The following is a 288,358-nucleotide window of genomic DNA, read 5'->3' on the forward strand; positions in this document are numbered from 1 at the left end:
CTTATGTTCCAACCTCCTTGAAATAAAGGCTCACGCTCCATTAGCCTTACTGATTACTTGCTGCACCTGTGTGTTAGCTTTCTGTGTTTGGTGCACAAGTACCCCCAAGTCCCTTTGAGTTGCAGCTTTCTGCAGTTTTTCTCCATTTAAATAATACTCTGTTCTTTTGTTCCCCCTTCCAAAATTAACAACTTCACATTTTCTCACATTATACTCCATTTTCCAACCTCTTGCCCACTTAATTAACCTGTCAATATATCTTTGTAAACTGTTTGTATCCCTCTCATAACTTGCCTTCCCAACTATTTTTGTGTCATCTGCAAATTTGGTGACAGTACATTTGCTCCCTTCCTCTAAGTCATTAATATATATTGTAAACAGCTGCTGTCCCAGTACTGATCCCTATAGAACCTCACTGGTTACAGGTTGCCAACCTGAAAAAGAACCCCTTATCCCCACTCACTATTTACTGCCAATTAGCTAATTCTCTATCCATGCGAATATATTACCTCCAATACCATGGGCTCCTACCTTATGACTTAATCTTTTGTGAGGTATTTTGTCAAATCCTTTCAAGAAGTCCAAAGAGAACACATCTATTGGTTCCCCTTTATGCACTCTGGTTGAGACTTTGGGCAGCATGGTGGCACAGTGGTTAGCACTGCTGCCTCACAGTGCCAAGGACCTGAGTTTGATTCGCAGCTTGGGTGATTGTCTGTGTGGAGTTTGCATGTTCTCCTTGTGTCTGCATGGGTTTCCTTTGGGTGCTCCAGTTTCCTCCCGCAATCCAAAAGACGTGCTGATTAAGTGCATTGGCCATGCTAAATTCTCCCTCAGTGTGTCCAGAATAGGTGCCGGAGTGTGGCAACTAGGGGATTTTCACAGTAACTTCATTGCAGTGTCAATGTAAGCCTACTTGTGATACTAATAAGTAAACTTTAAACTTTTCCTCAAAACATTCTAATAAATTAATCAGACATGATTTCCCTTTCATGAAGCCACACTGACTCTGCTTGATTAGATTATGATTTTCCGAATGTGCTGCTATTACTTCCTTAATAATTGATTTCAACATTTTTCTAACAATAGATGTTAGGCTAATTGGCCTAATAGTCTAATAGTTACCCTCTTTTGCCTACCTGCCTTTTTGAATAGAGGCATCACATTGGCAGTTTTCCAATCCTCCAGTTCTTCTCCATAATCCAAAGAATTTTGGAAAATTACAACCATCACATCCACTATCTCTGTAGTTGCTTCTTTTCGGATCCTAGGATGCAAGCCATCAGGGCCAGAGGACTTATCTGCCTTTAGCTCCATTAGTTTGTCTCATACTACTTCTCTAGTGATAGTATTTAATTCCTCCCCGGTATTCTTTAGTGTTAAAAGGATGTTCAATGTATCTTCCACGATAAAGACTGATGCAAAATATCTGTTTAACTCCTCTGCCATTTCCTTGTTTCCCAAATCTGGGATGAGAGGTCATAGTCTGAGGATAAGGGGGAGCAAATTTAAAACAGAGTTGAGGAGAAAACTTCTCCCAAAGGGTTGTGAATCTGTGGAATTCGCTACTCCAAAGTACGGCGGATGCTGGGACAGTTAGTAAATTTAAGGAGGAGTTAGACAGATTTTTAATTGGTAATGGGTTAAAGACTTATGGGGAGCATATCAACCATGATTGAATGGTGGAGCAGACTTGATGGACTGAGTGGCCTAATTCTGCTCCTATATCTTATGAACTTATGAACAACTATCTCCCCAGATTCATTTTCTAAGGGATCAATGTTTACGTTGACCTCTCTCTTCCTTTTTATATATTTTATATATTTAAAGAAGCTTTTATTGTCAGCTGTTATATTCCTCGGTAGTTTGCCGTCAGTTTATTTTCTCTCTCTATTATCGTTTTAGTCCTCCTTTGCTGGATTCCGAATTCATCCCAGTTTTTGGGGCTATCGCCTCGTTATATGCTTTTTCTTTCAATTTAATACTCTCCTTAACTTCCTTGCTTAGCCATGGTTGGTTTATCACTCCCTTTGAATCTTTCCTCCTCACTATGATGTATTTTTGCTGAGAGTCATGAATTACCTCCTTAAGTGCCTGCCACTGCTTGCTGTCTTTCATGTTAATCTATCCATCCAATCCAGTTTAGCTAACTCTATGCTCATTCCATTGTAATTCCCTTTCTTTAAGTTAAACACAGTTGTTTCCGAACCAACTTACTCATTCTCAAACTGAATATTAAATTCTATCATTGATGCACTATCAATCAAGTCAAGACTAGTTGTGAGCAAGACAAATAGGCTTTTATTAGCAAGGACTTGGAGCCATCCCTGTCGGTGATCTGGTCTGAACTGAGAGCAAGGGGGGAGGAGCCACCGCCTTTATACCCGGACCAGGGGGAGGAGTCTTGGGCGGAGCCGACAGGGATGTGCCACATATACAGGTAATAATAAATACTAACTAACAGTGTTTGACCACAACAGATAACAGATAACAGTGGTTTATCACAATCACCTCCTGTTTAAAAAAGAGTCCGCCGGGGGGTGAGGCAGAGTGAACAATATTTACAATATTTACAGGTTCAGTCTATCTGGAAGCTTGCTCTGCCGCTGCGACCGCCGTAGTGCCGGTTCCGATGTAGTTTCAGGTCGCGGTGTCGTTTCAAGCACCAGGACGTTGTTGTCATCCGTAGTCTCGTCTGCTCGTCGAGTGCGTGGTGACGACTCCTGGGGCTCAGGTGAGCTGTTTACGGGGTTGAGAGGAGTGAATAGTGGTTCTGATGTGGTAGGGCCGAAGTTGGGGATTGGGGGTGAGGTGTTGGGGGCCATAGTTGTCCCTGAGTCACCTGCGGGCGCCAGGTCACGGATAGATACCGTGTCCTCCTGCCCATCGGAGTACGCCACATAGGCGTACTGGGGGTTGGTGTAGAGGAGTTGAACCCTTTCGACCAGGGGGTCAGACTTACGGGTCCTGGCATGCTTCCGAAGCAGGACAGGGCCCGGGTATGCCAGCCACGACGGTAGTGAAGTCCCTGAGGAAGACTTCCTGGGGAACACGAACATCCGTTCGTGGGGGGTGGCATTGGTTGCCGTGCACAGGAGGGACCTAATGGAGTGTAGTGCCTCCGGTAGGACCTCTTGCCAGCGGGTGACTGGACGGCCTTTAGACCGTAGCGCTAGTAAAACGGTCTTCCAGACTGTTGCGTTCTCTCTCTCCATCTGTCCGTTACCCCAGGGGTTGTAGCTAGTAGTCCTACTTGAGGCTATGCCTTTGGAGAGCGGTACCGTCGCAGTTCATTACTCATGAAGGAGGATCCCCGGTCGCTATGGATATAGCTGGGGAAACCGAACAGAGTGAAGAGGCTGCGCAGAGCTCTGATGACTGTGGCCGAGGACATATCTGAGCAGGGAATCGCAAAGGGGAAACGTGAGTACTCGACAATGACATTGAGGAAATATATGTTGCGATCAGATGAGGGGAGGGGGCCTTTGAAGTCAATGCTTAGGCGTTCAAAGGGGCGGGTGGCTTTTATGAGGTGTGCCCTGTCTGGTCGGTAGAAGTGCGGCTTGCATTCCGCGCAGACCTGGCAATCCCGAGTTATAGACCTGACATCCTCAACGGAGTAGGGCAGGTTACGGGCTCTAATGAAGTGAAAAAATCTGGTGACCCCCGGGTGGCAGAGGTCGTTGTGGAGAGCCTGTAACCGGTCCACCTGCGCACTGGCACATGTTCCACGGGACAGGGCGTCAGGTGGCTCATTGAGCTTCCCGGGCCGATACAAGATATCGAAATTGTAGGTGTAGAGTTCGATCCTCCACCGCAATATCTTGTCGTTCTTGATCTTGCCCCGCTGCGTATTGTTGAACATGAGGGCAATGGATCGTTGGTCCGTGAGTAGGGTGAACCGTTTACCCGCTAAATAGTGGCGCCAGTGCCGTACAGCTTCCACTATGGCTTGGGCCTCCTTTTCGACAGAGGAGTGTCGAGTTTCGGGGCCTTGGAGGGTTCGTGAAAAGAAGGCCACGGGTCTGCCCGCCTGGTTAAGGGTGGCGGCTAGGGCGAAGTCAGACGCATCGCTCTCCACCTGGAATGGGATGGATTCATCTATAGCGTGCATCGTGGCCTTCGCGATGTCAGCTTTGATGCGGTCGAAGGCCAGACGGGCCTCTGCCGTCAGGGGAAAAAGGGTGGATTTTATGAGCAGACAGACTTTATCCGCATAGTTGGGGACCCACTGTGCATAGTACAAGAAGAAACCCAGGCATCTTCTCAGTGCTTTGAGGCTAGTGGGGAGGGGAAGTTCCAGGAGGGGACGCATACGGTCGGGATCGGGGCCGATGACCCCATTCTCCACTACGTACCCGAGGATGGCGAGGCGGTGTGTACGGAACACGCACTTCTCCTTATTGTAGGTCAGGTTAAGGAGCCTAGCCGTGTGCAGGAATCTGTGGAGGTTGGCATTGTGGTCCTGCTGGTCATGGCCGCAGATGGTGACGTTATCCAGGTATGGGAAGGTGGCCCACAGCCCGTTCTGGTCTACCATTCGGTCCATTTCGCGCTGGAAGACCGAGACCCCATTGATGACGCCAAAAGGGACCCTAAAGAAGTGGTAAAGGCGACCATCCGCCTCGAACGCCGTATATTGGCGATGTGCCACATATACAGGTAATAATAAATACTAACTAACAGTGGTTAACCATAACAGATAATAGTGGTTTACCACAATCATGTTATGATCACTACCTCTTAGGGGATTCTTTACTCTGGAGGTCATTTATTAAACCTGCTCATTACCCATTACCAGATCCAAGATAGCCTGTTCACTGGTTGGCTCCATGACATATTGCTCTAGGAAACTATTCCTAATGCACTCTATGAATACAACTTGATTAACCTAATTAATATGAAGGTTAAAGTCACCCATAGTTATTGCTCTAATGCTCCTATTATTTGCTGATTTATATCCTTTCCTATAGTGAGGCTACTGTTTGGGGGTCTATACAATACGCCGACCAATGTCTTCTTTCCTTTGCCGTTTTTTACCTCCACCCAAATGGACCCTACATCATCCAAGCCTAGATTGTCTCTCACAACTGATCTCATTTCATGTGCTACTCCACCACCTTTTCCTTCCTTCTCTTTTACTGAAATGTTAAATATCCCTGAATATTAAATTCCCAGTTTTGATGTTGTTTTAACCATGTCTCCGTAATGACTATGAGATCATATCCATTCACCTTGATTTTCACCATCAGTTCCTCTACCTTATTCCAAATGCTTCATGCATTATGATACAAAGCTTTTAGTCCTGCCTTTTTGCCATTTTTAACCATTCTAACTTTTCTTTGTATTGTGGTCCTATTTGCCTCTCGCCCTTGATTACCCTGTCTAACGTTTTGCATTTTACTCTTCTTACTTTTATTCCTGCCTTTGTTTCTCTTTCTCTTGTCACCCTGCTTAGGTTCTTATCCTCCTGCCATTCTAGTTTAAACCCTCCCAACCACACTAGCAAATACTCGCCCTAGGACATCAGTCCCAGTCCTGCCCAGGTGTGACCCAGCTTGTACTGGTCTCGCAACCCCAGAATCAGTCTCAATGTCCCAGGAATCTGAACCCTTTTGCTTACTGTCTGCAATCAGTGTGGTTTTGGAGTCGAAGGTGTGTGTGTTTCTGTTTATGTTTCTGTCTGTCTTCGTCCCTTTTGTGAGTTAGTTAATTTGAATAACAGCAGCAAGCTTTTGTGCGTTTAAAAAGGATTATTTAATCTCACGTTCACCCTGAAAGTCTAAAATGCTAAGTCAATCACTCCGTACTCACATCCATGCCTGAAAAGAAATACAGCTAGAGAGAATAGTGCACTTTTACAAGTTGTAAACAAAAGAAAAGTTCATATGTTAGACTTATCTCGGAAGGCCACAGTAGTTGTGGGACTGTTAAAGAAAGGAGTCTTTCTCACTCTTGAATTGTAGATGGGTTCAAATAGCTGTATTGGTAATCAGGATTATTACAGGATTCCTTCAAAGAGATGAAGGCTCAGTAGGTCACAAAATTAGGCATTTGTGGTTCTTGTGCTGGAAGGTCATTTCTTTTTCAGGTGGTCTTGAATTTGGGAATTGGGCTTAAAGGCTTTTTCAAGATGCAGCAGCCTCCAAGATTTAAAAAGGCTTCAGTGTTACTGCCTTGGTCTGCAGCTGATATTCTGCAGTGGTGTTCTTTGCAGACTGCCCAGGTCTCTTTAGGTTGTCACCTAATAAAGGACTTTGATATCAGAAGCTAGTTTTGGTCACATGATCAAGTGTTGTTCATCACCCAGAATGGTTTGCAGCTAAAAGCCATTGCTATACAATAGTGATTGTTATGATTCTTGTCCAGACCTCCAAGTTGTTGATGAGATCCATTTATGGATCAATAACATTTTATTTAAAAATGTGAAGAAAGCCACAGGATTCCATAGGTTTTGAAAAAAAACAAGAAAAAAGTAAAAAAGATGGAGCAATTTACAACATATTCTATTATATTCTAACTTTCAATATATGAGCTACAAATTAAAAATCAGAAAAACTATGGTCAAATACACCACCCTGACCAATAAATGCCAAATGTGACTCAAACAGATCTATGGACTTCTCAATAACCAATCCTGACGTCAGTAAACCCATGAGCCAACCAAGCTCACTGAAACTTTGGGCGTATCCTTACCTGCCATTCATGCCATGCTCCTGTTACAGCAAAGTCGGAGCATTTGGCAACCAATCAAATCTCAGTTCACTGCGGCGGCATGGGAAAATCCTGACCGTGAATGGTGGTAAGATTCCACCAGCCTTTGTCTTTCTCAAAGGTTTGCAAGCTCCACATTCAAACATGTCACCTTGGAATTTTCTTCTAAAGTTGTTCCAAAACTCAAATGGCTGCAACAATGGCCCATGTTGCAGGCTTTCAATCTCTTCTTCCAGGATTATGTTCCCCTGGATTTCTGAGTGCATCAAGCAACAACTCACAAACACAGTTTCAGCTTTTCAACCATGCCAAGCAGAACATCACTGATCCAAAGGGGTACCTTTGCCCCAATGCCTCACAGAGTGGACTCACCAATCTTTGGCTCTCTTCTCGTACCTTCAGGGTTTCTCTTGAGCTCATCTGGACTATCAGGGCTCATCCTGAGGCCACTTGACTTAAAGTCTGCTCCTTGAAGTTCTTTCTTTAATTGGAGACTGTTTGTTTCTCCTTTTCTTAATGCATTGGTACCTGTTCCTATCCCCTGTCTTTTGTCCCTGCTCTGGAACACTTCTTGGAACCTCTCCCTGTACCCCTCCTTACTTTGGATCATCTCCCTGTCCCTCTCCTTTGTCCCTTGCCTCCAGAATGTATTCTCGGACCTACTCCCAGTTGCTCTCCCTAGTCCATATCTCAGATTTTCAATCAAAGACTTGCTTGCTTTGATGATCTGCACCCGGTCACCTGACCAGGGTTTTCACGCCATTCTTGTTTTTTTCCCATGTGCAGGGTGTGTCCTGACCCTGAAGAACATGATGTTGCTGATCTGCACATGTGCAACCCACTTCCAACCAGCGCACGTGGGGAATTCCGCAGATTGTCAGGAATTGTAGTTCCCAACCTCCCAGATAAGTTTGAGTTTCTTAATATGATAGGTAACTTATGGTTAACTATTTTTGTGCAATTTTCTTTTGTTAAATTGTAAATTTGGAGATGTGGCGTCTGGATGTCCATTGATTCTGAGTTTGGAATAAACTTCTAATAATGGCAGGTGTGAATTCCACAGAGGGGTGCTGACTGGGCATGTCCATTCAAGGGGGGGCCCCACTCTGGGTGGTTCAATTAGGAAATTTGCAGCAGCTCGGTTCTCTGAGTTGAATTTATAAAAGTCACCTGACCCTAGCCACCTGGTTAGTCTCCATTAAAAAAATAAAGACAGTTCCAGAAGGTTTAATATGGACACTGTCCATGTTTGAGATAATGAATAGGACATGTCTTCAATGGGCATGACAAGAACAAAGAAATAAGATGGTAAAATAATTACCAAAGGCAGAGTAACAGGGAAAGTGAGAAAGAAAATAAACCAAAACATCCGTATCCTGGAAAATGGTGACAGGTTTGAGGACACTAAGGACATAGGCCGGTATCTTACCACTGTTCACGCCAGCGGGAGTTTCCCATCCTGCTGTAGTGAATGGAGATCTGGCTGGCTGCCAAATTCTCAACTTCGCTGCAGCGGGAACGTGGCACGAATAGCAGGTAAGTTCATGCCCACAAAAACCATACAACTTCATAAAATGGATAGTGACAGTTTCAGAGAAAATAAATTCACACAACCATTTAGATCAAGAAAAGAGTGGGAAATAAAAATTGAAGCTAATATTGAAGCAGAGTAACAACATCCCGCTCAGACTTTACAAAGGAAAAGACATTAACTGCATATTCTACTTTACTGAAACAGATAGTTCTGTTTACCAGGGGTTGAGCAGTTGTGAAGCGTTTCAGCTGATTTTAGTAAGCCATGAGGTGAAAGGGGCATCACTGAAAGTTGAAGGTTGTACGCCCATTGAAAAGCACCCTTCCAACAGAAGCAAGAAGGTGATTGCCAGACTCAAAGTGCTTAGAGATTAGATAAATTCCAACGTTACGTGAGATATCATGCAAAGTCAAGTTAATGGGTTGCAGTCAGATGTTGAAATTCTCAAGGTCAATATTGAAAGACATGGAGAGTTCTTACAGAAAAGGAGAGAAACCTAATTCGGAAAGTTCAGGCAGCTAAAGAAAATTTCCAGAAGCTTGCAGCACTCCAAGGTGAAAAGTTAAAAGTATTGAATAACGTTGCTGTCCAAGAAAGACTGAAGGCAGGATATAATGTTGAAAACGAGCACACGAAAGAGAAACTGCAAGCTGCACAGCCAGCAGAGGAGGCATTCAAAAGAGAGATCCTGAACCTCAGTTCAAAGCTTTAAAAGCACGTGTTTCAAATAGGAGAACCTGTAAAAGAACAGAATGATGTGGAGATGCCGGCGTTGGAGTGGGGTAAACGCAGTAAGAAGTCTCACAACACCAGGTTAAAGTCCAACAGGTTTATTTGGTAGCAAACGCCACTAGCTTTCGGAGCGCTGCTCCTTCGTCGGGTAAGTGGGAGTTACAGAATAATGATTGGAATGCATTTGTGGCGTTTGCTACCAAATAAACCTGTTGGACTTTAACCTGGCGTTGTGAGACTTCTTACTGAAAGAACAGAATGACAGCGCTGAGTTCAGACAACAATTTCGTGAACTGCAGATGTAGCTTAACACTGTATCACAATCAGAAAATTATTTATTTGAGACCAATACAAACTGTGACAAATTCTGGAGTGTTTAAAAGCAGAAATACAAAATTAAAAAGCCAAATAGAGGGAGCACAGCAGAAAGCAGAAAAACTGGTCTAAGACAGGCACAGAGTGGTTGGAAGAGAAAATATGCTGCAGAATTGTAACTCAGAGCTTGAAAAGTACTGCTAGGCCAAAGTGTGCTGCTTTAGCTCAAAAGGAGAAGCTCAACATTTTACCGTGTAAGTGACGAGTAATGTTTTGAGAAAAAAAACTAACTATAAAAGACTATTAAGGAGTTCAGTTTAATTATAAAAGTTGATTGTTAAACTTTAGTTTAGACATAATGTAACATGAAAAATGTCATTGAAATAAATAGGCATTATGTTTTTAAACAAAAGATTGATGTTATATTGTTCAATTATTTGTGAATTGTTATATGCCTGTATACATGTATATTCAGCATGCTACATAACTTACACCTGCGCCACAGCAGTGGTTCCCAACCTTTTATTTGTTATGGTGCACCTTTATACTTAAAAATATTTTGAGGCACACCTCAGACTTTCATCAACTGAGCTGCCCTCTTGTAAAAGCATTTATCTCCAAAACCTCCTAAAAATATCAAGCCACCATTTAATGCAATTTTAAAAAATTTACAATGAAAGCCTAGTTTATTTATTAGTGTCACAAGTAGGCTTACATTAACACTGCACTGAAGTTACCATGAATATCCTCTAGTTGCCACACTCTGGTGCCTGTTCGGATACACTGAGGGAGAATTTAGCATGGCCAATGCACCTCTTTTGGACTGTGGGAGGAAACCGGAGCAACTGGAGGAAACCCACGCAGACACAGGGAGAACATGCAGACTCCACACAGACAGTGGCCCAAACCGGGAATCAAACCTGGGTCACCGGCAATGTAATCCTTGTCCGACCCTGAGTTTGCTGTTGTTGCAACAGGTAGCAGATTTAAGTGAGGACCACATTATTGAAGTTGTCGGGAATAGTAAATATATTGTGTAATTAATTTATGAAGATGTTTTGATTAATATGTTGTTTGCATTATTTATGGAACTCTGAATTGTCATTTTATTTGCTTGTACTGTTTGCAGCTATGAGGAAGCTAAAGGATTAATGATTTTAAAAATGCACGCTTGCCTCAGAAAGCTTTTGCTTATTGTTTTGGCATCAACCAGGGACTTCAGCTTCACTCGGATGGCAAATCGTTCAAAAATGTGAGCAGCGAGCCTGGGGTTAGATGGTCAGGCCACATGTAGGCATGGGGTCAGGTCGTCAGATTACACTTGGTGCAAAACTGCACATAGGCTGACCTGGGGAGGGTATAAATTTAGGGACCTTGAGGATCTCAGCACACAGGAGGAGGAGCCAGAGAAGGGAAGATATCAGAGAAAACAAGTCCTTATCTCTATCCAGGCAGCTTTGAGGAGCAAGGATCAAAAGCAACTTGTATTGTAAAGTATTTTCATTCAATCATTTACTTAATAAATTATGTTCACTTGTTGCACTGAAATCATTGTCTGTTTTTTTTTGTCTTGTTCCAAGAACTCAATTAGGGTCAGGGAACTTTACCAAGTCTAGACATCTTGCACATTGCTCCTCACTAAGTTCAGGTAGGAGAATTGCTTCCTGCACACGCTGTGGCCTCCTATTGTGAGACCTACCTTCCTGTTTTGCCTCTTTCTCCCACCAGCTTGTTCTGGTCTGTGTGGCCAGTAATTAAACTGATGATCCTTTTAATTAGAATTGTTGTTGGGGGTCCTTCCTATTGATGAACTTGTGTTCGGGCGGGCGAGATAAAGAGATCCCATTGGCTGCAGCATTGAGCTATTAGTGTTAAACAGTCATATCATGGTTTGCCTGTTCTAGATACTTCTGGTGGATGTTCACTGCGTGCATGAAAACACCTACACCAATATGGTATCCGGTGCCATGGAAGCCATTTTGGAGCTCTAAGAGTACATTTAGCCCTCTAAACCACGTATGCTAACAAGTCCAATTTCTCACTCTCCTGTCATCTAGTGAGGTGCAACTGAGAGCTACTTCTATATTCCTTCAGGAGGTCTCAAGCATCAACCTGCAAGGTCTTGTTGGGAGTCCTGAGAGTAAACAGCACTTATCTTTGGGGGGAGAGGTGAACCTGCAGGAGAAACATATAGGAGAACGGATAAATAAAGCCAAAAGAGTGAGGCCTACAGAACTTACCTTTGGGAAAGAGGTCTAGAAGAGCCCCGAGTTTGAAAAAAGTGAACAGTGATATCACAAGGATGTCATAACTTGATGGCTGGTGAGCATTGCGGCTTAGCAACCGAATCTGAACAATTTGGTGTTTAACAGATGTTAAAAATGTTAACTATTAATAACAAGTAACAAGTGAGTCTTATCTTCTATGTTTAATTAAGATCTATTATCACTAGTAGATGTATTGAGTACGATTGGGTTTATCAGTATTAGTAAGATTTATTAATCGCAGGAAGGTTTGTTCGTATTGTTAAAGACCGTTCAGAGATGGAAGCAGACAGGATGTAAGAAGCTGGTGAATCGATGGTTTTGTTTTATTTTCAAGTGGTGAGGTTTATGGCATTATTAAGGTCTAAAATACCACGTTAAATGGGGGTGAGAAGAGACAATAATTTAAAAATCATTAAGAAATTAAGTAAGTAGCCAATTGGAGATCGACGGGAAGGAGAGAGATGAACTGGACAGAGTGGCTGGTGGGAACAGAGCACAGATAGGGTTTGAAATGTGACATCAAGAATAAAACTTGACATTGACACAGTGGAAGGAGCTGCATGGTGAGTATCTGGTCAGTAATTCTATATTCTAGTCTCCAGTTTATAATGAACAGTCTGTAAAGTTAAGGCATGGCAGGGCAGCGCAGCCATGTGGAATGCACATCCTGTTACATGTGGGAAATGGTAGGCACTTCCCACGGCCCAGATCAGCATATGTGGAGGAAGTATCATCAGCTGTAAAAACTTCAGCTCTTGATTTCGGAACTTGAGTGATGCTGGAGTGACTGTGGCATAAGTGCAAATCTGAAAACCATGTGGATAGCACACTGAAGGAGGTGGTCACACTGCAGGTTAAGAGAAAGCAGGCAGAGAGGGAACGGGTGACTGCCAGACAGTCTAGGAGGACCACGGAGGTAATGCAGTATCCCCTGAGTCCATCTTGCCCATTTGAATGTAAGTTTTCCATTTTAGATACTGGTGAGGGTAATAGTTCCTCAGATGAGTGCAACCAGAACCAAGTCCATGGCACCACAGGTGGCTCAGCTGCGAAAGGGAAAAGAGTGGAAGAGCAATAGTGGAAGGGGATTCAGTAATGAGGAGAACAGACAAGCATTTCTTTAGCCATAGACATGATTCCACAATGATATGTTGTCTCCTTGATGCCAATGTAAAGGAGGTCACTGAGTGGCTGCAAGGTATTCTTATGGGGGAGGATATCCAATGACATAGGTAAGAAGAGGCATAAGGTCTTGAAAGCAGATTTTAGAGAACTAGGAAAGAGATTAAGAAGCAGGATTTCAAAATAATCTCAGATGACTCACAGTGCCACGTGCTAGTGATTACAGAAATTGGAGGATAGAGAAAATGAATGTACAGCTGGAGTGATTGTGCAAAAGGGAAGGCTCAAGGGATATGGGGATAGTATTGGAAAATGGCGTTGAAGTAGAAGGATCCGCCATGATCTAATTGAATGGCAGAGCAGGCTTGAGGGGCTGAATGGCCTATTCCTGCTCCTACTTCTTATGTTCCTAAAACGCAAACACATAATTTAGACTAAACACTCAACTGAACATTCCCTTTACCACCATGGCTTGGCCCCCAGAAAGGTTTTGGGTATTTATCAAGTTCTTGAAGGTTCTCCTCTTTTTTGGGACCAACTCGAAAGTTTTTTACAACTGCCTCATAGGGTCCAGCCCCAACTTCACTTGCAATTCCTGCACAGTGACCTAAATGGAAATTATGAACAGTGCTGGTTTCTACTACTCTATTCTCCTGGTCCCCAGCTCTTGGCAAATTATTTATTCTGCCTTTTCCAAATGGAACTGCTTTCACTGTGAAGGTTACTGTAGATTCCGTCCTCTAGCTTACAGACTCTATCTCCAAAATGAGTCTGAGTTCCCATCTGAATTCCACACAGTGAATTGTTTCCAAGTAAAGTGCAGGCCTGGCTAACATTTCCACATTAGTATTGTTTCCAAGTAAAGTGCAGGCCTGGCTAACATTTTTCTAATGCTCCCTGAAAGTTTCAGTTTGTGCTTCAGCTTAAATGTTTTTTTCTATGAGCAAAACACATAAATAAACCCCAGAAAAAGGATAGTTTCCTGCAACCAATCTCCATGGTAACCTGGCATTCCATAGAATGTTCCAAATAAAAATTTTAACAAATCATATTTTACCTCCAAAACAACCCCTTGATTCTGTGACCCACACGACTAATTTATATCTCTATTGGAGTTAATTGCTCCTTTTCCAGACTTGCTGGTTCCACCAGGAAATCCCCCTGTTTACGAAGTTGTTTTAGCTTCTTAGACCTGGGAATTACATGAATAATTCCCTTATTAAAATAACTGTACACCTCCTGTACCTACCACGTTCAGAGATAGATCATCCAATGTTTAAGTTTTCTTACTTCCAAACAGGACCTTATCAACTAAACACAGGTTGCCCTTGGAAATGTAATTGCCTCAGCTCTGCTCACCAGTTTCTCCAAGTGTTTCCATCTAACTATATTTAAAATTCAATTTCTAAGCTAAACAATATGCTCCTAAAGCACTCAATTCCTGAAATGAAATACAGTGCAGTCCTGTTGTAACACGATGGTTGGGGTCCATAAAATGTTATCGCGAATGTTATCGGGGTCGAGCTAAATCGGGGTCACGCTAAATCACTAAACCGGAAAGAGCAAAAAAAAGGGTCCAATGATTCATCGCATCATATCCGATTTCGCACTAAATCGGGGCGCGTAAAATCGGGGTTCCACTGTACTTTCACAACACGACACCCTGAAATTCAGCTTGACATGTGACAGCACTGATCTTAATGATTGGGAGGAGCTTGCTACCAATCACTTAGATGGCAACAACTTGTTCATCAAGCTGCATCACGCTTCAAGTCCCAACACCATAATGATGATGGCAGAGAAGGAGAGAAAAAGAAGCAAATCCTGCACTCTCGTAGGTTGTCTTGTACCATGTGCCCAAAGATCTTTGGGTTGACAATCAGCCTGCTCAGTCACACGAAGATCCACAGTAGAAACCCATGACCTTGAGAAGATGTGTTCCTTAAAACAAGGGAGATTGCCGAAGATACATCAGAATGCCTCCTACCCAGGGAACTGTCTGATCTCATTTATCTTCTGAGTTTTTAATTTTTAACTTGAATTTGAATGTAATTTTAATTTCCTTTCTTTTCAACATTCTAGTTCAGTGATTATAATACAGTCACAAAAGATGTACAACATATTCATGTTCAGGTGAACAATGTCTCAATAAAAGCTGGAACTGAAGTTATAATCCGCCTGTTGTAGTCAGAGGTTTGTAAATGAGGTGCAGATTGACTCACCTGGTGACAATTTTCTCAACCGATTAACTCCGAGAAAGCATTCATTTGAAGTGAATAGCTTCAAGTCACAGTTCATTCCTGGATGTCAGTTTGGTTTAGTTGCTAGCACTGTTATCTTCCAGTCATAGCATGCATGTCTTCACCCTACTCCAGCAGATAATCTAGGCTGACATACTGGAAAAGGTCTACACTGAGGAATTGTTGAATTCTCAATGACACCCTTCAGATGAGATAACAAATTAAGGTCCTGTTTGCCTGTTCAATGAATAGATGGTAAAATGATTGATATTCTGTAATGATGGGATAGAATAGAATCATAGAATCCCTACAGTACAGAAAGAGGCCATTCGGCCCATCGAGTCTGCACCGACCACAATCCCACCCAGGCCCTACCCCCATATCCCTACATATTTTTACCCAATAATCCCTCTATCCTACGCATCTCAGGACACTAAGGGGCAATTTTAGCATGGCCAATCAACCTAACCCGCACATCTTTGGACTGTGGGAGGAAACCGGAGCACCCGGAGGAAACCCACGCAGACACGAGGAGAATGTGCAAACTCCACACAGACAGTGACCCAAGCCGGGAATCAAACCCAGGTCCCTGGCGCTGTGAAGCAGCAGTGCTAACCACTGTGCTACCGTGCCGCCCCTATCTGGTGCAGCAGATGCAAGCTCTAAGTTTGTTATATCTAAAATTTGCAGTAAATTCTAGTGTTAGTCATGTATATATTTCAAGGTCCTTTCAAACTGTCAAACATATAGAATCATATCAAGGATAATGGATGCCTTGAATGATTACCAGACCGTAGACTTATCAAGGGGTTGGATTACAGTGCAAAATACTTGAGTTTCATTTTGCTCAATTATGCTTGTGGTTTTTTATGCTAACTCTCTATAATAAAGATAAGGAATATACTTTTACTTAAAATTGCTTTTGCTTACCTTTGTATTGCCATGTACACATTTGATGCATCACTTCCTGATACCACGTTTAGATGTAAGTGCTGCTGCTTACGGTAGGATGGAAGATTTTTGTGACTTTCTTAAATGTATATTGGATTTAGTAATAGTTTCTGTAGTATCAACTTACAAGGAATATATTACCTGCAGTGCTAAATTATTTCTCTTTTTTGTCTTTTAAAACACACGCTTCTTCCTGGAATTGCACACTGATAACTGAATCTACAGGGACTGATGATTTTTAAAAAAGAATCAGAAATTTGCAACAATTTGGTTGCCTGATGGGTTCACATTTTTAATCTGTAAACAACTGATGCTAATGATTTGATTGTGATAAAATATTGAGCAGAGATCACGGCATCCCTGCTGAATGAGCAGGAAATTAGAGAGAGGGGATAGTTATTCCTACTAAATTTTTAACAATGGGATTAGGCCAGAACTGGGAGAAGGCTACTCATTGGTCTGAGTTATGTGTGATCCAGGCAATTTGAAAAACATGTATGCAGGTCATTAGGTCCAGGGGATTTGTCAGATTTTAGTCCCTTAAGTTTCTCCAGTATCTTTCTCTGCTGATATTAATTAACTTAAGTATCTCACTCTTATTAACCCCTTGATTGCCCTCTGTTTCTGGTATGTGATTTGTGTCTTCTGCTGTGAAAGCAGACAGCAAATATTTGTTCAGTGTCTCTGTCCATGATCATTTCTCCTGTCTCTGCCACTAAGGGATGAATATTTATTTTACTTTCTCTCCTTTTTATGTAATTGTAAACCCTCTTACAATGTTTTTATTTTCTTGGCAAGTTGACTCTCACATTTTCCTTTAACAATCTCTGCTCACAGCACAAATAAAAAATAGGAGATCCATGTGTTGCAATGCATTGCAGTGTTCCTGAAAATATCCATCAATGAAATACACTATCAGGGATGCGGCCTTCATCAAAAATACAGTAACATAATTATTTGCATCACCTTCAGTTGAGTGCTCTCTTTTCCAGATCATGTTGGTGGGCACAATGACACAGTGGTCAGCACTGCTGCCTCACAGCACCAGGTACCCAGATTAAATTCTGGCCTCGAGTGACTGGAGTTTGCACATTCTCCCTGTGTCTGCGTGGGTTTCCTCCGGGTGCTCCGGTTTCTTCTCCCAGTCCAAAGATGTGCAGGTTAGGTTGATTGGCCATGCTAAATTGCCCCTTAGTGTCAGGGCGATTAGCAGGGTAAACATGTGGGGTTGCCGGGATAGGGCCGAGGTGGGATTGTTGTCAGTGCAGGCTTGATGGGCCGAATCCATACCCTTCTCAAATGTTTTTCTTGTGCTGCCTCCTCTCCACCACCCCGGCCTTGCCTCCCACCCTCTGCACATTGGTTGTTTCTGTTTTTGGCTGTTCTGTTCCTGGCTTCTCTGCTGGATCCGATTCTGAATTGAAGCTCCCATACTCTATCTAGTGGCAGCAGTTAGTCAGTGCAGTTAGTCCCAGGATTCCAGCGGCTTCCTGCATTGACTGGCTGGAGTCTGCTCATTCTAAAATTATTGAAGTGAATGTAATTCATGTGTTGTATTTCTTTTATATTTAATAACTTATTTTATTTTGCAAGTTATTTCAGTTAGGACTGCATTGTACTGTAGAACAGAGCTATAGAATCCCTTCAGTGCAGAAAGAGGCCATTCGGCTCATTGAGTCTGCACCGACTTTCCAAAAAAGCATTCTACTCATGCCCACCCAACCCTCCACCCTAACCCCGGAATGTCACACATTTACCATGGCTAATCCGTGTAACCCAGAGCTAACTCTCTTTCAGCTGAGGGACTGTGACAGGAACAAAGAACAGGACGTGCATTCATGGAACCAGAATGAGAATTGATTGGACAGTGGCTGTTGCTTTGCCTTGCACAGACAGAGATTCAGCACAGACCATTGTGAGCTTTTAAAACTAAGATAAAAGCAAAATACTGCGGATGCTTGGAATCTGAAACAAAAACAGAAAATGCTGGAAAATCTCGGCAGGTCTGACAGCATCTGTAGAGAGAGAATGAACGTTGGTTCTACTCTCTCTCCACAGATGCTGTCAGACCTGCTGAGATTTTCCAGCATTTTCTGTTTTTGTTGCCACTGTGTGTTGTGTTCCTGAGAGAATTATGACCTCTGAGAGAGGCACGACTGTTTAGCATTTGTGACCAAAAAGGCAGTGATTGATTATTGCCAGTGAGTACACGATTGGAAGCATGATCAATGCCAGCAATACCTGTCTCAGAAGGAGAGATTTGGAGACATCAGCAGCAGAAACCTGGGATCAATCACTGCAGAAGAAGCAGCAAGATCCTGAGTCTGGGACTCTGTCATCAGAACAAAAGCCCATTGGGAGGGAATCTGATCGCTTTGCCTCACCATGGGTGGTATCTAAGTCCAAGTCATGAGTTTGGATATCTTATGAAGCTTTTGATAGTTTTTGAATACTCTGTGTATAATGAAGTAGGTCAGAGGTTAGTTACTTTGTGTATAACAAACTAAAAACAAAGGTTAAATATTTTGTGTATATGAAGTAAAGATACAAAGTAAAGAGGTTGAATACTTTGTATGTGTAGTAGAGTTTGATACTTTTGTGGCAACTTGGTGGAGTACAATAAAGGAGATTTGTTGTAAAATAATTTGAATGTCTTTGTCCATGCCTCAGTTGACCTGAATATGAGGGCATCAAAGGTGTTTGCTTGTGTGAGGGTTTGTTTCAAGTCCAACTGAGATTCGATTGTGATTAGAATTATGAAGAATAAATAGAAGGAATACGTTGCTAAGTAACAGGAAGTCACTTCCCGGAGAGAAGAAGCTTTCCTTTGTTCTTAGATATTTTTAAACTGAAAGTCGCACCTTTGCAGATAGAAAGTTGCAGAGGGAACATCTCAAAGCCCAGCTCAGAACAGGACACAAATTCATGAAGTGTTCCATATTTTTTTGGGGGGTGGCACGGTGGCACAGTGGTTAGCACTGCTGCCTCACAGCACCAGGGACCTGGGTTCAATTCCCGGCTTGGGTCACTGTCTGTGCGGACTTTGCACATTCTCCCTGTGTCTGCGTGTGTTTCCTCCGGGTGCTCCGGTTTCCTCCCACAGTCTGAAAGACGTGCTGGTTAGGTGCATTGACCTGAACAGGTACCGGACTGTGGTGAATTTCACAGTAACTTCATTGCAGTGTTAATGTAAGCCTTACTTGTGACTAATAAATAAACTTTATTTTAACCTTACTGTTCATGGGCATTGCAGACAAAGCTGAGAAAGAACTGACTGATGAGAAGCTAGGTTTCTAAAGGAATCCTAAAGTTTGGAATGTCTTACTAGTCTGCAAAACCAATTTTGAAATAATTGGGAAGACAGTGTTGGCAGGATATCAGAGTTTGTGTAACAGCGAAAGTCAGTCGAGACAAAATAATCCTGAAGGGTGGGTGTAAAATCCTGGATTGGATTTTCTGGTAAAAGTGGAGCAGAAGCTCTGTTCAAAAGAGTCATTTGGAAAATGTAGAGTGGATTTCGGAATGCAAACCAAGAGGAAAAATTATTATGAGAGAAGATTTTAAAGTATGTTTTTGGGAGTGGAGTCTGGAAACTCTCAAATGCTAATCATATGGGGGAATTCTGAGGAGAAATTCACAAACACTACCTTGGGTTCAGAGCAGAGTGTGTGTATTTGATCAAAGGGACTTTATGGGGGCGATCTTACCAAAAAAATTCTAAGTCCAGGATGAGCGGGAAAACGAGAGAGTTTCAGTTCTTTTTTTTGGACAAGTTCAAATCTGCTATCCTATCCATTCAGTGCATGAAAAATCAGCAGAAACGGTCCCTTGCCTGTGGGGGGAGGGGACGGAGCTTAAGTCACCTGAATGCTGGCTGAGAACAGCAGAGGGTGCCATTGCACATGTGCATGTCTTGAGCAGGCAGTCGATATGCGCGATCCTCTTGGAGATCCTCTCCACTTGGAGCCGGATTTCAGTCTTGGAGCCGGTGTCTCTGTGCTCTGTTTGACAGCAGATTTCCACTCCATCTGACGAAGGAGCAGCACTCCGAAAGCTAATGGTATTTGCTACCAAATAAACCTGTTGGACTTTAACCTGGTGTTGTTAAAACTCTTACCATGTCTTGAGCAACAGAGACCTGTCACTCAGCCACTGCTGCTCTCAACTTGCCTCCATGGACTCCACAAAGCACCCAGCCTCACCAACATAGCACCCGCTAGCTACTGTGAGGTTCCACTGACGATGCCATCATGACTGGTCACCATTGCTGGGGACCAGCTGTGATTCTCACTGGAGAGAACGTCTCCCAGCAAGTGAGCCTGGAAGATAGCATCCCGGGCTCGCTAATTCAGTGCAAAAACAGATTTAAATATATTTAAATAATTTATTCAATCTCACACCAGAAATGGACATGAGGCTGATCCAGTGCTGGTAAGATTGCAAGAGGCGAGAAATCGGGTGCGAACCTGATTTGTCGGCTTGCCTCACCCATTGGCCAGCAGTGTGCAACAGTTAGATTGCCCCCTATATGCAGTGGCCGGATTAACTACCACCCGGACCCCTAGGCTGAGCTTTAGTAAGGCCCCCTGGCCCCTGCCCCACCCTTCGTTGAATAGAATAAAGTGACGTTAAGTGACGTTAGATAACTTACATCATTGTACTATGTATAATGTACTACATGTATAATATCATGGAGTTATATGAATCAATTACAACCCTTTTATTCATTTATTTTTCATTTTCTTTACATTTGTACTTTAAAAAGCTTCCATGTTTTTTGGTTTACAAAAGTGTCGATAACAGCATGTAAATCAACAGATCGAAGCATGTCTGATTCAATGTGCATGAATGCCAGATGACTAAGTTTCTCATTGCTCATTGTTGAGCGCAGATAGATTTTGATCCTCTTCAGTGCCGAAAATGAACGCTCACCTGAACAGTTAGTGATTTCTTTTGCTCTCGGGGCCCCCCTCCCTTCTGGGCCCCTAGGCTTAAGCCTACTCAGCCTAATGGTTAATCCGCCACTCCCTATATGTCAGTGAGACCATTGTAACTTCAACTGTACCTTTTCATCAGTGTTAACCTTAAAATCTGTGTGTATTTGTTAAGCTAAGGGGGAAGTAAGTGACTATTGTCCTGTAATTCATTTTTCCATGTTTAATAAATATATTTTTCTTGCTGTTAAAACTAATTAGCGGTTCTGTGACCCTGTTCCTCTGTTTGATTAAAAAAGTGAAAGATCCAGTCATTTGAGCCAGGGTTCCATTCTGGGATCTTCCCATTCAGTTATAACATCAACTGGGATCATAACAAAGGTGGGGCTTCTTGTGGAATTTCAACACATGGAGGAAAAGTTATTGGATGCTGATCAGTGATAATTCATTGGGATATTTTGAAACTGGAAAAGCAAGTCACTGGATGCTTAATAGTGAAACTTGTTTTGGGATTTATGGTTAAATTGGGGGAATCTGTGAATCCTTAAAAAGAGTAGTTGGGTTACTGAGGACCGCATGAAGGAAGTGGAGATACTGTGAGGTATACTGTATGGGTTTGAATCCAAAATGGCATTGGAAATTGCTAAGACTTTTCTCAAGCTGGAAGATGTAAATTTGATGGGTTTATAGAAAGTACGAAAGGGGCAATCTTACCAGCTCATCCCATCGCTCGATGGGCGGGGAGAGCGGAGTGTGCGAGAGGCGCAAAATCGAGTTCACACCCAGTTTCTCGCCTCTCACAATCTGGCCCTGGATTTCCAGTGTGATCAGTCCCGCGCCACAAATTGGAATGCATTCCAATCATTATTCTGTAAATTGAGTTTGTGTCTTTATTTGCCCTCTTTGTGAACAGAACTCCCACTCACCTGACGAAGGAGCAGCGCTCCAAAAGCTAGTGGCGTTTGCTACCAAATAAACCTGTTGGACTTTAACCTGGTGTTGTTAGACTCCTTACTGTGTTTACCCCAGTCCAACGCCGGCATCTCCACATCATTAGTGGAGTGTGACAGGCACCTCAGCTATTTATAATCTACATCAATGATTTAGATGAAAAGACTGGGAGTAATGTATCTATGTTTGGTGATGGTACAAAACTAGGTGAGAATGCAAACTTTGAGGAGGACACAAAGAAGCTGCAAAAGGATATAGCTTAGTTAAGTAAGTGGGCAATAAGTTACAAACGGTGTATAATGTGGAAAATATGAGGTTATTCACTTTGATAGTAAGGATAGAAAGGCAAAATATTTTTAAAAAGGCATGAAACTTGTACGTGTTGATGTTTAGAATGATTTGAATATCCTAGTAGATGGAACAAAGTACAAGGAACATAGAAAGTTAACGTGCAGGTACAGTAAGTGATCAGGAAGGCAAATGGCATGTTGGTCTTTGTTGCAATGGGACTGGTGTATTAGTATCAGTGGAGGTTTTGTGGTGCTGTGGTAGAAACCTATGTATTAACCAGAAGCTTTGGATTCGAGTCCTTTGAGATGGCAATTTAAAACATGATTTATAACATGATCAAACAGGTTGATTATCAACTTGCAAATCCTCCCAAAATGCCTATGGCATGTAATAAATTGGGAAAGTGTCCTGGTTGGCCAGAACTGTATGATAGTTTCAGTGCAGCAGCCTCCCGTGTTAAAAGCCTCTTATGTGTAGATTCCTGCCAAAGGATGTATTCTGCGACAAATGTCCTCCTCGTTTTGGAGGACTATTAGCGGGAGAGAGAGAGAGAGTGAGAAACCATTATTACCTCTTTAATACTAGGTGATAGAAATAAAAATGGATTTATGTATGGAATCTGAAATAATCATGGATCTTTATACATTCTTTTGATGACACGCTAGAATGGGAGAGGGAACAATATTTAACCCTCACTTGGGTAACATTTGGCCAGGCTGTGGATACAGCCCCAGTGACAACTGAGTAGTAACTATCCTGAGGAGCTCAGGTGAAAGCAGACAGGCTTTGAGTGCTCTGTAGGTTGCATAATGAATATTACAGCTTTGGATGAATCTACAGTTGGATCTGTAATGTTGGATCAGGAAATACTTTTGAAGTATAATTCACATTAAATTACTTAATGTTTATGTAAATGATGCAGTTTCTGGCAAGGGAGAAGAGCCGCATATCATTTATGTTAGGATGGCTTTACATGCATGTAATATGAGGATTGATTTTGACATGATTTGTATCATTGCATCAAATGATTGTAAAAATAATTAGTTTGAGAAACACTTTTAAAATGTTGGGTATTGCAATCAGATTGGAGAAAAGCAGCCATCTAAGAATGCCCCTGGCTTCACATTGTTCTGGGAGTGAGACACCCCTTTAACCCCGAAGAGGTGAAGCCAAGAAGACTTTAATTTTTAAAAGGTGAATTCAACTTGATAATGATTTATTGCATTAAAATAATTATCAATGTTAGGTATATAGAGTAATTTGTATAATGCTGTAAAAAGACTGAACATTTTCAATTCTTTTTATTTCATTTTATTTCTTTGCCGAAGGCAATATTTTGAGTTAAGAGGAGAGGTGCAAGCTCCCGGACTACGAATGGGGCAAGAGGCATTCAGAATTGTGCAAAAAGCTATTCCAGACTGTCACGCTCTTTTCATACTTGCATGCTCTTCAGTCCAGAAGGCTCCATGAATTAAAAGAGAAGGGTGGAAAACTGTGGATTGGCTTGTGCTGAAGCAGAAGGTCTCAGCCTTTAACTCCCAGTCAGAAACCCAGCAATTTCAAGCCACCTTTTCAGTCAGATTTGTCTAAACTTTTCTCGTGAGCTGGCCACATTTCAATTTTTTACTCAGTCAAGAGGCTGATAAGCAAAGTTTGGAAATTTGGCACATTAAACATGAATTAAAAAAAAAAGCTGAATACAAAAGAACCAGCTTGCTGAGCAAAACAACAATGTCAAAGCAATAATAATTTTGAAGTAATAAAGATTACGATTGGAGTGCGAGAGTGTTTGTGTCTGGCACATTCCCAGTTTCAGGGTGCTCAGTGGGACTGAACCAGACACACACTCACACTAACTCTCCCCATCTCTCTCTCCCACATGCACGTAAACTCACATTCTCCCCGTCTCACATGCTGGTGGGCCCCATTCTCCCCCTTGCACTGCTCTCCCTCTGGCTCTGAGGCCTGCTCTTACACCGAGACCTGCTCTCGCTCCAGGCCCCTGTCTCTCTGCAAGGCCCATTCACCCCCTTGCTCTGAGGCCCACTCAACCTTTCACATCAAGATCTGCTCTCCTCCTTGCTTCAAGGTTTGCTCACCCTCTCCCTCTAAGGCTTTTCCTCCTATTTATTTATTTATTTTTAAATTTATTTGCGTCACAAATAAGATTACATTAACACTGCATTGAAGTTACTGTGAAAATCCCCTTGTCGCCACACTCCGGTACCTGTTCGGGTATACTGAGGGAGAATTTAGCATGGCCAATTCACCTAACCTGCACATCTTTGGACTGTGGGAGGAAACCGGCGCACTCGGAGGAAACCCACGCAGACATGAGGAGAATGTGCCATGCAAACTCCACACATACAATGACCCAAACTGGGAATTGAACCCGGGTCCCTGGCGCTGTGAGGCTGCAGTGCTAACCACTATGCCACTCTCCTCCTCGTTCTTAGGTCCATTCTCCCTCTCATTCTCACCCTGGAACTTGCCTTGAAAACTTATTTTCCCACTGTTTTCTGCTTGTCCCAACACAGGCTGGTTCCTCCCTGTCTTTACTCACGAGTGAGTCTATCGGCAGCTAATACAGGGAGAAACTAGCCTCTGATTGGACAAGCAGCTTTGCAGCTTTTTTCAAATGTATGTCAGTTGAATGTCCAGCAAGCTTCGCAGGTCAAGCCCACAGGTCTTGAGGGCGACAATGTACTTTACAGTCGGCAGGTTGGACAAAGCTGCAAGTCCTTCAGTTGAAATGAAGACTACTGGACAGTAGTCAAAACACATCCATTTGGGGTTGAACCAAAATGAGTCAACACCATACATAGCAGTATGTAACTGCGCCATGTAATCTTTCATTGACTATATAGAGACGCTGATCTTAAATTAGGAACAGTGTGTCAGATTCAAAAGGGATCCTGGAACTTTTTCTGTTTTCTATGGATGCCACTGTTAAGGAGCAATGTGATACTAGAGGCAGAAGGCTTTGAACTTCTCTTAGTTTCAAAGCATGCGATGATATTTATAATATCATCACTGCTAGACAATGTAAATTATATTCTCCATGATACAACATATGTGCATCTCTGAATAGGTCTCGAGGGGAAAGCTGAGAAACAAACAAATAATTATCAACACTCTGCAGAAACCATGTTGCATAAAATCACCATACTGCAAACATCCACAGTAACTTTGCACAAACTTTTCCAGTATTAATATGATGGCTTCAAAATTAAAGTTTGAGAACAGCCTACTTTCGTCACGTGACCTAAACCTGCCTGGAACCTTTCACTAGGCAGATGATGACCTTTTACGATATGTTTTATTCTCCCAGAAATATGTAAGGCAACTTGATAATGATTTATTGCCCGCAGTAATGGACAACAAAGATAAGACACCACTACTTTATAATCGAAATAAATTAATATTTAATACACACCTTTTGTCATTTATTTACAGAAAATTCTGCTACATTAATACATGAATACATTTCCATATCAGCTTTTCATTACATATTATACATTACAGCTGATATCACACAAGGGAGAGGGATTTTACTAGGACCATAGTAGACAGGGCTCAAGCCTTTCCCAATTGTATGGATAGGATGGTCTTACTGGGGCGAACCAGCCTGAATTGACACAAGACGTAATATGAGCCATGACAGTAGTGGAATGATTGCAATGTAGAAGTGGTAATATTGAATGAGAAACAGTAGATATCAGGCAGATCTTGTAAAGTCTCTGATTGCTGTGATCTACACTCCAGATTGGCCTAAAGTTCCTCTTTTACGAAAACGATGGTGTATCTCTGTAGTCAACCATCTGCTGTCAGAGAAAAGTGTCACTTTGAAATGCCCCTTTTCAGAAGATGTGATTTTGTTAACAGTCTATTAGTTAAGAAAAACAGATAATGCGATGAGTATAGACCATGGGATTAGAACAGATACATGTTTGATGGCCAGCACTGACATGATAGGCCGAAAGGACCTCTATCTATGCTGTAAAACTCCATTGTCAGAATTCTATCGCTCCACCTGCCATGGGAATTGGAACAGGTGAGGGACGGACAATGGGAAGGTCCGTTGAGTGTGGGTGAGATTTTCCAGTCTTGTGTTGAGACTGGAAAATCCCATCCAATGTCTCTCTAAGGCCACCCCAGAAAAAATATGTTTTCTGGGCAGTTTTGTGAATGGCCCACAGCTGCCACCTTAAGAATCAATGGTTAGGCCACTAACGCCTAGTATAGGTGGACCGAGCTACACTGGTGCATACACCATGCATTATCTGAATATTTCAATCAGGGTCCTACAAACAATCAGCTTAGGACCTTGATGTGAATATTTAAGCATTCAAAGAGGCAGGCTAATTGCCCATTTGCAGGCCCACTTGAAAATTGCTATTGGCAGGACTTAGGTGTTAATGGGATGGCCAAGGTGCAGGCATTAATGGATAGCCAAGGTGCAGGCGTTAATGGATAGCCAAGCTGCAAGAGTTAATGGGATGGCCAAGGTTCAGGTGTTAATGGGATGGCCAAGGTTCAGGTGTTAATTGGATGGCCAAGGTGCAGATGTTAATCAGATGGGCAAGCTGCAGGTGTTAATCGGATGGCCAGGCTGCAGGTGTTAATCAGATGGGCAAGATACAGGTGTAAATCAGATAGCCAAACTGCAGGTGTTAATGGGATGGCCAAGGTTCAGGTGTTAATGGGGTGGACAAGGTTCAGGTGTTAATGGGATGGCCAAGGTTCAGGTGTTAATGGGGTGGACAAGGTTCAGGTGTTAATGGGATGGCCAAGGTACACATTCCCATTCCCACCACCACCAGATGGTAACAGTTAAAAAATAATCACTCCTTCACTTCTTACCCAGAGAGCATTTTCACTGACAACCCCATCCAAGTCCTTCAAACATCATGTAAACTAACATATTTTGGACATATCTCTGGACATTGCTCAAAGATCTGATAATGTGTAAGAAGAAAAAAGTTGACAGAGTCCATCATTCTTATCATTGTCCATGTGAATTAAAATTGAAGCTTATGAAACTGGTATATTTTATTGAATTCCATTGTTGACATGTTGTTGGATATAATCCATAGGGACTACTATCTAGAAGTGTGATTTTCTAAGGCTTGGTGGGAACTTGCTTCAATCCAGGCATTAGATGGTCAACCACTCCAGCGGAGCAGGACCTAATCTAAATGGTGAATTCACACCCTAGTAATGGCAACTAGACAAACATGCCACTTTAGATACGGACATGACTAACATCAGCACAGTCTTGAACCCGCCAGCAAAAGCTAATGGCAGCAATAAGCCTACGCATGGCTAGGTAAATTTCTCATTTTTTACTTGTTAAAGGCTACTCCCGATCGCACAAGAATAGCTGGTACCTGCCCTGGACTACACCCTCCCCACTCAGGGACTTAATTGAACACTCCCTCCTCCTCATTCACCTTTCCAGGAGTGTTTCTGTGGGTCCCTGACCTCTCCCACATTAATTCCAACCTTATCCACTCAAATTGGTGTAATTTGCAAGGGTCAGGCAGGTGTTGCTATCGGAGCATTTTAATGAGTTTCTGGAGTTAAGATCTCTCCTGGGCCTCATGCTCCAGTGGGGCAAACTACCACCTACTTCAATCTTTGATTCATCCACCAAGTTAAAATTAGGATTCTAGTGTAATATACCTGAAACACCCTATATAGAATGTCAGTTCTCTGAATAGATTCATACCATGCATTGCTCCAGGATCCTCACATGCTTTATCATACTAGGGAGATTAAAAGCAAGAAAATTATATGAGAATCAGCAAAACTACAGATTGTCATGGTATAAATGAATATGTGCATGAGATTATGTAGTCATAGAATGTAGCTTTTAACATGGGAACTATTGTTCACTTATACCAAAGCAGCATGACTGTATTTTGGAAGTATAATCCCAACTACAAGTTTACACTATGCAAAACATTGTAACCATATTTAGGTAATGGGATGGTTTACAATTAGAATGAATGGGAAGTGGTTTGGTCCATTTGCATGAATTAATAGTCCAGAGATTCGATGTATTTCAGGATGTGGGCAGCCATAGACAGGAACTGATGGATTTGGACAGTCAATGGAGTTTGTCTGGTATGTTGTTGGGATGGGTGTTGTTCTTCCATTTTGTGTTTGGCATCAGCTTCCTGTGCAAATGTGTGATCTGGATTTAATGAGGTGGACTTTTGTAGATAATACAAAGTGGGTAAAGACAGCTTGCCCAACTATGGCGAGCTAAAGTTTGAGGATTATAAAATTACTGTACAATTATGCACAACAATGTCTTCAATGCATCTTCCTATAAATATGTTAAAAACATACAAAAACTATGCAAATTGATGAACTGATGTACAATGTTTGTATTTTCAAATAATGTTTAAATATTGACTATCAATTCTTAAATATTTGACTTTTCCTGTTTGGAGATGTAATAAATCTTTTAAATAAAGGAAAATAAAGAGAGCATGCATTTATCCAGTGTCAACTGTGGTCATTTATGTACTATTTTGAACAAATTAATCTCATGACAAGTTTGTGACTTTAACAAAAGCTCATAAGAAGACAGCAATTTCATTGTAGCTTATTGGATATTGGATTGAGTTCTGACCTTATAAAATCATGGTGCAAGATAACTTTGGCTGATAACAAGATTGCAATATGGTTGTATTGTTATAAGGTTGTGGGATGTAACGTAACAATTTTGCAAAACCCCTGCATGAAAAGATTAGCTAAGGGAAGGGTTAAATGCTCCATAGTAGGTAATACCTGCTATGGTAAATCTCCAAAAACTTTGCAAGTGACATTGGTTGAATGCAAGCTTGAAAATTCAAGAAACACTGACACCAAAAGTCATCTATGTATGTAAGTTTCTCGAGCTCTCTCCCTATTTTATTGATGCTCGTTATCAGAGCTTTTAATTTTCTGTCCTTATTTTGCCTAAGCTCCAAATATGCCTTTCTACATATTTTTCTCCTTGCATCACCACTGTACTTAAACCGAAGTGGATTTTGATTTTTTTCGACCTTAAAACCATGGAGATCCATAACGTCCTCAATCTGTCCTTCCTGTTGCAACCTGAAGACATATACATTTTAAATGTGGCATTTCTAACCACTACCTTGAGAAATCTTGGGTGGAATTTTACCATCCCTCCTGCCCGGCACTGGGGTGGCGTGGGGGGCATGCAAAGGTCCATTGGCTTAGAGTGGGATTTTCCAGTCTTGGAGTGAGCGTGGCCGGAAAATGTTTTGCCTTACTCTATAACCATGACGCTTTCCTGTAGGGTACCACAGACTTTAGTCTTTCACCTAGATTTATCAGATAGAAACAAAACAAGTTTTCAAAACTATTGCAAGATAACACTAGCTGATGGCAGTGAATGCACAGTAAGGACTGGATGTCACAACCTTCCGAAACTTGTTTTCTTCAAAATCACAGCCTATCATATACACTATCATGTACTGTTTCAATATTGGTAAGTACTGGCATTATATACTTTTAGGTCATAGATTTTCAAACCTGAATATCCTGAAATGTTTGACATTATTTGTTGACTCCGTATGTGCAAATAAAAAAAAACCTTTTGTGCAGTGACAGCACTGCATTTCTTTAATTAGCTGGCATTGTCTTGGGGACAAGAATCCCTATGTGTGTGCCAGAACCTGCAGGGAGGTCTCCACCAGGAAATTTTCAAAGCCATGAACCTATGCCAGCTTGCCCTGCAATAATCATTTTATATTATCTAGCATATATATGTTATATTTATAAAATATAAATTAATTCTAATTGAAAAGTAAGAAACAAATTTTAACAAATAGCTAGTCTTTCACTTGATTTAATCTTTCTGATGCTGATTAGTTTTTGATTTTTCAGCAAGAACGTAAGATAATTTCACAAATTTACTGAGAGTGGTGAGAATGTTGAACTCACTTTTACATGGGACGGTTGAGACAAATAGCATGGATGGATTTAAGGGGAAACTAGACAAGTACATGAGGCAGAAAGGAATAGAAGGATATACTGAAAGGATGAGATGAAGTAGTGTAAACACCTAGACCTGTTAGGCTGAATGGCTTGATTCTTGATGTAAACTCTATGCAATTCTATGTAAATTGTAGATGAAGAAGTGCTCCAAAAATAGGCCATTCTTTATCACTGAACATAGGAACATGAGAAGGCCATTCAGCCCCTCAAGCCTATTCTGCCATTTAATGAGATCATAACTAATTGGTGGCTTAACTCCATATACCTGCTTTTGGCCCATATCCCTTAATACCTTTGCTTAACAAAAAATTATTTCAGATTTAAAGATTGCAACTGATATGGCATCAACTGCCATTTGTGTAAGAGAGTACCAAACCTCTAGCACCCTTTGTGTCTAGGAGTACTTCCTAACATCTCTCCTGAATGGTCCGGTCCTAAGTTTTAAACTATGCCCTCTAGTTTTAGAATCTCCAGCCATTGGAAATAGTTTATCTTTATCTACCCTGTCTTTTCCTGTTAGTATCTTGAAGATGTCGAACAGATCACCCCTTAATCTTCTAAATTCTAGAGAAAACAGGTCTAAATTGTATAATCTTTCCTCATAATTAAACCTTTGAAGTTCAGGTATTATTCTTGTAAGCCGACACTGCACTCCCTCCAAGGCCAATATATTCTTCCTAAAGTGTGGTGCCCAGATCTGTTCACAGTATTCCAAGTGGGGCCTAACCAGGATTTTGTATAGCTACAGCATAACCTATGTGTCCTTATGCTCCAGTCCTCGAGATATAAAGGCTAGCACTCCATTAGCCTTCCTGATTATTTTCATGTTTTATGGTGAGTTGTACTGTTCACCAGATTGCTACTGGAGTGCACTTAGTACTTATTGGTTACCTGGTAAGTATCACCGTTACCAGTTATCTAATGACCAACTTGTAAGTGAGTGTATCTGAACTGATACTCTGATACCGGAGGTTTGCAGTCTGTAGTACTGTAGGGCATTGTTGATGGTTGACTGACCAGCATGTCTTCTTAAGAGGGTCTGGAGAAATGGACATATCACTAGGGACTGAGTTTCTGCAAAGCAATGTCCTAATATTAAGACAGACTTAGTTGTAGAAGTTTCCTAGTACTCTCTTTCAGTGAGCTGGATATTTTTAGTTGATTAAATTCCAGCAGTTCACAAAATGATTTGGGCTTAAATAAATGGGAGTTGTTTGCATGATGAAAGAGTATGCATTCCACATTGGGCAAACAGAATCTCTAGATTTATTGATTTTTAAGAAACTTGGGGGAAAGTTTAACATAATCCACTCCGCAAAAATGGGTAAATTTGGGCCAGATATGCATTTTACACCCTGCCTGACTGACTTCATCCAGTTGAGAGGCCAGTGTACTCATGACAAAACTGCAAGGCGTCATATTTCTCTTTTTCCCTAAGTCATTGATAATTGTATTGGAATTCGAATTTGTTGGCACCAATGTAATGACTTGAGGGTTAATCATGAAATTTATATATAACTTATTAAAAATCAAATGCTGCATGGCCTTACATAATATACAACTAAATTTCCTGTTATCATGCTCTGACACACATTTGCGGCAATCTTTTCCATTTTAAATTTCTATGTGTAGATATATGCTGGTAACGTCCTATGTCAACTTGCAATGTTGTAACCCACTCCTTGTTGTAGTGACATAACACCCCAGTTATGTGTCTCCTATCTCCTCAGCATGCATTGCCCAAACCAGTACCACTCCTCTGCCTCCAGATTGCCGTCTGTTATTTAACTGTAAATATTATCAAATAAAATTATTATTCAGAAATAAGAATACATGACTCAAAATATGGATTGCATGAAATTAAAAATCCTGCATCATTGTGTCCTTGCCCGTTTATCCCCTGCTGTCCAATTCAGCTTCACCTTGTAGACAACATTGGTCTTCAGTTCTCATATGTACACTACCATGGGAGATCATCCCATACATTTTAAAACTGATTCATTTGATGCCCAATCATGCTTCATCCATCACACTCAATCCTTGTCTGCCCATGTGGTTCTAACTGACACAGTGTTGGACAATTCCCTGCTAAGTTACGTATTCTTTGGCATTTTATGGTTGACTGCTATGTAATTTATTTCTATAAAATAGTGAACCACATTTGTTTTCAGGTTATTAACTGTTGTTTGTATTGGAAAGTACACAAATTGAAATAAAATGTTACTTAAATTGTTTCACAAAAGTATCGAAGTCATTTGCTGGAAAGAACCATTTGTCCTCAACTTCTGATGAATGGCAAATTCAACAGTGCGACTTTGCAAGACTTCTGGACTAAATTATGCATACATTGCAACGATGAAGACAAATAGTTCCGCCAAGCTCTCATTGCACTTCGTGCATCAGTATTTGTTCAATCCTTTCCCTAGTTTATCATGTTGTTTTTAGGAGTCAGCTGTAGTTCAGTGGCACCCCTGATACAAAGGGTTGTAGGTTCAAGTGCCACTACAGAACTTGAACACATAAATCAAGGCTGGCACTGCAGTGCAATACTTAAGAAGTGCTACATTGTTAGAGAGGGCACTTTTCAAATGAGATGTTAACCTGAAGCCTTGTTGTCCCTCACAGATGGATGTGAAAGATCCCATGGTACTATTTCAAAGAAGAATAAGAGAGTTATCCCTAAAATCCTGGTCCATATTCACTGCTCAATTAGCATGACAGAAACACACCATCATATCGCTGTTTGTGGGAGCTTGCTGTGCACAATGTGGCTGCTGTATTTCTGACAGGACAGCAGCGGCTTCACTTCATAAGCACTTGATTGGCTATCAAGTGTGTTGGAATATACTGAGGTTGTGAAAAGCTTTATTTAAATGAAAGTCTTTTATTTTTTGGTTAAATATCTCTTAATACGGCAAGGCTTCAATAGTTTTGTCATTGTAGATTTCAATCTAGGTGACAAGACTGATGTAGTCAAGAGATAAGTAGATTGTGTATGGACAAGCAATGGAAGTTGACTCCACCCAGACCTGCTAAAATGTGTTTTCTTTAATTTTCTAATTTCTTTAAAACATTCAACTTACCAAGGGAGCTACTGTGGGTAGCAGTTTTTTGGTTCTGACATCTTCCCATCCACTTGAGTGGATAGGCTAGTAAGATACTGAGATGTGTTTCTAGTAGTATAGGTACCTGCCGTTGCCATGGGATTTAGTGGATGCCCCAACCCCTCCACAGCTCTGCAAACTTTGATACAATCAGTGGCAGAGGTCCCAGGAGTGCACATCTTGAAAATTACACTGGGATTCCATCTCTCCCCCCACATAAGGACGTTCAAAGTCAAAATGCCCTCTTGCCCTCTATTTATTCTGTATGATTCTTGCTGAATGACTTTTCCCTTGTTCGGAATTACCTGTGACTGTCTCCTTGTCACAGGTAATTCCTGCTTTTGGTTTCAGCTGCCTGTCCTTTCTTCCATATTCCTTTTGCAGTGTAAGGTTGTATATTTGTCAATCCCAGCTTATGAATATGATTTGATAAAACTCTGCACCACTTAAGAATGACTATGTATGGAGTAGACAGGAAATTATGCAAACTTACAAGAACCTGCTGATTGAAATGAACAACTAAATGAACGACTTCAAAATAAATGGTTGTTTGTGGGGACAAAATGATATTTGATCCTTTTCTAAGGCTCAAATGCTTTTGGCACATTTTCAGTCCTTGCAAAAGTTTTATGGGCTGAAAATGTAAGGACAGAAAATAATGTGCAGGGAATAATATGGAGCTTCTGAGAAGATAGTAGGGCAGCACTGTTCTCATCCCCCTGTTTGCTGTCTCTGAAGTGAATGTGAGGTGGATTTGGAACTACAAAAGACCTTTACCAGAGTAAATAACAGTACACCATGACTGGCATGGAGGAGCTTAGTGACAGCGAGGCTCTATACTTCCACGGTGCCTGCCAGACATGGAAATTGAGGAGAGGGTAGCACATTTTAAGGAATCCGATTAAGTAAGACCACTGAAACAATATATGCCAGCATGTGCCAAGTAAATGACTTAAGATTCTAGGCCGGGTTTTAGTTTTAAACCTGTTTCGTAATTAATTTTCATATGTCAACCTTGCACAACCATGCAGCTTTGTCCTTTTTACATACCTATATTGCAGCAATAACACACATTTAAGCTTTTCCACAATCATATTACCGAGAGCTTCACACACATCAACTAATTATAATGCAATCTACTTGCATGATGAATGGTCACTTACTGATGCATAGGGGCACAGAGTATTGGAACTGTTTGATTTTAATAACCATTCAGCCTGGTGTCAGCTGGGTGGAGGGAGTTAAAATCCCCGCTCTGGTTCAAAGATTACTTCAGTGTGATGTGTGGCATGATGCCTTTCGGAGGAAATGTTATCTGAATTTCCTTTGTTCATCTTGTGCTGCTTCCATGACAATGGCATGGAGGAGCTTAGCAATAGGGAATACCGTATCAGATCCTACGCAACCCTGGTTATGAATAGTGGCTGGATGCAGGGTGCTGGGGCCGGGGAGGAGGTACCGATGGCCATTGGGTGGAGTCTGCTGAAATTCTGTTGGTGCTCTGAGTGTCTAAACTCATGATGTGGAGATGCCGGCGTTGGACTGGGGTAAACACAGTAAGAGTTTTAACAACACCAGGTTAAAGTCCAACAGATTTATTGGTAGCAAATGCCATTAGCTTTCGGAGCGCTGCTCCTTCGTCAGATGATTTCCACTCCATCTGACGAAGGAGCAGCGCTCCGAAAGCTAATGGCATTTGCTACCAAATAAACCTGTTGGACTTTAACCTGGTGTTGTTAAAACTCTTACTGTGTCTAAACTCAGACATCAGTGCAGGTTTTGTAAGCAGAATAACAGCGCAAAGATAATTACTTTTTAAAGTGTTTCCAGCTTTAAAAATCAGCATTCGAAGATGTCTGCTCTTCTGAACATCACCTCTATCAGTTATTCCCAGCAGCTACTTTACCTCAAAGGCATTCAAAGTTTTAGCACAGGAAGCTTGGAGTTCCTATACCATTTTGGATGGTAGTGCAAAACAGTCATGACATTGCCAGTTTGTAAAATACATTACTCAATATTCAATTCCATTGACTGGAATGGAAGTGAATATTGCTCATGCGTACATAAGGTGGTCAATGAAATACTGCTTGTCTTCAAGTTTCTGTCCAAGTCGAATTTTTACCCCATGAATCTTCCAAATGTATCAGGTGAAATTCAGCAGTAAATTTCTTAATTTTAATGGGTTACCATTTAAAAATGAGCGATTGGCTACATTTTGTGTCAAAATGGAGATGGCTTGACTGAATTTTGTATCAGAGAAGTGAGTGGGAAAAAGCCTGGTACATTAGTTGTCTATACACTTGGGGAAAAAGAGAAGGGTTCACTGAAATTTGGTACAGGAGAATAAACAGGAATGAGTTTGAGTTGTTGGAATTTTATACAATAGGACTGAATGGTTCTGCAGAGAGGAATAGGATTATGCTTGGCTTAGTTGTGTTTATCTGGTATTGATCAAACAATGGAGAAATGCCAACACTGTGGCAGATCAGAGTTTCATAGTAGCAACTAATCTGCGACAATATTAGCAATTCCCTTGTGTGTATGTGTGCATGTGTGTGTGTATGGGGGCTGGGGCTGGGGTAGAGTTGACTCTGGAGCATTACAGTAGGTTCTTAGCTCATTTGACATAATTCTTTTGGTTTAGTTACATGTGAAATGCATTAGAACCTGTACAAAGTGCTTTCCTTGAGACAAAAACAAAAGTCTAGTTTTGAGTTTTAGCTCTTGGCCTTTGATTTTCTTATCAAAATTCATGCTCTCAAAGCTGTAACCTCATTAAAACTGCAGATCTCTACCAATAGTAATGAGCTTTCATCGTAAGAATATTCAAAATGTTGTAACAAAGTCATGTACAGCACTCAAGTTATGTGCAATTTCCTGTCATATAACCGTGGAAAACAAATGATCTATGAATTTCTACTACTAAATATTGTTAAATAAAAGAAGGGCACAGAGCTTTTCAATTCATGACATTCTCTTGAATAAATTGCTTGATGAAGAATTAATTCTGCAATCCTAATTGTTAACAGGACTTGAGAGAATGCTAAATCTTTCATATGAAAGCCTCAACAATGTCTTAACTGTGAGGCAACATATAATATGTGCACTCTATCTGATGTGAATCATTTTATTCCATATGATTTATAGTTCGAGTAAGTTAATATGGAAATAAAATTAAAGACTACAGTGTTTAAAGAAGTGATAATATTTTGATTAGTTAACCCTTGCCCATGATGCTGGCTCAAACAACCTCGAGGGCTTTTGCAATTTTACACAACCCAACACCTTTTACATCTAACGAGTCACATTTTTTTCTTTTTCAATTAATCCTTCTCCCTTCTTACTCCTGAGACTGGATGATTACCTTCTTTTGTTGAAACATCTGAATTCCATAATAGTTTTGACATTAGAATAGGGATGTGTAGCCTAATTTCAAAAACGAAAGATAAGGTTGGCCTTTAAGCAGTATGATAGAATAGACAGGTTTAGTTGTGTTTAGGAGGAAGATTTAGCGCATACATTCAAGATAACAGGGACAGATAATATGGGAAGAAAGCAGGAGGGAAACGGATAAGATACTATTTGTATAAATGACTACTAAGCACAGGACACTGGAGTGTGTTTAGACAGTTTTTTGTTATTTGTACAGAAATAATGGCTGCGTAGCTTCATTAAGTTATTTATTCATTAATGTTTTCATAGAGTGAGTAAATGTGCTCACTACTGTAGCTACCGATGTTGACTGCTTTGTTAAATGATGGACAGATGTCTTACTTGATGATTCCTCTGCTGCTCGGAGTAAAAATGTGTAGTTGATCACCACTTCCTCCACCTTTAAGAGGAGCTCTCTGCACTGCCTTTCTGATCGCACAATATAAACCAAATGCACAAAGGTCTCAATGAGGCCACAGAGCACTTGAAAGCTAGTTGAGATAGCTGTAAGCATGCGTGTTGGGCTTTTGTCAACTGCTGCCACTCTCCTACATGCAGTTCGCAGCTCTTTAAACTTCTGTGTCAGTGTTTGTTTGTACTCATCCAGGTGAGACATATAAAGTTTGGGACCATAATTTCCACGGTTTGCTGTGCACTGCCTTAAGATGCTTAGCAGTTCGCTGGTGTCCTGCTGGGCAGCGATAAAACCATCAGGTAACATATAGGCTCTATTCCGCAGAGCATTAATTCTGGTTATGTTGCTATCAGTATCACTCAATACTGCCTCATGTTGTACGCTGTCCCCACTGCCATTGGAAACATTTTTGTCTGACACTTGATGAGGCTTAGCTAATGTTTCACTGAGTGTCACTGAGCTGTCAGACCTCAGGTCTGGAAGAAGCTCCATTGGCACTGAATAAGAAAGTTCGTCCTTATCACTGCTGTCATCAGCAACATCACAATTTCTATAATAAAAACAGTATCTAAAGGAGCAGCACCTGTCATTGGCAGCCATGTCTTCTTTGAGAAGTGGCACTGATCTTGATGGTTTGAAGTCTCCCTGAATAGAGAAAATTGCTGGAGACCTTTGTTTTTTGTCTATATTGGAAATGTTTGCATGAGATTGGTCATCACACCGTGCTGGCTCCTGGCACTGGTTTTTAAGAACTTTTCTTATAAATTCACTCCCTTTTTCCAGATTCCTAGATTCTTCTGTCTTGGATATGGTCATATTTGTACTGTTTTCAGAACATTCTGATATTATTTCAGAGATTTCTGCCTCAGAGATTATGTTGGTGGCACTGTGGTGTCGCTCCAGTTTCCTGCCTGGGGGCATTTTCAGACACTCACCTCGTGCCATCATGCAAAAGACACCAGGCTGCTGTTCAGATCTATAATCACTGGACTCCAGACTTGAGGTCCGTCTCCGAACAGCTTTTTGTTTGGTGCTAATATCAGGAGCAGGAGGGACAACACTGGTTTTAGGCTGCTTGTGAACACAAGTCCCTTTAGCTCTCTCTGCCCTTTGTGATTCCATAGTTCCAGGGACTGATGGAAAACACATTGAGTTGCAAGTCAATCCTCGACGCTTACAATCACAGCTACGGCGTTGTTCTCGGGACAATCCCGGAATGTTTCCGACTGGGCTGCTTTTGATTTGACAAGGGCAATGTCCGGGTGCTACGCGATATAAGTAATCTTCTGCAAACACATCAACTTTGGTTTTGGGCTTGAGTAATTCTTCGAGAAACTCAAGTTCATATTGTTTCACTTTCTGAAGCTGCTCCTGTCTCTCATCACTCTCTTTCTTAAATCTTGCTGGGAAAGTAGCTGAGAAAAGATTTTTAAAATTCAGCAAGGAGCCTTTTTGTGACTTAGCTTTATTAGGAATAAGAGATGTGTGGTGTTTAGCATCAAAGACATTTTCTGGAGATGATGTGACATGTGTCAAAGTAGCACCACTCAGACTGGAAGGCTTGGAACACATTGGGATTCCAGCAGTTTTTTCTGAACTAATATTGGTTTTGAAAGGACATACGTGGCCCTGGCGTTTCATCTCTTTAGCACTATCTTGCTGTGCTGTGTTGCTATCTAGTCCTAAAGCAGCAACAGGATACCTATAAGGACTGAGATAACATTCTTGATTTGGGGAACCAGCTCTTCTGCACTGACTTTCCATTTCAGTTTTGATGTGATCATTCTTTTGACCAGCTGGCACGTCCACAAAATCTATGAGATCATTATTGAATAATGCTGAGATTTCCTTACCTGTTGCTGGCTGATACTTTCGATTGTTCACTTTTACATATGCCACTTCATTGTTCTTTGGTGTGCACGTATGGAAGACAGTTGTTCTGTGGCCCTGAGAATCTACCTGTCTTTGTGCAGGTATCTCAGATTTCAACAATTGACATTCACATGGTCGGGAGCATCCTTGCATGCTTCCATCAAATTTCAGACGTTCATTTTTTGAAGAATCACATTCAGTACAGTTATCTGTGTACACTGAAATTGGAGAAGGAGTTTTATCTGTTGAGCAATAACTTAATGAATTTTCTTGGCGAGTTTCATGCCTTGAGATTCTGGGGCTATTTCCGGAGCTCCTGCCATTTGGCAACTGTTTGATACACATTCTGTCCTCTCCAACATGAAGAAATGATTTGTCTTCAATCTGATTTGTTATCTCTTCAGGACGAGTCAGTTTCTTGGAAGAGTCATCCTTGGGCTGAGCAATTTGTTGTCTGGATATGTTTTCTTCTACAATTTTTGGACAACTAGGACAACTCTGTTGTAAAACAGGCTTTAAAATAACATTATCCGACCTGTTTGTGATTTCATTATAATGTGTGAATACCTGAGGTCTCATGTGAACTGTACAATATCCTGTCACATGTCCAGGTTTGAGTTGAATAGAACCAGACAAGGGACTCTGTTTAGATGAAGCAACTGCAGATAAAGTATCTATTTCTTCACAATGTCTCTTTGGACAAGGAACTCCTCTGAAAGCAGCTTGTGCACAGCATCTAACAGCACTCAAAGGAACGTCTTTTTTCATAATTAGGCCAGTTTTGTTTCCCTGATAAGCAAGTAAGTGGCGCTGTTTGAATGCTGAAACCATTTCAGAGATGTCTGTCATTTCCGAAGAGTTTGTTTCATGGCCAGAATCCAGTGACGACTCTGGGGTCATAGCTGCCAATACAATCAAGCCTGTGGATTACAAGAGAAGAAAAGTGTCTTACGATATTGAAGTAACAACTGTGGAACATATTAGCTTAAGAATTGCTAATTATTGTCATTACATTCCTTGTTCAAATTAAACCTCAACCTTTAAAGAAAGAAACTTGAGTGAGGTATTTAAAATAATAAAGGCACTGAACTGTATCCATGAGGATATGCCATTGGAATTAGATAGGTTAGAGTGAGCAGATTACATGCATGCATTTGCTTGTATTCTTTCATGGGACATGAGCATCATTGGCAAAGCCATGTACATATACTTATTACCTAAGAATGTAACTTGATTAGATGTTAGCAGGTTTTCTTTTCATAGAGGGTCACTGGCCTTTGGAACAAGTTGCTAGCTTGTACAACTTATTGTACTGTAAATGTTCAAAGCAATCCAGATGAGTTCCCATAGACGAATAACATACTGAGTTGAGGAGGAACTTCTTCACACAAAGGGTTAGGAATCTGTGGAATTCCCTGCTCAGTGAAGCAGTTGAGGCTACTTCATTGAATGTTTTTAAGGCAAGGATAAATTTTTGAACAGTAAAGGAATTAAGGGTTATGGTGAGCAGGCGGGTAAGTGGAGCTGAGTCCACAAAAAGATCAGCCATGATCTTATTGAATGGCGGAGCAGGCTCGAGGGGCCAGATGGCCTACTCCTGCTCCTAGTTCTTATGTTCTTATAACATCATGTATAAAAGGGAAGAGGGATGTTGTGAGATGAGTCTCACGATGACCGTGACTTCCTGGAACTTGTTTTGATCATCTTTAAAGGTCAGAAAGGAAATGAGCAGAATTTCAAATTTGAATTAATCTGTATTCATCAATATTGTTTCCTGCTTATTCCAGATGTGATGGGTGGTGGGTGGGAGCATTGGAAGTCCTGATACTTAATTGCAACAGGACCTTTTGGGGCTAGGTGTGCTTTTCTGTCAGCCATTTGCACATGTTTCTACATACTCTTATTTTGTTTCATCATGACTCATGTCAGAAACATGTAGGGTGAGATTTTCCTGTCTCGCCTGCCCTGAAACCAGACATTCCCACCCAAAGTCAACAATGAACCTTTACATGGTCTGTCAAATTTTCCGTCCTCCCGAAACAATTCTCACGGCAGGAGGGACTGGAAAATTTGCCCCACAATTATGATATTGCAGATATTAAGGAGAACTGATTTAATGGCATATTTCTGTATTCAAGGCTTTACATTGAGTTTAAAAGCCATTTTCAAAATGGTGGTACAAACAACAACATGTCCCCTTCCACTGATTATTCAAACTTCGTCAGACTTATATCTCGAGAGATGGCTATGAAGCATCATTAAAAATGCAAAGACCCCTGCAGAGATGTCCATTGAATTCTAAAAGGTGTGTAAAACCATTACATCTGAGGGAGCAGGAAACAGGGGGGGGGGGGGGTCATCAAAGGATGTCAACATAACTAACTTATTTGCCTGGCAGAACAATACTTCATTGAAATTAACATAGAGGCCATTTAAAGTTTTGAAACTGTATAATGTTTATTTAAGAAGCACAGAGCCCCAGGAAGAACTCTGAGAAACAATTTCAGAGAGGCTTCTTGGCCAAGAGAGGACAAAGAGGAAGGTATTAAAGAATGAACAACTGTTCTGCAGAAAGAGACCAGGCAATCTGCGAGTGCTTCAACCATAGTATTAGCAAGGAATAGGAGACTGACTCTCGCTCCCAAACACTGCTGACCTGCTGATTCCAACTGAAAAGGCAAACATCTGATTAGTCGTCAGCAGAAGTCATTAGAGCAGCTAAACCAAACTTCAAGTTTCAACCCCTTTACTTTGAAAAGAAGGAATTCAAGCAATGGGCCCACCACAGTGTCTCATAGAAGCTGATTTGGAATCTCATCTTTTAATATCTTTTTTTATCTTTATCTGCTTTTAATCCTTGCAGCTGAATTTTATCACTTTTACCTAAGTAAGTATCAGCAGTAGTTTTTGTAATGAGTTAATCTCTTTTCTTGTTTAAGGCTAAAGCTTGTTTGAACAAAGAACAAGGAAAAGCACAATACAGGAACAGGCCCTTTGGCCCACCAAGCCTGTGCTGATCACATTGTCCTACCTAGACCAACCGCCTGTATCCCTCTATACCCCACCTGTTCAGGTGCCTATCCAGATAAATCTTAAATGTTGCGAACGTATCTGCCTCAACCACCTCAATTGGCAGTGCATTTCAGGCACCCATTACCCTCTGGATTATTTTTGAACTGAACCACTCATAAACTAAACAAGGGTAACATATGCACATGGACCACTTCAAAGTGGAATTTAAAATCCATTTTAAACCATGCCTTTTATGTGGTCATGACACTTACTATAGGTGCCATCCATGGTTCAGTGGTAGTACTCTCTCCTTTGAGTATTGAAAATTTGTATTCATGTCCCACATCCAGAGTCTTGAGCATAAAATTAATTACTTCCTTAGTGCACAGGAGTGCAATGTTTCCAATGTTATATTAAACTGAGGTCCTGTCAGTCCTTTCAAATAGATATAAAAGACTCCATGGCACTATTTTGAAAAACAACAGGAGAATTCTCCCTGGTGTCCTGGCCAGTATTTATCCCTCGACCAAAGTCAGTAAGAACACTCATTTTCTGGTCATTGTCACACTGCTGTTTGTGAGAACATGATGTGCAAAATTGACTGCCATGTTTCCCATGTTACGACAGCGATCACACGGTAAAAGTAATTCATTGGATGTAAAGCTCTTTGGGATTACTTGAGGATATGAAAGATGAAATAATTTTTGTTTCCTTTTGGAGAAAATATTTCTCAGAGATTGAACTAATTTTCTATAACTCACTCATTCCTTCTTGCTACTTATTGACTGAATCATAGAAAATTGACAGCACAGAAAGAAGTCACTTGGCTCATCGTGTCTGCACTGGCTGAAAATTGAGCCACCCAGCTTAATCCCATTTTCCAGCATTTGGTCCATAACCTTGCAGGTTCCAGCACTTCAGGTGCATATTCAGACACATTTTAAATGAGTTGAGGGTTTCTGCCTCTCCTACCCTTTCAGGCAATGAGTTCCAGACCCCCACGAACCTCTGGGTGAAAAGGATTTTCCTCATCTTCCCGCTAATCTTTCTACCAGTCAATTTAAATCTATGCCCCCTAGTTACTGACCCCTCAGCCAAAGTAAATAGGCCTTTCCCATCCATTCTATCCTGGCCCCTCACAATTTTATACATCAAATCTCCCCTCAGCCTCCTTGGTTCCAAAGAAAACTTTGCCACCTTACCTAATATTTCCTCATAGCTGTAATTTACCAGTCCAGGCCACATCCTCGTAGACCTTCTCTGTAACCTCACGAGTGCAATTACATCCCTTCTGTAATGAGGTGACCAGAAGTACACACAGACTCAAGTTATGGCCTAACTAATGTTTTATATAGTTCCAGCATAACATCCCTGCTCTTATATTCCTTGCCTCAGCTAATAAATGAAAGGATTCCAATTTCCTATTTAATTATCACCCGATCAACAGGGATCTTCAGGGATCTGTGGACATTTCATTCCAAGGTCCCTCACTTCTTCAACTTCCTCTCAATATCCTCCCATTTACTACATTTTTATTTGTTCATGGGATGCGAGTGTCACCAGCTGGGCCAGCATTTATTGCACATCCCTAATTATCCTTCAACTGAGTGGCTTGCTAGATCATTTCAGAGGGCATTTAATAGTCAGTCACATTGCTATGGATCTGAAGTCAAATGTAGGCCAGATTTTCTTCCCAAAAATTAGCGAACCAGATGGGTTTTTATGACGATGGACTCATGTTCATCCTTAGACTTTTCATTCCAGATTTTTATTGAATTCAAATTTCACCATCTGCCATGGAGAGATTCAAACCTGAGTCCACAGAGCATTGCCATGGGCCTCTGGGTTACTAGTCCAGTAACAATACCACAACACCACCTCTTCCCCTTGTGTATTGTGTAATAAAACTGTTTATTAATTAATGGGATTGATAATATTACAGATATGCCCTAACTACAGCCAATTACTCAATCCCCCCTCACGCCATGTCAAAACAAGTTCTAAATACAAAACTTTTAATTATATAGGTACTCGTCAGATTCAGCTGACCACCTACCTATATGTTGCTGACCCTGACAGTCCAGTCTATGAATGTAATTGCCTGTCATATTCTAATTGAAGGGATGAATCTGTTTGTGGTAAAGTTTCTCCTGTGACTTGTCTAGAGACAGGAGCAGACAGGGGATTAGCAATGACCCCAAAGTAAGGCCTATCCAGTGCCCGGAGCTTCCTCTGTCTTCAGCAACCCCTTGAGAACAACCTTCTGGGATGTGGTCTCCTAATTGGCCCCTTGGCACTTCCCAACCTATTACTTATTATTGGGCAGAGTCTCAATGCTGCTGGTCCAATTGGAGGATCCAAAACAATGGCAGGATGGCAGCGCCCCCCTTAAGTTATAAATTAAAGGCCTGATGCGGATATGACCAATGGTTTGGATGAGAAACAATTTTACAGACACATTCACGGATGGGACTGTGTCCTTTCATCCCTGTGGCCCTGTCATTGAGGATTGGAACCTCTGGCACCATTGGCTGGCTTGAACCGGCAGTCTCCATGCATGGCAAGGGGCACTCAGATATCAGTAAAATAGTGGTGCTAGTACAAAATGACCTCTTATTGGGGCCTTAATTGGACTAATTGGCTGCTCACCTCTGTGGAGCGTGCAGCCGATCCAATTTCCAGCCCGGCTCTGGGAAAATCCCTAAAAGCAGGTGAAGTGGGAGATTTTTAGACAGTATACATTAAGGCACTGACAGGACTACCAGTAAAGAGTTAAATGATTCTTAAAACAAGTTAATTAGCTAACAAGAGAATAGTTTACACATATGTGAATGCAAGAGAATTAAACAAGTAATTATGATTTTAAAATACATATGCTGATATTTTAATGTATTTTAAGTATTGTATGAATCGTTGTTCACTTCAGCCGAAGACAGGTTACCACAAGGTATGATGGTAAAGGCGAATAGTTCAGAACCAAAAGCCTGGGAAGCCTGTAGTTAGCAAAATTCATTTCAGAACGTTTCTTATGCAGGAATATATTGCAACATTTATGAATAGGTGTATTCATTGTCTAGACTTAGGATAAAGACATGACCGGATGCGGGAACATGCATCTATCCAGTTTGACAATGATCCGGTGGGAATATCCACTTTGATCTCTGTAGTGAGCGTCGAGAGTAACCTGGCAACAGGGAAATGACTTCAGCCAAGATGGGAGTTAGCATCCGGATTTAATGGACAAATGAGATATCATTATGCTGGATGGTAAAATGCAGTTGGCTGAGGCACATGACAGAGATTTATATTAATGTGGGTATGTTAAATGTAATTGCTTTTAAGCTAATGTAAGGCAGGAATGATTGATAAGAAACACCACTACTGATCTGCTTTTGATTGTACATGTCAGATTCATCAGAGAGTTTCTGTTGTTCCATCTCAGAGCTACTTAACCCTTTTGGTGATCTCCTTGCAGCTGCTTGTTTTCTTTAAATAAATGCTACATCTTTATACTGAGACATCTGCCACATGAGTTTTGTATTGTCTAAAGTTAAGACAGTACCGGTCAGCTCGATTTACCCCACAATAGACTTTTTGGCGACGAGCAATGGGATAGGGTCATCGGACTCTGGGTGATGAGACGCGCCTCCTGAGGGTGAGTTTCTTTACATTACCACCCGGGTCAGTTGGAGGGAGAAACGCATCAAGTTGTCAGATCCGTAGGTTGACCTATCCAAACAATCATTTGAGGTTGCAAAGACAGTATCGCTGTTTAAAGAAACCTAATATGAAGTGACTAATACATGCCGAATGGGGATACGATAACGTAATTTTGATGCTGGCCGATTAGCGGGTTTTTTGAACAGCGCAGTAAGAGGGAGATGTAAATTTGTGGGGTGTGCATAATCTGAAAGACCAGGGACAGAATCCTGGTACCGTTTGTCAGCAGAGCTATTGAAAGCCTCACACCCGTAACATAAGCCGAAAACCACTCGGAGGGGCAGGAGGAGGTAAGCCGAGACGTTAAGGTTGCCCCTTAGGGGCGGGAGAGTGAAGTACGGTTGAAATTATTAGGGAGGAAAACATAGTAGAGGTCCCCAGCATAGGAGAAGTTAGAAAGTAAGAGGATGGCAACCCCCCCTCAAGAAACCGAGAAACAGATGTTAATGAATAAATTAATTAAAGACGTTAATGAATAAATTAATTAAAGACGTTAATGGATAAATTAATGGAGACAGATGTTAATGGATAAATTATGCCTGCTAAAATGCAACCACCAAAATTTTGGCGAAAAGCCTTGGGCTTAAACATAGGAAATTTCCCAGAGGGGTGGTCTGTGGAATTGAGAAAAGTGGGTACCAAACAGAGAGAAAACAGATAGGCCGAGATCTCAAAGCTTGTCTTCAGAGAGGGAGGGAGAGTGATTGTACAAGTCTAGAGCGCCCTCATGTGGACTTGTAAAGAATGGCAGAAAGTGTAGGTCTGACTTGGGGAAAGGATGATTCTCTGACACAGACCATTGCAACAGAAAACAGCAAATTAATGAGGAAAATGATTGAGAAAGGATATGATCCAGATTCTTCTGAATCTGAGCAAAAGTATTGGTGGAAAAGTCAGAATAAGTATAAATCACAAATGGCGGCAGTAATTCTCGTGGCCATGATGAGGAACCACCTTCAAAAGGAGGCAGCCAATATACAGTCAGTCCCCTTAAAAGCTGTTCGAGAAAATCCTAAAAATGAGCCCGTAGGGAAGACGGTAACAAATTTATTGTATCCTCCAATCCCACAGAGTGAGGAGGAAGAAGATAGGGAAGATCTATGAAGAAAGACAAATCAGAGAAACAAAGATTCCCCTAGCGGTAGTAAGACGGAACCGCCCATTCCAGTAGCACCACTCCATACCAAAATAGTATCATCTAGTAAAGGGGGGGGAATGACTTCTGTACTGACTGAAGAAGTGCCGTTATTGGTGACCGAGAAACAGATGTTAATGGATAAATTAGGCCCGCTAAAATGCAACCACCAAAATTCGGCCTTTTGGGAATGTATGGATGAGTTAAGAGAGATCCACCATCTGACTTTGGAGGAAAAAAGAGTTGTAATAAAAGGAAAATTGGCTGGGCCAATATGGCAAATGTTACCGAGGTTTTGAAGAAGAGCAATTGGATATTAGCAGTAGAAGAAACTGAAGACGAGAGATATGAGCAATTTAAATGAGCGATAGGGTGAGCCATAGGCAAGGGACATGCTAATTGGGTTAAGGTAACTTTAGTAAAGCAAAGCGCCAATGAAACTGTGGAAGAATATGCAGAAAGGAAATTCAGGGCTTATGTAGACAACGGAGGGATCAAAAACCCCACTAAGGATGATATGTTTTTGGGTATGCTCAAAGAAGGGTTTAATCCAGCTCTGACTCAAATTGTAGATATGGGTATTCCAATAGGAAATAATTTTTGAGACGCTATGAATCGGGCTATGAAAACCGAATTTAATCAACAGAAAAATCCCAAAATGACTCCAGTACAAGTTGATTAGTTATTACCCAAAAATCTTTAGAACGTGCTAAGTGTGTGGAAAGAAAGGACATATTGCTAGAGATTGCCGAGGCAGATCCTCAGGAAACAATCAAAATCCTAAAAGCCAATGCAGCAATTGTGATAAAACAGGTCATGATATAAAACATTGTTGGGCGAAGGGAGGAGGTAAAGGAGGATAGGGTCCCAGCAGGGCAAATTCATCTCCCGAAGTTCAACCCCAAAACCACGTATGAGCACATCAATCACCACAGATAGTGATCGAGTTGACAGCAGTTGAATTGCAGAAGTTGTTGGGTCAGAAAGGACAATTAACAGCTCTTGATACTAAAGGTAAAGATCCCTGAATGTATGTCGAAGCGGTGTTAGGAGGACAAGAGCTGTTAATTATGTTGATAGACACTGGGGAATCTATATCTATAACAGATTTAAATTTGCCGACTACTGATCAGACCATATGATTGCAAGGAGTAACTGGGAGAATTAAGACCATGTTATTAAGTGAACCCATTACACTACATTGAGGCTCAAGAGAAACAGATCTAGATTTGGATATGTTCAAAAGAAAAAGGGAGTATTCTAGGAATAGACTTGAAAGAGCAATTGGGAGCTATAATTGAAGCCGCAAGGCATATTGTGTGTTGAGAATAAAAGAGGCTCTGGAGGGAACTTGGGCACAAGCAAGTGTCAAAACTCAGTGGATGTAACCAACCAAATTTGTCTGAATCCACCCAGTAATGATCGATCTTGCAATATTCCATATGGCTTCGGGGGAAACACACTTATCCGACCCTCAATGGTACTTATTGGATTTGTGGAAATAAGGCATATCCATGGTTGCCTTTCGGATGGGAGGGGTCATGTTACCTTGGATGTGTAGTCCCATATATTTATCATTCTTACCAGCCTCTGACTGGGAGAAAACGACGTGCCCTTCTGGGATTAGACAACTTCCTTGGTATAATGATGCCCCTATATGTGTATATAAGACTATCAATTGAGACTGAAGCCATTATCTCGATTTTGGAACAGGTTGCCAATGATACTGCTACATCCCTTACTGAGATCAGTGATGAGATGATTGAAATGTGCACAGTTGTGCTGCAGAATTGGATGGCATTAGACTTCATATTGGCAGCTAAGGGTGGAACATGTGCTTTGATTCAGAGAACATAACCAATTTGGTTACACACATTTGGAAGGAGGCCAAGAAACTTGAACCACCAACATCCTTTTCTCTGTGGAACTGGGCAACTGGGTTCACTGGAGACAAATATAATGTAAGGGATAGTGTTTTTCTTCATTTTTATTCCACTAATCATTGTAGTTGTACAAATGTTCAAATATTGTTGTTCTTTGGCAACAAAGTCTATGGCGAGTGCAGCAACAGTGGCATCGATCCAGGTGGACAAAGAGGCGGCTTTATTACTAAGCGCTCCTCCAGCTTATGAGAATATGTATTGTCAGACATCTATCTAATGACATACATGAGATGATATTACTTTTCCTTATGATTTTTAGTATTAGTGAGAATTATGATTTAGATGCAGTTACATACAATCAATATTGTATTAGTAATGACAATCAAGGTTAAGAAGGAAGAAATCAAGAAACCACTTCTTAGAATTTAAGTTATTTTTTTACTGGCCTAACATTGGGCTAATCAATAGCCAGAAGGGGAGATTGAAGTGGGAGATTTTTAACCAGTTAATAAGGTTTTTTAGACAATATACATTAAGGTACTGACAGGACTAAAGAGTTAAATGATTCTTAAAATAAGTTAATAAGCTAACGAGAGAATAGTTTACACATATGTGAACGCAGCAAAAGAATTGCACAATTATGATTTTAAAACATATATGCTGATATTTTAATGTATTTTAAGTATTGTATGAATCATTGTTCACTTCAGCTGAAGGCAGGTTACCGTAAGGTATGATGGTAAAGATGAATATTTCAGAACCAAAGGCATGGGAACCCTATAGTTAGCAAAATTCATATCAGAAAATTTCTTATGCGGGAACACATATTGCAACATTTATGAATAGAGGTATTCATTGTCTAGACTTAAGATGGAAACGTGTCTAGACGCGGGATCATGTGTCTATCCAGTTTGGCAATGATCTGGTGGGAACACTCACTTTGACTCCTGTAATGAACGTCCAGAGTAACCTGGCAACAGGGAACTGACTTCAGTCAAGATGGGAGTTAGCATCTGGATTTAATGGATGAATGAGATATCATTGTGCTGGATGGTAAAATACACTTAGCTGAGGTGCACGTCAAGGGTTATTATTGATGTGTATATACTAAATGTAATTGATTTTAAGCCAATGTAAGGCAGGAATGATTGATAAGGAAAAGCATAATTGATCTGTTTTTGATTGTATACATCAGATTCATTGGAGAGGTTCTGTTGTTCTATCTCAGAGCTACGTAACCCTTTTGATGATCTCCTTGCAGCTGCTCATTTTCTTTAAATAAATGTTATGTCTTCATACAGAGATATCTGCCTCATGAGTTTTGTATTGTCTAAAGTTAAGACAGTACCGGTCACCTCGATTTACCCCACAACAGCAGGAATGCAGTGGGAAGCCAAGCCAATATATGACATTTTCATGGACTCTCCACCTCCAACCATATTTCCCCAAGCCCAGGAAAATCCAGCCAGGGTCTACAAACACTTCCCTATTTAATTACCAGATCTGTTAAGATGACAATGCTTTGATAACATTTTAAGAGATGTTACCACTTTATGCCTGAGGTTTTTGTTGTAGATGCCAAATCTCACCAAGCTTCCAGGGTAGCAGGTGCACGGGAACAACATGACCTCCAGGTTCCAGGCCATACAGCATCCTAACTTATAAATATATCAAAGTTCTTTCTTTGTCGCTGGACAAAATATTTGCAGCTCCCTAACAGCATGATGGGAGAACCTTCATCACATATGGTTCAGAAAGACACTTCACCACCACCTTCTCAAGGGCAATGAAGGAACAGCAAGATCTTCTGGTCTTGCTATCATGCCTACACCTCATAAGTAAGTAAAATAAATGCAGTCTACACAGCAAATATCTGTTGTGGCATGAATCTGCCCAACGGTTGCATAATGTTCTGTAAAAAGCTAAGTGGATAGTGCATCCAAACATGTTTCTGTAGTATCCTCAGATGATCTGAATCACAAGGTGACTCAACAGGTTCCATGATGATACAAGGGCCGTGATTGACCTGAATCAGGACTAAGTGCCCATGCCAGCAGGAAAATTGTTTCCCATTTGTGTTGGCAACATCTGAAATTTCACCCACCTGAAATTTGCAAGTGAGTTTATCTCTAGAAACCTCCAGCCAGATTGGTGGTTCAGAGATCAGGGCGCCCTTTTTAACAAGCGCCCCAATCTCCACGTTCAGGGACAGGCCTCCCTACCCGCAAAAACGGAAATGGTGATTCCCCCTGCTGACCAGGAGAACACCACCAACTCTCAGCAAAGAAAGGCATCCTCACCTCCCACCACCCAAATAACGGGTCACCCCCCCACCCCCATACCATGCAGACATAAGGATGACCTAATTCCCCTTCAGACCCACCCTGTAAGACCCCCACCTCCTCAGGACCATCCCCTCTCAGACTCCCACTCAGATCCCCTCCCTCTTCAGATCCCTTCCCTCTTCAGACTCCCACTCAGATGCTCTTTTCCCTCCATCCCTCCCACTCAGCTCCCCTCCACGTTCAAACCTTCACAACCTCCCATCCCCCTCTGACGCCACAGCCCCCTCTGGGGGAAGGGGGGGGGGAGAAGTACTGAGGTGGGGGTCTGAAGAGTAGGGGGGTTGAGAGGGGGGGTTGGGTTGGATCACCCTCATGCCTGTGTGGTGTGTGGGGGGGGGGGGGGGGAGGGTGGCTGGGGTGATTCATTATTTGAGTGGTGGGGAGGAGGATGCCTGTCTCTGCTGAGGGATTGATGGTGCTCCCCTGAACCCTTGGAGGTCCCACACAGCAGGTCCATTTTGGTGACGATGAGCAGCAAAGTCCACCTGGTGCATTTCCCACTGGACAGGTGGGTGAATGGAGGGGGCCAATGATTGGGTCATCAAGCCAGGTAATTGCCTGACAATTAGCAGGTTTGCATATTAAATGGATTGCCACCCAGTCTAGATGGAAACCTGATTGGGAATGGTGGGCAGTTCAGAAGAATTTCTATAGCCCTCATGCCCAGCAGGAATCCTGTTTTTAACCTGACGCCGATTCAGTGGGCAATCAGGATTCCTGCCATCAGCGAACATTCCCCCCCTCCACTCGGACGAGGGGCCATCAGACTCGAAATGTTAGCTCTATTCTCTCTCCACAGATGCTGTTGGACCTGCTGAGATTTTCCAGCCTTTTCTGTTTATGTTTCCAATTCCAGCACCTGCCTTTCAGATGTGTGTCAAGTTCTTGCTCTGCAAGTTCTTGTTCTGCAATGCCCTACACAGTTTGTGTGTATCTCTGGTTGGTGCATGTTTCAGGTGAGGATGATGCTGTGTGCTGTGATGTAGCTTGTTGCTGAGGGGATCAGTCTTACTGCTCTTGGGTTACACCATATCTGCAAAAGGAAGAAAGGGGACATAAGCACATTGGAATTCATTATTATCATGTTGTGCTTGTAGTGGTAGTACATGGCACATTTTACAGCAAACAACATTCATTGATTTATTTGAAACAATTGCACAGGTAAGTACACAATTTCAGTTGCACAAACCAGGAAGTGCATTTCTTTTCTCCGGCTTGCACGTCACCAATGTTCTAAATTGATTTCCATCTGATGACTTGTGTTATAGTCTTCACGGAGGGAGTGAGTGGATCGGACTTGCTGACACCCTTCACCTATTTGCACTCTGTGCCTTTAGTTGTATGCTGAATTTTTCTGTATGGATAAAAAGATTTTATGTTGAATGAATGGATATTGTGTATTGCATACTCCAGGCTGTGGTAGTTCAATGGCCTTATATAAGCTTATGAACATGTACATTAGGAGTGGGAGTGGGCAATTTGGCCCCTTAAAAATATTCAAAGTCTCTGCTTCCAGTGCCTTTTGAGGACGGGAGTTCCAGAGAATTACGACCCTCCGAGAAAAAGAAATTCTCCTCATTTCTGCCTCACATGAGCGACCTCTTATTTTGAAACAGTGAACCCTAGTTCTAGATTTCTAGATCCTTATGACAGGAGGAAACATCCCCTCCACATCCACCCTGTCAATATCCCTCAGGATTTAAATGTTTCGATCAAGTCACCTCTTACTCTTCTAAACTCCAGCGAATATGAACCTAACCTCTTCAACCTTCCCTCATAAGGCAACCCGCCCATTCCTGGCATTAGTCTCATAAACCTTCTCTGAACTGCTTCTAATGCATTTACATCTTTCCCTAAATAAGGAGACCAATATTAAACATAATATTCCAGACTTAGTCTCATCGACGCCCTGTACAACCGAAGCATAACCTCCCTATTTTTGTAATTAATTCCCTTCACAAAAAATGCCAACATTCTAGCTTTCCTAATTACTTGCTGTACCTGTTTATTAGTCTTTTGTGATTCATGCATTAGGACAGCCAGATCCCTCTGCACCTTAGAGCTCTGCATTCTCTCACTATTTAGATAATAGACTTCCTGCCAAAATTGACATTTTCACATTTGCCCACATTATACTCCATTTGGCAAATTTTTGCCCACTCACCTGATCGATCCATGTCCCTTTGTAGCCTCCTTATCTCCTTTTTACAATTTACTTTCCTACCTATATTTGTGGTCAACAAATTTAGCAACCGCATCTTTAGTCTCTTCATCTAAGTCATTTGTATAAACTGAAAAAAGTTGAGGTCCCAGCACTGATCCTTGTGGCACAACATTTGTCACGTCCTGCCAACCAGAAAAAGAACAATTTATGCCAACTGTTTTCTGTTAAATGGTAATCTTCAATCCATGCCAATATGTTACCCACTACACCATGAACTACTGTTTTGTGTAATAGCCTTTGATGTGACATTTTATCAAATGTCTTCTGGAAATCTTAGTGCAGTACATCCACCAGTTCCCCTTTATCCACAGCACATGGGACTCCTTCAAACAACTCCCATAAGCTGGTTAAACATGATTTTCCTTTCACAAAACCACCTTGGCCCTGCCTGATTGCCTTGAATTTTTCCAAGTGCCCTGCTATAACATCTTTAATAATGGTTTCTAATATTTTCACTATGAGAGATATTAGGCTAACTGGCCTATAGTTTCCTGCTTTCTGCCTCCCTTTTTGAATGAAGGAATTTGATATTTTCCAATATAATGGAACCTTCCCTAAAACTAGGGAATTTTAGAAAACTAAAAGCAATGCATCAACTATCGCATTAGCCTCTTCTTTCAAGACCTTAGGGTGAAGTCCATCTGGATCAGGAGATCCCATCTGATGCCTGCAGACCCAACAATTTGCTCACTTCCCTGGTGATTGCAATTTTCCTAAGTCCCTCTCTCCCTTCCATTTCCTGATTTAAAGCTTTTTCTGGGATGGTACTTGTGTCCACTATAGTGAAGACATTTAAAATACCTGTTAAATTAATCAATCTTAGCCGTACTTTCCATTATCAATTCCCCAGGGTGCATTTTCTATAGGACCAATTTTCGCTTTGTTAGCTCTTGTTTAAATATCTATAGAAACTCTTACTGTCCATCTTTATATTACTGGCTAGCTTTCTCTTGTACTCTAGTTTTTTGATGTGGCAGAGTGTCCGGAAGTACTCTGGGGTGTTTTGGTGAGTTTCTGACTTGCCAAAGAATGTTGCCACCTTCTCATGTAGTGATGATAGACAAGCATGTGACATGTCCATGCAAATGCTGCAAAAGGTATGGGGCAGCTGTGGCAGTGCCTCTCTGTCTGCAGCACAATATGGAACAGAGAGTGGGGCGGGCAAGAATCTGCACAATATCCTCTGCCAACTTGGAACCAGACTCTTCATGCTCCTTGACAGTGACAGGAGATCTGATTGTCTGGCAGGTCGTTAATACATTCAGCACCTCAGAGTGCAAGACCATCAATGTTCTCCTGTCTGTTGCTCCATTGAGGTCCTCACTGACGTCCTCTGCAGAACTGCTCTGTGACTTCACCCTCTGCTGGGCTGGAGAATGAACCATCCTTTGGCCTGGCTGTAGCCCACTCGTGCCCAGTGACTCACCACATGCTGATTCTAACAATGTACCAAGGTATGTGCAGTAAGTGAGCTTATAGCTTCTGAGTTAGTGACGGGATCTCTTCATCAGTGTTGTGCTTCTGTTTTCTCTTCTTCCTTGGGTTGCTGTTGTTGGTCAGGCTGTAGTTCTTGGGTGTCTTGGGAATGGGCTGGGAAGCAACATGTCTATGGTTACAGCATCAGCAGCTTTCCCTTCATGCCTGATACAGGTTGAGGTTGTTCTGCAAATTGAGAAGAGACATTAAGCAGGAACATACCACCATTCTCAATGATACCAGATGGTATGGGTTCTCCAATAGCTAGCCCAGTGATGCTGAGAGTCATTCCCTCAGAAGATGGTTCTGTTCTGCTTCCTCCTTCTGTGTACCACCTTGTTCTGCGAGAAAGAAGGCAGAATACCAATAGTTGTGTCGCACTGTGTTTGGGATTTTCTCCAATAGCTGTATAGCTGGAGATTTATGTGGGCAAGGAGAGGTGGGTGTAAGGATGGCTGCACTGGTAGGTGAGTGAAGGTGAGGTGCAGCATCTGGATGTGCCAGGAAGTGCTGCTAGTTGAGCGATGGCAGTGTGGTGCATTGAGGAGAATGAGAGACTGGTGGAACAAAGCACAGGTAGATGTCATGTGAAGATGCATTCACTGATATTGATGATATATGTGAGATCATTAGACTTGTTCTGGCACTGTTGTCAGGTCATTGGGAGTTGGCCTTACTGGTCAGATGCTCCTACTCCCTTCTAAGGGTGGTCCTTGAGCCCAGCCTCCATGGAACCATGGCATCTCACTGGTTGTGTCCAAGAATCATTTCTCTGCTCTGGTGTTCCATTTTCCATGGTTTAAACTCCAGTAACATTATTCGTTGCATCTTCCATTTAAGAAGAGTAGGCTGACTCCACCACATATTTTCAGCACAACACTGTCCAGCTCTGCTGAACATAGAGACAATGCACGGATCATGTCAATAGTCACTTCCATGTTCCAATCAGATAAATGAGTTGGGAGCACCAAGTTTGTGAACCAGCATACAAAGGTCACAAAATGCCAAAAAGGGACAGAGGAATTGTTAGCCTTAAATGATAAAAGGGATGATGGTGATAGGACAAGTGAAGAACTAAAATGTGGGTCTATAGGATGTGTAAATGACAGGAGTAGAATCATTATCAATAGTTAAAGCGTTAAAACTTTGAACAGTGATTATGATCTGAAACTATTGAAGTCAGTTTTGATCCAAAAGGCTGTAAAGTATCTTCTCAAAAAGTGAGGTGCTATTCATCAAGTTTCTGTTGAGCTTCATTGAAGCAGTGTAAGAGGCCAACGACAAAGAGATCAAAGTGGAAGAGGGGCCAAGAATTAAAATGACAGGTAACCAGAAGCTCAGGGTCATGCTTGCAGACCAAGCAGAGATGTTTCACAATTTATGTTTGGCCTCCCCAGTATAGGAGATACTGCAATGTAACTAAAGAAGCCTCATCTGGGAGGGAATGTTTGGAGTGTGAGAAGGAAAGAGCATTATGATGCTGTTGTGGTAATGTCACTAGATTAGTAATCCAGAGGCCCAGGATATGCTATGGGGACACAGTTTCCCACCACACCTGCGGATGGAATTTGAATTCAGTTCCAAAATCTGGAATATAAAGCTAATCTTGATAATAGTGACCATGAAAACTATCATCAATTATTGTAAACCCATCTGGTTCAATAATGCCCTTTAGAAAAGGAAATCTGCCATCCTTACCTGGTCTGGTCTACATGTGACTTCAGATCCACAATAATATGGTTGACGCTTAACTGCTCTCTGAAATGGCATATCAAGTCACTCAGTTCAAGGGCAATTAGGGATGAGCAGCAAATGCTGGCTTCGTCAATGATGCCCACATCCCATGAAAGAATAAATAAAAATGGCAATGGTTGTACTCGCAATGAAAGAAGCCTTGGGAAGAGGATGGGATATTGCGGGTGATTGAAGAGTGGACTAGCGTATTGCAGGAATAACAGTCCCTTTGGAATGCTGAAAGGGGAGGGGAAGGATAGTTGTGTTTTACCGTTGCATCATATTGGATGTCGTGGAAATGATGAAGGATAATCTATTGAATGTAGAGTTTGGTGTGGTGGAAGGTGAGAACAAGGGGAACCCTATGATGGGTCCTTTTTAAGGATTGCTGGTTAGGCTGAGTAAGAAGTCTCACAACACCAGGTTAAAGTCCAACAGGTTTATTTGGTAGCAAATAGTGCCAGGGTGGAATGTCAGCAACGTATTGTAAGTCACCTCCTCCGTAAGCAAGTGGGTGCTCTGGCTGCCCTTCTCAGGACGCTATCCATGATGGAGTGACTAGATTGCTAATGTAAATGGGCAGGAAGCAACCCAATGTTATTTTCATGCTGCTACCATCTCATTTATACTGGGAAGAGGCCCTTAAAATTGGTCTGAATAAATGTGAAATGTTCAATGTGGGTTAATTATATCTGAAATTCACCACGAGTAGATATTCAAGTGTCAGAGAATTCAATATCAAAGAGAAACAACTCGGGAAGAATGCAACCTTGGTTAATCGCTTGTTGGTTTATTGCTCAACACAAAGCTAAGAAATGGGCCAAATGGCTGTTTTTCTCTTTCTTTCTCTTTCTACATCTCCCTTTCCCCAGACTCACAAACACCAGAATGGCAAAGTGAACTCATATTTCTTATAATCTAAGCTTTGAGTTCAACTAACATATGTTTTCAAATAGAATGGTGACAAAGTTGTATTATCATTTTTCATGTAACAATCAGAAGATTTCAATGTTAAAACTCCATTCTGTTCATTCATCTATTTTATATTAGTCTACAATTGCGCTTTTTCTTCTTAGAATGCTTTTTAATCTACCTTTCATCAGGATTAGAAATAACACATGCACAATCATTGTGCTCATAACAAGGTTTCTGTATTAATATTCCGAAGTAATGTTAACATTTAGTGAAATGTTGGGCCTGATTTTACCAACGTGTTGCACCCGTTTTCAAGTGCAAATAGTTGGTAAAGTCAGGCGTGGGATGAGTAGCGTGATCCGCGCCCGCGTTTGTACCGGTTCCCCCATTACCAAGGCCCAAAAGTGGCCATGATCAGGACCGTGTCAGAAACAAGCGCGATGGCCATTTAAATGCATTCGCGCAAAACGGACATGCTCTACAAAAGTCCAATTCAGGCGCTCCAGATAGTGAGGAGGTAAGTGCCGAGCGTCGGACAGCTCTCTGCTTGAGATCGTTGGTGGGGGGGAGGGGGGGGGGGGGAGGAAGGTGGGTCCGATGGCTCTCTGCTTGAGATCGATGGGGGATAGGGAAAGGGGGGGTCTGCTGACACTCTGCCTGTGATCAGTGAGGAGGAAGGGGAGGGTCTACTGCCACTCTGCCTGTGATTAGTGAGGGGGAAGGGGGGGTCCGCTGCCGCTCTGCCTGTGATCAGTGAGGGGGAAGGGGAGGGTTTACTGCCACTCTGCCTGTGATCAGTGAGGGAGAAAGAGGGGTCCACTGCCACTCTGCCTGTGATCAGTGAGGGGGAAGGGGCCCACGATCGGTCTGGGTGGTGGAGGGAGTGGGGGATAAGGAGGTCAGTAATGTTGTGGGGGTGGGGCAATGTCTGTGGGGGCCAGTGGGAGGCATTATCCGGCCCAGGAGGGATGTGGCAGGGGAGTAGCATTCTATCATCTTTTTTCTGTGCATGCATAGTTGAAGGCGCCGATCGGAGCTGCAGTAATTCGGGCACGTTAAGCCCCGCCCACAGGCTTGTGCAGAGCGATTCAGAATCACTGATATTTTTGCAGGCAGAGTACGTATGGGGGTGCCTCAGAATCAGTCTAAAAGTCGGATCTGAAACACTCCCAGTTTCAAATCCATCCAGCACTTAGAATCAAAATGGTGAAATGGGGCCCATAGGGTAGTAAATTCCTGATCACAGCTTACAGCACTAATCAGATCCTAGACCTCAAAAAATAGCTGGCACGGAATTGTAAAATTGTACAGGTCAGCTGTCTTTTCTCCATAACCATTCTCATTCTTCAAAGTACAATTTTTCTTTCAGTTAGACACTTTCCTTAAGAACACAAGAAATAGAAGCAGAAGTAGGCCACCAGGCCCTTCCAGGCTGATTTATGTCGGTCTTAACTCCTTTCCTGTGCCATTTCCTCATTGCCCTCTATTCCTCAATCTATAAAATATTCATCCACCTCCACTTTGAATACTTCTAAATGATCCAGCCTCCACCATTCTTTGGGGCAGAGAATTCCAGAGACTCACCACCCTCTGCGAGAAACAATTTCTATGCACCTCAGTTTTAAATGACTGACCCTTTATCTTGTTAGGTGCATGGGCCTGAACAGGCGCTGGAGTGTGGCGATTAGGGGAATTTCACAGTAACTTCATTGCAGTGTGAATGTGAACCTTACTTGTGACTAATAAATAAACTTTACTTTAACTTTACTTTACTTGTAGTTTTGTCTACTTGTTCGAGACTCTCCCACTAGTGTAAACATCTCACCATCTACCCTGTCAAGCTCCCTCAGGATCTTACATGTTTGAATAAGGTCATCCCTCACTCTTCTAAATTCCAAGGAATACAGACCCAAACTATTTAGTTTCTTCTTGATAGGACAACCCTCTCGTCCCAGGAATTAGCCTGGTGAATCTCTTTTGGATTGCCTCCAATGTTACTATATCCTTTTTTAGTAAAGGGAACCAAAACTGTATTGGAGGTGAAGCTTCACCAACACTGCGTACAATTGCAACAAAACCTCCCTATTTTTAAACTCCAACCCTTTGCAATAAAGGCCAAAATGTCATTTGCCTTCTTAGCTACTTGGTTGACCTACCTGCCAGTTTTTGTGATTCATGCACTAGAACACTTAGATCCCTCTGTACTTCACTCACCTGCAGTGTCTCTCCATTTAGATAATAATTTGCCTTTTGATTCCTCCTACCAAAGTGTGTGACCTCAAACTCCCTCACATTAAACTCCATTTGCCAGGTTTTCACCCAGTCACCCAATCTACCAATATCCCATTGCGGAATCACAATATCCTCATCACAACATGCCCTTCCACCTATTACAATCACAATATCTCCATCATAACATGCCTTTCCACCTATTACAATCATAATATCTTCATTACAACATGCCCTTCCACCTATTTATCATAGAAACCCTACAGTACAGAAAGAGGCCATTCGGCCCATCGAGTCTGCACCAACCACAATCCCACCCAGGCCCTACCCCCATATCCCTACATATTTTACCCACTAATCCCTCTAATCTACGCATCCCAGGACACTAAGGGGCAATTTTAGCATGGCCAATCAACCTAACCCGCACATCTTTGGACTGTGGGAGGAAACCGGAGCACCCGGAGGAAACCCACGCAGACACGAGGAGAATGTGCAAACTCCACACAGACAGTGACCCAAGCCGGGAATCGAACCCAGGTCCCTGGAGCTGTGAAGCAGCAGTGCTAACCACTGTGCTACCATGCTGCCCAATTGTAATCTATTGTAATCACAATATCCTCATCACAACATGCCCTTCTACCTATTACAATCACAATATCCCGATCACAACATGCTCTTCCACCTATTAAGCTATCCATCCAAGATTCTGATGATGCTTGACTCTGTGTCCATTGCCAGAGCAATGCCTCCCAATGCTTGTCTGACCCTCTGCTTCGTAATGGCCTGGCTTTCAGCACCATCGTTGTTTCACACTATTAACTTTAAGCAGCAGGCCTTTGTAAGTATATCTTAGTTTTCACTGTCTACCTAGTTCCTTCGTCCACTGAAAGTGTGCACTCCACAACGAGTAATTGATAGCAGGTTATTTGTGTATGTTAACAGAATAGTTAGCTCGCCAGTTAGTTAATGCTGTACCATTTTTCCAGTTTGGCTTTTCCGAATTGGCTACATATTTAACAGTTCCTTTCAGGACATCCATTAAAATTGTGCACTCACTGTGAATGAGCAATTAACTTCCAATTACGCACTATTTTTACATCTAAGCAAAAATGCTTTGATTCTGTGTTGCACTAACCAAAATTCTTTGGGCGAGGGGAGATGGAAAGCAGAAGATCTATCCCAGATTGAAGGAAACCCCAACATGTAGTGCAATTTCTCTGGTACTCATCAATGCTGTGATTCACAGAAGAAAAAAGTAAAGCTACAGCCAAAAAGATTTATATAGACCATGAGCAAATTCAGCAGAATGCTAAAGCATGAAGTTAAGCTGATGCGGTGAATTCACTGAAAAGTTATACTGTTTAAATACCATTAAAACCCAGTTATTGAATATTGCTTGTAGCATTGTTTCTTGGGATCGTGCAAAGCGCAAGTGAGTCTCAGGCCATTTGAAGTTGCATCCTCCACTATTTGAAAGGAATGGGGTTGCATTATGAAGATGTTCCTGATAATAGACATCACCAGAATGACACTGCAGGGAGAGAAACCTGCCTATGGTAATGATAAAACTGCCATATTTCAACAGTAAAGGAACTCATGGCCAATCCATTACTTTCTTTATATTAAAAAAAAAGCATTTGAAAAAAAGTACTGTTCCTCAACTTTTTTTCTCTTGTTATCTATAAACACATTTTGTAAGAATGTCCATAACTAAATCCTGAAACATATTAACAGTTTGATAAAATGAAGCTGATGCTTGACAAAGTATGAGAATAGTTTTATTACTTACTGCCAATTAAAAGAGAATGTTGGCTAAATAATGAATTGTGATCTGATTGAAATTCAATTTTGAAACTTGAAAGCTTTGAAAAGTGAACCGAAATCTGGTAATGGTGTTACCTGAACCTTCTTGTGGTTGACTACGAGGACACTCTTCAGATGCAGCTAAAGCTTCCAGGGCTTGAAGCGTGGAAACCAGAGCATCATCCAGTTCCTGGGCCCTGTGTCTGACCGTCCTTGTTTGAACACCGTCAATTAGTGACACCGGGATGTCATTGAAGTGTATCTCACAAGGCTGTCGACCAGACATTAGACTTTGACTGGTCCTTCGCTTGGAGTCATCTTCATCTGAGCTATTATCCCTGAAACCTGGTGGCGGAGCAGCCAACGTCGGAAGCAGAGAATGGCATTCATCTCCTTCATGTTCCTCATCACTTCCTGGCAGAGGCAGGGTTGTCAAGTCAATCACATCATCCCGGTAGTTGCATAAGTTTAAGCATTTCTCTGTACTGCTTCCTTTGGGAATGATGTTGCCTTTCATTTTGATCTTACAAGCATCACAAAGCAAGTCATCATTTTCTGTGATAACTATGGGAAGGATCTTAGTACTATTCACTCTTGATAGCTGCAGTGGGATTTTTGGACAAATGCATCTATGGTGGTCAGTGGTGTAAGCAATTGCCATTTTCATCTGGCTGTCCAGCGTGTTAGCCCTTCCCCTGCTCAGAAATCCTTGCTGCCCAGAACCACACCTGATGTCAGAATTGCTGTGCCCAACCTTTGAAGTATTTGGCGTGGGGTCAGACTTTGTCCTTGGTCTTGACTCCTCAAAGAAGATGAGGTTTTCATTAATATCAATCTGATTTTCAAATTCCTTTCTTCTTTCTTGCATTTGTAAAAAGTGAAATCTTACCAGATTGGACTCTGGGGTATTTGCCATCAAATTGCATGGAGTCTGAGACTCATTGTAGTGTGGGAGATTGTAAGGACAACTCATACCTCTTCCCTCGGTTTTTAGTACAGGACCTGATGACGAAATAGTCCATTCTGGTTGCAGAATGTTTGGTATATTTCTGTGGTCTGTTAATGAAAAGGAAAAATATCATCATCCTCAATAATAGATTCTCCTATCCTTGTCTTTTTGAAAAATGTTTGATTTTTTCTTCTGTTTGAGAAGGAAGAAGGGAGCAGATTTTAACCCTATCACCTGGCAGAAACTGAACAGGTAAGCAGTTAAAATCTACTGAATGACTTTCCATGGCAATTTTGCTGCATTCCTGTTGTAACTTTGGCGGAAGTTGGCTGGACAGTTTGGAAAAGCCTAGGACATAAATGCGTTAGGTTCCCACCTTAGCCCGAAAATCCCAGTCAGCCGTGTAATGTGGAGCCATCACCTCTCCCTTGATAAGCCACACATGTAAGAGAGGACAGGAGTAATACAGGGCTCCTAACATTGGGAGCTCCTGCTTCCTAACCCCATAATGGACCTAGTATATGACTGGAGATTAACGCAGCATGTGAAATGAGGTGTATTGGCTTTCAGTAGGGTCAAAGTTGGTCCCACAGAAAGAGAAGGAGTTGTCCAGACTCGAGAAGTGATTTGTATTTTCAAATATGGGTAATTTATTCTCAAAAAATATTGTATTTTGCATAGGAAATCAAAAGGAGGTGAAATGGGATCTTAGAAGGAAAAATCGAGGCATTTCTTTTCCAAAATGAAAGTTTTAAGCAACATATAGAAGATGATTGTCAAGATGAGTCTGTTGCAGTCTAGGTGCCTGGTGACCCCATGCAAATGAGTTGCTCTCCAATTACCCTACAAATGTTAGGTGCGCTCGAGGTAAAAGAGTACAATGTTAGCTTAAATTTCTGGATTAGATCCTATACATTGTTGGGCCTTTATCAATTGGGCACAGGTTATTACAATGCCCTTGGTCTGCATCACAAGTCATTTTTCTATTGGAGCACTGTTCCATTGAGGGTGACAGGCACATCCCTGATATGCACTTCAGAGTGAAGAAGTAGCACAATTCAGGAAGAATACTGAACACTGTATACTTCAGTTAAAATCTAAATCTATATCAACATATGCTTACCAATATATATTTCTAAATAGTCATGTGACATTTTTCACCATTAACATAAAATGTACTTGAACCAAATCTTAGCTATGCATTCAGACTAAAACTAATAATGGCAATTTTATCACATCTGCAAAAACTGTTTGTACAATGTATGTGGAGGTATCATGTGTTCATTTGTGGTTCTTTTTTCTGCATTGATGAGCAGTGCAATGTGTGTAACAAACTCACTTCATTTTGCATTGTATTAATTTATAATTCTCAACTGCTGCAATGAATGCAAGTGCTGAATTTATATGAATAATTTATCAATCATTAATGGCACATGTCCAACTATTTTCTACATGAATATAATAAGGAAAGAAGGACCTACAGAATGAGAGAAAAGAACCACAAGTGATTGAACATCTAAGAATTTAGAAATTTTCAAATCTGTACACAAAGTGGATTTGAAAAACTAGCATTAATGTAATGAAGAAATTAGAAAATGAATTTATTTACTTCAATGATCAGATAAAAATTGTAGGTAAAATAAATTTAGGGGAACGTTATTATACAGATCATTGTAACTACATTTACTTCTTCAGTACTATATTTGTAAACAATTATTATTTCAATTTCTTTCAGTTTCAGTCAATATTTTGTTGCTCTGTGTGTATGCTAAATATTTCAACATTTTTCCTTTATTCTGTACAATGTTCATAATTTTGTGAAAGTTCTGGTCATTATCTTAACAAATATCAAAGAAAGAATGTTAAAAGAATGACTACTGTAGTGGTAATATATATTAGCTTATTATGACCTTCACTCTAATAGAATCAGAACAAAGTACAGGCATTGGGAGAACCCATCATTTGACTGATCTTCCATGGATAGAAGTCTGGATTGAGAATCATGTCAGTTACAGAAGAACTAGATGTACAGCCACCCTCCCCACATCTTCCCACCCCCACTCTACCCACCCCATACCAAGGAACTTTCATGGGATCTTTTTTCAATAACTTGACAGTTGTATAGAAGATGTATAGCCAGATCAACTAGTAAGCCAAATGGTTCTATGAATCGTGCTAAATGCAAAAGCAATGGGATATAGGTCATAAGAACACTGGACTTAAGAGCAGGAGTAGTCCCTTTGGTCTTTTGAGCCTGTTCCACCACTGAATAAGGTCATGGTCTCAACTCCACTTTTCTGTCCCCCCCCACACAATAACCTTTGACTCCCTTGTCTCTCAAAAATCTGTCTAAACTTTGCCTTGAATAAATTCAGTGATCCAACTTCCACTGCTTTCTGTGGAAGAGAATTTCACTGACTAACCTTCCACAGAAAGAAACATTTCCCTCATCTCAGTCTTAAAAGGGAGATCTCTTATTCTTAAACTTTCTTCTAGTTCTAGTCTCCCCCACAATTGGAAATGTCCATCCCAGTTCTACCATATCAGGTTCTCTCAGGATCTTATATGTTTTAATAAGATCACCTCTCATTCTCCTAAACTCCAGTGGGCATATGCCCAACCTATGCAACCTTTCTTCATAGGATAAACCCTACATCCCAGGAATGAGTCAAGTGAACTTTCTCTGCACTGCTTCTAACACAAATGCACATTTTTTCAAATAAGGAGACCAGTATTTCTGATATGGTCTCACCAATGCCCTGTATAACTGTAGTAAAAGTTCCTACTTCTAGATTTCATTCCTTTTAGGTGCCTACACTGGTGGCACTGGTTACAATTTGGTGCTGATGGGCAGGGCATGTGTCCATCTGATGAAAAATGAATGAATGTTGATCAATTTTTATGGTTGGGTCTCTTTAGCCTGTGGCAGGTGAGCTGTCTATGAGTTTTCCGAATAAAAGAGGAGCTCATTATTGTCAGGGATGGGATTTCAGGCAAGCTTGTTGTCAAATGTCAGTAAGCATACCAAGCTATATTTATAACTTTCAGTCGGTATACAATTTCTTGAACTTGAAAGGTTGGCCACACATACAGTAAGGAATCAAAATGTCAGATTGTTTTTGTCCTTTTGTAATTTTAAAATCTGCAAAATGAAATATTTTTCCAGAAGCCTCTCTGAAATGATATACTTTTCAAAGATCTTTTTCTCAGTGTCCTTAATTTTACAATCTGTTCCATTTATTTTAATGTGATTTTTTGTGATTAAATTTGATGAGAACACGGATTTGTACATAACTGACAACATTGTCAACTTATTGACTGAAACATAATGATATTAATGCAAGGAAATCATTAACAAATCTGCTTTATTACAGTCAGCTACTTAAAACAAGTTGATGAAAAATCTATTATAGAATGCAAGTTAATTGCCCTTTATACATTGTGCTTTGCCTGACAGGCTCATTCATGCATTTACAACTGCCTCCCAAATATTTATACTTCTTACCTGCAATTTGCAAATTTACATTTTCTTTCCACTGACTGAACATAAGTGAACGAATTGAATCACTCAAAACACATTAAAATTAAATTGCCTGCCATGTGTTCTGTCCATGACTAAAATTTATATTGGTTGCTGCCTCTCTAATCACTGACAGAAGGACATAATTATAATGTAACAAGTTTATTACAGGCAGCTCCATTTTAAATAAATGCACTGGATCTTTTATTGGAAAAAGTGACAGGAAATGTGCACAGATATAAGTTTTCTGGATGTATTATAGATAAATAATTATTGCAATTTTGAATTGTACCCTTTTAATATTATATGATATAAACGTAGATGAGTGACTGGTCCAGGCTTAATAAAGAAATGGATCTGAACTGAGCTGCCAGGCTCTTTCATCTGAAATAAACCTTCAAACCTGTCAAAACAGAGCTTAACAACTCAAACCTAATGAACATCGTTGTCCTTTTGTAAGGAAGGAATTTTATGATTTTCTTTGCGTGTTGTATCACTCATGCTGGAATGGTATCATTGTATTCATAATAGTCACATCATTCAGGATTTCAATTCCTTCTTGTTGAGTGGAAGACTTCCTATCAAGCTGGGATTTTCTGGAGCTAACTTTTCTCCCTCTTATTGACCCAGTGAAAGTCAAGCAGTGCCATTTACTTAGGAGCCTGATTTAACATTGTCAGAACTCACCCATTCTTCAATGTTCAACTGTTTTAAGTATATTGGGTAAATATTGGGAGAGAACTGGTGTTTGTTCCAAAAGGATTTTGCACTGTCCCAGTCCTTGAAGGTTTGTAGTAGTATTAACCATCAGTTGAAGTGAGGCCTGCTGAATTCTAAGAGAAACAACTATAGCTCAGAAGAGCAGGTTCAAATGAAGACCGCAGGAAGAGAGTATTGGTGGGCAACCTTTCCGGGTAATTTTAACTGACGACTCACCTGGCTTCCTACCAGAAAATCCATGATGATCATAAAAGGTTTAAGTGTTATCTTTTCCCACACCCAGTGGGAACATTCTTGGGTAGAAAGGCATTTGGTTGCCAATTTTACTCAGCAGTCAAAAAGCTCCCAAAGGAAAGAACAGAAGAAAATTAAAATAATGTCCTTGACCAAAAAAGTAGAGATGCTGGAAATACACAACAGGTTTAGCAGCAGCCGTGCAGAGAGAAACATCCACAGATTGTCAAGCATGCTGAATATTTCCAACATTTTCTATTTTTGATTCAGACTTACAGCATGCATTATATTTTGCTTATTTTTTTTGTATGTCCCAGACATAATAGGTGTGACATGTTGGTCAAGGGCCACAGTTTGGGTGCCAGCAGCCAGCAAAGAGGAAACCTCTGAAGCATTACCATTTGCTTTTCTTCAATTGTGGGAGGACATTAACATTCCCATTGAGAAATTTAGTGCAGGGACACCTACAGTGCTGTTGGGAAGTGAGTTCCAGTACCTTAACACAAAGACAGTGAAGGAATGGCAATATAGTTCCAATTCAGGATGTTATGTAGCTGGAGGAAAACTTGCAGATGATAGTTCCCATATATCTGTTTCCCTTCCCCATTTAAGTGGACAGAATATTCCCCTTTTAGGTGGTAAATGAGTGTTTAGAAGGTGCTGTTAAAGGAAGCTTGGTGAATTGAATGGATGAATGGGTGTGGGTGGGTAGCTGAGGTTGGTAGATGAGTCAGTGGATACGGCAGGTATGTGGGTTAGGTGGGTAGAAGAGTAGGTGGGTAAGTTGGATAACTGAGTAGGTGAATGAATGGGATGTTGGGAGGGGAGTGGGTAGTTGGTTTGGGTTGGGGGCTCAGTTAGGTTGGGTCGGGTTGGGTTAGAGGTGTAGAAGAGTGGGTTAGTCAGGTCTGGTCAGAGGGATAGTTGGGTGATTGGGGGTAGTTGGCTTGGGTCAGGAGGTAGCCGGAGAGGGGGTTAGTCAGGTGGTTGGGGAGTAGTTGGGTACTCGGGTCAGATTGGGAAGTAGTTGGGTTGGGTTGAGACTTAGTCAGGTTGAGTCGGGGAGGGCTGGGGTAACTGGAACTGTTTGAAGTCACATTCCTGCAGGATTATGGGAGCAGGGGATTTGCCCATTGGAAGTTTAAACTCCCCAGGCAATTCTCACATTTGTTCTCACATCAGGATTTCTGCAGAATCCCAACATGCATCTTCAGTCCTACACCCTATCTCTGACAATCTGGAGACTGGAGGATTTAGTCCATTATTTTAATATTTGTAATAAAGTGTATGCAATAACATGATTCAATGCCGCAATTACAAAGCAGGTTGTATCGATGTAATGATTTTTCACTTTCACGAAAATTAAAGAAAAAAGAAAAACGAGAAATTTGCCAGAATTAAAAGCACCAGCCCATGTGGTACAGAACCTTACAAACAGCAAACCCCTTGGTTCAATTGCTAGTCTGTGCTGTGATAGGCCTCATCAGGGTACAAGACACCACCACATTTGGCTAGAGAGGGAAAAGTCAGTCAAGGGTTTCCAGCTTGGTCATTATTCTGCAGTCCCAGTTGGAAGGGCGGATGTGTGCATAGCAATGAGAACTGGACCAGGCTCTGCTGTGAAGCATCCAACTGTGAAGTAGCCTGACAGCATTCACTGTCAGTTTCATTTGAAGAACGGCCACTTGCAAGGGGCACCAGTGAGTGCCTGGAATTTTACCACAGCGTGAATGCAGAATCCATTCTGGAGAGGAAGGGGGAAATCAAAAAAAGCAGGCAAAACACCAAGATCTTAGCAGAATCTATAAAACTCTGTTCCAAACACCTAACCTGACACCAAGGACTAGTTAAATGTAAACGCTAATGAAACAGTGTTAACAGATTAAGGTTATAAGTTAGTGATCATTGATAGAAAACACAATCAGAGTATACCGGGGTGGGGGGAGCATGTGGGTGTGGTGGGTGTTGTTGGTGGTGGTCTTAGAACAGCTCCTCTAGGTAGGCAACATGCAAACTTGTAATCTGTGCACATTATGCTGTCACGCAGAATTCTTACATTTTCTCACACTGCACTAATTCTACTGATGCTGGCAAACAACAATAATTTTTTGTATATAATATCAAGCTTTTCATTCGTCAGGACATCCCATAGTACTTAACAGCCAATGAAGTACTTGTTGAATTGTAGTCAGTGTCATTATGTATGTTACACAGCAGCCAACTTGTGCACAGCAAGGTCCCAAAACAGCAAGGTGAAAATGATCAGGTAATGTGTTTTAGTGGTGTTGGTTCAGGGATAAACAACCATCAGGACACTAGGCAGAATTCCCCGCTTCTTCTTCAAAGTAGTGCCATGGGAGCTTCTACTTCTGCAATGGTAAATGGGGCCTGGTTTAATATCTCAACTGAAAGGTGTCACCTCCAACGATGCAGCACTCCCTCAGTACTGACTAATTTGTCATCTTTGGTTTTGTGTTTCGATCTCTAGATTGGGGCTTGAACCCACAATTTATGGACTCAGAGGTAAGTATGCTACCAACTGAGGAACAGTTAGCTGACCACAGCATGAATAATTATCATCTGGAGAGGAGAGAAGACAAAAAAACTGGGCAAAATCCCAAGACTTAAGAGAACTTTTCTATAATTGCCGCATACAAGTGTCAATGCAAAATGATACCAGTGAAGTTTTCAAGATAACAAATAATCATTTCTACTTTATGACGATAGAATGGAGGGAAATTAAATCAAGTAGAAGTAGATAGCTCAGCCAGTGTGATTACTTTTGCATTTAAGTGGGCAGAATTTGGGTCAATTCATTTTAATTATTCAAACTCTGTGAGGCACAATGACTACATAAACCATGTTCATTGTTACCCTTTTCATTAAATATAACTGAATGCAGCAAAGAAACTTCAGTATTGAAACTCTTAATGTACCAACCATACCTGCCTTATTCACTTGTGGTTGAACATTGGCGCTACAGAATATCATCTTCTTTGCATCAACGAATAACCGGTAATAACCTGCTATCAAACAAGCGAAGTTTACAGCTTCCGTTGATTCCATCAGCAACACGATAGGCTGAAAAGGAAAGTGTCAAGGTCAATGTGGCAAATTATCAGGCATGTATTGATTGACTTTGTAAGGGTGGCCCTGTTATCAGCACAGTTTCAGAAAATATTTTAGGCTCCCACTGAGAGCTCCATGGACAACTGCACTGCTTTGTGTGGTACTAAACTGTGCTGATCAGTAAAATCTGGGATTAAATTACTGGTCTGCAATGGGTTAGAACAACTCAGGTGCAGCAATAGAGGTTCTACAATTGACCAACTTGTCAGCATTAAGAAGTAAATACATTAGCCCTTGTTACTGCCATTGATGGCTATCTAGGAAAAGCAGCTGCAATGTGTTTGTGTGTATGTGTGTACAGGGAGTGTCTGTGTCTGGGTATGGAGTGTATGAGAGTGTGTGTGTGGAGGGTATATTATTTTATTCATTTGTGGGACATGGGCATCGCTGACTGGCCAGTATTTATTGCTGGAGGGCAGTTGAGAGGCTAATACATTGCTGTGGTTCTGGAGTCACATGTAGGTCAGACCAGGTAAGGACGGCAGATTTCCTTCCCTAAAGGACATTAGTGAACCAGATGGGTTTTTCCAACAATCGACAATGGTTTCATGGTAATCAGTAGATCCTTAATTCCAGGTTTGTTTTGATTGAATTCAAATTCCACCATCTGGTAGGATTCGAGCCCAGGTCCCCGGATTAATAGTCTAGCAATAATACCACTAGACACGATGAGGAATGAGAGAAGCATTTTACCGGGTAATTAGCCCACTAAACTAATTTTTGATAGACATACAGGATCCATAAATGTAGAGGGTGGAATTTTCTTACCTGCTCAGCTGCTTACCTCACCAATATTTGTGGATCAAGAAATATGAGAAAGATTGACAGATATAGGGTGGCACAGTGGTTAGCACTACTGCCTAACAGTGCCAGGGACCTAGGTTCAATTCCCGCCTCGGGTCACTTTCTGTGTAGAGTTTACACATTCTCCCCGTGTCTGCATGGGTTTCCTCTGGCTGCTTCAGTTTCCTCTCGCAGTCCGAAGATGTGCGGATTAGGTTGATTGGCCATGTAAAAACTGACCCTAGTGTCAGGGGGATTAGCAGGGTAAATATGTGGGGTTACAGGAATAGGGCCTGGGTGGGATTGTGGTCGGTGCAGACTCGATGGGCTGCAAGGATTCTATGGTTCTATAATAAAGACTGAAGAGGTTGTTGGGTTGCATAGGCTGATGATAAGGGACTAACGAGCAGAAGGATTTATTTAACAAACTCCCTGCGTCCATGTCATAGAGTCATGGAGTCATAGATGTTTACAGCATGGAAACAGGCATTTTGGCCCAACTTGTCCATGCCGCCCTCTTTTTTAACCACTAAGCTAGTCCGAATTGCCCGCGTTTGGCCCATATCCCTCTATACCCATCTTACCCATGTAACGGTTTAAACGCTTTTTAAAAGACAAAATTGCACCCGCCTCTACTACTACCTCTGGCAGCTTGTTCCAGACACACATTACCCTCTGTGTGAAACAATTGCCCCTCTGGTCCCTTTTGTATCTCTCCCCTCTCACCTTAAACCTATGCCCTCTAGTTTTTGACTCCCCTACCCTTGGGAAAAGATATTGACTATCTAGTTGAAATATGCCCCTCATTATTTTATAGGCCTCTATAAGATCACCCCTAAGCCTCCTACGCTCTGGGAAAAAAGTCCCAGTCTATCCAGCCTGTACTTATAACTCAAACCATCAAGTCCCGGTAGCATCCTAATAAATCTTTTCTGCACTCTTTCTAGTTTAATAATATCCAAATGTACATGTGACACCCGGTCTACATCTTTCCTTTTAAGTTGGGACAACCAGTACTACAGTAGGACAGCAGTGATAGGTTATAAACTATTTACAATGTACATTGTACAAACTTTGGCAACAGAACATAAACTATTTACAATATGCAGTGCACTGACTTGGCCTGCTACACCAGGTGCATCCTCTTCCTTAAAAAACACAGTCCATTTGTAGACTAGGTGAGTACATAGCCCTTGAACTTTGAATTTAACCTGCTCAGGCACCCTGAACATATGGCTGTTCTTAGGATGTCCGTGGGTTGTTGTCCTCAGGTTGGATGGCAACAAGTGTCCTTGTGGTGTGTCCAATGGCAGCAGGGCTAGTTGTACTGGCCTGGGGATGGGCTTCCATTTCCATCAGTGTAGAGGACACAGATTGCAGACTTGTAGTGTTGTGCTGGTTCAGGTACTTGCATCAGGTGATGCATGTTCCTGATGTAGACAGCACATAGCTGTTTGGTTGTGGAGCATAGCTACGTATCACTGACAGTTTGTTGTGGCCACATATGGTTTGGATCCTGGCCGTTTAGCCTCTCTCTATAGTCCAGAGTCTGTGGGCATTGTGGCCATAGTACCTTTTACCCCTTCGTCACTTTTGGTCGCAGAAGTGACTTGGTGACAGGGATCATAGTTCTGGTACGCCTGGAGAACATTCTCTGTGCTGACAACAGCAGGCCCATGTCACGGCACGTTTTGCAGGTTGACTAGTACAGCATAAGATTGTGTTATCTCAGTCACATTTCTCAAGGAGATGCTTTGCTAAGTGCTTAAATTCAAATTTAAGTAGAGGGGGCTACTTGTGATGTGCTCAAAGTCCCATGTTTGTGACAATTCCTTGAACTACTCCGGGGAATACTATGTGTGGCGATGTGACTCTTGAGCTTGCCAATGACTGTGTTGCTTTTCAGCTTGGGAAAATAGTCAATTTCATACCAGCCAGAGTACAAGCCAACCAGGACCAAGTGCTGTTTTCCATTTCATTCAAATATATCTGCCGCCGTGAGCGACTATGGGAGTTCTGGGCACTCATGCAGGTACGGTGGTTCTTTGGTTTGATGAAGCTTGACCAAGTTGCACGGTGCACATCTGAGCATTTCCCTCTCTATGTCCACATATATGGAGGGCCAGTACGAGGATCCCTTTGCCCGGCACCTTGTTGCTTCCAATCTTGGGTGCCCTTGATGGACTTGTTGGGTTTAGTACCTCTGCAGAGAGGTGGGCATGATGAATCACTGGCCATGCAGTATCAATCCCTCTTGCATGGTTAACTTCTCTCTCATTGAGAAGAATGTGTGCAGTTTGTTGGGAAGCTGCTTTGATTGCTCGGGCCTGTCTTTCATAGTAACATCATGGAGCTGCATGCATATGAGAACCGTCTGTAGAGCAGCTTTGAGTTTGTCATTTCTACAAAAGTATTTAAATTGCCATGATGTCAAGTCCTCCTCACAATCTGCTTGGTCAGTGGTGGGTAGATAAGCCCTGAAGAGGGCATCAATAAGGTAAAGCACCTTACCGCACTTGTAGATCACACTGAGGTTGTGGCGTTGTAGCTTGAGCATCATACGCTACATTCATGATGATGCAGTAGGAAGAGGCTTTTTGAGAATAGTTGAGTGTCTGGCGATCAGTTTCAACATTGGCAGGGTGGCCATAGATGAAATCATGAAATTTCTGACAAGCAAAGACGAGGGCAAGGAGTTCCTTCTCAATCTGGGTATAGCGAGTTTCAGTGTTAATGAGGACTTTTGATATGAAGTCCACTAGTTTGACATTCTGAATGCAGACTACTCAGACTGCTGGGAGGTATCTGCTGATAAAAGTATAGGTACTCGAAAGTTGAAGTATCATAACACTGGAGGGGCTGAGAGTTCCTGCTTGAGATTGTTTAATACAGTGGCGTGATGCTCCTCCTAACACCATTCTGTATCTTGGTGAGGAGCTTATGCAGCGGTTCAGTCACTTCATTGCAGCAGGGAAAGAACTTGCGTAAATAATTTATTATACTAAGGAAACGCTGCAAGGTTTGCTTGAACTCAGGAGTGGACATTTTCCGTATAACCGTCAACTTCTCTGCATCTAGCTTCACACCATCGGCTATGAGTAGATGACCTCATAAGGAACCTGGTTGACCCTGAATCTGCATTTAGCAGGTTGAGCTTCAACTGTATAGTCCTGATTCTGTTGAGGACCAAATGTAAATGTGCATCATGTTCTTGTGTCATACAACTCCAGACCAGGATGTCATCGATGATGATTTCACAGGGTTATCTCACAAAGTGATGCTCCATGCATCATTGGAAGACCTCACTACCAGTGGAGATCCTATTTGGTCATGCGAAGGAAACGGTATATGCTTACCGGAGACATGAACATAGTGAGTTTCGAGGATTCTTCATCCAACCGGATTTACCAAAACCCACATTTCACAACCAAGATACTGAAAACCTTAGGGTTGAGCATGTTGGCTATAATCTGTTTAACCATCTTCAATTCGCTGACTACTTTCTGTTTCATTGCAAGGAGCATTCTCTTTGGAGCACAGGCAGCGGGTATTACTGAGTCATCCAAACTCACATGATCTACAAAGACCATCTGGTACATCAAGTCCACATTCGTTCAGCCAGGCTGCAAGAGGGCAACATGACCATCAGAATTCTTCACTTGCCAGCAGGCATATAAGAAAACATTTTTTTTATTTTAATGCCAATGGCAGCTTGTCAGTATCATCTTAACACAACTAGTGAACTTGATTTCACTATGAGGTGACAAATTCCCAATCCTGGGGACATAGGGCTCCACCACAAAAACAACTTGACATTAGCCTTTTATTATGAGATCACAATGAAAAAAATGTTCTCAATATTATTTTCTTTGGAGGTCCAACCACAATCCTAACCTGAACTCCAGCTGGGTTGGGTTGGGTTCCCAAAGCACTGACAACAAGGAATTATAACGACGAATAGTTTCAGCAAAATGGTATGCTTGGCTATGAACCATCACCAATGAAATTCTGATCCCAACAAAAACCATTAGTATTATATGTTACATCGTGCCATTCAGCCCAACAAGTCGACGTTGGCATTTACTCTCGACCAAGTAAACAGTCTGAATCACAGTTACCAGCCCTGTTTCCATGTCTTTAATTTCCCCTTCCTTACATTCAACTATCCAATCCAATTACATTAGATTGGATAGTTGAATGTAAGGAAGGGGAAATTAAAGACATGGAGACATTGAAAAATGCTGTTGCAATTACAGCTGACTTACAATGGAGGCAGCATCAGAAAGTCTGAGGAAATTCAGAGCTAGATTTTCTGCATCAACCACTCACTTCGGAGGGGAATTCCACAGCTTCACATCTCTGCTAATTTAAGAGAGACTTTGGCCTGTTTATTTTAATAAGTCATAGAAATCATAGAAACCCTACAGTGCAGAAGGAGGCCATTCGGCCCACCGAGTCTGCACCGACCACAATCCCACCCAGGCCCTACCCCCACATATTTACCCGCTAATCCCTCTCACCTATACATCTTAGGACTCTAAGGGGCAATTTTTAACCTGGCCAATCAACCTAACCCACACATCTTTGGACTGTGGGAGGAAACCGGAGCACCCAGAGGAAACCCATGCAGACACGAGGAGAATGTGCAAACTCCACACAGTGACCCGAGCCGGGAATCGAACCCGGGACCCTGGAGCTGTGAAGCAGCAGTGCTAACCACTGCGCTACCGTGCCGCCCTATAAGTGTTCAAACAATGGAACTCAGGAGCTTATTTTATGGTTTCATTAATCTGAGAATTGTATACTTCCTTCAGCAATGGAGAGCAATCTGTCCCCAATTGTGACATATTAACTTTCCAATCACTGTTCTTTTACATTGGGATCATTGCATGGATGTTTGCAAGAACTGAATTTCAACAGGATGGTGGCAGCAGTGATCAATGCAAGACATTGTAGTTCAATATAATGAAGTTTCTGTAAGCCTGACATTACACAGCTCTGAAAAATGCCTTGCTCCCAGCTGCTCTCACTGTTGGTCAGCAAAATGCCAAAAGCCAATATTCAGCACAATCCAATCTTCCCCGCCCTTTCCACCAACACACATTAACCTTTTCTGACGTTTCCTGAAGAACTACAACATCACCATAACTCAAAATGGTGATAATGTTACAGATAACAACAAGGAGGATCTGTAGCATTGCCTAGAAATGTAATTACTGGATTATTACAGAAAATAGAATTTATAAGCATTTTAGAAACTGTAGAAAAGATGAAACATTAAATTGCTATAAAAGTACTCTTTCTATGGCTCAGATTTAATTAATAGGCATTTTGTTACAAATGCATTTTACTTTCATTTCTAAGTATGCTGAATGCCTCCCTGGTAATAGTCTGAGATTAAACCAGTTTGTTTTCAACCTTGGTGTTGATTCCAAAATTACCTTTTCACCATATATTTGTGTCTTCATTAAGACCACCTATTCCCACCTCAGTAGCATCGCCTGATTTTGCTCCTGTCTCACCTCATCTGTTGTTGAAACTCTCATCCAAGCCTATGTTCCCTGTAGGCACGACCATTCCAATACACTCCTGGCTGTTCTCCCACATACTCCAATCTGTAAATGAGAGATCAATCAAATCTCTGCTGCCCATGTCTTAACTTGCAGCAAGTCTTGTTACCTTATCCACTGTGCTTGCTGACCTAGCTCCCAGTCAAGCAGCATCTTGATTTCAAAACTCTCATCAATGTTTTCAAATCCCCCCATCGCTTCACCGTTCCCTATCTCTGCAACCACACAACCCTCCAAGGTATCTGCACTCCTGCAATTCTGGCCTTTTGCACATTCCCAATTATAACTCCTCCATCTGTGCCTGTCTTCAGATGTCTAGGCTCCAAGCTCTGGAATTCCCTCGATAAACCTCTCTGTCTCTCTACCTCACCATCCTTCTTTAAAGCACTACTTAAAACATACCTCTTTGACTAAGCCTTTGGCCATCTGACATAATACTTCCTTTGTGGCTCATTTTTACACTTCTTTTGAAAATATTCCTGTTATGCACCTTGGGACATTTCATTGTTAAAGGGCATGATATAAATGTAAGTTGTTATTTTACAGCCTGATCAACTTGACAACTTGATACACACCAGCCTGATCAACTTGACAAAATGCCTTAGGACATGTTGTTACATTGTTATTGTGTCATTGGCAGCATTCCATTTTTTAAGACAATAGTTTGCACTGTGCTGGTCAGCTCTGTGTTAAGGAATCCCATGCGGGCATGGCAGTTTCTGCCATTTGCTGTTGCAGAAGACAGTGGGCTGAGAAGGCCATTTCTTGGAGCCCTCTTCTCAGCCAGCTCAGCTTTCTGTTCCTGCTGGGTTCTTCCGTGTCCCTCCAGGTCCCCAGATATCATGGCCATTAGTAACTGTAGCCCAGTTGCCACTGTCAATGTCTACCATCTTCATATTCCATTTCAGGAGTCCTTGTAGTGGAGGTATGGATGCCCTGAAGGCTATGACCCAGTGGCCAGTTCACCGGGTGAAAGCCTTTGAGTATGTGACTGTCATCCATTCCATGGACATTGCTGAGCCAATGCACACATTGCTGGCTTAGCAATAAGGGCATTCTGATGGAATTAGCACACTATATGATCTCTAAGTTGATGATTATGACCTTCCAAGAGATGTCAGGGATATGTCTGAGGCAGCAAAGTGGAATTTGTTCAGCCTTTTCTCCTGTCAAACGCATGTTGTCTAGGTCTCACTACTGTAGGGGATTGCGCTGAGGATGTAGGCTTGGTAGATTCACAGTTTGGTGGTCTCAGTCAAGTTGCTCAAAACCCTCTTACTTAACTTTGATATAATAGATGCAGCTTTTGCAATGCATTTATTGATTTCTGTATCAAGTGACTGACTGTTGTGACTAGATATGCAAAGCTATCCAGCATCGTATTGTCAATGCTATTAGACAACAGAATGGCAACATCCTGAACTAATCAGATCCTTCCTAAATGCCCAGATTCTCATCTCCTCCACACGTTGCCTTCACAGTGGCTGTGATGGGGATGAGACCATTTCCACCTCCTTCTCGAATATGCCTTTGTAAAGAAGGTCTGGAGAAAGATGGAGTGGTTTTTGTCGAGTTTTATTTTGAGCAGCTCCGTGAAGCAGGACTTGGTGCTCCACGCCCAGGGATGCACATGGAGACAAACATCAACTGCATCTGGAAGATCATCAACTCGGTGAAAGACGCTCTTTGGTCTGCCCGATACTTGTTAGTCTTCCAGTGCAAAGAATTGTCCATGACCGAGTATTGCAGACAGGCACATTTCAAGGTCCAAGACTACCTGCTGAAGGATGTACAAATGTTTGGGGAGCTATTGGAGAGGCACAATGGGGAAAGATTGCTGTATAAGGCCTTTAGCAATCGTGCACTAAGGGGCTAGAAATTGTATAGAAACAATACAATAGAACCAATTATTCACATTGAACATATACAGTGAATATTACATGGACCACAATTGTATTGAATCACCTCAGAGTGCAACATGACTGATGTAGATAATTTGAATATCATTGCAATCTCTGTGGTGGTTATTTTGAAATGTTTTGCAATGTTCTTTTAGATATTTTGTGAGGAAAGTATATTTGTGCAAAAAAAACCCTGAGTCGGAAGGTTGGGTGAGAAAGGTGAAGAGGGGCAATCCAATGCTAATTGCCACTCCACGGAAGTTATGGGCCAATGTGTTTAATAAACATGCAATGCTAAGTTAAGGAGTAATAGTACACATTTAAAAACAGTTATTTGTACATTTAACTATAGCACTATAGTTGCTTTTGGTAAATGAATCATAATAATTGATATTAGGTGACTTTTTCTCACTTTTTTGTTTTTTTTTAATGATGAGAAAGTATTTGCTGGACTCTGGGGAAGTGCCGGCTGATTGGAAAACAGCTAATGTGACGCCACTGTTTAAAAAAGGAGGTAGACAAAAAGCGGGTAACTACAGGCCGGTTAGCTTAACGTCCGTAGTTGGGAAATTGCTGGAATCCATCATTAAAGAAGAAATAGCAGGACACCTGGAAAAAAATGGTTCAACCAAGCAGACGCAGCATGGATTCATGAAGGGAAAGTCGTGTTTGACGAATTTACTGGATTTTTATGAAGATGTAACGAGTGCGATTGACAGAGGGGAACCAGTGGATGTGGTGTTTTTGGATTTCCAGAAGGCGTATGATAAGGTGCCTCACAAAAGGTTGCTGCAGAAGATTAAGGTACACGGAGTTGGGGGTAAAGTGTTAGCGTGGATTGAGGATTGGCTATCTAACAGGAAGCAGAGAGTTGGAATAAATGGGTGCTTTTGGTGACTAGTGGCGTGCCGCAGGGATCGGTGCTGGGGCCTCAACTGTTTACCATATACATAGACGATCTGGAGGAGGGGACCGAGTGTAGGGTAACAAAGTTTGCGGATGACACAAAGATGAGTGGGAAAGCGAATTGCGTGGAGGATGCAGAAAGTCTGCAGAGAGATTTGGGCAGGCTAAGTGAGTGGGCGAGGATCTGGCAGATGGAGTATAACGCTGACAAGTGTGAGGTTATCCACTTTGGAAGGAATAATAGTAAAATGGACTATTATTTAAATGGTGAAAAATTACAACATGCTACTGTGCAGAGGGACCTGGGGGTCCTTGTGCATGAATCGCAGAAACTCAGTTTGCAGGTGCAGCAGGTGATCAAGAAGGCAAATGGAATGTTGGCCTTTATCGCGAAGGGGATGGAGTATAAAAGCAGGGAGGTCTTGCTGCAATTGTACAAGGTACTGGTGAGGCCGCAACTAGAGTACTGTGTGCAATTTTGGTCCCCTTGTTTGCGAAAGGATATATTGGCCTTGGAGGGAGTACAGAGAAGGTCACCAGGTTGATGCCGGAGATGAGGGGGTTAGCTTATGAGGAGAGATTGAGTAGATTGGGCCTGTACTCGTTGGAGTTTAGAAGGCTGAGGGGAGATCTTATAGAGATATATAAGATAATGAAGGGGCTAGACAGGGTAGAGGCAGAGAGATTCTTTCCACTTAGAAAGGAAACAAGAACTAGAGGACACAGCCTCAAAATAAGGGGGAGTCAGTTTAGAACAGAGTTGAGGAGGAACTTCTTCTCTCAGATGGTAGTGAATCTCTGGAATTCTCTGCCCATTGAAGCAGTGGAGGCTACCTTGTTAAATATGTTTAAGTCACAGGTAGATAGATTTCTGATCAATAAGGGAATTAAGGGTTATGGGGAGCGGGCGGGTAAGTGGAACGAAACCACTATCAGATCAGCCATGATCTTATTGAATGGCGGGGCAGGCTCGAGGGGCTAGATGGCCTACTCCTGCTCCTATTTCTTATGTTCTTATGTACTTAAGTAATGTCAAGCAGCGGGTTCCTAGTCTCGGTGTTGAGGGCAGGAAAGTTGAAGGTAAGGAAGACACGCACCCTTTTTTGTGGCACTAACTGCCACAAAGCAGTTAAGTTCAAAGGTCTAGCCACTTTGAGAAGCTGTGAAGAAGGAAAGTTTGTAAAGCAAGCAGACAATGTATGGGGGTTTGGGGGGGATCAGGTAGTCACTGGGGGGATCATTGGGGGTGATCAATGGAGGGAGGTTGTCAGTGGGGCAGGTGATCAGTGGAGGATTGGGGAGGTCAGTAGGTGGGATGAGGGTGTAGTTTGGGGATGGGATGTAGTCAGGAGCTGCCGGTGTAGTTGGGAGGTGGGGAAGGTGGTCTGGGGAGTCGGGGAGTAGCTGGGGATGGGGGGATAATATGGTGGTCCTGTGGGTGTTCAGGGCATGGGGAGAGTGATCAGGGGGTGGGGTATTTGAGGATCATGAGTAGTTGGAGGGACTCGTGGGGGGTTGAGGGATGGGATGGTATAGTCGGGTGATGGCACTATAGTTTGGGGTTGAGGAATAGTCAGGGGGTGGGAAGGGGATTCAGGGTGGGGTGGGGTGGGGGAATATTTAGAGGTGTGGAGGGTAGACGGGGAGAGATGGTTCTGTGGTGGGTTAGACGGTCCTGCGGTGGGTGGGGAAGTGAGTGGGCAGTGAGAGGGTGGGGGTGGGAAGGGCAGTTGAAGCGGTCCTGTGGGAGTGGAGGGCATCTCTTGGGGGTGTCAGTGCTATAGTTATCCAGTAATTAGAGATGGTTTTAATTCTTTTAACTTTTTCTGGGTAGCTATCACTGTGAGACAGTCAGAACCATCCAAAGTTAGTGATTTAAGTTGCAGTATCAGATAGTTCCCATTGAGGGCAATTGCCTAATGGAAGTTTGATCTTCCATTGCCGTGAAGTCATTGCATGATGACCTCTGGGGTTGGGGGAGGGTATTGCAGGGGGCTCCCCAATGCAGCTTTGGGCTCCCCCCAGGTATGATGCACTGGCAACGGAAGTTATGGTCACTGTTTTTGAAATGTAGTCATTGTTTTTATGCAATTGCAGAGCACAACAAAAATAATAACCACAAACTGCATTTATCCAGCACTTTTAACATAGAAAAACTTCTTTAAGGCACTTCACAGAGGCATAATCAGACACAAAATATACTGGCCAGAATTTTCTGGCTGTTCACTCCGCCGTTGCTGCAAGCAAGGATGGAGAATATGGCACTTAGCCAAATCTCTGTTCACTGTAGCAGGATAGAGAATCCCGCTGGCTTGAATGGCCAGAAAATTCTGACTACTGAGTCAAAGGGAATATTAGGAGCCACTGTTATGACCAGGTGCAAACACATGCCAGCCTTTTCTTTCCCACTCCTTGATGGATTGTAACAGGGTTTTTTGAAATATAGAAGGATGAATGTATCAATTCAGTGTCCCGTATTTTAACTGTTTACATTTAAACACAAAGGGGTTAGTTTTTATTGAGTAAAGGAATAAAAATATTTTAAAAAGGTAAACGCATGTTCCAACCTTTGCAATATACACAGCATGCAAAATTCTAAGTTATGCAGCAGAGGAATTTAACTTTTGAACAAATTAAGATTCAGTGATGAAAGGCAAAAAATAGTTCACTGTTTATGAGAACTCCACTGTTGTTCCTGGCTGACAGTTTTTAAAAAAATGGTTGCCTTGAAATTCCAGTGGGGTTGCTGCAAATGCATAACGGCAATTTATGGAGACAATGGGTGGGATTCTCTGGCCACATTCGCCCCAACCCCCCCACCGCTCCCCCTCCCCCCCCCCCCCCCCCCCCGCCCCCAGACCCTATGATTCCCGTGGAGGGCAGGACAGGAGAATTCCCCCCAATCTCTTTTAAATTGTAGTTGTCTTTTTCAAAGGTTGGTGCAGTTGCACCTGAAGCTCCTTTCAATTGAAATTCTCTATCTCTGTGATGGATTCCAAAATGTACTAGAGATAGGATCTTCAACTTGAGAACAGCAGGGAGAGAGATGGTGTTACTGCTCCATTTGCAAACTTTTTTAGACTGCCAAAAAGAACCAAGTTGTAATAAAAGACATTTCAAAATGATGATTCTGGTCACCTCACTCTCTCCATAAAGATTTCAGTTTTCCACAAATGGTAATTGATTAGCTCATGTTTGGACAGACTTGGTTTTTGTTATGGGCTAGGTGATTAGTTTTTTTTAACTGTCCCAGCCATCACTTCTGAATGGACCATTCTTTCCTGTGGGATGAGCTAGGGTGACCATATCAATACCTTCAATAGAGTCATTGTCCCTGTGAACTTTCTGTCTTTGCCTGATGGCTTCAAATGCAGCTTGATAAAAATGTAAATGTTGAGAGCCAGTTATATGTTTCAGTTCACTTGTTAAGTAATTATTGACATCAAGTGAGAAATTCAATAGGAGGTTTTTTTGGGAATTCACACTGGAAACTCCCAGATACTGACCAATTTATAATTGCAAATGTGTCAGGTGACCTATGGCAGCCATCTTAAGTCAGTCTATTTGCTTGCTTTAAGTCATTTTGTAGAGATTCAATATATATCTGACCAACTGATTAAATTAAAGATTAATATCCCAGATGCACATATCATAGCATCATGACATGATGATTAAACATTTGATCAAATAGGTGACTTTTAACTTAAAAGAGGAAAGAGAGCTTGAGAAGGAGAGTGGCTTGTGTGGGTCTTCGGGGGGCGGGGGGGGGGGGGTGGGGGGTGGAGGCTACAAAGCTAAAGGCATGACCACAAAAGGTGGGGATAAATGGATTTCAAGATGCACAAGAGGACAGAGTTGAAACAATACAGAGTTCTCAGAGAATTATAGGGCTGAAATAATTACAGAGATAGAAAGGGACAAGGCCATGGAAGCATTGGAACATAAAGTTGAGAATTTATGTATGAGTTATTGAGGAGTGATTGTATGTCAGTAGCAAATGGATAATGGGTGATTTGGAATTGGTGAGGAATAAGATATTGGTTTTGAATGAGCTCAAATTAAAAAGGGTGGAGGATGGGAGATTAGCCATGGGACATTAGAACATTGCTATAGTCTGATAATGAAGTGACAAAGGCATGAATGATGGTTTGAGTAATGGCTATACTGAGATGGGGCAGTAATAGATGATGCAATGGAGGTGGAAGTAGGCAGTCTTTGTGATGGATGAATATGAGGCTGTAAACTGAGCTCTGGGTCACATTGAGGTTCAACCGGGGACAGTGGCTGATGAAGTGGTGTGGAATCTATGGCAAATGCAGCTCCCTGTTATGCAGCTCAAGGCAGTATTTATGGTCTTTCCAAAGTTTAATTGGAGGAAATTGTGGCTCTTCCATGGCTGATAACGGCAATGATTGCCCAGTTATGCTGGACTTGATGTCTACTTGCCATACATAGTACATAGATAGGCAAAGTTCCTGCGCCATTGAGCACCCATGTATTATACATACACTAGGCTCATTAAGCTCTAAAAAACACAAAGGCAGTTTCAGCACCTGAACCACTAGAGCTGAGCGCCCATATAAACTGGACAGCGGCCTGTCAGCCATGTTGGTTCCTGTTTATTAAAAGGGAATCTGCATGCTGATCTAATGATTTCACTGCTCATTTAGTGGTATTCTTGGGTTCTAGCAATGAATATATTCACTACTTAAAGCTGTCCCAATCTCTATTCTGCAGTTGTTATGAAAGGCCACAACTTGAAACGTTAACTCTAATTTTCACCCTACTGATGCTGCCAGACCTGCTGAGCATATCCAGCATTTTCTGTTTTTATTGCAATATGCGTTTGCCAAGGAATCCGCTCTGATTAATAAGAACAATAGGTATTTTGCCAACTGTTCTTTTTCTGGAGAAAGAGGGGCAGGATCAGAGGAGGCATAAACCCGGCCTCACTATTCAAGATGGTAGTGACCTGATGTGTCTTACATAATCTCACCCTTGAAAGGGCAACCATCATGGAACCGCAAAAGAACTGACCTCAACCAGTGGCAGAACAGTGTCACCTTTAGTGAGTCTTTGACCTTACAATATACAGGTATCATATTATGAATACAGGATTGTTCTTTTTTCCCTTGTCACATTTCATGAGTCATAAAATTATAAGAAATAAGCAGGCCACTGAGCACCTTGAGTCTGCTCTGTCATTTAATAAGACCATGGCTGATCCTTAACCTCAACTCTCCTGTTTTATCACAGTCCCATATCCCTTGGTTTCCTTAGAGTCCTAACACCTATCAATCATAGCCTTAACCGCATTCAGTGACTAAGCCACAGGAAAATCACAGCAAACTGCAGCAATACAGTGCGAAAAGTGGGAAACCCCTGTTAGTTGTAAGATACTCGAACAAATCAAAGAGTTCTGAGCATTCTCCCTTCATGCTGCTCCATCAATTTTATAGCAAAGTGCTTTTAATATGCCTTGTAAGGCAATATTGTAAAATTAAGCAGAAGAAAATACCATTTAAAATTAAGCAAAGTGTAAACTATACATATCTTGGCAGCCTTTCTGAGCCAAGCAAATTTCTGTCTCATCTGCTTCCAGGATCTGGTTACAGGTGAGATAGTGGTATCTCCATCGAGGCTGCTTTAGTGTTGTGTTCAGGTGTGTACCTTTGGCATTCTCACCTTCGGCTGGGGGACAGCCAAATCTGCCTCCTGAAAAGTTTTCATTTGTCACACTGCTCTTTAAGTAGATGTGAATATATGCATTGTTAGAACCCAAGAATACCATTAAATAATCAGTAAAATCATTGGATCAACATGCAGATTCCCTTGAGAAAAATACACCTATATAATGATGAGCAGCCATTTATGAGTTGCATCACGCTGCCAGTGTTGAACACTCTGTGGGGTTTTACCATAGCTCTACAAGTACATACAATGCCAGCTCCGCTGTATTGGCCCCATTATTTACATACAAATTTTACTGTGAAGTTAAGGATTTAAGTGCAACCTCATACCTTAGCTTCTGATATGGTTAGCTCAACCCGAGCTACGTTCTCCTTCTCTCTGAACAACTGGATTCGGCTCACACGGCCAAATTCTGCCAGAATGGTGGTGAGATTTGTTTTTAGGTCTATAACATGACTGATGCCATGCTGTGGCCCAACTAGCAGTGTCGTTTCTGATTGCTTTGTATCCTGAAAGGGAACAAATTACAAATTTTAACCTGGATGAATCAGTACACCGCACAGTTCATCTTACAGTTTAATGTAAAAAGCTTTCAGTGAAACAATCTCATGAGAACACTTTATAGTTTTAATGTTTGATGACATTAGCTTTATAAATTCTATTGGCAATAAGAGCACATCAATGCATAAAGATTTGTATGAATTTCTCTTTGCAATATCAAATAGTTAATTTATTTTAAATGGTTTAATGCTACTGTTGAAATAGCACAGCAGAATAGCAAATGATAACATGAAGTGGTTCATTTTCAATTTGGGCACAGGTGTGAAACTGATGGTTGTTGATTGACTGCCTACCCTGTCCAATTTAACTTTCCATTGCCTTCAGTGGCGGTTCCACAATGGCCAGTTTTCTCCCTAGGATCCAAAATGATAATGACCCCCATACTTGTCCAATAATAGAAACAACAGACATTTCTTGGCATTTCAATTGCCTTTTTGCAAGCATCATCTGAAGAAACCACAGAAACATTAAAAACAAAGGGTAGGGATTTCATTGGAGCTATCCCACTTCATTTTTGTAACTTCACTGGCAAGTGCAGCAGAGACCCTGTGTAAACACAGAAGGAAGTTCCATTTATAGAACTCCATTTTTTCATTTCAGGATGTCAGATAGCACTTTACAGCCAAGAAGTACTTTTGAAATGCAGTCACTGTTATGGAAAATGTGATCACACACAAAATGGTTGTGGCAGAGAAGATGGAGCAATGAACTTAGATCAGCTCCTAGAAATTTTTTAGGCCAAAGTCTTGGGGAATAAGGACCTTTTTTAAAGAGGGTTTTCACCATTAGTACCATTTGCAAAGAGGGACAGGGTAAAACTACTGGGAATCCAATGCTTTCCCATATCATCTTCTGTGAAAGAGTTGCAAATTAGACTGGAAACTGATATTTGCTCTTATATGGTGCAGGTTCTTACTGCATTGGAGCCTATATTCTTGTATCAAATGTAAACTGGGGGTGTAGCTACCAAACTATGAGTTTCCTTGGCCCTGGTTTGGGATCTGTCAAATGGTGTTTTTGTAGCCAGAATGCTGTGCGTAAGCAGTCTTATTGGCCAATGAAATGGATCCTACCTGTGGTGTCAGGCTTGCATCATGGTTCAGAGACACTGAAGATGTGAAATACATTAATTTGACTTTTCAGCCTTCTTATTAAGACTGCACATTTGCAGGCAACTTTCCTCCAGAACCCTGTTCCACCATAATTTCCAGCCTCCATGTGCAGGTGGGTACCCAAAATATACCTCTAATGACACTGATACATTCTTTTTTTTGCTTCAATTAATTAAGTAACCTCCCCTTTCAACCTGGGTGTTCAACTTTAACAGGGCCAGTCATGGAGGTTGTTGGCTAGGAAATCCTAATAGTGGGAAGTTAGGCTACTGGATTTTCAGACCTAGCGTATCAGCATCAGAAATGAATTAGAAAGAATTCTCACCAACATTAAACTTCTTTTCAGAAGATAATTAAGGGTAAGGAAAGCCACTTCAGCTCTTCCACCCAGAAAGACCCAAAAGAGGGATCTAATTTGGTCTTGGACAATTTCAGGTTTTGCCTCCACTATGCAGTCTGGATCCATTCCAACTGTGCATCACTCTCTGTGAAAAAGTCCTAAATGCATTAATAAGTCTGACACTTTATTCTATTCCATTACACTCAAGTTTCTTCCTTCTCTCCTCAAAACTCCAATCATTGATGTTAAAGATTTGCCGCAAAATCTTTCCAAATGCTTGAATATTTATCTTGTGTCTTGGTGACCACAATTGATTTGGAATGACTTCCACTGACATTTTGGTGTGTATTTCATCATCCTATTGGCTTTGTTGAAAGTTAATCTGAGTATGGTGCAGCTTCAGGACTGGTGTTCAGTAAAGCCACATTCCTAAATCTTATTCAACCTTAGCAACTTCAACACCATTCACAGAGTTTATGGTTCATTTTCTATGTGCAATACAGCTATTCACATCAAATATAATCTATTATTCTCACTTGAATATTTTTTGCAAAGAACTTTATAATTTCAGAGCAAGTGTTCCAAATCCACTACCCTATCTAGTTTGATAGCAGCTGCAGATTTGACCAACTTGCATCAAGTTTCTGAATCCAAGTCATTGATGTAAATCAGAAACAGCATGATCCCTTGGACACCTTACTCAGTTCTTGTCCAAGCCAACACAATTTTCAAACAAACAGCCAGTGTTTTCTGCCCTTCAGCTAATTTCTTATCCATTCCCAAAATTTACCCACAGTTTTGAGCTCAAATAAAGGTTTATTTTGTTCTGAGTGAATGCTATGATAGTAAATGTGGTAAAACATTTTGATTTTGGAACATCTAACTGCATTGTGTAATTTGTGACACAGTCTACCTACTGTACAAGTATAAATCATGATTTACTGAAGATCACCTGATGGAGATGAGCTTTAAGTTTTGAATTTAAAAAAAAACTCAGTTAAGAATGAAAAGCTGCATAGACTGCACTCTCTGCCTTGCTGAAACCATGGTGGGAATTCTCCGGCTGTTCATGCCAGTGGGATTCTCTGGTCCCGCTGCAGGGCACCCCCACCCATGGGCTTCCTGGTGGTGTGGTGTGCCTTCAATGGGAAATCCCATTGATGGCAGCTGGACCAGAGAATCCCATCGCCAGTGAACGGCACCCGTGTGATTGTCATTATCCTGTTACAAAACCTCATCTCAGGGAAACTGAAAACTGTCTGTATCTGGAAACTTGAGAGTTCTGAGAAAGGAGAATGAACATTAGTGAGAATGTTCAGGGATTTACTGGGACTAGTGATGTCCCTTCACACAAAGGAACATCAGATTGGCAGTGCCAAAACCCAGCAAATTTTGTCCTTTTCTTGTGAAGTCTTTTCTTCTCTGAGGAGATCCTATCAAGTGTGTGTGCATACACGTGTGTGTCACTTGTGACATTTCACTAGTCACAGCCTGCGAACTTGAAATTGTCCCCATTCTTTGCTAACTTTCTGTATTCCTTGTCACAGTACACTCAAGTCTCTCTGAACATAAAAGTTAAAAGCTTTGTGCCTTTTAAAAAACATTCTATGATTCTGTAGCAGTGTGTTGATGGTGATGGTTGGGGATGGGGGTGGGGGTGTTCTTCTGCGATCTTCCGCAACCTCTGACTTTGTAACTTTGCACTCTGCGTGCGTTTGGATGCTGGACCCTGTACTCTGTGTTGCCATGGTGGCTGTTGACTGGGCCAGGTGTAACCCTGCTGACTTTGGGATTGGAGAGCATTTTGGCAGGCTCACAAGGTGGTGGGGCCAGTGCTATTGGCAAAGCCAGTGCCTAGGGCACGAAAAAGAGAAGAGCTGGCTCAGAACTGTTCCGATCAGAAGGTAAGCACTCAATGTGTTTAAATATTTTGTACCTTAAAATAATTTTTTTGAAATCTTAATATGTTTGGTAATAAAGATTCACTGAACTGGAGGTGGCATGCATTCAGTGTGCTTTTTCTGGCATTATATTTTGGTGTAGTTAGTAGGATTCCACAATGCGGGCACCAAATCCGAGCAAGTTTTTCAGGTATTTTTGTGGCCAACTAGATCCAGGACAGCAGCATCGCAGCTGACACTTTCATAGCTAAACATCTTGTGAAACTCTCAATGTCTTTAATCATGTCTGAGGAGATGGAATAGCACTTGGCAGAGATGGTGTGTATGGTTGAGCAACTGAAATTGGCGAGGTTGATGAAGAAGACCAAAGTAGCTCCAGCTCTAACATTGGCACAGAGACTTCAAGGAATGAAGTTGAAAATTTTAGGGCTCCCAATGTGTCTACCCTTAACTTAGCAGAAGAAGTTGGGATATCTCTTTATGCATGCTCTAAGAAAGAAACTGGATCAATTTGAAGGGAGACTAAAAAATGTCAAGAGTTCCTTTGGCTGAAGACTGAATTGAGTGAGGATGCTCAGATGGTCATGGCATCCAAGTATCGTAATGGGAGTGAACATGTAGCATTCCAGATGGAGCATCCATTTGGAAAAGCCCCTCGAGAAATAGTAAGGGGAGGTGTTGATACCCAAAAGAACCCACAACTGATCTTTTAAGTCCTGACAAGGGTGTTTCGGTGATAGCAATAGTCTGCCACAGCTGCAGTAGAAATTCTACAAGTACATGCACTCTGAGGGAGAGGTGTCATCTTAGCAACTCTGGAATTTGTAAACCTGTTTGACCAAATCATCCTCCTGAATCCCTCCTTCAAACTAACAAGGGAAACTCAGTTGAAAAGGGACTAAACAGTAAGGGATGTAAGTGTTCAGTTAGAGCTGAATGGCCTCATCAGCATTAAGCCCCAGCTGTCCTTCTTTGACACACATGGTCACATTTACAAGATCATGGGAAAATACAAGATTATGAAGACCAGGAATGAGGCCACTGTCAAGAGAGGTGACTGCTGGTGTCGATGGAGATATAAGCATCAGGCTGAAGAGACAAATGAAGGAAATTGCTACAGAGCAAACTCAGATCCAATCTTTGCTGTCTTATCTCCAAAACAAATCTCAAGTTCAATCATGTTCAAGAGATACTTCAAGGTACTGCTGGAATTTCAATGATGTTGGGTATTTTAAATGAGACCGCCTTCTGCAACCACAGATCCTACAAGCAATAGGAACAGAAACCTCATCAAGTGCAACTGCATTCCCCCTCCCTCATCCGATAAGATACAGGTCTGGCAAAAGTAATGGAAATGCTGGTGCTGTCAGCCAGAAGATGGAAGGGAACACAGCTCTGCCATGCAGGATTTGTTGAAGTGCCACCTGAAGTGCTTATGAATTAAATCCAAACCAGATTGAGAAGAGACAAACACAGTCTTCTCTTTGCCATCTATCTCAAAGGAGGACCTCAGCTTCAACTTGTTGATGAAGGCATCAGTGGACTTCAAGTCTACTGGAAAACTGAACATCTACCTACCTGACCCTACCTAATGAAGGAGTCCAAACATATATGTCAATGGTTGAGGTGCTGAAAAAGGATCAGGGAGGATGGTGTTCTGTCAACCGGTCCATGGCAATGAGAGAGAGGTGAAGCAACTCAATCTTCCTAACAGTCTTAAGCTTCAAGTGTTGAAAGGAGTTCTTGATCAGCTGGGGCAATCAAGCATTGGAAAAGCACTGCTATCAAGAAAGCAGTGTTACTAGCCCAGGATGGATGCTGATACAGCCAATTATTGTCAGAAATGTATGTGGTGTACTCTGGTCAAAGTAGAGAAGTGGTTTCAAAGCAGCATGTGATCCCTGACTGCTGCTAGGTTGTTGGAAGTACTCACTATTGATTTGGGGCTGCGATTGAGGGGGAGCCCAGCACATGATTTATGTCATTTGCAAACTTGGAAATTTTGCTTCCCATACTCAAATTCCAGGTTGTGAACATGTGTTAATATAGATTCTGGAGGAACTTCTACATGCTTCCTTCATTTGAAAAATTACTATTCACTCTGCTTTCTACCTCTTATCCAATTTAGTATCCATGCTATCACTGCCCATTTAATCCCATGCGCTTCAATTTGCTAGTAAGCCTATTATGGGATGCTTTATCAAATGCCTCTGAAACTCCATAGATATATCAATTACCTTCATCAACCCTCTCCATTACGTCACCTAAGAACCAAATCAAACTTGTCAGATATGGTTTGTCTTTAGCAAATCCCTTATCGGCTATCATTATCTAACCTGTATTTTTCCAAAATGTTTCATGGTTTCTACAAGTTTCCCCATCATAGCAGTGGCTGACTGGTCTGCAGTTACCAGGTTTATCCCTCGGTGGTATAATTTCACCTTTTTTTCCTGTGTAGGTCTAGGCAGAGAGTGTTGACAGGGTACACTACAATGGGGCATTGCCAATGAACTTGTTCCTATTTCACCCAAAATCCTTAAATGCTTATGTCTAGCAGGGGCCTCTGTGCTGCCAATGGAAGCAGGATTTTGATCTCCTGAACCGAGAAGAACTGAGACCATTGTAACCTCTATAATAGCTCCAACTCAGAACTGGATAACATAGCATAAGAGCTGCTCAAGCCAGGGGACCTTCTTGGTCTGTGCAGCTAAGCTACGACTAAACTGGTTCAACTACATTAAGCCATCAACAGAACAGGATTGGAGTAAGTTACGAGTTTGTGTGACTTGCTGTTAGGAGTTAACAGATGAATAGATGGTTTATTGGTAACATTACCAGCACAACAGAGTTAAAAAGTCCCCCTGGATACAGTGGGAGTTCGTTCAGGATCCGCAGGTACTGCAGTTTGGCTTGTATTGCAGAGATCTGTATGAAATATATAACAGGTCACTGAGGCTTTCAGCAAATTATTACCTACAATGAACAAAGTCTAAAGAAATTCTTGCTAAACAAATAAGCCATTTGCAGTTATTTGTGGGAACTCCAGCAAACTATGATGTCAAAAAGCTCTAAACTTTATATCAATCATTGTGCAAATGATATAAAAGAAACATAAAATATTTTAGAACTTAGTTGACAAAAATATTCTGGGAAAATGTTTACAAGAGATTCTTCTTCATCATGCAACATTGCATTTAAATAAAATTAGATAGCAGATATATCAGAGTTTATGACAGCATCTTTTTGACAAGTGCACAACAAACTCAGTGTAATAGAGCAATTGTCTAAGTGGGGCTCTGTAGTTTCAGTTTTAATTATAGCTTTTCTGATGCTCAATTTGAAGATCTATTGCATCAAATCTCTGTCTGCTTTGCTCAGTGAATTTCCAGGAAACAAGAACAGCACAGGAAGCTTCCACATTGGGAGTTTTGCTGCAAAGTTAAAGATAGGGGTGTGTCATCAGCTTTCTTCCTGAAAGTTGTATCTTGATGTTTCATGTCTGCAAGATGCTAAGACACCCCAATGTCCAGTTAAAACTTACACTTACATATATTTTATGACCTCAGGGTATCCCAAAACACTTTATAGCCAACAAAGTACTTTTGATGTACTGTTGTATTGTAGGCAAACAAAACAGTAAAGTCACTAGTCCCACAAATACTCATGATGCAAAACCATTTATTGACATATATATGCGCCACTCTATATGTGCTCCATCAACTTACAGTACCTAACTTGAAGTTGATCCCATCAGCAGTGATGTATTCAATTGCAGCCACCAATCCTTGGGATGGAAAATAATGGCCTTGCAAAGGGTACAGCACAGGTTCACCAGATTTATACAGGGGTGTAGAGCTTTGCCTTAGGAAATGCATTGCATTCTCATGAGTTTATAAGGTTGATCTAATCAAAATATTTAAAGGGATTTGACAAGGTAGTTACTTAGGGTGGAAGCTTGTTGAGGCATTGGGGTTCTGGCCTAGGGCTGGAGAACAGGCGAGAGATCCTTACTGTCTCTTATTGGGCAGGTCGGTGAGGCCAGTGGTGTGCCTTCCCCTGGAATCAAGACCCTGGGGGTGGGAACCTCACCTGCCAGCTAAGCAGAGGCTAAAAGCTCTTATGCCCAGCAGGGCCACTGGTGAGGTGGTGGATGCTATAGGTAGGGCAGGCATCAGAGTCCCAGGATTGTAGAGTGTCCCATGCCACAGGTAAGTAATGTGAAGGGATGGGGGCATTCACGGGGTGGGGGGTCGAGGGGTGGAGTAGAGGGTCGACAACAAAGGTAAGGGGTGGCTCTCAGCCAGCCCCCCCCTTCCTGATGTTGAGCCCCTCAATCAGAGAGTGAATGCCTCGACTCTCCTGCCACAATGGACTCCTGAATATACCCTTTCTAAACAGTGAATGCCAATATCCAATAAAGCAAAAATTAAATAATATTTTGTTCAGAGTGCCCTGCTTTCCTTTGTTTTACCTTTTTACCCAAAGGACCTGGGGCTTGAGTTGCTTTGAGATGATGTGAAAGGATTTTCCGTTTGTGCTTTTCCTTCATGAACAGTAGAAGAGATGATGGCAAGAACATCTCTAGGCCCCATTCCTTCCTAGACAATTCAACAAATAAACAAACTGAAGTATTATACTCTTCAGAGGGGAAGCAAGAAAGAAATGTGACCTGAGAAGCAGTGTAAACAATTATATTCTGACAAGTTTATCAAAAGAGTGGGGTGAACAAAGACACAAGTTTTGGTACACCACGGCTCTGAGCCTTCATGTTCTTCCATTCTTAGATCATGTAAATTTCTGCCACTTCAATAATTGTGACTGAGTGCCTGGGGCCAATCTCAGCATATTGACACCAATAAGTCAGTAAACATACAGGGATAATACATAAACTGTTTTGCTCATAAAGCCTCTCTCTCTGCGTGCAATAGACTTGAAATATCAGAGAAGCTTTTTGGGTGGGGGTAGGTAGATTTTAGGCACAATTCAATACAGTCCACTTCCTGAACTTCTTGCTGCTCATTTGGTCCATGTTGCAGCAAATGCATAACATGCTCACTCACAAACTCAGGAGTAATGTTTTATGATTCATTTACAGTACTAATGCTATTAATACCACTAACTGCAAGGGATACCACTGGATTCCTATTGCACAACATTGATAAGGGCATCAGAAGCGTTAAAAATGAAAAGGGTTCACAATTTCAATTTATTGCAAAGCAAAAGAAACACCTATTTTCATATTATTTTAAACTGCTAGTACAACGACACTGTGGTCAGGACTAATACAGGTTTTCTTTCCACAACCTGAACCAAGTGCTTCAGTTGTAATGTTTATGGTGCAGATACCCACCTGATCTATGCAAATAAATTGACCCAGATTGGCTCAGTGACTCACATAATGGGCATTCCATTGCATTTTAGATCCAATTTAAAATGTCTTCAATGGAATTTTAGTCACATGTTACAGCTAGCGTAATTAAAAATGTGAAAGCTCTATTAAACTACAGCATAAACAGGATAAAGGAGGAGGTTCTGCCTAGGCAGTATGAGGACTTGGGCACCAAATTAAGAAGCAGAACCCCAAAGGTCTGAATTATTATCTGAGCCAGGTACAAATTGGCATAGGATGAGAGAGATGAATGAATGCGTGGTTCAAAAACTGATGTAGGAGAAGTGGGTTCTGGTTCGTGGGGCAGCAGTAATGGAAAAAGTGGGGTCTGTACCGTTGCGGCGGTCTACACTGGAATTGTGCTGAGACCGGTGTTCTTGCAATCGCATAACTAAGGAAGTAGAGAAAGTTTTAAACTAAATAGGAGGGGCAAGTGATCAATTTTGGGAAATTTTGGTAAATCTGCAGAGACAAGGCAAAAGAGAAAAGTGTAATTATGGGAAATGAAAAATAGACTGACAGGAAGGGATAGAGAATACAAATCTAACAGTAAATCAACAGATGAGACTGGAGGTTAGAGAAAAAAGATAAGATCTGTATCTGAATGCATGTAGCATTTGACACAAAACAGATAAACTGAAAGCACGCATAGAAATAAATAAGTATGATTTGATAGCCCATAACTGCAGGAGGACATGGATTGGGACCTGGGTATTGAAGGGTACAGGATATTTAGGAAAGAGAGGAAGTGAGGAAAAGGTGAATGGGTGGCTCTGTTAGTTAATGATGGTTTTAGCACAATAAATAACCTAAGTTCAAGAAACCAGGATGTGGAAATGGTTTGAGTAGAGATGAGAAATGGTAAACACAAGAAACATTTGTGGGAGTCATGTACAGGCCCTCTAACAATAACCACATGTAGGATGGTGCATAAAGAAAGAAAAGATTGAAGCTTATCAGAAAGGCATGACAATAATCATAGGAGATTTAATTTATATATAGACTGGAAAAGTCAGATGAGTAAAGGTGGCATATTCTGGAGCCAACAGTGAGCTATACCAGGCTTGATATTGTGCAACGAGATGGGAATAATTATTGATCTCAAAGTGAAGATGGAACATTGAAGCCTAAATAGAGGGACCCACATCCAAGAAAAGATATTGCCAGACACTGAGTGATGTGGATTCAAAGAAAATGGACAGTTACGAGATGGGTGAACAATGGAGAGAATGCAGCAAGACCCCTGGGTCAGAATCCATAAGAAGGGTGAGCGAAATACAGAAAAGTACCTGTACCTACATTGTAGACTAGGTGGTGGTCCCAGAAGTCTCATTGGTTTGAAGAAGCCACAAGGTTGCATCAATGAGCCACTACCATTGCAAATAAAGTACGCATATTACGTACATTCTATGGTATGCTCCTAGGTAGCAGTGACCGTAATATGATTGAATTTTATATGCAGTTTGAAGGTATAAAGGGGTGGGTCTGAGACTATGGGCGGAATTCTCCCATCCTGCCTGGTGCCAGGAAGGAGTTTGGTGCCAGGAAGGAGCGGAGCAGAAGCCAAAAAGTTAGAAACTCACCAGCATAAAGTCACGTTGCAATTCTCCCAATGGTGGCTGGGGGCATGAACTCCATTCGCATTTATTTGAAACTCATGAATGCGGATCAAACATCTGGAATTAAGAACCTACTGATGACCATGAAACCATTGTTGATTGTCGGAAAAACCCATCTGGTTCACTAGTGTCCTTTAGGGAAGGAAATCTGCCGTCCTTACCTGGTCTGGCCTACATGAGCCACAGCAATGTAGTTGACTCTCAACTTTCCTAGGGCAACTAGGGGTGAACAATAACTGCTGGCCAGCAAGTGAAGCCCATGTCCCATGAATGAATTAAAAAAAAACAGTTGTCCACCAGCATCCTGTCAGGCCTTCCAATCTTGTGTCATGCTGACAAGAAATTACGTCAGTCTAAAATCCGATTGATAAAGAGTGGTGTGCACAAGGCGGTCCTTAGTTCACAAGAGACAACAACTGTCTGCCATAGTACTATGCTGCTCCTGATACACTATGCACCACGCTGTCAGGGCAGGTCTGTTCCTTCCCTCCGTTTCCATACCAAGTTGGTCTCCATGAACAGCACCGTGCTGCTGGATCCATGGACCTTCCTGTGTCACTGTGCTGGAGTAGCATTGTGCTTGGGGTTGTGGAGTATAGGGGTCTCCTTAATCTGGTGCCACACTCCAGTGTCTATCTGGACAGCACCCACTGAAACAAAGGTACATCGGCCGAAAGTTCATCTGGGTGGTGTGCGAAATGAAGCCTGGGATGGTGAGCGGGTTGGGGGGGGGGGTCAAACTCAAGGAGGCAATGTGGAGGGAGGGCTGTGCAATGAGTATTGGGGGGCGGGGGAGGATGAGAGCTCACAATGGCAGGCAGAGGGACAAGGAAGTGAATGAAGAGGATGAACAATGGAAGGTAGAGGGAAGACTGAGGGGAGGGAAGCTGGTCCCAACAAGGGCGCATGAGATGCAGACAAACAAGGAGTTCCAAGGAATAGCACATGTATTACTGTCAGGAGGTTCATACAAACTACAGATTATATTTTGATTTGATTTATTATTTTCAGATGTATTAGTATACAGCGAAAAGTATTGTTTCTTGCACGCTATACAAAGCATTCCGGTCCTAGAGAAGGAAAGGAGCGGGTGCGGAATGTAATGTTACAGTCATAGCTTGGGTGTAGAGGAAGATCAACTTAATATCGGTTGGGTCCTGCTAATTTGGCACATTAAGGATGGTTTGCACAAGCATTATACAGGACAGAACTGTAGTTGGAGTTGGTGGTGGGCGGTGGGGGGGTTGGAGGGGGTGAGGTTGGGGGGATGGGGTGGGGTGGAGGTGTCAGTGTCCACCATCACAATGACAGAATCCAGTATTAGTGGGAGAGGCTGGAGAATAAAAGGTGGCACCTATACCTACACATTTTGAGGCTCAAGGTAAATCGGAGGCATGTGGACAGTGAGGGTGTGAAGGTCAAAGTTCATCCCACACTACAGGTGTCGGACCACCATCTCAACACTCAAGTAAAATGGCTTCTCCAAAATCAAAAGTAAGATTGGTTCTGCCTGAGAGGGGAATGATGAAGTGTGGGAGATTGACCTCTGCGGCTCCTTTTTGAAATGCATACTCACTTGTTGGTGCTGCTACAATAAACTGGGTCCAGGTTAATTACACAGGACACCGTTGTCCAGGAAGCAACAGCAAGCCAGATTTCTAATTTTGCACTTTATAAAGGATAGGCAAAACTCAATAGCCTCACATGAAAGTTTGAAAAGAAAGGCAGGAATGCAGCCTTGGGGAGTGAAGGCTATAGTTAAGCGGGCAGAACTGCATCAATTCTGCCATCCCATCTCTGAAGGGAAGTCACGGGTTAATAATGATTGCTATTCATCAATGGCCAAATGGGTTCCATTCATTCCCCATGAGCAAACTAATGCTCATAGTTATGCCAAGTTAATGAGTGGAGTTTGGAGCCACTTTGGTTCAATGAAGTAATTCACAAGTTCTCACCGCCCCGATAGGGCTCCAGATGTAACACCTGTGGAATGAATGCTGCTCATCTCTGTGTGTGTTCTAGAGTTCTGGGGGTAAAGGAACATGAGGAACAATGCAAACTATGCTGCCAAAGCTCAGTTGCCCCACTTCTCCCATAGATTTCTCATTCATAGCATTTATTCAGTGCCCTTTAACTGTTCTCATCTTCATTATATGTTTTCAGAGAGGAGGCAAAAGTGAGAGTGGATCCATTGGCCCAGGGAGATTTTCTCAGAATCCTCAATCGATGTAGGAGGGGAAGGAGGGAAAGGCAATGGCATCTGCAGCTCCAGCAAGAGGCACTGAATGGGGATATGGCCAGGGGAAGCCTAAGTGTCAACAGGAGGATGAGGAGCAGAGACCCAGACTGAGGAGATGACTGGCCACACCGAGGGTTTATCATCCACGATTCTCCTACCTACAAATGTGTAAAAGGCAGTGCAGGGCAAGGCTGTCATTCTCCAGAGATCTGGTCCCCCACATGTTCCGAGAAGATCTGACACCACATATGGTTGGAGCTTCCCTCTGTCAGTGGCCCTGAAGGTGATGGCTGTCCTCAATTTCTTTGCTTCTGTGCGGGATTTCTCAGTCGGCAACACATCGCTGCATTCAGGAGGTAAACAATCTCTTTTACGGGAGGGCCTATCATTATTCGAACTTTGCTCTGTAAGAGGATAGCCAGCCTCAGCTTCACGGCCTTTGCAGCTATCTCAGGGTTTCCAAGAGTGCAGGAAGAAATAGATTACATCCATGTGGTTATGCAGGCTCCCTAGCATAAGCCCTTGATGTTCATTAACCGCAAGGGCTTCCATTCCATCAACATGCAGTTGGTGTGCAATCGTCAAGAGCAAATCCTACGTGCATGATTTTCTAGGAGTTACCATGACTCTGAGATCCTCAGTCATTGGTGCCTGGGACCTTTGAGGGGCCAGAGTGTCTACAGGATGATTGCTGAGGGATAAGGGCTACCTACTTAAACACTGGCTCACGACTCTGGTGCGTCATCCTCAGACTCCAGCAAAGGAAAGGTACAACACTGCTCATGCCACCACATGTTCCCTCATAGAGCAGACCATTGGACAGCTGAAGATGTGATTGAGATGCCTGGATCACCCAGGTGGCTCACTGCAACATGCACCAGAGTAGGCTTGCTGCATCATTGCAGTTAGCTGAACTCTTCATAATCCAGCTACGCAGATAGGTGAGGCGCTGCCACAGGGTGAATTGGAGGAGCCCTCCTGGGAAGATGAAGATGAGGGGATGCAGGAACCCGGAGGATGCTGAGGGACAACATGAGCGCGCTGATGCCATGGAAGAGGGGAGACATAAGAGGCGTGCCCATGATACCCTCACAGCTGCAAGGTTCCCAGTGGAGTAAAACTTTAAGTACAATCATCAGGTGACATCTCCTTTAGCTCTCCAAACCATTTTGTGACTTCTGAAGGAATAGCTGAACCATCGCTGAGAGGACGGGTCCTGCATTCACACTTAGGCATTAAAAGCTCACGACTCACTAAGGTCAGATCTCAGCTGTGGTTATTAGTGTCCTGCTAATGTTCTCATTCTGTCAACTTAAAGTCCAGCAAGGTAGAACAGCGATGTGTGTTGAAGCTTGATGCGTCCCATGCCATGCAAAGACATAAACACTGTCGTGAAAGAAATGTGGACCAGAGTGGGGCAAGTATATGTTTTGATTTGGGACACTGTCAGTTAGGAAACCCAGATGCACAGAGAGTTTCCTATCTAATGAGCTCTCATTAGCCATTGCTTTCCCTTCCGGACTAAGAATTACACACATCGCCCTGACAACACATCAGGTAACAGGTTGCACTGAGGTTGACATCATATGGATGTTATTCTTAAAAGAGGACACTCGGTGTGAGGAAGGTTCAACCTCAGAATAGGAGGATTGAAAAGATCCAAACCAAAACACTTTCATCTGGTATGGTTTTCAAAATTCCAATTTATTTCGTGACAGACTTTCCCAACCCTACCACTATGCCTTGGTGCAGCCCTGACATCCTCAGCAGGGGTGGAGGCAGCCTGCTGACTGCTACATCCTGATGCCTGTGATGACCATGGCAGACATCCTCTGGTAGGCAGGAGGGCCTCCTGCTCAGAAGTAGAAGCACACTTTGTAGTTTGTGCTGCTGGAGTTAGTAGAAGCACAGTGGAACTGTGAATGGTTGCACATTCTTGGAGTGGCCTGAGTGGAGGACCCGGGGCGTCTGACTGATGCTTATCCTCTCTATGGGTGCCAGAGGGCCCCAGCATGATCTCTGCAGGAGATGGGCACCTGGAGGGAGGTCAAGGTGCCTGATCCCCATGTCACCCACAAACTGATTTTGCCCACCAGAGTGTGTGGCCACTGAGTGCATGGCCAAGTGCAAATCTGGCAGGTCCTGCTGGACCAAGGTCTCCACGGTGGTTGCCAACCTTCCCATGGTGGCCTCAAGGTGCTCACATGTTGGAGTTACTACATCAGACAGAACATAAATGGACCCCTCCACTGTGTGCTCTAGTCTGCTGAGTGCCTATTGAATCTCTACCCAATGTTCCGCTGCCTCCTTTTACATCTTCACCTGTGAGCTGGCAACTGCTTCCAGGGGCTCATCATCTGACTGAGACTGATGGGGTAGCTGGTCTCCAGCAGCACTCCGAGTGCCTGAGACCTGGGCTGTCCCTGCCTCTGACTGCTGCGAGGATTGTCAATGAGGTGTTCTCCAGAAAGTGAGTCCCCACTGAGGTGTTTGTTTCTGCACTGGTGATGAGTGTGGGTGGGCGTGTGACGATTCTTCCTGAGATCCCTCATCAGCTCAAAGACTGCTGGGCTGGCCAGCTGTCAGCAGTCTGCTGGTATATGAAAAATACTGTGGACGGGGAAGGAATGGCTACAAGAATAATTTAACAATAATGGCAATAGTGGCTTTAAAATGGCTATTCTGGCTGAGAGAGAAGCATGCTGGGAATTTTGGTCAACTTATAGTTTAAAACCAGATGCAGGTCATAAAGAGGCTCTGATCTGGGAGCTGTGATCTGAAGCTTTTGTGTTGGCCAGATAAGGGAAGTTGGTTACATTAACCAAGACACTATGGCTTCAATTTTCATGGCTGCTATGTATGAGACATGTCAAATGAACTAGGCATAATGGCTTCGTTCAAAAGTAATTTCACTGGATGTTCGAGCCATGTGATCGGTTCCTGGTTACACAATTGGCTGGATGACAGAGAATCTTCCGGAAGCGAGGGGAGAATTGTGGATAAAAGCCACTGCAGTCCTTTGTTTGGCAGTGTTAACTCGAAGAGATCAACCATCGCAACAAGACCTGTACCCTGAGGGATGCTTCAGAGAGGAGAAGATAGATTTTACATCGAGGATATTTCTTGGCCAAGGTTTTCCTAACTTGGTAGTATTTATTTTCAGTTAAATAGGTAAAGTTGATCTTCAGTTAAAGTTAATATGCAGTTTAAGAGTTAAAGTTTAGTTAAAGTTGATATTCAGTTCGAGTTAAAGTTCAGTAAAGAGTTAATAAGTTGCAAGTGTTTATGTTTGAGTTGGTATTGGAAGTGCTAAATCAAGAAATTGTTGAATTACTGTCCTTGTTTGTCTCATTAAACTGGGATGTTTGGAAGCTGTTTAAATTAAAGCTATGTATCAATGCAAACGGACAGTTTTCATGGATGAGCTGCAGTACATGGCACTCAATTTTCAGGAATAAGTGAAGTGATGGAGCTGAGATCTGTACTAGGTCATTGCAAGAGGTCAATCTCTGCATTGCCACAGGAGTAATCCCTGCCCTCCCTGGTGAGCTCTGTAGCAACCTCCTCAAGCTCAGTGAGGGTAGTATCTCTGTCATCCCTCCCTGGTCTGAGCTCACTCTTGTTTGTTGTGCACAAGTTTGGCCTGAATGGAGACAAAAGACTCGATGAGAGGGCTTTGAGCAGAGGATGAGTGAAATGGAAGTCCCCTGTGTACGGTGCGCCCTATTCGGAAGGAACAGAGAATGGAGTGCGAGAATCAAGACAGATGGGATGGTGCTGTTGTGAATGTCTTGTTGAGAGACTAAATGTTGGTATGTGATCCCCATGATTGAATGTGTCAGATCTGTGAAGAGAGTAACCATATATGATGCCATGCTGAAAGTTTGATAATGGAGGGAGCTGAGAGAGGATTTACCCTGGTTGAGTGGATGAGATCATTCATCCACTTCCTGTACTGGATGATGCTTCGCAGGTGAGCTAAGGCCTCCCGGGCCAGAGAGGTGAGATTTGTGTGCTTCTTTGAACTGTTCCTGGGGTAGAGTACATGCCGGTGGGCCCAGAGACACCTCCCCCCCCACCCCCGAATAAGGGCCTCAAGGGCTCAGGTGGTGAAATCCACCTTCTTCTTTTTCCTCTGGATTGCTGACATCCTGCACGGTCTAATGAAGACAGATGGGCTTGAGAGAGTGATATGAGGATGCCGGACTGTTGTTTAAATACGGCAATGGGTGGATGAATCAGCTGTCAGCTCGCCAGGAGATTTGGAGGGGAATGCGCCTTTGCATAATCAATGAGGTTTCAAATGCAGAATCTGGCACAGGGTCACACCATTCTGGCAAGTGGGAAGAGTGCTGCCAGAGCTGCCTGCCACTGCACTCAGTCTCAAAAATCCAGAAATCAGCCCTATGTTTTTAAACTTAAATGAGGGTAATTATGAGGGCATGAAAACAGAGCTTGCTAAAGTGAATTGGTAAATTAGGTTAAGGAATAGGTCAATGGAAATGTAGTGGTAAACATTTAAGGGAATGATTCAGAATGCACAAAATAGATACATTCCAACAAGTAAGGAAAAAGTCGAAGGGATGGACACACCATCCATTGTTAACGAAAAAGTTAAAGACAGTATCAAACTTAATACTTGTGCAGACAGAGGGCAGGTCAGAAGATTGGACAGAATATAAGAAATAGCAAAAGATGACTTAAAGATTAATAAGGAGGGAAAAATTAGAGTATGAAAAAAGATGGCTCGAAATATAAAAACAGATAGTAAGAGTTTTTATAAATATTTAAAAAGTAAAGGAGTTATCAAAGTGATGTTGGTCCTGTAGAATGAGTGTCTGGAGAATTGATAATGGAAAACAAGGAAATATTTGATCAGTCTTCACTATTGAGGATACAAGTAACAACCCAGAAGCAGCTATAAACCAGGAAATGGAAAGGAGGGAGGAACTCAGGAAAATTACAGCCACCAGGGCAGTGGTACTGAGGAGATTGTTGGAGCTGCAGGCTGACATGAGCCTGGGTCCTGATGGACTTCATCTTAGGGTCTTAAAAGGAGGGTCTGGAGAGCTGGTTGATGCTTTGGTTTTATTTTTAATTTTCCAAAACTCCATGGATTCAGGGCAAGTCCCATTCAACTGGAACAGAGCAAATATAACTCCATTATTCAAAACATGAGGAAACGGAAAGAACAAAACTGTGGGGAGTTAGTTTAACATCTGTTGTAGTGAAAATGTTATAAGCTATTCTTAAAGTTGTAGCAGGGCGCTTGGATAAGTTCAAGGTAATCAGGCAGTGTCACATGGTTTTGTGAAAGGGCAATCATGTTTAACCAATTTATTGGAGTTCTTTGAGGAAATAACATGTGCTGTGGATAAAGGGGAACTGGTGGATGTACTTTACTTGGAATTGGACTTCCAGAAGGCATTTGATAAAGTGCAACATCAGAGGTCATTAAGGAAAATAAAAGCTCATGTTCTCGGGGGTAACACGGATAGAAGATTGGCTGGCTAACAAGGAGCAGAGAGTAGGCAAAAATGGTCTCTTCCAGATTGGCAAGTTGTAATGAGCAGTGTGCCACAGCAATTAGTGCCAGGATCTCAAACTGTTGGATGAAAGAATTGAAGTGATAAAGTTTATTTATCAGTCAAGTAGGCTTACATTCACACTGTAATGAAGTTACTGTGAAAATCCCTTAGTCGCCACACTCCAGCGCCTGTTCGGGTACACCGAAGCAGAATTTAGCATGGCCAATCCACCTAACCTGCACATCTTTGGACTGTGGGATGAAACTGGAGCACCGGAGAAAACCCACGCAGACATGGGGAGAATGTGCAAACTCCACACAGACAGTGACCCAAGCCAGGTCCCTGGTGCTGTGGGGCAGCAGTGCTAACCACTGTGCCACCATGCTTCGTTGCCAAATTTGCTGATGACATAAAGATAGGTAGGAAAGTAAGTTGTGAGGTAGACATAAGGAGGCTCCAAACAGATATAGATGGGTTAAGTGTGTGGGCAAAGATCTGGCAAATGGAGTACAATGTGTGGAAAAGTGAAATTGTCCATTCTAGCAGGAAGAATAAATGATGAGAGATTGAAGAGCTCTGAGGTGCAGAGGGATCTGGGTGGCCTAGTGCATGGATCACAAAAGGCTAATATGCAGGTACAGCAGGTAATTAGGAAAGCCAATAGAAAGTTATTATTTATTGTGAGAGTATTTGAATAGAAAAGTAAGGAAATTATGCTTCCGTTATACAGGTGATTGGTGAGAACATATTTGGAATACTGTGTACAGCATTGGTCTCCTTATTTAAGGAAGGTTATAAATGTATTGGAAGCAATTCAGAGAAGATTTACCAGACTAATACCAAGAATAAGTTGGTTGTCTCATAAGGAAAGGTTGGACAGGCTAGCAATATATCTGCTGGAGCTTAGAAGAGTAAGAAGTGACTTGATTGAAACATTTATAGATTCTGAGGGGTCTTGACAGGGTAGATTTGGAGAGGATGTTTCCTCTTGTGGGAGGATCTAGAACTAGGGATCGCTGTTTAAAAATAAGGGGTCATCCATTTAAAACATGGATGAGGTGAATTTTCTTCCCTCAGATGTTTGAGAGTCTTTGGAACTCTCCTCCTGAAAAGTTGAAGGAAGTAGTGTCTGAATATTTTTAAGCAAAGTTAGATAGATTTTTCGTAAGCAAGGGAATGTTAGGTTATCAGGAGTAGGTGAGATGCAGATTTGAGCTTACTGTTAGATCAGCCATGGTATTATAGAATGGCAATGCAGGTTCAAGGGGCTGAATGGCCTACTCCTAATTCATATCTTCACATTAATTCAATGTTTAGCTTGCAGTGAAGTTAGGCCCTTTACATATGGAAGTAAGGGGGTTAATGCATGTTTGAGATCTCCACTATAACATTGCTGTGCCCTCAGCAGACCTTGGGACGCACCTGCTACTAACAAGGTAAGTTTTTCAAACGTACTTTTCTTTAGTGGAGACTGGAGAAGCAGCAGTTTTCCAGTTGATATCACATTTAAAGAAAGCCTTACACCATTGCCAACCACCCCCAACTCTAGACTCCCAGCCTCTAATTCTCATCTGGCTAATCAATCCAGTCTCTGAACCTAACCCCCACTCGTAACTCTGACCAGGCCTGTCCCCATCAGTGGTCTTTGATCCCGACCCTGATCCTGATCCCTGGCTTTGGATCTTGAAATCAGGCCTCCAATTTTAATGCCCGGCCTCTGATCCTGATCCCAGCCTCTAACCTCAATCCCAGTCACCGATTGATTCTTGGCCTCCGATCTCAATAGCAGTCATCTGATTCCCAACTCTGGCTTCAGATTCTGACTCCCAGATTCTGATCTGAATCCCTGACCTCTGGCTGTGGATCTTGACCACCAGATACCGATTTTGATCCTCAGTCTCCAATCTTGGCCTCTGGCCTCAGATCTTGCAGCCCAACCTCAAACCCCTGACCTTCTCTGTGATTCTCATCTTCAGCCTCCAATTCTCCCCTGTTGTCTATACTTACTTGAGTGCCCTAGTGACGCCAACAGAAACAAAGATAATGTTTCTGGCTGATGATCTTTCATCAGAACTGGAAAATGTTAGAGATTTAACAAATCTGAAGCAAGTTGAGAGAAAGGGAAAGGGGAAGGAGAGAAAAGAATACTAGTCTGTGATAGTGTGGAAGGGAGGAAAAATTAAAGATCAAGAGGATTGATGATGCAAGGCAAGGGGCAATGGCATGGGACAAGTGACACTCAATATAATTATGAAATTGTTTTTAAATTTGCTTAAATAATTGCTGTATTGACACAAACTCAGACTTTTATGGAGTTGGATTGATTCCAGTGTCATTTTAAAAAAATTGCAGATGGGATCTGATTTGCGTATTCTTACCCTCATTCGCAGCGCCCCCAATTTTTGTTGGCATGGAATAAAGGTGTAGGTCATGAATCCGCACCTCACATTTCCAACCTCTCAGGCTTGATTTCGAGACTAGGCATCTCCTAATCCCCTACAATTTTTGTGAAGCTGGGCCAACTTCTGGATGACTCATGGTTCATGGTCTCTCAGTGGAGTCATGAACCAAAGTCTGAATTTGGGAAGTTTTTGACAGGTAAGTTCAAAACGTCTTGCCTATGCTCCTTTCATGACCTCTGTGCCTGCTCCATTCCAACTCATGCCCCCACAAACCGTCATGCCAATTCATGGTCCTTTCCACACCCATTCAACAAGCATACACTATGTACAAAACCAATGAGTCATATAAAAACAATGGTATTTGTGGCACTGCCCAGAAAAAAAGAACATTTATTCTTAAATCATCTTTTGAAAAAAGACTGCTGTTTTTTACGCCTCTGTCTCAGTGAATCAGACTGACCATTAAAGTATCAACAACAGAGGTTTCAAGGACTCCACACCTCTTGATCTTGTAAGTAAACATTGCAGCATTGACACATGAGATCACAGAGACAGCACTTATTATAATCACTTACAGATGTGAATCTGGGTTGTCAGCCAGGCATGCATAATGAGAAAGACACAAGAACTTCTTCAGTAATTCCAGATGGGCTCATTATGTATGCTGAGCTGAGAGCCTAAACTCTTAAAAGGATTGTCTCAGCAGAGGGTTCTCTTTTTACAATGAGAGAATTGTTGGCTTTGCTGGATTGACATCTTTAGTAGTTATAACGTGTCATTCTTTCTGTGATCTCTGTTGTTAATGTTGCCATGTTTATTTGCACAAAATTGAGAGTGTTTGAAGCTTTTGTTATTGATACTTTAATGGGTCTATCTAGGAACAGCATTTTGTTTTAGCTCTTTCACACATGCCATTGTTACAATATGGTCCATTGGTTTTGTAGGTATTATATGTTGCCAATATGGGCATGGAATAGCCATAAGGTGCCATGGAGGGTATGACCATGGGCAGTGGGTGAAACATGAGTTGGCATGGGACTATAAGGGGCTATGGGGGTGGATGCGGGGCATGATGTCATGGAGATGACATGGGGAGTAGGGGGAATGGAGGGATGTGAGGTATAAGGGCTAGAGGGCCTAACAGCCTATATTATACAACTGGAACAAAATTCCGGAGTTCCAAGGTGGGCTTTCGAACCAGTCTGTCTAGCTACTCAGGCATCCCTACTCTGCTCTGAGGATAGTAGGCCCAAATCTATCCTACACCCTTACCCTTGACTCAAGCTGTCTGCTTCATTAGTGAAAATCCGGACAAGAGGCATGGTTAGTAAGTTTGCAGATGACACCAAGATTGGTGGCATAGTGGACAGTGAAGAAAGTTATCTCCGATTGCAACGGGATCTTCATCAATTGGGCCAGTGGACTGACGAATGGCAGATGGAGTTTAATTTAGACAAATGCGAGGTGATGCATTTTGGTAGATTGAACCAGGGCAGGACTTACTCAGTTAATGGTAGGGTGTTGGGGAGAGTTACAGAAAAAGAGATCTAGGGGTACATGTTCATAGCTCCTTGAAAGTGGAGTCACAGGTGGACAGAGTGGTGAAGAAGGCATTTGGCATGCTTGGTTTCATTGGTCAGAACATTGAATACAGGAGTTGGGACATCTGGTTGAAGTTGTACAAGACGTTGGTAAGGCTACACTTGGAATACTGTGTACAGTTCTGGTCACCCTATTATAGAAAGGATATTAGTCAACCAGAAAGAATGCAGAAAAGATTTACTAGGATGCTACTGGGACTTGATGGTTTGAGTTATAAGGAGAGGCTGAATAGACTGGGACTTTTTTCTCTGGAGCGTAGGAGGCTGAGGGCTGATCTTATAGAAGTCTATGAAATAATGAGGGGTACAGATCAGCAAGATAGTCAATATCTTTTTCCAAAGATAGGGGAGTCTAAAACTAGAGGGCATAGGTTTAAGGTGAGAGGGGAGAGATACAAAAGTGTCCAGAGGGGCAATTTTTTCACACAGAGGATGGTGAGTGTCTGGAACAAGCTGCCATAGGTAGTCGTAGAAGCGGGTACAATTTTGTCTTTTAAAAAGCATTTAGACAGTTACATGGGTAAGATGGGTATAGAGGGATATGGGCCAAATGTGGGCAATTGGGATTAGCTTAGGGGTTTAAAAAAAAAGGGCGGCATGGACAAGTTAGGCCGAAGGACCTGTTTCAATGCTGTAAACCTCTATGACTCTATCTACTCCACATTTACACTGATCTGCGCCTGATTCTGGGGAGGTACAAGTGGGGTCGGTAGAGAAGGGGAGTCACGATTATTTCTGGAGGCGGAAGCAGGAATGTTTCTGCTTTTTATTCAAGGGGAACACTGTCTGTGAGGTTTATATGGTTGGGATGTAGTTTAGTTCTCTCTCAATGCGCGCTGTTTTCCCCAGGCACTGAAACCTGCACTGATTTCCCTTTACCCTCAGCTCATGCTGGAATCATGTTTATTTAACCCTCTTTTGCATTCAATGTTGCTATGTTTTTTTCTGTTTCCTCTTGGATCAGGCTATTTTCTCCTTCTCTTGTGCTTTAGTGTCACTCCTAGCTTCTACCTAATGCTATTTTGAGAAATTTAATGGCATGAGTGGAAATTCTTAATTTCGTAAAACTATGTAAGAAATTTTGCCCATGTTGTGCCAATGTTCAATTACCTAGATCAGCAGCAGGTAGGAGTTGGGAAGGATGTTGAGAGATAGGGCTGAAAACAACTCTGAGAGGAGGAGTTAACCATGAAGCAGAGGGGTTCCTGGGAGTAGGGATGATTTTTGCTTCTGAATGCTGATAAGTGAATAACTTCCAGAAAATGATACTTGTGGCCCACCCCACCCCTCTTGCTCAGCATTCCTATATGTCAGAGTTACTGTTATAGGTAGAAGATCTCAGGTAAACTTTGCATTTCTTTGCCCTTGATTGCTTAAGACAGCTTTCCTTGACCAAAACTTTTACTTAAAAGTTTATTTATTTATCAGTCACAAGTAAGGCTTACATTAACACTGAAATGAAGTTACTGGAAATTTCCTTAGACGCTACATTCGCCACCTGTTCGGGTAAATGCACCAAACCAGCACGTCTTTCAGACTGTGGGAGGAAACCAGAGCACCTGGAGGAAACGCACGCGGACACGGGGAGAACGTGCAAACTTCACACAGACAGTGACTCAAGCCGGGAATCGAACCCTGGCACTGTGAGGCAGCAGTGCTAACCAATGTGCCCTCATACCACCCCCTTCTATGAACAAGTTTGGCTATTTGCTATTTCTCCTGGATTTTTCCAACACAAGAACTGCTGACTGCCTCCTATGTTTTCTTTTGGGTCACACATTACCTTGTCCATTGTTCTTTGCACTCTGCATTTTCATCCAGACTCCAATTTCACAGCTGACTCCCTTCAGGTAGTAGTAACACATTTAATTAGGTAACATCAGACTCTGCTCTTCCTGATCTGACTTCTCTTAGGTTCTGGGGATTCCTTCATTCAGATATAGTTTGACTATTGGGCCCCTGCGCTTAGCTTTTTTTGGAAAAGCACATTCCTACAATACCATAACTTCTAGTTACAGTCTCTGCAGCTTTGCAAAGGACATGAACATATCAATTAACCTGATGTGTCTTTATTGCTAGTGAATGTTATGTTTTCTGGGAATTCTAGAAGATTTTATTAGAAAAATGTTGGACATTTTTGCCATGATAAAAGAATTAAATAAAAGGTTTACAGAGTGAACTTAACCTACAGCAGCTACCTCATCAGAATGTTCAGTTATTCCATGCTCAGGAAGATATTTTCCTCTAACTGTACCTTATTGTCAAGTAGATCACTTACTCAACATTTCTAAGGGTGATTTTCTGATTGATCCTTGCACTGGAGACTGTGATATAGATGTGCAGCGCAGTCAGTTGGAGCATGACATCGTCTGCAAGATCACCACTGAAGCGTTCTTTCATCACATCGCTGCAACTCTACAGAAGGAAACCAATGACTCTTGAGGTTATCCAGTCAATAGTAAAACAGAGAATAATTGCATGAATCTATGGATTTTTTCATGCTTCTAACTTTCTTAGTTCCTCTCATGAAAATGTTGATTCTTTCTGGACATTGTCACCTTCTGGTACCTTTCTCAAATAAATGTTCCTTGTATGTAAACCCAGACAATGAGTTTTGTCAGATTATCAGACTAAAGGCAGTGGAGGATGATGGGTAAGGATGGGGTGTTCATGGGTGAGGGGTGAAGAGCACCTCAACCCTATCCTTACTGAGCATACACATGCATTTCCGAGCAACAGTTAAAGAACAGTAAATGGGAGCAGGAGACTGAGCTAATTTTCTGATTGCCAACCAGAAGGCATTGAGATAAACCATAACAAACTAGGTCACTGACCCTGCAACTGAAGTTGTCTAACTCAGCACAGTACACAGTTTGAGCCTCGGGCACTTGCCTGACCTATATTGCCACATCAGACAGTGCATTTTCCACAACTTCTGAAGAAAAATTACAATGAGTCTTTTGTACTAATCGTCTGATATTGTCTCTATTGTTAGGCCACACTGATGTTCTTCTGTGTGAGTATATTTGGTGCTATTGACACCAGGTATATACCATATGCTGCATGGTTACAGTGACCCTCTCCCAGTCACCAATGCTGCCATTTCCTTGCAAGGCACTCTCTCCTGGACCACTTTAATGGCCATCTGCGATTGATAATGTGAGTCCTCTTTGAGTCCTTTTCTCTGGCAAGCACTCCAGAAATGGCCATTTGTTATTCACAGTTTGCCGGTTCAATAATAATGAAGCTCAATGCCCAAATTACATCCACCTTGGACCTATCTGTGCAGGCAAAGGAGTCATCCGTGTGTCTGTTTGTTTTTGGTCTGCCTTAAATTTCTAGAGTCACAAATGAACACTACCACTCGTTGGAATGTCAATTGGATGTTACTGCCTTTGGAACTGTTATCTCAGCATGAACAACTACCTTAAGGAGTGAAAAGTTGAGGTAGGGGAATATAATTTTTTATCACAGTGCAGGCCATGAATGAGGGATTTAGGGTTGGAAAATCATAGAATCCCTACAATGCAGAAGGAGGCTGTTCGGCCCATCAAGTCTGTACCGACTCTCCGGAAGAGCATCTTACCCAGGCCCAACCCTGCCCTACCCTGTAACCCCACGCATTTACCATGGCCAATCCACCTACTGGAGCCCCAGGAGGAAACTCACGCAGACACGGAGAGAACGTGCAAACTCCATAGTCACCCAAGGCCGGAATCAAACCTGGGTCCCTGATGCTGTGAGGCAGCAGTGCTAACCACTATGCCGCCCTTTTAAACCATTTTAGATTAGAACCAATGAATTACTGTGTTTTCTGCACAGTAAATTGGGAAATTTTATGTTTTAGCATTAATGATGGGACAGTGAACAGCTATTTACACTCAACTACAGACACAAACATTATCCTTAAAACAATATTTGAAGAAATTCTAGTCATTGGGCCTGATTTTACCACTTTGAGTCTAAGTGCCGAATCTGGGCATCAAATAGATCCGAGCCTGGAATCCTCTTTCCAGAGCGCTCATATGCGTTTTGCCGGCTCCAGTCCGAACCGCGCTGTGGGCGGGGCTTAGCGCTGCCGGACCGATCGGAGCTCTGAACTGCACATGCGCAGTTCGAAAAAAATCCAAAGCAGCGTGCCCGGGCGCGAAAGAAAAAATAGCAGAGAGCAGAGAAGGGGGAGGATGGACATGGGAGAATCTTGCAAACTGCAAATAATGTAGCATCTTCTTTGTGCTGCCTAATTATCTATGGGAAAGGTAATTAAACTACAGTGTCCTAGTGAGCAATTAGTGACCTGTGTAGTACATTTGTGATCTGTAACTGGATTGTTGATGCTCAAATGTTCAGAGTCCTGTGGTGAACTTGGAAGAATTGTCCCCATGGTGGAACTTGGTTGGAAATAAGATTCAAGGAGATTACTAAATCTTGTTTTCATCTGAACATTGCACAGAATTAGAGGAATTCCCTTTGGAAGATAGTGTCAAAATTATAATTGCCGGAACTAAAAACCTGACAGTCAAAACAAAGAACAAAGAACAAAGAACAGTACAGCACAGGAAACAGGCCCTTCGGCCCTCCAAGCCTGTGCCGCTCCTTGGTCCAACTAGACCAATCGTTTGTATCTCTCCATTCCCAGGCTGCTCATGTGACTATCCAGGTAAGTCTTAAACGATGTCAGCGTGCCTGCCTCCACCACCCTACTTGGCAGCACATTCCAAGCCCCCACCACCCTCTGTGTAAAAAACATCCCTCTATTATCTGAGTGATACTTCGCCCCTCTCACCTTGAGCCCGTGACCCCTCGTGAACGTCACTTCTGATCTGGGAAAAAGCTTCCCACCGTTCACCCTATCTATCCCCTTCATAATCTTGTACACCTCTATTAGATCTCCCCTCATTCTCCGTCTTTCCAGGGAGAACAACCCCAGTTTACCCAATCTCTCCTCATAGCTAAGACCCTCCATACCAGGCAACATCCTGGTAAACCTTCTCTGCACTCTCTCTAACGCCTCCACGTCCTTCTGGTAGTGCGGCGACCAGAACTGGACGCAGTTCTCCAAATGTGGCCTAACCAGCGTTCTATACAGCTGCATCATCAGACTCCAGCTTTTATACTCTATACCCCGTCCTATAAAGGCAAGCATACCATATGCCTTCTCGTCCCTACATTATTTCTTCCAAAATGCATCACTTCGCATTTATCCGGATTAAACTCCATCTGCCACCTCTCCGCCCAATTTTCCAGCCTATCTATATCCTTCTGTATTGCCCGACAATGCTCTTCGCTATCCGCAAGTCCAGCCATCTTCGTGTCATCCGCAAACTTGCTGATTACACCAGTTACACCTTCTTCCAAATCATTTGTATATATCATAAATAGCAGAGGTCCCAGTACAGAGCCCTGCGGAACACCACTGGTCACAGACCTCCAGCCGGAAAAAGACCCTTCGACCACTACCCTCTGTCTCCTATGGCCAAGCCAGTTCTCCACCCATCTAGCCACTTCTCCTTGTATCCCTTAACCTTCTTAACCAACCTGCCATGTGGGACTTTGTCAAATGCCTTACTGAAATCCATATAGACGACATCCACGGCCCTTCCTTCATCAACCGTTTTTGTCACTTGCTCAAAAAACTTCACCAAATTTGTAAGGCACGAGCTCCCTCTTACAAAACCATGCTGTCTGTCACTAATGAGATTGTTCCTTTCTAAATGCACATACATCCTGTCTCTAAGAATCCTCTCCAACAACTTCCCTACCACGGATGTCAAGCTCACCGGCCTATAATTTCCTGGGTTACCCTGCTACCCTTCTTAAACAATGGGACCACATTCGCTATCCTCCAATCCTCAGGGACCTCACCCGTGTCCAAAGAAGCGACAAAGATTTCCGTCAGAGGCCCAGCAATTTCATGTCTCGTCTCCCTGAGCAGTCGAGGATAGATGCCATCAGGCCCTGGGGCTTTGTCAGTTTTAATGTTCCCTAAAAAACCTAACACTTCCTCTCTTGTAATGGAGATTTGGGAAAAATTTGGGAAGATATTTCAAAATACGGATGGGGGGATATATATTTTGAAATATTTTCCCAAATTTTTGACTGTCAGGTTTTTAGTTCCTGGGGGTTGGTCTGCTGGGGGGGCCTGCCTCCCAGGGGTGTCCGATCCCGGTGGGGGGGGGGTCTGCCGGGGTGGTTAGCCGGGGGGGGCCTGCGAAGGATGGTCGAGGAGGATGGGCTTCGGAGGTTCCCCTGCAGAATAGAAATCCGCTTCGGACTTTTATTCTGCAGGTCGCTAAAAACGCGGATCCGGATTGAGCCACGCGGTGGTAAAGTGGGATTTGGCGGTAGAGTTGGGTGCGCGGTTCATTAAGTCGAATTAAATGCATGCAAATCGGGTGTCGGTAAAGCCGCGATCTGCTCGGATTCGGGTGCAGATCGCGTTAAAGGCCCGACGCCCGACTTTACCGCGATTTTGCGCCCGAATGTTTGGTAAAATCGGGCCCATTAAGTTGTACATCACTGAATATCAACATATTAATTGTGCTAATGTCATTCCTGCATTAATCTCAACAGCCTTTCAAGTGAGGTGTGCCGAAAAGGATAGCGATCTTCATTTTCATCAGCAACATTTACTACATCACTTAAAGATATCAATTAAGTGGTAGCAACTTCAAAAATGATAAATGTGTGCTGTAAATATGGTGCCAGTTGGCTCGAATCTAGTATGTGGTTCGGTCCAAGGCCAATAGTGAGGGTTCAATTTCTGCTCCATCTGAAGTAGCTGTGGTGCCAGCCTTTCCAGAGAGTGGAAGGCAATGGCAAATCACCATGAACAAAAATAACCTGCCACCGCCAGAAAATGGTTCATGGTGAAGCACCAGCAGGCAATGAGCCTGCCTTGAGCGAGCCCATGAAAATACTTTTTACTGTCTGTGGTGGACCTCAGTTGTGCCTTTGTCCTATATGGACCACCGCTGTGTGTGTTTGTCATACCTGGACACATCCCCTTCCAGTTTGGTTCCTCCCCTCAGCACCTAGTATAAAGGTGGCTGTCTCCTCCCCCTTGTTCAGTCCAGGTCGGTTAATTGTTGGGATCTGCTCCTGATTCTGTTGTGAATAAAAGCCTACACTTATATTGGCATATCGGTAGTCTTTCGCCTTATTGATAGTGCATCAATTTTATTCACAACAGTTACTAGTATGGAGCAGTTTCTAAAACCCAACAAGTTAGCATTAGAACCTCAAGAGGTTGGAGCCTCTGATAAATTTGATCATTGGTTGGACTGCTTCGAAGCATTCGTCGACACCGCTACGGCCATCGACACCGACGCTGCTAAACTCCACGTGCTCCGCGCCCGGGTAAGCGAAACTGTCTATGGAATCTTCCGGGACGCTGCTACTTACGCGGACGCTATCGAACTCCTAAAAGGGCAGTTCCGAAAGAGCCCTAACGTGGTTTACGCCAGACACCTCCTAACTACCCGCAAACAGCAGCCAGGAGAATCGTGCGCCCAATTTCTGCGCGCCCTGCGAGTCCTCGCCCGAGCATGCGACTGTAAGGCTGTTTCAGCAGCTCAGAACACGGAGGATCTGATCCGCGACGCCTACGTTGCGGGCATTGAGTCTACATACATCCAGCAGCGTCTGCTGGAACAAGATGACCTAGACCTCCGGAAAACGGCCACGATGGCTGAAACGTTAGAAGCAGCCTCCCATAATCTCGGGTCTTACCTTGGATCCCGTTCCACCGACGGCTCCACTGCGACGGCTGCTCCAGCAGGGCCCAAATGTTACTTTTGTGGCCTCCCTAAGCACCCTCGGCGTCACTGCCCGGCAAAGGACGCGATTTGCTCCGGATGCGGTAAGCTAGGCCACTTTGTTAAAGTCTGCCGAGCAAAGCCGCTTCTGAAGACTCGTGGAGCCATGTGTGCTCCGAGGGCGCGGCCATCTTTGATGCAGGCGGCGGCTGCGCGCGAATCGCCTTCTTTGATGCGGTCACCGGAAGTGCGGGAATCGCCATCTTTGATGCGGTCACCGGAAGTGCAGGAGTCGCCATCTTTGAGACTGGTATCAAGGCAAGCTGAGCAGGAAGCTTCATCCGTGACGTCATCAGACGGCGACGAAGATGGATTCTTCTTTAATTCAACAGTGGCATCGATTTGCCTGGACCAGTCGCAGCCACATCAACTCTCCAAGTCCATAATGGAGATCAAGGTAAATGGTTATGCAGAAAACTGCCTGTTTGACTGTGGGAGCACGGAAGGTTTTATACACCCTCGCACAGTGCGTCAATATGCCCTTCCCGTGCGACCCTGGAGCCAGACCATCTCCATGGCCTCGAATTCTCACTCAGTGGAGGTCCTTGGGTGCTGCTTGGTGACGCTGACGGTACAGGGCACAGTCTACGAGCGTTTTCGGCTCCTCGTGCTGCCGCGACTCTGTGCAGCTGTACTGCTGGGGTTAGATTTCCTCAGCCATCATAGGAGCGTCACCCTGCAGTATGATGGCCCTTATCCCCCGCTCTCCGTCTGCAAGGCGCCGTCACGGCAGCACCCCTCGCGCACCACCTGCAGTCTCTCGACCCTCAAGATCACCCCCCCCCCCGTTATTTGATAACCTCACCCCGGATTGTAGGCCTATAGCCACCAAGAGTAGGCGCTATAGTGCGGATGACCGGGCCTTCATTCGGTCCGAGGTACAACGTTTGCTCCAGGAAGGGATTATCCAGGCCAGCACCAGCCCCTGGAGGGCGCAAGTGGTCGTAGTTAAATCGGGGGAGAAACACCGCATGGTGATTGACTACAGCCAGACCATAAACAGGTATACCCAACTAGATGCTTATCCTCTTCCCCGTATCGCGGACATAGTCAACCGCATCGCGCACTATAGGGTTTTTTCAACGATCGATTTGAAATCGGCTTACCACCAGCTCCCTATCCGCTCGGAGGATCGCCCATACACTGCCTTTGAGGCGGATGGCCGCCTCTACCAGTTCCTCCGAGTCCCCTTTGGTGTCACCAATGGGGTCTCAGTCTTCCAACGGGCCATGGATCAAATGGTGGACCAGCACGGACTACGGGCCACTTTCCCGTATCTGGATAACGTCACCATCTGCGGCCATGACCTGCAGGACCATGATGCCAACCTACAAAAATTCCTTCGTACGGCCACTCTCCTGAACCTCACATACAATGAGGTGAAGTGTGTTTTCCGGACATGCCGCCTCGCCATCCTTGGGTACGTGATAGAAAATGGTGTCCTTGGCCCCGACCCAGCCCGTATGCGTCCCCTTATGCAGCTTCCCCTCCCTACTACCCTCAAAGCACTGAGGAGATGCCTGGGCTTCTTCTCCTATTATGCCCAGTGGGTTCCCCGTTACGCAGATAAAGCCCGTCCGCTCCTAAAATCGACCTCTTTTCCCCTGGCGGAGGAGGCCTGTCGGGCCTTCGATGACATCAAAGCGGACATCGCGAAGGCCGCGATGCACGCTGTGGACGAATCCATCCCATTTCAAGTGGAAAGTGATGCGTCTGACTTTGCCCTAGCTGCCACCCTTAACCAGAGGGGCCGTCCGGTGGCCTTCTTTTCCCGGACCTTACAAGGCCCTGAGATTCGACACTCCTCGGTCGAGAAGGAGGCCCAGGCCATCGTGGAAGCCGTCCGGCACTGGCGCCATTATCTCGCGGGCCAACGATTCACCTTAATTACGGACCAGCGGTCAGTTGCCTTCCTGTTTAACACCGGGCAAAAGGGCAAGATTAAGAATGACAAGATCTTGCGGTGGAGGATTGAGCTCTCCACCTACAGATATGACATCATGTACCGGCCCGGGAAGCTCAATGAGCCCCCAGACGCCCTGTCCCGTGGATCATGTGCCAGTGCCCAACTAGACCAGCTACAGTCCCTCCATAACGACCTCTGTCACCCGGGTGTCACCAGATTTTTCCATTTTGTCAAGTCCCGTAACCTGCCCTTCTCCCTTGAGGAAGTCCGGACGATTACCAGGCAATGCAGGGTCTGCGCTGAGTGCAAACCGCAGTTCTACCGGCCAGGTAGGGCGCACCTTGTAAAGGCCACTCGCGCGTTCGAGCGCCTTAGCGTTGATTTTAAAGGCCCCCTCCCCTCCTCTAACCGCAATGTTTATTTCCTGAATATCATTGACGAATACTCACGTTTCCCTTTTGCCTTCCCCTGCTCGGACATGACCACGGCTACAGTGATTCGGACCCTGAACAAGCTCTTCACCCTGTTCGGCTTCCCAGCCTATATTCATAGCGACCGTGGGTCCTCTTTCATGAGTGACGAGCTGAGGCAGTACCTGCTCGCCAAAGGCGTTGCCTCCAGCCGCACCACTAGCTATAACCCCAGGGGCAATGGTCAAGTAGAGCGGGAGAACGCAACCGTCTGGAAGGCCGTTCTATTAGCGTTACGGTCTAGGGGCCTTCCAGTCAGCCGTTGGCAAGACGTCCTTCCGGACGCATTACATTCCATTAGGTCACTCTTGTGCACAGCGACCAATACGACCCCTCACGAGCGGATGTTTTCATTTCCCAGGAAGTCCTCCTCGGGTACTTCGCTCCCGGATTGGCTGATGTCCCCGGGACCCGTCCTGCTTCGGAAGCATGTCCGGACCCATAAGGCAGATCCCTTGGTCGAGGAGGTCCAACTGCTCCATGCTAATCCCCAATATGCTTATGTAGCGTACCCTGATGGGCGGGAGGACACGGTTTCTGTCCGTGACTTGGCACCCGCGGGTGCCCCGGAGGTCACCATGTCCTTCCGCCCCACGGTCCCTGGTGTCGTCCATTCGGAGACTGCTACGCCTCTTCCTCCCTCAGTCCCTGTCCCCAATGTAGTGTGCCCAGAGACTGTTGCAGCCCCCCACCCCCCAGCTCCGGTTCCCACTGTTCCCCATACGCCACCAGGGCCACTGCTCATTCCTCTCGCCCCTATGTACAGCTCGCTTGAGTCGCCGGAGCCGTCGCCACGCAGTACCCGACGACTGGACGGGACGACGGATCGGTCCGCTTCACACCACCCAGCGCCTTCTCTCGACGCTCACTGTACGGAGCCTGGGCCGACATCGCTCCCTGCTTGGACGACTCTGCGACCTGCACTACGACGATCGCGACGACGGATCAAGCCACCGGTTCGTCTGGACTTGTGATATTGTTTCCGCTTCACCCCCGTGTTGTTTTTTTAAAAGGAAGGGGTGAATGTGGTGGACCTCAGTTGTGCCTTTGTCCTATATGGACCACCATTGTGTGTGTTTGTCATACCTGGACACATCCCCTTCCAGTTTGGTTCCTCCCCTCAGCACCTAGTATAAAGGTGGCTGTCTCCTCCCCCTTGTTCAGTCCAGGTCGGTTAATTGTTGGGATCTGCTCCTGATTCTGTTGTGAATAAAAGCCTACACTTATATTGGCATATCGGTCGTCTTTCACCTTATTGATAGCGCATCACTGTCCAAGATAGATTGTGGAAATCTGGAAAAGATGCATCATTATATTAATGTAATAGTCACGACTGTAATACAAGACAGTGATTGTGCCTCATTGTGAACTATCGCTCTATAATTGATTATTTTGGATAAGTGCTTTCTAAGACTTTTAGGAAAGAGTTGTCATATTAGAGAATGGTACTGATTCGGTGAAAATAAGTGAACCTATCAATGCACACGTAATGCTTTACCATCGGGAGTTTGGAGACAGGATGGATAATGTTCCATCTATTAATTCAGTGTCGGAGCTGAGTGTGGCAGCAAATGCATTCATCATACATAAATTCAGTGTTCTGCCAAGATATTAAGTATTCTGAGTGTAGGAGCCCAGTTCAATGGAGCATGAACAGATAATTGTGAATGCAGCTCTCATACAGCCTTGTTGTGACGATCTGCCTATAACTACTGAAGTGTGATACATTAAGTGAAAACATCTCTTTTCTTTGTAAAGCTATCTCTACAGTACCTATCACACACAGTCAAGCTATCCCCTCAACAAAAGAGAGTAAACACCTCCACCTAACGAATGTTCAAGCTGTGACCATACAGTCCAGAACGTCATACAAGTCAACTACCCTGGTTTCATGCTGACTGCCATTGCTTTAGCGGCTTGGTCCATGTGTCAGAATGTGCTACCAAAACTAATTGCAAGTCAGGACCTCTTTCTTCATACATCCTGCTGTGAATCATTACATACTGTGGATGGAATTCTTTAAGAGTTTTAACAACACCAGGTTAAAGTCCAACAGGTTTATTTGGTAGCAAATACCATTAGCTTTCGGAGCGCTGCTCCTTTGTCAGATGGAGTGGATATCTGCTCTCAAACAGGGCACAGAGACACAAAATCAAGTTACAGAATACTGATTAGAATGCGAATCCCTACAACCAACCAGATCTTAAAGATCCATCTACCAGGTACACGGTACCTACTCTTGCAACTCGGCCAACGTTGTCTACCTGATAAGCTGCAGGAAAGGATGTCCCGAGGCATGGTACATTGGGGAAACCATGCAGACGCTACGACAACGGATGAATGAACACCGCTCGACAATCACCAGGCAAGACTGTTCTCTTCCTGTCGGGGAGCACTTCAGCAGTCACGGGCATTCAGCCTCTGATCTTCAGGTAAGCGTTCTTCAAGGCGGCCTTCACGACACACGACAGCGCAGAGTCGCTGAGCAGAAACTGATAGCCAAGTTCCGCACACATGAGGATGGCCTAAACCGGGATGTTGGATTTATGTCACATTATCAGTAACCCCCACAGCTTGCCTCCTGGACTTGCTGCTATCCTGTCTGGAGACAATACATATCTCTTTAACCTGTGCTTAATGCTCCCTCCACCCACATTGGCTGTAGGGATTCGCATTCTAATCAGTACTCTGTAACTTGATTTTGTGTCTCTGTGCCCTGTTTGAGAGCAGATATCCACTCCATCTGACGAAGGAGCAGCGCTCCGAAAGCTAATGGCATTTGCTACCAAATAAACCTGTTGGACTTTAACCTGGTGTTGTTAAAACTCTTACTGTGTTCACCCCAGTCCAACGCCGGCATTTCCACATGATGGAATTCTTGCCAGAACAGGAATTTCTACCTGCAATATGAAATGGCTGACATCACTCAAAGAAGCAGCAACATTGATGGAGGAGGGAGAAAAAGAGGGGGAGGGGAGCAGGATTCATAAAATATTCTATCACAGCACTAGTATGTAAGGATGTTCTAGGTCATGCATAACAGACTGAGTTAAGGAGTAGCACGGAAAATGCCCTTGCTTCTCTGTTTGAAACTTGCTAATGTTTTCTGTTTTTATAAAAGATCTGTTGACTTTTAGCCTGGATTTTCCTTCAAACATCCCCCCAACCTTCACTTTCTAGCAGTCTAGAGGTGGTATTGCAAATAAAATTGGGCAGAGAGGCCCTCTACCAAAAGTCTACCCCAAATATAACCAGCATCATCTCTCTCCAATAAGCCTGCTGATCTGTCGATAAAATTGTGCCCAGATGTATTTAACTGAAATGGGGGGGGGGGGGAGCTCAGTCCCCTCAACATTTTCTTACGTTTACACTCACCATCCCTGTGGTAACTGTCCCTTTAAAAGATCACAGCTGAAGAGGGTCAGTTGGCTTGAGGGATCAACTGGGACTGAGAGTGGGTAATCACTCCAGGGGGTGGAGTCCAATATTGAGCAAAAGACATATAGAAAACATGTTGGGACTGAGGCAGCTGGTGGGTTGTTCCGGGGCAGCCAAGGGGTTGTCGGCCTCTGTACCGTTTTTCCTTGTTAATAAATACTTGTTGTGTTCCTGACAAAGTCTGTGAGCATGCATCATTACATTGGCAACGAGGATAGAACGAGTTTTGAGTATTCCTTGTGCCTAAAATGTGTGATCCTATCTCTTACGGCAAGTGCAGTGCTGCTGACTCAGTTTCAAGAGGTTGCGAGATTTGCAGGTCGAACTGTGTCAACGGAGCTATCGAAGACCAAGTTGGTGATCATTTCAGCGAAACCAGACTCAGGATATGGGGTATGTCATTTAGAACTGAGATGAGGAGAAACCTCTTCACTCCAAGGGTAGTGAACCTGTGAAATTCTCTATCACAGAATGCTGTGGAGGCCATGTCATGGAATATATTTAAGAAGGAAATGGATAGATTCCTAGACACTAAAGGGATATGGGGAGAACGGGGTAGTATGAGGATCAGCCATGATCATATTGAATGGTGGAGCAGGCTCTGCATGACCTTCTCCTTTATTCTTTGTTTCTATTTAAATGTTTCAAGTTTATGACCTTTCATCAGAACTGAAGAAAGACAGAAATGTAAGAGTATTTAAACCAGTGAAAGAGTGGAGAGGGCAGGAAGAACAAAGGAGCAGTTATGTAATTAATCTAATCTTGTTTCTTTCTTTATCGCTTCATGTTGTATTCAGAACATTTTTATGCAGCACTTGGGCACAACCTTTGTTTCTTTACTATGTCCATTGCTCTCTTTTGATTCTGCATCATGAAATCAAATCTTCTCTGGTGTGCACCACCAGAGCACTGACCTTCGCCTTTGTTCTTCCTGCATCCTCTTCCCTTCCACTGGTTTAAATTCTGTTATCTTTCTGCTTTCTTCAGTTCTGATAAAAGATCATCGACTTGAACACTGGGTAGAAGTCTCCCAAGGCCCAATGGCAGGCATGAGGGAAGAATATGGCGGGAGGCCAAGAAATCAGTTTCAAGCTGCCATGAAATTCCAAGCAGAGCTTCTGTTGGTGCCCATCGTGGCAGTAGGAAAGCCCAATGGAGCCTGCTAATAGAATGTTTTGAAGGCCTGTCCAGAATCTTCCACCCATGACTGATTCTCCGCAATGCCAGCCTTAAAACACACCAATGTGAAACACGTTAGTAATAAGGTGGTGTGCAGATGTCAGGACCCACCTTAGTAATGCCTGGGCTGCCTCCCAAGTTCAGGATGGAGGCCGTTAGCAATTCTAGACCATTGCAAGTGGACCTTCCAGATTCAATGTCCTGGAGCAGATCCATCTTCCAGTCTCAGAATGTTCCTGGAGATCCATCTTCTTTCTCAAGAGGTCCATCTTCCTGTCTCAGTGCTGCAGGAAATCTAACTTCATTTTCAGGAGGTCCACCTTCTTTCTTCAATGGCGGGCCGGGCCAGTGATATTGGACGCATTTTCAACATGGCGCTTGGACATGACTACAGACTATGCGCCATTAAACCTGTCCCGCCATGGAATACACCCAGTTGCATAATTAATAAGGTCAAGACCAGAGAATATGGCATGTTTCCTGCTAGCCTCCTCAGTAGAAAATGTTCCACGTTCCCAACCTGCTACCACACTTAGTCCCAGAATGGGAGAATTCTACCCATTCTCTTTGTTTCTCTCCACGGATGCTGCCTGACCTGTTGCGTTTTTCCACTTTCTTTTGTTCTAACTATTTTCTAGCTCTTGGCTCACAGCCCTGTAGGTTACGGCACTTCAAGTACATATCCTGCACTTTTGAAATAAAGGGCCCGGTTTTACCAAAATTTCATGCCCGTTTTCGCTGTCAGCGCCGCCTTTCACTTTCGCGCTCGGGCGCGCTGAGTGCTGTCGACTTCGAATTGCGCATGTGCAGTTCGGGGCTCCAACAGATGCAAATGCGCTAGGCCCCGCCCACTGGACCCGCGCCGAAAAAAAGTGTATGGGGGCGCTGGAGCGCGGCTGCCGGGCGCGGGTCTGATTTATGACCGCACCCGGCACTTAGAGCCGATTTGGTAAAATCGACCCCATAATCAGGGTTTATCTCTCTCTCACCCCTTTCGGCAGTGAGTTCCGGGCTCATATCTGGATGAAAACATTTCTCCTCAACGTTCCTTTAAACCTTCTACCAATTATTTTAAAACTCTGATGATGACATTGGGTCCTTCCTATCCCATCTATTGTAATCTATTGTAAAGTCCCTTATACAAAGAACAAAGAGCAAAGAAAAGTACAGCACAGGAACGGGCCCTTCAGCCCTCCAAGCCTGTGTTGATCACGATACCCTAACTAAACTAAAAAAAACCTTCTGTCCTTACTTGGTCCGTATCCCTCTATTCCCTCCTTATTCATGTACCTATCCAGATGCCTCTTAAATGTTGCTAAAGTGCCTGCTTTCACCACCTCCACTGGCAGCATGTTCCAGGAACCCACCACTCTCTGCGTGAATAACTTCTTCTGCATATATCCCTTAAACTTTCCCCCTCTCACTTTGAACCTGTTTCCCCTTGTAATTGGCACTTCCATCCTGGGGAAAGGCCTCTGACTATCCACCCTGTTGATGGCTTTCATAATTTTGTAGACCTCTATAAGGTCTGCCCTCAATCTGTGTCTTTCCAGTGAAAACAATCCTAGTTTATTCAACCTCGCATATAATCAACACCCTCGAGACAAGATAACATCCTGGTGAACCTTCTTTGCGCTCTCTCCAAAGCTTCCAAGTCTTTCTGGTAGTGTATAATTTGATACATCTCAATTAAATCATTCCTCAGCCTCCTGTGTTCCAAAGAAAATAACCATGTTGCTTGTAGCATTGTCACTGCCACAAAAGACAATGGTATCCATTGCTATTCCTTACAATGCTGGTACATGCTCAGTTGTGCTAATGGGCTGAATGATAGCAGATCGCAGAGTTCCAAGTAGGACCTTTGAAGAGACAATTTGACAAATTAACATACACATTTTTGATATGGAACTCAGGTTTCCGGTGTGCATTTCAATATGAGATGCTTCTTGTCCCCTATTAAGGTAACTGCTTATGAGCACCTGTTTATGACTGCAGTGATCTGTCTGCATCCATATGGGCAAGGGTATTGCCTCAGCATTCATTGCAATTTATTCTGAAGATTATCCTGGCCTGGGCAATTAGTTACTTGGATTAGATGTAGCTCCAGGGCAATCTGGGTTATTTCCCCATGTTGTTGGCTTTTGGGTCACAACATTAGAATGTAGATGCCACGTTGGCACCATTCCCTTTCTGGCCAACATGGTTGGTCTGGCACATTAACCATGCAAAGATGGAGCTACTCATCTGAATTGTAAATATTCATCCAAGAGATTATCTCCCCTGTTTTCCCAGCCACTCATCCAGTGTGGTGTATATGGTGGCCTGGATATGATGCATATTGTTTTCTCACATAGCTGGTGGGGGCTGCTGATCTCTGCTAAGGTTTTAGGAAGAAGTTGTCAAATTCCAGAAAAAAACAACACTGACTACAAGTCACAGGCTGTGATGCAGTGAATGGCAACTGTAGAAACAGGATTCTCAGTTTCCCCCATTATAGCCAGTAGCCGATCCAATCTTACGAGGGCTCCCCTGATAACGTTCTCGACATCTGCGATCCCCATATTGAAATAAAATCAGGTCTCATTGCATCATTGGATCCTAATTTGTACGTATTGAAAACCCTTCTGTTTCTCCTCAGTGAGAGATCCACTGGCCCCCGTTCTTGCTTCTGTTAATAATTTGGTGGGGAGGAATGCAGTGGATTTTGGGCAGGATTGCCATTTCAACTGCTCTTCAACCATTTCCTATTCCTAGCTGAGCATGTAGGGATAAAATCGAGGTTAGTGATCCAGGAAAGGTACCATAATAATTTCACTGAGTGTTTCCCACATTGACCAAATATATTGGGCCATAATTTGTAGCGGCAGGGCAAAGGATGGCCTTTATTTGCCCATCTAATCCTGAGGCGATTTTGCAGCACAAGTTCCAAAAGTTCAAGCTCATAACGTCACACCAAAGGAAACTAAATATCTGGGACCTGAGAGAACAGGGCAAGTAATTGTGTATCTGCTTAAACAATCAGATTAAAGGTTTGTAAATTCACAACATACTGACTGAGACGGAATGTTAATGTCAGCTCAGGTACGGTTAGAGAAATAAAGAAAGGCAAAGAAAAATTGAAGTAGGAGAGAGAAAATGGAGACAGGAAAGAAGCTTAACTTATTTTAAATTTTTAAAATCTCCAACAATAATTAAAATTTGAAGGACTGAAACACCACACTTGTAATGTATAATTTTCAGTGCTGGAGGGGTTCTTTGGCAGTGTTCAATGAACACTTAGAACATTATTGAAAGAATCTCTGACAGCTAATCTAAGCTTAATTAAATATGCAAGGACATTAAATGACTCCAAGACTCCCAACATTTCAGACTAGTCCTAATTCTTTGTGCCAAGTTTAGTTTGTACCTACTGCATAAATACAGCAACTCCATGCTATCCAATGCATTTTAATAGTAAATCACATAGCAAGATGCTGGGCTAAACTTTGTGGAGGTGGAAAGAAATCCATTGGAACTGAAAGCAGGAATAACATTGCTTCAACTGATGACAGAACCCAGGGCGTTGCCATTTGGGCCATCACCCAAATCGGACAACCGGCAACCTAGCAGCCTCAGCAGTGCGACAGCTAGCAATGGCCATTGCTGAGACTGCAACTCAAAGAAGAGGATGCTTCAATAGCTGGGCTTCCTTGATGAAAGGTTAGCTGGGCTGGGGAATGCTGGTGGGCGGGAGGGTGAGGTGGGGTAGGTATTAAGGTCATGAAACACTGTCGGTGCTAATGCCATGAGGGACCCCACTGTGGGCAATGGTGTGCCCATAATGGAGAGTCCCCATGTCCCAGTTGCCTTCCTGCATCATTTTGCCAGCCTCTCTGTCTGTCAGCCCACTGCCAAAGGGCCTAGCTTTCATTTTAAGTTAATGCTGGAGTGGCACATCTCAGACAACAGATTTTGCAGTTCTGCATTTAACCACACATTGACCCTTGCCCAAAGTTTCTTTGCCATTTGTGCATTTCTAACATTATGTGCCATTAGCTTTGACAGAAGACCATGGCTCATTACCTTTGCTGATAATTGTCTTCCACTAGCTAAAGTAGCCCATTATTATAGTCCCGTTGTTCTTACAACATTCCACATTCTTTATGAATGTTCCCCTTTATCCCATCTCCCTGTTTGGTTAACTATAAGGCATCTGCAAGAATTGTATTATTTCCCTTTCTATTCCTTAATTTAATGCATTTGGTTTCTGTCTTAGAGCACCACCCTGAAACATCCTTATCTTCTGGTGCTGTGATAGAACTTTTTATTAATATTTCTACATCATCCATTTCCTTCTGTTTTATCATTCTTGATTTTTTTTATGACTTGTTTTTTGTTCCTTCCTGCACATGTGAAATAGTATTCAGTTAAATTTTCAGGAATTTTGTCTAATTTATGTTTGGGGAACAGGTGGAAACAGTGGAAGCCTTTCCTCAGCAGAGTAAATGGGTCAGATATATTGTATAATAGATATGAAAGATAGAGGACTAACCCTAATGAGCCCCAGGGGCTTTTCTCACCCACGCTTTCTTATGTTATTATGCCCTCAATGTAAGTCTGCAGTCTTTAATTTAGCTCATATACACTCCCCAAAACTTTCAAACTCCCACTCCTCTACTTAGCTCACCTGAGCATACAGGTAGTCAAATGCTACGGGATCTCTCCTCAGAAGGTCCACAGGGTCCTTTGGAAAGAAGGTGATTCTGAGGATGCACTTCATGGTGTTAAAGTGACTACGCTGCACAACCTAAAGGAGATTCACAACAGAAATTGAACACAGGATAGGTGCATTGGAGTCTCAGTAAAAATATTAAAGTAAGCAGCTCACGCTCCATGACAAACGGAAGTTAGCCAATTCATAAAATTCGAACTGAAAACAATTATTCATGAATATATCAAACTTTAAAAGCATATTTTACACAGGTCAACATCAGTTTGGCCTGTTTATGCTCCGCAGATGTGTAATGACATACATATTAAATTTAGGCTTTAAAATTAAAATAGACATTTGCAGGATACTCAGCAATTTAATTGGTTACATATTGCTCTTTCACCACTGTCACATGCAGTCCAAAGCATCCCTGCCTGATGATTTAAACTTCTCTTCTCGTGGTAATCAACAGGTTTCCTTGCCTGTGTTTGATGTGATGCCATGAGAGTTTACGGGGTCCAGAGTTGATGTTGAGGATTCTCAGGGTAACCCTCTATCGATTGTATACCACTGTGAGGATACAGATATGGAGCTGACTCCATCCTAGATTTCTGTCCATCTCAACACCAATCCTGGCTCTGCATCATATGCCTTCTTACATCACTGTGTGGGCAGTACTAATTTCACAGTTATGCACACAAAGGTTACAAAGTTGATTGGAGTAAGAAGGGGAAATGTCATGTGGCGCAAAATAGGGATACTTTTCCGATGGGGGTAAGGCACATTATTGGCTTAATTCTGCACTTGCCTATGACCTAGGAATGTCTGATGGGCAGTATATGGGATGTTTTACTCTGGATCTAACCCATATTACTCCTTAACTGGGAATGCTTTATATGGACATTCGAGACAGGAGACAGGGTTTGGGTATACCACTACCCCACCAAAATAAATGCCCTTCACGCCTCCAAGCTCATCACTAACAAGAGCAGAAAATTCTTCCCAGAAAGTGCCGCTGGGTGGTCGGCCTGAGATGACTAAGGAGAAGAACAAAACGAAAGGAAAAGAAATAAAAATAAAAAGTAACATTTGCTTCCTTACAAAAAATGTCTTTATACAGCCTTTAAAAAATAGGCCCTGGTGCATCAGTGGATAAAGTACTGTAATGATATTGTAGATGGTAATTGCCAGACTGACCAAATTCCAAAGAGAAACTTGATCAAGCTATCATAACAATTTATGGCAATTCACACCATGAACCTGCTGCAGCGAGGTCAGAGAATTTGGCACCCAATCAAATCTCTGTTCACTGCAGTGGGATGGGAAAATCCCAGGGCGTGAACGGCCCTAACATTCTGGCCTTAATCTATAAAAATTGCAGCAATGTTACCAAAAGACATTGATTGTTGCTCTGGGAGAGGTACCTCACAAGGCTTCTCCCTCTCTCACTTGATAAACATAGAATCCTTACAGGGCAGAAGAGGCCATTCAGCCCACCCAGGCCTATCCCCATTACCTCATGTATTTTCCCTGCTAATCCCCCTGACACTAAAGGTCAATTTAGCATGGCAATCCACCTAACACACAAATCTTTGGACTGTGGGAGGAAACCCACGCAAACATGGGGAGAACGTGCGAACTTCACAGAGGCAGTCACCCAAGGCCGGAATTGAACCCAGTTCTTTGGCACTTTGAGGATAAATGATACCAAGGCTTGTAACAACATCTTGCTTTTTGGATAAAAGCAAATTACCACGGATGCTAGAGTTTGAAATCAAAAGAGAAAATGCTGGAAAATCTCAGGCGGTCTGGCAGCATCTTGCTTTTTGGAACAGACAAACATGTTTCTGAGGGTGGCTCAAGATCATTTTGCTTCTTTCACAGGCACAGCATTCTATACACAGCATTCTCCTGGATGGTCACTCAATGGATACAGCTTTCAATCTGTCCTTAAATATGCTTTTTCCTCTTTAAACCCCATTGTTGTTCAATTTCACACACACCCCTGCATGACCTTGTTCACAGTATTTCACAGTGATATTGGGAAAATGTGATATTTCTTTACATTACACCATATAATATAAAATTGAGCCAAATATAGCAAGAGTTCTAAAGGTATATTATTGCATTGGTGATGATACAAAAACGAGCAATAAGAATGATCATTGTGTGAGAGGAATGAACTACAAAGAAAAATGAAAGTAAACCTCAAAAACATCTATTATTTATTAAATCTGACATTTTGTGTGTGTGCTGTGCTGTTTTGAAAATTCTGTAATGGGAAAGTGCACCATAACATTGTTCATATTTATTTGCAATACCTTCTATGTTACTCTTCTCTTTCCCCTCAGTCCAGCTTCTGAACCTGATCTAACTTTGCTTTTCTTACTGTGCACTCAAATCATGATCTATTATTCTCTCCCTGCCCAAGCCCCAGCTTGCTTTATCCATCACCCACTATCCCATAACTCAGCTGCAACATCTCCATTGCATTTACTGACCTCTAACTTCTTTTAATTTGTTCAGGTTATGTGAGAATCGCTGCAGGCCAGTTATTGCCCTTCCCTGATTACTCTTGGGCAGGCCATGCTGAGCTGCTTTCTTGAACTGCTGTAGATCATGTGATGTTGGTACATCCAGGGTGTTGCAAGGGAGACAATCCCATGATTTTGACCCAGTGACAGCTAAAGAACTGTGATGTATTTTCAAGTCAGGATGGTGCTTGATTTGGAAGGAAACTTGCCAGTGGGGTATCTACTGCCCTTGTTCTTCTAAGTGGTAGAGATAATGGGAGGTGCTCCTTTATCTGCTTTGCCTCTAATCACTCTTTACTTTCCCCATTACCTATATTTCCCCTCCATCTTTTTTCACCAACCTCTTCTGATCTTCACCATTAAAGTTTGCGCTTGGACTTGCTATGATTATCTTCTGCTTCTAACCTCTACGTGCATTGTTATGGGAAATCAACAGGCATTAAATAATCAAGATGAATGGGTCCCAGAACATTGCAGGGTAAATCGACCCAGTGAATTATAAGAACATAAACTTCATATTAAAGTAAATTATGTTGAAAAGAGAGGATGGAAACAAATTCTTTATTCAGAAAGTGATATGCATTTGATGGCTGATTTCAACTCTTAGCAAGTGTCTTTCAGGTGGGAGCTGAGGCAGACAGCAAACAATCAAGCCCCGCCGCAGTGTCAGGACAGGTATGGTGAGGGTGGCACAATGGATTTCCCACACAGGTCTCTGGTTACAATTACAGTCGGATAAGATCAGCATGTGCATTGAAGGATCCTGCTCCTTTCCAGTGTGCCTTTTGTCTGTTCAAAAGAGCAGGTTAAAATTCTGATTGGTATGACCAGGTGAGGAGGACAGATTTGGCCAAATTAAAGTGCTTAAAAAAGATAAACAAAGTTCACGGTTTGTAGCTGGCATTTTTGTCAGGCTGCGAGGGCCTTGCTTTAAGCGTTGAGGTGGTTTAAAATTATAGCTGGTGTTCCTTACTTCTCTGGAGATGCAGCTGTAAAACTGAAGTTTTCCTTTAAAAACTGTCTCCTGCAACACTGAAGACACATTCAAATTTAGTAGACAGGGCTCAGCTTTTGGACGGAGAGAGAGCAGGAAGCTTTCATTTGCTCAACTGTTGCTGATGTTCTGCAAACCATGTGCTAAAATGCACAGAAATGCAGCTTGGCATTTCAGGCGACTTCTCCATCCAACTGTCAGTTTCGAATTGTATATTCCAACTAAAATTTGATTGAAACATGTCTGAATGTTATGTTATCTTTGTTCAAGTAATTAGTCTCAGGATAGTTTGTTTCCAATTGTTGACTATTGTAGGCTGCCAAATATGTCTTTGATAAAGCTGGCAGAGGGTTGTTTACAATTCCCATTGGGGTATCATTGTTTGAAACAAGTTTCTGTGTGATCTATGATGATGTAGATTAGGCTCGGCCACTTTGCTGGAGGCTGAAATCGCTTTAGTCTGTTTCAAAAAGTCTGTATTTTCAAAGTCTAATTCTTGCTTCGAGCCAATGAATTAAAAATCAATATTTAACATAAGCACGTCTGTTAACACATTCCATATGAAGGAGGTGGTTTCAGGACGTGAAAGTTGGTTGAACAATTTTAACTATCCACCTACATGATTTCATAAGGTTAAAAATCGATCCTTTGGAACAATCTACCTCTTCATTACTTCTATCCCCAATTTGACCTCTGGTTCTGCTGATGCATCCTTCAATGCAGCCTCCAGCCAGCATAACCAAGGACCCCAAGCACCCCAGACATACTCTCTTCCACTTTCTTCCATTGGAAAAAAGATGCAAAAGTCTGAGATCACTTACCAATCGACTCAAAGCAGCTTCTTCCCCGCTATCATGACTTTTGAATGGACCTACCTTATATTAAGTTGATCTTTCTCTACATCCTAATTATGACTATAGCACTACATTCTGCACCCTCTCCTTTCCTTCTCTCCTCTGTACTCTATGAACGGCATGCTTTGTCTGTATAGCACGCAAGAAACAATACTTTTCACTGTATCCCAATACATGTGACAATAATAAATCAAATCAAATCAATATAATAGTGGTGCTAGGACTAGCCACGTAGGGCTGAATTTTAAAAACTTAGTCCACACAGAAAAGGTAGGATTAGCAGGTCAGGAAACCACTAGAATCTCCAGCAGGCTTTGCTGAGGCTTTGAGCCATGGTATTCGTGTCCTGCTTCTAGGTTTCCCAGTCAGTTAGAGGGGGCAGGCAGGATGACACACCGCATCTGACTAATTTCGAATTGAAGGAACCCTGCCATGGATTGGAATGGCTGAACTATATATTGATTTTGAACTGTAGAAGAGAGTGCAGAGCATCAGGACGAAGCAGAAATGTGGGGTTAGGGTGGCCCTCCAGGGACATGTACTATAATTGCCGCTGTTGGTGCTGTTAGTGTTGCTGTTCCTCATGTTCTCCATTAGAGTTATAAGTTGCTCCCATACTCTAGTGAAGGTGGATGCAGGAAAGTGCAATTGAAAGTGAATGAAGTCCTATACAGGTGAAGTGACTGGCAGGAAGTGATAGTACTCTCTGAGAAAGAAGTGCTTTGAACAACTGATCAGTTTCACTGATTAAAGACTTCCCAGCCTGCCAGTTTCGCTGAAGAAATTCTTTTTACTTTGCACACGCCTTGGCGATCCTGGTGAGTTGCTGGCAGCTTGGAAAATAGATCAGCTGACTATTATAGCTTGAATCCCTGCTTAAAACATTACTTAATTGCATATTAGAATATATTTAAATACTTTACTCAACAGCTGCAGAAGGTTTCCCTACATGTAAACTTGTTGTAGTGAAACCTAGAAACGACAGGATGATGTTGGCTTCCAACCAGATATCATTAATAGGGATTTAACTTTCGAACACGTCTAAATCCTTTTCCGTTGCCTGTAAAAACTCACCCATCCTCCTGACAAACCGACATCCCCCCGCCCCAACCGCCAATCTCTGAATAACAAGGAAGGACAAAAGATTCAGGATTTTGGTTCCTAATCATTATCTAACATTCCTGCCTGAAGGGTGCAAGTGTTATCTTAGGTGAGGAAGACATCAAACGTGGAAATGGGTGGTTCCAGCCTTTCCTGCACTCAATAATCACACCCAAGCTAGTACACGAAGGATGCCTATGAGTCTCAGGTGGCTGTTTGCACCCAGAGAATTATATCCTAAGATGTCTTACTAGTGTATGGAGAAAAGGTTTTGAAGGAAAATCAGAAGGAAATATGATAAAAATAAAAATAAAAAGAAACAATTGCTGAGACATGAATGTCAGAACAGTTTTATCAGCTATCTGTACCTACCTGTATCAGAGTCTCTGCCTCATGGAGCAGAAGGAGTTTTTTCTCTGGCCCTTCATTGCCCACCTCCAGTACCAGGGCAAAGTGTTCTATGCACCTCAGACACAACTTATCTTGCAGCGTCAGAATCACGTCCTACAAATACACAACACTGTGTAAGTCAGAAGCTGAAAATTTCTAATGCAAAGTTCACAAAGTAGAAACAGTCAATATTATTCAACACCAAAATATGAGCGTTACAATGTGGTAGAAAGATATAGAGCCCGATTCTACCATTTTCATTCTAAGTGCTGAATCTGGGCGCAATTCAGATCCGACTTGGAAACCTGTTCTCAGGCGTCCCCATACGCACTTAGCCTGAAAAAAAAGGCGCGGGTCTGAATCGCGCTGTGGGTGGGGCTTAGCGCGCCTGAAACGATCGGAGCTCTGAACTGTGCATGCGCAGTTAGAAAAAAAATTGAAAAACGGGCTGCTGTCACATCGCTCCCCAGCCGCAGAAAGCGGATAAAGCGGCCCGGGAGTGATGGTCCCCAAATGCATGCAAATGCATTTAAATCGCTGTTGCGCCTGTTTCGGGTGTGAATCGGATCGTGGCCATTCTCGGGCCTCGGTAAAGTGGGCATCTGTGCAAACGTGGGCGCGGATCGCGTTAATGGCCTCACGCCTGACTTTACCACGTTTTTGTGCCCGAAAATGTGCGCGGCGCAATGGTAAAAATCAGGCCCATAGGGTAGAATTTCCAATTATGTTTTCTAGTTTGTCTACTATAACCTGAGTGGAAGAGTTGCGGGAGACAACGGCATGGTGGTATTATCGCTAGACTATTAATTCAGAAACTCAGCTAATGTTCTGGGGACTGAGGTTCGAATCCCGCCACGGCAGAGGTGGAATTTGAACTCAATAAAAAAATATCTGAATTAAGAATCTACTGGTGACTGTGAAACCATTGTCGGAAAACCCATCTGGTTCGCCAATGTCCTTTAGGGAAGAAAGTCTGCTGTCCTTACCTGATCTGGACTACATGTGACTCCAGAGCTGCAGCAATGTGGTTAACTCTCAACTGCCTGAAATGGCTAAGCAATCTACTCAGTACAAGGGCAACTAGGGCAATAAATGCTGGCCAGCCAGCGATACCCATGTCCCATAAATGATTTTAAAAAAGTAATAGAAAGTCTGGAAAAACTCCACTATATTAATTCCATTGACTTAACTTTCCATAATTAATTCTATTATTGTTAGAATTTTGAAGAACTGTGGGAATTATTCAAATTGCCATCTTTGTGCAATGCCAGGTATGGACCTCCACTCAAAATTAAGTTTGCATCATAACTTACTTAATTCCCTTTATCTGTGCTGTTACTCACGTAAACAAATACCTACGAATTAGAAATGGAATGGTGTGAGTATAGTAGAAAATCTTTGTTTTGCAAGAGTGTGAATGCTGAAACCTTTTATACCAATGAACAGAACAAGTGTTCACTCTCATCACAGGCAGTAGTGTTTGTGGTGAACCATAGTTGGTTACCACTATGAGTACTGAACCATAGATGGTCAGCACTATGGGTACTTGTAGATATGTTACTGTTGTCACTGTTGGGGTTAGGGTTGGGGGTGTTCTACCTGTTGATATTGTTCTGTGGTACACTCCAGTTGGCTCCGCCTACCTGGAGGAGTATAAAGGTCACTGCACTGCCTGGTGACCCTTTAGTCTGGGATTGTATTGTATATAGTGTGCTCCATTCTTGTTAGTAATAAAAGCCTTTATTTCCTGGGTACGATCCAGCCTCCCGAGTGATTTAATTGCGCATCAGTGTTAACATCGGATCCATGAATCTGTGATCTTAAGTTTTATACTCCATGTTATCTTTATTTCCTCGCTTGAACACTTGGACAACAATGGAAAATCCAAGAGAAATCTACAGCCATGGAAATAATTTAATTAAGGCGACTAGATTCCACGAAGAGGCAGTGAAACTGGAGAAAAACATGTAATTAAACCGATTTAATCTCACTCTTAATTTCAGGTACACAAACTTAGGAAGCTAGCAAGTTTTAAAAAGAATTGATGTTACAAAATTGGGCCTATCATAGAAACCTCCTTGGGTCAGCAGCATCCATTGGTCCCATATATAGACCAAGCATTATTTCTATGGGAATGGACTGACACTGGCCTTGTAGTAAAATGGTGAAAATGGTGATATTCATGCCCTCTGCACATGCTTCTTCAATTCCTCCAAAGGGACATCAAGCAATTGGTGAGACAAGGTCAGATGTAAATTAATAAACAAGCCTTATTTCATTGTAAGGTGAATATACAGGGTATGTTAAATTTAATTCAATTGGGACAACTTTTCTTTGCATAACGATACAAAATACACAGAACACACATCATTTCTTCACATCAGTGGGCTGTGTTACTTGACTTAAATGAATGGCTTCTAACTGTACACCAACGCTTTCAACTTTGTGAATCCCACTGAAGGGCCACACAGCTTTCTTTTTAACCATCTGAATGGCTGCCTATTGCCCAGATTTCTGTTTGCCAGTTGGGAAAACTCATAGCTCTGCGACCTTTGAAAACGGCTGCCCAAACATCAGGGGGGAGTTTTCTGGTCTCACAGCTACGTGTTTCTCAGTGGCAGGAGGTGGTGTTCTGTTCACTGGCAGTGGGATTCTCTGGTCCCACTCCAGCCAGCCAATCCACCCCCCACCCCCAAGTCCCTGCACCCTTGAAGGCCCCCCACCCTGAACCATGGCAGCAGCTGACTTGCCTTTTTGTACCCTGGTGGTTAGTGCTAAGTGGTACTCACCTCCTCGCTTGCCCTCGCAATCCATGGCACCTGGGCCACACTTCAAGGGACCAATAGTAATTAGCACCCATGTGACTTCCTGCTGAGGAGGGTGGGAACATTCTGTGAGGGGGATGAACTCGCGCCAAACTCGCTAACAAGATTGAAATCAAGTGAATCTCCTGCTAATCAACTTCACTCCCTTTCTGCTTAAGATCCAGTTTGCGCCAGCTATAAGAGACCAAGCCATTTGGTATCAGGCACAAAACCTGTCTTTGGGCCCTGATGCAATTTCCCAGGATTAGCGTGATTTGTGTCTGGCGCAATGCAACTGGAAAATCTGGAACTGTCTAACATAAAGCTCTTAGTGTCTATTGTAGTCATCGCTTTATTGAAAAAACGCCCTCATTCATGAAAAGATATTTACTACATTTACATTCCTTCAACTAAGTAAAGCTTTATGACAACAAACATTTCAGTCAAGTACTGAATTCCTTATAGCAACATGCCTTGGAATTCATAGTCCCATGTCATAGTGTCTCCAGCCACTTGTAGCTGTCAATCAAACTGTGAAATTGCAGACACCCCATTGTGATAATGGATGGTTGTGAAATAAGCCTTGCAGCACTAATCCAGTAATGTCAACAGACAAACTGAAGCAAGCAATTATTGTTTTAAACACTCCAGACATCAAAGATTCAAATGGCAGGACTTTTAAATGCCTTGACGGCTTTACAGCTCCCTTTGACAGGACCACTTGACATTTTGACAGGTCCCTTTGACAGTCTTTACAGTTGATTTTGACCGGTCTGCTAACATTTCCAATGAGATTGACAGCAAAGAGTTGATATACTTTTCGTTCACATTTATGCCTAATTTTAACAATTCCAAAGTACACCTTACCTCCCCCAAAGTACACCTTACCTCCCCCAAAGGACACCTTACCTCCACCAAAAATGTCCTGGGACCAGATCAAAAGGGGTATCTTATCTCTCCAAACGGATACCTTGGCTACCCAAAAGAATCCACAAAGTTCAGACCTGCTCTGATCATGTCTAATTTGCAAACTTTGGGTTTCACACTCCAAGGCTACAAAATCCCAACTGACTGGAGGCAGCTGATGATTTAAATGGACAGCTGCCTCAGTAAAATATGCATGTGTGAAATGCATCCTGCCCTCATTCCCACTCCTATGAAAATGGAAATTGCCATGTTTTGGGAACTTCTGCCATTTTCACTACGATGGGAAGGTTCTCGCCGTGGCAAAAATCTGGGCCTACGTCTCTGCCTTCAGAGGACATCCTGATTTTGTGAAATGGTGTTGAATGGATGAGTTGGCAGTTTGTTTTATGTCTCTTCCCAAGTTTTATTTCCATTGAGAGATGATAATCAGCTCACTATCACTGATTTATGCTATCGCAAAAGTCAAAGTTTATCCTTTTGTTTTAGCTCGAAAGCATCAATGATTTCCAAAATCATAGTCGGAGTTGCTATTCAATTCCCAATTCAGGCTAATAAATTGCTTATTATTTATATGCACGAAACCACATCAAAGTGTGGTCTTTAGCATCTTAATTACCTATTGGCACAGAACTATGTGCATGTGCGCTATGCTTTAAAATGCAATATTTATTGACAACTTTTTCAAATGTTTCTCTGCAAAAAAATCGAAACATCCTGAAATATGATATAAAACAATTATATGACAGTATGGGAGGATTTCTGTGCACGTGTACCTAACATTAAGTAACATAAAGAATGAAAGTAAAGTACCTGGCAGTTTAGTGTCTAAATTAGAATTATAATTTTGAAATTTCTGAATGTGAGAATTGAAGATAGGTGTGTGGGTGGAAATGGAGGGGGGTGGTTCCGCACAGAAAATGTTTAATTTGACACGTTACTAGGTGCTTACTTTGAAAGGATCTCAGGGATTAATTTTTGACTCCCAAAAATATGTAGGATGGGAAATGAAAACTCGAAACCAATCTGCCTTGAAGCTGCCCCATTTCCGGTTTGAGTAGAGGTAGAATGGGGATGATATGGCGCACAAAAAATAATTTAGTTAAAAATGATGATGAAGTTTCCTCTGTCCTTCTGAGATCCTCTTACCCTCACGGTCGTTCTGCTGTCAAAGGTGAACGATTTCATCTGACCGTTTTCCAGGTACACATTCAGCACGTTTGAGATCAACATTAGAGTTTCCTCTTTCATAGAGTCCTAAAAAAGATAGAAAGCAATTGGGTTTATTCCAATATCCTTCTGTAATATCCTTGACCCAACAAGTGGAAAAAAGTTTATTCCCAGGGTTCACTTCACATACTTATGACTCTGTTGCTGTCCCAATGGTTTGTGTTGGCATGTGTCAGAAGGTTGTGGTTTTAAGCTTCACTCCATGACATGCAGCACGTAATCCAGGATGAAATAAGTATACCTAGGGAAGATTATTGGAGATGACGTCTTTTGGATGAAATCTTAAATTGAGGCCCTGCAGAGTCAGCTTGAAGCAAAACAACGCAAAAGACCAACAAGTAAAATTGGAACAGTCAGCAGGAGTGGAAGGTCAGAGACCAAGCTGAGGTAGATTGGTGAACAACAGGCTTTCGAAGTCCAGTCTGAAGAAGAATGATGGAGCCTGACAGCAGAGGAGACCGGTCTTGAAGGAGTTCAGTGGCGAAGCAGCAGAGCGGCAAAAGAGTTAGGGAGAGTTATAGGAGACCATGGAACAGTAGTAATGCTATTGGACTACTAACACAGAGATCCAGACTAATGCTCCAGAGACATTAGGTCAGTTTTCATCATGCAGCTGTGAAATTTAAGTTTAGTTATTAAAGCTGAAATAAAATGATAATTTCATTAATAATGATCACGAAGCTTCCAGATTGTCATAAAGCCCCATCTGGTTCAATGTACTTCAGGGGATGAAACATGCCGCCCTTACCCGTTCGGGTCTACATCTGACTCCAGTTCCACAGTAATGTGATTGACTAACTACCCTCTAAAATGGACTAGCAAGCCACTCACCTGCATTCATTTCGTCCTGCCACAGAAAGGCCAAATAAGAATAAAATTAGATGGACCATCAGGCTTTGACCGAGGCAAAGGAAATGACAAAAGCACACCCTGTCCAGGTGATCCTGGAAAATGACATCCATCACTAATAGTAAGCAACCATGAATATCTGCCAAAATTGGGAGAGCTGTCCCACAAACTAGTCAGGCAACAAGCTAGCATATACGTACTCACTGAGTCAAACCTTACAGCCAGTGTCCCAGACTCCTTTATCAGCATTGCTGGATATGTCCTGTCCTGCGGGCATGACAGAACAACCAGAGGTGGCAGCATAATGGACCCCAGTCAGGAGGGAATAACCCTGGGAGTCCCCAACACTGCCTCTGGACCCCAAGAAATCCCATGGTAGTTGGTCAAGCATTGGCAAGGAAACATCATATTGATTGATACTGTCCTTCCTCAGCTAATGAATTAGTACTCAAGATTACTGGCCAAGCTGCCTGAGTCCTAAAGGGTGTATAGTATGTCTCCATTTTAAGTTGCAGTGTTTTAAGTCATTCTACTTTAATGCTCAGTTCATAGGGCCCATTTTCGCATTTTGTGTTGGGAGTTGTGTTTTAACATTGTTTTGCACCATGTCTGACATAGGATTGTATGACCTGATCTGCATCAGTTTGGAGCCATCTCTACCCGCTCTCTGACACTCCTGGTTGCTGCTGACCTTCCCTCTCACCAAACCTCCTTCAGTCAAAGTTTCTGGTCACTGATGACCTTCCTACTTCCCAACTTGCCTCTCGCTGACCCTCCAGGTTCCCATTCTTCCCTCTTGCCAACTTTCCCAGTTGCTATCTACCATCCTTCTCACTGACCTTCCAAGTTGCGGCCGACCTCAGCAATGATCACCACCAATTACATTCCCTTTGTCTTTTTGTCTATGACACCTTTATCAATTCCCCTTGACTGCCCCCCTCACCCCAACACTATAATTTTCATCCTATTTTCTATTGTGTTCAGCTCTGACGAAGGGTCAGCCAGACTCTAAATGTTAGCTCTGTTTTCTCTCCACAGATGCTGTCAGATCTGCTGGGATTTTCCGGCATTTTCTGTTTTTGTTTCAAATTCCAGCATCGGCAGTATTTTGCTTTTATCTTCCTCTTGCTGACCCTCCCAGTCACTGCTGGCCCTCCAGTTAATATGGAGAGGATAGAATGTAGTGTGACCTCTTCCCACTATCTTACTTCCCATCTGCACAGCTCTCTCTAGGTGTGTTGCATGGGAGGGTTTAAAATTCATCCCTTTGTGTCTGACATAGAAGTTAAAAGGACTCACAGAAGTGTTTCCGTTGATCGTGACCTCTTCAGAAAACCGTACTTTGACTGGATTCGTCCTAAGCTGTGCTTTCTTTGCTGCACTGATAAAGGCAGATTTGGGAGACTGAAAGAGAAGAGATCACCTCGGTTACATCAATGATAAAGCAATATCCTAATTGAAACCCAATACCTTGTCAATTAGAGTGACAAACAAGATTTTAGAATCCTTTTGAAACAACAACATGTTATACTTTTGAAAAGGAAACAATAGTGAACCGTCTGTAATCTGAGTCTCATTTGTTTTCTTCAGGTTCTTTTAAACTGCCCAGCCAAATTATTATTTTGTTCTTGGTGACATTTTTGTCACTATCCCCTTTGATAGACTCTAGTTTCAATGATGATGGAAATTTTTGATAATATTGCTCTACAGCTGATTTGGGTGAGTGTCTCCTCCAGAGAGAATTGTAGATCTCTGGCAGAGTTATTTTGGTAAGAAGTCTCACAACACCAGGTTAAAGTCCAACAGGTTTATTTGGTAGCAAATACCATAAGCTTTCGGAACAGAGCTCCTTCGTCAGATGGAGTGGATATCTGTTCTCAAACAGTACACAGACACAGAAATCAAATTACAGGATACTGATTAGAATGCAAATCTCTACAGCCAGCCAGGTCTTAAATGTACAGACAATGTGGGTGGAGGGAGCATTCAACACAGGTTAAAGAGATGTGTATTGTCTCCAGACAGAACAGCTTGTGGAATTCTGCAAGTCCAGGAGGCAAGCTGTGGGGGTTACTGATAATGTGACATAAATCCAACAAGCTGTGGGGGTTACTGATAATGTGACATAAATCCAACATCCCGGTTTAGGCCGTCCTCATGTGTGCGGAACTTGGCTATCAGAAACTGATAGCCAAGTTCCGCACACATGAGGACGGCCTAAACCGGGATGTTGGATTTATGTCACATTATCAGTAACCCCCACAGCTTGTTGGATTTATGTCACATTATCAGTTACCCCCACAGCTTGCCTCCTGGACTTGCAGAATTCCACAAGCTGTTCTGTCTGGAGACAATACACATCTCTTTAACCTGTGTTGAATGCTCCCTCCACCCACATTGTCTGTACATTTAAGACCTGGCTGGCTGTAGAGATTTGCATTCTAATCAGTATCCTGTAATTTGATTTCTGTGTCTGTGTACTGTTTGAGAACAGATATCCACTCCATCTGACGAAGGAGCTCTGCTCCGAAAGCTTATGGTATTTGCTACCAAATAAACCTGTTGGACTTTAACCTGGTGTTGTGAGACTTCTTACTGTGCTTACCCCAGTCCAACGCCGGCATCTCCACATCAGAGTTATTTTGCACATGCATCTTTGATACGGAGCCTTTGCCAATGGATGAAGAAGATCCATATAGATGATTAATAAAGAAACTTCACTACTGGTCTATAAAGTCAAGGCAAACACTTGGCTCACTCTTGGCGAGAAAATAATTGATGTTGCAGCACTGACTCTGCTGACTCCAGAGGAAGAAGGATGAGTGCTCACTTTGCAAAGCTACCTCCGGATAGCTGCGCCGCTACAGTTCATGATGTTGTCAGATGCACTCCACAAAGGTCATTGGGGCTGTTGTTGGCTCCAATATTTCAAGGTAAATGGAGAATATAATGTTCCTGGCTGGATTGCTTTGTAAGTTGCTTATGAAGTAACCCCATATGACCTCTGTCCCAAACATTTAATGTCCATCAGTGGTGGTATTTCACTTTTCTTTTAGTGGTGGGAGCGTGTGTGTGTGAAGGGATGAAAGATTTTAACACCATGTAACTTACGTTCAATATGAAATGCTCTATTTTGCATTTCGCTCACTTTGTATTCCTAACCAAATAAACACTAACATGTACTTGCCTAGAATGATTTATCTTTGGTGCTGGATAAAAAAAAACTTAAAATATTAATTTGAGATTAATATTTTAAGCTCCCCCCATGAATTGATTGCATGAAGTTAGAATACCACTGGATTGGCCAATCTTTCAAGGCATACTTGTGCAAAAATGAGCTTCAACTATTAAGAGGTAATATTTTATGCTCGTGTTACAATGTTCATTACATTGATCTCTGCCAGCGGCAATAAGTTTATGCCTTTCGTGGCTGTCCAGTCTGAAAGGCCCATAAATTCTCACATTCTTAGGGGATGTTGGGAACCCAATGCAGCTATTTATCTTTTAACCTTCACTCTTTAGCCAAACAAATGGAATGAGTAACTATTAATCTCAGTTCCAAAAAACAACCTAAAGCTTTCTGCAGATTTGGCAAGAAAATGCCCATTCAGTTCTGAACTCCAGTGTGATTGGAATTTTAATAGAAAACATTGTGATGTTATGATGAGTCTGTGAAAAACCTGAGCATTTCTCATCAGCTGCCTGTGCAATATGGTTGTTTTGTTGAGGATTACAACCGTTACACTATTGACAAAAGATAAATTAAATCCTAAAAAGCTCCTGAAAAATTCAGTCTATATTGCTCTAAGGAAACATCTCCTCAGTTGACCTTGGCCCTTTATTTTAACATCAAAGAAATTAGTTGTTAACCTCCTTCTAGCTGTTATTGCAAGCAAAAGCAGAATCAGTCCCTAAAAAACCATGGAGGTGATTTTCCCAGAAGTACTTCCTTGAAATTTCTATGCGAAATAGTAACAGTTAATAGCAAAAAATGTATGCTTGTTCTTTCAATAGATGTTCTAACTTGTCTCTCCATCCTATTACTTTATGACTTTACACTCTGATGTAAGGTTGTCTTGATCTGGGGGGGAGAAAACTTCTTTGCTTTCATAAAAAATCTTAAATTTGTTCTTTGTCAACGGATTTACAATTTATTTACAAATTAGCAAGAGAATTTTTCATTTTCCAAATTGCAGCCCATTTTAAAAATGGTTAGAAGATTAGCAGGAGACATGACTGTTAAAACAAAAATGTCTTTATTCTTAGCTTGTACGAAATCATAGACTCCTTACAGTGCAGAAGGAGGCCATTTGGCTCATTAAGTCTGCACTCACTCTCCAAAAGAGCATCTTACCCAGGCCCACCCAAACCCTACCGCCATAACTCCACGCATTTACCCCACTAATCCCCTTAACCTACACATCTTGGGACACTAAGGGGCAATTTAGCATGGCCAATCCACATAACCTGCACATCTTAGGACTGTGGGATCAAAACAGAGCACCCAAATGAAACCCACGCAGACATGGGGAGAATGTGCAAAATCCACACAGAGGGTCCCTCAGGCTGGAATCAAACCCAGGCCCCTGATGCTGTGAGGCAGCAGTGCTAACCACTCTGCCACCGTGCCACCCCATGGAACTCAATAAGTTAGATGCAAGCCATAACAGTAAAACATCCCAGAGATGCAGACTTATTTACATTTATTCACCAAACAGTGCCAGCCAGTTGCTAATTATAGATTTTAGACAGATATTTAGACACTAGGGGAATTTCACAGTAACTTCATTGCAGTGTTAATGTAAGCCTACTTGTGACAAATAAATAAACTTTAAACTTAAACATATATCTTACAACCTTTAATTATTAATTATTCTACTTAATTAGGAGATATTAGTCAGGGATTTTTGCTTCTGCATTCTGTGATCTTCAGCCCATTCAAGTGACCCATGGGTAGAAAATTTAAGGCAAAATTTAGGGAAAGTGAGAAAACATACTGAAGAGTAAGAGGGAAAGGACAAACTTCAGAGGGTGAGAATAGATGAATAAAGGAAAGAATGGATGAAATAACCTATGGGCAGAATTTTAAATGTCCCAGCGTGTAAAATAGCGCATGATGACATTGGGTACCCATTCCGCATTTGTGCGATATTTTGGTCAGTGAGCACAGGCAGTAGATTGGCAATTGCTCCTGTCAGCAATTATGGAGCCAATTGAAGGGATTATCTGCCCAATTGCCCAGAATATTACATTACCCGTGCAATTTTTAGGTTGGCGCATGGGCAGAACTGACAGATGGGCAAATAGTTTTCCAGCTTTTCTCAATTGAAGGTGGGTGGGGGAGGGGGGGGGGCGGGGGTGCGCGAGAGGTGTGTGCCCCAAGCTGAAGGCCTCTTCATATTTGTGACACCCTCCCATCCAGGACATGGGAGCTCCGGCCTTCCCTCGCACCCAGCCCACCCTCAATGCTATGATCGCTGGAAGACCCACCAAGTGCCAACCAATGCTCAGTTGAACATTAAATAGCAGTGGGTTTCTGAGAGTTGAGGTGAGGGCGTGTTACGCACTGGCTCTCAGGATGCGAGCACTAAAATTTCTACCCTACGTTGTTAGTTTAGATCAATATGTTTCATTAAAAATTAATTTGAAGTTGTTCTTACATTTGAACCCGTGAACGTTTTGTAATGCAAGAACCAGATTACATGTTGATGATAATGTGGCCCCTGAAATTTGATATCAGGACTGCTGCTCCTGAGGTTCTGGCCACACTTTCACCCAAATGAGCTGTCCTCATCTCACAATGTGAGCTCTGTTTATTTACATCATTTGATGCCAGTCCAAATACGTGATGCATGTGGAACACCATGTGGATTGGGGGCAATTATCAAATGTCAGCAACTAAAGAAGGGCTGCAGGCCTCTTCTGAAGAACTACCACATTTTGTCCGACATAACATCCATCAATCAAAAGCACACCTTTCCTTGACCTTTGGAAGGAATCAGGTTGATTTATTGTTTGTGGGAGCAACATGGAACTATAAAGAAATATTTCGGCTAGCTTCCAGCTAGCTTCCTTTAAGGGGCAATCCTATGTGGGCCATGTGATTGGGCTGGGCCCTATGTGGTGGAGGCATGGGAAGCTGGGTCAGTCAGGAATGAGGGCATGAGTCCTCGGACTGGGAGGACCTCAGTTGGAACCAGGGAGGAGAAGAGAGTAGACCTGTGCATATGTTCTATCAGACCCTTAGTGTGTAAACAGTTATTATAGTTTAATAAACCTTTCTTGTTGTTGGAGCCACATTGAGTCGCCTTCAATCTTTTACACCTCCCTTCCAATGCCTATTCCAATTGCCATTCCCAATACCCATTTTACTGGGCATAGAGGCCCGAGTGCTTAGAACACACCAAACTGCCAGTCAATAGGACTCTGTTCACAAAGCTGTCAAAAGCTCAAATGGATGGCATTGCTTCAGTTATAATATCCCCTAATTTCTATAAAATTTCCATCTTTTTGAATTTTGTTCACATTATCCTAAAGTACACTGCAGTGGCTGGCTGCCTTGGGCTATTTTAAGCACTTGGGCCTCTATGTTCAGGAGAATATGTGTTAGACATTGCATTATTCAATCCATATTGTTAATAATATATAGATCTGCATGTTTTAAGCTGTATAATTTGTTATCAGTGTTTACAATAAATTTAGGAATAAAGCACATGTGACTTCTAATGCTTTAAATGGCACAGTAAATTATAATTGAATGTATCTACTAGTTCAACCTCAGATGAGGCATTTGTTATAGGATAGGCAGATATTTTTCTCTCCTTTTCTATTTGCTACTTAACTGAGGGCAATGGCACTGAGCTCTATTGAGGGATTTCCAGATTTTGAGGAACAATGAGGTATATAGACTTGCTTTGCATGCCAACAAAACAGCAGTTCAATCTGTGAATGCCTATTTCATTATCACATCAACCTCTCCCTTCAGTCTCCTCCTTAAATCCAATGGCCAGGGGCAGCTGGGGGCAAAAGGCAGAAAGAACACATTGGGGTACAATGTTGTCAGGGGATGGGGAAGAATCGAGGGTAGCATCCTTGCAGGGCTCGGAGGTGCACTACTCCACGCACTAGTCAGACAGGGAAAAGGCGAAGGAAAGGAAAATCACTCACCTTGGGGATTTATTGGCTCTCGCTTCTATTTCTTCTGGGTTGGCCTGGTGGGAAAGCCACAGTGTGGGTCTCTGTCTAAAATTGCAATCAGGCTTCTTATTACAATATTGCAGAGTGATCTGTGTTTTTTAGAAGGATTCTACTGGCTTCCAATGTATATCCTACTTGCTTGCTCAGAAGAACTGGTTAAGTTAATCATCTGGAGCTTGGATGGTAAGCAGAGCATCTGCTGTGCAGGTAGAGTTAAAATCGTCCTTATTGTTGGATACCTACTCCAATTCAATAGGTAAATGGCAGGGTCACTTCATTTTCTGTTCAACTATTGCCATTTTTTGTATACAGATATGTGTGGTCTGATCTCCATGTGATTCCAGACCTACAAAGATGTGGTTGCTTCTTATCTGTCATCTGAAATGGTCCAGCAAGCCATTCAGTTACATCAAACCATTACAGAAAAGTCGATGAGAGCAAAGTCAAATGCAAAATGGAATGTTGACCTATGCATCAGAAGTGACACAATCAATGCTGCAAAATCCTCCTCAATAACATCTGGGAATGTATGCCAAAATTGGAGAGTTGTCCCAAAGAATAGTCGAACAACAGTCTGACATAGTGGTACTCGCCAAACCATACCTTAGAGCTAATTTTCCAGACACTAGCACCACCATCCCTAGGTACATCAAGACCTGCCTCTGGTGGCAGCACAGTGGTATACAGCCAGGAGGAAGTGATTCTGGGAGACCTCAACACTGACTCCTGACCCCTTGAAGTTTATGACAGCAGGTCAAACATGGGCAAGGAAACATCCTGTTGGTTACCTTCTCTTAAGAACATAAGAACATAAGAAATAGGAGCAGGAGTAGGCCATCTAGCCCCTCGAGCCTGCCCCGCCACTTCAGTCCCATTAGTCTACCCAGCACTGCCTCTCTGGTAACATTAACTGATGAATTTGTGCTTCACTATGTTGATCACCACTTGGAAGATCATGGAGGGTAACAAAGGCACAGAATATACACTGGTTGAGCAACATCAATGTCCATCGCAAACTGTGGCTTGGTAGCACCATTCCTGATCCACTGGCTGAATCCTGAAGAATAGATAGGTGGGTCTCTCACTACCTGTAGCAAGCCTAAAATGGGTAAAACCTATCTGACCTCACTCTTATCAATCTACCTGTTGCATATGCATCTGTCCATGACAGCAGTGGTAGGAGTGACCACTGCACGGTCCTTGTAGGTGCTTGCCTTCGCACTGAGATGCCCTCCATTGTGTTTCATAGCACAAACACCATGCTAAATGGGACTGATTTAGAACAAATCCAACAGCTCAAAACTGGGCATCCATGAGGTTATGTGGGTCATCATCATCAACAGAAATGGATTCAACCCCGTTCTGTAACCTCATGGCCCTGCATATCTCCACTCATCAATTACCACCAAGGCAGGAGACCAACCCAGGTTCAATGAGGAAAGTAGGAGAGCATGCCAGGAGCAGCACCAGCCATACTTAAAAATGAAATGCCAATCTGGTGAAGCTATCTTCTAGGACCACATGCATTCTAATCAGCAGAAGTGGCATGCTATCAACAGAGCTAAGCGATCCCACAACCAACAGATAAGATCAAAGCTCTGCAGTCTTGCCACATCCAGTGGTGAATGGTGGTGGACACTGTACAAACATCCCCATCTTAATGATGGGGGAGCCCAGAATGTGAATACAAAGAGAATAAGAGAATGTTGATGCATTTGTAATGATCTTCAGTCATAAGTGCTAAGTGGATGATCCATCTCGGCCTCCTTCTATGATCCCCACCCTCCCAGATGTTAATCTTCAGTCTATTTGATTCACTCCATGTAATATCATATCATAGAATCCCTACATTACAGAAGGATGGTTGAAGGTACTGGATAGTGCAATAGCAATGGGCCCTGACAACACCCAGCTGTGGATCTGAAAAGCTGTACTCCAGTACTAGCTCCAGCCCTTGCTATCCTGTTTCAATATAGTTACACCACTAGCATTTACCCAATAATATGGAAAATGGCCCAGGTATGTCCAGTTCACCTTTAGCTGGACAAATTCAATCTGGCCAATTATGGCCCATCAGTCTATTCTCAATCATCAGCAAAGTGATGGAAGGTGACACTGACAGTGCTATCAAGCAGCACTTACTTCGTAATTATCTGCTCACCAATCCTCAGTTTGGGTTACGATAAGGCCATTTGTTTTCAGACCTCATTACACCCTTGGTCCAAACATGGACAAAAGAGCTGAATTCCACAGATGAGGTGAGAAAGCAACTTGCGACTAAGTGTGGCATCAAGGAATCCTGGTAAACTTGCAGTAAATGGGAATTGGGGGTTAAACTCTCCACTGATTCAGAGTCATACCTAGCATAAAGGAAAATGGTAATGGTTATTGGAAGCCAGTCATCTCAGCCTCAGGACATCACTGTAGGGGTTTCTCAGAGTAGTGTCCTAGGCCCAACCATCTCCAGCTGCTTCAGTGACCTTCCCTCCAACATAAGACCAGAGCAAGGATGTTTGCTGATGATTGCACAACGTTCATTGCCATTCACAACTCCTCAATTAATGAAGCAATGCATGCCTTGATGCAGTTAGGTCTAGATAACATGCAGACTTGGATTGATGAGTGGAAAGCAACATTTGCGCTACACAAGTGTTAGGCAAGAGGGAATACAACTCTTTGACATTTAATGGTATTACCATTACTACTTTTAAACTCCTTAGGGCTACCAATGAGCAGAAATTTACTTAACCAATCATATATTTACAATGACTCCAAGAGCAGGTCAGAGGCTGGTGATTCTGTGGCTAGTAACTTATGCCCTGCTTCCCCAAAACTTGTCTGCCATTTACAAGGCACATGTCAGGAGTGTGATGGCATGTTCTCTACCTTCCTGGATCAGTGCAGCTTCAATAACACTTAAGAAGCTCGACATCATCCAGAACAAAGCTGCCTGCTTGATTAGCACCCCATCCACTAGCTTAAACATTAATTTTCTCCACTACCAGTGCACAGTGGCAGCAATGTGTACCATCTACAAGATGCACTGTAGCAACTTGCCAGGGCTCCTTCAACAATGTTTCCATTAGCAGGAGAACAGCCTCAGAATAAAAGGGACAACACTTTAGAACTGAGATGAGGGGGAATTTCTTCAGCCAGAGGGTAGTGAATCCATGGAATTCATTGCCACAGAAGGCTGTGGAGGCCAGGTATTTGAATGTATTTAAGACAGAGGGTTCTTGGTAAAGGGATCAAAGGTTATGGGGAAAAGGCAGGAAAATGGGGTTGAGAAACTTATCAGCCATGATTGATTGGCAGAGCAGGCTCAATGGGCCAAGTGGCCTAATTCCGCTCCTATATTTTATGATTTTATGGTCTTAACAGCACTTTCTAAACCCATTATCTTTACCGCCGAGCAGGATAAGTCAGCATTGGAACACCACTAACAACAAATTCACTTCAATGTCACACAGCATCTTGAGTTGGAACTATATCACTGCTCCTTCACCATTGTCAGGACATAATCCTTGAATTCCCCTTCTAACAGCATGGTGGTTGCACCTACACCATATGCCTGCTCACCACCACCTTCTCAAAGATAATCACATCCCGTGAATGAATATTTTAAAAAAAACAGATGAACAAAAGAGTTTTATTTGGCTGCTAATGTAGTTTTTGGTTTGTTGAACATTTACAGGATTGATTAAATCCTGGGTGACAATAGAAAAATCAAACCTTCATGTAACCATTCCGGAACATTACAAAACAAAATGCACACAATAATGAAAACTAGGGACCAGTTTTCCCAATCCGAATGGGGTCAGAATGGGAGTGGGCCAGTAAATATATTGCCACAACCATGCTCAGCCAGATGCCCCATCTCCGCCTACACCCCCCTGATTTCTCAAGGATGAGGGAAAGTGTGGGTTTTGGAACTTGCTCTCACCAATCTACAAGGTTGTGGGCTTATTAAAAGTCCATCTCCTACAACTGTTGGAATTTTCCCAGAGGGATCCAAAGTCTAGCAGCTGCGTGTGTAAATACAGCTTCATAGTAGTGAGGACCATGTCTGGGTCAAGACATGGAGGCTGGAAGAGTTTAACAAGTACGAATTCTTTTTAAAGTTTGAAGGGCTTAACCCCTTGAAGTTAAAGTTGCAGCAGCCCAATGCGGGTCAGGGGAGGATATGAAATAAAATTAAATAAAACTCTTTTATTCATGTATTTTTTAATATTCATTCATGGGATGTGAGCATTCCTGTCAAAGTCTGTATTTATTGTGCTTGAGAATATGGTAGTGAGCCATCTTCTTGAACAACTGCAGTCATCTGCTGTAGGCACAACCACCATACTGTTAGGAAGGGAATTCCTGGACTTTTCCCCAGCAATGGTGAAGGAACAGTGATATAGTTCCAAGTTGTGGTGAACCACTGTTACTACATGTATGTGCCTGGACACACCCATGCTACACCTGGCCCGAGACTCCTCCCTTTCCACCTGAGACCCCTCCCTTTCCACCCAGAGTGGGGTATAAAGGTGATGGTCCCTCCTCCTTGCCTCAGTCTAGACCAGGTCAGCTACAAGGGTGTGCTCCTGTTCTCTGTGAATAAAAGCCTGTTAGTTTCCCTCACTCTCAGAAGTCTTCGCGTCGTAATTGATAGTGCATCAATTTTATTCACAGAGAAAAAAAAAAGGAATGGAGCAACTTTTAAAGCCCGATACTCTAAACTTGGATCCGCAAGCGCCGGGGGCCGCCAACAGCTTTAATCACTGGCTGAAGTGCTTCGAAGCCTTCCTCGGAGCCTCCATGGTCGTCCGGTCCGATGCAGACAAGCTACACGTGCTCAACGCCCGGGTAAGCGACGCAGTTTTTGCCACCATCTGTGACGCAGAAACGTATGCTGATGCGCTAGCGCTCCTAAAGAGTCAATACAGCCAACAGACGAACGAAGTCTATGCCAGGCATCTGCTAGCTACCCATAAACAGCGGCCGGGGGAATCAAATGCACAGTTCCTCCGCGAACTACATGCGCTCGGCAGGGCTTGTAACTGCAAGGCTGCATCCGCTGCGCAGTATACAGAGGACTTGATCCGCGATGCCTACGTTACGGGCATCGCATCCAACTACATTCGACAGCGCCTGCTAAAACAAGGTGGGCTAGATCTTCCAAAAACTGTAGCACTCGCAGAATCCCTCGAAGTAGCATCCCGTGATCACGAGGCATACGTGCCCGATCACGCGACAACACGGCCACTATCATCCCAGTACCTAGGAGGGCCTCCCACTTATGCCACATAGAGCCCCACCAGTGACTCAACGGCCACGGCAGCCCCGAAGTGTTATTTTTGCGGCCTAGTGAAACACCCCCGACAACGCTGCCCAGCAAGGGAGGTGTTCTGCTCAGGATGTGGAAAGAAAGGCCACTACACGAAGGTCTGCAGGGCAAAGTCGAAACCGAATAGCGCAGCATGCGACCTGAGGGAACAGAAACCCCGATCGCCATCAGCCGCGTGGGAGTCAAGGGAGCCGCCATCTTGGACACCAGTGACCACGTGTGAGCCCAGGAAGCCGCCATTTTGGACGCCATCGGCCGCGTGGGAGTCAAGGAGGCCGCCATCTTGGACGCCGGCTGATGACTCTTCGGGATCTACGGTGGCAGCGATCCAGCTGGACCAGTCTCGTCCACATCAGCTCGCCAGGTCTATGATGGACATACAGGTAAACGGCCGTGTAGGAAATTGTTTGTTTGACAGCGGGAGTACGGAGAGCTTTATCCACCCCGATACTGTGCGTCGCTATGCCCTTTCGGTACGGCCAGTCAAACAAACCATTTCCTTGGCCTCAAAGTCCCGCACCGTGGATGTCATTGGGTACTGTGTGGTGACTCTTACGGTTCGGAGGACCGATTACGCAAATTTTAAGCTCCTGGTGCTCCCAGACCTCTGCGCTCCAGTACTCTTAGGCCTCGATTTCATGACACATCTTAAGAGTGTCACGCTACAGTACAACGGGCCCCTTTCCTCGATCTCTGTCTGCAACCCACAGTTCCTGGACTACCCACCGCGCACCACCTGCGGCCTTTTGACCCTCCAAGTCACCCCCCGACCGCTGTTCGAACACCTCACCCCCGAGTGTAAGCCCGTTGCCACTAAGAGCAGACGGTACAGTGTGGGGGACAGGACCTTCATTAGGTTCAAGGTCCAGCGGCTCCTGAAGGAGGGGATCATTGAGGCGAGCACCAGCCCCTGAAGAGCGCAGGTGGTAGTAGTCAAAACTGGGGAGAAACACCGGATGGTCATCGATTATAGTCAGACCATCAACCGGTACACGCAGCTGGGTGCGTATCCCCTTCCACGCATATCCGACATGGTCAATTGGATTGCGCAATCCGGGTGTTCTCCACGATCGACCTCAAATCGGCCTACCACCAGCTCCCCATCTGCCCGGAGGACCGCAAATATACGGCTTTCGAGGCGGATGGCCGCCTCTACCATTTTCTTAGGGTTCCCTTCGGCGTCACCAATGGGGTCTCGGTCTTCCAGCGTGAAATGGACCGAATGGTGGACCAGGACGGGCTGCGGGCTACCTTTCCGTACCTGCATAACGTCACCATCTGCGGCCATGATCAGCAGGACCACGACGCCAACCTTAACAAGTTCCTCCGTACGGCCGCTCTCCTGAATCTGACCTATAATAAGGAAAAGTGTGTCTTCCGCACTCACCGCCTCGCCATCCTGGGATATGTGGTGGAAACGGGGTCATCGGCCCCGATCCCGACCGCATGCACCCCCTTATGGAACTTCCCCTCCTGACCACGCTTAAAGCACTGAGGAGATGCCTGGGCTTCTTCTCATACTACGCCCAGTTGGTCCCTAATTATGCGGATAAGGCCCGTCTGCTTATCAAATCCACCCTTTTTCCCCTGTCGGGAGAGGCCCGCTCGGCCTTCAACCGCATCAAAGCGGACATTGCAAAGGCCACGATGCACGCTGTGGACGAGCGTCCCCTTTCAGGTGGAGAGTGATGCGTCTGACATCGCCCTGGCCGCCTCCCTCAACCAGGCGGGCAGACCCGTAGCCTTCTTCTCATGAACCCTTCAGGGCTCGGAAATCCGACACTCCTCGGTCGAGAAGGAGGCTCAGGCCATCGTCGAAGCAGTGCGATACTGGCGCCACTACCTAGCTGGCCGATAGTTCACCTTGCTCACGGACCAACGTTCAGTGGCTTTCATGTTCAACAACGCGCAGAGGGGCAAGATTAAGAATGATAAGATACTGAGGTGGAGGATCGAGCTCTCCACCTACAATTATGATATCTTATACCGACCCGGGAAGCTCAATGAGCCTCCAGATGCCCCGTCTCGCAGAACATGTGCTAGCGCGCAGGTGAACCAACTACAGACTCTACAACCAGACACTGCCCGGTCTGCGCAGAGTGTAAGCCGCACTTCTATCGGCTGGACCGGGCACACCTCATAAAAGCCACCCGCCCCTTTGAATGCCTCAGCGTCGATTTCAAAGGGCCCCTTCCTTCTTCTGACCGCAACATCTATTTCCTCAACGTGATAGATGAGTACTCCCGATTCCCCTTTGCCATCCCCTGCTCGGACATGACCTCGACCACGGTCGTCAAGGCCCTGCACGGCCTCTTCACCCTGTTCGGGTATCCCAACTATATACACAGCGACCGGGGATCCTCATTCATGAGCGATGAGCTGCGTCAGTACCTGCTCTCCAAGGGCATAGCCTCGAGTAGGACTACCAGCTACAACCCCAGGGGTAATGGACAGGTGGAGAGGGAGAACGCGACAGTCTGGAAGGCCGTTTTACTAGCGCTACGGTCTAAAGGCCTTCCAGTCTCCCGCTGGCAAGAAGTACTCCCCGATGCACTACACTCAATCCGGTCCCTCCTGTGTACGGCCACCAACGCCACACCCCACGAGCGGATGTTTGCTTTCCCGAGGAAGTCCTCCTTGGGAATCGCACTACCGTCGTGGCTGGCGTACCCAGGCCCTGTTCTGCTCCGGAGCCCCTAGTTGAAAAAGTCCAGCTCCTCCACGCCAACCCCCAATATGCCTATGTGGCATACCACGATGGGCGGGAGGACACGGTCTCTATCCGGGACCTGGCACCTCCGGGTGTCCCGGAGCCCACTATGACCCCCCACCCCACATCCCTAAACCCCTCTGTTCAGGTAGCACCAGGTCCGCTTACATCTTTGCCTATTGTACGCTGCTTGCCTGAGCCCCCGGAGTCACCACGCAGGACCAGACCAGAAGGGACGACGGCGGATTCGAGCGGCTCCACCCTGCCACCGGCAGCAACACCCCAACCGGTACTGCGACGGTCACAACGACTGGTCAAGCCGCCCGACAGGCTGAACCTGTGAAGGGACGACGCCTCACCTCAGCTTATGACTTTTCTATGTATATATACTCCTGTACATATGGTTCCATCCACCCCACCGGACTCTTTTTCAAAGGAGGGGTGAATGTGGTGAACCACTGTTACTACATGTATATGCCTGGACACCCATGCTGCACCTGGCCCGAGACTCCTCCCTTTCCACCTGAGACCCCTCCCTTTCCACCCAGAGTGGGGTATAAAGGTGATGGTCCCTCCTCCTTGCCTCAGTCTAGACCAGGTCAGCTACAAGGGTGTGCTCCTGTTCTCAGTGAATAAAAGCCTATTAGTTTCCCTCACTCTCAGAAGTCTTCGCGTCGTAATTGCTAGTGCCATCACAAGTCACGATGACATTAAGAACATTGCAGTCAGCACCTTGCTTGCATCAAGTGCGCATCAAAGCATGGCAATTTGGACTCCCACGTTTGTACCAGGAAGGGTGCAGCTGGAAATAGCTACCGCATCCCCGGAAACTGAGGCCCCTGGAGAATAGGAGTAGTTGTCTGCACAGGAAGGTCAGAGCAACAGGCATCAGGAGGTCAGAGAAGAGGGACATGTGGAATGAAGGAGAAGGAGATATTATCTGAGCACAGGATGTACAGGTAGAGATGAAGAGATCTGTAGGTGACTGGATATCAGTGCTCAAGCAGACTGTGACTCTCTGGGCAGATGGGCATCGATGTCTATGCCATTGACAGTGTGAGTTCTGCAGCATATCACAGGCAGCTTCACACCAGTGCACATATGTCTTCTTTACTGATGGGCAACATCTCAGTATCACAACTTGGTGGGGAATCGTGGGCTCACAAGGCACTGAGTCTAGAGTCTGGTGCAGTCAGGTGGTGCACTGTATTAAATATGCTCCTGCAAAGGTCTCAGTCTGCTGTGTTCTCCAAACATGGTCCCCTAGAGATGTATGGATCTTGAGGACAATGAGGCCCAGAAAAGGGACAGTTCATTATGGAAAGAGCAATAGAGAATGGAGGAGGAGGAGTTGGAATTGACTAAGGGAGATGATGCTGAACAGAAAGGTACGCCCGCTGCATGACAAGATGGCTTCCTCCTGCCACCCTCTTCGATGAGGACCTCACTCACTCTTCTCCCTCAGCTGTGCCAGTCTTTTGGCTCCCTGTGCCATCTTGGGTCCCTGTGGTGTAGTGGCTGGCTTTGGCACAAAACTGCTACCCTCAGGACAACAAGCAGTCCCCAGCATTGGCTGCCTTCAGTATCTGAAACCTGCCCCGTTAGTATTAGATTGATAGGAACTTTCCCATTGGAGATGATTTTCTGATGAAAAAAAAAAGCAGACTGAGCACCTATTTCTTGTGTCTGAAGGAAAAATTTATGAAAACATTTTGGGAAATTAACAGAAGATATTTACATCCTGCAGGACAGAAAGTTAACAAAATATTTTAAGTCTTAAACCAAGATAATTTTTTCTCCTCCTTGTTTCCTAATTTCTCCTCAATTGTTTCCATACTTACCCTTTTATGAAGGTGGCAACATATTTTGGGATATATTGCACATTTCCATCAAAGTAGCTACATGTAAATGTATAAATCATGAAGACAACTAAGGTACAGGTCAATCCTGTTTTTATCCCAGGTGCAAGCACTTATTAGCAAAAACTTCTGGATAACAAAGGGTAAAAACCTAAGCAGGTGGTAATTCAATTGAAGCATCCAATTGTTGCAATGCTGTGATTGACACATTGGGCCTGATTTTACCATCACGTTGCACCCGTTTTTGGGCACGTAAACTTGGTAAAGTCAGGCGTGAGGTGAGTAGTGCAATCCGCGCCCACCTCCTCGCCGGTTCCCCCTTTACAAAGGGCCGAAAATGGCCGCGATCGGGACCGCACCTGAAATGGACGTGATGGCCATTGAAATGCATTAAAATTGACTTAATGGGCTGCGCACCCAACCTTACCGGCACTTCCCCCTTTACCACCGCGTTCGCCCATCCAGAATTGGCACGAAACAGACATGCTCCACAAAAGTCCGATTTGGACGCTTCCGTTAGTGAGGAGGTAAGTATCTAGCATCCGATGGCTCTCTGCTTGAGATCAGTGAGGGGGGGGAGGGCGGGTGGGGGAGGGTGGTCCACTGCCACTCTGCCTGAGATCAATGGAGGGGAAGGAGAGTCTGCTGCCACTCTGCCTGAGATCAGTGGAGGGGAAGAGGGGTCCATTGCCACTCTGCCTGAGATCAGTGTGGGGGGAGAGGGGGTCCGCGGCCACTCTGCCTGAGACTGGTGGGGGGAAGTGGGGAGGGGCCACGATCGGTCTGGGTGGCGGGGGTGCGGGGACAAGGAGGTCTGTATTGTTGTGGGGGTGGGACAATGCCTGTGAGGCCAGGGGGAGGCATTATCCGGCCCGGGAGAGATGTGGCAGTGGAGCAACATGCTATTATTTTTTTCTGCGCATGCGTAGTTGTAGACTATGATCGGAGTTGCAGGATTTTTGGCACGTTAAGCCACACCCACAGGCTTGTGCAGCACGATTTGGACTCGCTGATATTTTTTTCAGGCAGAGTGCGTATGGGGGTGCCTCAGAACGGGTCTAAAAGTCGGATCTGAAACTCTCCCAGTTTCAAGTCCGTCCAATACTTAGAATCAAAATGGTAAAATAGGGTCCATTCTGTTTAGATTAGGAATCAAATCTCGAATATTTCTGTTTTCTGTGAGAAGCATCTACCAATTGATGCTCCTGGGATTTAAACTATCTCTTGTTAGACCAGATAAACATAGAACACAACAGAATTAAGGAGCACACTCACTTGATGAGGTTGAAGGACAGTCAGAATAATGGAATCCTTGCCATTCCTATTAGCAAAAGATAAACAGTCAGTTATTAATTGGTACAGATTTCATAGTTTGGCAATTGAACCACTGGCAGCATTTGAAAACATTCAAAAATACAAAATGAGAATTTTATTTTTCATCTTGTGTTATAAAAATTCTTATAGATAGAATAGAATAGAATCCCTACAGCAGGAGGCCAATCGGCCCATCGGCCCATCGAGCCTGCACCAACAACAATCCCACCCAACCCCACATATTTACCCTTCTAATCCCCCTGACACTAAGGGCAATTTAGCCTGGCCAATCCACATACCAGCACATCTTTGGACAGTGGGAGGAAACCGGAGCACCCGGAGGAAGCCCACGCAGACACGGGGAGAATGTGCAAACTCCGCACAGACAGTGACCCAAGCTGGGAATTGAACCCGGGTCCCTGGCGCTGTGAGGCAGCAGTGCTAACCACTGAGGCACTGTGCTGCACCCACCTCCCCCCGCATCCCGGACCTGAACACTGTATATTTAGAATATGAAATAAATTCAAGTAATAATTAAATCCATATCAAATCCATTTTGAATCCCACATTAGAAGATAAGATTCGCAGTGGTACTAGCCAGTGAAATAAAACAAAAGCCTTTGGTCATTTTTCAATGTAAAACCAACATCAAATTCCCAGCAGGAGTATTTTGTGCAAGTCTATGATGATGGTTGGATGAGCGAGGATGGATTGAAGTTGCAGATCGATAATGTGTGAAATAGACATCCGAGTCGCCATTTAAAGAATGCAGCTTATTTATAGATCCCATATAACCAATGAGATCAAGAGGTGCCCATCAAGAATGTTTTTTATTCATATAAAGGATGTGAGCTTCGTTGGCTACGCTGGCATTTATTGCCCATTTCTAATTGCCCTCGAGAAGGTGTTTGTGAGCTGTCTTCCTGAACTACTGCAGTCCCTGAGGTGTAAGTACACCCACAGTGCTGTTAGGGAGGGGGTTTCAGGATTTTGACCCAGTGAAAGTGAAGGAATGGCGATATATTTCTAAATCAGGATGGTGAGTTATTTGGAGGGGAACCTCCAGATGATGGTGTTCCCAAGTATCTGCTGCCCTTGTCCTTCTAGACGATAGCAGTCGTGAGTAGGAAGATGCTGCCTAAGGAGCCTTGGTGAGTTTCCACATTGCAATTAAACCAGGGATCTAATGTCTGTATGTCAGGCTTTGGATCTGTGCCTCAACAAGCTACTCAAGGTTCATGTTTACACTGAATGGAATAAGTAGATGGTAAACAGAGGAAACATCTTCACAGGGAGTGGAAAAATGCATGTTCCCCGCTTGGTATTTTGTGTGGTTTCATCACCAAATTATGGAATGCTTTTAAGTGCACCAAATGTCATCAGATCATTCAAAAAAGCAGAATATCTAATTCAATGGACGGAGATGAAAATGGTTTGTTGTGGAGGAGTGATTCTGAAAGCAAAAGTCATAGAGTCATAGAGGTTTACAGCATGGAAACAGGCCCTTCGGCCCAACTTGTCCATGCTGCCCTTTTTTAAAAAAACCCCTAAGTGCCAAAAATATGATCCAGAGTGGGATCCTTATGATGATGGATATAGCCAAAGTGACTCAGAATGAATTTGATGAACTTTTTCTGCTGAAGACAAAGAATTTGACAGTTAAAAATGCTTTGATTGTGGTTAAAAGTATTTTTCTACAATTAGTTCAGTCAATAAACCACGCCACGTTAATTTAGAACATAGAACAGTACAGCACAGAACAGGCCCTTCGGCCCACGATGTTGAATTATCAGCATTATTTCTCTTACCACATTTCAAAATGACAACCACCCACACTGGCAATTCAGATTTTATACTTGGCATATAAACTGAACCCTGTTTTTAGAAGATGTTTAGGAGGCTCCTTAAGATTGACTTATATGCCATGATCCACAGTAGACAGAAAAAAGTGAATGGAGAAGATGTACTGTATATGAATGATCAGTTGTTGATGAGATATTTCATAATAGGCTTGTTAGAAAATTTCAGGCTGGTGTCCCCACTCTCTACCCCCTCAGTTTGGCTAAAGTCCGAAATCACCTTTTAAGATGCTGCAAAGCTCCATTAATACCCTGGATTATTCAAAACGCCAAAGGTACCAAATCACATAACTATCACCCCATGCCACCTTCGGACTAATTGTGTAATGCTGTTATCACACAATTCTCCCTCTCCTCCTGTTAAATCATTGATCCTTCCATCAGTGCTCACAATTCTTTCAAAGTCTGAAAACAAATTCTTGAACCAGCTACATTTTGCCTGCCATCCTGCTATGTGTTTTGTGCTGAAGGAATTGCTATGTCCTTCAAATCACTGTCAACAATACCACGGAAGATGGCTACATTAAAATTCTAGCATGCATTTTATTTGTCCTACTTACTGCATATGGAAACAAGTAATCAACAATAAACAATTCAAAAACGACAAACCACTGAAATCCCTGGTTAGGAAACTGCCTGAGTGACAAGAGACAAAGAGCAGAGATGATGCGCAGATACTTCAATTGACAGCATGTCATTGGTAGTATCCTGCAAGGAATGTGTTGAGGTCACAAATATTCAACACATTTATTAATGACTTAGGTGATAGGATAGAAACCAATACATACAAATTTGCCAATGGCACAAGGCTTGGTGGTGTTGCAAGCAGTGTAGGTTGAAACATAAAATTGTAAAGAAATATTGATAGATTAAGTCAATGTGCAAAACTGTGAGAAATGGATTTCTATATAAGCATACGTGAGCTTATCCACTTTGAACCTAAAAAAGATAAAAGGGTTTTTTTTTGTATTGTAAAAATCTAGAAACAGTAGGGGTTCAAAGGTACATAGACAATTAAGATGCAATGAACAGCTACAGAAATATCAGCTAGCAAGATATATTATTTATTATAAAACTGAAATTGATAAATTTTTATTCACCAAAGGTATTAAGGGATGCTGGAAGAGGCAGGTATATGGAGTTAGCAGTTCAGTCATGATCTTATTCAATACAGAACAGGCTTGGGGGAGTGGGGGGGGGTTAATGGCCTGCTCCTGTTCCTATGCACACTGCTGTTAATTTGCAGAATATGCCAGGATTTGCTTTGTGTAATCCACACTCACTCACCAAGTGACAAGATCAATCAGTTGTGAAATCACTTTTGGGAGCAGTGAAAGTAACAGGAATTTGTTCTTGCATAAAAATTTAGAACAAAGTACAGCTAGATTTTTAAAATCTTTTCTGTTGATTTAATTAACTGCAGTCTATTTTCAAATTTTCGATTCATGGGATGTGGGTGTTGCTAGCAAGGCCAAGAATTTATTGCCCATAAATTGCCCTTGAGAAGGTGGTAGTGAGCTGCCTTCTTGAGCCACTGCAGTCCACACAGTGCAGAGATACACCAATGATGCTGTTAGGGAGCAAATTCCAGGAATTTGACCTGTCGATGATTAAGCAACACCAATATATTTACAATGTTGTGACATTGGAGGGAAAGTTGCAGGTGGTGGTGTTCCCCTGCAACTGTTGTCCTTGTCCATGTAGGCAGTAGAGGTCACGTGCTTGAGAACTGCTATTGACGGTGCCTTGACAAGTTGCTGTAGTACAGCTTGGTGATGGTACATTACAACCATGGGGCACTTGTGGTGGAAGAAGTGGATGTTTAAAATGGTGGATGAGGTGCCAATCAAGCAGGCTACTTTGTCTTTGTACTCATCCAGGCAAGTGGAAAATATTCCATCATACATCTGATATTTTTTCTTTATTCTTTCTTGGAATTTGTTTCCCATCCCTGACTGTCCTTGAATCAATGGCTTCCTAGGTCACTTCAGAGTGCAGATAAGAGTCAACCATATTTCTGCGGGTCTGGAGTCATATATAGACCAGACTAGGTAAGGATGGCATATTTCCTTCATTAGTGAACCTGATGGAATTTTATAACAGTTGATGATAGATTCATATACTGTTTCTGAGAGATATTCCAGCTCTATTAATTGAATTTAAATTTCACCAGCTGCCAATGGTGGGATTTGAACCCATGTCCTCAGAGTATTAGGCTGGGCCTCTGGATTACTCATCTAGTGATATTACCACTATGCCACCATCTCCCCCCAAATCTTCGATTTGGGCCCTGTAGGCAGGCTTTGGGAAATCAAGAGGTGAGTTACTTGCTGCAGCACAATGGCTTCTGACCTGCTCTTGCACACACAGCAATTATATGATTGGTCCAGTTAAGATTTTGGTCCATGGTAAACTCCAGTATATAGATAACAGGGACAGCGGTAATACTAATGTCATCTTTTTATATTCATTCATGGGACATGTGCATTGTTGGCTTGACCAACATTTATTGCCCATCCCTGGCTAGACCAGCATTTATTGTCATTGAATGTCAAGGAGAAGTGGTTTTGTTGTAAATGGTCATTGCCTGGCACTTGTGTGACACAAATGTTACTTGTCACTTATCAACCCATGTTTGAATGTTGTTTAGGTCATGCTACATGGAGGCATAAATTGCTTTACTATCTGACGAATGGTGAATGGTACTAAACAGTATGCAATCATCAGTAAACATCCCCACTTACAATCTCAGGGTGGAATGAAAGTCAAAGATGAAGTAGCTGAAGATGCTTGGGCCTCTGAGGAACTTATGCAGAAATGTCCTGGTAATGAGATGATTGGCCTCCAAAAATCAATCATCCCCCTGAGGATGATCCCCAGTATGGAGGGGTTGTATAAATGAGGAAAGGTTAAACATGTAGGGACTCTACTCATTAGAATTTAGAAGAATGAGAGATGATCTCATTGAGACTTATAGGATTCTTAAGGGGTTTGACAGGGTAAATGCTAATTCTAGCATGCTCCTATACTCCTCATTGGGTCAGGGTTGGTCCCTTGGCTTGATAGTAATGGTTGAATTAGGGATATGCCTGATCATGAGTTATAGGTGGTGGTGAAATAAAATTCTGTAACTGCTGATGGCCCACAATGTCTCACTGATGTCCACTTTTGTGTGGTTTACAGCGGTTCAAGAAGGTAGCACACCCCCATTTTCTCAATGACAATTAGAGATGGACAATAAATGCTGGCTTAGCCAGCGACACCGGCATCCCACAAAAGAATAGAAACAGATTAATTTTGAATCTATCCGTTTTAGCTTAATGGAACTGCCACATAATGCAATGGAGGGTGTCCTCAATGTGAAGATGGGGCTTTGTTTCCACAAGGACGGTGGGGTGGTCACTATGGCCAACATTATCACGGATAGATGCATCTGCAACAGATAGATTGGTGAGAATCAGGTCAAGTAGATTTTTCCCTCGTATTGGTTCCCTCATCACTTGCTACAATCCTAGTCTGGTATCTTTGCCAGTTAGGTCAGTTAGGTCAGGAATGATAATACTGAGCCACTCTTAGTGATGGACATTGAAGTCCCTCATTGAGAGTATATTCTGTGAGTTTGCTATCCTTAGTGCTTTCAACATGGAGGAGCATTTATTCATCAGGTGAGAGAGGGCAGCAGATGGAAAGCAGCAGGTGGTTTCCTTGTCTATATTTGAGTGGATGCGATGAGACCTCATGGGTCCAAAGTTAATGTTAAAGACCACCAGGGGCACTCCCTTCCAACAGTAGATGTCTCTCCCAGCTCTGACGTGTCTGCAGATGGGACAGGACATATCTAGGGATGGTGCTGTCTAGGTGTGTGGATGAAAGATATAATCTTGTGAGTATGACTATGTCAGAGTATCTCTCAGCTCTCCCACTTTTGGCAAAAGTCTCCAGATGTTAGAGAGGAGAACTTTGCATTGTTGACTGGGCTTTATGTGCCTTTGTCGTGTCTGATGCTTCGGTTGATGCATTCTGTTTTATCCGATTGTTTCTTGTATAACTGATTGACTTGCTAGGCCATTTCGGAGGGCAGTTAAGAGTGAACCATACTGCTATGTCTTGAATTAGACTGGATAAGGATGGCATATTTCCTTCCTACTTAGTGATGCAGATGGATTTTGTAGCAAATAGGTTGGTTATTGTTTTGCCTTACTAATACCATTATTACCATTACTAAATAGATCTCCTAATTTACCAGCCATGTCTTCCTTCACCAAAAGGGCTAGGTCTACCAGCTGGCCCACTGCCTCCTGGGTTAGGTATGCAACTGGATGAGGCTGGATCTCCATCCTGCTGCAGTCCACACAGTCCTTAATCTTTGTTGATTTCTGTTCCAGGTTTTTAAGTGAAATTAATTTGCCTATCTGCTGTGGTGAGATTTGAACTCATGTCTCTGGGTTACTAATCCAGACCTCTGGATTACAAATCCAGAACCATAAATACTATGCAACTGTACTGATACTGGGCTACATATTTTACAAATAAAAGCTTACACTTAAAATCTCCCAAGTTACCCACCTGCACCAGTACCACTGGGAACGGCCAGAACGGATTTTCATCTGCTCTCCAGATGTGATAAGTCCCAAAGGGTGAGTTTTTAATTTTCCTACAGCAAGAGCAGTCATGCTGCTCTAAACCTCACAAAAAAAGCGAAGGCCTCTCATTCCTGATTCTGGGACCCTGAGCCTGCCAGCTGATCCACCTCCTGTTGCCATTTGGCCTCTGGGTGGTCTCTACCACTTCTGACATATAACAAATGAGTGGTAAGACAGTCATTAGGGTTAAAATAGGGCTGAGCCATTTAAATTGATTGCGTCTCATTCTGCCAGAAATCCATTCACTGGTAAAATCCAGGGCATGTTCTATATGATTAAAAGTAGTTTATTTATTAGTCACAAGTAGGCTTACATTCACACTGAAATGAAATCCCCTAGTTGCCACATTCTGCCACCTGGCCGCATACACTGAGGGAGAATAGATCTCCTAATTTAGCAGCCATGTCTTCCTTCACCAAAAGGGCTAGGTCTGCTAGCTGGCCCACTGCATGGCCAATTCACCTAACCAGCACATCTTTGGACTGTGGGAGGAAACCAGAGCACCCGGAGGAAACCCATGCAGACACAGGGAGAATGTGCAAACTCCACACAGACAAGACCCAAGCTGGGAATTGAACCCGGATCCCTGGTGCTCTGAGGCAGCAGTGCTAACCACTGTGCCACCATTTGATTGGAGTATCTACATTTATTTGTGTGTTACAAAGAAAATGCAAAGTCAAAAGTTAATATAAGCAGCAAATTATGAAGGAATTCTATTGTTATTCAAAGTTAAGGAGAAGATCTGAAAAAGTCATGAATGTAAACAAGTAAATTTAAAGTAGAAGTTTTGGTACACGAAGAAATGCTGTAAATTAGTTTAATACTTTCTTAAGTTTTGTACATTACTTGGTTTTCATTAAGAAAAGCCCACATCCTGGACAGAGGGACACTAAGAAACATAGAAAAACTACAGCACAAACAGGCCCTTCGGCCCACAAGTTGTGCCGAACACATCCCTATCTTCTAGACCTACCTATAACCCTCCATCCTATTAAGCTCCATGTACTCATCCAGGAGTCTTTTAAAAGACCCTATTGAGTTCGCCTCCACCACCACTGACGGCAGCCGATTCCACTCGCCCACCACCCTCTGTGTGAAAAACTTACCCCTAACATCTCCCCTGTACCTACCCCCCAGCACCTTAAACCTGTGTCCTCTCATAGCAGACATTTCCACCCTGGGAAAAAGCCTCTGAGAGTCCACCCGATCTATGCCTCTCAACATCTTATACACCTCTATTAGGTCTCCTCTCATCCTTCGTCTCTCCAAGGAGAAAAGACCGAGCTCCCTCAGCCTATCCTCATAAGGCATGCCACTCAATCCAGGCAACATCCTTGTAAATCTCCTCTGCACCCTTTCAATCTTTTCCACATCCTTCCTATAGTGAGGCGACCAGAACTGAGCACAGTACTCCAAGTGGGGTCTGACGAGGGTCTTATATAGCTGCATCATTATCCCCGGACTCCTAAACTCAATCCCTCGATAAAGATCTGTTTTTTTGTGTTACATGCTGAGAATCATTTGTGTAACTGGTACACGAGAAGAAAAATGTATTTGTTTACGAGCTTGCATGAGGTAAGGAAAACACTGAGAGGTGCAGTTTCTGTTTTGGGCACAGTTGGGAAATTGCACTCAAGTTGCATTGGAAATTACAATAGGTTAGGCTTCAATTTCCAATTATATTCATTTCTTCATCACAATCATAAAATCTTCAAGAAACCTGCACAACTGGGCAGCATAATAGAATGCAATTGTATCTTTCATTCTTTCCAATAAAAGTTATACTTGATGTATTTAAGCACAGTAACCTGGTGTAGTTTTATTAATACAGTTAAAAGTGGCAGAGAAAAACATTTTTAATAATGATGTTCAGTCCTCCACCTGTAAGAAACTTGATTTGAGATCACTGAACGTGGCTTATAAACTCTACTGGATCATTTATTAGTTTTATTGGTGCACACTACTCATTTTTTGAGCAAATTCATTATTCTTTGATATGAAAAACTTCTAAAACATGCCTATGAATGCCAGTGCAACTGGGAAAATGGACACAATTCTCAAAACACCACAGTCATTTAGAAATTTGTAATTCAGACCAGGGGATGTGGCCAGTTTATGAGTGGGTCCTGATCCAAGCAAATTAAAACCTGAACTAAAATAAATAATGACAAGACAACATCAACTTAAATGGTTTAAATGCATCTTATTTATGTTTACTATTTTTCTTTTTTGTTTGCATTGATTTGGCTGATTCTCCTGGATTGCACAGGTGTGACCAAGCAGAAACTCTACTCCATATTTATTTTCCAGCAACTGTGAGGGAACTCAGACTTCACACTATATAATTATATAAAATACACATTGATATCCTCATGGCTATTTCTAAACTTTTAAAAACTGGTCAAAGACCTTTAAATTGGATGAAATTATGTCTTTCTGTGACCCTCGAACAAAAGGAGCTAAATTGGTAGTATTGCAGAAACTTGCACCTTGTTATCTCTGAAGAGACACCAATGATCCCCCCTGTGGGCTGCAGAGACCACATTCAAGGAGAACTATACAAAGGCCACCTGCCAGGCTGGCTGGCTGGACTCTATTTGGCTCCTGGGATAAAGGACTCTATAATTTGCCTTTTAATTCTTAATGGTTGAGACAATTAACCATCTCAGGGACTGAGGCAAGCAATACAGAACGCTTCTCAAAGGCAATGTGAAGAATTTGGGTCATGTGGCGTGGACCTCTAGCTGGTGGAACCAGTTATCTTGTCTTGTGGTACTGCAAACTCAGTCTGCCATTTTACCACCTAACTAGTAGCAGCACGGAAAAGGGGACCTGCCTCAGCTGAATACCTGGCCCCCATCTACACTGCCACTACCAGGGACTCTGTACCGTCACCTACAAGACTCATCCTGTCAAGTCAACGCTGCTGGAAGAGTGACTAATACAGCATAGGTTTCAGCTTGACAACCTCTGTGAAAGAATACCTCATTGGACTTTGGTGCTGGACTCTCGAATCCATGTGAAACAATAATAATTTTCTCTGTAGTTTTTGCCCTGTAAATCTTTATTTTTTTCTATCTCTCTTTTACTGCATGCGTGCACAGGAAGCAACATGGTGACCCTCCTCCTGCAGTTTGAGAGTGTGAAAATAAACTAACCCTTTGAGTTCATCCTGTCTTGGGTTTGCCGTGGGTTATTAATCGAAAATTAAATGACACTAAAACAGAGGGGCCGGGAAATATGTCACCACTTATAAAGGCAGAAGCAAGACAAACCGCCTTTTTGTTTACAGATAGGTGGTGAAGGGAGAAAGTAATGCTGTTTAAATTAACCTCCCTTTTGTCTGTAACAAACCGATTAAAAAACTTACTCCGTTGTTACAAATTTCTTTTCAAACATCTTCAGTGTATCCCCATTGTGTAACAACTTTCAAAGATAATAGTACTGCAAAAGTAAGTTCAAGTATGTTATTCTCCCAAAATTGTGGTGCAAAAAATTGCAATTGGCTCAAATAATCTTGCAGCTGGCAAATGATCAAATATCCGAATGTCTAAATGTTCATGAATAACCAATAGAAAACCAAATAATGAAAGCTCTGATTTTGTTTTCAAAGCTGTTGTAATGAAATCCCTGATGTTGTTTTCAACGCTATTGTTCATGAACAACAACTACTATTAAAATGATTAACCAAACTGCTCAAAAATTATCTTCACGCCGTTAACTATAATCTTTCCTGCATGCCTTCAAGAGGATGTAATCCACTCCCAATCACACCCTCTTAAATGACTGAGCATCACTTCAATGCATCCACCCAGGAGGGATTTTGACAGAAAGTTCAAGGGGTAATAATGAAAGTACCATTTCGAACAGGTGAGCAGGCAGATGGCGAGGAGGTGGTTGAGAAAGAGGAGGGGACTCTGTCACCCCACAGCCACCCATACCCCCATGCAAATAACGGCAGAATAACTCAGCACTAATTTTAATTTACTGTTAACACAGGCTGCAGGCTTCAGGGCAACACACGCCAGCTGCGATCCCATCCCAGAGGAGGCCCACAACCTCTCCCGGCCTCCTCACCCCCAAACCATCCCCAACACCCTTGAATCAGCATCTACCACTCTCCCCTCCCAACCAATCCCCGTCCCCCCACCCCTGGAGCTGACCACCAGGAACTGTCCCCTTGGACACTGGACACCCTGATACTCGGTAGAGAGGGCTGCTCACCACCTTGCTCCCTCTCGGAGGCCATGGCACCTGGTTCCCATTTTAAAAAACCAGTAGTAATTCACGCCAGCGTGACATCATACTGGTGGGTGGAAATATTCAGTGAGGTCCGAAGATTCAGCTTTAAGCTTGCTAGATATATTATGATGCATTCAAATTGATGCAAATCAGGGTTCTCGGCCTTCCTGGTCATGAACCTGATCCGGGAGGGCCCGGAATGATCATGATCAGAAGTCTCACCAGTGCAAGTTCCGTTTCTGGCCTCACCATATTTTGTGGCTATGATGAATCACGTTCTCCTCATGTCTGTGTGGGTTTCCTCAGGGTGCTCCGGTTTCCTTTCACAGTTCAAAGATGTGCGGGTTAGGTTGACTGGCCATGGAAAATTGCCTCTTAGGGCCCTATTTTACCATTTTGATTCGGAGTGTTGGGCGGACTTGAAACTGGGAGTGTTTCAGATCTGACTTTTAGACCCATTCCCAGGCGCCTCCATACGCACTCTGCCTGAAAAAATATCAGTGATTCCAAATCGCGCTGCAGAAGCCTGTGAATGGGGCTTAACGCACCCGAAAACCTGCAGCCCTGATCGGCCCCTCCAACTGTGCATGCGCCGAAAAAAAAGATGGAATGTGGCTCCCCTGCCACATCACTCCCGGGCCAGATAATGCCTCCCCTTGGCTCCACAAACATTGCCCCACCCCCACAACATTACTGACCCCCTTATTCCCCCCGCCACCCAGACCGATCATGGCCCCTTCCGCCCACCGATCTCAGGCAGAGTGGCAGCGGACCCCTCCTTCCCCCTCACTGATCAGAGGCAGAGTGGCAGCAGACCGCCCCCAAATCCCCCTCACTGATAACAGGCAGAGTGGCAGCGGTCCCCCTTCCCCCCCCCCACCGATCTCAAGCAGAGAGCTGTCGGACACCCGGCACTTACCTCTTCACTAGCTGGAGCGCCCAAATTAGATTTTTGTAGAGCATGTCTGTTTTGCACCGATTCTGGATGGGCGAACGCAGTGGTAAAAGGGGGAAGTGCCGGTAAGGTTGGGCATGCAGCCCATTAAGTCAATTTAAATGTATGCAAATACATTTAAATGGCCATTGCGTCCGTTTCGGGCGCGGTCCTGATCGCGGCCATTTTCGGGCCTTGGTAAAGGGGGAACTGGTGCGGAGGCAGTTGCGGAGCGTGTTACTCACCTTACGCCTGACTTTACCAAGTTTTTGTGCCCGAAAATGGGCGCAATGCGATAGTAAAATTGGGCCCTTAGTGTCAGGGGGACTAACAGGGTACATACGTGGGGCTACGGAATAGGGGCTGGATGGGATTGTGGTTGTTGCGGACTCGATGGGCCAAATGGCCTCCTTCTGCACTGTAGGGATTCTATGATTCATTCTATTCTAAGGCTGGGTGATAGCCTCCATATTATTTATAATCTCCTTGACAGTGGCTGTTCACATCATCAAGGCTCAACTGCCCTCTAATCTGAGTGTTAAGTACTGCCCAGATGGTAAACACTTTAACCTCAGTTGCCCCAAGTGCCAAAACTAAACTGACCACCAGAGACATACATGATCTATGGTTTGCAGATGACTGCAGAGCTGTTTTCCACTCTGCATCACTCATCATCCCTTGGTTCAATATATCAACCAACGCCTGGTCAGCTAAATATTCCACCTTCCATATACGACGAAGGAGAGGCTCTTGAATATACTCAGCACTTCCCATACTTTGGTAGTTACCTCTTTCAAAAGGTCACTGATGGTGAGGAAATCCAACACTGGATCAGCTGCATCAGCTCAGCCTTCAACAAGCTATGGCAGCAAATGCTTGACAACAAAGACCTCCGCAAGTCAACAAAGTGTATAGAACAATTGTTGTCACCGCACTCACTCCTAAACTGCACTGAAACAAGGACTGTGTAACTGCGACACATAAGAGTGCTGGAGAAACTCCATCAGCAATGCATCCTCTGGATTCAGTGGGAAGACTGCTGAATGAACACTACTGTCCTTCTTGAAGATAGCTCCCCAAGCATTCAGGCAAAACTGCAAAACCAACTTCAATGGATTGGACACTGTGTCTGCTTAGCTGAAACGTGCCAGGTCCTGTTTTCGCAACTCCCAGTGTTGCAGGGGAAGACAAAGAAAACACTTCAAATACACGCTGAAGCTCTCCTTGAAGCACAGCAGCAATGTCTTTAGTAACAGGGAGAAACTTGCCACCAAGCATTCAAAATGACAACAATTTGTCAATCAAACTGTCACACCTTGAGTCACAATGTCTTAATGGTGAAGTAGAGTCATGACAGAAGAGGTGGGTAAAGGAAGAAAATCCTGCACTCTGGATCCCACTATCTTGTGGGACAGCCTGCCCCATATGCCCAAGATCTCTGGGTCAAGAATCAGCCTGTTCAGTCACACAGAGTCCAAACTTACTCTAAAGGGACGTTATCCTCAAATTAAAGGACAGTGATAATGACGGGAGGAAGCTCAAAGTTAGGAAGCAGAATACCACAAACATCTAGTTTTGGATATATTGGGGACAATATTTAGAGGTTAACAAACAATAGTGTCATATGGTAAATAAAAAATATTTATTCACTGCAATTGGTTGTTATTTGTGATATTGCCCATGAGGTATTGTTTTCTTATGCTATGATAACTGATATGAGTTTGAGTTTTTGGGTTATAGGTTTTGATGGTGCTGGGTAAAAGATCAAAATGAGGTGCAATTCTGAAGAAATTGATTACTGAAATGCTGTGAAGGAGGGAGGAGCATTTCTATTTCTCTTGGCTTCACATCAAACCAAACCAAATACTTTTCCTTCTCATTTTGGTGGCTGGCACCAGCCAAACCACATTCACGCCAGCAAAACTGGTACCAACCAGGTCAACCACATTGATTTGGCATTGTGGGATAACAGCCAATTTTTCTTTAAATGGCATCAAAAATGTGCAAATTAGTTGCTAAAATCAGGATAATGCATCCTTAGAAACTTATCAGAATTGCTCCTAAATGGGCTCCACTGTACAGTCTCACTTTCTAAGAGTAGAATAGCATTTTGGTACAAAAAAGGAACACAAACTGTTAGTGAATGAGAAGAAATTGAGAAGAAGACATTGCTGTCTTACTAAATGTAGCAATGGTGCAGAGAAACACAATATCAAAGGGGAGGCAGCTTCATTAAAAGCATCATTGGGATTTCCACATCTCATAAATTACTTATCCAGATTACATCCTGTTCTTTGACTTCGTTCATAATATTGTTACTTATAATAGTTACTGGATTCATTTGTAGTAAAAAGATCATGCATAACTTTTCAGTCTCACAAGCAACAAGCAGCCAACATAATGTGTGAGTTGTATGCAATGATGAAGGATTGTTGCAAACATAAGTCATATTTGAGTTAATACGAATAGGGCTATTTGAATAATAAGAACTGAAAATTTCTTCTTTTACCTGTTTCAGTTGAAATGCTCAATTTCTTTTTTCATATTTCTATGTGTGCCTGTTTCCCTGAATCTCTCTTTCTCTCTTTTAGTCTCTTGTTTGTCTGTGTTGCTTCCTCTTGGTGTTCCTTATGTAACAGACCTACTTCCATTAGTAGTCAGGAGAAGCTGCCCTCAAGCCTGCTTGCTTGCAATGCCCCTCAAATGAAAACTGAAGTCACCTAGCAACGGAGCAGCAACAGGCACCGTTAAGTAAAGCATCATTGATAAGTACTGCCCTGTCTGAATCTAAATACAGCTACAATAAATGAATGGAAGAGATTACTGTTCTCATCTACTAATCTTTCAATGAACTAATGTTGGTCAAGGTGTCCAAGTGATTTATGATTGCAATTCAATGGAAATTTTAATGGCACTGTGAGCACAGGGAATTATTTCAGCTGTGGAACATAATTCTAATAGCCTTTACAGGATTAAGTCTCCCTATTTCTACACTGATTTGGAATTAATTTTCTTTGCATTAATTTATTGCCATGATTCAGATCTTTAAGGATCTATGGGCTAGAATGTTAGGTACAAGGTTTGGGTGTGTGCCCCACCCTGAGGTATGTGAAATTGCTCGCGAAGACATTGTAAGCACATCCGTTGGCAATCAAGAAGCCAATTTAACTGAACTAAACACCACTTGACGAGGATTTTACATTGCCTGCCTGTCTTTACGGTGGGAAAATTGGCAAGGTGGTCTTTATGTTTAAGTTGTAACCTCAATGCAGGGTGGGGTGAAAGGTCTGGGCTCAAAGAAAATTAACAAATGTGTCTGGGGACATAGCTCTGTGTGTATTTGTGCTGCCCAGATGCTGGTGGTATAGTTTTTCCATTGATAATTATTTTTCGTGGATCAGTAGCTCCCTCAAACAGCTCCACAACCGCTTGTTCCCTTGAAGGAACATGTTGGAGGTGTCAACTTGCACCCTCCCTTCTCTCGCTGTCCACCCTCTTCTTGCCCTCCATGGTAATGCTCAGCCTTTCACAGTTCATGTTTCATGGTGGCTGATTAGCCAGTGTGAAATTTTACTCTGGGGCCAATCACAGTCAGGAGTGTGTTTCACACCCACATCTGGGCCCACCAAGTGCATGCCCTTAACAGGCTATAAGTTTCTTTGCAGTGCACCTATGGTTGGCTGTTAGGCATCTTGGTCTGATTTATTCACATGCTTTTTATCGAAAAAAATCTGTGGTCTTTGGTGCAGCCCCTATCAGGAATTGAGCAGAATATTGGGGGAAAGAATTTAACCTACGTCCTCCCCAGTTGCTCTGGTATACTCTGGCACAAGAAGAAAATGCTGAGATCAATGTCCAATTCTACAAAATGACAAATAGAAAAATAAAAGGATTCAATTAATATATATAACATTAATATCATGTTACAGAAAACACCTCATTTTGTGAGCTCTTTAGCCAGTACATAATCCTCTGTTAGACCCCACTTGGAGTACTGCGCGCAGTTCTGGTCACCTCATTACAGGAAAGATGTTGAAGCCATTGAAAGGGTGCAGAGGAGATTTACAAGGATGTTGCCTGGATTGGGGGGCATGCCTTATGAGGATAGGTTGAGGGAGCTTGGTCTCTTCTCCCTGGAGAGACGAAGGATGAGAGGTGACCTGATAGAGGTTTACAAGATGTTGAGAGGTCTGGATAGGGTAGGCTCTCAGAGGCTATTTCCAAGGGCTGAAATGGTTGCTACGAGAGGACACAGGTTTAAGGTGCTGGGGGGTAGGTACAGAGGAGATGTCAGGGGTAAGTTTTTCACTCAGAGGGTGGTGGGTGAGTGGAATCGGCTGACGTCGGTGGTGGTGGAGGCAAACTCGTTGGGGTCTTTTAAGAGACTTCTGGATGAGTACATGGGATTTAATGGGATTGAGGGCTATAGATAGGCCTAGAGGTGGGGATGTGATCGGCGCAACTTGTGGGCCGAAGGGCCTGTTTGTGCTGTGGCTTTCTATGTTCTATGTTCTAAAGGACTGTACTTGGTCAGTAATTCTGTGCATAATACACGACAAAACCTAATCCTACAATTTGTATCACAATCAGATAATAGCACAAGACTGAACCATTTTCTGCTCTCTTTTTCTGTTCTAGGTGCTTATGGAGAGAGCCTCCATTTATACATTTAAGGTGCAACTCAACCATCTGGAATTAACTGGACAATTTGGGTTAGGCAATAAATGCTGGCCAAGCCAGTGATGTGCACAACCTAGGAATGAATAAAAAATGGAATACCTTGTTTTTAATTGAAACCAAGATAAAAACATTTAGTAGCAACATCCAACACCAATGTCATCAAATTGTCAATTGTCCTTTATTACCAGATGTAGTCAGCCATGGCTCAGTTGATAGCACACTCACCACCCAATCATAAAGTTTCTGGTTCAAGTCCCACTCCAAGGCTTGATTACAAAACCAACGCTGACATAACAGTGTAGTCCTGAGGGAACACTGCAATGTTGGAGGTGCCATCTGTTTAAAATAAATATTGGGGGGTTGGTGCCATGAACAGCCTGGAGGGTAAGCTTTGGTGGAAGACCTAACTGTAATGGGGCATCAAAGCTTAGCCTGTTTGAGTCTTCAGGTGGTAGTTACAAATGCATCATTTTCAGTAGTGTTCACTACATAGAAAGAAGAAGCAGAAACCTTGGCTGAATTTTGTGCTCTTAGCACAGGGACACCAAGACCAATTGTAGAAATCTAACCTTTAATCTAATAATACACCTCAGAACTTGATGGAACTTGATAACTCACATGATTTAAAGGAACTATCCCTATCAACAGAACTTTATGGAAATTTCATTGTTAAAAATGGTACAGGAAGAAATTAATGAAAAACAAAACCCCAGACATATTTTTTAAAAAGAAAACTGGCTAGGATAACATTTACCACCCATTCTGAGTCTCCTGAGGACATAGTGTTGGGCATTCTTGACTTGCTACAGTTCCTTGTGGTAGTGCAATCCAACATTATCTTTACTAGTATCTTACCTTTTCAATAGCAACATCCTCTCTCAAGCCATCATGCTCAGCATCAAGGTGCTAATCAAGCAAAACCAGCTGAGCTAGGTGGAACATATTGCTCACATGCCTGACCACAAAGCCCCAGAAGCATCTGTTCTACTCGGAACTCCATCACATCAAGGAAATTCCAGTAGGCAGCAAAAATGCATTAAAGATATTCACAAAGCATCCCTGAAGACATCAAACATTTCTCCCGATTCCTGGGAGTCCCTGGCTTGTGACCAACCAAAATGGAGAAGGTCCATTGAAAAAAGCGCCAAACACATCGAGAGTCCTCATTGGTCACATGCAGAGCTGTGGTTGGAGAGACTGCACAAACATCAAATGACTCATTGGCCCGATGCTTCAAGCATCACCTACCCCTGTGTGGCAGAGTCTACAGATGGTGCACTGGACATAGCCAATCGAACTGGAGTGGAAACAAGTCATCTTCAATCAAGCGGGACTGCCAAAGAAGGTCTTACTAGCCAAGTAACTTGGTAGGTCACTTGAGAGAGCAGTTAACCACATTTAGGTGCAGCAGGAGTCACAGACCAAGAAACAATAGTAGATTTATATCCTCAAAGGCCATTGATGAACAAACGGGGTCTTTACGACAATCGAACAATTTATATTCACTTTTACTCTTTTTTTGAAAACTAAATTTAAATTCTTAAATTGCCACGATGAGATTACTGGTCAGGTGTATAATATCAGTGGCTACAATACTGCTATGATTATTGGTGACTGCCCCCTTAAATTTGTTTACAAAATACACTGCTTGCCATCAATGTCTCCAATGCGTTCACTTTAGAAGGTCATTTGTCGCCATCACACATTAATCCAAAAACTGTCTCTTATATCTAACAAGTGTCAGCACTGAGTAATAGGTCATCTACTCTTGTATGATAACCACAGCTTCTCATTAGTTTGTGTGTTGGATTCTGTCTTTCGCAGTGAGTTTGGTGCTTTTTATCTGAAATCCATTTTTTTGTTTAAAATTCCCCTGCTAGATGCGTTGCTTGCAAAGCAGTGGTTTTAAAATTCCAAGCACTCTTTAGCAAAGAGCCAGAGAAGACATTAGGATCTTCTCACATTTCAAATCAGAAGAGAAACAGAATAGTAAACAAAGGTCATATCCATTCAATGATCCTGCACACTTTCAAATGCACAAACAAAAAAACACATTTAATTCAGCAGAACTTGGGGGTATATTTTCCTCCTTTTCAAGGTTCTTAGTGATTATTACAATATTTTAATATCTGCTGATTGGAAGTGACAGCAATTAATCATTTAACTTCTGCTGAATTTGTTATTGGCACAGTGGTTAGCACTGCTGCCTCACAGTGCTAGGGACCTGCGTTCAATTCCCCGCTTGGGTCACTGTCTGTGCGGAGTTTTCACGTTCACCCTGTGTCTGCGCGGGTTTCCTCCGGGTACTCCGGTTTCCTCCCACCGTCCAAAAAATGTACTGGTTAGGTGCATTGGCCATGCTAAATTCGCCTTCAGTGTACCCAAACAGGCGCCGGAGTGTGGCGACTAGGGGATTTTCACAATAACTTAATTGCAGTGTTAATGTAAGCCTACTTGTGACACTAATAAATAAACTTTAATTGCAGGAGAAATACCTGTACAATGCTAGAAAGCATGGCTCACTTTTAATGCTGCTTTCACATTCTTCTTACCTAAATTAACACCGAATATGCAAAACTGAAGCAAAGGCTTTTATACAATTCTTGAAAGAGTGAAACTTCGTCAAAATAATCAACAGAAATTTTTCTTGATACCTCTTCTTGCCTGGTCCAATTCCTGATATCAGTCCTCCTCTGACGGTGATGCCAACCTTCTGAACTGAACCCAACTCCTCATGGCAGGGTCACACATTCATTTATTCAGCATAAAATGGAAACTGTGCTACCCTTAACATGAGGTGGCTTGACATATATGGGAAATGAAGCTATAAGTGTAATGCTTTTGCTAAATTCAGTTGCTGAGATTGAAGAGAATTTGAACAATCTAATTTGAAAAACATTGGTGCATGAAGGGTGCACTTGTGAGCCATAGGCTAATTCTTTTAAGTGGGTAAACTGATATTAAGGGTCAGGTTGAGAGAGGAGGAATGATATTGGTAACTACATCTGATGAGAAGTGTGGCCATGGAAAGTTCGGTTCAATGAAGACAGCTGACATCAAGTATGGAGTTGGAAGGGTACAGCTGACATCAAAAGTGATTTTGTGTGAGGAAGATTGAAAGGAGCTGGGCCAGATGGAACGGGCACACGTTGGGAGTGCAAGTTAGAATGGATGATGAGTCAGCAATCTCTGCACCATTATGTTCCTCCAATGATTCCTTTTCAACAATAACTGTTATCTATGCTGACCTTGTCCTTCCTTCATAAATCTAATCTCTGTTCTAAATGGAAGTACAGGGTCTTTTATTTCCACACCCTCTGTGCAAAATTGTATGTTATTTAACATGGGCCTTTGAAGAGACTTTCATGGCCTTAACACGCCTTCAATAAGCAGTTTTCCTTTATCTTTCTGTTTGCAAATTTCTTCACACACACATCAGATTAACTGAGCCCCATGATAATAATGGGAGAAGGCTGGGATTTTGCACCCCTATGTACCGCAGGTGGAAATGACGCGGGGGTGCAAAACATTGCAGGAGTCAAAAAACGGAATTTCTAACGACGAGATTTCCTGTGTTCCCCTGCCGGTGATGTAATGCGGTTCCCACCCAGAAAGGTCTGGAACCTCGATTGAATTTATTACAATATCATTAGCGGGCAGTCCCGCAGTAACCTCCCCTCACGTTCGATAAGCCATCCTGAGGTTGTATCGTCACGCCGTCATGGTTTACAACAGCTTTTTAAAAATGGGAACTTGGTGAGCTCACTTCCAAGGTGGAGTTCAGAGGTGAGTGCACAGGTCGCCATTGACCACCAGGTACTCCGGGGGAGAGAGGACACCGAGCAGATTTGTGAGTTTTTCAAAGACTTCCAAATGCTCATGTAGGGCTGTTGAGTTCTGTTTATGGTGCATACTGGGGAATTGAGTTTGCTGATGAGGGGGTGAGAGGGTGTGAGGGGAATGTGGTTTGGGGGGGCCTCATACTCATTTCCAGAATGGGGTCAATGTCTCTGTGAACAGTGATGGGTCATTTAAATAGTGATGGTGAAAGAAGATGGGATTGTGATATCGCAGTTCTTAATTCCCACACTAAAGTAAAAAAATCCTGCCCTCTATCTCCCTCATCCAGGAAGTTCCGGCATTAGGAGTGTGCATATTACAGAGAAGGAGGTGCTGGAAGTCTTAAAGCGCATCAAGGTAGATAAATCCCTGGGACCTGATGAAGTGTATCCCAGGACATTGTGGGAGGTTAGGGAGGAAATTGCGGGTCCCCTAACAGAGATATTTGAATTACCGATAGTCACAGGTAAGGTGCCTGAAGATTGGAGAGCGGCAAATGTTGTGCCTTTGTTTAAAAAGGGCTGCAGGGAAAAGCCTGGGAATTACAGACCGGTGAGCCTCACATCTCTGGTGGGTGAGATGTTGGAAGGTATTTTGAGAGACAGGATATACAGGCATTTAGAGACGCAAGGACTGATTAGGGACAGTTAGCATGGCTTTGTGAGTGGAAAATCACGTCTCACAAATTTGATTGAGTTTTTTGAAGGGGTAACCAAGAAGATAGATGAGGGCAGTGCAGTTGACCTTGCCTACATGGACTTTAGCAAGGCCTTTGACAAGGTACCATATGGTAGGTTGTTGCATGAGGTCAAATCTCACGGGACCCAGGGTGAGGTAGCTAAATGGATACAAAATTGGCTTGATGACAGAACTGATGTGGAGATGCCGGCGTTGGACTGGGGTAAACACAGTAAGAAGTTTAACAACACCAGGTTAAAGTCCAACAGGTTTATTTGGTAGCAAAAGCCACACAAGCTTTCGAGGCTCTGAGCCCCTTCTTCAGGTGAGTGGGAATTCTGTTCACAAACAGAACTTATAAAGACACAGACTCAATTTACATGAATAATGGTTGGAATGCGAATACTTACAACTAATCCAGTCTTTAAGAAACAAAACAATGGGAGTGGAGAGAGCATCAAGACAGGCTAAAAAGATGTGTATTGTCTCCAGACAAGACAGCCAGTGAAACTCTGCAGGTCCACGCAACTGTGGGAGTTACAAATAGTGTGACATAAACCCAATATCCCGGTTGAGGCCGTCCTTGTGTGTGTGGAACTTGGCTATCAGTTTCTGCTCAGCGACTCTGCGCTGTCGTGTGTCGCGAAGGCCGCCTTGGAGAACGCTTACCCGAATATCAGAGGCCGAATGCCCGTGACCGCTGAAGTGCTCCCCAACAGGAAGAGAACAGTCTTGCCTGGTGATTGTCGAGCGGTGTTCATTCATCCGTTGTCGCAGCGTCTGCATAGTTTCCCCAATGTACCATGCCTCGGGACATCCTTTCTTGCAGCGTATCAGGTAGACAACGTTGGCCGAGTTGCAAGAGTATGTACCGTGTACCTGGTGGATGGTGTTCTCACGTGAGATGATGGCATCTGTGTCGATGATCCGGCACGTCTTGCAGAGGTTGCTGTGGCAGGGTTGTGTGGTGTCTTGGTCACTGTTCTCCTGAAGGCTGGGTAGTTTGCTGCGGACAATGGTCTGTTTGAGGTTGTGCGGTTGTTTGAAGGCAAGAAGTGGGGGTGTGGGGATGGCCTTGGCGAGATGTTCGTCTTCATCAATGACATGTTGAAGGCTCCGGAGGAGATGCCGTAGCTTCTCCGCTCCGGGGAAGTACTGGACAACGAAGGGTACTCTGTCCACTGTGTCCCGTGTTTGTCTTCTGAGGAGGTCGGTGCGGTTTTTCGCTGTGGCGCGTTGGAACTGTTGATCAATGAGTCTAGCGCCATATCCTGTTCTTATGAGGGCATCTTTCAGCGTCTGGAGGTGTCTGTTGCGATCCTCCTCATCCGAGCAGATCCTGTGTATGCGGAGGGCTTGTCCGTAGGGGATGGCTTCTTTAACGTGTTTAGGGTGGAAGCTGGAGAAGTGGAGCATCGTGAGGTTATCCGTGGGCTTGCGGTACAGTGAGGTGCTGAGGTGACCGTCCTTAATGGAGATGCGCGTGTCCAAGAATGCAACCGATTCCGGAGAGTAGTCTATGGTGAGCCTGATGGTGGGATGTGAACAATCACTGAAACAACTCTATGATGACATCAACAAGTTCCATCCCACCATCAGGCTCACCATAGACTACTCTCCGGAATCGGTTGCATTCTTGGACACGCGCATCTCCATTAAGGACGGTCACCTCAGCACCTCACTGTACCGCAAGCCCACGGATAACCTCACGATGCTCCACTTCTCCAGCTTCCACCCTAAACACGTTAAAGAAGCCATCCCCTACGGACAAGCCCTCCGCATACACAGGATCTGCTCGGATGAGGAGGATCGCAACAGACACCTCCAGACGCTGAAAGATGCCCTCATAAGAACAGGATATGGCGCTAGACTCATTGATCAACAGTTCCAACGCGCCACAGCGAAAAACCGCACCGACCTCCTCAGAAGACAAACACGGGACACAGTGGACAGAGTACCCTTCGTTGTCCAGTACTTCCCCGGAGCGGAGAAGCTACGGCATCTCCTCCGGAGCCTTCAACATGTCATTGATGAAGACGAACATCTCGCCAAGGCCATCCCCACACCCCCACTTCTTGCCTTCAAACAACCGCACAACCTCAAACAGACCATTGTCCGCAGCAAACTACCCAGCCTTCAGGAGAACAGTGACCAAGACACCACACAACCCTGCCACAGCAACCTCTGCAAGACGTGCCGGATCATCGACACAGATGCCATCATCTCACGTGAGAACACCATCCACCAGGTACACGGTACATACTCTTGCAACTCGGCCAACGTTGTCTACCTGATACGCTGCAAGAAAGGATGTCCCGAGGCATGGTACATTGGGGAAACTATGCAGACGCTGCGACAACGGATGAATGAACACCGCTCGACAATCACCAGGCAAGACTGTTCTCTTCCTGTTGGGGAGCACTTCAGCGGTCACGGGCATTCGGCCTCTGATATTCGGGTAAGCGTTCTCCAAGGCGGCCTTCGCGACACACGACAGCGCAGAGTCGCTGAGCAGAAACTGATAGCCAAGTTCCACACACACAAGGACGGCCTCAACCGGGATATTGGGTTTATGTCACACTATTTGTAACTCCCACAGTTGCGTGGACCTGCAGAGTTTCACTGGCTGTCTTGTCTGGAGACAATACACATCTTTTTAGCCTGTCTTGATGCTCTCTCCACTCCCATTGTTTTGTTTCTTAAAGACTGGATTAGTTGTAAGTATTCGCATTCCAACCATTATTCATGTAAATTGAGTCTGTGTCTTTATAAGTTCTGTTTGTGAACAGAATTCCCACTCACCTGAAGAAGGGGCTCAGAGCCTCGAAAGCTTGTGTGGCTTTTGCTACCAAATAAACCTGTTGGACTTTAACCTGGTGTTGTTAAACTTCTTACTTGATGACAGAAGCCAGAGGGTGGTTGTAGAGGGTTGCTTTTCATACTGGAGACCTGTGACCAGCGGTGTGCCTCAGCGATCGATGCTGGGTTCACTGTTATTTGTCATTTATATTATTGATTTGGACGAGAATATAGGAGGCATGGTTAGTAAGTTTGCAGATGACACCAAGATTGGTGGCATAGTGGACAGTGAAGGAGGTTATCTCCGATTGCAATGGGATCTTGATCAATTGGGCCAGTGGGCTGACGAATGGCAGATGGAGTTTAATTTAGATAAATGCGAGGTGATGCATTTTGGTAGATTGAACCAGGGCAGGACTTACTCAGTTAATGGTAGGGCATTGAGGAGAGTTCCAGAACAAAGAGATCTCAGGGTACAGGTTCATAGCTCCTTGAAAGTGGAGTCACAGGTTGACAAAGTGGTGAAGAAGGCATTCAGCATGCTTGGTTTCATTGGTTAGAACTTTGAATACAGGAGTTGGGATGTCTTGTTGAAGTTGTACAAGACATTGGTAAAGCCACACTTGGAATACTGTGTACAGTTCTGGTCACCCTATTTTAGAAAGGATATTATTAAACTAGAAAGAGTGCAGAAGAGGTTTATTAGGATGTTACCGGGACTTGATGGTTTGAGTTATAAGGAGAGGCTGGATAGACTGGGACTTTTTTCTCTGGAGCATAGAAGGCTGAGGGGTGATCTTATAGAGGTCTATAAAATAATGAGGGGCATAGATCAGCTAGATAGTCAATATCTTTTCCCAAAGGTAGGGGAGTCTAAAACTAGAGGGCATAGGTTTAAGTGAGAGGGGAGAGATACAGAAGTGTCAAAAGGGGCAATTTTTTCTCACAGAGGTGGTGAGTGTCTGGAACAAGCTGCCAGAGGTAGTAGTAGAGGCGGGTACAATTTTGTCTTTTAAAAAGCATTTAGACAGTTACATGGGTAAGATGGGTATAGAGGGATATGGGCCAAATGCTGGCAATTGGGACTAGCTTAGGTGTTTTAAATAAAAAAGGGCGGCATGGACAAGTTGGGCCGAAGGGCCTGTTTCCATGCTGTAAACCTCTATGACTCTCGTTGCCCTATCTTCCATCTTCCACCAACAACACCCTCAACCCATGCCCCTGAACTTGCCCACTCCCACCCAAGGTACATTCTTGCTTCCACTGCAAAAATATACCTTGACTGTATCTGAACCATCTTCTCTTTAAAGGTAGTCAATTGTTCCATATTGTATGGCAAAATTCCATTCTAATTTACCTGGGACTTACCTACTGGCCCTCCTCCTAATTAGTATTCTTACTTTAGATTGCTCCTTGTCCTTTTCCATGGCCATCCTGAACCTTATGATACCATGATCAGTGTTCCCTAAAGCATCCCTGACTCACACCTGATCCAGTTGACCCACCTTATTGTCCAGAATCTGATTCAGCAACGCCTCTTTCCTTATTGAGTTGGAAACATAGTGATCAAGAAAATTATTCTGAATACACTTCGGAATACCCTTCTGCCTTTCTGCCCTTTATCCAGATGCTATTCCCACCAATATCAGGATAATTGAAGCTTCCCATTTTTACTACGCATGTCTCTGTGATTTCCCTGCAAATTTGAAGCTCAATATCTTTCCCACCAGCTGTTGACGTATAGAATAGACCCTGCGGTATAATACTTCATTTCAACAAATCATTACTTTCTAAGTGTACAGCAACAAGAATGTATATTTATAGAGCACATGCAACACAATGAAATAACCCAAGGCGCTACACAGGAGCATGGCTAAACAAAGTGTGACATGGAGCCACATAAGGAGGTACTAGGCCAGACAATCAAAAGCTGGATCAAAGAGAAGTATTAAGAAGTGTCTTAAAGAAGGAAAGGGAGATACAGAGCTGGAGTGGTGTAGGGAGTTATTCCAGAGCTTTGGACCTCAGCAACTGAAAGCATGGCCACCAATGGTGGAGCAATCATAATTGGCAGTGCACATGTGGACAGAATTAGAGGAGTGTTGATATCTTGGAGAGTCGTGTGTTTGGAGAAAATTACACAGAAGAAGAGCGGCAAAGCCATGGAGGGATTTGAAAACAAGGATGAGAATTTTAAAATCAAGATGCTGCTTGACTAAGTGCTAATATTGGTCAGCGAGCAAATGACAAATAGGGAAAAAGGACCTGTTGCCAATTAAGTTATGGTGAGTAGAGTTTTGCATGATCTCGGGTTCGTGAAGGGTGGAATGTGGGAGATCAGCCCGGAGTGCATTGGAATAGTGAAGTCCAGATGTAACAAAGGCATAGATGAAGGTTTTCCCGCAGCAAATAAGCTGAGGCAGTGGAGGAAGTAGAGCAATGTTACAGTGGAGGAGTCAAGAGAAATGGTGATGAAGTTGAGCCAGGTGTCATCAGTGTGCATGTGAAAACTGACGTATATGCCTTTGGATGATATCACCAAGGGGTAGATGAGAAACAGGAGAGGATCAAGGATTGATCCTGGGGGACACTAACGGTGCGGGAGCAGGAAGAGAAGCAACTGTACGTGATTTTCTGGTTATGATTAAATTGGTAAGAATGGAATCATGTGGGAGCAGTTCCATTCAGTGGACGACAGTAAAGAGGCATTGGAGGAGGATGGTGTCGTCAGCCATGTCAAAGGCTGCAGACCCACCAGGAAGGATGGTGGGATGAGAAATTTCATCTTTGTCACAGTCATAAAGGATGCCATTAGTGACTTTGATAAAAGTTGTTTTACATATATCAATGCTGTCATGCATTGAATGTACATTGTGCATAAATATATCAGTGAAGTGGATAAGTAATACACCAGCCCATGGATTCTCATTCTTAAAATTGCAAATCTTAATGGTTTAGATGAGAGTAAAGTGTTGCAAAAGGACAACAAGACATTAAGTGAATGGTCAAAACTGTGGCAGAAGGCATTCAATGTGGGAACTGTGAGGCCACGTATTTTGGATGGCCACAAAGAAAGTCGATTGTAACATCTTGTAAAAGGTGAGTGGCTAAGAACTGTGGCTGAGCTGAGAGATTAAGGGATCCAGGTGAGCCACCTGAGGAAGGAGAGGTGCTCCGAAAGGTCGTGATTTCAATTAAACGTGTTGGACTTTAACCTGGTGTTGTGAGACTTCTTACTGTGCACACTATTAGAGAGACAGTGAAAGCTACTGGCTCATACACAATGCTGCAGTTGTTAATATAATAATATATTTCATCTTTCTGATATCATAACGCTATCACTTTTTTATTTAAGCACAAAAACATCAGTTTGCCACAAGGATAGCTTTCTGACTATCTGCGGCTCAGCTAGTAGTATTCTTGCCTGGCAGTCAGAAGATTATGGGTTCAAATCCCATTCCAGAAACTTGAGCACAGAAATCTAAGCTGACACTACAGTGCTGTACTGACAGAGTGCTGCACTGTTGGTGATGCTGTTTTTTCAAACGAGATATTAAGCCAATGCCTTGTTTGTGCCCTCAGTTGGATGTAAAAGATCCCATGGTACTACTTTGAAAAAAGCAGGCGAGTTCACACGTTTGCCATTGTCAATACTTGTCCCTCAATCAAGATCTCATCCTTCAGTCAGCATCACAAGAACAGATTATCTGGTTATTATCTTGCTGTATATGGGAATTTGTGGTGCACAAATTAGCCAATGTATTTGTGACATTTTAATAGTGACTACACTTCAAAAGCACTTAGAATCATAGAATCCTGCAGTGCAGAAGGAGGCCATTCAGCCCATCAAGTCTTCATCGACCACAATCCCACCCAGGCCTTATCGCCATAACCCCGTGCATTCACCCTAGCTAGTGCCCCTGACACAAAGGGACAATTTTGCATGGCCAATCCACCTAACCTGCACATCTTTGGACTGTGGGAGGAAACCGGAGCACCTGGAGGAAACCCACGCAGACATGGAAAGAATGTGCAAACTCCACACAGACAATGACCCAAGCCAGGAATCGAACCTGAGTCCCTGGCGCTGTGAGGCAGCAGTGCTAACCACTATGCTACCGTGCCACCCATTTCATTGGATGAAAAGTGCTTTGGGATGTTCTGGGATCGTGAAAGGTGCATATATAAATCAAGTCTTTCTTCTTTTTTCTTTTCACTATCATTTTACTGTGTTTATGTTTCATATAGGCATTCATCTCAATGTGGAATCCCTGTAAGGAACTGCAAATTAACTCTAGTAGCCTGTCCGCTTGTATGGCCTCTCACTTGCATCTATCTTGCACTTTCATTTTCTTGGTCTTCCATGGATTGGCCATGCTAAATTGTCCCTTAGTGCATTCCAAATATTTGCTTAAAGACTATCCCAGTTCACATATTTGCATCATTGCATTTGTATTGGGGCACATCACATAGGGCAAGCATGTCCCAAACCAGGAGTATAGTTCTTATTTCCTTAACCAAATGCAATAATTTTAGACAAACAATGATGCTCACCGAGGAATTGTTTCAGGCATTTGGATTGTTTGCAATTTGCCATAAATTTCCTAATATTGCTAAGCAGCCTTATGTTTTGAAGTGTTCGGTGATATTCATAGAATCATACAGTGCAGAAGAGGCTCTTTGGCCCATAGAGTCTGCACCAACAAGCAAGAAACACCTGAACTCCTACCTAATCCCGTTTATCAGCACTTGGTCCATATTGGATTGCCTTCAATTGTAAGAATCATAAACATTCTTTTGGAAGCATCAATGGTAAGCAGAACTTTTTGCTGGTAGTCACATTTTGTTTACACATGGATGCAATAGAAGCCTTGTTGTCAGTTCAATTTCCATCCCAGAGATTTGAGTGCAAAAATCTAGACTGATACCCGAGTGCAGCACTGAAGGAATGCTGTACTGTCAGAAGTGCCATTTGTGTTGTTCAATCGTTTTGTGTTTGATTATGAGAGTCTGGTAACTGACCTATGATCACTGTGCTTAAGTAGGTGACTCAGAGAAAAGTAAAAACACAGAAATTATTAGGAGTTAAGGGCTAAAGCATGGTGTAGACATTTTAAAACATTGTATAAAATTCTGTAGATAAAGTTCCAGCAGATTTAGAAACTAATGTCATCTCTCATTGCTTTGAGGAAAAACAATAGCTAAAAAATACAACAAAGTAGCAATGAAGATGATGGAGCAAAGTTTAAATTTACAGACTCCTGCACCTTTCCTTTCTCTGCCAGCAAATCCACTCAAGCCATGGGATCAATGGCATTCAGTGTTCAAGACCTATTTGCTCACTCTAGGGATGGACAGTCCAGATGTAGCAGTGACCCACAAGAACGCGATTATTGTTCACACTGTCTTGGAGAAGGGGGGCAGTGAATATCTGAGCAAGATACATCTTCTTTTGATATGCAGTTAATTAAGTGCTCTTAAAAAAATAATCGGAACCAAAGAAAAGTGTGATGATCGGATGATACACGGTCTGCCAGGGAAATGGTGAGCACATTAAACAAAACTATGACGACAACTCGAAGAAATATTTTGTGGAGAACTGCAGGCAGCCCCTAGGAATCAATGTTTTTGCTTGTTGCCCATTATCTGCTTAGCAAATGGTTGGGAATTGCTTACAGTCGAGTGGTGGCATTGAACAATTAAACAGCTTGATAAAGAACACTCTGACAGCTTGTATGTCAGAGTAAAAAACATTTGAACACTCCATGAATATCCTACTTTGCACAAATCGATCCACCCGACAATCCCTAACTGGAAACACACTGCTGAACCTACATATGAACATGCATATATATCAACATATGAATTTGGAACAGGAGGGAGCCACTCAGCCCTACAAGCCTGATCATGGCTGACCTGACTGTAACCTTAACTCCACCTGCCCCTCCCCCCCCCCCCCCCCCCCCCCCCCGCCCCCCGATAACCTTTCATCCCCTTGCTCATCAAGAATATACCTATCTCTGCCTTAAAAATAAAATTCAAAGACTCTGTTTCCACTGGTTTTTGAGGAGGAGAGTGCCAAAGGCTCATGATCCTCTGGGAGAAAAAACCTCTTCTTATCTGGCCAGGATTTTACGGTCCTGTCATAATGTAACTTGCATGGGTGATTTGGTGGGGAGCCCAAAGTCTATTGATTTTCAGCAGGACTGGATGATCCAATGGCAGGTGAGGCTGGAAAATCCCACCCTCTGTATTAAATGGATGGTCCCTTATTTTCAAACAGTAACCCTAGTTCAGATTCTCCCACAAGAGGAAGCATCCTCTCCAAATCCACCCTCAGGATCTATAAATATTTCAATCAAGGCATATCTTAAACTTCTAAACTCCAGTGGATACAAGCCTAACCTGCCTAACATTTCCTCATAATACATCCCGCCCATTCCAGGTATCAGTCTTGTAAAGGTTCTCTGAACAGCTTCCGATGCATTTGCACCTTTCTTAAATAAGGAGCCCGATACTGTACACAGTACTCCAAAGGTAGTCTCATCAGTGCTCTGTACAACTGAAGCATAACCTTCCTACTTCTGTATTCAATTCCTCTTGCAATAAATGTTAATTTTATTAGCTTTCCTAATTACTTGCTATATCTGCATTCTAGTCTTTTGCGATTCATGCACTAAGACACCCAGATCCTTCTGCATCTCAGAGCTAAGCAATCTCTTACCAATTAGAAATATGCTTTTTTATTTTGCCTGAATAAAATGGTCAATTTCATACTTTCCCACATAATAAAGACATAGAAACATAGAGCATAGCAGCAGGAGTAGGCCATTTGGTTCTTTGAGCCTGCTCTGCCATTCATTTTGATCATGGCTCATCAACAAAATCAATATTCTGATCCTGCCATCCCCCCATATGCCTTGATCCCTTTAGCCCCAAGAGTTATATCTAATTTCTTCTTGAAATCACACAGCGTTTTAGCCTCAATTACTTTTTGTGCTGGTGAATTCCACACATTCACCACTCTGAGTGCAGAAATTTCTCCTCACCTCAGTCTTAAAAGGTTCACCGCTTATCCTCTTAGACATGATTTCCCTTTCAAAAAATAGCAATGTTCACTCTGCTGGCCACCCTGAATTTTTCCAAGTGCCCTGTTGTAACATTTTTCATAATAGCTTCTAACATTTTCCCATGTTAAGCTAACTGGTCTGCAGTTTCCTGTTTTCTGTCTTCCTCCCTTTTCAAACAAAGGTCTTACACTCACTACTTTCCAATCTAATGGAACCTTCCCCGAATCTGGGGAATTTTGAAAAATTAAAACCAATGCATCAATTATCTCCTGAGACATTTCTTACCCTAGGATGAAGTCCATCAGGACACGAGGACTTGTCTGCCGGCAGCTCCAAGAGTTTATGAGGTACCACTTTTCTGGTGATTGTAATTTTCTTGAGTTCCTCCCTCCCTTTCACTTCCTGATTTACAGCTATTTCTGGGATGAAAATTATAACCTCTTTACGATAGAGTCTACAGTGAAGACTGATGCTAACTATTTGTTCAGTTTGCCTGCCATCTCCTTACTTTTCATTATTAATTCAGCAGCTTCAGAGTGAGTGAGATTTTTAAAAATAAAACACGTACAAAAGATCCTCAGACATTGTCTTAGACATGGCTCAGGGAATCACTATAGTTTATCTTAATTAAAAGGGATAGGACCCTATTAGGATAGGTGAACTAATCCACGCGGAGTACAAACCCCTAAAAACAAAAATATAAATGTGTAACTCTGCATGGATGATACTCCGACCACATGGTAACTGGGCAGAATCCACAGGCAGGTCTGGGGATAATGCAAATCTTTAAATATTCGACCATCAGGAACAATGGGAGGAGCCTGCTTACAGATTGACCCATTCATAAGAACATAAGAACATAAGAAATAGGAGCAGGAGTAGGCCATCGAGCCTGCCCCGCCATTCAATAAGATCATGGCTGATCTGACGTGGATCAGTACCACTTACCCGCCTGATCCCCATAACCCTTAATTCCCTTACCGATCAGGAATCCATCCATCCGCGCTTTAAACATATTCAGCGAGGTAGCCTCCACCACCTCAGTGGGCAGAGAATTCCAGAGATTCACCACCCTCTGGGAGAAGAAGTTCCTCCTCAACTCTGTCTTAAACCGACCCCCCTTTATTTTGAGGCTGTGTCCTCTAGTTTTAACTTCCTTACTAAGTGGAAAGAATCTCTCCGCCTCCAACCAACAAAAGGGGCTGCCTAAAAACTGCTAATTTCCAGACTTCCTGAATCACCTCGAGTAACGGAAAGGATCATGGACACAAGATACTCATCATTAATTTTAAAAAAAAGGAACACCCCCAAGAAAGGTGATTATTTTAAAGAATATAAGAGACCCTTATCAAAAGTGGAACTCATCATAACTAGCAAACAGAATCTGGTCTAACAAAATATAAATGTCTAACCATCCTTTCTTTTTTCTTCCCTCAAAATGAACTCCAAAACACTTAACATTGGATTTAAACACCCCCTCATAAACAGCCCTAATTTGCGCACCCCCCCCCCCCCTCCCCACCCCTACCACCCCCTCACAATATGAAACATCAATATGTATGGGACACAACAAATAGGGTACCATCCCACCACATCAAACCATCAGCGAAAACAAACCTGGGAGGGGCCACAGGAGGCGGGATCAGGATACGGATGGGTAGAACAAGAGCCCAGTACACCAAACTATTCCCCGAAATGGATATGAGAGACCAATGGGTGGAACCAGGACAGGGAATACAGGGATGACAGGATAGAATATTGGGGGACCAATGGAGGAACAGAAGGGGGGAAATACAAGGACAATAGGGCAGGACACTGGGATCCCAACCCGTGCACTGATATAACATCACCAGGAAGAATTAAGGGGATTCTTGGAGTAGCATAGAAGGAGGTGGCAGCCAACAACCCAACCACACAGGGGCAAGGGAACACCGAAACATGGGAGACACAGGGGAGGAAAGTGAGGGGGATGGGACTTACTCGATAATATCGAAATTTGGGGAACACAAACAGGGAAAGCCAGGAAATGGACAGGGGAACACCGAAAAGTCGGGGGACGAACAAAGGGACACGGGATACCCTATTAGACAGCCCGGAGCTTTGGGGAAACACGAACACAAGCTCCACAGGAACAAGGGGACAAGATACAGACCTCAGGAAAACGTAATAGATAGATCATGGAATCTGTACAGCTCAACACAGGGCGAGACCCGCACATGAACACACACAAACCCCAGTAGAAGCTAAACCAGCACAGGCTACGGGGAAGGACACAAGAAACGAAACGGGGCAAAGATGAGTTTGGAACAGCAGTTAAGATGGCGTACAAAATTACCCAGGCAGCACACCACTTAGTACACCTTGAATCAGAACCAGAGGGTCCCAGGGGCATCAGAAAAATAACAAAATACCTAATGACAGTAATTAAGCCAGCAGACACAACAAAGGACACAGAAACAATTAAAATTAAATGCAGAAAATTGGACAAGATGCATCATGGAGATCCTAAAATCCCACTATGAAAATAAACTAGAAAGATGGAGCAAAGAATGGGAAGGGAGAGTAAGGACAGACCGCACCGAGGAGGTCTTAGACACAGCATTTAGGTGAATAGAGGAAACATGGGGAACAGGGTCACACACAGAGCACTACAGTGAATCAAGGAACGCATCCAACAGATTACAGGTAAAAGAAATAAAAATTGGGCAGTACTACAGAAGGAGGCACATGGGGGAGGACACAGGAAGCAACACAATACGCAACAGAGAGATGGCCACTAACAACAGTAGAACGGAATGCAGCAAGGACACACAAATCACGGTTAACACGGTGAGTGACGCAACACAGGGTAACACCGACAAAACAGGACACACCAACCAGGGAAACACAAACAACATGGCATAACAGCTATAAGGACCTGGGAATTTCACAGTAACCTCACTGCAGTGTTAATGTAAGCCTTATTTGTGACTAATAAATAAACTTTACTTTTTTACGGACGAAACAGATACCGGGGATGAAAATATGGCATCACTGACCATCCCACCAAACCAGGAGCACCCCAACAACCCACTGCACAAAAATAAACAAAGGACAATGACACGGGACTGGGAAAACACAGAACCCACCCCACCTCGCCCCCAGAGAGATGGCCACAATCCCCAACCCCCTGAAAAAAGACCCCGGATAGAACAGAAAAACAGACAGGGACACAACCAACTAAGAGGCCAAAATTACAGGAACCCAGAAGGGAAACAACAGACATCAAGGAAACCCCAAACACCACAGGGAGAAAGAGAGGGGACACGATGAGAAAAGGAAGCCCCAAATCTCACCAGGGATGAACTATTTAAAATGATGATACAAAAATATTATTGACAAATTTGAACCAAAGAAAGGGTGGAGATGAGGGAAATGGATGACTGGACAAAGGACGAACACAGTAAGAAGTCTCACAACACCAGGTTAAAGTCCAACAGGTTTATTTGGTAGCAAATACCAAAAGCTATCGGAGCGCTGCTCCTTTGTCAGATGGAGTGGAAATGTGCTCTCAAACTGTTTGAGAGCACATTTTCACTCCATCTGACGAAGGAGCAGCGCTCCGATAGCTTTTGGTATTTGCTACCAAATAAACCTGTTGGACTTTAACCTGGTGTTGTGAGACTTCTTACTGTGTTCACCCCAGTCCAACGCCGGCATCTCCACATCATGGACAAAGGATGAACAGGGAAGGTGGAAAGGAATAGATAGATGGCAATCTAACACCCTGGAGCCAAAACAGGGAAACAGGGATACCCCTACCCAGTTACACAACACACTGGAAATCAATCCAACCGGACAGAAACAAACAGCAACACACTGACCCCCTGGAGAGAAAACAGGGACACATGCGACACCACAAACAGGAGCACTAAGACCAGACACAAAACACAATGGAGAACAAAAACTAGGAGGGACAGGAGTGTAATGCAAAACACAACACACACAACTCCAAATCTACAAATGGGCAGGGAGGCTACTAGGCACATAGAAAAACATAATAACACACCCCCAAGGCAGGCAGCAGCCCAACACCTCCAAGGAGGACTTTCAGGGAAGGAACCAGTGGGGGAAACGACAGAAGATAACCACACCCGCCCACCCCAGTGGGGGAAGGACAAAAGGGGAACAAACAATACAGGGATTGAGGGAAAACACATGGGACCCCCCACCCCACAGGAATAGGACATAGAGGGAACACCAACACGCAATCAAACAAGAATGCTCAGAACGCACAACGCAGTAATAACAAGACACCCAAACACACATCAAAAAAACCAAAGACTGGACCCTCACACCAATAAAACCCATAATAGTCATGGAAGACTCAAACCTGAGCAGGATTGACCACTGCCCCAATGGGGCAACATAAATAGACAGCTTCCCGGGAGCAAAATTCACACATACCCAGTCAATCCTGGAGAAACTACATCTCCAACCACATGTGAAAACACTCATCATATCAATAACGATCAACAACAGGAGCCAAAAGGGCTCAATAGCAACAAAACAGCTACAAACACTCCTAAGAACGGCCCAATATCCATAAAATATCCCAATGCCTGTATCTTACCGGTAGTCTTGAACTATAGTAGGGACCTTCCTAAAGAGGAGGAAGCAACCATACTAGAGATAAATAAATTCATAAATATGCAGGACCACATACCAACACTCAGCAATAAACTCTTTCGAGTGGGTTGGGATAACATACACTGGACAGAAGGCACAGCCCAACACATGATCTCAAAATGGTTGAAGGCTTTAAACTAAAGCGCACAGAAGCCCGAGCAGAGGAACATGCAACCAGGGATAACACATCACCTCAGTGGGGCAAGGCAATCATAAACCTGAGCACTACTTTCCAGCTGACAGAAACATGAAGAAGGACCTTAGACAAGGGTCTTTCCTTTGTACCCACAGCAAACTGGAAACCCAGCCAAATGGAGGGAGATCTCAAAGACTTCTACAGAAAAATAAAACTAGTAGGCTACTTTGAAGGGAAGAGTCGGGCAGACTCCCATTCACACCAAAATCTAAACGGAAACCCCCCAAGGACAAGATCAGCATGGAGACACTAGAATTCATTGCAGCAACAAGGGTAAAAACAGCAAGGATCCCACGATTGAAAAATAAACCAAATCTCACTAAAACAGAAAGACAGGCCATAAAGGAACTCAGGGGGAACAGGGACATAATAATAAAACCGGCAGACAAAGGTAGCAACATTGTCATCATCGACACACAGCAATATCTACTGGAAGCACCTAGACAACTCCACAACAGGGAACACTATGCACAACTAGACAGGCCTTTCTATCCAGAAACCAGGCAAATCATTGGAAACACCCTAGATCAATTATTAGGGAGACAGACCCGATGAGGCAATAATTCAATTACTGCACCTAGTACTGACTAGGAATGATTTTGAATTCAATAACAAGTACTACCTACAGGTCAAGGGGACAGCCATGGGTAAAATGTTTGCACCAACATATGCAAACATCTACATGGCAGAATGGGAGAACAATGCATTTAAGAAATGCTCCAAAACACCCTTACATTACTACAGATACCTGGACGATATCTGGGGAGTATGGACACACACCGAGGCAGAAATGGAGGACTTCACTAACACACTAAACAACCACCACCCGTCGATTAAAATCAAAACGACAACACATAAGGACCAAATAGACTTCCTCGACATGACAGTATTTAAATCACCACAGGAGAATGCAAACACCTGTAAATTGGCCACTAAAGTATTCTTCAAACCCACAGACAAACATGCACTCCTACATACACACAGCCATCACCCACGACGTACATTTAGGGGCTTAGTAAAAATCACAATTATCCCGCTTCTACCACATATGCAGCAAGCAAACAGACTTTGAAAAGGCAACAACAACCCTTTTCCAAGCAGTTAAATGGAGAGGGTACACCAAGAGGTTCCTGAGACACCTCAAATCAAACTTCCTAAGATCAAAAGGAGAGGCAGCACTGGAAAAGGTAGGGAAATCCATCATACCACTAATCATCACATACAGCCCACAGGGTAGAGAAATAAGTAGAATAGTGAAAAACAACTTTGAAAACTTGAAAAAGCACAGCAGAACTTTAGAGAACTACAATGTTATAACAGCCTACAAACGACACAAAAAGCTGAAGGACATGCTCGTCAGAAGCTGGATTAAATGACCCAAGGAGGGGAAATGTAGAAGCACAAACTGCAAGACCTGCGAACACCTGGTAACACCAGAGGAAATAAAGAACCAATACCAGTGTAGCACTAAAGTCAAAAATCAAATGCAGCCAATGCAATGTAGTGTATGCCATCCAATGTAAAACATGCAAGACAATATACATAGGAGAAACGGGCAACACACTAAGGGAAAGACTCTCTAGACACCTCAGTGGGATTAGGACAGAGAAGGAAAACAATGCCATAAACAGACATTTCATGCAACATGGCATGGAAGCCCTAACTATTATGGGACGAGACACAAATATTCATTGGACTACAGCAGAAAGAAAATGAGCAGAGAACGGGTGGATCTATGGAATGAAAACCCTATTCCCTCATGGCCTAAACCTAAGACACGGAAGCACACAAACTACACAAGAACAGGGATAGATAAGGACCTAACAGGGCAACCATCCAGAGCACTTGAACAATAAATAATGAACAGAAACCAATAACACACCCAGGTAAACACCACGGGAAGGAACAGGAAATGTAACATAACTGGGAAACCATAACATGCCGAGAGGGAACCACAGATGAACGGGTCACTAATTGCTAGGTTCTCTGAACACAAACACCAGGGCCAGACAAAAGGCCAGACAAAAAACCCCAAACAGACCCAAAGATGATTCAACCATCCCCAAAACAAATCTCCCCCCACCCCAGACATTTTCCCGAACAAATGCCAATGACAGAGCAGGAGAAGAAGGATACAGGGGAACCGCAATGAGGAGGTGAAGGTATGGAACTAGGAGGGGGCACAGGAGATCAACTCCGAGGACAGAAGGCAAACAAATAAGGGATAGACAGAGGAAAGCCAGCATTGTGAGAAGACAGACATGTAAGCCATTCATCTGTGGGCAGCATGGTGGCACAGTGGTTAGCACTGTTGCTGCGCAGGGCCAGGGACGCAGGCTGGGGAACTGGCTTGGATCTCTACCTGTGTGGAGTTTGCACGCTCTCCCCATGCTTGCGTGGGGTTCCTCCGGCCGCTCCGGTTTCCTCCCACACTCAAAAGATGTGCTAGTTAAGTGAATTGGCCATACTAAATTCCCCCTTGGTGTACCCTTCCATAGTAACTTCATTACATTGCTAATGTAAGCCTATTGGGGACACTAATTAATTAATTCATAAATAAATAAATTGTAGATGAAGTAATTTTTGCACTGCCAACAAAAGACCTATCCTCATACCAAACCCATAAACCATCCGAATAAATGGGAATGTCCCTACACCAACTTGCTCCGCCAACTAATGCTCCCACACCAATCCAATACATACAACCCGAATCCACATCACAACATCCTGCCCACCACAACATAAAACACCCACAAAGAATAAAAAGTCACCCCATCCCACCAGCTCTGGGAGCCCCCTCACCCCACCCACCCTAACAGGCACACACGGGGGACGAAAGCGCCAAGACAGGGGAGGACAACAAACCCCCTTCAACCAACAACCTATCCACCAACATCCCTATCAGAAAACCCGCAGGACTTTTTTATCCCATTGCCTGACCTCCACCCCCCGAGTAGCCCACCTACTACCCCCTCAGTAGCCCACTTGCAAACAAAACCTTTTTCCACCACCTTTCCGATAAAACAGAATCTGACTCAGCAACAGCCACAAAACCTCCCCAGCCAGGAAACCCCCAAAATACAACTCTCCAATACACACACCACTTGGACATCCATCCCAGCCCCCGTGAACATGTAAACCCCTGACTTAGAACATAGAACATAGAAAGTCACAGCACAAACAGGCCCTTCGGCCCACAAGTTGCGCCGATCACATCCCCACCTCTAGGCCTATCTATAGCCCTCAATCCCATTAAATCCCATGTACTCATCCAGAAGTCTCTTAAAAGACCCCAACGAGTTTGCCTCCACCACCACCGACGTCAGCCGATTCCACTCACCCACCACCCTCTGAGTGAAAAACTTACCCCTGACATCCCCCCTGTACCTACCCCCCAGCACCTTAAACCTGTGTCCTCTCGTAGCAACCATTTCAGCCCTTGGAAATAGCCTCTGAGAGTCCACCCTATCCAGACCCCTCAACATCTTGTAAACCTCTATCAGGTCACCTCTCATCCTGCGTCTCTCCAGGGAGAAGAGACCAAGCTCCCTCAACCTATCCTCATAAGGCATGCCCCCCAATCCAGGCAACATCCTTGTAAATCTCCTCTGCACCCTTTCAATGGCTTCAACATCTTTCCTGTAATGAGGTGACCAGAACTGCGCGCAGTACTCCAAGTGGGGTCTAACCAGGGTCCTATAAAGCTGCAGCATTATCTCCCGACTCCTAAACTCAATCCCTCGATTAATGAAGGCTAGTACGCCATACGCCTTCTTGACCGCATCCTCCACCTGCGAGGCCGATTTAAGAGTCCTATGGACCCGGACCCCAAGGTCCTTCTGATCCTCTACACTGCTAAGAATGGTACCCTTCATTTTATACTGCTGCTCCATCCCATTGGATCTGCCAAAATGGATCACTACACACTTATCCGGGTTGAAGTCCATCTGCCACTTAGCAGTCCCCGACTCCTAACGCACACCACCTCAACAACTACCTCCCCCCAACCACCTAAAATGCGACAGAAGCAGACCATCATCATGTTTTCCTTTGTTCTTTCTTCCCCCTCCCCCCACCTACTCCTTCTCTTCCGCCACACAGAGTAACCCCCCCCCCCCCCCCCCCCCCCCCGACTCACCACCCCACACAAGAAAAAAACAACACGAGTAATAATATATAAGAAGAAAAATGCCCAGGAGGCAAGAAGACAACAAGCCACAAGATAAGGGCAAGGCATCACAGGGAGCAACAAGGGTTGGACGTGAGCTGAAAGTAAAGTGGCAGAGCACGAAGGAAAGGGGACATGTCCTCTTTCTGTCTGACCCCAAACATTTCTATAGGACTACTGCTCACTTTGTTAACTTCTCCTTACTTTTCATTATTAATTCTCCAAACTCACTTTCTATAGGACTACTGCTCACTTTGTTAACTTTTCTTTTTGAAAAATTCTTGTAGAAATTCTTACTATCTGTCTTTATATTTCTAACTTTTTTACCCTCATACTCTAATTTTTCCTTCCTTATCAATTGTTGGCATTCTTTGCTGTTTTTTATACTCTGTCCAATCTTGTGACCTTCCATCCATCTTTGAGTCATAGAGCATCGAATCATAGCATTTTACAGCAAGGAAAGAGACTCTTTGGCCCACTGTGCCTACATCGGCTATCAAGCACCTATCTACTCTGATCCCATTTCCAGCAATTAGCCTGTAGCCTTGTATGCTATGGCATTTCAAGTGCTCATCTAAATACTTCTTAAATGTTCTGAGGTTTCCAGTCTCTACTATCCTTTCAGGCAGTGAATTCCAGATTCCCATCACACTCTGGGCGAAAAAGGTTTTCCTCACATCTCCAATACACCTTCTGCCCCTTAACTTAAATCTATGCCCACTGGTTATTGACCTCTGCTATGGGGAAAAATTCCTTTTTAACCACTCTATCTATGCCCCTCATAACACACACCTCAATCAGGTCCCCCTCAGCCTTCTCTGCTCCAAGGAAAACAACCCAGTCTCTCTTGATAGCCGAAATGTTCCAGCCCAGGCAACATCCTGGTGAATCTTCTCTGCACCTTCTCTCGTGCAAGTTCAGTAAAGAGTTAATGAGTTGCAACTGTTTATGTTTGAGTTGGTACTAGAAGTGTTAAATAAAGAAATAATTGAATTACTGTCCTTGTTTGTCTCATTAAACTGGAATGCTTGGAAGCTGTTTAAATTAAAGCTGTATAACAAATCACTTCCTTCTTATAGTACGGCAACCAGAAATGCACCTAGTACTACAGCTGTGGCCTAACCAACATTTTATACAGCTCCATCATAACCTCTTTGCTCTTATATTCAATGCCTTGGTTAATAAAGGCAAGTATCCCATATACCTTCTTAACCATTTTATCTATTAACCATAAGAACATAAGAACTAGGAGCAGGAGTAGGCCATTTGGCCCCTTGAGCCTGCTCCGCCATTCAATAAGATCATGGCTGATCCCGCCCACTCACCATAACCCTTAAGTCCTTTACTGTTCAAAAATTTATCTATCTTTTCCTTAAAAACATTCAACGAGGTAGCCTCAACTGCTTCACTGAGCAGGGAATTCCACAGATTCACAGCCCTTTGGGTGAAGAAGTTACTCCTCAACTCAATCCTAAATCTGCTCCCCCTTATTTTGAGGCCATGTCCCGTAGTTCTGGTTTCACCTGCCAGTGGAAACAACCTTCCTGCCTCTACATCATCTATTCCCTTCATAATTTTATATGCTTCTATAAGATCCCCCCTCATTCTTCTAAATTCCAATGAGTACAATCCCAGTCTACTCAGTCTCTCCTCGTAAGCCAACCCTCTCAACTCCAGAATCAACCGAGTGAATCTCCTCTGCACCCCCTCTAGTGCCAGTATATCCTTTCTCAAGTAAGGAGACCAAAACAGTACTCCACGCCTCACCAGCATCTTGTACAGCTGCAACATCACGTCCCTGTTGTTAAACTCCATCCCTCTAGCAATGAAAGACAAAATTCTATTTGCCTTCTTAATTATCTGCTGCACCTGCAAACCAACTTTTTGTGACTCATGCACAAGGACACCCAGGTCCCTCAGCACAGCAGCATGCTGCAATTTTTTACCATTTAAATAATAGTCCATTTTGCTGTTATTCCTACCAAAATGGATAACATCACATTTACCAATATTGTATTCCATCTGCCAGACCTTTGTCCACTCAAACTCAAATATTCCTCTGCAGATGTTCAGTGCCGCGGAACACTTTGCTCTACCACTCATCTTAGTGTCATCTGCAAACTTTGACACACTTGGTCCCCAACTCCAAATCATCTGTGTAAATTGTAAACAATTGCGTTCCCAACACTGATCCCTGAGGCACACCACTCGTCACTGATCGTCAACCAGAAAAACACCCATTTATCCCCACTCTTTGATTTCTGTTAATTAACCAATCCTCTATTCCTGCTAATACATTACCCGTAACGCCGTGCACCTTTATCTTATGCAGCAGCTTTTTGTGCAGCACCTTGTTGAATGCCTTCTGGAAATCCAGGTACACCACATCCACCGGTTCCCCATTGTCCATCACACTCATAGTGTCCTCAAAGAATTCCACCAAATTAGCTAAACATGACTTGCCTTTCATGAACCCATGCTGTGCCTTCCCAATGGGTCAATTTCTATCGAGGCGTCTCGCTATTTCTTCCTTGATGATAGATTCAAGCATTTCCCCACTACAGAAGTTAAGCTTCTGTAAGTGTACCTGAGCAGGCGGCAGAGTGTGGTGACTAGGGGATTTTCACAGTAACTTCATTGCAGTGTCAATGTAAGCCTACTTGTGACTAATAGTCCATTTTGCTGTTATTCCTACCAAAATGGATGACATCACATTTACCAATATTGTACATTTACCAATATTGTACCTGCCCGCTGTCTTCAGAGACCTATAGATCTGCACACCAAGGTCCCTCTGATCTTCTGTACTTCCTAGAGTCCAACCATTCATTATAGTCCCTTGTCTTGTTTGTCCTCCCAAAATGTATTACCCCACACTTTTCAGGATTAAATTCCATTTGCTACTGTTCTGCCCATCTAACCAGCCCATCTATATTGTCCTATAATCAAGGGCTTTGCTCCTCACTATTTACCATATCACCAATTTTTGTGTCATCTGTGAACTTACTTATCATACCTCCTACATTCAAATCCAGATCATTAATGCATACTACAAACAACAAGGGACCTAGCACCAATCTCTGTAGAACACCATGGGACATAGGCTTCCAGTCGCAAAAACAATCTTCAACTGTCGCCCTCTACCTCCTGCACTAAGCCACTTTTTGATCCAGTTTGCCATCTTCATTAGCCTCCCATGTGAGACTTTGTCAAAAGTCTTACTGAAGTCCATGTGGAGTACACCAACTGCACTACCCTCATCTACACACCTGTTCACCTCATTGAAAAATTCAATCAAATTAGTAAGATATGATTTCCCTTTGACAAAACCACAGTAGAAAGTCTCCCAACAGCAGGTTAAAGTCCAACTGGTTTATTTGGAATCACGAGCTTTCGGAGCGTTGCTCCTTCCTCAGGTGAGTGAGTTGACAAAACCATGCTGACTATCCTTGATTAATCCTTGCCTCCCCAAATGGAGAATAATTTTGTTCCTCAGAATTTTTTCCAATAGTTTCCTGACACTGATGTTAGGCTCACTGGTGTGTAATTACCTGTTCTTTCCCTACTTACCTTCTTGAATAATGGTACTACATTAGCTGTCCTCCAGTCTTTTGGCACCTTTCCTGTGGCCAGAGCAGATTTGAAAATTGTCAGAGCCACTGCAATCTCCTCCCTTGCCTCCCACAGCTGCCTGGGATATATATCATCTGAGCCTGGGGATTTATCCACTTTTATGTCTGTTAAAACGATTAATACCTCCTCCCTCTCAATATTAAGTTGTTCAGGTAAATCACAATGCCCCTCCCTGATTTCTATACTTACAGCATCCTTCTCAATAGTGAACACAGATGGAAAGTACCGATTTAGAATCTCAGCTACATCTTCTGGCTCCACACACAAATTGCCACAATGGTCCCTAATGGGCCCCATTCTCACCCTGGTCATCGTCCTCCCATTAACATACTTATAAAACATCTTTAGAATTTCCTTTATTTTACCCACAAAATTTTTCATGCTCCCTCTTTGCTCTCATAGAGGTCATGGAGTAATATAGGTTTACTGCATGGAAACAGGCCCTTCGGCCCAACTTGTCCATGCCGCTCTTTTTTTAAAATCCCGAAGCTAGTCCCAATTGCCCGCATTTGGCCCATATCCCTTTATACCCATCTTACCCATGTAACTATCTAAACGCTTTTTAAAAGACAAAACTGTACCCGCCTCTACTACTACCTCTGGCAGCTTGTTCCAGACACTCACCATCCTCTGTGTGAAAAAATTGCCCCTCTGGACACTTTTGTATCTCTCCCCTCTCACCTTAAACCTATGCCCTCTTGTTTTAAACTCCCCTGGCTTTGGGAAAAGATATTGACTATCTAGCTGATCTATGCCCCTCATTATTTTATAGACCTCTATAAGATCACGTCTCAGCCTTCTATGCTCCAGAGGAAAAAGTCCCAGCCTACCCAGCCTCTCCTTATTACTCAAACCATCAAGTCCCGGTAGCATCCTAGTAAATCTTTTCTGCACTCTTTCTAGTTTAATAATATCTTTTCTATAATAGGGTGACCAGAACTGTACACAGCCTGCTCCATTTGTTTCTTGTATCTTTAAGTTTGATACTATCTTTAATATTTTTAGTTAACTACGGATGGTGGGTCCTCCATTTGGAATTTTTCTTTCTTTTTGGAATATATCTATTGTGTGTGTTCTGAAATATCTCTTTAAATATCTGACACCACAGGCCTATTCCTTAACCTAATTTGCTGGTTCACTTTAGTTAGCTCTGCCTTCATGCCCACACAATTATCCTGATTTAAGTTTAAAATACTAGTCCTGGACTCAATCTTCTCTTCCACAACCTGAATTAAAATTAAAACATCTTATGATTGCTGCCACCTAGGGGCGCCTTCACTCTGAGGGCATCAATTAATCTTACCTCATTGCACAATACCTGATCTAGTACAGCCTGCTCACTGGTTGGCTCTAGAACATGCTGTTCTGAGAAACTATCCCAAAAACTGTCTATGAATTTCTCACCCGGGCTGTCTTTGCCAATCTGATTTTTCCAATCTATATCAAGAAGCAAATCCGTGTGTTTCCCAACCGGAGACCATGGATAAACAGGGATATCCACTGCTTGCTGAAGTCTAGGTCTGAAGCGTTCAAGTCAGGCGACCCTGACCTATACAAGAAAGCCAGATATGATCTAAGGAGATCCATCAAAGATGCTAAAAGACAGTACCGGACCAAGCTAGAATCCCAGGCTAGCCACACAGACCCCTGACTATGACAAAGTCTGCGCATAATAGGTTACAAGATGAAGGTATGTAAAATCGCCGGCACCAATGCATCCCTCCCTGATGAGCTCAATGGATTCTATGCCCGTTTTGAGCAAGAGGCCAGTGAGAGCACGTCCCCCCTCCCCACCCCCCCTCGCCACACCGTGGAAGAACCTGTATCCGTGGTCACCTTTGCAGATGTAAGAGCAGCCTTCTCGAAGATCAATCCATAGAAAGCGATTGGCCCAGATAGGTTACCCGGACGAGCACTCAGATCCTGCGCGGACCAGCTGGCTGGGGTATTTGCAGACATTTTCAACCTTTCTTTAGAACAATCTGAGGTCCCTATCTGCTTCAAGAAGATGACCATCATCTCAGTACCAAAGAAAAGCCAAGCAGCGTGCCTTAATGACTATCATCTGGTGGCTCTGACATCCATCATTATGAAGTGCTTCGAAAGGTTAGTCATGGCACGAATCAATTCTGACTTCCCAGATTATCTGGATCCACTACAGTTTGCCTTCCCCCGCAACAGGTGCACAGCAGACGCCATCTCCCTGGCCCTGCACTCAACCCTGGAACACCTAGATAACAAAGACTCCTATGTCAGACTCCTATTTATCGACTACAGCTCAGTCTTCAACACCATTATTCCTATGAAGCTCATCTCCAAACTCTGTGGCCTGGGGTTGGGTCCTCCCTCTGCGACTGGATCCTGAACTTCCTAACCCAGTAAGGATAGGCAAAAGCACCACGGGACTAGTAATCCAGAGACTCAGAGTAATGCTCTGGGGACCTGGGTCTGAATCCCATCATGACCGATAGTAGAATTTAAATTCAATATAACATCTGAATTAAAATCTAAAGATGACCATGAAACCATGAAATCTAGTTCACTATTTATTTAGCTTAAGACCCTCTTCACTTCTCTAGCATTCATCCATGTATTCACCTCTCTAATTTTATTGACCAATGTCAATTTGCATGTGGCTCAGGTAATAATCCAGAGATTATAACCTTTAATGTTCTGCTTTTTAATTTAGTGCCTTACTCCTTACACTCTCCATGCAGATTCTCCTTCCTAGTTCTACCTAAGTTATTGGCATCTATGTGGACCATGATGACTGGATTCTCCCCCTCTAAAATATCCAGGCAAATATCCTGAACCCTAGCACCCAGCAGATAACACAGACGGCTGGACTCCTGCTCTTTATTGCAGAGTAAGAAGTTTAACAACACCAGGTTAAAGTCCAACAGATTTATTTGGTAGCAAAAGCCACACAAGCTTTCGGAGCTCTAAGCCCCTTCTTCAGGTGAGTGGGAATTCTGTTCACAAACAGAGCTTATAAAGACACAGACTCAATTTTCATGAATAATGGTTGGAATGCGATTGCAGAGAACAGTGCCAATCTTCCTCATTATACTACCCTCTACTGCCAGTCCATTCCTTTTTGCTCTCCCCACTTGAATGGCTTCCTGTACCATGGTAGCATGGTCAGTTAGCTCTTCCATTCTGCAGCTCTCCCTCTCATCCAAACAAGAACCTTAAATCAGAAAATTGCAAAGACTGAGGCTCCTGCACTCCTGCCTTATGGATCTCCTAACCTGCTTCACAATCACCTATCCCTTACCACTGAACAAATCAGAAGTTCCTATCGTCAGGCGTGTGACTGACTCTTGGTACAAAGCATCCAGGTAACTTTCCCCCTCCCTGATGAGCCCCAGTGTCTGCAGCTCAGACTCCAGGTTAAGACTCTGAGTCAAAACATCTCGAGCCACAAACACGGCAGAATTGTTTACCCTGGATCAAACTGGCATTCAGGAGCTCCCACATGCTGCAGCCATGGCACATCACCAACAACCTGTCCTGATCCTCCCATGCCATCACTATAGTTAAGAAAGCCCACCAACGCCTCTACTTTCTCAGAAGACTAAGGAAATTTGGCATGTCAGCTACGACTCTCACCAACATTTACAGATACACCATTGAAAGCATTCTTTCTAGTTGTATCACAGCTTGGTATGGCTCTTGCTGTGCCCAAGACCGCAAGGAACTACAAAAGGTCATGAATGTAGCCCAATCCATCACGCAAACCAGCCTCCCATCCATTGACTCTGTCTACACTTCCCGCTGCCTCGGCAAAGCAGCCAGTATAATTCAGGACCCCACGCACCCCGGACATTCTCACTTCCATTTTCTTCCTTCGGGAAAATGATACAAAAGTCTGAGGTCACGTAACAACCGACTCAAGAACAACTTCTTCCCTGCTGCTGTCAGACTTTTGAATGAACTTATCTTGCATTGAGTTGATCTTTCTTTACACCCTCGCTATGACTGTAACACTACATTCTGCACTCTCTCGTTTCCTTCTCTATGAATGGTATGCTTTGTCTGCATAGTGCGCAAGAAACAATACTTTTCACTGTATATTAATACATGTGACAATAATAAATCAAATCAGCTCAAATCAAAACATCAACTGTCCTGTCATCCTTAATTTATTTTAATAAATCATTTAATCACATTATTCAAATGTTTATTCTTTTTTACATAACTTATTCATCTTACCACCAGTTCCTGTGCTATTTTAAACTTTAGGACTGGAATACACCTCAACTACTCAGCAGACACTTACCAAACCTCTAGCTTCATTTCCTGTCATAGAGCAAGAACCAATTCCTACAGGGCGGATAAGGAAGAAAAAGCAAATGGAAAGAATCACCTCCTTTCCCTCCTCCATGAACTCCATCACTCAGCAAACTCTCTGGTATACACGATGGCAAGTTGGCACAGTGGTTAGCACTGCTGCCTCACAGTACTAGGGGCCTGGGTTCGATTCCCGGCTTGGGCCAGTGTCTGTGCGGAGTCTGCACGTTCTCCTTGTTGTATCTGTGCGGGTTTCCTCAGGGTACTCCGGTTTCCTCCCACAATCCGAAAGATGAGCTGGTTAGGTGCATTGGCCATGCTAAATTCTCCCTCAGTGCACCAGAACAGGTATCAGAGTGTGGTGACTAGGGGATTTTCACAGTAACTTCATTGCAGTGTTAATGTAAGCCTACTTGTGATACTAATAAATAAACCAAAATAACTTTAAAAACTGCGCTCATTTGAACTTATGGTAGATCATAGCTTTTGCATGCCATTGACGATTCTTAAATCATTACCACACCCCAATGTAAATTCCAGATCAAAAGCAAATAAATCATAAAATAACTAGGTAAAGCAAACACAAGCAAACAAGTGCATAGAATCATGATTTGAAGTTGGAGATTGGAAATACATCAAACAGCCAAATCACAACCATAGTCATGCATCATCTCTATCAGCTCCAAAGCAGGTCAAGGAGTTACTTGGTATCTATAGTTGACAACACAGAATGGAATGTCAGGTGCCTGATAGCGAGCAGACCAGGATATTTCAAAGGCACGGATTCTGCAGATACATTTTGTTTTCCGATGAATGACTGTGATATGGTAATGTGCCTCATCACGTCAACACACAATCTCAAGTTTGTAGATCCTAATGCAGACATCTGAGACCTTTTTATCTCAAGACTATTTTTGTACTTGGAGAAAACTGAAAAGCTTAACTCTAAAAAAATGATGTACATATGTTTGCTTAGGATGGTTGAATATAAAGTATTATTGCTGAAAAAAGAGACATGTTGTAGAAGCTTTTTGTCTCACCCTCATCAGGACAGACAGTAAGAATACCTATTGTAAAGGGAGCAACAATTTATACTGCATGAGAAATAAGTGCTGATTGGTTGGCAAGTGGGTTCTGATTGGTAGAAGCATTGGCATGGAGAATCATAGAATCCCTACAGTGCAGAAGGAGGCTGTTCAGCCCTTCGAGTCTGCACCGACCTCAATCCCACCCAAGTTCTATCCCCATAACCCCATGCATTTACCCTGCTAGTTCCCCTGACACTAAGGGGCAATTTGGCATGGCCAGTCCACCAAACCTGCACACCTTTGGACTGCGGGAGGAAACCGGAGCACCCAGAGGAAACCCACGCACTCACGGGGAGAACGTGCAAACTCCACACAGACAGTAACCCAAGCCGGGAATTGAACCCATGTTTCTGGCACTGTGAGGCAGCAGTGCTAACCATTATGCCACTGTGCCAGAATGTACCAGAGAACGGATAACAGCCAAGCTTTTGTTTATATTCAAATAAGGCAGGTCGAATCTGATGTCCTTGACCAATGAACCAGGAAATGGCTGACCAAGCTTTTTGTTTAGTTGAAAAATCCCCAGGAGGAAGAGTTGATCAGAAAAAGCTGCTGTGCAGCGGTAATACACTGTGGTGGCCCCACCTTAACAAGTTGAGAGCTGGAATTCTGTTCCTCAGTGGAAGGAAGTCCCACCCTCGAGAGCCGCTGGTCAATCTGATTGGCTGGCATCTCTTGTAGTCCAAGCAGCACCAGATAAGAGTAGTGGACACTGCAGGTCCTGCAAGAATACTCTAGGAAGAAGTGTTGTGGATGCCGGAGACAGATAAGTCAGGCATTTTTGGGATGTGGGGGGGTTAAGCTACCTGAGCGAGAGAAGGGGTGAGCATTTTGGGGACGAGGCAAGAAGGATGGGATTTGCAAGCTGGGCAAAGGGGGGCTAAAATTTTTTGGGGTGTGGGGCTGGGCTAAGGGGGATTACAATTATTTATCCTAATCTTCTGGCCAATATTCAATCACCATCACAAAAACAGATTACTTGATTTTTACCATATTATTGATTGTGGCAACTCTCTGTATCCAATCAGTTGCTGCATTTCCTACATTACAATAGTTCATTGGCTATAAGGTGCTTTGGAATATCCTGAGGTTGTGAAAACACTAGAAAAATACAAGTCTTCCTTTCCTTATTTTATCGGATCTCCGGTAAGTGAGATAACAGCTGTCAAGAAAGAGACAGCAATTTTAAAAAAGATTGCTGGTCATTGCTGAAATTGGCAGGCCTTTATGCATGGGGAAATTTTCTGTCAATTACATTCTAAATGCCTCAGTGAGTGGATAGCAGATACCTTGCACAATACTTGATAGATGACGACAGCAGGAAAACTGAAGGAAACAGTGGCTTTCATTGTAACACAGGTATAGTGCTAATGGCTGAGTGTCCTCACAAATATCTTGGTGCACCATCTGGCACACCTTGTGAATCAATCCTTGTGCATTTGAGCCTCACCACACACTGCTTCTCTGTGAGGTAGTAGCTTCTGCCATGCTCCCTGGGGCAGTGGAGCAGACACAGTAAGAAGTTTAACAACACCAGGTTAAAGTCCAACAGAGAACTGTTGGACTTTAACCTGGTGTTGTTAAACTTCTTACTGTGTTTACCCCAGTCCAACGCCGGCATCTCCACACGCAGTGGAGCAGTGCAGACTTTGTATCATGCTAACCCCACAGACCACAAACTCTACCTCAAGCTGGCATCACACTGAAGTAGCCCTGACATTTTTTCAAAATCATCCCACTACTGATACCTACGACTGTTACAGGCCCAGAGGTAAATTAACTTAAACTGAGTGAGACCTAATTGCTGCCTAGTTATTACCATTTCAACAAGCAGAAAAATGTAAACCTTTTGTGTGGTGCAATAAACAAGGGTTTAATATGCAAATATTTAAATTATCGTTAGCAGTTATACTCAGGATTTGAAAATTGCCAGCAGATTCAAGATAGCTTTAATATTGCTATTAAACTCTGCTAGTACACATTACCAGCTTTGCTGTTTCTTTCAATTCCATTATTGCCAGCTTTAACACCCAGTGGAAAAAACATCAATTTGTTTCATGGTATTACTGAAAACATCAGCCCAGATCTTTCGGTCTCTGGATTATCAGAAACTAGACGTAGAATCCAAATTGCACATTGGGGGTTCCCACGGAACTCTAATATGCTGATCTCCATGGGAATTTCCCAGAAAGTTTGGACTTCAGATAGGCAAGTCCTCTGTTCCCTGGGGCCCTCTTGAAAAGTCCCCAACTCTGATTTAGAATGGGGTAATTCAGCCAGTTCTGACATACTTACCTGGAAAATTATCAAGGTAATGTTAGACAGAAACTTTTGGGTAACTATACAACTGATGACCCCAACTCTCCTGTCAAACCTCTACCTACGCCCCTGATTCCTCCTTCAACCTGGCCCCACTTGACTATCCTCCCATTACCAGCTTACTCTTTTGATCCAATCTGACTAGCTCCCAACCCACCCACCTCACCGACCTGCTACTCTAATCACCTGCCACTCTACCCACTTAAGACCTTCCCACCTGTCATCCTAATCACGTTACCATCCTCCCACCTACCACCCTACCCAACTGTCCCCCTCTCACCCGACCCTCCCACCAATCTACTACCCTCTTCACCTGACACCCTACCACCGACTATCTTACCCATCTGCCACTCTACCCACTTCCTCAGTTCATCCACTTCCTCACTTACCCACCCTACCATCTGGCTCACTCATCCATTCATTCATTCAGACTGGACATTTAAATTTACTTTGTGGCAGCTAGTGCCATTACATGGTGGTGTGGCTTGTCTTCCCCCTACTTCCTAGCCCAAGGATGAAACTCTTCGATTGAAGGTATGCTCCGCATTGCTGAAGAAGCCGGCCTTCAGTCAGAAATGCAGAACAGTTTCGGGCCGCAGAAAAGTAGGAGCCATGTGGCAATCTGTCACTGATTGCTACTTTGTGGAAGATTTCTTTTCTAGCTGCTACTGAAGATCTCAAATGTTTAACAGTCTAGTTTAAAATCATTAATGTCTTACAATATTTTATGTAACTTTTTGAAAGATTAGATATCTCAGTGCCTATTCCCAGAGACCCGGTTATGGCAGGTAAATAATCATTTATATTTGTATAACTTATTGTTGTTAATTGGCTGAACAAACAAATGATTACCTTACAAGGTCTATGACTCTTTCCCTCGGGGCACTGGTGACGCCCTCGTCATTTATGGCTAGAATCTGATCGCCTGGTATGAGTCTGCCCTCCGATGGACCGCCTAACAGAGAAATACAGACATTTACTCCAAACAGAAATTGGGTTGATCCCCGATGAAATAATTAAATAAGCAAAGGTGCTTTCTAGCCAAAGATATCTATAGGTTCCTGTTTTAATCGCTTAACCCAGCAAGGACTCTCACTGTGAAATATTATAAGTAAATGATGTAGGTTTTGAAATTACATTGTGCAATATTAGCATAACACTTAACTAGGGTCGTTCTGACTTTATGCAATGCTGTCAAATGGGTGAAGGCGAATCGTAGTGCATTTTTCATCTCCCCAATTCTCATTTCCATTGAAGATAATTAGGAAGGCAAAGAGCAAACATGAAATTATAGTTATCAAAGAATATAAAAAGAAACTGTAAAGTATTCGAAAGGCACATCAGTAACAAAAGGAGCATTAACATGTGAATAGGGCCACTAAGGAATAAACAGACTAAACTTACAGGAGATGCTGGTAAAATAACAGGGATACTAAATCAATACTTTGCCTCAATTTTCACTAACAAAGAGGAAGTTATAATCGTAGTACTCAAGAACTTCTGCACGACTGCTGTCATAATTTCCTCTTTGTCAGTAAAAATTGAGGCAAAGTCTCTATAGAATAGGCTGTGAGGGCAACAGAGAATAGAAATCAATGAAGAAGATTGTTCTTAACACGCCAATCCTCGGAACGAGAACAAATGAAAGGCATTGAAAGTCAAAATGGAGATTATAACTGTTAAGATAATAAGAGAGGAGCTCCTGGACAAACTGGCTGATTATAGATCATGAAACCCCAGGTACAGATATATTGCATCAATAGATATTCAAAGAAATTACAAGACATAGCTCAGTTGAGGAAGGAATGGTTGCAAAGGACTGGAGAACAGTTTCTTCGAGAAGAGGATAGAACTAATCCAGATGTCCTGGTGGCTTAATGTCAATGGTGGAAAAGATGCTACACTTCTGAGAAGGTTCCGGATCCCCAGTCAGAGGGAGCATTCTTCCTGCATCTCACCTGTCAAACCCTGGAATATTTTTTTTGCCTAAATGAAATTACCTCTCATTTTTCTAAATAAAGGACCAGCCTCCTCAATGTCTCCTCATAGGACAATCCTACCATCACAAATTTCAATTTGGCAGACATTCCTTGTATCCCTCTTATGGCAAGCATATCTTTCCTAAGGTAAGGAGACCAAATCTGTCTCACCAAGTCTTTATACAATTGAGTCAAGACATATTTACCCTGTACTCAAAACCTCTTGCAATAAAGGCTAACATACAATTTGATTTCTCAATTTCTTTCTGCACCTGCATTTTAGCTTCAGTGACCTATGAACAAGGACACCTAGGCCATCAACACTTGGACACCAACACTTCCCAATCTCTCACCATTTAAGAAATACTCTACAATTTTATTTCTCCTACCAAAGTGGATAACTTCATATTTTCCACATTATATTCCAACTACCATGATCATGCCCACTTACTTAGTATGTCTAAACCCCCTTGACGTCTCTTTGCCTCCTCCTCACAATCAATATTTCCACCTAGTTTTGTGTTATCAGCAAACTTGGGAATATTACATTTGGTTCCCCACAAACAAATTGAAATAGATTGTGAATAGCTGGGGCCCAAGTACTAATCCTTGCAGTACCTCATTAGTCATAGTGTGCCAACCTCAGAATGACCTGCTTATTCCAACTCTCTATTTTTTGACGATTAACCAAGTCACAATCCATGCCAGTATATTACCCCCAATTCCATGTGGTTTAACTTTCTTTGCTAATCTGAGTGGAACATTATTGAAAGCCTTCTGAAAATCCAAATACATCACATCTAATGAGTCCCCTTATATATTCTGCCAGTTACATCCTCAAAAATCTCCAACACATTTTGTCAAATGATTTGTCATGATTTTCTTTTCATAAATCCAATGTTGACTCTGCCAAATTCTACCATTATTTAAAGTGTCAAGGTAGGACATATTTTATAGTAGATTTCTTTACTATGATGCCAAACTAACAGATCTATAGTTCCCTATTTTCTCTCTTCCATCCTCACAGGTGGGAGATGATGGCATAATGGTAGTGTCATTGGACAAGTAACCCAGAGGGCTGACCAATGCTTTGGGTGCATGGGTTGATATCCTCCCATAGTAGCTGGTGAAATTTAAATCCAATTGATGAAGTTTGTAATTAAAAGCAAGCATCAATGTTATTGACCATGAAGCTATCATCAATTGTCATTAAAAAATCAATCTAGTTTACTCATACAATTCAGGGAATAAAATTTGCAATCTTTCCCTGGTCTGGCCTACATACGACTTCAGATCCACAATAATGTGGTTGACTCTGATTTGGCCTTGTCAACAACATCCATATCCCACAAGAGAATCAATTTAAAAATCTCCCTCTTTCAACAGTCTAGATTGAAGACTAGCGGATTTATCAACTTTCAGTTTTGTTAATTTCTCCAGTACTATTGTTTTACTAATACTACCTTCTTTCAGTTCCCCATTCTCAATGGTTCTTTAGTTCTCTAGTATTCCATGAAGATGGACATATAATATTTGTTTAGTTTCTTTGCCATTTCCTCATCCGCACCTTATACATTCTCCTGTCTTTGATTGTACTGGGCCCCCATTTGCCTTTGCTGATCTTTTTTATGTACGTATACAAGTTTTACGGTCCTTTTTTATGTTTCTCGATACAATTTACTTCCACCATATTCTATTTATCTTCCTTTCTCAGTTTCTTAGTCCTCCTTTCCTGAATTCAAAAATGCTCCCATACTTATTTGGCAATTTTGTAAGCCCCTTCTTTTGATCTAATGGAATCTTTAACTTCTCTTGCCGGGTTTTTGTGCCGCAAAAGAACATAAATTTGCTATAAATGCTTATTAAATATTTAAATGCTAACTAATGCCTATCTACCATCATATCTTTTAATGTAGTTTCCCAATCTATCACAGCGAATTTGCCCTTCATACCTTTGTAGTTTCCTTTGTTTAGATTTTAGACCCTTGTTTTGGATTGAATTGATGTGGAGATGCCGGCATTGGACTGGGGTGGGCACATTAAGAAGTCTCACAACACCAGGTTAAAGTTCAACAGGTTTATTTGGAATCACAAGCTTTCAGAGCGCTGCTGCTTCATCAGGTGAGTGGAGAGGTAGGTTTACAAACACGTATATATAGGCAAAGACACAATTGCGCGATAATTACAGATTGGAATTTGAAGAATGGTTGGAATGTGAGTCTTTACAAGTAAGTCTTTACAGGTACAGACAGTGCAAATGGGGAGAGGGATAATGTAATAACTCCACAGAGTTGAAAGTCCCGTCACCGAGTTATTTTATTTACACCATACATCTGTACACAGCCAGCTCGCCAGTCGCTCCCTGCCGAATGCAGCTGGGAGACTGATACATCTGCTTTAAATAGGGAGCATGAGACTCCCTGATTTAACCATCAATTAGGACTCATCAGGTATGTCTTTTCACACCACCCAAATAAACGAACTCAAATTAAACACATTATTGTGGATCTGAAGTCGTATGTAGGCCAGACCAGGGAAAGATTGCAAATTTTCTTCCCTGAATTGTATGAGTGAACTAGATTCATTTTTTAATGACAATTGATGATAGCTTCATGGTCAATAACATTGATGCTTGCTTTTAATTACAAACTTTAACAATTGGATTTAAATTTCACCAGGTATTATGGGAGGATATGAACCCATGCACCCAAAGCATTGGTCAGCCCTCTGGGTTACTTGTCCAGTGACACTACCATTATGCCATCATCTCCCACCAGGACTCATCAGGTATTTCTTTCGACACCAATCAAGTAAACGAACTCAAATTAACTTAGGGACAAAGTAAAAGGGGCAGCTCCCCAAAAGGAAGGGGGGAACAGCCCGAACCAAAAACAAAGCCGAAAGGAAACTTAAAACATCAACCAGGATTCATCAGGTATGTCATACTCTAACAAGCCAACCTCATTAGCCTGGCTGAAGTCATCACAGTAATCACAGGTTAAAGAAGTGTGAATTATCTCAAGCCAGGACAGTTAGTGGGATTTTGCAAACCCAGACAGTATGATGGGGGTTACATGTTGTGTGACATGAACCCAAGATCCTGATTCAGGCCGTCCTCATGCATGCGGAACTTAGCTATCACCTGATGAAGGAGCAGCGCTCCGAAAGCTCGTGCGCCTGTTCGGGTACACTGAGGGAGAATTTAGCATAGCCAATACACCTAACCAGCACAGCTTTTGGACTGTGGGAGGAAACCGGAGCAACATGCAGACATGGGGAGAACATACAAATTCCACACAGTGACCCAAGCTGGGAATCGAACCCGGGTCCTTGGTGCTGTGAGGTAGCAGTGCTAACCACTGTGCCACCATGCCACCCAAAGAACAGGCCTTTGCAGCTAGGGAACCATGGTTAAATTGATAACACTTGCACCTGCATTTTAAAAAACATGTTGGGTGAGATTTTTCGGCCTCCCAGTTGCGTGTTTCCCACCGGCGGGAGGTGGCGCATTGTTTGCCAGCGGCAGGATTTTCCAGTCCCGTTGCTGCCAATGGGAATTCCCACTGAGCTCACCCTTCACCAGCAGGAAACCCGTGAGTGGGGGTGCACCACCGGCGGGGCCGGAGAATTCCTCCGGCCATTGTTTTGATTCAAAAGATTTGTTCAAAAGAAAGAGGTCTAACATTAAAACAGACAATAATCATGCTATTCAGGTGTAACAGATTTTCTTTATATTGCAAACTTAAGTAAGCAAGTCAGTCAGAAACCTCAGGAGCATAATTTGGTTTAAGATAGGTTTCCTCATAGCTGAGATAAAACAGCAAAAACTAACAGCTTTATACTTTGGTTGTGAATTTAAAACTAGTTTGCTATGTGTTTGCATATCTTAGCTAATTTTATTATCAACTAGTTTGTCATGTTTTTTGTCAATTGCTTGAATTTGGTGAATTTGCTTATCTTGCATTTACACTTTCTGGTATTCAAAATATCATGTAATCTGAAGATTTAAGCTTATAATAAAGTATTATATAGTAACCAATACAAAGTTGTAGTCTCAATCTGTAAACCTCGTGAACCCTAACTCTTCTTGAATTCTTAATGATATAATTTTACATGCTGATAGAGACTCTTTAAGAGAAATAAATCTGCCACAATGTACCATGTACTTTTTATTCCAGTTGATTTCAGATTAACAGGGCTAATTGACGCTGTGCTCAGCCATGTGATGCCTTGATGCCAAGGGCAATTACTATCCAGGTGTGGTTGGCTGTCTGAAAGGCTTTAGAGGGTGAAGGAGGGTGAGTAATGATTGTCCACTACAATCAGAGGACCCCAGTTGTGACTTTAATTATAGCTGTTTTGTGCTTTGAAAACCTGAATGGAAAGGATCACTTTAGACTTACAGAAATGATTGTCATAGATTTGGGAGATGACATCACATGAATAATTATTGAATCCCTACAGTCAGAACGAGGTCATTCAGCCCACCGAGCTTGCACTGACAACAATCCCATGCAGGCCCTATCCCCACAACCCCACATATTTACCATGCTAATCCTCCTAACACTAAGGGGCAATTTAGCATTGCCAGTCAACCTAACCTGCACATCTTTGGAGTTTGGGAGGAAACTGGAGCACCTTCTTCCTTAATAGGAATTAATTTTGTGTTTGGGATGTGATTCACTTGATCAGGAAGTTAGAATGATGGAAAGTGTATAGCAGGAAGTGATTTTGAACTTGTAAATTCTGAAATGATTAGAATTGTGGAAGATGATGTCCTTGCGTAAAGAGTACTATTAAATATCAAGGATGAAGACAACAGCACCGATCACAATCTCAGGACTTTTATTCTGATGTGTAGTCAATGGTGGAATGAAGAGAAATATGGCCACCAATATGTGCACAGCTAAATACCACAATCAGCAATGACATAAGGACCAACTAATCAGTTTCAATAATGTTGGCTGAGGGATAAATATTTGCCAGGACGTCTGGAGCACTTTGTAGTTCTTCTTTGAATGGTGCCATGAGATCCTGTACATCTATCTAAGAGGGCAAATAGTGCCTGGCTTAAAGTTTATTTTGAAAGTCAACACTTCCAATAATTCAACACTGAACTGTCAACCTAGATCATGTGCTCAATCAAGTCTAGAGTGTACAGCTTAAACTCTCAATCATCTGACTCAGAGGCAAATGCGCTACCACTGAGCCAAGGTTGAAACCTTAAGTAACAAACATTATTTAACTTACTTTAAACATTATCCTGTTGCCAACTTTAACAAAGGGAGAGAATAGGAAACATTTTGAGCCAATGGATCTTTTAAAAATGCAAGTCAATGAGATGACATTTGAGGGCTCCCAGTGAGGAGTGATGTGCCATGGGATACAGGTTAGGAATTGAATGCTTGGAGCGCTCCCTGTAAACACACTTCCTCAGTGGGAGCCCTCAATCACAGAATCTGCCTTTTTGTTTATTGCATTCAAACTGGAAAACACGCAGAAAATTGGAATACTAAACAATGGGAATGAATGGGAAATAGTTTGGTCCATTGGATGAAGAATGGTTTGGCACATTGGGACTGAATGGGAATTCTGTTTTTAGGTTACACTTGGGCTCGCACTATGATTCATCTAAAGTCAATTGTAAGTCATTTTTAAATTTAATTTTTTAAAAGTGCTCAAAGAAAATGGAATTCATAACAGATTCACTCGGATCGCTAAGCTTCAAGTTACATTGAGTTAATCTTCACAAATGTATTTTTAGTAAAAGTATTAATTTTGCTTTTCTGCAGTTAAAGACCTTTTAAATTCAGGGGGCGATCTTACCAAAAAGGTGCCGAACAAACATGAAAACGGGAGAGTTTCAGATTTTTTGGCGAGACCACAAATTAAATCTTATGCCGCTTATTGCACTCTGTTTCCCGCCAGTAGAGACAGGGGGGCAGGGAGGGGTCAAATTGCACTGGAAATTCAGCTTCTCACAGTAGAGGGCACAATCGCAACTACCAACATCTCTCTGTTCTGTTGCACAGAGCAGAGAAATCCATCAGTCATCTCCCCCCATACCCCCGGATATCACCTGCCTCCTTCCCACCCCCTGTGATCGCTGGCCTGCCAGGCCGATTGGCCTCTCACTTTCCTGGATATCGCCTCCCCCACCCACTCCCAGCTGATCACACACTATCCCCCCTCCCCCCACCTCCCTCATTCAGCCGATTGCAACCCACCACCCCCCTGCCTCGCCTGGTCGATTGCCACCCACCCAGCCTGGCCCAGTCAATCGCTGCCCTGGGCAATCGCCAGTTGCAGAATATGTAGCCTCCCTCCTGCACCCCCCTACCCTTACGCCTCACCCCATCATGGCACCAATCCCCCTAAAGTCCTGCCCCCTCAGGCTGTGCCCCTTGGCATTGCCCATTAGGCAGTGCCAGGGTGCCAGGCTGGCACCACCAGGTTGGCACTGTCTCCCCTGCCCCCGACTACCTGGGGGGCCTCAATGGGCTCTGGTCCTACCAGTGAGGCCATCACATCAAGTCCTCATTGATGGGGGCCATACATGATCCTCGCTGGTGCAGCCCTTCACCAGCAAGGCCACTAAGGCAAGTGATTCTGGACAATTGCATCCCGGGCTCACTAATAATATTTAAATCACAATTTAAATAGATTTAAATAGTATAATGAGCCTCACACCCTTCCTGGGAGTGAGGCTGATCTCGCTGGAAACCTGGGCTCGATAGGGTCGAGAAACGAGAAACCAGGCATGAATTGGATTTTTTTCCTGCTCATGTGATCTTACTGGCTTATTCCGCCCATCAACTGGTGGTATGAGCTGGTGTGATCACATTTAAATGTTTTTTTCCTCATTTGAATGTTTATTGCTTGTTTGAATTTTTTTCTTCCTCTGTTTACCTGCTGAGCAAATGCCACCAACTAGTTTTGTTAATATTCTTCTATTTGCGCTGGCAGATCATTTTACCTGTGACAGCTCCTCAAGTTCAAACACACACCAGAAATGATCCCGTGATAGGGAAGGTGATAGATGTTGTCCTGAAAGGAATGATAGCTGGAATGCATCACACACATCCTGATTCCAAACATGTGTCAAGAAAGCTTGAGTTGATGTCCAAGGTGGGTGTCTATCGTGAGGGATCTAGGTGATCATGCCTCCCAGTATGTGAGGAAGAGTTCTTGAACAACTACATGTAACATATCCTGATATAGTCTGGATGAAGGAATTTGCACATGTTATTTTTGATGGCTGGGTCTGGATGCTCAGATTGTTCTTAATCATAATTGATGCGCACACGCTATGCGGCCAGAAGTTGTTACCGTGACATCTACAACTGAACAGACCATTGAAAGACTTGACAAAGCTTTTGTAAGATTTCTTAAACCGGAACAGATTGTTAGTGATAATGGTTCACAGTTTACTTCACGAGAGTTTGAGGATTATCTCAAAGTAAATGATATTCAGCATTCAAAATCCACATCTTATCATCCATCAACCAACGGATTAGCTGAAACATTCGTACAATCCTTGGAACATTCTTTAAAAGCTCCAAAAGAGCAAGGTTCATTATCATGTTGTGTGAATAGCTTTATGGCATCTTATAGAAACATTACTCATGCTCATCTACATTACTACTCTTAAAGAGAAATGAGAACTATGCTTGATTTGTTATTATCTCCAGAAACTTCAGAGATAGTAGAGCTTCAACAACAATCTCAAGTTGTTCAAGTGAGGGCAAAACAACATTCATTTCAAAAAGGAGATTTAGTGTTAGAGCATAGTTTTGTCACAAGTAAGAAGTTGTTACCAGCCATAGCTTTAGCAAAAACGGGTCTAATTTCTTACATGGTTTAAGCCGAAGTTTAACTAGTTTGGCGACGCCATTGTGACCAATTCTTGTCATCTTGAAATGATTTCTCTGAATTCTCTCCAGAAGTAACGACTTCTTTAGTCTCTTGTGTTGTGAATACTACTACGGAAGACTTAGTTGAATCTGAGTTACCTGATGATTGTGTCTATGCTACTATATCACGTGAGAATGATGCAGAGTTAGTTCCAAGAGAAGTGTCTACTGAAGTTTCAAATCATACTTCTAGCATCAAGGATAGCTAAATTCCAGAACATCGTATACAATCAAAGAGGAATAGATATCCTCCTGATCGGCTTTGTTATTGACTGTATAATGATTAATGCAGTACTATGCCTACAGAATTATTGATCTTATGTATAACATTGTAGTAATTTGTTGTCATGATCACAGAAGTAAACGGGGAGGAATGTTATATATCTAGTCGTTGCATGATTGCTTGAAGTGCCGGTCACATGATTTGGTGATGATGTTATTGGAGTGTTTCACAGGTTCATGCCTTTGTTTCATTTTCTACTTGACACAGGAAACAGCTCCTACAATAAACCTGTTGTTGTTCTTTTGAATTTACGTGTGCAAACCACATATTTTTCTCACACAACTAAAATAGTCTTTGGAAAGTCTTAGCAAGTCTGACAACATCTGTGGACATAAAATAGAGCTAATGTTTTGAGTCTGGATAACCCTTCATCAGAGCACCCCTAACATAGGTAGGACATGACATCCTCCTAACTCCACTGCCATCCTTCCTCCAGTCCAAAAAACATTCATTAACCATCTTCCAAAATTCCCTAGATTCTGAAAAGGTGCCAGCAGATCTGAAAACCACAAACGTAATACCTCTATTCAGGAAAAGAAGGATACATAAATTACAGGCCAGTTAGCAGCCTAATATCTGTCATTGGAAATATGTTGGGAATCCATTATTAAGGAAGTAGTAGCAAGACATTTAGAAAATCATGATACAATCGAGCAGAGCCAACAGTTAGTATGCAGGTACAGCAAGTGATTAGGAATGCAAATGGAATGGTGGGGTTTATAGGAAGAAGGAAATATAAAAGTATAGAGGTTCAGGCCTTGGTGTGACTTCATCTGGAGTACTCTGTACTGTTTTGGTCTCCTTATTTGAAAAGGCATATCATTGTGTTAGAAGCAAATCAGAGAAGGTTCACTCAACTCATTCATGGGATGAAGGGCTTATCTTGTGAAGAAACAGGTTGGCACTATACCCATTGGAGTTTAGAATATGAGAGATGACCTTATTGAGACATAAGATCTTGAGAGAATTGATGGGGTGGACACTGGGAGGATGTTTTCTCTTGTCTAGAACTAGGGGAAACAGTTTGAAAATAGGTCTTGTTTTAAAGATGGAGATGAGGTGTTTTTTTTCCTCAGGGTTGATAAAGGGAAACCAGTAGATGTAGTATAACTGCAAAAATAAAGACATTTGATGAGGTGTTATACAAAAGGTCAAGTGGCAAGATAAGGCTTATGGGATTGGGAGTAATATTTTAGCATGGTTAGAAGATTGGTTAATGGATAGAAACAGAGAGGATTTTTTGAAGTTGGCAGGCAGTGAGGTGCCACAAGAATCTGTGCTGGGACCTCAGCTATTTACAATCTATATTAATGACTTAGGTGAAGAGACAGGGATTAATGTATTAAACATTGCTGATGATGCCAAGTGGGAAGGGAAGCTGTGGGGAGGACACACTGAGGTTGCAAAGAGATATAGACAGTGGCCAGAAAGATGGCAAGTAGAGTATAATGTAGGGAAGTGTGAAGTTATTCACTTTGGTAAAGCGCAGAAAATTATTGTACTTTTTAAAAGATGTGAAATGTGTGTTGATGTTCAAAGAGTGTTGATGTTTAAGGATGTGCTCGTAAAATGAATGCAGAAAGCTAGCTTGCAGGTTCAGCAAGCAATTAGAAAGGCAACTGTTATATTGCCCTTTATTGCAAGGGGATTGGAGCACAATAAGTCTTCTATAATTATACAGGGTTTGGTGAGACCACATCTCGAATATTATATGCAGTTTTGGTCTCCACATTTAAGAAAGGAAAGGAGGTAGGAGAGCGAAGGTTCACTAAATTATTCCCTGGGATGAATAGGTGTTCCTATGATAAGTAAATTGGGCTCATCATTCTCTGTAGTTTAGAAAAATGAGAGGTGATCTAATTGGAAACTACAAAATTCTGAAGGAGCTTGATAGGTAGATGTTGAGAGATTGTTTCTGCTACTTTGGGAAACTAAAACATGGGGGCCTTGTCTCAGGATAAGGGGTTGATCATTTAGAACTGAGATAGGAGCAATTATTTCACTCAAATGGTTGTGAATCTTTGGAATTCTCTTTGGAGGTTATGGTGCTCTGTGGTTGAATATATTTTAGGCTGGGATAAACAGATATTTGGTACTTAGGGAATTAAGGGATATGGGAGTGGGCAGGAAATTGAATTCATATTGAATGGCAGAGCGGGCTCAATGGGCCATATAATCTACTCCTGCTCCTATTTCTTGTGCGTCAATGCTTATGGAGGGCAGACAGGGACGTGGAGGTAAGACAACAATCAGATCAACCATGATCTTATTGAATAGTTGAGCAGGTTCAAAGGGCCAAATGACCTATTCTTGCTCTTAAACCTTATTCCCATGTGCTGACAGGTGATTCATGGATCCCGTGGACAGTGTAGGGACAGGGACTCCCCAGTGTTATCCATCATTCTAGATAACTTGCAGTTATTTATTGGTGAGAATACTAAGTGGGAAAGCTAGGTAAAAGCCACTTTTCTCCCACAGATCCTGAAATGAAACATCGCACTATTGCAGTGTATTCTACTTTGTGACCAAACAAGCTAGTTATTAAGCAAACAAGCTGCACATTTATTATTCAAGTCTAACAAATCACTTTTGCTCAGAAACACTGGAGTAGATTTTCAACTTGCTGCATGAGTGTGAAACTAACTTTACAGATCAGCATTTTAGAAACTACATTATCTATATTTCTACCAAAAAGATTTTCAATATGTATTTCCAACAGGGAATCTGAATATTTTGCTTTCTATAGTGGGTGCTCATTGGCAAGGTTAGTTTTATACTTGAATGGCAAGTTGACAATCTATCCAAGTGACTTTAATCCTTTGAAAAATGGCACAGCAATTTTGGACTGAAGTAAAGATATATTAAATTTTCTCATATATAATTCAAAATTTAATAACGGCACTATGAAGAAATATGTTGCAGCTTGTTTCAGAGAATAAATGATGGCTATGCGTATATAACTGCCAAGAGGTCTGGAAACATTGTCCAAACTGCCAGATCACATTGCTTGCGTGTAAAACACTGCTTGTCTTTAATACAATAAAAGCCACAATTTGCTACCTACCTGCAATGCATCAACAGATTACAGTAAAATATCAGCCTTCTAATCTTTTGGCAACTCTTTTATCTGATTATAATCTGCAGTTATTCAATTTAGCAGCTCTCATCTTCCAATTCTCTTTCATGCCCCCTGTAAAAGATGCTGATTCTTGTTGAGGTACAGTTCTCACCAGTCTTTGGGAATTTGAGAAAGTGGTCAGTCTCCATATGGATATAATCCATCTGGGCTAAAAATAAGTAAGATAGCACCAATAATCGTATGCAAGATTTGTGACTCCTGATCTGTCTGCACCAGTCTTGGAAGTGAGCAGCACACAAATTCACTGCTGCCACCTCATCTGTATGATTGTAGCATAGGGCCTGGTGGCTACACTGCTGCTGGCTTCCTTTGGATCACATGGTGCAACCAGCCGGTTCTTCTTAAAGGCAATCTGTCTCTCTTAAAACAAAGCTCTGCACCAAATGTGAGGAGATTACTGATGAATACTATAGTTGCAATTCTGGACAAGGAAGATGGAACATAGGGGCAAAGAGGGAGCTCCAGATTCACAGATACAGTGCCGGAAGCATTAGTGGTGAAGATGGAGAGGAGGAGAAATGCCATAGTTCCACAGGGGGTCAGAGGACACCCAGGTCAGGGAGGTCAATTCCCAGCATCTGGACCCACGGACTCAGCAGCATTGCCTAGTCCTTTTGCAGGAAGCCCTGATCAATGAATGCATCTTCAAATCCACCCATCCATCACTCCACCAGCCTCTCACTCTGCTTAACGCATGACACCCGTATCACACATACCCAACGGCAGCCTCTGGCATTCAGGATTTTTGCCTGACATCCAAATACTTCATCCTCACACGCCTGCCAATACTGTCTTCTTCATACCCACCCCTTGCTGCCGCCACATACCTTCAGCTATTCAGCTTTTGGAGGCTCAAAATCCAAAAACAGTGCAACAGGATCACTGACATTCTGCCCTATCCTTCGGAGGGCAAGATGCACACAATAGAAGGAGCAGATCCACTGGGGAAACAGGATGTCTGGATGTCCTGACTCCGACAGAGATGGTTCTCCAAAAATTGGGGCTGGCTGTAACAAAGCCTGTATCATCCGATATCACTAAGAACATTGAGGATGACGATCTGGTCTGACCTTATTCCTTCTCAACTCCCAGCTCACCTTTATCCTTCTATCTGACATGATGAGCAAGCAGTTGCGGGCAAGACCATGGACCTCTTGGTTCCCACCCATCTCCTCGTGCCAACCTTCTCCTTCTCATATTCTGTTTTCAGACACCATGAACTCCCAGCTGCCTAGCCACAACTACCCAGGAGGGAGAGCAGCATACCTTTAATGAAGATGCATTTCTCTTCATCTGACACTTTCAGCCACAGATCAGGTACTAGCACTGTATGTGCCCTGCAGGTTAGTTTAGAGTTAGGATCAGCACAGGCCAGACCAGATCGTCATCCTCATAGTTCAGAGTTAAGATCAGCATATGCTGAGTTATTGGGCATGCATGCCCAAGTCTATCGAAGGGTATGGTCACAGACCAGTACTTCTCCAAGGTGCTCAGATGAGGGTCTCGACCCTACAGGGGACTGCTGAATGGGAATACACACCAAGATGCTGCATGCATTTGTTGGTCTGCCTGGCAGCCTCCTGTCAGCGAGTATGGAGTTCAGATCCAACATGGCAGAGGGCACCATACAGAATTTTCCCTCTCCGCAGCCTCTGCTCCATCTCTCTGTCATGCTGCTGTATGATACCTATTGCTGCTCCTGTGTGGACAGGTCATCTCATCATCTGCCCTCCCTGTGAGGAGGCAGCAACACTCTCTGCCAAATCTAAGAACTCACCACAGCACCTCCAAAAACACTCCAGAATCCTTCCAGACACTTGGCAGTGGCAGAATTTCTTAAAAGATACCTTAGCTGCAATTTTGGTGCTTCTTCCTCTAGTTTATGCTACTGTTGTCCCTTTAAGGCAGACACCACAGAATAAGGATCACCTGACCTGGGTGACCAATCGGGACTCAGAGTGGGGATTCACCCCTGAGGGAAGAGTTCTCTTAGGCAGAGGCAATTTAGAACTAGCTGCAGCTCTTGAAGTTCCTTGTAAAGTGCCTGGTTTGGAGGGTAGTAGCTATGAGGAGAGATTGGACAAACTTAGTTTATTTTTACTTGAATGAGGGGTGACCTGAGTTTACAAGATTGTGGGAAGCATGGATAGAATGGATAATTTGAGTCTTTTTCCTCGGGTAGAAATGTCAATTACTAGGGAACATAGGTTTAAGATGAAAGGGGGAAAATTTAAAGGAGATGTGAGTGGCAAGTTTTTTTACACAGAGGGTGGTAAATGCCTGGAATGCGCTGCCAGAGATGCTGACACAACTCACACAATAGCAACATTTAAGAGGTATCTTGACAGATACGTGAATAGGCAGAGAATAGAGGGATGCGGACTGCGTAGAAGCAAACGGTCTTTGGTTTGGAAAAGTATCATGTGTCGGCCTTGGTGGGCTGAGGGCCTGTTCCTGTTCTTTGTTCTTTGTAAATAAATCCTCTGTTGTTCATCAATTAAATCTCTGAAAGTGCATCATTATAGTTGGATTTTTTACAGCTGAATGTCTGTTCTTTGATAATTTAACGAATTTCTACAATGGGCCTGTGTGGTCCAAATTTGGGCAAGGGGCATCAAATCAACAGGTTGTGTGACATTAGGATAGCAAAGTTTCAGCTGTGTCTGGTGTACCCAGGGATAACCGCATGGGTCCTCTTCTCAACATGCTGCATCTGCTGTGCCAGAACTGGCTGCCGATGCAATGTGCACCCCCTGAAGGGGTATCAATTTCCATTTTGGTGGCAAGATGAAATTCAAGTCCTCACTATTTGACCACGGAAAGCATTGCATCTGTGCTAGTTTAAGTTTTAAGTTTATTTATTAGTGTCACAAGTAGGCTTACATTAACAACACTGCATGAAGTTACTTTGAAAATCCCCCAGTCGCCACACTCCAGTGCCCGTTCGGGTACTGAGGGAGAATTTAACATGGCCAATGCACCTAACCAGCACATCTTTCAGACTGTGGGAGGAAACCCACACAGACACGGGGAGAACGTGCAGACTCCACACAGACAGCGACCCAAGCTGAGAATCAAACCCAGGTCCCTGGCGCTGTGAGGCAGCAGTGCTAACCAACAGCTATATATATATATATATATATATGTGCAATTTCCACCAAGGATCATTAGCCTACATTCAAGAGCAGGAACTCTGCCTTAGCTTTCTCCTTCCGAACACAAGAAGACTGAAATTAAAGATCGCATTGTAACTGCTGCCACAGCTGAGCACAGCTAACTCCCCACAGGCAGGGAACTGAGACTATGACCATTTAGGTCTGAATAATTCATTAACATCGCAGGGAATGCATTTACTAACAGAGCTACTGATGAGCAACATTTGTATCTTTCTTTTTGCTGAAAACACTTCTGTCGCTTTGAAAAATGTAATATGAAGCTGGTTGTAACAACAGGATTACGAGAGTTAAACTGATTCTTTCATTTGATTTTTTTTACATCGTGTGAGGGAGTAGAATACATTCAGGAGTGATTTCAAGGAACCATATTTATTGGGGAGCAATCAAGACCAACTTCATCTGAACTTCAAGATTAGATTACATTTTTGCAATATTCCATGGTTTTGGTAGTGTTGTACAGTATTTACTATTTCGCCTTCCCACACCAAACCAAGTGCACAAATTCCAGATATCTAATTGGAGGCTGAGACGTTATATTAGGGAATACCAATCTGATATACTTAATACAACTTCAAAAAAAAAATTCACGTGGTAAATAAAATGGCAGCTATTTTACAACTACCACAGCCACTTTCTATCATATGAGAGAGATATGATGAATGATGTTCTTGTATTTCTAGGTCTGGCATTAGGGGAGGCAATGTTTCCACTTGTTATTAGGGATAATGCAATGGAGCTAGTGGTTACACAGAGACAGCACATTTATAAGAGGAACACGCTGGCTCTATTTGTACCAGGACCATTAATTTCCCTGCACGCAATTGGTCAACATGTCACTCAGAGATGTGAACATTACAAACACAACTGCAGCAAAATGTTTCAAACAACATGAATTAAAACATATATCAGCCACTCCAGTTTAATTCCTCCATTGTTTCTCCCTCCTTGTTTCAGGATCTTGGACTATGGTCCTAAATGCTCTGGAGGTTACCTAGTACCTCTCCAAAGCAGCCATTTTTAATACACAAGGACTGTCATCAGACTAATTTACCATAGGATCATCATAGCTGAGCCAGATCTTAAACTTAAGCACAAATTCTCCAGTCAGAAGGTATTGGATAGCCATCAGGTGAGGGACCATTGGCTGATACCACCCCCTACCCAGCTCACGGACACTGTGGCTAATTATATGGGCTAATTGCTTTCTTGGTCGAGATCATCCTTTGCAGCACAGATTGTGGATCAAATTTTGGATCTATCCTTGCCTAAATGGCTCAATTGCAGATTAGATAGGATAATTAATAGTGGAGTTATTGGGACAGCACACTAATAACTTTGAAAGACAATTTAGCTAATTTTTGATTTGCACTCAAGTGTTTTATTTTTCCAAAGCTGCTTGAACATGGCCACCCACAGCTTTCCCAATGTGCTCCGCAATTTTTTCCAGTGATTAATTGAATCATGGTGATCTAAGGCTCAATTTAGTTGATTGCAACCTTGGGAGCAAAAAGAGTGCTATAATTGGCCTAAGTGCATTTGGGTTAGGAAGGAGTAAAATGATCAGGATTCCAGCTCTTGATTCCATTGTTTTTATTCATTCACATGATGTGGGCATCACTGTGGTCAATGTTTATTGCCCATTCTTAATTGGCCTTGAAATGGTGGCAGTGAATACAATGGAGGCTTATTAACCCAGGGAAGTGTCAGCTACATTGCTGTGGGTCTGGAGTCAGATATAGGCCAAACCAGGATGGCAGATTCCCTTCTGTATATAAACCAACTGGGCTTATACAACAATCCAGTAGTTTCATGGTCACCATTCTTATTCCAGATTTTATTCAATTCATTGAATTAAAAGCCCCAAATACCATTGAAGGATTTGAACTCATGCCACCAGATTATTAATTGATGCATCTAATAACACACTCAATATACTAGCATACCTCCCAGTGACTCCTCTTTCAATTGCATGTGTATGAATGTTATATGATGGCAGGGTTGGACATGATTGCAATGAAATCACCTGGCAGCATTCACAGCCAAGGCTGTGTATGTTGGTACTGCAATAAAGCAACTGTGCAACTGCATTTCAGCAAGGATTCAATACCACACGTCAGCAATATTGGAAAAAAAATGATGGAAGTTACTAAAAATAGAACATGACTGTTCAAATATAATAAAGACTCAGTTTTTGTGCTCCATTACTAAATTTCACTTGTAAAGCATCTTTCAATATGTATCAAAGCTTTGATTTTTAAAGAACAGCAGGAATACAACAGTTGATTCATCAAGTAAAACTTAGTTTTGAAATTTAATAAAGTTCCGTTATGCTCTGCAAAATATCTCAAAATTAAATCCATTAATGAAATATTAAAGGAAGTGTGAAAAAAGTCAAGTTTCCCAATCTTGATTATGGATAGGTCAGGTTGGAGCTTCTTCACTAACATTCACTTTGTTCACTCATGAACAACAGTCACTCGAGGGACGTATTTGAGGATAGTCATTGACAATGTAATCGCACTGTACCATAAACCAGTGAAAGAATTTGGGGACACTTAGTAAGAAAAGCTGCTAGGTCTTTTGACAAGGTTTGACTAAATAAGGAGAGGAACAAGTAAATCCTCTTGTTAGCTAAGGATGTAACCTACACAAAGATTGTTGAAACATTTGAGCATAAAAAAGGAATTCTCAACGACTTTTCATATCTTACCTGGTGACACAGCTCGTACTATCACAGGCTTCTCACTACCAGCCACAAATCCAAAACCATAGACAGGGTCCCGTTTGATTTTCACTTGTCGAGTGGCTAAGGCAGATAGGTGGTCACATTCCATGTCATTGAGGGATACTGCATGCATCACATGACTGAAAATGAAGAAATGAATGGTCAATAATGCTTTATGCAGCTTAAGAATTGTTTCCTTTAGACATTATCTTCTACTTTTTGCTTTTGGTCCCTTTAAAGGTGATATATTTGTATTCAGAAAGCACATAGGCTTACATACCCTGGACTCAAGACAAGTATTTAACTAGACCATTAAGAGACAAATATTTATTTTTATTGAATTGCAATATTGGGTTCATGAAGGGCATTTACAGTGTAACTAAGGAGAAATTGCTTCCAGTGGTATAAGGTTTGGTAACCAGAATGCACAGATTTAAGGTGAATGGCATAAGAAAGAGAGGTGAGATACTTGTGTTCCATGTTTTCTAAATTTTGTTCCATTTTGATTGTTTAGAGTAGATATGTTCAATTTTTAACACTTGAATAGATACCAATCAGCCCACATGGACTGAGTAAACATGTTGCAGGTTCATTTATTTAGACGAGGCACATTAAAGCATTTATACAAAGGTACAAAGCTTGGACATATCATCAGCAGAGCTGTGTGTTTGTTTACTCATTTGTGGGACACGGGCATCGCTGGCTGGCCAGCATTTATTGCCCATCCTTAGTTGCCCTTGAGAAGGTGGTAGTGAGCTGCCTTCTTGAATCACTGCAGTCCATGTACTGTGGTTGACCCATATGCCTTTAGGGAGGGAATTCCAGGATTTTGACCCAGCAACTGCGAAGGAATGGCGATATATTTCCAAGTCAGGATGATGAGTGGCTTGGAGGGGAACTTGCAGGTGGTGGTGTTCCCATTTATGTGTGCTGTGTTCTGCTCACAAGCCAAAGTGAAACTAAGGCTAGATCACATGACACACTTTCCCATGAGTGATGGCATGTTCCTATTCCTTAAAGACATATTACATCATCCCCTTGCTTTTTAAAGATACTTTCCCTCCTTCCAAGGATATATAACTATTTACAATGTATTTTCATGTTTGGCTATCACTATGTAAATGTATAGAACTGATGAATCTATCAGTCTCTAAAGTGTAGGGGGAATCTGTTGGTATGCCCAGATCTTGCAATGGTAACTCTATTTGGAGATTTCTTTTATGGCTCATAATGATCTCTGGGATTTTCATTCTTGGATGTTGTACTAGTTGCATTTGGGATTTTGTGCAAGATGCAGTAGGACTGCACGGTGGTTCAGGAGCCAAAATAGATCTTATTTGTCTTCGGTTATACCTTACCTTTGCACCTTTGTATGTAATGACTTCATAGGACCTTTGTTCTGAACAAATAATTGTCATGTCAGTTGGTTGCCATGTACTTTATGTGGGATCCTGGATGTGAACTTGTTGTCCCAACTGTAAAACTGACAATACTGTACCTGCATTTTTATCATGCAAGCTGGTCAACTACATCCCAATTCAACTGGGGAATTTTGTGGACAGTTTGAGAATATCCCTTTGAATGTCCACCATGCTTTATTGAATTTATTGTTCAGCAACCATGCCACCCTCTGTATATATGCATTAAATATCTTTTTGAATGGGAATTCCTCCTTCACTTGTGCTATTTGAAGGCAGAGGAGGAGAGTGGACAGAGGGATGCTAAGCAGACCAGGTTGTAGCATTGACAAACTGAATTCACTTGCTAATATCCTCCAGCTACATTTAAAGGCAAAGGCATATCCAATTACCAATGATTATATGGATATATAACTGGATATATAATCTTAGGCTCAGTTATATAGCTGTGCTATTTGTTGCATGAATTGCAGCAGCTGGCACAACAGTCAGCTTTATGCTTAAATGCTCTTCTTCCACTTCCTTTAAGGGATGATAAAACTGTCCTGCAGACAGGGAGTATTGGAATGGCAGGCAAGCAGAGCCACATCCTTTATTATCAGCTCAGTATGCATCATCTTGACTTCATCAGTGATTGAACAGATTTGATGTGCCGTGCCATTTGATTACAAACACTGCCTTTTACCTCAACATTCATTGTGACATCCACACGGTTTTATTAGGCACTGGCATTATACAGGTTGACCTTGTAAAGGCTGCAATGTATCTTTTCCTATCGTGTTAAAATTTCTCATCCATGTGCACTCCCTGCTCATAAAACCTTCTTTCCTGTTGTCAGCCTTTCCCCATTAAAATTTTGTGTATCCATTATAAAGAGGAAACTGCCTATGCAACCAAGTCACACTACAATAACAATCTCCCTTGTGTCATTGTGCTGAAATGTCTCAATTTTGTATATCCACACTCAGTCTATACTGCAGAATAATTGCAATGCTCCAAGCAATTTGAATTCCCTGCTTTAAAAGACTGCCCCAAATGTTGTTGGCAAAACTAAAATAATAACATAATATCAAAATATTAAATAAAAGTAAGGATTGAATGTATGACTTTCAAACAGGGGTGAATTAATGTCTCGATGGGCTGGCCAAGTTAAGACAGCTTTCCTAAAAGACTTTGCTGTGCCTTGATTTTCTGGGTCATATTACTATAGTGACTAGATCAAGTTGGGAAACTTGACAACCTTCCAGTTCTGCCTTGAGGAAAAGTACCCAGAATTGACTGTTTTTTTCAATGAGGGGGGTGGTTGTGGGATGCAGAATGGACCTACTGACCTCAGAAATAAAAATATAGGTGGTCACAAGGGCTAGGCAACAGTTGAGGTGGGCTGGTTCAAAGGTCCACCTCAGTTCTCTGGAAACTCATTCCAGTTGTTTTAGAAGTTAACAGGCCCTCTCGCCTTCACCACTCCACCACCATCCCCCATGACCCCTCACACTCCATGCAAACTCAATGTCAATTTATGTCCCTCATACACCTTATGCCAACTTCATAGCCACTCATCCAATGTCCACAATGGAGGCATGTGGAGATGAGAAAAAGATAAACTTCTAACAATCTAATGCAGCTCTAATTTCTACACACTTGGAAGTGAAAAAATCTCCCATTCATAAATCTCATTCAAAGCTTTTAAATATCCTCAAGTGGTTAATCTGTTATAAAAACAAACTTCGATTCAGACCTCACATCAAAACAGCTAATTCTTTAATAGCACCCTTAAGCTGTCAATCATACTGTAAACTCAGTACTCTACTGAGATAACTGTAATTTTTGAAATCCAGCCAAGCATTGATATAATAGCTCTTGATGAAATGTTAACAAATAACTCTGATGAAATAGTCTGACCAGATGCTATTTTTTTTCTAACCCACACCAGATGTTTTGTCAATCAAAGCAGTTAACAGAGGCTTTTTAAAAAAACTCTCAGTGTTGCCTTCTGTTTCAGTTTTAAAAGTTTAAAGAGCAGGGGACTTAAAAATGTCAGGCCATGACAGTCATACAGGCCTTATCTGTCCTTCAAGAGCATTTACATCTACTCTATAAACTTTTGACTTGCACACTATGTGTTATGGCCCTTGCAACAGCTGACAGGATCTGTTTGAACCTAGCATTGAGTTCAAATGGTCCTGCTGAGGTTGGGCTTCCCTCCTGTGTGAATCATCCTCTCCTCCTTCCCCCAACGGGAAAAAAATAGATCTGTTGGAAATGGGCATGAATGCTGCAGCCAAGTCTGGCCTGCCATTTTTAAAGGTCTATGGAGTCTTCCTGACTCCATGCAAATCTGATCCTCTAGTGCAATGATGAAGGAGAGTAACCAACACATTATGGAATACATATCCTGTCAGTACGCTTTACTTTCTGGTCATGATTTTGAGTCACATTTTATGCCAATATTTCACATTAAAATGCATGCATAAACATTTATAAAGGAAAGTCCAGAGTAACCCATGAAGATTTCATCATCTGGCCAGATATGAATGTACAAGGTTTTGGAATAATTGGAACTAATGGAGAGTGGGAGACTGGAAAGAGACATTATTGGAATAATTGAGTTGACAGAATCTCAGAATTGTTACAGTTTAGGAAAAGGCCATTCAGCCCATTACGTTTACACTGGCTCTCCAAATGAGCACTATGACTCTGTATCATTCTTCTGCCTTTTCTTTCTACCCCTGCACATTGTTTCCATTCAGATAATCATCAAATGCCCTCTTGAATGCTACAATTGAACCTGCCTCCACCTCACTTCCAGGTAATGCATTCCAGACCCAAACGACTCACTGTGTGAAAAAGTTTTCTCGCACATTACGTCTGCTTCTTTTGAAAGTATAATTTAAATCTCTACCTCCTTGTTCTTGATCTTTTTATGAGTGGGAATAATTTCTCCCTATCTACCCTATCTAGCAGCCTCATGATTTTGAACACCGCTATCAAATCTCCTTTTAGCCTTCTCCTCACCACGGGAAACAGTCCTAACTTCTCCAATCCATTCTCACAACTGAAGTTTCTCATCTCTGGAGTCATTCTTGTAAACCTCTTCTGCACTCTCTCCAATGCTTTCACATCCTTCCCAAAGTGTGGTGCCCAGAAGTACACACAATATTCCAGCAGAGGTCAACTAGTGTCTTGTATGAGTTCAGCATAACTTTCTTGCTCTTGTACTCTATGCCATTATTAATAAAACCTAGGATGTTGTATGTTTTAACAGCGCTCTCCACCTGCCACCTTTAGTGACTTGTGCACATATACCCCAGGTCTCTCTGCCCCTGCACACTCTTTAGAGTTGTGCTTCTTATTTTATATTGTCTCTCCATATTCTTCGAACCAAAATGCATCACTTCACACATCTCTGTACTGAACTTCATCTGCCACCTACCTGCCCATTCCACCAACTTGTCTATATTCTTTTAAAGTTCTACACAGTCCTCCTCACAATTTACAATGCTTCCAAGCTTTGTATCATCCGCAAACTTTGAACACTAAAATCTAGATTATTAATATATGACCAGGAAAAGCAAGGGTCCCAATACTGATGCCTGGGGAACACCACTACAAATTCCAGCCTGAAAAATAACCATTAACCATTATTCACTGTTTCCTATTACTCAACCAATTTTGTATCCATGTTCCTACCATACCTTATATTCCATGGTCTATTACTTTTCTCACAAGTCTGTTTTGCGGCATTGTATCAAATGCCTTTTGGAAGCCAATGTACACCACATCAATGAGCATTGCCCTCATCAACCCTCTCTGCTACCTCTTCAAAAATACTCCAGCAAATCAATTAAACACAATTTTACCTTATAAAATCCATGCTGGCTCTTCCTAATCAACTCACATTTTTCCACATGATTAATGATTTTATCTGAAATAATTGCTTCTAGAAGCATCCCCACTACCAAAATTAATAACTGCTGGGCTTATCCTTACAAACTTTTTTTCAACAAAGCAACATATAATCGAGGATTTCCAAAGTTGTGGAGTGGGCTGAGAGAGTTGAAGATGTTATGGGAAGTAGAAGTAAGCAATCTTGGTGGTAGGTAAGAAATGGAGTCTAACCTCAGCTCTCGATTGAACAGTATGGCAAGATCATGGATAGTCAGCTTCAGCCTGACAATGCTTCATTGGACAATGCAACAGGCTGGGGACAGAAACGTGAGCATGAAAGTAAAGTAGTGAATTAAAATGGCAAGTGACTGGGTAGCTCAGGAGGCGTCCCACAAAACGATCACCCAATCTGCATTTAGTCTCCCCTGATTAAAGGAGATCATATTGTGAGCAGTGAATGCAGTATACTAAATTGAAAGAAGGAGAAGTAACTCACTGCTTTATCAGGGAAGAGTGCTAGGGTTTTGGAAAGTTAGGAGACGGGAGGTAAAAGGGCAGTTGTTGCACTTCCTGTGAGTGCACGGGAAGGTGCCGCAGGAAGTTCTCACAAATCAATAATCCTGGCTAATGTCACAAGTGACATCCTTGATGGCTGTGGCCATATTCCATATTTTACGAGGCCCTTGACCATGTTATCTTCCTCAGCTCTTCAGTAGTTCAGCTTTATTGGATGATCCTTCTTTGGTTATTCCTACCTGAACAGAGGCAGTACATCTACTGCAATGTTTTCTCATCCTGCCCCTGCACCATCAACTGCAGCATCTCTCCTTGGCTACCTTCTTTAACTCTTATGCATGTTATCCTCGGTGATATCAACCACAGAATTGAATTCCATATGCATGATGACAACACCCTGCTGTATCTCTGCAGCCAATTCCCATGACCCTACAACCTCCCCTATGTTGTCACATAGCTTAGTCAATGTCAAGACATGGACGAGTAACAACTCTTTACAAGTTAATAGTTGAAGATTCAATTTTTGGATCGACCTCCAACAAACCCCAATGCGCCCCCCCCCTCCCCCAACCGCCCACACATCACATCCACTCCACACCCCCAACCTCCAACTCCCACTCCACACCCCCAACCTCCAACTCCCACTCCGCTCCCCAACCTCCAATTCCCACTCTGCTCCCCCAACCTCCAACTCCCACTCTGCTCCCCCAATCTCCAACTCCCTCCATCTCGTGACAAAAAATATGAATAAATTTGAATGCTTTGGGTCCGTCTGTATTGTTACAATGTGGAGGTTGTTTTCCTTTTGAGACGTAACGCTGAATTCCTCAAGGAGGAATACCTCACCTCATAATCTGTTACAAGTGTGTGGGAAGGTATGAACTGTCCTTCAGTAATGTTTAGTGGTTAACTAACAGAAATACCTGACACTTACTTTAAAATAAACATTTAACAATTGATTTATTTAACTAACAGCAAAATTTAACTAAACAATTAACGAACAAAGAACAGTACAGCCCAGGAACAGGCCCTTCGGCCCTCCAAGCCTGCGCCGATCATGTTTACCTTTCTAAACCAACCGCTTATATCCCTCTATTCCCCGTCTGTTCATATCAAGATAAGCCTTAAATGTAGCTAACGTAATTGCCTCAACCATCTCACTTGGCAGTGCATTCCAGGCCCCCACCACCCTCCGTGTAAAAAAACTTCCCCCGCACATTTCCACTGAACCTCTCCCCCCTTATCTTGAACTTGTGCCCCCTTGTAATTGTCATTTCTGCCCTGGGAAAAAACTTCCAACTGTTCACCCTATCTATACCTCTCATAATTTTATAAACGTCTGTCAGGTCGCCCCTCAGCCTCTGTCTTTCCACGGAGAACAATCCCTGTTTATTCAATCTCTCCTCATAGCTAATGCCCTCCATACCAGGCAACAGCCTCATAAAACTTTTTCTGTACTCTCTCCAAAGCCACTTCTGGTAGTGTGGTGACCAGAATTAGACACAATATTCCAAATGTGACCCAACCAACGTTTTATACAACTGTAACATAATTGGCAAACTTTTATACTTGATGTCCCGTCCGATGAAGGTAAGCCTGCCATCTGCTTCCCTCACCACCTTTTCTATCTGTGCTGCCACTTTTAAGGATCTGTGAACCTGTACTCCCAGATCTCTCCGTCTATGCTCATGATGGTTCTGTATTTTGTAGCACCCTCCTGAATTGGATCTACCAAAATGTATCACCTCGCATTTGTCTGGATTAAATTCCATCTGCCATTTCTCTGCCCAATTTTCCAGTCTATTTATATCCTGCTCTGACAATCTTCATCACTATCCACAACTCTGCCAATCTTAGTATCATCCGCAAACTTGCTAATCAAACCAGCTACGTTTTATTCCAAGTCATTTATATATATTACAAACAGCAGAGGTCCCAGCACTGATCCCTGTGGAACACCACTAGTTGTAGACCTCCGTTCAGAAAAACACCCTTCCACCGCTACCCTCTGTCTTCTATGGCCAAGTTAGTTCTGAATCCATCTAGTTGGTTCACCACTGATCCTGTGAGATTTAATCTTTTGCACCAGCCTGCCATGAGGGACCTTGTGAAATGCCTCACTAAAGTCCATGTAGACAACATCCACAGCCCTTCCCTCATCAATCATTTTTGTCACCTCCTCAAAAAACTCAATTAAATTAGTGAGACATGACCTTCCATGTACAAAACCATGCTCTCTGTTGCTAACAAAGCCATTCAGTTCCAAATGTGGATAGATCCTATTCCTAAGATTCTTCTCCAACAGTTTCATTGACGCCAAGCTCACTGGCCTATAATTACCCAGGTTAACCTTACTACCCTTCTTAAATAATGGGACAACATTGGCTATCTTCCAATCCTCTGGTATCTCACCAGTGGCCAATGAAGAAACAAAGATTTCTGTTAGAGGCCCAGCAATTTCACCTCTTGTCCCTCAGTAATTTGGGATCAATGCCATCTGGCCCTGTCCATGGTGTTTGTTCTGTAGATGTGATTACATGAGCAGCAAACAGATCAACAGCCTGGAACAAAATAACGGGAGTCAAATTAATCGGATTGTTTGACTTGCCCTGGGTATTTGTCTACCTTAATGCTTTTAAATTCACCTAACACAAGGGTGGCATGGTGGCACAGTGGTTAGCGTTGCTGCCTCACAGCGCCAAGGACTTGGGTTTGCTTCCCGGCTTGGGTCACTGTCTGTCTACTCCTCCACTCCCCCACCCCGCCCCCCTGACCCTACCCACGCTTAACTCCACCCCACCCCAACAACTCCAGGGGCGGCACGGTGGCACAGACAGTGCCACACATTCTCCCTGTGTCTGTGTGGGTTTCCTCCGCATGCTCCGGTTTCCTCCTACGGTCCAAGGATGTGCAGGTTAGGTGCATTGGCCATGTTGAATTCTCCCTCAGTGTACCCGAACAGGCACCAGAGTGAGGCGACTAGGGGATTTTCACAGGACCTTCATTACTCCGTGAATGTAAGCCTACTTGTGACTAATAAATAAACTACTTTACTTTACCTCCCTCGTAATGATGACTTGTTCTAAAGGGCTTACATACCCCTCCAAGACACCATCAATCGATGTGTCCCTCTCCTTTGTGAATACCGATGCAAAGTACTCATTAAGGATTTCACTCACTTCCTTTGGTTCTACACATAATTTCCCTCCTTTGTCCTTAAGTGGACCAACTCTTTCTCCTTAAGTGGACCAACTCTTTCTCTAGCCACCTTCTTGTTCCTAATACATGTATAAAATAACTTTGGATTCTCCTTAATCCTGACTGCCAAGAACATTTCCTAATCCTTTCTTGCCCTCCTAACTCCCTGTTTGAGCTCTTTTCTACTATCCCTGTATTCTTCAAATGTTTCATCTGTTTTTAATTGCCTGGACCTCATGCATGTATCCTTTTTCTTTTTGACTAGACAAATAAAAATAATACCAAATAAAATAAGATTCCAATGGAATGCTGTTCGAATAAATACAATGCCCATTCATTAACAAAAAAAATAGAACTTAGACACTCTCAAAAAAATGTACAAGCAAGTTTTGTGTCTTTTGGAACCTTCTGGAGTTTCTCAGTTGATTTCTCTGTGAGTTCTTTTTGATTTGGTATCTTTTTCTGGTTAGATGGTGCATTCTCTTAAGAGATATATAAAGCTGGCAGGGGGGAGAGCCGCTCTCTCCCTCTCAAGTCTTGAGAGATGGCAGTTGCTAACTCCTGCTTTTCCCTCTTGCGCTCTCTTTTATACCTATGATGACCTATCAATTTTCATACAACAGAATTGGTCTGATTTTTTTCAACATCAAATTCAAATCTTATAGGTTCTTGGTAGCTGAGTGCTTGCTTTAAATTGATTGGGCAAAATTCAAACATTCAAATGCCTGAAGCCTGTTACCAAGGCAACTGTGTTGTCTGGCCTTGGATACAAATGTTTCAGATTGGATTCAGTGTGTACTTTTCATTTTAAACCTCCAAGCACTGAAACCAAAACCAGCTTTTAAAGGGACCACGCAATGTTTTTTCCCTCCAGCATTTTTATATTCTTTACATCTTTACAAACTCAACTTTGCAACAGTATTAAGCACAAATCAGTTCACACTGTAGTTAATAAAGAGTGGCATGAATGCCTTCAATATGTCTGGGTCCATTTTTAGGCATTAGATTTACTGAGTTCAGACTTTAAAACCTATTAGTCAATTAGGTCTATGTGCCTTTGTTAATTTATAAGTAAAATGCCATTAATCACTGCACTAGTAAAATAGCGCTGATCTACTTTTAAGTAGGATGAAAACGTTACACAAAGCTAAACAATGAATGATCCGTTTGCTACTTGTTTCAAGAAAGTTAAAGTGAAATTTCAAATTAAACCATTATCAATAAGTTAAAATTTTGACAAAAGGAACATACAAAACTTCAAAAGTCAAGAAAAAATAAATAAAAAACCTTGAATGTTACGGATTCTCTGGTATCACTGATCCTTTCCAATGCAAGGCGAATCCGAGGGTCTTTTTTGTTTTGCTCAGTAACTTACATCATCCCGTGGAGTAGCTCATAGTAGAAAAGCGGAAGATTACTTCTAGGAAAAAAAATAAAGGACTGATTGGACTTTCGTACTCTTAATAAAGACTGCATTCATTACTAGATTAATAAAGTATGTTGTTAGTTGGGGTAAGTTACTGACACATATGGTTGAATTCTCTTTCAGTTGGCAGATGTTAGCGGCAGCACAAAGGGGACAATAATGTTCAAAGAGCCTGATATATTTATCTCTCTTTGTGGTTACCGTGGGAGTGCTATATGGGAATTGTTTTTGGAAAACTGTGCAAGCTGTGATTATCAGGAACTACTCTTCCTTTCACGTTGTGAGCTGCGGTCCAGTCATTGGAGTTCCAGCTTAACATAAATAGCAACCTTTTGTACTTAGTGGCTCAGAACTTTCTGGGGCAGGGTATCTCATAGCGTGCTTTGTTACTTGGATATTTTCTCATCGCACCACAGCTCAAAGTATTTTAGTCCTGTAAATGTGAGCTGATAATGTGAGGTGTATAGGAACTTAGTGAATGATGGGACCAAAGATGGATCTCCTTAAGCAAAGAGATTGAGAGATTTGAAAAGGAATGGAGGAACCATAAAGAATGAAGGTAAATTGGAGTCAAATCAGGTACAGAAAGAGAAATAAAGAGAGAGAATATAGGATTGAGAGAGAAAAAAACAAAGAAAAAGTATGAAATGCATTCTACATTTTACATTTTAAAAATTGCTAACAACAATTTACAACCTTTAGGAACAAGACTTCACAGTTTAAATTGTTCCTTTGGGTGGTAGGTTGATTGGGATTGCAGAGACAGAAACCTTCATCCTACAAAGATACTTATGCTGTTAAGTAACAGCCCTGGAAATTAATATGCAAAAGTAGCAACTTCATGAAACTCACAGGGACATTAAGGGCGAACTGGCATTTTTGTGAAGCTAACAAAAGATAGTGCAGTTCAGGATGGATTCATATTAATAGTGGCCAGCTCCATTAAACCTGCTGTTACTGTGGCAGCAAAATCTGAGCCATAATGTGAGATTGCATTCTTCATCACACCAAGAAACTGGTGAGCACAATCTCCAAAATCTAAGTGCTTTGAGGATTAATTTTCTCTTGATCACGTACGAAATAAACAGGCAAGATGTCAAACCGATGAGAAATGTAACCTCTCTGGCCTTGAGTTAGAAAAGACCAATCTATTTTTCTCCCTCAGCATCAACAATGACTTGAAAGCTACAGAGCCCTCGTAGGACTAGAAAAACTTAATCAGCAGAAATAAGCACAACAATGCTAAATCACCTCTGGGAATTCTCAATCAAATTCCATTTTCCCAGTGAAATACTGCAGCCCTCATAATGCATCTCCTGGCAGATTCTAACTGATTAAAAGCCAAGTACATCAGTCCATTATATTTTGGTAATTTATTACAATCAATGCAGAATGGTTACACACTGTTAAGACTTCAGCCTTTTTTATTCAAGTCAATGATTCTTACCCTCTTGGAATACGGTCGCTTCAACAATGCACATTTTTGACATTCAGTCTCTCCAACACTAATGTATTGCTTTTGCTTTGATTAATGGAGCAAGACTTGCAAAAAAAGGTCTAAGTGAGTTGCCTGCAAATGACAAAGTTTATGAGCTAATAAATGGCTCAAAGATCTAAATAGATGAGGAAACCAACTTGCTTATAAAGCAGTTTTGAAGCAATTTAATACAGTCCAACCTCAACAGTTCTGACACATATCAGTGCTACATTTTATTGTTTTATTTACCAGCTCTTGGTGATTTATCTTATAATTCTGAAGTGAGAAATAGGTGTGATGATTTGTCTCACCCATATGTGTGAAGATCAGTATTCAAAATGCTTTTAAAGTTTTGAAAGCTATGTCACCCCATAATTATAATTCAGATCAATTAGTCAGCATCATATAGGAAGGCATTTTAATTGTGATGGCCAGTTATGTATTCCTCTGCTGTATTTGCCATTTATCTGTTTTTGTACCATTTCAAATGCTGTATTTGGTTGGCTAAACTTATAATCAAGAAAAAGGTCATTCTAAAATACTGTATCTTTCAACATTAGTTGAAAGGTCTTTATTGTTTTACAACTCTGAGGATCAATAGATGGAAGACTTTGGACCAGGATTTTCCACCTGCCATACAAAGAGTCAGGAGGAAACACATTTCTGCCAATACCGGCTGCCTCACAACTATTTAGCCCTCTTGAGAACCTGAATTGACTGGAGGCAGAGCTTTTACCCCTCATCTGGAGGGAGACCCTCCCCTCCCCAAGAGAGCTGCTAGACCTTTGTAGTCTCAGCAGCACTAGAAGTAGGAGTGGCTGTCATTGGGACTACCAACAGTCACTAGAGTGGATGCCCTGGAGTCCAGGACCAGGTAAATGCAAGAGGCTCCAGGTCAGGGAGGGGAGGTGAGGCAAAAGGATGTGGGCAGAGTGGGGGTTTTGATGGAGAGTTTTGAGGGGTGTGGGCCAGGGGAAGGGGGTGGGGATGGGAGTGGGAGGGAGGCACTTGATGTTGAAAGGAGGCTGTTGATGGAGGTTACTTCCTACTTCCTCCCTTTCCAATTGAGGCCTGTGCAGGGTAACTTTCCAGACTTCTTTCTCTTGAACTCCTTCTGTCTCCCTCAAAATTCAGGCTCGGCAGGAGTTGTCATTTATTCCCCCTTACGGGCCTCAACTGAGGCAATGGCAGGCTGCTCTGGGTCTTGACTATCCCTTTGTAAAGGAGTGGGTGAGAATGCAATGGGAAGCCACTTGAAGAATTTTAAGCTCGCCCCCCTCCCCGGAGCTTGTAGAGATGGAAGGGTGCTGCAATGATTTGAAAGTAACACACACCTTCAGCCATTGAACATTTTTGACCCATTTCGTAGCTGTGAACAAAGTATTCTCAAATAAAGACTGGGGAACAGGTTGCTGACAAAGCAGCAAGAAGATACACTAGGATAGGGGTAATGCTATTAAATTAATAATCCATAGCCCTGGAAGAATGACGTGGGATGGAATCTTACTGCCTTAGTTTCAGCTGCTGAGTTGGGTCGAATTTTGGGCAGAAACCTGACTGAAAACACAGTTAGAACTCTGCCTCATATTTCCAGTGGGTGAGCAATGGAGAGTCCACCTCCAAAACTGCTGTGCAATTAAGGACAACAGGCAGGAATATGCATTGGAAATGTGATTTCACATGCTGAATTTAAAGGGCCACTTGTGAATGCCATACAAGTCCCAGCTTGTAGCCATCAAATTTGCATCTCTTCAGCATTTCAGCATTCTGCTGCACACATACCCTCTGAACCATAATATTTACCAACACACAGATGAAGGTATTCCAAGGCTCCACTGCAAAACAGCATCAAGGAGAAAGCACGCTCACTTACCCATACATTCTGATGGAGCGTTCCCGATCCCACAGTGATGTCTCTCAAATGTAGATTTGCCTTCTGGACCACAGGTGTGGCCCTTCATGCTACAAGCACCCTTCCTTTAATCATTGCAGGCGGAGAAAGCACAAATTCAGAGAAGTGGAGGGAAAGCAGGGATGAGTGCCATCCTGGGTAATCCTAATGCCAATGGAGGAGGAAGCCCTACAAATCAGGTGGTAGTCGAAGGAGCGATTGGGGTGGAGTCAAGATTGGGTGGTTGAATTAATCATCCAAGTGGCACAAAGCTGTACCTCCAGCTGCCCATTTGGCACTATTAAAAGATATTTGTACAGTCATCAAGATGTGATGGTATGAATGCAAAGCTCCACACATGCAGCAATAACTGGTGTCTTATAGCCGCCAAAGGGCTATTGCTGTTGGTTCAAAAGGAATGGAATGAAGAGGTGACTGAGTCCACAGAGGAGGAACAGCACTTTCACATGACTCATGAATACCCTCCACCAGTGCAGACGCACGCATTCATATCAACGGGGCCCTCAGTCACAGGTACAAAAGGTGGCATAAGGTGAGGAGCACTTCACCTGTGAGTAGAATTAGATACTGGAGGCAGGATCAGCTGTAAGGAGGCTCCACTGGAGGACAGAGGGCATCTCCACCTAACTCAGCAGGACAGAGATGCTGAACTTGGGAGTTATGTACAAAGTGGGTCCTTGTGGAGCGGCAAAGAGAAACGTGTGGGTGTCTGTTAGAATTTCCAGAGACAGTGTGCACCTTCATGCTCAAGATGGAGAAGTTCATCTCTTCTTTCAGTACTTGGATATCTCTGATATTTGAATACAGGCTCACCTCAATTAAAGATGCAACACTCCATACCTGACAAGTGTGGGTGCACCTACACCACATGGACGTCCATGGTTCAAGAAGACACTAGCACATTCTCAAGGGCAATTGGATATGGGCAATATATGCTGGCCTTGCGACTGACACCCACGTTTCAGGAACAAGATAAAAGGAATGCACAGTCATATTTTTAAACAGAAAGAGCTTTTGTCAGGACTATGAGGTAGAGTTAGAATTGATTTTGTTTGTCAAAGCTGCCTCCAGAGAAACTGAAGTATATTTGTGAAATTCATTAATATTCAGTTTAGGCCACCAGTGGGCACTACTGTCGACACTATCCACATGACACTGTCTTACAAGCATATATATATATAGTGTGCCAACACCTACAAAAGCATCCATCAGACATTCAAATTTCTAACAATTGGTTAGCAATAATTGATGCAGTGTCCCGTAACAGCACTGCTGCAACAACCAGCACTCCCACGTCAGTTAATGCTACCGAGGTCAGGCCTCAGTTAAAGTACTGTAATAAAAACAGAAAATGCTCGAAATGTCTTTGGCCTGAGACATTAATGTTGTTTTCCTCTCCACAGATGCTGAGTGTTTATAGGACGTTTTATTTTTCTTTCAGATTTCCAGCAGCCACAGTATTGTATTTTTGAGTTAGAATATTGTGCTGAGGAGGGTCACTGCACTAACTCCGAGTTTAAGCCATTTTCTTTATGAGGTCAGGTTAATACACTGTCAAGAAGCGTAATCTTTAGAGGTGACCTGATTGAGGTTTATGAGATGATGAAACGACTGTGTTTGAGTTGACAGCTTATTTCAATTAAATAGCTCAGGGAAGGCCATTTGAATTTTTACGACTTGTGTTAGATGTCAGAAGGTGATCCTTTACCTGGAGAATGGTGAACCTCTGGCTACTGGCTCACGCAGTTGACAGCAATTCGCTGAATTTCATCAGTTAAGAGCTAGACCTGTTTCTGGCTGCTGTGGAAGTCACCTACATATAAACACGCAAACATACAAGTTAGGAGCAGGAGTAGGCCACTCAGCCCTTTAAACCGACTCCATTATTCAATAAGATCACGGCTAATCTCATTATAACCACAACTCCACATTCTCACTTACCCCTGATAATCTATCATCCCTTGTTTATCAAGAATCTATCTCCCTCTGCCTTAAAAGTATTCAAAGACTTTGCTTCCATTGCCTTTTGAGGAAGAGAGCTCCAAATACTCAGGATCCTCTGAGAGAAAGTTCTCATAATCTCCTTCTTAAATAAGTAACCTCTTATTTTTAAAATAGTGATCCTTAGTTCTAGATTCTCCGAGAAGAGCAAACATCCTCTCCAATCCATCCTGCAAGACCCTCCAGGATCTTATACGTTTGAATCAAGTGGGCTCTTATTCCTCTAAATTCTAGTGGATACAAGCCTAGATTGTCCAACCTTTTCTTATAAGCCCATTCCAGGTATTAGTCTGGTCAACCTTCTTTGAACTGCTTCCAATGCATTTACATCCTTCCTTAAATAAGGAGGTTAATACTATCCACAGTATTCCAGAAGTGGTCGCACCAGTGCCCAGTATAACTTAAGCATAACCTCCGTACTTTTGTATTCAATTCCTCTCACAATAAATGATAACATCCTATTAGCTTTCCTAATTACTTGCTGTACCTGCATACAAGTCATTAGCAATCCATGCATGAGGACACTCAGATTCCTCTGCATCTCTTCTAAACGTTTGGTACTGAAAGGAATCAGCAAGATCAGGATGATCTCCTGGATTTGTTTCATTCACCCTGGAGAATTGGGGGAGGGGGGGGGGCGGGGGGTGGCGAGGAATTTTCCTAATTATTTCCGTCCGACATGCCCTGGTTTTTTTTAATCTGTTCCCTTGCCTCTCCCAGGAGATCACTTGGGGCTGGATTTTATGGGGTGCTATGATTCACATTTTGTATGTTGAATGCTCAGTAGGTCTCACAAAGAGGTTCTGAGTTTTATATGGTTGAACATTTAATGCTGATTAATAACACAGAACTATGTACATGTCTACAGGTTAGAGCCCAAGCTATGAGCTAACTCTATGCTTGCTTCTACACAGATCTCTGTCCTATCCACAATTGAGTCTAATCACAGATCATGTGTCTCTGTACATCACGCCGTGAGTGTTTCTGTCTCCCTGTCCCACATTAACCCTTGTTATGTTAGATATCCTTATACTATGCATCCCCCACAAGTCTTTAAACACTATATTTGCATTACAATCATGCTACCCCTTCTCTCCCCTGTCAAGTCTCTGACTATATAAATTCTGACCGCACGGAGACCTGTTGATTTTTGCAGATATTTTTCTGGTCACTTTTGGAGGGGTGATCGGCTCTGTGGATTTGGGCAAACTTCGTGATCTGGAGTTTGAGTTGTAGTCTGTGTTTCTGGCACTCTGTTACTTCTTCTGATTCATCTTTTCTGTTCCTTGGAGTTCAACTCCAGCTTGTCAGCTCTCCATCCCTACTCTTCACAGTGACCTTCAGTTTGTCTTATTCTTTCCAAAGAGTGTTCACCCTGATTCATTCACAGCTTTCCCTTTTCCTTGTCCATTGCGGTCTTTGATGGAATTGAAGATATCTCTCCCTATCAGTTGGATGTTTCTCATCATTGGGAGCATCCTGCAGTATGGCTTTTATCATGACACTATGTTCTTTTGTGTTTCTCTATGTTTCACTGAGGTGTGTGTTGGTAAGTTGATGGTCACGTGTTCCTTCCTCCAGCATCGTCTTGCAGCTTTGCATATTGGTTGGAGGTTGCAATGTCTGCCCTGTGGTGTTTACAGGCAGTTAAACAGCAAATGTTGGAGCTTGGGGTTGGGGCTCATTCTTTGTTGCTGGTCATTTTCATGTGCATCTTCCACTCGAAGTACAGTGGTGGTTACCTGAAGGTTTGATTGGAATGACCACAGCTTTTGCTGCCAGCAAAGAAATTGAACAAACTGGTTCTCTGAAGAGTGAAGACAATTCAGAGCTGAAGTCCCAGTTGAGAGTCTCTTTATTGGTGGGTTTCTTGGGAACTTGCAGTTCCATATAGTTGATCACAGAGGTTGTCTTGATGTCTTCTGCTGTTCTAAGAAAGTTAAGGGCATCACAACATCTCTGCTCAAGAGAGAAAAGGATTTGTTTTGGCTGGCATACATGACTTTGAACATCTGCTTGTCGGAATGCCTTAGTGTTCTAGGATCATGCCTATGACTAGAAGTCTGATTTCTCCAAGTCCATAGAATGGTATGTCACTCATGGCCAGAGGTTTCTTAGCTGCAGTTCCTTATTCGAGAAGACCATAACACTGGCTCCTGTGTCCAATTTGAAGTTAGTGAGGTGAATGTTTACTGAGATGTTCACATTCCAAAAAGAGAATCCAGGATTCTTGTCCTCACCCAAGAAGCACCTTTGGGTCTCTTGCTGGTGTGATACTCCAATCTCATGGATTGTCTTGAGAACCTCCATCCATCTGGATGTCTCGCATTGCGTAGCTTACAAAAGTGTCTCAGGCAGTGACAGTTGAAACACTGCAATATGAAGTCATTTGGCTCCACAGCACTGACATTGTCACCCACCCTCTTTTAATCGGTTTGGTATTGCCATCCTTAGCCTGGAGTTCTGCTGCCCCTCTGTTGTTTACCAGCTGGACAGTTTGGTTTGCTCTGTACCATGACTTGCTTTTGTCACCCAAAATGGATTGGTGCTGTTGGCAGAGCTCAGACTGCCTAACAATTTGAATGGCTTTTTCTAGAATCAGATCCTCCTTGGTCTATAGTATATTTGAAAAGGAATCATCAGTCATTCCGACAACAACAATTCTGTCCCTTATGAGTTCTGATGTAAGGTCACCATAGTCCCAGCCTTCAGCCAATCTGTATAATTCATGTATAAAAGAGTCAACCAAATCTCCAGACTGTTGGACTTGTTTGTTGAATTTCACTCTCTCTAACGGTGGGATTTTCCGGCTGCACTCACCCAAAGGCTGGAAAATCCCACCCGAAGTCAACGGACCTTGGCATGTTCTGTGTCCCCTCTGCTGCAATGTCCTTGGAGGGCAGGACGCTAAAATTTCATCCTAAAAGTTTATTGCTTCTAAGATTAAAGTATGTATTGAAGGTTTATAGAACTTCAACAAATTTTTCTGAGGATTCATGTCTCACAACAATAGCATTGGTGATCAGACCAAATGAATAAAGTAATCCTATTCGACTTCTGTCCTTTAGCCTAGTCCGGAAGCTATCAGGTATGTTAAGAATCTTTTCCACCAAAGTCCCTTAAATCAGTCCAAATTAGTTTGGTAAAGTTGATTTGTTGATGGTTGTTTTAAAGTTTAGGTGAATATATTTAAATATTGTGCAGGTTTTAAAGATGACATCACAGTCATCAATATTTCAAAGAGTCTTCCCGCACTTGCTGCATTTTGTCAGGATTCCATGGTGATGGGATCTCTGTCGCAATTTGTTAATTTGGGGGTCTTCCCTGCGATATCGAAGGATTTTCGGTTGTTTTACTATCGACTCCCAGCTTTGGCTGAGATTTTTAAACCTTCTGCCTCTTTTCCTTATAATGAGGTTGGCCATGGGTATTATGCCGATGCTGGAACCCGGCTGGCCGCGGTGATTCCCGAAGTGGGCTGCTCTGACACTTTTTTGTTAACAGCACTGAAACTTTTCAAACTAGTCCTGACTTTGAACTGAATTTTCTGCCCACCCAGCTAGTTCCTTTGACTCTGCACTCTGTAGGCATTCACTGTGGACCTCCACCAGATCCTGTATTGTCCTCAGCTGTGGAGATGCCGGCGTTGGACTGGGGTAAACACAGTAAGAAGTTTAACAACACCAGGTTAAAGTCCAACAGGTTTATTTGGTAGCAAAAGCCACACAAGCTTTCGGAGCTCCAAGCCCCTTCTTCAGGTGAGTGGGAATCCTGTTCACAAACAGGGCATATAAAGACAGACTCAATTTACATGAATAATGGTCGGAATGCGAATACTTACAGCTAAGTCTTTAAGAAACAAAACAACGTGAGTGGAGAGAGCATCAAGACAGGCTAACAAGATGTGTATTGTCTCCAGACAAGACAGCCAGTGAAACTCGGCAGGTCCAGGCAACTGTGGGGGTTACAGATAGTGTGACATGAACTCAATATCCCGGTTGAGGCTGTCCTCGTGTGTGCGGAACGTGGCTACCAGTTTCTGCTCAGCGACTCTGCGCCATCGTGTGTCGCGAAGGCCGCCTTGGAGAACGCTTACCCGAATATCAGAGGCTGAATGCCCGTGACCGCTGAAGTGCTCCCCAACAGGAAAAGAACAGTCTTGCCTGGTGATTGTCGAGCGGTGTTCATTCATCCATTGTCGCAGCGTTTGCATGGTTTCCCCAATGTACCATGCCTTGGGACATCCTTTCCTGCAGCGTATCAGGTAGACAACGTTGGCCGAGTTGCAAGAGTATGTACCGTGTACCTGGTGGATGGTGTTCTCACATGAGATGATGGCATCTGTGTCGATGATCCGGCACATCTTGCAGAGGTTGCTGTGGCAGGGTTGTGTGGTGTCTTGGTCACTGTTCTCCTGAAGGCTGGGTAGTTTGCTGCGGACAATGGTCTGTTTGAGGTTGTGCGGTTGTTTGAAGGCAAGAAGTGGGGGTGTGGGGATGGCCTTGGCGAGATGTTCGTCTTCATCAATGACATGCTGAAGGCTCCGGAGGAGATGCCGTAGCTTCTCCGCTCCGGGGAAGTACTGGACGACGAAGGGTACTCTGCCCACTGTGTCCCGTGTTTGTCTTCTGAGGAGGTCGGTGCGGTTTTTCGCTGTGGCGCGTTGGAACTGTTGATCAATGAGTCGAGCGCCATATCCTGTTCTTATGAGGGCATCTTTCAGCGTCTTGAAGTGTCTGTTGCGATCCTCCTCATCTGAGCAGATCCTGTGTATACGGAGGGCTTGTCCGTAGGGGATGGCTTCTTTAACGTGTTTAGGGTGGAAGCTGGAGAAGTGGAGCATTGTGAGGTTATCCGTGGGCTTGCGGTACAGTGAGGTGCTGAGGTGACCGTCCTTGATGGAGATGCGTGTGTCCAAGAATGCAACCGATTCTGGAGAGTAGTCTATGGTGAGTCTGATGGTGGGATGGAACTTGTTGATGTCATCATAGAGTTGTTTCAGTGATTGTTCACCATGAGTCCAAAGGAAGAAAATGTCATCGATGTATCTCGTGTATAGCATCGGTTGACGGTCCCGTGCGGTGAAGAAGTCTTGTTCGAACCTGTGCATGAAGATGTTGGCATGTTGAGGTGTGAATTTGGTCCCCATGGCTGTTCCGTGTGTCTGGATGAAGAACTGGTTGTTGAAGGTGAAGATATTGCGGTCCAGGATGAAGCGGATGAGATGTAAAATTGCATCTGGAAACTGGCAGTTGTTGGCGCTGAGCACTGAGGCCGTTGCAGCAATGCCATCGTCATGGGGGATGCTGGTGTAGAGTGCCGAGACATCCATTGTGACGAGGAGTGCTCCTGGTTCAACTGCTCCATGTGTGACGAGTTTCTGTAGGAAGTCCGTAGTGTCGCGACAAAAGCGGGGGGTTCTTTGTACAATGGGTTTCAGGATGCCCTCGACATAGCCGGAGAGGTTCTCACACAGGGTCCCATTGCCCGATACGATGGGACGGCCAGGTGTGTTTGCCTTGTGTATCTTTGGGTGGCAGTAGAGATCTCCAATGCGGGGAGTACGTGGGATGAGAGCACGGAGGGTGTTCTGAAGGTCCGGATCAAAGGTCTTGATCAGAGTGTTGAGTTGACGGGTGTGTTCTTTGGTCGGATCTGCGGGTAACTGTCTGTAGTGTTCCTCGTTGTTTAGTTGTTTAGTTGTTTAGCCGGATCATCGACACAGATGCCATCATCTCACGTGAGAACACCATCCACCAGGTACACGGTACATACTCTTGCAACTCGGCCAACGTTGTCTACCTGATACGCTGCAGGAAAGGATGTCCCAAGGCATGGTACATTGGGGAAACCATGCAAACGCTGCGACAACGGATGAATGAACACCGCTCGACAATCACCAGGCAAGACTGTTCTCTTCCTGTTGGGGAGCACTTCAGTGGTCACGGGCATTCAGCCTCTGATATTCGGGTAAGCGTTCTCCAAGGCGGCCTTCGCAACACACGACGGCGCAGAGTCGCTGAGCAGAAACTGGTAGCCAAGTTCCGCACACACGAGGACAGCCTCAACCGGGATATTGGGTTCATGTCACATTATCTGTAACCCCCACAGTTGCCTGGACCTGCCGAGTTTCACTAGCTGTCTTGTCTGGAGACAATACACATCTTTTTAGCCTGTCTTGATGCTCTCTCCACTCACATTGTTTTGTTTCTTAAAGACTTGATTAGCTGTAAGTATTCGCATTCCGACCATTATTCATGTAAATTGAGTCTGTCTTTATATGCCCTGTTTGTGAACAGAATTCCCACTCACCTGAAGAAGGGGCTTGGAGCTCCGAAAGCTTGTGTGGCTTTTGCTACCAAATAAACCTGTTGGACTTTAACCTGGTGTTGTTAAACTTCTTACTGTGTCCTCAGCTGCACAGTGGAGATTTTGTCTCTGCTTTCTGTTTCCAATTCTGCAATGGAGCTTCTCTCCGGAGATTTCCCTCTGCGCCTTCACTTCAGGTGATTTCAGTCAGGTCAGAATGCTGCTCCCTTAATTTTCCAGCTTTTAGATGTTTGCTCCAGTTTTTTTGGAGGTTCTGAGCTTTTCTATTAGCTACCGCCATGTTGTATGTTCAGTAGGTCGCATGAAGAGGCTCTGAGTCTTGTATGTTTGAACTTAAGTGTTTATTGATAACATATAACTATGTGCATACATACAGGTTAAAGGCCAGGCTATGAACTAACTCCATACTTGCTTTTACACAGGTCACTGTCCAGTCCACAACTGATTCTAATCTCAAGTAATGAGGTTAGATATATCACATTGTTGCTGGTACTGTTTCCTAGACCCATTTGCTATGCCAGAAACCCCACACAACAACCACCCACCCTAGAAAATCAGTGGGGAGCCCATCCGAGAGAAGAATGGTTGCCCTGCTGTAATCTGATGGTCAATTTCTGCCCCTCACAGACAGGAAATCCAGCCTCAGAGAGCAGCTGACCAAACACATGACTGGCAGCTCTGTGGTCTCAGCGCCAGGTGAGCTGTGGCCACTGCTGGAATTACAGGCAGTCTCCAATAGTGATCATCACTACAGTCAAATACCAAGATAAGTGGAGGAGATTTCACCAGGGTCAGGCTGGCAGACTGGATGAGGAGGATGGGGGTCAGGTTTGAAAGGGTTGGGAGAAGGATAAGGGGGAAGTATAATCTTGGAGGATGTGCATCCGATGGACACAGAGGACCCCCTTGAGGCACTTTGAGTCACCCCACCTTCAAACCTGCTGATGGGGGAAGGTAAAATCCAGCCCATTGTTAGGTCAGGAGTGAATATATTGTAATACTCAAGGTATCAAAATTGTGCAGGGCAGGCTGCATGAGCTAAAGGATCTTTTCCCATCCATTACGTTATCTGATGTGTTACTAATTATTACAAATCCATTGGATTATCATGCTTTTATCAGTGAGATTGTTTTATCAGTTAATATGTCATTATCATGTGATGTACTTTTGATATCCTCCTTTATGTTTTACATGTTCTTGTCACCCCCTGCATTGCATAGATTCTCTTTATCACTTAACCTTATTTTATTAATTAGAACTGCTTTGTCACTTAGTTCACGCTATCTGTTTATACTCTAACAATCATTCTGATCTTTTGACTGTTGGTAATCCTTAGTTAATACTCCTTCATCAGATAGTCCTCCGGTATCAATGAGCATTCTTTAATCAGTTAATATTCCCTTTTCAGTTAATGTTTCCTGATCCGTGAACACTCTTTCACCCTACCTGTCTTGCTTTTTGTCTCCATCTTGATCTCGTGCCATCACCAGTATGGGAAGTTTTAAACGTCCTCTGGAATTCTTGATAGATCCTCACAGCAGACAGACATGGTCCTGAGGCTGAATTAAAAGAGGTATCACTTTGACTGTAAAGCCAAATAACATGCAGTCAAGAAAAGTAAAAGTTTATTTATTAGTCACAAGAAAGGCTGTGAAATTCCCCTAGTCATCACAATCCGGCGCCTATTGGGGTCAATGCATCTAACCAGCACGTCTTACAAAATGTGGGAGGAAACCGGAGAACCCGGAGGAAACCCACGCAGACACAGGGAGAACGTACAAACTCCACACAGACAGTGACCCAAGCCGGGATTCAAACCCAGGTCCCTGGCACTGTGAGGCAACAGTGCTAACCTTTGCAATTTTCAATTTTATTCGGATAATGCATATCTATGTGAATAGATTGGACTTCAGTATTTTTATGTGTAGTATTTCAAACAGTGACGATTTGCCTCCTGTCCATGTTGTACAAAAGGTTTCTGTGGAATTTATTACTCAACCACTTCATGAATAAATGATATAGGAACATTGGAAAGGCATGATGCCCCCAGTCAATCAATTCCCTTTGGGCATTGCCCTGGAGCCTTATGTAACAACATGACACTGCTCTCCAATGTTATTCTCTCTTTGGCGGCATGATAGCATAGTAGTTAGCTACCCCACTCCAGGGACCTGGGTTCGATTCTCAGCTCGGGTATGTGTGGAGTTTGCGTGTTCTCCCCGTGTCTGCGCGGGTTTCCTCCGGGTGCTCTGGTTTCCGCCCACAGTCCAAAGATGTGCGGGTTAGGTGCATTGGCCATGCTAAATTGCCCCTTCGTGTCCCGGGATGCGTAGGTTAGAAAGATTAGTGGGGTAAATATGTGGGGTTACGGGGATTAGGCCTGGGTGGGATTGTGTTGGTGCAGACTCGATGGGCCAAATGGCCTCCTTCTGCACTTCTGTAGAGTTTCTACGATTCTATGATTTCTACTATTTCTATTGATGGCTGAGAAGTGCTGAAACTCAATAGATTGGTGCCAAGGTCCGTGACGTCTCAGACCGTGTTTTCCGGATTCTGAAGGGGGAGGGGAAACAGTCACAAGTCGTGGTTCACATTGGTACCAATGACATAGGTAAGAGAAGGGACGGGGATTTAAAGCAGGAATTTCTGGAGCTGGGCTGGAAGCTGAGAGCCAAGACAAAACATGTGGTCATCTCTGGTACGTTGCCGGTGCCACGTGATAGCGAGTTGAGGAACAGGGAGAGAGTGCAGTTAAACATGTGGTTGCAGGGATGGTGTAGGAGGGAGGGTTTCAGATACGTGGATAATTGGAACACATTCTGGGGAAGGTGGGACCTGTACAAACAGGACGGGGTGCACCTGAACCAGAGGGGCACCAATATCCTAGGAGGGAAATTTGTTACGGCTCTTCAGGGGGGTTTAAACTAATTTGTCAGGGGAGTGGGAAAAGGAGTTGTAGTCCAGAAGTCAGTGAGGATGGTGAGGTATTGGGGACGGTATCAGGGTCAAGGGTGGGTACCGGTAGACAGGAAGGTGGGTTGAAGTGTGTCTACTTCAATGCAAGGAGCATCCGGAACAAGGTAGATGAACTTGGGGCTTGGATTGGTACTTGGGACTACGATGTTGTGGCCATTACGGAGACGTGGGTAGAACAAGGACAGGAATGGTTGTTGGACGTTCCGGGGTATAGATGTTTCACTAAGTGTAGGGAAGCTGGTAAAAGAGGTGGAGGAGTGGCATTGTTAATCAAGGATAGTTTAACGGCTGCGGAAAGGCACTTCGAGGGGGATCTGCACACTGAGGTAATATGGGCTGAGGTTAGAAATAGGAAAGGAGCGGTCACGTTGTTAGGAGTTTACTATAGGCCCCCAAATAGTAATAGAGATGTGGAGGAAGAAATTGCTAAGCAGATTATGGATATGCGTGGGGGTCACAGGGTAGTTGTCATGGGGGACTTTAACTTTCCAAATATTGATTGGAACCTTTGTAGGTCAAATAGTTCGGATGGGGCAGTTTTTGTGCAGTGTGTGCAGGAGGGTTTCCTGACACAATATGTGGATAGGCCGACAAGAGGTGAGGCCACATTGGATTTGGTACTGGGAAATGAACCGGGCCAAGTGTTAGATTTGGTTGTGGGAGAGCACTTTGGAGATAGTGACCACAATTCGGTGTCTTTTGTTATTGCAATGGAGAGGGATAGGGCCGTACGGCAGGGCAAGGTTTACAATTGGGGGAGAGGTAATTATGATGCGATTAGGCAAGAATTAGGGGGCATAAGTTGGGAACAGAAACTGTCAGGGAAAGGCACTAATGAAAAGTGGAACTTTTTCAAGGAACAAATACTGGTGTCCTTGATAGGTATGTCCCTGTCAGGCAGGGAGGAAATGGCCAAGTGAGGGAACCATGGTTCACGAAAGAGGTGGAATGTCTTGTGAAAAGGAAGAGGGAAGCTTATGTAGGGATGAGGAAACAAGGTTCAGATGGCTCGATTGAGGGTTACAAGTTAGCAAGGAATGAGCTGAAAAAGGGGCTTAGGCGGGCTAGGAGGGGACACGAGAAGTCCTTGGCGGGTCGGATCAAGGAAAACCCCAAGGCTTTTTACTCTTATGTGAGGAATAAAAGAATGACCAGGGTGAGGTTAGGGCCGGTCAAGGACAGTAGTGGGAACTTGTGTATGGAGTCAGTAGAGATAGGCGAGGTGATGAATGAATACTTTTCTTCAGTGTTCACCAAGGAGAGGGGCCATGTTTTTGAGGAAGAGAAGGTGTTACAGGCTAATAGGCTGGAGGAAATAGATGTTCGGAGGGAGGATGTCCTGGCAGTTTTGAATAAACTGAAGGTCGATAAGTCCCCTGGGCCTGATGAAATGTATCCTAGGATTCTTTGGGAGGCAAGGGATGAGATTGCAGAGCCTTTTGCTTTGATCTTTGGGTCCTCGCTGTCCACGGGGATGGTGCCAGAGGACTGGAGAATGGCGAATGTTGTTCCTCTGTTTAAGAAAGGGAATAGAAATGACCCTGGTAATTATAGACCGGTTAGTCTTACTTCGGTGGTTGGTAAATTGATGGAAAAGGTCCTTAGAGATGGGATTTACGACCATTTAGAAAGATGCGGATTAATCTGGGATAGTCAGCACGGATTCGTGAAGGGCAAGTCGTGCCTCACAAATTTGATAGAATTTTTTGAGGAGGTAACTAAGTGTGTTGATGAAGGTAGGGCAGTTGATGTCATATACATGGATTTTAGTAAGGCGTTTGATAAGGTCCCCCATGGTCGGCTTATGATGAAAGTGAGGAGGTGTCGGATAGAGGAAAAGTTGGCCGATTGGATAGGTAACTGACTGTCTGATCGAAGACAGAGGGTGGTGGTCGATGGAAAATTTTCGGATTGGAGGCAGGTTCCTAGCGGTGTGCCGCAGGGATCAGTGCTTGGTCCTCTGCTCTTTGTGATTTTTATTAATGACTTAGAGGAGGGGGCTGAAGGGTGGATCAGTAAATTTGCTGATGACACCAAGATTGGTGGAGTAGTGGATGAGGTGGAGGGCTGTTGTAGGCTGCAAAGAGACATAGATAGGATGCAAAGCTGGGCTGAAAAATGGCAAATGGAGTTTAACCCTGATAAATGTGAGGTGATTCATTTTGGTAGGACTAATTTAAATGTGGATTACAGGGTCAAAGGTAGGGTTCTGAAGACTGTGGAGGAACAGAGAGATCTTGGGGTTCATCTCCACAGATCTCTAAAGGTTGCCACTCAAGTGGATAGAGCTGTGAAGAAGGCCTATAGTGTGTTAGCTTTTATTAACAGGGGGTTGGAGTTTAAGAGCCGTGGGGTTATGCTGCAACTGTACAGGACCTTGGTGAGACCACATTTGGAATATTGTGCGCAGTTCTGGTCACCTCACTATAAGAAGGATGTGGAAGCGCTGGAAAGAGTGCAGAGGAGATTTACCAGGATGCTGCCTGGTTTGGAGGGTAGGTCTTATGAGGAAAGGTTGAGGGAGCTGGGGCTGTTCTCTCTGGAGCAGAGGAGGCTGAGGGGAGACTTAATAGAGGTTTATAAAATGATGAAGGGGATAGATAGAGTGAACGTTCAAAGACTATTTCCTCGGGTGGATGGAGCTATTACAAGGGGGCATAACTATAGGGTTCGTGGTGGGAGATACAGGAAGGATATCAGAGGTAGGCTCTTTACGCAGAGAGTGGTTGGGGTGTGGAATGGACTGCCTGCAGTGATAGTGGAGTCAGACACTTTAGGAACATTTAAGCGGTTCTTGGATAGGCACATGGAGCACACCAGGATGATAGGGAGTGGGATAGCTTGATCTTGGTTTCAGATAAAGCTCGGCACAACATCGTGGGCCGAAGGGCCTGTTCTGTGCTGTACTGTTCTATGTTCTATCTATGTTCTATAAAAGGCAATTCTGGCACCTCAAATGACGATCTATAGATTGTGAAGTAAGATGACCAGACGAAAGCTGTTAATTCCCAATGTTCTTCATGGAGGAAGGCTTTGTGTCCGTCAGTCTTGCCACTCAGTGGCTAAAAATATGAGGCTTTTTTGGGAGAGGGGGGGCTTTTGGTCAGTGACATCAGGACTGCTGACAAGCAAACTCCTTTCACAAGGAAATGGTACAGGGTGAATTCATTGCTCGATCATTAAATAACGGCTGCATTCCCTGTCTGAATTGAGTAGAACATGACTGTCACGGGATACCTGACACAACACCAGATTTAAAGGGCTGTTCCTGCACATTAACAGGGGGAATTATAATTTGCATAGGTGATTTGCAACCCTGAAGAAGCCTAATAAGATGGGCCTGAAGACAGGCCCATTAGGCCTGAAGAGGCCTAACAAGATGTGTCTAATTATAGTTGATTTTATCATGGCTCATTTGTTGCACTGCAGCCAGTGTCCTATCTCCGTTCATATGTCCCATGTCTTTGTGCCCTGATTACTGTACTGGGGGCTGAATTTCTTTCCAGGTTTCGAGGTGCATTTCAGAGTGTGGCTGGCCACAGTTAGAGCAAAATTCCCCCACTGGTGGGTTTATAGAGAGAGGGCCCGTACAATTAACCCACTGGCCTTGCCATTGCCCTCCCAAATGGTCTCAAGCTGCCCTCTGTTCTCATTGGAAACTTTATTTGGCTATTAGATATTACAGATCTTATGTAGGCAACTGTTATAGAAGGTGTTGACCTTGCCCATGTCTGTCTTTACTATGCTCTATCATTCAGATCCATACAGCAGGATTGACTTACATTACTGTTGTGGAGTCTGATTTTGGTCTTAAGATTGTATTGTTTGGACTTCCAGATGGTTCAAGTTCTGCTAAATGCACCTCCAATTTTACTGAACCAGACTTTGATCATTTATGTTACCTACTCGTATAATTTTGCACCATCAGTAACTTTTATAACATCACATGATGCACTTTCCATCAGATTACTTGTAAAAAGGTCACCTCGAGAAAAAAATGTGGGGTGGAGTTAATAATGACATCCCGTATATACATATTTCTTCTTCAAGTCCCTCAATGTTTCACTATGTACTTACAGTCAGTAAATACAAAGCACGTTGCCAGAACAGAAATGCCTAGCTGGTCAATGTCCATATTGTATTTATTTTAAGTTAAATTTGGGATGCTTCAGTGAGGTTTCACATTCAACTTGTGCAAATTGGAACTGTCGGATATGCTACAGCCCTGGAGCATCTTTAATTATCCTACCGTCTGGAACTGGCAATTTTTAGAATGAAAACCACCCACTTGGAGAGTTCTATGAAGCAATTTTGCATAACAGATCTGGACCAAACTTCTCAGATGTAAGTATTTTCCAGTATACCTCTTTTTATTAAATACATTAAGATACATAGGAGTAGGTGTATAGAAACAGGGAGTGGGCCATTCAGTCTTTGATCCTGTTCCAGCATATCTGTAACTTCACTACATCAACCTGCTTTGGTTCCGTAACCTTTAACACCCTTACTTAACAAAAATGTATCAATCCCAATTTGAAATTTTCAATTGACTCCCATAGCCTTTGAGGGGCAAAGTTTCAGATTTCCATTATCTGTCTGACATCGCCCCTGAGCAGCATCGCTCTAAACTTAAGGCGCAGCACTGATTCAGGGCAGAAGGCTTTTTTTGTAGTTCAGTTAGGGCATCATGATTGGCACTGGCTCAGAGGGCTGAACGGCCTGTCTGTATGCTGTACTTTTCTTGTTCTTCCAGATTCTTCTGTCAGAAGAAATACCTTCAATCTATCTACCAAGTCAAAACCTTGAATCTACTGAAGCAACTCAATTGGATCACCCCTTAAATTTCCAATTTCAAAAGGATATAAATCTAACAGAAAGAATTGCACTTATGTAATACCTTTCATGATCTCAGGAAGTCCCAAAGCTTTACGCCAATGAATTATTTTGATGTATGGTTACTATTGTAATGCATGAAATGTGGTCGTGAATGTTCACACAACAGGCTTCTCAAAATGGAATATGATAACATTTGGATGATAAGTTTTCTAGTGAAGTTGGTTGAAGGACAAATATTGGACAGGGAACAGAGAGAACTCCCCTGCTCTTCTATTAGTACTTTCCTTGTAATTTTACATTTTTGGCAAATAATAAGACAGCTTCACAACAAAACATTGTTTCTATCTAATTTTGGTTCTCATTTACAGAATAATTTTCATCACTAAAATGTTTCTTGTTTTCTTTTGATTTCTTCATGTCTGTGGTTCTCTCTTTCAATAGCTCTTTGTTGTTTAGTATTTATCCAATTGAGTCCTTAAGGTCCTCTGGTAGAGAACAGATTATGTGCATAAAGGAACAAAATGACAACTGGAATGTTCAGAGTAAACATTTCATTACGACATTACTCTGAGCAGCTCATCTGTCAGAACTAGAGCTTCCCCTCCATTTAGTTCAGTAGACCAACATTGATAAATGAGAGACATTTTCCCTGATTTTAACTCGGGCAGTATTTGATCAAGTGGGGATCCAGGTGAGCAACAAATATTCTTAACCTCATCAGCATGAGACACAAGTGATTTTAACTCCAAGGCCTCATCTGCAACTTCTCTGGCCAGTTGGTTGTCTGAAACTGGTGGAAAACAGCAGTAATCTGCTTGATGTCAGTTGTGGCAGGACACTGTTGATGTGAACTGCTGATTTCCCATTACTTGGCTACGTCACAGATGGTGAAATTGAGAGAACATCATGGTTGTGAAAGGGAGGGGGCGGTAGCCCAGGGCAGGGACAAATTTTCCTGTTGGGACAAGGAATGTCCTCTTCAGAATGACAAGATGAAAATAATAATTGCCAGGAACTGGCTTTGGTTACAGCTAAAATACACTGAATAAAGAAACACAGCAGCTATATCTTACAATAAGATGGTTAAAAATAAACCCGAGTACTCTTCTAGCAATAGTGGCAAGATGGGCCGTGCCAATAATAGATCCACAATGAAACGCATTACACTCAGAGCTATATATAAATCCAAACGATTTGCTGGTTTCCTTAAATTTTTAAATAAGGATTGGCAAACTACAGGTGCAAGAGTTGGCAATTTCTCAAGTTTAGTTTTAATTGTGTTTGATTTCACAACTTTCTTCATCGCAATTAAAAGCAAAACAATCGTCCTGGGAGGAGTTTGGTTTGGTACCCATGGGAAGAGATGAAATAAGTGAAGCTTTATGAAAGCACATTGTTAGCAATTAGACAGCAAGTGTTAAGTTGTATATTTATTGTCTATTAATTTTATGCAGGTGGTAGGCATTTACTGAGGATTCACTTGAGTATATATAAAGAGACAGTTATCGAACAGTTCAAAGGTCTAAACTTGTAATGTTTAACTTGATAAATAAATGTAGAACTGAGTAAATATTGGTTCCAGCACTATTCTTCACTAACTGGCCGTCTGAAGATTAGCGTCAGGGTCCCTCTTGTTTGCTATCTATCGTTTTTGTTATTCTGGATGGTTTTGAAATAAAAACAATTTGTGTGCACATTTCTATCTGGATGTAAGCTGCCTGAACGCATCCTTTACCCACACCTGAAATAAGTATTTGGCCCTTTGCTTTGTTTGAGGCATTAGGCCCCCTTTCCAAGAAAGAGAAACCAGTCTGAAGGATAATTTGCTTGGCCCAACTATGAAGGTAAGTAGCTTAGCTAAATGTCAAAGTGGGAAGAACAGTAGTGTTCCATCCAACCTCACACTAAAAGAATCTTATCACTGTTGCACTTAGCTCTGATCCTTGCCTCCCTTGCTCCAAATTCCCTATTTGTTTCCCCCAATTTCTGCAATGCCCACACAGAACCTCATAATCCTTGGACAAAATAACTGGATCTGAACTTCAGATCCTCTTACCTGGCATCAGACTGTCCCAAACTTATGTTATCTCCACCAAAAGGCTGCTCTTGTTTTGCTAACTCTATTTAAATGCAACCCAAGGCACAGCAAATATCCGACTTCGCCATTCAGTTAGAATTAGTGCGAGCTACACTGTAAACTGTGCACACCTGAACTTCTGGACCTGACGGTCTAAATTTATCTATCATTTAATCACATATAGGATGGAGAAAAGCCACAGCCTGAATCAAGGAGATGACAGGTCAGTTGATGGGAGTGTTTGATGATGCTAAACCTAAAGTCATGTCTAAGATTTGTGACAATGACTGTTTTCAGTAGAAAAGTGGAACAGTTGAAAATACAGAGCAGGTTGCCTTGACACCCATTCACATAATTTTCAGTCCTATGGTGAAGTTCATGCCATTTAGCAGCATAAATCTCTGATTCTCCAATACTACCAGGATGGAAAAACTCTGGGCAGAATATTTACAGGACTGGCACAATATAAGGACTCTATCCCAGAATTCTCACCTCCTTGCACACGATTGCATGAGAACAGAATTTCAAGCATAGTTATTGCATTAACAATGAATTCAAGAATTTCTCTAATTATTTAGAGATTATGGGGCAGCACGATGGCACAGTGGTTAGCCCTGCTGTCTCACAGTGTAAGGAACCCTGGGTTCAATTCCCACTTCAAGTGGGCCACTGTCTGTCTGTGGAGTTTATACATTCTCTCTGTGTCTGCGTGGGTATCCTTCGGTTTCCTCCCACAGTCCAAAGATGTGTGGGTTAGGTGGATTGGCCATTCTAAAATTGCCTCTTCGTATCAGGGGAACTAGCTAGGGTAAATGCATGGTGTTATGGGGAAAGGGCCTGGGTGGGATTGTGGTTGGCTCAGACTCGATGGGCCGAATGGCCTCCTTCTGCACTGTAAGATTCTATGATTCTATGATGTGGCACTAATAAATAAACTTAAAACATATTATGAAAATACATCCATGGTCATCAAGATCCAGAGTAGAATTTGAACCCAGAGCTTCTAACTCAGAGGTTGTGCCTTAAGACCTCCACACCGATCTTACTACAGATGCATTCTTACATGTGTCCTATATCCTGTCCATGGCCATTATTCCTGACAACTGATTCCAATTCTTGATCATCTTCAATTGTTTCCATGGACAAGATTTTAACTAATCCCCTCACTTGGATTAAAAATATAATATGGGCCTTGTGCCCTTTGGGTTAAACTAGTCCTCCCGGCCTGACTTGATTTATTCAATGCTCTTCTGGCCACCTTCCACCTTCCACCCTATATAGATAAATTCTATTGACCCATGTGCTCACTGGCTACATTGGTTTCTGTTTTGACAAGATCTCGATTTGAAATGTATAATGTTTCTTTTCAAATTCCTCCATGGCAATGTCTCTACATAACTCTACAATCACTCCCAGCCCAACGACCCTCCATGTTCCTCCAATTCTGGTCCCACACATTCCCAATTTTAACTATTAACTTCAGCTGCTGAGGCCTTAAGCTCTGGAATTCCCTTGCTAAATCTAAACCTTCTCTCCTTTAAGATACTACTGAAAACTTATCTGTTTGACCAAGCTTTTGGTCGTCCACCTTGATATCTCCTTGCGTGGCTCACTGTCAGATTTTGTTTGATAATGCTCCTTCAAAGATTCTTTGAACATTTTACTATGTTAATGGTGGCACATAAATGCAACTTGCTATTGTTATTCTTCACCCTATTTTCCTCATTTTTAATTTCTGTACCTTAGTATTTGAAACCAGCATCATTATGAATAATTAGTCTGGATTAATTTTGTCAGTGCCCTTCATACATTTGAAAAAGTTACCTTGATATTTTCCGTGTTTAGTTCATCCAGAAGGTGAGATCGCATTGAATGTGCAGATATAAAGGGTCAGTTAAAAATGGATTGAGAGGCTTATCCAAAGTTTTTCCACTTTGATCTGGCCAACAACAATTTTAAATATCAGACATCAAGGACACTCACCCCAACCCCTTAACCTCCTGAAGTCAGCGGGGTGTTTCTTAAGTGCGCATAACGGGTTTGGATGGTATAATTGGGGACTGACTGCAGTATTAACCTCAGCTCTCCACTGTCCTGGCTTACCTTGCTTTCCCCTGAAGTTTCTTTGAAACTCACTCAGGATCATTTATCATGTGTTGGGAACTGTTCTGACTGGTCCCTGGTGACAGACTCCTGCTCTCCTATTTTAACAGCAAGGCAGTTGCATCCCCTAACGTCCCATTTTTTATAGATAGCGAATGATATGCTCATGAAGCCTTGCTGTTAAATTGGCTGAGTCATTCCAAGAGCAGCTGGTTGTCGTTTCGGCCACATTTCTACCCAGGACCTAAAACTGAACTCCTTAATCATGAGGCTACTGTTTGTGATTCCATTACCATAAGACCATAAGACACTGGAGCAGAATTAGGTCACACGGCCCATCAAGTCTGCTCCGCATTCAATCATGGCTGATATTTTTCTCATCCCCATTCTCCTGTCTTTTCCCCATAAGCCCTGATCCCCTTATTAATCAAGAACCTATCTATCTCTGTCTTAAAGACACTCAATGAACTGGCCTCCACAGCCTTCTGCAGCAGAGTTTCACAGATTCACCACTCTCTGGCTGAGGAAATTCCTCCTCATCTCTGTTTTAAAGGATCGTCCCTTTAGCCTGAGGTTGTGCCCTCTGGTTCTAGTTTTTTCTACTAGTGGAAACATCCTCCCCACGTCCACTCTATCCAGGCCTCGCAGTATCCTGTAAGTTTCAATAAGATCCCTCCTCATCCTTCTAAACTCCAACGAGTACGTTGATTATTCCGTATTTTTTAATTAATTAAGAAATAACGTTCCCTGACCTGTTATTTTGAGGATACCATTCTATTCAAAACATACGGATTATTGTCCCCGCTAGAGTAGGGAATTGAAGAATGTCGCTAAAGTGATAAATTCCTACACTAATATTGCAAACATTACTTCCAGTCCTTTTTTTTGCATGTCTTCATTTAGGAGTCACTTGAGTTCACATTCATCCAGGTCTTGTATGAATTCCTTCTATATCTTCATGATCTACATTGATTATATGGTCTTCCTCTCTTAATTAATTCTTTCCTAACAGCACTGTAAACTCCCTACTCCCTTCCATCCTTTTGACCCATCATTTTCAGGCTTACAAAACTAAAGTTTGATGTGATTTAAAGATCATCTTCTTATTTGCCTCACCTTCTATTTTACTGTGTGCAATTTTTGCAGTGTCTAGCACTGAAGGTTTTGGTCCATCACCTTAGTTTCTTTTTAAAATTTTGACTGTTGGTAAATTCTTATGAGCAAATTTCTGATCTGATTTTTCATTCATTTGTTTCCTTTACTCTTAAGTGAAAATGAGCACTCTGCTTTGTTGGCTGTCTTTCACATTAGATTTTTCTTGATATTATTGATAAACCCTGAAGCATCCTTCTTGAAACTGCTGTGGGTCTTCAAATCTCGCTGCAGCATGTAATTTACCACATACTCTTAGATTTCCCAATCACAAGTGAATTAGCATATCAGGGACTCACTAACATTATTCAGATTGTACCCTCTATAGAAATGTGTTCAGGCTCAATGAGCAATAATTGAGTCAGTGTGATTTTCACACCATTCCACTGCTGGTTGGACTTGCACTCAATTGTAAAATTACACTGGCAAGTACCCAGCAGAGATTCAACGTTGCCCTTCATGGCAAGCACTTCAATTTGATAATTATTTAACTTTGATTATCACTGGCAGTAGCTAAACATTGTGTTGCTGTCTCCTTCTCCCAGTACAAGAATGTTAAAAATCAGAGCTATTGCTCAGTGGGAACATGTAATGAATGGAAATAGACCAGGTACGAAGAGGCCAAGGTCTGATCTGCTGTTTGTGCTGAATTAGCTTATCTCCTGAAGTGACAGTAATAGAAAAGTCGGAATTTACACCATTATCATGAACTTGCAAAGAAAATAATCCATAGAAGTTTCTATTTGTTATTCCATGAATCCTGCTGAAAAATGTATATGTGTGAAGATGTGGTGAAGGCAGCATCAAACCTGGCTATGGCAGCATCCATGGTTCAATAACACGTGGAGACTATATTTATGCATGAAGAATGGCCATTTGCCAAAGTACTAAAGGGCATTCAATTTCTGAGGGGCTGTTTCTGGGGAATATGGGGCCTGTACGAGCCAGGCAGGCTGCATCCAAACAGGACCAGAGTCAGTATTCTCATGGGGAAGTGTGGTGAACCATAGATGGTTACCACTATGGGTACTTATACATATGTTACTCTTGTTACTGTTGGGGTTAGGGTTGGGGTGTTCCACCTGTTAGCATTGTTCTGTGGTACACTCCGTTTGGCTCCGCCTTCTTACAGGAGTATAAAGGTCTCTGCTACTTCCTAGTAGCCCTTAGTCTGGGATAGTATTGTTAAGCAGTATGCTCTATTCTTGTTGTGAATAAAAGCCTTTATTCCCGGGTACGTCCTAGCCTCCCGTGTGAATTAATAGCGCATCAATTTTATTCACAACAAAATACCGAAAATTTTGTTCGAAGAAAAATGGAGCAGATGCTGAAACCCGATCGGCTAACCTTGGATCCGTGTGCTGCTGGAGCGTCGAATACTTTTGACCATTGGTTGAAGTGTTTTGAGGATTACATCGACGCCTCGACAGCAGTCCAGTCCGACGCCGACAGATTACGGGTCCTCCACGCAAGGGTGAGCGACACTGTATATGCAACAATCCGTGATTCCCAAAATTACAAAGAGGCCATCGAATTACTCAAGAAGCTGTACCATAAACATCCGAATGAAATTCATGCTCGTCACCTATTAGCCACTCAACGGCGGCAGCCCGGCGAAACTACGGGACAGTACCTGCGTGAACTTCAACAGCTAGCCAGAGCCTGCAATTGCAAGGAGGTGTCGGCCACTCAATACACCAACGATCTGATCCGAGATGCGTTCGTGGCGGGAATCGGCTCATCCTATATTCGCCTGCGGTGCTAGAGCAGGGTAACTTGGATCTGGCTAAGACGGTAGAATTGGCCGATGCAATGGAAACGGCCTCCAGAAGTCTTGAAACCTACCCCACCGACCACGTGGGAACATCGTGGCAAGTACAGCCACCGCCTCAACTGTACCCGGCGGCTCCTCGGAACTGCACGATAATGCTCTCAACTTCAGACTTGACGGCTGCGGCAGCTCCTGGAGGCCCACGGTGCTATTTCTGTGGATTGGCGAAGCACCCTCGTCAGAGATGTCCGGCCAGGACGGTGTTTTGCTCCGCCTGTGGAAAGAAAGGGCACTATGCAAAAGTGTGCCGAGCAAAGACCCTTTCCAAGCCCAGCAGTGCTGCGTGTGACTCCCCAGGATCCATCTCCTCGTCTCCGGCCTCGTCGATGTCTTCAGCCACGTGCGATTCACGGGCGCCACCATTTCCTATGACGACGATGCAAGCCACGTGCGATATGCCGGTGCCACCGCTTTGAACATCATCGACCACGTGCGATTCGTGGGCGCAGCCATTTTGGTCGACACCGGCCGCAGAAGACCAACAGGGGTCCTCGTCGTCGGCTATCTCAGCTGCCTGCAGTTACACTCGGGATCCAACAGTGGCGTCAATCATCCTGGACCAGGCCAAGCCTCACAGACTCGACAAGTCCATGATGGACATAGAGGTAAATGGACGCCTGGCACATTGCCTGTTTGACAGCGGGAGCACGGAGAGCTTCATCCATCCGGATACAGTGAAATGGTGCGCTCTCTGTGTGCAAACTGTCAGGCAGACAATCTCCATAGCGTCGAGGTCCCGATCTGTTATCGTTCTTGGGAGCTGTGTGGTAACCTTAACGGTGCGTGGCACAGTTTACGAGAACTTCAGGCTCCTCGTGTTACTGCACCTTTGCGCTCCGGTACTCCTGGGGCTAGACTTTATGGTCCACCTGAAGAGTGTGACCCTGCAGTACGATGGGCCACTCCCTCCACTTTCAATGGGAGAACAGCAGCCTCCAAATTGTCCTGCGCGCTCCACATACAGTCTCTCGACACTCAAAATTATCCCGCCTTCCCGATTCGAAAATCTCATGCCAGGCTGCAAGCCCATTGCGACTAAGAGCAGGCGTTACAGCGCTGAGGATCGGATCTTTATTCGATCTGAGGTTCAGCGGCTCCTCAGGGAAGGGGTCATTTAACCTAGCACTAGCCCATGGAGAGCACAAGTTGTGGTGGTCAAGACTGGAGACAAGCCCCGGATGATTATAGACTATAGTCAGACCATTAACAGATACACGCAGCTGGATGCGTACCCTCTCCTGCGCATATCTGACATGGTCAACCAGATTGCGCAGTACCGGGTGTTCTCCACCATCGACTTGAAGTCAGCCTACCACCAGCTCCCCATTCGCCCAGAGGACTGCAAATACACAGCCTTTGAGGCGGATGGCCGTCTCTACCACTTTTGAAGAGTCCCTTTCGGCGTCACTAATGGGATCTCGGTCTTCCAGCGTGAGATGGACCAAATGGTGGACCAAAATGGGCTACGGGCTACCTTCCCATACCTGGACAACGTCACTATCTGCGGCCATGACCAGCAGGACCACGACGCCAACCTCCAGATGTTTTTATGCACTGCGACTCTCCTGAACCTGACCTATAACAAGGAGAAGTGCGTATTCAGCAAGCACCGCCTAGCAATCCTCGGATACGTGGTGGAAAACAGGGTCATCGGCCCCAATCCAGACCGTATGCGTCCCCTCCTTGAACTTCCCCTACCCACTAGCATCAAAGCACTGAGAAGATGCTTAGGCTTCTTCTCGTACTATGCACAGTGGGTTCCCAATTACGCGGACAAAGCCCGTCCGCTCATAAAATCTACCTCTTTTCCCCTGACAGCAGAGGCTCGCCTAGCCTTTGAAGGGATAAAAGCCGACATCGCGAAAGCCACGATGCGCGCTGTCGATGAGTCCATCCCCTTTCAGGTGGAGAGTGATGCATCTGATTTCGCCCTGGCCGCCACACTTAACCAGGCGGGCAGGCCCATCGCCTTTTTCTCTCGCACCCTCCAAGGCCCTGAAATTCGGCACTCCTCTGTGGAGAAAGAGGCTTAGGCCATTGTGGAGGCCGTACAGCATTGGCGCCATTATTTGGCTGGCAAACGGTTTACCCTGCTCATGGACCAGCGGTCCATGGCCTTCATGTTCAACAACACGTTAAAGGGAAAAATTAAGAATGATAAAATCTTGAGGTGGAGAATCGAACTCTCCACCTACAACTACGATATCATGTACCGTCCGGGGAAGCTCAATGAGCCCTCAGATGCCCTGTCGCGTGGAACATGTGCCAGTGTGCAGGAGGACCGGTTACAGGCCCTCCACAATGATCTCTGCCATCCGGGGATCACTTAGCTCTTCCATTTTGTAAAGGCTCGGAATCTGCCCTACTCTAGAGGATGTCAGGTCGATAACTCGAAGCTGCCAGGTATGTGCAGAGTGCAAGCCGCACTTCTACCGGCCTGACAGGGCACACCTCATTAAGGTCACTCGCCCTTTTGAACGACTGAATGTCGACTTCAAGGGGCCCCTTCCTTCGACAGATCGGAATGTGTATTTCCTCAACGTGGTTGACGAATACTCCCGATTCCCTTTTGCCATCCCCTGTTCTGACATGTCCTCTGCCACGGTCATCAAAGCCCTGCGGAGTCTTTTTACCCTGTTCGGCTACCCCAGTTATATCCACAGTGATAGGGGTTTGTCGTTTATGAGCGACGACTTGAGGCAATACCTGCTCTCTAAAGGAATTGCCTCAAGTAGGACTACGAGTTATAACCCATGGGGTAACGGACAGGTCGAGAGAGAAAACGCTACAGTCTGGAAGGCTGTTTTACTGGCGTTAAGGTCTAGGGGTCTTCCAGTCTCCCGTTGGCAAGAGGTACTTTCTGATGCGCTCCATTCAATCCGGTCCTTCCTGTGTACGGCAACCAACGCTACCCCACATCAGCGGATGTTTACCTTCCCTAGGAAGTCTTCCTCTGGGACCTCACTGCCGTCTTGGTTGACGTACTCAGGACCTGTCCTCCTGCAGCGGCATGTTAGGGCCCGTAAGTCCGACCCTTTGGTTGAACAGGTCCATCTCCTCCACGCCAACCCTCAATATGCCTATGTGGCATATCCTGACAGGCGAGAGGACACGGTCTCTATCAGAGATCTAGCGCCTGCAGGGGACCTGGAAACCCCCGTCACTCCCGCACCCCTGGTTAGGATTCCTTTGCCCATTCTCTCCCCTCCTGATGCAGGCAGCATCGGGACCTCAACTTAATCCTCTTACTCCCGTGTACAGCTTGCCTGAGTCCAGGAGGTTGTCGCCACCTCGAGGTCCACAGGCGTGTGAGGAACTGGAGGAGTCACTGGACACCACCTCGGAGAGAGGGTCGTCACCACGGTCACCAGAACCGGCACTGGAGCCAGTGCTGCGGAGGTCGCAGAGACGGTGCGGACCTCCGATACGGCTGAATTTGTGAACATATGGACAGTTCGTATTGTCTCCTTACCCCACCGGCCTTTGTTTTTAAAGGAGGGGTGAATGTGGTGAACCATAGATGGTTACCACTATGGGTACTTGTACATATGTTACTCTTGTTACTGTTGGGGTTAGGGTTGGAGTGTTCCACCTGTTAGCATTGTTCTGTGGTACACTCTGTTTGGCTCCGCCTTCTTACAGGAGTATAAAGGTCACTGCTACTTCCTAGTAGCCCTTAGTCTGGGATAGTATTGTTAAGCAGTATGCTCTATTCTTGTTGTGAATAAAAGCCTTTATTCCCGGGTACGTCCTAGCCTCCCGTGTGAATTAATCGCGCATCAGGAAGTTTGTTTGGGCTATTGATGAAGATCTAGGGGACATTTCCTCCCCCTGCAGATCGCACTGATCCTGGGAAATAGCGTGCGGGCCTAAAAATCAGTTCCAAATGGTAGTAATCGTCCTGGCCCCTTTCTACTGGCACAAATTGGACTGCGCACAGAAAGGGCATGGAGCTAATTAGCAAGAGATTGACTGGACTTCAATCTCATTCGCAAGTTCGGCACATGATTGTTCCCCCCTCCTGGAATGTTCCCATCTCTCCGATGGGACATTATATAGGCATGAATCACTACTGGTCTCCACTAGTGTACAACAGGCATGATGGCCATCCCGGGGCGGGGGGAACTCGGAGGCCATTGAAGCCCCAGGTGGTTGGGGACATGGCCAGGCAGTGCCCATCTGGCACCCTGGCAATGCCAGCTGGGCACTGCCAGTGTATCATGTGATAGTGTCAAAGGGATGGGGCTGTGGGAGGCTGAGCGGGGCCTTCATGGGGCGGGGGTTATAATGGGGGTATGATGGATGGGGGCTATGTGGGGGATACGACCCGGGGGGGGGGGGGATATGACAGGGAGTTGTGCAGGGGGGCTATGCAGGAGAGCTGAGTGCAAGGGCGGCTGTGCAGTGGGAGCTATGCAGGGGAGGTCATGCGGGGCGGGGGCTATGAGAGGGGGTCATGCAGGGGGTTCGTAGAGGGGTGGATCTTGAAGGAGGGCATGTTGGGGGTCAGGCAGGGGTACCCATTGGGAGGGCCCTAATGCCCCAATGCCGCCGACCCATATCAAGGAGGAGGTGGGGAACATGCCCATCCCCACTGGTGAGAATCGCATTGGGGGATTTCTTTTGCACTGAGTGCTGTAAAATTGTGATTCACGGCTCACTGTAAAACCCTGTGTCATTCTCTCCCATTTTCTTGCTCTTTCAGCACTTAGAATTTTTGTTGCAAGATCGCGCCCTTAGGCTGGAAGGTTACGGCCGTTCACACTGGCGGGATTTTCCCATCCCGCTGCAGTGAACGGAGATGTGGCTGGGCGCCAAATTCTCTGACTTTGCTGCCGTGGGGGTGTGACATGAACGGCCAGTAAAATTGCGCCCTTAGTGTCTTTTTTGGGAAAATTCTGCCCTTAATCTGGCTTGGAGTGGGGATGGGTATCTGCACATAGAATCTGAAGGGAGAGAAGCAAAGTTGGAAATTGCTTGCAGAAAATTAGTCGGTGTGAGTGGAAGGCAGAGGCCAGAAAATTGAGGAAAAGGAGTTTGGCAGTGCACATGGTATACACTCCAATACAAAGAGCCTGGTGAATAAGGCAGATGAGTTGAAGGTACAGATAAACACTTAAAAGTATGACATCATAGCTATTACTGAAACATGGCCTAAAGAAGGGGCGGCACGGTAGCACAGTGGTTAGCACTGCTGCTTCACAGCTCCAGGGGCCTGGGTTCGATTCCCGGCTTGGGTCACTGTCTGTGTGGAGTTTGCACATTCTCCTCGTGTCTGCGTGGGTTTCCTCCGGGTGCTCCGGTTTCCTCCCACAGTCCAAAGATGTGCGGGTTAGGTTGATTGGCCATGCTAAAATTGCCCCTTAGTGTCCTGGGATGCGTAGATTAGAGGGATTAGTGGGTAAAATATGTAGGGATATGGGGGTAGGGCCTGGGTGGGATTGTGGTCGGTGCAGACTCGATGGGCCGAATGGCCTCTTTCTGTACTGTAGGGTTTCTCTGATTTCTCTGAATGGTAGGAATTGTGCCTTCACATCTATTGATGCATCTCAGTGACAGCTCATAACTCAAGATCAGGACAAAGTCCTTTTGCTGTCCACACATGACCGAGGTACCTGACCACTGCCATCTTCAGTTGCAGTTTATTCTTGTTCAATTACTGGCTCACCTGGCACGCTCCCTCTAGCAGTCTCACTAGATTTTGGTCATGGTCCGTGATGGCTTCTTCCATTGTGGCTTCCACATCCAAACATTTTTTAAAAATCATTTATGGGTTGTAGGAGTCACTAGCTAGGCCAGCATTTATTTCCCATCCCTAATTGCCATTGAGAAGGCAATGGTGAGCTGCCTTCTTGAGCCACTGCAGTTGCGTAGTTTAGGGACATCCACAGTATTGTTTGGAAGGGCACGCCAGGATTTTGACCCAGTGACAGCAAAGGAACGGGAATATGATACCAAGTCAGGATGGTGTGCAAATTGGAGGGGGAGGTAGTGGTGTTCCTTTGCATCTGCAAACCTTGTCCTTCTAGATGATGCAGGTCGCAGGTTTGGAAGGTGCTGTTGAAGCCCTGGTGAATTGCTGCAGTGAATCTTATAGATGATACACACGGTTGCCACTATGCATTGGTTGTGGAGGAAGTGAATGTTGAAAGTGGTAGATGGGGTTCCAAACAAATTGGCTGCTTTGTTCTGGATGCTATCGAGCTTGTTGAGTGTTGTTGGAACTGTACTCATCCAGGCAAGTGGACAGTATTTTATCACATCCCTGATTTGTTTCTTGTAGATGGTGAGCAGGCTTTGGGGAGCTGGGAAGTGAGTTACACACCACAAAATTCCTAGCTTCTGATCTGCTTTTGTAGCCACCATATCTGCATGATGAGTCCAGTTCAGTTTCTGTTCAATGGTAACTCCAGGATGCTGATAATCGAAGAATTCAGTCTCATGAATATCTCATGTGTTGATACTCTGTGAAAATCTCTTTGTAATTTGTCAGGATCTGTTCAGCATTCAATGGTTTTGCGCCACATGAAAGACTGCAAATCTCTCCTGGTACATGGAGGGTTACCAGTCTATGCCTTTGACTTGTTTCAGCTGAGATGAGAGGATTTAGCTTAGTATTCAATATCTTACTTCTCATTGCACTGCACTCTCAGCTTTGTTTGCCCCCTGAAGCGAGCATCGTTTTATTATATATCCTCAAATTTACTTTCAACAGCCTCATTTTCTGGTCACCATCCTCAGCAACTTCACATAAGTCTGTGAAGCTCCTGATGTTGCATGTAACACCGGTGTCCATCTTACACCTCATATTAACATGATGCTCTCCTTCTGTAGTCATCAATCCAATAGACACAAACCATTTTTTACCTCGAGACTTGACGATGCCAACCTGTTCCAAGGTGTAGAGTGATTTACCAGAATCATTGTCCCACATCTCTCCAGCAATCATCTTTATGAGCTAACTTTTCGTCCGCAAAGAGATTAAGCTTCTTGTAGTTAGAGCATTGCTCTCCTCAGGCTGGACATGCTTTCCTTTCTCTGTGTGATATCCTCCGCAGTATTTACATCCTGTACTCTGGCCTTGATCTTTCTGCTACATATTCTGTAAATAGTTCTTTCTTTTCTCCATTGTCTTATGGAAGGCCTGAATTATCTCTCTGCATTGTGCAAAGCCTTGTCAGTTCTCCCAACAATACTCTTCAGCTGATGATTAATCACTTCAGAGCTTTTGCACATGTCAATAGCTTTCTTGAGAGAAAGCTTCTCTTCTCTCAGCAGACGTGCTTTCATGGTGGTGGTTCTTGTTTTTAGGACAATCCAATCTCTGATCAGATGATCCTTCAAATGTTCAAACTCACCAGATTCAGCTAAATGTCTCGGTGCAGTCACATACTGATTGATATTCGCCTCCTCTTCCTGAGCTCTGGTGTTGAACATGTAGTGTTCACAAATAACAATCATAGAAAGTTCAAGGTGGGTCTTCTGGGCCTCCAACATTTCACAAGACTGGTTTTTCTGTTCCCTATTGAGGTACAGGGTACAATACAACTTGTAGCACTCTTTCCCCAGCACTGATAACGGTTGCTACTTTTATTTGTTCAGATTTCTTGTTTAACTCTTTGGAAATTGCAGAGTTCTGCCATTTGAGACATGAAGAATCTAGAACTAGGGTCACTGCTTAAAAATAAGGTGTCGCCTATTTAAGACAGAGATGACAAGAATCTTTTTCTCTCAGAGTGTGGTGAGACTTTGGTACTGCCTTCCTCAAAAGGCTGTGGAAGCAGAGTCTTTGAATGTTTTCAAGATAGGGATAGAGAGATTCTTGATAAACAAGTGGGTGAAAGATTGTGGGGGTATGCAGGAGGTTGCAGTCAGATCAGCTATGAGCATAATGAATGTCGGAGCAGGCTCAAAGGGCTTAATAGCCTATCCCTACTCCTAATTCATATGTCCTTTTGTACATATGTTCAGATGTAATTTCAAATCCATTCTCAAATCTGTCTTCCTCTTGGAGTGTAGCAACTAGGGGATTTTCACACCAACTTCATTGCAGTGTTAATGTAAGCCTACTCATGACACTAATAAAAAAGCTTTTAAAAAACCTTTAAAACTGATGAGATGATTTAAATGGGAATTGTGTGACTTGATGTACACAGGCACAGATCCCTAAATGAATGCAGCTCCGCAGTAAATATCAGAAAAACAAGTGGCAAACTAGATGGCAAGAGTTTTTTGAGGCGGCATGATGGCACAGTGGTTAGCACTGCTGTCTCACAGCGCCAGGGACCCAGGTTCAATTCCCGGCTTGGGTCACTGTCTGTGTGGAGTCTGCACATTCTCCCCATGTCTGCATGGGTTTCTTCCAGGTGCTCCGGTTTCCTCCCACACTCCAAAGATATGCAGGTTAGGTTGATTGGCTATGGTGAATTGTCCCTTAATGTCAAGGGATTAGTTGGGTAAATATGTGGGGTTATGGGGATAGGGCGTGGGTGGGATTGTTGTCAGTGCAGGCTCGATGGGCTGAATGGCCTTCTTCTGCACTGTAGGGATTCTATGATTCTCCATGGGAGCCCGTATTGGAATATTCAATGCTATACTGACACACCCAGCAGTCAACGTCCTGTATACAATTACAGACTGCAGCTTCAATTATTCTCCACTGTTTTGTACAGTGGCTGGCTCTCTTCCAAATATCAAAATCCACTCAGTTTCAGCTGCACACTTCTGGCAACATATTCCATGTGGTGGGTAAAATGGCTTCTGCCTCAATCCTTTTCTCACATGAAATCAGAGGGCACATGACTATGGCAAGCCACAGGACACAACAGGCAACCATTCACAAAGGCATTTCTCCAAACAATACCAGAGACATCAAGAGGTAGAGTACTGAGAGGGCTCATTTCACTTCAGCTGGTGTAAGTGTTGCCAGACTACCAAACGCTGGAGGCTGGTATCCTGGGTAACTGCTATCAGTGGAAATAGTCATCAATTCTGGGTTCGTAATATTTGCAGTTGTTACTCAGTTACTGAATAAAATATCACCTGACTCCTGACCATTAATGGGGTGACAAGTTTCAAATACTGGTAAGGTGAAACTATTGGCTTATTATGTTGAAGCAAGCTCAGCAATAATATGTAGAGAAAAATATTCAATGCTGAGCAAAGGGAAGTTCTATAACAGGTTAATTTACAGAAAAGTACAGAGCAGCTAGTAGTAGCACTGTCACCGGTACATTGCCAGATTAGCTATAAACAAGGTAGTGACAAACATGCTGCAAAATAACATTGAAAGATACTGTCACTCATTCAAACTTCTATTATTGCACAATTTCTCAATGATGAAATGCTTTGCATAAAATAATGACACAAAATGATGACTGAAGAATTTCGCAACACTGTATTTATTCTCAACACTATATAAGCTGTTACGATGCCATAACTAACCTCACAAGCATCAGGTTTTGTGACCTTCACTGAAGATTCCCTGCCTCAGTCCAAGGTACCTCCATGCTCATCAATGGACTAGTTCCACAGTCTTGATGTTCCACATTCCGTATCTCAAAATGATTTATCACATCATATTGAACAAATAGTCACATTCAAAGCTTCACTGACCTTTTACAATGCCATACATTATCATGCTACAATCGTTGCAAGCTTCTCTCACACCGACATCAATGCAGAGAGGAACAGGAACGGCAGAGAGCCACGTATTCCACAAAGCAGCTTATGGCTTAGACTGCATAATGAAGACTGGTACATAAGCTCTCAATCTTACACTATGGAACAGATATGCTGGAGTGCAACAGAAACTAGAAGAGACAGTTCTTTCAGTTGTATAACAACATTCAGCATCACCTGTCCTGGACAATTACTTTTAACATACATCTTGTCAAATACCACACTGTATGTCATATTAACAAAAATGTCAATTTGACAGCACAACAATATTCACACCTCATTTAGATCTGCTTACATGCACCCTCTTTGCAACCCATGCATCTTCATTAATAAAGCTTGATATAAAATTAAACTACCCATCTGTCCCTCTGGTACTCGCAGGAGGGGTAATTTTAAATCCTTTTCATGAAAGGCTAAAGTTCAAATGACTCGGTCTGGTCACCAAGTTGCTTTCTGCCACCTGGATATACGAGTTTCTACGTTATTGTGTTGGCTTGTTAAGACAATGTAGTAAAGTAATCATGAATAATGCAGGCACCAAACTCATCATGCAATGCCTTTCATTGTCAATTTCTGTTTCCTGATTAACTGGTTTGTTACAATTTTTAAATTAATTTATCATAAATGTTCTCAAAGAGGATAAAAAAACTATAATTATTTTTATCTTTGCTTTAAACTCCTGCTTGAACCTCAAGATTGCAAGAAGAAGTTGATAAGCAACCACATTAAATATGTTGTGCAGGCCTTTTTATATCACTAAAGACAACTATAAGGCTGGGAGAGAATGAAGCCTAAGAAATCGAGTTCAGGGATTATTTTAAATTTAAAGTATGTTTCTTTCATTTATCAGTAAATTGAAAATTTTCACTCATTGCTGTCATTTTTCTGTAAATGTTTACATTTTATGATGTCAGGTTGACTCAGTTGTAGCAATCTTGCTGCAGATAGGGGTTGTGGGTTTAAACTCCACTCCTGTTCACAATTAGAGCTCATAATCTCAGGTAGTACTCCAGTACCGTACAGTGGCAGCACTACACTGTTAGATATGCCCTCCTTGTAATGAAAGACTGCTTTATCTGTATGTTTCAATGGTTCAGATGCATGTTAAACATTCCATGATATTAATTGAAGAAAAGCAGGGAATTCTATGTCCTGGCCAACATTCTGCCATTAGCCCACACCACCACTGGTTATTCATCTCATTGTTGTTTGTGTGGTCATAGTACACATGCCATTTGTGTCTACACAAAAAACAGATATTGCATGTCATACATAGATCATATATGTTAACAGAAGGACACAAAATACAACAAAGCCGACTTAGTAATGTCATGTTGAAGCAAAAATCGGATATAAGCAGAAATAATTTACAGACTTAAAGAAAATATTTCTCGGGTAAACAGGAATAGTTATTGCTCTCAACTAAAGGCTCCAAAAGCTGCTTAAGAACAACCAAAAAGGACATTAGAGAAGATGGAGAATGGGTGGCACAGTGGTTAGCACTGCTGCCTCACAGCGCAGGGACCCAGGTTCAATTCCGCCCTTGGGTGACTGTCTGTGTGGAGTTTGCACATTCTCCCTGTGCCTGCTCTGGTTTCCTCCCACAGTCCAAAATGTGCGGGTTAGGTTGATTGGCCATGGTAAATTGTCCCTTGTTGTCAGGAGGATTAGCTGGGTAAATACTTGGGGTTATGAGGATAGGGCCTGGGTGGGATTGTTGTCAGTGCAGGCTCGATGGGCCGAATGGCCTCCTTCTGCCCTGTAGGGATTCTATTCATCTATGAAGATAGTGGATAACTGTGGTCGCAATGACAAGTTATTTTTCAGCCACTTTTGGAGACAGAATGTCATCAAAGACAGTAATTAATTGTTGAATAATCTTCAGGGCAGATCCAGGAAAAGGCAGAGACTGTTGGTGTTGTCAGTCTTCATTGCAGAAGATGATGCTGAGTTACCAATATGTCAGTGTTGCAATAGATGCAGATATGACACTGGATGGAATAAAGTTTCTATCGGCAACAGCTAACAATTCTCAAAGAAACGAGGCTGTGCTCTCACTTCCTCTTCCCATATATTTGGCATGTAAATGTAATCTGGGATGGTTCTCACATATTGGACAGTGCCTCATGTGGTGCCAGTATTTGAAAAGACAGTGATCAGAAGAAATCATAAGAACATTGGCTTGACTTCAGTTAGCAAACAAAAGTTCATGAAAGATCTGATAAAAAGCGGTTATTGTAGAATCTCACATGGTTTCTGGGAAAGAATGTCACGTCTCATCATTCAGGTTGAAGTTTTAAAAAACTGTTATCGTCTGACTCTAATTTTCAAAAAGCCTTTGACCCGGTATGACTGAATTACTACAATTACTAAATTACTAAACAGAGTTGTGTGAAATTAGTAGGCAGATTTTGTGTTGAATGAAGAATTGGTAACATTCTCATAGACAGAAGGTTGATATTGATAGGCATGATTTTGTGTAGTGGAGTCCTTTGATAATTAGTGTTAGGAATATTGCTGTTCAAACTATTTAACAATTATCTGGATAAAGGCAGTGGGGAACTGTATGCAAGTTGGAAGATGATACAAATATTTGTGTAGATATTAATTAGGAACTTAGAAGAGAAAAATGCATAATAGCCAGATCAAAGTACAATGGGGGAAATAGGCTATTGTCTGGCAGATACCAGTTAATATAATCAAGTTTGACTTGATTTATTATTGTCACATGTATTGTGAAAAGTGTTGTGTCTTGTGCGCTCTACAGACAAAACATACCATTCATAGAGTACATAGGGGAGAAGGAAAGGGGAGAGTGCAGCATATGGTGAGTTAAAAGACTTAGAGTACAGTTTTAAGGGCATAGAACAAGAGTAAAAAATGAAATCAGAGGGTACGCTGGGGACAGCTCGCAAGTAGTCACCATCTCCAGCACCATCTTGAATTTTCTTTTTAAATGTAATGATATGATTGTTGGGAGAATCAATATCAAATCAGTGTACAGAACATAGCATTGTGAGGTTAAGACTAAAGAGCTCGACAAAAATTATAGGTTTTCTTTTGCTCAGAAGCTAAAATCTTGAGAAAGCTGGAACTAGAGTCTATTGGCTTCTCATCCATTAGGCAAGGTCCTACGAAGATGACAACAACAGAAGGAGAACTGTGAGGTAAAAGCAGAATATCTTGAAGATGGTATTTGGAGTCAGTTCATAGCAAAACGAACTGATGCAAAATTGGGCATGATGCATCATATTATGAGGCTAGGTAGGTTATCAGGGAAATGAACTGAGATCGCCAGGTTTTTTAAAGGTTGCACAATTATATTAAAATTATTCTGGATCTTTTTTCCATTTGCTAAAATCTGTTGCTATTCAGGCAAATTGTTTCTGTAGTCCACTGGCAATGACGGATAAATCCAGTGGCCTCCAACATATCCTTGCGTGCATTCTTGAGATCTGAAAACATTTGCCTTCTGACTCAACAGGTTTATTCAGGACTTGACTGCATGGAGATTGGTAAAATTGGCGGAATGTTTTCTCAAGAACAAAGAAAATTATAGCACAGGATCAGGCCCTTCGGCCCTCCAAGCCTGCACCAACCATGCTGCCCGACTGAACTAAAACCCCCTATCCTTCTGATGACCATATCTCTCCATTCCCATCCTATTCATGTATTTGTCCAGATGCCCCTTAAACGTCACTATCGTATCTGCATCCACTACCTCCCCTGACAGGGAGTTCCAGGCACCCACCACCGTCTGTGTAAAAAACTTGCCTCGCACATCTCCTTTAAACCTTGCCCCTTGCACCTTAAACCTATGCCCCCTAGTAATTGACTCTTCCACCCTGGGAAAAAGCTGCTGACTATCCACTCTGTCCATGCCCCTCATGATATTGTAGACTTCTATCAGGTCACCCCTCAACCTTCGTCGTTCCAGTGAGACAAACAAATGAGATTAAAGGTCTTAATGAAACAGTTTGATGGGAGGATTTAAAGTATTTCACCACTTTGATAACACTACTCAGGCTAGTGGATCATATTCATGTTGAATTTTTAGAGGTGTTTCCAAATAGGAGGGAGATGGGTTAATGGTATGGCTTTGGAGTACTATCGACCCACGTTGGAGTTAGTCTTCTGAGTATAGTGAATAGGATTCTATTTGAGACATATTTACCTTTGGTATTCCAAAGGTAGCTGTGGTTCTTATCGACAAAACGTCAGATTTTAGTCAGTCTAGAAATAATCAGGCAGCGATGAGCTCTGTCACCTGCTCAACCAATAATTTCAGTTAAGCACCACAGGGTAACCACTGCAGCTTGTGGTTATCAATGTCACTGTGGCCCTTTTAAATATCAACCTCCTTTTAATATTCAGCGGTGACACAAGTAACATCTCTGTTTGCTGCGCACACTACAATGAACAAGGTCACAGAAATAGCATTTTCTAGCTGCCGTGAATTTATCACCTTCCCAATGGAGCTTGTCAAGCAAGTTAGAAGAGTTGCTTGATTTCCTTGGGCACAGTGGGTCATTAACTGCACTCACATGGCCCTGTGTGCTCTGTACAAGACCAAGCCTTGCATTACAATGGGAAGTGATTCCATTCATAAATATGCAATATCTGCAATCATACTCATCAAATTGTGCCGATCTGTACCTGATGTCCTGGCAGTAGACATGCTGCCTTTGTCCTGTGACAGTTTGCAATAGCTTCTGGGATAGAGAATCCCAAACCTCTTGCAATCTCTTAAGTGAAGAAATTCCTCTATTTGTCTTAAATGACAACCTGTTATCCCAAGACTACGATCACCACTTCCAGACTTTCCAGTCTAGAGAAAGATCCTCTTGGCATCTACCTTGTCAAGTTGCTTCGGGATCTTGAAGCAAGTATCAATATGCTGCATGTTGTCGGACATTCCCTTGCAAAGGAAGCAAGTGCTGGAGCCACAAAAGGGTAAGAAGTTGAAGGGAAAAAAGGAAGAAGAGAATCATGAAGCTGATGCTTCAAAGTGCTACTCGTTGCCAGAGTCCTCAGACAGCAACTGCTTGATAAAAGATTTTCATGCGTGTTCCCATCTCAATGAACTTAACTCAAAATGATCATACAAAAGACTCCATATGGTCCATGTTGCCCTTACATGATGAATATCAAGAAAAAAAATATTTACTAAACCAAGATGTTTCATCACTCTTCATTTCACTCTTCAGTTTATACTGTGCATGAAGGATTAGAGTCCCAACCCTGCACTTGAGCTGTTTTGCTGTTGTTATATTATCTTTTAAGTGTAAATTAAGTGCTAGGAGATGCTTGGCATCTAATTAGTGGCACTGGGCGCCGACACATTAGAGGCTGCCCAGCCTTGTTGATTAGAGCAGGCAGCTCATCAGATGGACAGGGTGTTGAAATGTGGTGGAAAGCGTATCTGGGAGAAAAGGTTCAGAGCAGCATCATGCTGACACTAGTTGGGCCTATACATTTCAAATAAATATCAACTGCAGAGAAACTTGGGCGCTGCAGGAAACTCAACAGCTGTGTATGAATGTAACAAGGCTGTTCAGACGTGCCTACAAAAAAATTCAAAGTTGCAATGCCAAAAGGACAGGCCTCTTAACAAGCTCATTAAGGAATTTATGAGGCCATTAATTAGTGTTGGCCACATTTCTCATTCCTTGCTCTACTGTCATTTCTTTGAAAATTCAGAACAATCCCAGAAGCGATGGGCTACTGGCTTGATACAAAACATTAAAAACAGAACACCCAACCCCCTTGGACAAGCCCTACTCAACCTCCTCCCCACAGAACCCCGCTCCAGGAACTCCCATTCAAACAACACTCACCTCCCCCATGGAACAATCCCTGGCACTTTCTCCGGTCACTGCTAGAGCAGTGCTGGGTGGGGATATTGGTGTGTCTGATGGGATGTTTTGTGGCTGGAGCTTCTCTAAGGGTGGGGGGTTTGCGTGGGGTGCTGTTCAGTGAGGGTGGGTGTAGGCGGTGGGGATTCTATTTTTAATTTTAGTAGGCATAAAGGCCTTATAATTATATTTAAACGTATTCAAGTGGGATCCCAGTGTTCAACATCGGGATTCCCATTATGTAATTAGTGGGGGCGAGGACAGGCTTAACAGGAAATCTTGCCGACATAAGCCGTGTTTTGGGATTCCCGTGGGATTTCCCAGTCCCAATGCTGATACCATCCACCCCTAAAAACAGGAGCACAAATTCCACTCCTGCAGCAAGTGATTAGAAATGGAAATTATATGTTGACCTTTAATGCAAGGTGACTGGAGTACAGGAAAGAGGAAGTGTTGCTGCAATTATATAGAGTTTTGGTGAGACCACACCTGGAGATTGTGTACAGTTTTGGTCTCCTCACCGGAGGAAGAATAATTTACCTTAGATGGGGTGCAACAAAGATTCACTAGATTAATTCTTGAGTTGAGAAGGTGTCCTATGAGGAGAGATGAAGTAGATTGAGCCAAAGTTTTCTGAAGTTGAGAAGAATGAGAGGAGATCTCACTGAAACACATAACATTCTGAGAGGACTTGACAGGTTAGATACTGAGAAGCCCTTACCCTTGGAAGGAGAGTCTAGAACTTGGGATCTTAATCTCAGGATAAGGGATCTGTACTTTAGGCTGAAATGATATCTCGTCACCCCGAAAGTTGTGAATCTTTGGAACTGCTAATCTCGGAGGTCTATGGATGACCAATTGACGAGTATAATCAAAGTTGATAATTTGGGCCAAAAGCCGGAGAATATAATTTAAAAGTACTGTTACAAAGGACTTAGGGGGCAGTTGTTCTAGCAGAGCTACAGTCTTTTTAAGGGAGAGTGAGGATGTTGAAGGATGCAAGGGAATGGTTGAAGAGAGCCTGATCAGTGATTAAAACAATGGTAATGAAGGTGCTAGAGGATGTGTTCCGGTTAGGATGTAGCTTGAAGGTTTATTAGGAATGACATGTTTAGAAAAGAGGGAATTGATTTCAGTTCAGAGGGATCAAGAGGACCTGAGGTGGAGATTGATGTCACCTCGTATAGAATACAGCTTGGTATAGGGAATGACTTGGGGACAAATTCAGGATTTGAATGAAAGAAATGCTCCAATTGCATGGCTAATTAATATTTGTGATTGAATCCAATGGTGTGTGTGTTGGTGGGGGGCGAGGGGCGGTGGGGGGGGGGGGGGGGGTTGGGGGGAGGGGGGGGCGGCGGGGGGTGTTGTTGGTAATCTTGGTAATCAGAAAGAATGAATGGACAAAATGGCTGGTAGTGCATTTGTCTCCTGTTATGCTCTCTGCACCACCACGAAAGCTGAATTACACATCCTTGTGCTTATGTAGCGAGAGAGAGATAGAAAAAGCAGAAAAATGAATGACCAAACAATGGACACGGAAGAAAATACACACAATAAGATGAAATGATGCACACCATAACTCATATTCGACTGAAAACTGACCAGTGATGAAATGAAGAAATCACAAAATATGTTTAACTTTTCTATCCCCTGCTTCCCCACCCCCCCGGAAAAACGTAAATGTTTTCATTCTCAGATAGTTTAAAGTAATTAATGGAAAGGATCTGTTCTGATGAAAGGTCACTGAACTGAAACCCTAATTGTTGCTCTTTCTACAGACCTGCTGAGTATTTTTATTTGTATTTCAGTTACCAGCATTCACAGTATGTTGCTTTAGGCTGTGGTGTTATAGGACTTTGAAAGGTTCACATCATCAAAATACACATTAATTTTTAACTCTAAACATGCTCATTCTCCAACATACTCTGTCCTTTACTTTGTTAGCAGATTTCCTTTTTTTTTACAATTTTCTGTCTATCATTTCCTCATATTTTTTTAAATCTGGCTTTCAGACCTCCACTCAGATTTATCTCATGTCACTCGGTATAAATGATTTATTTGGATTACTCCTGGATCCTCACTTATTAACAGTGTAATTGATATTAAATCTTGTCTGAATATTTTAAGTTTATTTATTTATTAGTGTCACAAGTAGGCTTACATTAACACTGCAATGAAGTTACTGTGAAAACTTCCTAGTCGTCACACTCCGGTGCCTGTTTGGGTACACAGAGGGAGAATTTAGCATGGCCAATACATCTAACCAGCTCATCTTTTGGACTGTGGGAGGAAACCGGAGCACCTGGAGGAAACCCATGCAGACATGGGGAGAACGTGCAAACTCTGCACAGACAGTGACCCAAGCGGGAATTGAATTCAGGTCCTTGGCACTGTGAGGCAGCAGTGCTAACCACTGTGCCACCCAGACAATTTCCTGACACTTGTAGCCATCCTAAGACTTTAATTGCATGTCCAATTCATTTACAAACATATAATTTTCTATTCCAGTAACATGACTCTAATTCTTATAATAACAGAAATAATTATTTCTTTAATTATTACCATAATTGGTACAATTAATTTGTTTACTTGTTTGCTTATTTTACTATTGGTTCCCTAATATGTCATTTTACTTCTCACCACTATTTAGTAACAGTTATATCCTTTCTTCAAAATTATCTTGTCCACTTTCCCCCAGCTGTCATTTTAATTATTTCAAAACCAAAATAAATTGGAATTTCTCCATCTCCATGCATGCTTAACTTTTGTCCATTTCTTCCAGGCAGCTCATTCCTCCCACAAAGAAACAAATCTATGCCTGAACTATCTAATCACTCTGAACAAATGTCTACATACCAACTGTCAGCTCATGTTGTCACAGACTGCTGTGATAAATTGCAAAGGTCATTTCATCCATTCTGAATTTAGCATAAACTGTCCAAATCCCCTTTTTTTCTGTTTATGCATCCCATCCAATATATTTTTTTTTTACAGACTGAAAATAACCGAGTTGAAAATAGATTTATACATACTTCCAGAACCTTGCAACGTAACCAAAATGATAAATGATGTTGTAGATGTTTAGCATAAGATGGTGGATAATTAGGATACTTCTCATTCATTTAGTTGACATTCTGTGATGAAGTTCGAGACTCACGTTTTGTTAAGATGCTTTCTTTCAGAATTTTTCACAAAGTTAAGTTCACTTTGGAAACATCTTAAACAATGCTTAAAGATAATTATATTTCACAGATTATAAGACAGGAACAAAGTACAATACAGTGATTTAGACAAAAACGGTTACAGTTAGTTACTGATCATGCACTTTGCTTATGCACAATCTACTGTCTTGTTCAGGTGCTTGAAGATTGAAGTTAGGAGGACAAAAATTGAAGTAATGAGAACAGATTGAATATTCTTGGGCTGTCTTATATTGTAAAAGGTGAGTGATCTAATCCAGGTGTCTAAAATGGCTAAATTTAATCAGATAAAGAGAAATTGTTTCCTGTGGAAGGGGATCCAGAACAAAGGGGCACAATACTAAAATTTGAGCTGGGCTACTCAGGAGTGAAATCCAGAGACCCCTTTTCACAATAATAAGAGAAAATACTGGAAATACTCAGGAGGTCAAACAACATCTGCGCACAGAGGAACAAAGTTACTGGGCAGAATCTTCTGGAATCATCAGCAGCAGGATGCTTGGCAGGTGGAACAAATTGATTTTGCGGGAAGCCAAAAATTAGTTTTCCAACAGTGGGACAAAGTTTAGTAATTAAGTTCTCAGGATTTTAAAGGTCCATTAAAGGCGGGTCAATCTTCTTGATGAATAATGTCAGGAAGCATGTGTTAGCATGTCATTCATGCTCATTAAACAAAATTGATCGAAAACTGCAGTGCCTTGAAGTAAGGAGGATCTTTTTGGGTAAGTGGAGTTCATGGTTGGCACAATTAGTCAACTAAAGGGTCACCCCAATAACCATGAGGCAGCCATAAATAAAAGCAAATTACTGCAGATGCTGGCATCTGAAACAATGATGATTCTGATGAAGTCATCCAGACTTGAAAAGGTAGCTAGGTTCTCTCTCCACAGATAGTCAGATCTGCAGAGATTTTCCAGCATTTTCTGTTTCTAGATGGGAACCCTGCTTAGTTGTGTTCAACTCTCTATGGTGAAGCCTAAAGGACAACAGGTTTGTTACTGATTCATGGGTCTCATAACATTATGGTCCCAGCAAGGCCTGGAGTTGCCATTCATTCTGTGCCATTTGCCCTCTGCTGCAGTCAGATTCAGGGATGAAAGGTGAAAGATGGATGCCTCCAAGGGGCATGGTTGGTAGATAGCAATCTCCATCCTCCCAGGTGAATGACCATGCCTGGCAAGGGCTTATGCGGTTAGTCTTTCTCTGCTGCCAAGGCAATGGTCTCTCCATAGAGTTTCAAGTGGTTTCTGATCAAAGGTTATCAAATTGAAACATTGGTTTGAATTTTCCCAGCCCATTCAGGAAACCTGGAGGCAGGGGGGCAGGCAATATGGAGGGAAAGGTGTTGGGAGTGAAACCTGACATCATCTCGCTGCCATGGTGTATTTCCAGAGGTGGGCAACTTGGCAGAGTTGGGACACCACCAGGTAAACCTTGGCAGCATCTCAGTTCTGGGGAGGGGAGCTCCTCCTTCATAGGTGCCCCCTGGTGTCAATGACTGTCTCTGGCAACAGCACCCTCTTTCCCAATTACCAGGGCCCACCTGCCTGGCCCTCACATGCTCTCTGACTGCACATCACCATCGATGCGCCTTCATCCTGCAGCTGCAGCTTCAGTATCAACACTCTCGGGGTTACTATTGATTGACTGTGCTGGACCAGCCATACAAATGCTGTCGCTAAAGAGCAGGTCAGAGACTGGGAATTCTGTGGAGAATAACTCACCTGACTTCTCAAAGCCTGTCTATCATCTTCAAGGCACATGTCAAGAGTGTGATGGAATACTCTCAACTTGCCTGGATAAGTGCAGCTCCCACAACACTCAAGAAACTTGACACCACCCAGGACAAAACAACCTGCTCGAATGGCACCTGATCCACTGCCTTCAAATACATGCTCTCCACCACCATTGCACAGTGGCAGCATTGTATACCATTGACTAGATGTGATGCACTACAGCAACACACCAAGGCTTCTTTTGCAGCACCTTCTAAACCTGCGACCTCTACCATCTAGAAAGACAAGGACAGTGGACACATGAGAACACCGCCACCTGCAAGTTCCCCTCCTTGCCACACGCCATCCTGATTTGGAAATTTGTCACTGTTCCTTCATTGTTAATGGGTCAAATACTGGAACTCCCTCCAAAACAGCACTGTGGGTGTACCCACACCACATGGATGGCAGCAGTTCAAACCACCTGCACCTTCTCAAGGGTAATTTGGGATAGCCGAGACTGCTGAGCTGCTGGCCCTCTGATTGAACCTGCAGCTTTTGGAGAGCAGGCACCATCCTTGATTGGATGGTAGCCCTGGCAGAGGCCACTGAATTGACTACTGTTAGTGAGGTGCTAGCCAGTTTCTCTGCTATTCTTCTCTAGTCAGTCTATAAGGTTTAGATTCTGGTGAACTAATGGCAAAACTGAACACTGATTTTTCACGTGTTTAGAAAAATCAGTCTCAGGATGTGAGCATCATTGGCAGGAATGATATTTCTGCTATTTGCCCCAAAAAGATGTTGGTGGACTATCCTCTTCTCCACTGTAGTCTGCGTGCCAAAGGTGCTGTGTTGTTTTATTCTTGGTATTCTTTTGTATTGGCTTTACATAACCAAATGTCCTTCTAGGCCTTTTCAGAGTGCAGAAAGGAGTCCGCTACATTGATATGAGACTAGAGTTCTACATATCGACCAGAACGGGTAGGTTTTTGCATGTCTCGTTCCATAATGAAAATTAGTGAATGATGGCTTCACAGCCATGTTTTTGTTTACTGACACTAACTTTTATTTTACTATTTTATTTAACTGAATTCAAACTCTCAAGCTGCCATGGTAGGTTTGAAATCACATTTTGTGGATTGTTATTTCAATAACATAAAACTACTACTCTTCCATATTCTCTTCTAAATGCTAAATTCCACCAAATCCATCATTTGCTTCTTTATCTACTTTATCTGTGAAATAGGCTTTTTGTAAACCATTATACTGTTGCTGCAACCATCTGTTAACTGAAGAGGTCGAAAACATCATTTCTGGCTAGTTCATTTAACTAAAGTATTTATTAAAACATGTTTTTGTTTGATGGCTTGACTTTCTATAGGGAATTAATTGCCATGCAGAAAACAAAAAGAGACATTTAATATTTGCACCTGTCAGAGCTGTCAAATACCAAATGGTAACAATATCCTGTTTGGGGAAAGGGTAGTCTTTTTAGGATCAAGGTGACTCCAAGGTTACATGCTTCACAATGGAAGCTTGGAATAAAATCAGTGGGGTGATTCTCCCAAAAACATTCTAAATGTCAAATTCACATAAAAACTGGAGTAAACCACGCTGGTTTTTTCAGCAAGAGTTTCAAAATGGATCTCCCACACTCTGTGCACTGCAGAGTGCTTCAGGGGGCACTCTGAAAATCAGGGGGCAGAGCCTATTCCGGCTGGAGAGGCCGGCAGCATAGTGCTGAGCGGCACATGCACCGATCTGTCAGTGCCAGGATTTCCAGTGCGGAGCTGATGGCGTCGGAAATCCGGCTGCCGGAGACACAGTGAGGCCGCAGCATCCAGCGGGGCACCCATAAAACGGCCTCTGCTAGAATCGGCCCCAATGTCTGTGATTGACTCTGATTTAAGACCTAACCCAAGCAGATTTGCAGTACCCTTGGGTATAGTTGATAATGGAGCCTGGCTCACTAATGGAAATTGAATGGGTAAATTGTTTACCAGGGGTTACAATGCATTCCATCCAGCTCCTGATACTCGCTGGACAGAGCAAAATTTAATGACACTTTGGGTGGGATTTTCTGGCCTTTCGCGTCAATGGGATCCTGACCTTTATTTGTAAGCTATTGGCTTTTAGCTGCTTAAATTCCAGCTGTGACCTTGTGTGAATTTGGAAGATCCTAGATATTTCTCCACTAAACAAGTCCATTGATTTGGGGAGTGGGTATGCATTCCATATGAAAAAAGTAGAAATTCTAATATGGATTGCTCAGAAATTTGCTTTGGAGAATCTCAATCATTAATCTTAAAAAAAAACACCAATTCTTCCAGAATGTCCTTAGTTCTTAAAGATTAGGGGGCGATTTTACCAAATAAGTGCTGAATGAGTGGGAGAGAACCACACCCAATTTTTGGGTGAGATACCAGATGCTATCTTACGGCACTTAGAAAAATAAAGTACCCAAATGTGATTCTCGCCAGTAAGGAGAGTGGATGGAGCCTATCCACAGATCAAAATCACAAAATACCACAGTGAAGAGGCCCTTCGGCCCATTGAGTCTGTATTGATGCATGAAAGATCCTGACTTATCCATCTAATTCCACTTGCTAGGACTTGCCCCATAGCCTTGAATGTTATGGCATGCCAAGTATCATCCAGGTACTTTTTAAATGATATGAGGCAACCTGCCTCCACCACCCTCCCAGGCAGTGCATTCCACACCGTCACCACCCTCTGGGTAAGAAAGCTTTTCTTCAAATCCCCGCCAAACCACCCACCCTTCATTTTTAACTTCTGTCCCCTTGTAACTGACCCTTCAACTACAGGGAACAGCTGCTCCCTATCCACCCTGTCCATGTCCCTCTTAATCTTGAACACCTTAATCAGGTCACCCCTCAGTCTTCTCTGCTCCAGAGAAAACAACCCAAGCCCATCCAACCTCTCTTTATAACTTAAATGTTCCATCCTAGGTAACATCCTGGTGACTCTCCTCTGCACCCCTTCCAGTGTGATCACATTCTTCATGCTGGGAAGCCGGCTGCAGCCTGCTAGTGCCACTATTGTGCATGTACCCCAGGCTGGCAGCGCCAGGGTTCGTGAGAAATGCTGATGTATGAAGGGATTTGAGTGTCCTCGTACATCAATCATTGAAAGCAAGGATGCAGGTACAGCAAGCAGTTAGGAAGGCAAATGGTATGTTGGCCTTCATTATAAGAAAACTTGAGTACAGGAGCAAGGATATCTTACTGCAGTTATGCAAGGCCTTGGTGAGACCACACTTGGAGTATTGTGTGTAGTTTTGTTCTCCACATCAAAGACAGGATATACTTGCCATGGAGGGAATGCAGTGAAAGTTCATCAAACTGATTCCAGAGATGGCAGG

The 288,358-nt window shown here is 43.1% G+C and overlaps 1 protein-coding gene across 1 annotated transcript; it reads right to left on the reverse strand.

Moving 5' to 3' along the window:
* Window positions 1-36,850: 36,850 nt before the first annotated feature.
* Window positions 36,851-228,799, reverse strand: frmpd3 (FERM and PDZ domain containing 3). Its single transcript, XM_078212052.1, has 15 exons — window positions 228,735-228,799; window positions 227,367-227,521; window positions 209,019-209,121; window positions 157,018-157,063; window positions 139,944-140,048; window positions 137,715-137,822; window positions 132,820-132,951; window positions 126,941-127,060; window positions 109,743-109,879; window positions 93,158-93,284; window positions 91,522-91,611; window positions 85,102-85,281; window positions 69,738-69,873; window positions 61,466-62,425; window positions 36,851-39,813 (listed from the first exon to the last, which is right to left on the reverse strand). The coding sequence occupies exons 1-15, from the start codon at window positions 228,797-228,799 to the stop codon at window positions 36,851-36,853; spliced, it is 5,427 nt and encodes a 1,808-aa protein (XP_078068178.1).
* Window positions 228,800-288,358: the final 59,559 nt, after the last annotated feature.

The sequence above is a fragment of the Mustelus asterias genome, chromosome 4 (genome assembly GCF_964213995.1).
Source record: "Mustelus asterias chromosome 4, sMusAst1.hap1.1, whole genome shotgun sequence".
NCBI classification, from domain to species: Eukaryota; Metazoa; Chordata; class Chondrichthyes; order Carcharhiniformes; family Triakidae; genus Mustelus; species Mustelus asterias.

Coding starts and splice junctions, on each gene's coding strand:
- frmpd3 (XM_078212052.1), bottom strand. CDS start 228,799: ATGACAATTATTTGTTCAGAACAAAGGTCCTATGAAGTCATTACATAC. Junction 227,522..228,734: donor TACAAAGGTGCAAAGGTAAG/GTATAACCGAAG, acceptor CTTCATTTTCAG/TCATGTGATGCATGCAGTAT. Junction 91,612..93,157: donor CAGGTCCTTTGGGTAAAAAG/GTAAAACAAAGG, acceptor TATTTCATACAG/ATCTCTGCAATACAAGCCAA.